General features: G+C 38.5%; 1 protein-coding gene, 1 non-coding gene and 1 pseudogene across 2 annotated transcripts; all 3 read left to right on the top strand.

The window, feature by feature from the left end:
- Nucleotides 1-100,644: 100,644 nt before the first annotated feature.
- KLHL14 (kelch like family member 14) lies at nucleotides 100,645-202,436 on the top strand. Its single transcript, XM_007974346.3, has 9 exons — nucleotides 100,645-101,172; nucleotides 103,186-104,178; nucleotides 131,690-131,811; nucleotides 178,686-178,775; nucleotides 186,796-186,874; nucleotides 193,718-193,908; nucleotides 193,990-194,148; nucleotides 196,991-197,148; nucleotides 199,518-202,436. The coding sequence occupies exons 2-9, from the start codon at nucleotides 103,229-103,231 to the stop codon at nucleotides 199,656-199,658; spliced, it is 1,890 nt and encodes a 629-aa protein (XP_007972537.1). The 5' UTR covers nucleotides 100,645-101,172; nucleotides 103,186-103,228; the 3' UTR covers nucleotides 199,659-202,436.
- A 40,109-nt stretch (nucleotides 202,437-242,545) lies between these two features.
- On the top strand, nucleotides 242,546-242,641 carry LOC119618726 (small nucleolar RNA U3; annotated as a pseudogene).
- Nucleotides 242,642-287,629: 44,988 nt separating this feature from the next.
- On the top strand, nucleotides 287,630-287,793 carry LOC119618699 (U1 spliceosomal RNA). The gene has a single exon (XR_005235070.2). It is a non-coding gene; the product is annotated as a U1 spliceosomal RNA (small nuclear RNA).
- The last annotated feature ends 565 nt before the right edge of the window (nucleotides 287,794-288,358 follow it).

The following is a 288,358-nucleotide window of genomic DNA, read 5'->3' on the forward strand; positions in this document are numbered from 1 at the left end:
TCTCATTTTCACACTGCTCTAGGTTTCGGGGGACTTCCCAGCAGCAGCATGTGAATAATTTTAGGGTTGTATGTATCAGGATCTCATCACAATGTTAAAAAAATAAAGAACCTTTTTTAAAAATAAAAACCAATGTGGTATTTACAGGATTAATGCCCTATGCTCTTTTCTTATAGAAAAGAAGTGAGATGCTTGATAATTCTGCTAATAATAACACGATCCTTTCCTTTCATAAGGAAGGGAAACTGCTTCAAAAGTTGCCACATCAGAGAGGTAGGCAAGAGGGTTTGTTCTCAAGAAAGCTCGAGTGTCAACTTCGGTAGGAATTAACTTATTTTCCTGAAGCTCTTTAAAAACATCAGAACCATAGTCATTTGTGAAATCAACTCCACTTCTTTACCTATGGGACAAGAACAGCAAGTGGAGGACTTTAAAAAGAAAAAAAAAAAAATGAACAAGAACATGCTGCTTTGACCAGGGTTGCTCCAAAAGCATTCATCGCTCTGTAGGTATTTGTGCAACTATTTTAGTCTGTTGTTTTCTCCAGATCTTTGACTGATAAGATCTGTAAGGATAATACCTTTTGTCTTACGAGCTGTCTCTTTCTGTCTTTTATCTATATGTACATGAATATTAAAGTATGCACATATATGTTTGTGGACATGCAAGAAATTTAATCAGGTTATCTTGTGAAATATCAAATTATAAAGCTTCCTCCTAGTACAATCTCTCCATAGGATCCACACATGCCATGCCTTTGTAATAGGGTTCAATAGTGCTTACCTGCCCAATGGTTTCTTTAGGTATCACTCACAGGCGTAACTCCAATCTATATATCTCCCAGACACCTATTCATCTTTATACCATAACTTTAACCTCATCACTAACTATCACTATCTGGTACATTGTATTACCCAGATAAACTAAACAAACGAAATGCCTGATTCCTAAAAGCTCCAGATTATTAAAGAAGTAACAATTTGGGCCTGAGCTATTGTCTGTATTGTCCAGATAACAGCTAATTTGATATTGAACTTGGGAGATCTATTGTAACTGGGAGATAATCATGAAAACTCATGATGATTGAGCAGTTTTCATATGCCACACATGGTTTTAAATAATTTTAATGTATTTAAGGAAGGCAGTTATCCACCTTAATTTACACAGAGAAATTAAGTAATTACTCAAGATAGAATGGCTAATGAGTAGTAGGGCCACTATCTGAACACTGGCAGACCAACTCTACTCCCCATACTCTCCACCTCGACGTAATGTAAGCTGCTTCCTTGTGACTTCTGCTCTAGGGATCCTCAGCTTTCAGTATCTGGAAGGGCTACCTTTCCAGGTACAACTCTAATCAGAAGTAAACTACATGGGACAGAAGATATTTCTTATACTAGTTGGAGGGAGGTGGCAGTATATTTGGGCTAGATTTAAAGCTATTACCTTAATGACAAAAGCGTTTTGTGCTGAGAATGATAGAGCTGAAGAATGGAAGAAATCTTGGTTCTAATGGCATCACTCACCCAAATCTGAAGGCTCTCACTCTCTGGGTATCTAGACATGAGACAAAATAAGTGTACTTATTATCACTCCGAATTTTTTTTGTTGTATCATACTATTGAACTATTAAATGTGAAGTTGTACAGCCCATTGAATACCAGAGAAAATGCATTAGCATCATCAATGTAGTATTTGTTAATTCCCCCATAAAGAGGTGTCAATATTTTTGCCTAGTATCTATTAACTATCATGATGTGTTAAGTGGTAAAAGAAGTTATGTATCAGAGATTTGAACCACAAGAAAAAATAAAATGTTAAATAAATGTTAATGGCTACATTTAGTTAGAAAACTTAATGCTACCCTTAGATTTAGTATTTTATGTGCATCCTAAACTATAAAATTTGGTTTATGTGACTCAAAATTCATCAAAATTTTCCAGCAATATATCTTGAGAAGAGGAGTAGAAAAAAGTAACATTTATACAGGAATCATTATTGGATGCGTTTGCTAAATCAGAGATGAAATATCTTAACCAATCTGTAATGTCTTTCTCAAAATTAAAAAAGATAACTAATGTAGACTTAAAAAGAAATGTAGACTAATCACTTGTCAAATTTTATTTTTAATTGCAACCTTTTTGTGGTAGCTTTCACAACAGATCCATACAACACTCTTTAGCCTTCTTTTTAATTTCTTCAAAGACAGTCAAGCACAAATCTCTTAGTATTAAATTGAATAGATGGCAAACAGAAACTTTGGCTGGATACTTTGCTGCTGCTTCTGTGGGTAAGAAAAGGGAACATTCACTAGCATTCATTCAACAAATACATATACAGAGTGCTACTACGTGACAGGTGCTGATCTAGGGACACAACAGTAAATGCAATAGACAAAACTGGCTGCCCTTTGGAGCACACATTCTAGTCAAAAGAATGCAGACAATTATCAAACAAAAATAAGTAATAGAAGTGACATAATGAGTGGCATAAAGGAAAATAAAGTGGAAAGGGATGGAGAGTTTCTGATTTTAGATAGTCATGAGCAATGGCACATAGATAATGACCTGAGGGAGGTCAGGTGACAAGCCTTGTGAATGGCTAAAAATGGGTATTCCCAGTAGAAGGAAAGAGCAAACGCAAAGGCGCTGAGGCCATAGCATACATGACAGTTTCAAGAATCAGCAAGGAGGCCACTGGAGCGGAATGAGCAAGGGAGAGAGCTGGTAGCTGGAAGTGAGGTCCTTGAAAAAACGGGGAGAGCCTGGGGAGGGCAACCCTCAAAAGCTTTTGAGATAAACTTGACTCTGACTCTAGTGTGTTTGCACCAAAACACACACTTCCTGAGTCAATATTCTGCTCCCCTCTCAACTAATCAACTACATATAACTGTTATTCTGCTCCCCTCTCAACTAATCGACTACATACAACTAATCAACTAAATATACATTCTTAGCTAAAGATTTTGTGCCAGTCCTTTTCGCATATAATCTTCATGCAGAGCTCTAGTTTGAAAAGGTTTTTACCTGCTTTATCTCAAGTGGGCCATGGTTAGCATCCATATTGTACATGCAAGAAAACTAAGTCTCAGAGGCATTGTTTTAGTATGTGTGTGATGCTATAACAAAATACTTGAGCCTAGGTAATTTATAAACAATATAAATTTATTTCCTCACAGCCTGGAGGCAGGGAAGTCCAAGATTAAGGCACCTGTAGGTTCCATTATCTGGTGAGGGACACATCCTCTGGAGAGAGAACTCTCTGTCTTCACATGGCAGAAAGCAGACAGACAACACGGTCAAATGCTGGGTGAAACCTCTTTCTAAAGAACTGAATCCCATTCATGAGGAAGGTATCCTTATGATCTCATTACCTCTTAAAGGCCTCACCTCTTAATACCATCACCTTGGCAACATCTGAATTTTGGAGGGGACACATTCAAACTATACCAGACCCAAACTGACTTCACTACATCTTATGGTAGTAAATGACAAAAGTGCTTTGGGTTTGGTGCTTTACCCTCCAGCCACACTCCCCCAAATTCTCGAAGCACTAAGCTTCATTGCCTAGGTCCTAACAGTGGCATTTTGGTTTATGGGAAAGAGAAAACAAAATCATGAATTTTTCTCTTCTCCATAAAATGTAAGTTCCTCTCACAATTTGGTGAAAGAGACAGACTGTTTCAAGAAAAATAAATAATTCTGTATAAGGAAACACCATTGTTCATTAAATTTCTCTTCAGAAAATGTTGACAAATGTGAGGGTTTTGTTTTAAAATGTCCCAAATAATGACAGTATACCTAATCATGTGATTGTATACTGAAGTAACCTTCTTGTGGATTTTTATCAAAACTACTGAAATCTTATCTAAAAAAAATTTTCCCCTTCACTGTATGTTGCAATCATGAAATGCTAGTGATTTACAAACTCTTTCTTTTTCAAGGAATAGCTACCAAAAATACCTGAAGATGACTAATATTTTTATTATGTTTGAATAATTCTTATATTTGTAGATTTCATATCAAGTATAAATTTTTAAGTAGGGATTTGCCTATGTAATATTACTTAGTCCAATCCCCAATTAAAAAAAATAAAATTTTACATTTAAATATACACATACACCTATATCTGAGCATGGATTCACCTATGGATTTATAAATATATAGAGGTAAGCATTAAAAATTATATATCTATAGATCTATTTCTATAGTTCTACAGATAGATCTATAAATAGAGAGAAGCATTAAGAAATCACTATCTTCCCCGGGCGCGGTGGCTCATGCCTGTAATCCCAGCACTTTGGGAGGCCGAGGCAGGTGGATCACAAGGTCAGGAGATCCAGACCATCCTGGCTAACACGGTGAAACCCCGTCTCTACTAAAAATACAAAAAAACTAGCCGTGCGAGGTGGCGGGCGCTTATAGTCCCAGCTACTCGGGAGGCTGAGGCATGAGAATGGCGTGAACCCAGGAGGCGGAGCTTGCAGTGAGCCGAGATTCCGCCACCGCACTCCAGACTGGGCGACAGAGCGAGACTCAGGCTCAAAAAAGGAAAGAAAGGAAAGGAAAGGAGGAAGGGAAGGGGATCGGGAGGGAAAGGGGAGGGGAAGGAGAGGGGAAGGGGAGGGGGAAGGAGGGGGAGGAAGGGGGAGGGAAGGGGAGGAAGGGGGAGGGAGGGGGAGGGAGGGGGAGGGAGGGGGAGGGAAGGGGAAGGGGAGGGAGGGGGAGGGAGGGGGAGGGAGGGGGAGGGAAGGGGAAGGGAAGGGGAAGGGAAGGGAAGAAAACAAAAAGAGAGACAGAGAGAGAGAAAAAGAAAGAAAAGAAATCACTATCTTCTATTACCAAAATATCCTCCCCTGGACAAAGCAACACACACATGCATACAGGAAGAGCATAAGCTAAGAATAATGAATATGTCTCCAAGTAAATTCATTTAACTTTATATTTTAAAAGACTAATAATTACAGTGCCCTGTGCCCTCGTTTTTCTAAATCATAGCCGACTTTAGCCAGTGTGAGGACTGGCATTGGAGAGTGGAAATAGGATCAAGCAGCTTGGGATCCAATCCTAACTCCACCACTTACTTGCTGCATGACTTGTGGCAAAATACCTAACCCTTTACACTTCAGTTTTCTCCTCTGTAAAATCTGAGAAAGAGCAACAATCGCATAGGATTGATGTGAGGTTTAAATGAAGTATTTGTGTAATGCATCTAGCCGGTACCTGAACCACAATAAATGTCCAATAAATGTTTATTCACTTCCCTCCAAGTCTACTCAGTTTCTTCCTCATCTTCATCTTTCGAGTACTGATTTCAAGTACAGTAAATAAATAAGTGCTCAATAAGTGTTTGCTGAGTATTTACTTAAGTCGGTTCACTGACTGTTTAAAATACTAATAAATTGAGTCATTCATTATTCTTACTAGCAATAATTAATCAGACTTAGCTGGACATGGTGGCTCACGCCTGTAATCTCAGTACTTTGGGAGGCTGAAGCGGTGGATCATTTGAGGCCAGGAGTTCGAGACCAGCCTGGCCAACATGGTGAAACCCAGTCTCTACTAAAAATACAAAAATTAAGCCGGTCATGGTGGAACACACCTATAGTCCCAACTACTCAGGAGGCTGAGGCAGGAGAATTGCTTGAACCAGGGAAGCAGAGGTTGCAGTGAGCCAAGATGGCACCACTGCACTTCAGTCTGGGCAACAGAGCAAGACTGTCTCAAATAATAATAATAATAATAATAAACCAGATTTATTTTTCTTCCCTAAATTTCTTATGTGAAATATGCCTTTTTCAACTTTGTATTTCTCTAAACATAGGAAACAGTCATAAACATTTGGCAAATTGAGTTAGTTACTAAGGCTCCTTTGCACAAGATTGACAAATCCGTCAATCAAAAATTTTAAAATAATGTATTTTCCTCATTGTACTTGAATCCTCCATTTTTATTTATACAATTGAGGGCGCTAACCCTCTGAATCATTCACCTTTCCACAATTTTTCTCTTCCAGAATCTTTGAGGGCTGCCGTGTAGATGAATCCTATCATCTTGATTGGACCCCAAATTGCTCACCATGTGTCTCTTAACTACAGTATATGTGGCTGCTTCCGAAGATGGCACAATTAAGAAGATGACTATTCTAATTGAGGAGCTACTGAATAAAGCTGTGATTCTTTACTTTTTGGGAGTTTTTTTCTGTTTTTTGTTTGTTTGTTTTTGCTTCTGGGCATTTGCTTTCCTTTCAATAAACCGCTGTTCCTCTGGAATACAAAGGAAAGGATTGTAATGGTAAGTGGAATAACCTCCCATCTATTTCCTCGTCTACATTCCTAAACTGCAGTGCAATTGGTTGATATCTAATTGGCTTGTAAGTAATACTGCTGGTTACATTATGTTATGCTATTTCAGATATATATCAGTTCATGTTATGGTCCTCTCTATCATTACTGAGTTTAGAAAATTGTTTTGGCTGTCCATTTCTTAGAGCATGCAAATCATAAATCTATGGCTTGAAAAGATTCATTTCATCATGGCCATCCTTTGGTTTATACAGGTCTTTTTTCCCTGGCTCTTATATGGTCTGAGAAAATAAAACTGCTCATCATATATTGAATGAAAAGGAAATAATCAGCTTGAAACAAAATTGACTCAATTTATAATTTTTTTCTTTACCATAATTTTGTATCATTTTGCAAGTTAAACTTTGCCTTATAATCTTTTATAGCCTTTGTAATAATATTAATGAATCATAATATGCTAGCAAGTTATAGTAAAATAACTAAAATAACTAATGAGTTATGATGAAAACAAGCAGAAATTTGCACTACCCTTTCCCAGTTCTCCTTTTTAAAGACAATCATTCCCGCTTTTAACTACTTCTCTTAACATTTATCTCTGATAATTTGCTTAGGCCACAATGTCTTTATCACTGTTGATTTTCTGATATCTGCCACTTCTCCCCAATTCAATACAATTAAAACAGAAAAGAATTAAGTCAAAAATCAGTGTTCACATTACTATGTACTATGGTATCAGATAATTACTGTGATTACATTTCCTTCCTTGTACAATTGCCTTTTTTTGTTATTTGAGTAGTTTTTTGGAAACAAATTCATAACTTTTCCAACTGCTTCTCTGAAGCCACCATACATTTAAAACTAGTACTTTTTTATTCAAATGTCCAAACACAGCTGGTACACTAGCAATTCTCTTTTCACCCTGATCCCCTTTTCTTCTGGAAATTTTCTTCCTAGAAACACAGGTTTTCCTTCTTCCCTCTAAACTGGTGCTTCTTTAAGCCTGCTATCTAGACAGCATCTGAGATTTTCTTTTCTTAACCTCATGAAATGTACATATTTTCCCAAAGAGCTATGTTTTCCTTTTCTGCATTTATTTTTTGGTTCTATTGAAACCTAACCTCTGGTAGTTTGCTAAAAAAAAAAAAAAGAAAGAAAGAAAAAAAAAAGAAATAAACAATGGAAGAGGCATCTGGAAATGATTCATTTCTTATTCAAATCTTGATGGATGGTTTGATTGGGTAGAAAATGATGAGTTGAAAATTACATTTATATCAAGAAGTTGAAGTCTTACTATTTCTGGGGGCCTGCCATTCCCAATACTTTGCCATTTATGGTCATTTTATTTCCATCTATTGTGTTGAGCACCTTGAATTTCAAACCTCATGTTCTCCAGGATAGAAAATGTATTTTTTTTAATTAACCTATTCATCCACCCTATGTTCTTCACTCTCTTTTTCTAGAACATTTATTGGTAGGATGTTAGACTTTTTTGATTGATTTTATATATCTAAATATCTGTATATATATTTTTTCTTGTTTTTCCATCCTTGATCTTTTCATCCTACTTTTGAAGACATTTTCACGTTTTTATAATTTAGTTTTTAACTTTCTGGTTATATTTTAGCTTTTTTTATGGATACCTTACTATCCCCTTTTTTTTTAATCTGAGGATATTGCTTTAAAAATTTTATTTTATTCTTCTGGAGTTTTTGTGTGGTTATTTGGTGGTAGTGGTGGTTGGTTGGTTGGCTAGTTGGTTGGTTAATTTTTAGTGTTTCTTTCCGTTCTCAGCATGATCTCTGTTTCTTTCAAATTAATTTTTTTCTATTTCTCCATCTTGTAGACTTCCATCAAAAACTGGATTATTACTCTGATTTCTATTTATACTTAAGAATAATTTAGTAAAGTATGATTAAGGGTGACTGAATACTCTATGCCACTAGACAGGATTGTTCATTGGTGAGCAATGTTCTTGAGTCCTAAGGCTTCCCCTTCTAGGTTATTCAGAGGTTAGGTCCCAGTCCACCCAGCCAAGGGGAAAGTGGAGAACGCTGACTTTGTTGGGCTCTGACATAGTTAATATATTTCTAATCATTCCTGATTTTCAGAGCGATACTTCCACCCTGCCCTTACTTGGACTGATAATCCCAAGTTCTGAGTCCCTTAGAAATTCTGTGGTGCACATCAACTCACTTTTTGTTACTTTCATCACTATGAGATCTTAGACCTGAAGATGTTCCTCCATGCTCATGAGTCCACCAAAAGCCATTTTCCAAAACATATTGAAATCCCTCACCCACTTCTATCTGCTTTCCTTTTATCTTTGCCCTTTTTAGTGTATTTTATCCTCTTCCTATCCCTTTCAGAGATGGGCCAGAGCAAGAGGAAATAGCATGGTCACACCATCTTTTCTAACCTACACCTGTAGTTTTGATTTTTAAAATTTTCTAATTTTTTTCTAACTTCCTCACTGAAAAATAACAAAACGGAGAATATATGTTGTTTTCATTTGGTTTTAAATTGGATAATGTCTAACATAGCAGTTATTCACAAATGTTTATTTGCAGACAGTGAGCATAATGAAAGTATTGTATAATTATTTAACAATTACAGTGTAGGTTATTGACTGGCCAATTAACAAATTAGAGCTAACATGTAGCATCAAGGATGGATTTACCTTGTCTATATGAAGAAACCCCCTCTTCATTATATAGAATAATAAAAGATTTTTGAGTGTTTTTAGTCAGTTTTTTAGCTTCATAAAGATAAATCTTCTTAGTCCTTAAAAGCTGTATTAAATAATTTAAATAAACATCCTCTCATGATAGGAGGCTTCGAGCTTTCTGGCTGAAAGACCCTGTATAGGTTAGCATTGGTCATCACCAGATCATACAATGCTAATATAAGGTCCCCCATGGAATCCACATCCTGCTTTTGGTCAGCATAGGCTATGCTCATTGAGGTTCAGAGAACTGAAGTGTCCATGCTGAGATCTCCTCCCAGATGTTTTTATTCTCTAACTGACCACAGATTTTTTTAAAAAACTAATATGGAGTGTTCTTAGTTGTGTGATTAAGCAGGATAAGCAACAACACTGACAAGTTGCCTTGATAAATTTCAGAAGCCAAATAATACTGTTGACTCTTGGGAATGAATTCACTGAAGGATGATACACTATTCTTAAGGAGTAGTCACTGGAGATTTCCCCAGTACTCCACAGAATTTGAACAAAAACTCTGGAAAAAATAAAAAGGAAGGGCAAAGGCAAAATAATGAAAAGAAATGTACAACCAGATTTTTGCTTGTTTTATTAACACCTTTATTGAGACATAATTCACACAAAATAAAATTCATCCTGTGAAAGTGTACAGTTCATGGCTTTTTAGTATACCCCTAGTGGTACAACCATCATCACTCTTGATTTAAGGACATTTTCCTCAAAAAGAAAATGTCCGGCCAAGCTTGGTGACTCATGCCTTTAATCCCAGCACTTTGGGAGGCCAAGGCAGGTAGATCACCTGAGGTCAGGAGTTCAAGGCCAGCCTGGCCAACATGGTGAAACCCAGTCTCTACTAAAAATACAAAAATTATCCAGGAGTGGTGGCAGGCACCTGTTGCCCCAGCTGCTCGGGAGGCTGAGGTAGGAGGGTCGCTTGAACCTGGGAGGTGGAGATTGCAGTGAGCTGAGATGGCGCCACTGCACTGCAGCCTCGGTAACAGAACAAGACTCTGTCTCAAAAAAAAAAAAAAAAAAAAAAAAAAAAGGTCCTCTCAAAAAGAAATCCCACAGTTAATAGCAGTTGTTTCCCTTTTTTCCTTCCCCCGGCCTCTGGCAACCACTAATCTACCTATGTCTCTATGGATTTTGCTGATTCTGGGTCTCTCCTATAAATGAAACCACATAATATCTGGTCTCTTGTGACTTGTTTCTTTCACTTAGGAGAATGGAGAATGTTCTCATCATGGATAAAGTATAGCACCAGGGAAATACTTTATCTTGTCTATATGAAGAAATCTCCTCTTCATTCTCTAAGATAATAGAAGATTTTTTATGAGGAAGTGCTTTTAGTCAATGTACTAAGCATAGATATCCATGTTGTAGTATATGTCACAAATTCACTCATTTCTGTTGTCAAATAATATTTCCCTGTGTAGCTGTACCACTTTTGTTCACTAATCAGTTGAAGGACATTTGGATTGAGTTAATTTTTGGGGTATCAGAAATAAGCTTTTATGAACACTTATGTCCAGGTTTTTGTGTGAAGATAAATTTCCATTTCTCTGGGGTTTATTCCTTGGAGTAAAAAGGCAGTTCATGAGGTTTAAACTGTTGAGAAAATTCCAAACTCTTTTCCAAAATGGCTGCACTACATCAGTAGTGTATGAGGGCTTCAACTTCTCACATTCTCACCAACACTTTTTATTGTTTATATGGTTTATGTTGTTGCTTTTGTTTTTGTTTTAGCTATTCTAGTGGATGTGAGACAACAGCTCATGATTTTTATTTGCATTTTCCTAATGAATAGTGACGTTGAGCATCTTTTCATAGGCTTATTGGCCATTCATGTATCTCCTTTGAGAAAAGCTATATAAATATTTTGATAAGCAAGGTTTATTTCTGAACTCTCAATTATATTTTGTTGATCTCTATTTCTATCCTTATAGTCTTGTTTACTGTAGCTTTGTAGTAAGTTTTGAAATTGGGAAGTGTGAGTCCTCCAAGTTTTTTCATCTTTTTCAAAATTGATTTCACTCTTTTGGATCCCATATATTTTCATATAAATCTTAAGATCCACTTTTCAAATTCTGCAAAAACAAAAAAGGCAGCTGAGAGTCCACTGAATTTGTGGATCAGTTTGGGTAGTATTGCTATCTTAACGATATTAAGTATTGCAATCCAGGAACATGAGATATCTTTCCATTTATTCAAGTCTTCTTTTATTTCTTCCAACATTTTGAGTTTTCAGTGTACAGGCCTTGCACTTCTGTTGAATTTATTTCTAGGTTATTTTTATTACATATAATGTCATTTTAAATGAAATTGTTTTACTTTCAGATTGTTCACTGCTAATATATAAAAATATAATTGATTTTTTATCATGATCTTTTAGCCTGCAACCTTACTGAACTTGTTTATTACTTCTTTTTTTTTTTTTTTTTTTTTTTTTTTTTTGGCATAGATTCCTTAGGATTTTCTACATAAAATCTATCAAAAGGGTAGTTTTACTTCTTTGCTTAAAATTTGGGTGGCTTTTAATTTTTTTTCTTACCTACTTGCTCTGGCTAAGATCTCTAGCACAATGTTGAAGTGACGTGGTGAAGGTAGATATATTTGTCTTGATCTTACAGGAAAAGTGTACTACTATTCGCCAGTAAGTATGATATTAGCTGTGGGTTTTTCTGAGATGCCTTTTATCAGGTTGAGGAAGCTTCTTACTATTGCTAGTTGGTTGTCTTTATTATGAAAGGGTGTTTGATATTTTCAAGTGCTTTTCCTGTATCTATTGAGATAATTACATGGCATTTGTTCTCTATTCTACTAATATGATGTATTACACTGATTGTTTTTCAGACGCTAAACCAGCTTTGCATTCCTGAGATAAACCCTACTTGGTCATAGTGCATAATCTTTTTAATATGTTGCTGAGTACCAGTTTGATTTTAGTTGTAATCAAATATCCTGCATAGTATTTGAAATGTGATGACCTAATGTAAAATATTAAGTATAGCAACAATAATAATATGTATGTCTGGCTCTTTGCTGGGTATTTTTACATGCATTGGCTTACTTGTTCCTCATGCCAGTCCAGTTAGTTAGATTCTAATAACATCCTAATTTTACACACTACAAACCTGAGTCTCAGCAAAGTTGTGTATCGTGCCCAAGGTCATAGAACTAGTGAGTGGAGGTGCTGATATTCTAAACCAAGAAGTCTGGCTCCATGACTTGAGCTCTTAACCACTACTTTCTGAGAGTGTCTATTCAGATATGGATACTCTTGCCTGAAGTAAGTATAGCTTCTCTTTGTATTTTTACTTCCCATCTGTCTGTGGTGCCTGGCCAATAGTACAAGGTTTTGACCACTAAAGATGAATAAGTAGTGCTGACTCACAGCATTGTTTTTCGGACAGAGATAGAGATAGGTTCATTACATTTAGATTCAGGTTGGCACATATGTGCCATGATCCATAGGAATGAGTACCTGGGAGATGACTGAAAATAGGTCCCCTATACAAACTGGATTTAACAGAAAATGTACAATTTCTTTTCACTAAATTGAAGAATTATGATTTCCAACTCACGGTCTCTAATGTTTATATGGTTATTTGTTCCAGATGTTTAGAAAAATTTCCCTAAGCTTATCTCACCAGATCTGTTTTTAATCTCTCAGGTAATAGGTATATCAAGGGTGAGGAGGTTGCAGAGGAACAAAATCTTAACAAGAATATGCACAAAGGAAATAATAATTGGAGTAGTAAAGCATTCTTTTTTTCTTTTCCAAAATCGTCTTTAATTTGACTATATTATTTTACAGTTCAAAGGGGAGAAATATTAAATATTAATAAATAAGTCTGTTTTGGAGGAAAAAACTGAGATTATAACTTTACATTCTAATATATTTTGAGTTATTTTTTCCATCCTTTCTATTTTCTAATTTTTATTTTACAATGCCCTTTAAATTTTCTATATTTAATAATTTTTTAGGATTTTTTTCCAGAAATTTCAGCTGCCAAAATGAAGAATGCTTTGAAGAGATCTATGCCAAAAAAAATAGTGTTCTACAGAAAACTATCATCCAAATTAAATATGAGCTAAAATGAATTAAACCTCTTTATTTTTTCTTGATAAACTCTCAATTCTTACTAGTAGCTCTTAGATCATGTCTCAGAGTATTTAGGAAATCAGAATCCACAGTCCCCAAAAGTACCTCAGACTCCTAATCTCAAATCCAGGGCCTAACCTTTTAAGTAACAGTTCATCAATTCTACACATATGAATAAAATTTCAGAGGAGCTCTTGTCTTTATCACTAAGAAAAGTTGAAAGAAAGGAACCCAGCTCAACCATCCCTGCCCTAAATTCCTGTGCTTCCATGTTCTGCTTTCTCACAAGGCAACCCTGTGAGAAGTGGCAGCTCTGCGCTCTCCCCCACTGCCCGTCTGTAGCACTGCATGGCTTTGCATTGCTTAAGGATAAACAGGTTGGAGTTGCATATGGTTAGCATTTTTTCTTTGAGCTGGTGCAGGGAGAGGTTGTTTAGCATCTGCAGGTCTCACATGGTGTCACGGGCAGTAAAGGAATGACTGAAGTAGTTGCAGACAGCATGGAGTCTACATTCCTCTCTTTGCCTAAGAAATCATGGATAATTAAATTAACATGGATTGAATGCAAAGTATGAGACCAGAGGCATTAGAATACAAACCCCCATCTCAACATGGGATCACCATATTTACCTGTATTCTATGAGGTGATAAAAAACCAGAGGAGAAAAAGTAATAAAAACAAAACAGTAATAAAAACTTATATTTACATAATTTCTTTCTGTCCCAGGATTCCAAAGCATTTAATGAAAATCAGATAGGAAAATCTGTCACATGACACGTGACTTATAACTGCCAGAAGAGCTCACTAGTGATTACAGGGTAGCCAAAGGAACTGGAGACAAAAATGCACATTAGGAAAGTTGGTGTTTAAAAAGAAGGGGAGTCCTGTTTTAGGTTTTCTGACTCACTCTGTTACCTTTATGACTGTAAGTCAGGTTGATCAATTTCAAACCTACTCCCACTGTAATTTGAGAGTGGTGAGAAGCATTAAAAGGGCACAGATTTGCCAAATTGCATCAACCTGGAAGGATAAAATCCATGCTTACTTAGGAAATTGTCAAATGCACACTTTATTTCTTTTTAGTCTCTCTTCATTGGCACTTCTCAATGCAAGTTAAAGGACAAGGCCTTCCTCATGTGCATCCAGTGTTATTAGGTTTCCTAGGCATATTTCCCACACACAAACTGAAATTCATACTGTGGTTATGAGATCAGCCCAGTTTTCTTACGACTTTGAAAGATGTGTAAGGAACAGATGCTAGCTCCAGCTGTTTTTATCAGTGATCTGCAGGCTGAGGTGGTCCTAAGGAGGTTGTACTCTTTCTGAAAATCATTAAATTGTGTTCTACTAGCACTCACATATTGAGAATTTCCACATTAAGTTAGATTCAAGAAATACATTCTGCTATAAGTCAACAGGATTTTTAAAAAGATTAGATAGTCATACAAAGGTCCCTACCACAGAACATGAGGCCATCTGTTGCATATCTGATACCTTTCAACTCAACAAAATCCCTTGTATGTGTCAGGCAGATGCCAATTATTATACCAATAGTAAGACTACTTATAGTAGGAATAATGAGTGCACACTCTGTGTGTACTCTGTAATCTTTTTGAAAGTATTACCTCATTTAAGCCTCAGCAACACAGTGAGGTAGGTACACCTTTTAATTCCATTTAAGGATAGCAAAACCAAAGTTCTAAGTGTTTTGGGAATGGTTATGTGGATAGCAGATAACCAAAGTTATCTGCTGATGTCACATAGCCATTTATAAAATGTCATTTATTCTAAAATGAAGTCACAGGAAACCATTCTATAGTCTTACTTTTCTCTTGGATTCTTATCTCCAGCTCATAAGTCCAAGAAACAAGAGAAGGCCAAGGCTCTATTCTGAGTTTCATTGAAAAACAAGTACAGAGAGAATCTCAGGAAGGCAGACATGAGACAACAAATAGAAAATCAGCCCTATATCCTAACTATTGGTATCAATTCAATATTTTTTCTCAATTCATCTAACAAATACTATGTTTCCTTATTATAGTGGGGACCACAACATAACTGTTTTAATGGCATTCACATTATAAAAAGGAAGCACGGAGCTATGTCTATCAAAAGCTTTTTATGTCCTACTTGTTATGACTTCATGAAACAAAATATAATAGATGCTGTTATCTGTATGTGAATTTCCATAAGCCACGTATTCATTCTGTGCATTCTGAGCCTCGGTTTCTCCTCTAAAATCCTTCCAGCCCAAAATTCAATGATTCTATAATTCTAAGTCACAGCAGATTTTGAAAGTTTGCTTTCTTTTATATTCATTATAATTTTTGTGTCTTCCAGAATATGAGATAGATTACATTAACCAAGATTTCTCAAATAGTTTTATACATATTGGACATTCATTATAACAACCTTGACTCCAGCAAACCTTCATGAATCAACCTGTTATAAAATACCGTGGTCCAGTAAGGCGGATAAATACTATCATCTGCTACAGCTTCCCAAAACATTCTCCATAAATGATGTTTTAATGCGACGTGATTAGAAAACACTGCCATCCTCCTTAAGATTAAACTTGTAACAATTATGTAGATAAGAAATAAAAACCTCTGCATAGAATTGTATTCATATAACTTAAGAAGCAGAAGTAAAAAGTCACAGAGAATAAAACATTTTCATAACAGCAAAGAATCATAGCTAATATTTCTCAAGCATTTGCTCTGTCCAACATTTTATAGGCATTACTTCATTTAAAGTAAATATGTTCATAATAATCAAGAATCATGGCTAAGATTTCTTAAGCATTACCTTATTTAATATTCACAATAACCATATGAGGTAATGAAGTCAATAATTAATATTCTACTCAACATGTTGTTATTTAGGGTCATCACGCTTTAAGTTGTGATTCTCAAATTTTCCCCCATCAATAGCAAAGATTGCTATTTTCCCATCCAACGTCTAGTCTCTTTTCTTCTACTGCCTTCCAAATGTTCAAAACCCAATAAAGGCCCTAAAGGCCCAACCCTCCCTTATCCAAACCAAAGGCAACACATTGACCTCATTCCTACCGAACGACCTGCAATATTTAATGTCAGTATAGTATCTTTTGGAACTTGCTTACAGCTTGCTTATCAGATTATTGATTCTCCTGTATTGTTCAAATGATTTATGTTTTTGATAAAACAATAACTGAAGCTCCTTACCAATAAAAACAGCTTGCTTGTGTGTGTATGCATTTGTGTGTGCTTTTACATAGTCTCCACAAACAGACTGGAAACTCCTCTATACACTAGCTTTCTTACTGATTATTGGAATATATATTTATCCTATCTTTTGATTATCAAATGCTAGTGTAGGACAGTGGTTATCTTTAAAATTGTGGTATAAATACTTCAGTATAGCAGCCCAATAACGTGATTCCCTCTCACTACTCAGCATAGTTCTAGCTACAGAGGCGATAATAAATATTTGAATGCAAAATATAATTGACTTTAATAATATCATCTCAATTTCTATATCCAGTTGGTCTCCTGTCACTTTTTAAATGCAAATTCTAAGTCACTCATCTCGTCTTTTTAAAAATGCTTGTCTAAACTTCTTTGTGCCCTAATTTCCTTATAAGTAAACTGGTAGTTTTGATTGTGAACCAAAATAATAGTAGCGAAGAAAAATGAAATATTAATCATAAAGTATATACAATAGTGCTTGGCACATAGCTTATACCCAATGATTATTTATAATTATTATTTTCCTCTGGCCTCTTTCATTTGGTTTAAAGTGGCATGCTCATCTTTGCTCATTAAAATTAAGAGGATGAGGGTCAGGCTTAGTGGCTCACGCCTGTAATCCCAGCACTTTGGGAGGCCAAAGCGGGTAGATCACTTGAGGCCAGAAGTTTGAGATCAGCCTGGTCAACATGGCAAAACCCCCTCTCTCCTAAATATACAAAAATTAGCCAGGCATGGTGGTGCACACCTGTGGTCCCAGTTACTCAGGAGGCTGAGGTGGAAGGTTCACTTGAGCCTGGGAGGTGGAGGTTGCAATGAGTCAAGATTGCACCTCTGCACTCCAGCCTGGGCAACAGTGTGAGACTCTGTCTTAAAAAATAAAAATAAAAAATAAATAAAATAAAATTAAGAGGCTGAGATGATACACTGAAACTATACATAGTCTTGATTATCATGTTATTCTTACCTCTTAAAAATAAGTAAATTGCACACTATTTTAATAACCCACAATTTGTATCATCATTATCTAGCAGACATCAGAAAGTAATTAAACATGGTGACAGATTTTAAAGCAACACAATTCCTTCATGTACCATGTTTAATGAATTCTATGAAACTGAGTTCCTACTACACTTCAGACATTGAAGATACAATCATGACTGAGACCAATTCTTGCCAGAGAAGATGTTTAAGGGGGACAGACACGGCACAGAAAGCATTCAGAATGGGTTTTCCCATGACACAGTTGTACCTCGTTTTCCTTTTCATACCACTCGGTTCCTCTGGGTGTCAATGACACCTTCCTTTTTTCCAGAGTGGTACTTTTGAAAGGTGGGGTCTTCACACTGAGTTTGGACAGGACTCAGTGAAATCTGGGGTATGGGAGATGATCCTAAAAGGAAAGCAACCCTCTACAGATGGGCAACATTCACATGCTAAACCACTGGCAGGAGAACAGGCAACAAATAGCGCTCACCAGGCTTGCACCCGGCTTCTTTGTCACTTCCGCTCCAGATGCTGATGACAATTCTACCCATATGACTGGACAAGATGAGCCTCTATTCCTGACCTCCTCTAAGATCATGTCCTATCAGCATCAAACTTTCCCAGCCAGCCCAGAAGCATCTTGTGGGTACGGGAAAGGTAGTAGGCGAGACTCCTCTGCCTCTTTCTCTATGACCTTTCTGATCTGTTGTTTTGTCCTGAACTTGAGAGAGGCAGGAGGCAGCCAAATATGCCTGGGCAGATAGGGGTGTTTCCCCAGTGAAACCCCACCTCCAAGCTGAAGACAGTTTAAAGCCTGAAAGCCAAGCTACAAGTTAAATCTTCCAACCAAATTGAGAACTTGTCTTCCCATTTGGTGCACTTTCCTCTGATTGAGCCCCACCCTTTACCTATTTTGCATATACCTACCCTTTCCTAATTGGTTTTCTACACTGTTGTGCCCACCTTTGAGTGGTATCTTCGCTTTAACCTTTTTACATACTCACAAGCCAATCAGCATACACTCGCCATTCTGAGTCCATAAGAGGTCCTGGGCCCAGCCACAGCAGGAACTTTCCCATCTTCAGGTAAGGGAACCACCCCCACATTCTCTCCACTGAAAGCCGTTTCATTGCTCAATAAAATTCTTCTCTGCCCTCCTCACCCTTCAAAGTCCAGCATATCCTCATTCTTCTTGGGTGTGGTACAAGAGCTCAGGACCACTGAACACAGGTACAAGCTATAACACAGGCAAGCTGGGGCACACCAGCATGGCTGAGTGGGGCCCAAGCTAGGCATTGCCAGCCAGAGGTCTCCAGCTTGCAACCTGACTGGGAAGAAAAACCCTACCTCCAACTCTTTTAAATAATGCAAATCTATATTTTTTATAAGTAAAACACAAACGTACTAGAACCTATACTATAGCTTAAAATGTACATAAGGGTCAAAAACATATTGATAATTGTGATATCAAAATAAAAAGCACATTAAAGGAAAGATGACCTCACGTGTTTTTGAACTGTAGAAATAGATGCAATCATTGATAAACTTTTTGCAAACTAGAAAAAATGCTTATAGCAAACACGACATTAAAGTTTTACTATCTTTAATACAGGAAATGTCCTTACAATTTAATTAGAAAGAAAGAACTCATACTTTAAAAAATAAGTGAGTAAAGAACTTGAAGAATCAATAAACATACATACATACAAACACATATATATAAAGACAGATCAGGAAAATTTGTAAGTGCATTTTTTTTTCAGATATTACAATAAATGCTAGTAAAATCAATGAATTTTTACACAGCAAATCAACTTTAAAACTGGTAATATTTGGAGATGGTAAAAATAGTAATGCAGAAACCATCAGCACCATTAGTGAGACTAAATTTGTATAACTACGCTGGATGGAATTTTGTAAAAATGTATCTATATTTGTAATCTTAAAATTGTATACAAGCTATATCCCAGTAATCCCTCTTCTACAAATTTACTCTGAGGAAATTATAGATGTGCCAAAGATTTATTTTTCAAGGTTGTTTATCATAAGCTTGTTTAAAATACCCCAAAACATGGAAATAATCTCAAACATAACAACAGGGAATTAGTTGAATAAACTGTATATATCCATATAAGAAAAAAATTATAAAACCATTGCAAATGAGGCTGAAAAAGAATAGGAAGATAGAAATATATTCATGTTATATTGTGGGCATCGGTTACAAAACAGTTTGTACAGCACAATTTATTATTGTACTATTTGTGAATAAAAAATATGCATGAATATAAAGAAAACTATACACCACCATAGTATTTATTTCTGGTGGCTGACACTGCAGTGATTCTTATTTTCTGTTTACTCCTTATCTAATTGTATAAATCTTCTACAATGAGCTCCAATTGTTGCCATAAAAGATTGTTATTTTAAAATGTTAAAGTTAATGGCAAATAATTAGGTAATCAAGTAGTCAAGTAATAAATTTTGATGCAACAGGAGAAAGTTGGCTTGAAAAATGTAAGAGTGGGATATTCGGAGCATATAAATCCTAATGTGGGAATGTGGGAAGCAGTCATGTAGTGGAAAAGAATGAAATCAAATAAAACAAGTGTACGGAAGAAGACAAGCTGAGATTCGACACTGATACAGAGGGGAAAAAAGGCATCTGAAAAAGGTATCTGACCATTAGATAAGGTAAGTAGGTAAAGAAGCAAGCTTCTAGAGGGTTTGAGTATTCTAACTGAACATCCTATCACTCAAAATAATGTGTTTTCATTTGATGCAAATATGATAATGGCCAAATTACTCTAAAATGCAAACGTCTTAAAGGGTTGCCAGTAGAGCTCTGGAAGCAGTTAATTGATCTCCAGCGTGACTGGGATTTTCAGGCTGGTGTTAAGTTTAACAATCTTGAAAGGTGTTTTGGAGTTCAAATGCAAAATAAGTCCCTCCCTTGGAGGGAATTCTGTGAATTAGTTGGAGACACAGGCATTTACAGCTCACAGGTTTCCTCATTTGCTGGAGGGTATCGTTATCTTTATAGTTCTATATATAAAATAGGCAAATGTCCCAGGTCATGTCTTCTCTCACGAAAAATTGGGTATGTGCTGGGGGTGAAAGGAAGCTCAGAAAAGTCTGAGAATGGACAGGAATACAGAATACATAAATGAACACAAAAGCGCGTCAGTTTAGATAACTAATGGATTCCCATCCCCAAATATAAAGGAATTTTCCTCTTAGGGGAAAAATTGTTATTTCTGATAACTACTCATGAACACACCTACGATTCCCCTATGCTCCAGGAAAACCACTACAGAGAGATTTCCATCACACTGGTATGCATATTTCCTACCATATAAATGCATACATTACTAAAATCAGTGAGAAGATACAAATTGGACAGTAGGTTTTGTGGTTAATGAAACCAACTGACCTTGAGAGGCAGGTAAATACTACTGAGCTCATTTTTCTTATGAGCAAAATTGAGATAACAATACCTGAGTTGCAGGGTTGTTTAGAAGATAGAAGTAAATAATATACATAAATGCTTAGTCCGTAATAAACACTGCTGTCATTAAGACATTGATTTTTTTTTTCCTTAGGACAAAGTTGAGCAGGGCTTGTTGTAAATGCATAAGACAAAAAACATATGTAACTTGTGCTGAAATATATCACTATAGTAGAAACGTTTTAGTTGACAAGTTTTTACCTGAAATGTCATAGACATTCAGGAGCAAAAGTTGAATGCTTGTATTTACAACAAGTTTGAAATTAGTTCCAAATTTATCTATTTATCAGGTGTGGACAGTATTTTAACAATTATTTGATTATTTGAGCTGCATTTGCATTTTCAATTGTAAATACATTTGTACCATTTCTAGAAAATGGTATTAATTTAGCACAGTAAATGTGAGCAAGCGTGCTTATATTAATGTCAAATGACTGGTGAGATTGTTTTCCTGCTCACCATAATTAAAAAAATTCTGTAGATCTTGATCCTAAACTAGTATTAGAAGTAATAGCAAAACCACGATTACTCTTTCACCAACCTACTAAAAAATATGAAACTTATTAAGACAAGGTAAATTAATCTGTTTGAAAATTTTTCTTCTCTTCCTTTTCTTTCCCTTCCTTCCCTTTTTTTCCTACCCCTTCCTTTCCATTTATTTCTCTTTTCTTTTCTTTTTCTTACTTCAGAGTAGGCTAAGTTTAGCCCTATTTATATAAGATATTTTAGAGAAAAGTTTTCCAGATATATTAATTTTCTAAGTGAATATCTTATGCAAGCTTATTTTAGTTTGTCCTTATTGAAGGAAACTTTCTGAGTGATTGATTGCATCCTATAACATTACAGTATGGTATCATAAATGACAATGATATTGTCAATCAGTCAGCAGTATGTTAATTTTAGTTTAACAAAATTTGAATCAGATGCTTTAGATCTAGAAAAAGATTTCAATCTCCCCATTCCCCAACCGTCCAAACCCTGCCACCACCACCACCTTTTGGAGTGGACAAGTTGTTTGGCTAAGGACGTAAAGTCAGTTGATAACAGAACCTGAATTAGAACCCAGGCATTAGAACCCATAACTCCAAGGTGGAAGGTGAAGTATAGGCATTTCTGAGAAAGGATCAGAAATACATTTTAATAATAAACTTTTAAACACAACATTTCAAAACATGCCATACTCGTGATGCTTCTTAACTGGATTGTTTTACTTGTGATTTCAAAAGTTGTGAGTAGAATGGAGTTTTAGAGTAAGATGACGGGTGTTTGTTTGAATCTCTGCTCCACCACTTAATCTGACCACAACCCCTCAGCATGAACTTCCCCATCTGTAAAATGTGGATAACAACGACCTCACAGGAGTGGTAAGAGAATAATGTAAGAGAAATCATGAAAGTAAAATCAATTTGTGAAATATAAAAAAGTAAAAATGAAAGAGAGTAGTATTATCATTTTTACTCCGCTTGCAAAAATCCTGGCCCCTGTATTATGAATAAACTTGATTTCCAGTTCTCTGGCCTATTCCAGCAATATAGCTCTTATGTTTAAAATATTGAGGATTTTTCCAGTGGGATTTTTGCTATGCAATAAGAAAATATAAGTAATTATCTAAAACAAGGCCATCTAATTATATCAGGGGGTTCTGATAACAGCATAAACCATGGAAGTGGAACTTAAGTGCTTTATTATCAGAATCATAAAACATAAATAGAGCCTGTTATTGCATTATTACAAATTCTTTATTTTTATAATACAGAGTGCTTCCCAAATTATTGTTTTTATACTCAATATATTCCTGTTAATTTTTCATATAGATATTAAAATTATTTCATAATATAATGCCATTTTGCTAAAGGATTTTTTGGTAAATATACTACAGTAAATAGTATAAAAAACATGACAGAGTTGAGGTCTCTGCTATAGTTGTTAATTCTCCCATGTTATACACCAATTAGGCATGTATCATATCTGTAAAAATATACATAGGGCCATGTGCACATAATTCACACTCGTACCTAATGATACCCTCGTAAACTATTTTCCCACCATTGAAGCACACATATGTTTAACTTTGAAATGCATTGCCAGAAGAATGCCTTTGAAAAAAATCTCACTGCAGATGAAGTCTCATCAATTGCTGCTTTTTTTCTACTGTATACTTTATGAATTGCCTCATCATAATTAACTCCAACCACTGGAATTAATTACTCCAGATGATTTGGAAATTGGTCTTCTCAGTTCCTCAGAAATTCGTTGAGATCATCCCACAAAGCAGACGAAGGAGTGTGAATAAAGCAAAAACTGTCTTCGAAAAAACAAGTGTGTTTTAGGACTGCATTTTGTTTATTAAAGAAGGAGAAGTAGGGTCAGAGAATGACTTTAAATACATTTTATTCTTTTCTAGTTTCATAGAATAGTGGCCATTCAGAACTGAAAGGGATGACAGTGCGTAGCTCTTTCAACCCCTTCATTTCATTCACATAGAGAGACTCTAACAGCTTGAGTAACTCAGTCGAGGTCACACATAGAGCTAAGGCCAAAAGCAGGAAGAAACCAGTCTCCCTGTCTCCATAGCACAGTGTTCTTCATACTTGACCCGACTGTGTGGATGTCATGGGCTCATGATCCCAAACTAATGTCAGGATTCTGTTCAGCCAAGAAATAAGACAGAAGGATAATGGGTCTTGTAAGACTCATAAAATAAAAATCAGACAAAAATAATACATGGACACTAAAAGGTTGGTAATTGTGAGTATTCATTGACAATGAGCCCTGTGCTCAGGAAAGCCCTGGTATCCTTATCTGAGGAAGTCTTGGATTTGGGTGAACCCATCCCAACTTCGTCTCAGTTGTTTTCAGATTCACCATCACAATCTTTCCTCTCTAAATCTGTTGTGGTTAGCGAATATAAATCTGTTATATTTGGTAGAAACCAATTCTGCATCAGAGGACTTCAAGGAAGAATTGGAAAATAGTTGATAAAAATCTGTAGTTTTTTTTAGTTGTCAGAGTAGAATTTATGTTTTAAAGATGTATACTTTTTAAAAACCATAAAGTTAGTGTTCACACTAAATCAAAAGGTTAGTGTTAACCTGAGAGTTGCTAAATTCCATCTCAGAAGAATCTATGTAACCTAGCCAGAGCAGAAATCTGAAAAGCAGGAATTGGAGACAAGGAATGACCTAGAGTATGTCATATCTTCCTAAAAAGCAAATATTGGTATTAATGGGGAAAATATAAATAAATGAAAAACAATAAAAGCAAGCTTAATTATTATCTTCCCACATCTTCCTTGGGGGCTTCCTGATATGACAAAGTAAAGGATAATGCAATAAACTAGTTGAGTCCTCCCAGAAGCAGAAGCCAAGACAGAGCTAAAAGTGCAAGACATTAACTGGGAAGAGTGACTTGAAAGAGAAAGGAGAAAAGAAAAAAGAGCAGTTAGGTGTCAGATGGAGGTCTGACACCTAGCAAAGGTGCGAGGGAAGGAAGAAAGATCAGGGAGGAGAGCCTCAGACCATGGTGTAGCCCTGGGAAAGCCTCGACTAGCCCGATGAGTAGCTCCAGCACAAGAAGGGCCCAGAGAGGGGCATCTCACCGTCCAGAAATAAATTGCAAGCCCATCTACTGCTGCTTTGCTCAGTCATTGGCAGGAGTCTGCCTTGCAAGTGCTTGACATCTGCTCAAAAGCTGAGGCAGATCCCAAAGTCAGCACAACCAGGGGCTGTTGGTCATGTGCACCCCTTGTAGCAGGTTCACCCTTGGAGGCATCTCTAAGCAGTGCACCACCATGGCTACCACTTGCAGGCATTGATTCTTTTCCAGCATGATTGCATGAGTTGAAATTTATGACAGTCAATCAGATCATTTCATCTGTGTCACCAAATCTGGGTTAGATGCCTACTCTGTCTAAATCACTTACGCAAATAGTTTCATAAAGACAGTATTTTATTTTAAATGTCCACATATTATCAAGTAAAAAACATATTATAAGCACTTTTGAGACCTTCTTAGGTGTGAACTATTTACTCTTACATATGCCCCATACTTTCAATGTCATTTAAGGTACAAAATAAAAGTAACTTTATGTTTTAGAAAACAACTAATTCTAAAAATTTTCCTTTAAATTCTGGAAATTGGAATATTATCTCCCCTGAGTATCCATAAGATATTTACTCAACCTTGATTCTTCTCATTGATTTTGTCTCCCCACAGAAAAGCAACTTCATTTTTTGTCCTGCTGATTTGTTTTAATCAAATTGCTCAGTGTTACAAAGCACAAAATAAAGGAAGATGAGTTTTGCTTGTTTATTCCAGATGTGCTCTGGAGCAGTTTTGATTTCTGCTTCCTCTTCCAAGACTTGTGCCTCTGCGTGTCACATTCATTGGTGCTGGACTCTCGGTTCCCTCACTGGACAGCACCCACAGGCCAACATGCGGAGCTGGACTTATTCCCAGGCTCCTGCCTCCTAGGCACTGCAGAGTATTAGGTCTTTACAGCAAACTAACCCAGAACAAAACTAATTCCTCCTTATCAAATGTAAAAATGCATGTTATTGCCCACAGTTTTAAGCTGTAGACGTCATATTTTCATCTAATAGTGAAGAATGGTATACTTCCAAATTTAATATTGAGCCCTAACCCCTCCCCTGAACTCCAAAATTATGTGTTCAACTACCTGCTCAACATTTCCACCTGATGGATGATGATATGGTTTGACTCTGTGTCCCCACCAAAACCTCATCTCGAATTGTAATCCCCATGTGTAGAGGGAGGGACCCGGTGGGAGGTGATTGGATAATGGGTGTGGTTCCTCCATGCTGTTCTCTTGCTGGTGAGGGAGTTTTCATGAGATTTGATTATTTAAAAGGGGCAACTTCCCTTGTGCTCACTCACTCTCAATCTCTCTCTCTCTCTCTTTCTCTCTCCTGTTGCCATGTAAGATGTGCTTTGCTTCCCCTTCACTTTCCACCATGATTATAAGTTTCCTGAGGCCTCCCCAGTCATGTGGAACTGTAAGTCAGTTAAATCTCTTTTGCTTATAAGTTATCCAGTCTCAGGTAGTTCTTTATAGCAGTGTTAGAACAGACTAACACAGATGATCAATGGGAAAAGGCATATCAAATTTAGCATATACAAAACAGAACTCATGATTTCCCCTCCCACATGTGCTCCTCCTTCAGTCCTTCTCCACCGAGTAAATGGTAATGCCCCTGGTTGCTCTGGTTAAAAACCTTGGACACACACTTGACTCCTCTTTTTCCCACCTTTGTATCCAATCCATGAATGCGTCATCTTACTTCTCCCGAAAGCATTTCTAATCACTTCCACTCTTACTTCCCTCATCCAGACCACCATCATCTCTCACCTGGAGCATTTCAATAGCATCTGAACTGGCTTCCTTGTGGCTTCTTCTGCTTCATCAGCCCATTTTCCATTTAGTTGTCAGAACGGTTCTTTTTAAGCCTAAGATATTTCATCTCACTTCCTTGATCAAAATTCTCCAAAGACTAGTCTTCCTATTCAGAATGAAATCTGAAGTCTTTGCCACAGACTCTGCGGGCTTGCCACTATTTGACTGCCTCTCGGACCACCGCCCCTTTCCTGCACTCTTCTCTGGCCTTTGGACTTTCTTGCTCTTCTTTGAATAAGTCGAACAACATTTTCTCATCTCAGGGTCTCTGGGATTACTGTTCATTCTGCCTAGGGGAAAAAAACTTCATCCTACCATTCTCAGCTCTAGGACAGCTTCTGGAAGAGAAGCAAGGTGCACAAGGAAGAGTTAGGGTGAAGCTCAGAACCAGGAGTGACCTGGCAATGTGGAGACAGCATAGAAAGTGCACAGGGGGCTTGAGTCAATTTTCCCTAAGCCTCAGAGCACAGGGGAGCTCCAGCTGACATTAGGGCTACCTGAAAAACTGCTGAACAAACCTCCTACTCTCTGCCCTACAAAGAAAATATTCATTGGTAGCTATCATATGCCAGGTGCTTTACCTGTATTATTCCCATAAATGCCCACAACAACACTATGGATCATACGTGATTATCACCATCATCGTTACACATATAACGGATGTGAGGTTCCACATCATGGTCAGGCCATGTCTATTGAGACAGAACAATGATCCAGTGACAGGTTAAGCCGACTCCAAAGCTGATGCTCCTTTCTCTGTGTCATGCAGGCTCCCCATGAAATAAGGTGCACGCTTCATGTGGATCAGACCATTTGTCAGTCTCAGAACAATCCCTACAACTTCCCACCTTCCTGCACCCCGTAATCCATCAGAATAACCTCTCACACTTCCAATCTTTTTTTTTTTACTAATAATTCTGACTTGTCATCCCAAGATTAGCTCAAATGATCAGCTGGCTGTCCTCCACCGTCTTCCTTTCCACGTCAAGTAAGAATCATATATTCTCCTCCAACACAAATGGTGTGTGGACATGGTTTGTTCCTCTATTTTGGTATTTTCAAACCTTCATTGCTGTTAGCCAGGTATAACTTCACTCCATCAACGCTAAGTTCCTTGAGGTCAGAGTCATATTTTTATTATACTTTTATCCCTCAACACATAGGACAATGCTTTATCATGTTAGATGCTCAATAATACTGTTGCAGTTGAATAGAATTGAATGGAAATAAATACTACGAAGTCTCAATTTGCTAGTCACTGGCAATAATAGATAACTTTCATTGAACACTTACTAGGTGCCAGGGGCTTGCTAATCCCTTACATTATATATACCTCGATTTATTCCTGACAATAACTTATGTCCTGACTAATGTTATTACCTACATTTAACATAGAATAACATTGAATGACAGAGAGGTTAATTAACTTTACTAGTGGCCTTGGGAAGCTAGAAAATGGCAGAGCCAGGATTTGAACCTGGGCAGTCTGAATGAGAGCCCATGACTGAACCATAACACTAACCAAAATTGAATTTTGTGACCTCAGTAACTACTCTAACAATTGCCTCATTTTACAGCTGTGCCACGTTGTAGCATATTGTCTATGCACTTAACTGTTTTAAGCTGTGTTTCAGGGCATGGTCCAGGGGCCAGAGAGATTCATTTGTCAGGAGGTGGATATCAGCTGAAGACTGGTTAGATGTGTTGAGTTCAAAGCAAGTTCTAGGATTTGGAATTCCTGTTGAGGTATTCGTTGTGATAAAGTAATATCATTGTCAACTAGAAATCAGACTAGCCTGACTTGTTCATTCTAAAAATAAACAATCCTCCATTTTTGTAATTCCTAAGAGGTGTGGAGACACAGGAGACCAGTTAGCGTTTTGTAATGATCATGGAGTAATCATCAGGCCTGACAAAAATGATGGACACAGCTATTAAGCCACGGACATGGGACCAACACCAGGGTGCACGCTGGCCACCCAGCCTTCAAATCACCTGCTGAACAACACATTTCACTGCTGCCTGAGACAGTGGGGCCTCTAAATGAGCTCTTAAAAACTCCAAATTACAAGGAATGTTAAAATCTTAAAGATTTTCTAAGATAATTGCTAAAAGGTTAATTGAAACTTGAGACTGATTTGACCATTTAAAACTAGTTTTTTTCATTTGAACTTCTGTTTTTCCTTATGTTTGGACAAACATCTTTTTAAAAAATAATCATCAAATTCTGAAAGCTGTAGGAGATGGACAGTTGCTTAATTTGTGAGTGAAAATTAATTCCTTCATCTCAGATATTACAAGGTGGATTTCAGTACTGATTCTAGAACATCTTGTGCAATTTCTAATAACGTCATCTCACGTTTTTCAACTCAGTGACAATGTTGAGCATTTGTCATTAACAAAGGAACTAAGTTCCCTCTAATTAGTGGGAATGGGATTTACAGACAGTAGTGGACACACACACACACACACTCTCACACACACACACACACACACACACACTTAATGGAGAAATGGGAGGAGGGATGCCAATGATTTGTTTGTCATTTGAGAAGGAGCAAAGGGGAGTATTGGCATTGTTTAATTTGGGTCAAGTAGCAGAAAGTCTGAATATCAGCGCAGCTCATTTGATTTCATTACTAAGTACACTTGGAAATTATTGGAACTGTCTCTTTTTGCCAGTGCCTGCTGCCCTGCTTTTGGTCATTAGATTATTTGATTTGACACTCACCACACTAAAAGATTGTTCCTTCTGCTCTATCAGGGCTGGTATGAGGAACAGAGGAAGAAAAATTGCACAGCTGGTCGTACAGTGAACCCAAAAATATACAGAAATGTACCAGAGGGAATAGTCATCAACACAAAGTGAACAAGCACCCAGACTATTGATCACATGCTGCTCGCAGAACACCAGGCACTTCTGCCAACTCCTTTTGACTCACACACTGAACGACAGACAGCATGTTGTACCTTGCATCATCAGTTTTGATGAATAATGCACTGATAAGCACTGCAGCCAGTATTCCGGGGGAGCTGAGAAGCCAGATGTCATCTGGACCTCCAATAGTTTGAACCCTGAGTCTCTGACAAACGCTGATAAAAATATGACATGAGCACTGCAGAGTGGGCAAAGCCACTGCAAGACTGGTGAATTTTATGGCATTCTGGCAAGTGAATGGGAATCAGCTTTGTTACAAGCAGAAGTAAAGAGACTATGCTTGCATATCATCCATTACGAAGTTACCGAGTGGTAATCGTGTTTAGGTGAACTTCAATCTGAGATTCGCTGGGGAAGTTCACACACGTACACACAAATAAAGAGCTTTTGAGGGAAAATCATTTTTAAAGGGCTGAAATTCACACGGCTCCAACTGGGACTCATGACAAACAGATGGAATGAGCTCCCTCCACGATGGAATTCAGAGGATGGTTATGACAGATTTGAGCGTCACCTTAGTGGGAGGGTGCATGAGATCTGATTGGAGCCCCCGTGCACTTCACGCTTGAAGCATTTCAGCAGGAGCGCTGCACAGATCATGTTTTAATTCTATCATTACAGGTAAATGTTCAAAAGGATCAATTAGACACAAGGTTTCCTGCACTCGGTAACTGCAGACCTACCCCACGTTGTTTTATGAGTGAAACCTGGAGTTGGAGCAACAATTGTCTTTGCTCTATTTAATTCTTCATCTAGACAACAGATTTTTCGGACCCTAAATTCAACAACGGTCTCTGGTTCCATCCTCAATTGCAATTGCCTCTCCTTCCCAGCTCCCTCCGAGCCCTCATTCCCCTCTGCCATCTCAGTTTCCCCACTGTTGGATCTCTCTCTACCCCTTGATCTCATGGTCACACTCTTATCTGGTGGCCTTGCCTCTTCCACAGTATTCTCAGCCTCTCTAACCCAAACTGGCAGTATCTAGCACTGAGACTGGGCAAATCAGAGACTTAAGCTACAAACATTGGAGAGCCCAAGCCACTCCTTTGAAGCTGTCTCACTTGGGGCCAAACGAATCCTGACATACATTCACCTGGCTTAGAGGTTGCCCTTTTTCACACATTCTAACCCACTGCATTTGATTGGATCATTTGGGCAGACTGAGAACCAGAGAGAATCCTGTATTGCCATTGCCTGGAATGTATAGACCAAAACATGTTGACTTTGGGTGGTCTTTATAGACACCCTTATTAAAACAGTCACTTCAAATTAGCCAGACGTGGTAGTGCATGCCTGTAGTACCAGCTACTTGGGAGGCTGAGGTAGAAGGATCACTTGAGCCTGGGAGGTGGAGGTTGCAACGAGCAGAGATTGTGCTACTACACTCCAGCCTGGATGACAGAGCCAGACCCTGTCTCAAAACAAACACACACAAACACACACACACACACACGAACCAGTCACTTTGGTATCAGTTCTAAGAGCATTATAAATAGGCAAAACTTAGATGATGTCAAAATAGTTTCAAATTCCCTAAAATAGCTTATGAAATAAAATATAAATAATTTTGTACAAATAGACAGCAAGCAGTCTATAAATGACAAAATGCATATAAAATATCATTTTATGATGGAGTTTATTTCAACATGGCAAGACACTGACCCTGCAGGAGGCCCACACTCTCGCTTCCACCTCACTCCCTGGCCTGTGCACTCCACGTGGAGGCAGACACACTGCACTGATTTTTTTGTTTGCTTGGTTTTTGTTTTTTGACTTATTATTATGAAATTTCAAGCACAGAGGAGTAGGAAATAGTAAACTCAACAGCCACATAACCTTTACTAAGTTTTGACAAATGCTAATTTTGGCATATTTGCTTTACCTTTTTGGAGGAGGTTAAAATTGTAAAATAAATTACAGATACCATATTCACCCCCAAAAAATGTCAGTCAGTACCTTTTTCCAAAGAGGACATTTTCTTTCACGGCCCAATATCATTATCATACCTAACAAAATTTCTAACTTCTTAAGATCACCTAATATCCAGCCTACATTCAAATTCCGTGTAGTATTCCTTAAAATATCTCTTATAGCTGGTTAATTTAAACCCGAATCCCATGAAGTATCTTGTATTGTGTTTTCTTTCCCCTACACAATTTAAATTGGTATTATTTCTCTCTCTCCCAGCTTCTTTCTTTCTTGCACTCACGCGCGCGTGCACACCCACCCACCCACACACACACACACACACACAGCCCAATACGTTTAAGTTCATTAAGTTAAAATGTGTAATATGCAATTTGTTTTAATGATAATATAAAAGAACATGATATATGTCTTGAAACATAGTATACAAATTTCACAGGGTAAAAATGACTAAAACAATATATTTTTGGTGATTCAAAAAATATGTCTGCAAATTCTTCATGTCTCTCCTTTCAGGAGGTGGAGCTTAATTTCCCTCCCCTTGAAGTGTGGGCTGGACTTAGTGACACATTTCTAATGAATAGAATGTGGCCAATGGGATGGGCTGTACTTTTGAGAGGCTGCAGCTTCCATCTTGGGTGTGATCTCTCTCTCTCTCTCTCTCTCTCTCTCTCTCTCTCTATTGTTCCTTGTGTAAGAGCAGTGCTGACCGTAAATTCTGCCCCAGTGGCCAATTTCTATCCATTCCCTCTGAAGCACAGGTGCCCCTCTCCTACAGTGTGTAATTCCTAGGTCTGAGGAGCAGTGGCATAGGGATCTACCACCTTGTCTTGTCAACATCTGAGATACAGACATGGCTTCTGTTCATAAGCCCCTACTAAATGTTTCTTTCCAAACAATTGGATTTGTCAGCCTCTTTCTTTGGCCTCTCAGCTTCCTTGACTTTGGGGTAGGTTTGCATGGACCTGCCTACCCAAAACGTTGGTTAAAATTATTTTAAGCTTGGAAGCTTCTTGGGGTTGTGTGGAAGGCTGAGTTATGACAATGGATTCATTAGATACATCTAACTCTACCGGTGTTTAAATGTCCCATCAGTTTCTCCTCTAGGTGATCAATGTATACACAGTGGGGGTTCAAATCTAAGTGGTCCCCATCCTGCTGAAGCAGCCATGCCAGAAAAGCATGCCTTGTCTACAAGACTGACTCCCTTCAGGTACATATACTTGGTGTGATGACCACATTCTGGGGCTGCCATCAGCCTTGCATGCTCTGAAATTCTACTTCATCTTTGTTTCGGAGACTATCTAAGTTAGGAATGTTAAACCATGCTATCAAAGCTTACTCAATGGTAAACTCAGAATGTTTAATTAAATTTATAAAAAAGAAGGTTAACTGCCAAGGAAAACTTTCATGTTAACAGGCTAAATAAGCATATATATACTTGTGTGTGTGTATATATATGTGTGTGTGTGTGTGTGTATATATATTTTTTATTTTTATTTTTTTTTTTGAGATAGAGTCTTGCTCTATCACCCATGCTGGAGTGCAGTGGCTTGATCTTGGCTTACTGCAACTTCTACCTCCAGGGTTCAAGCAGTTCGCGTGCCTCAGCCTCCCAAGCCGCTGGGACTACAAGTGCACACCACCACACCCAGGTAATTTTTGTATTTTTAGTAGAGGCGGGCTTTCACCATGTTGGCCAGGCTGGTCTCAAACTCCTGGCCTCATGTGATTCACCATCCTCCACCTCCCAAAGTGTTGGGATTACAGGCGTGAATCATTGTGATTGGCCTGCAGATATGTTTCACTATATATAAACTACACAGGAAATCAAATTGTGAGTCAGAATGGAAGTAGAATAAAAGGGTCCTATTCAGATGTTGATTAAGATGTTGGGAAGTGTTGATTCTGGTAGGGTGTGGCCCTCAGCTACTCAATGAGGAGACAAAATAACTACTTACTGAAGAGGACACATCCCCCGGAGAGGATTTAGAGCATCCTAACAAAAGCTGCTCTTCCAACTGTCCCGCTTCTGTGCTTTCATTGCTGGAAATTCATTTTTTTCTGTTTGCCACATTTCTTCTTTATGTAATAACAAAACTTGGAAGCAAATGAATAACCAAGACATTTGGAAATTATTAACACCACATTATCTTATGTTTGTCTTGTGGGACTGTCAAGCTAAACCACAAACCTATTTGTCTAAATAAGGCTGCTGTCTGAAGGGAATGGATGTCTCTTTCATTATTCATCCTAAGAGGAGTTCAATACACGGACGGTTGATCTAGGTTTAGGAAGTCTATTCTATTCTCTGTGCTGATTTTCTGCTCAATTTTCTCTAAACCTTCAATGAACCCTCATTAAAAAAAAAAAAAAAAAAAGGATAGTTTGGGGATGTGGGGAAAGATGCTAGAATAAAGTCACACCTAACAAAAAAGGGAGAATGAATCTTCATCAAAACAAGGAAATAGTCACAGTGTGAAAACCCAAAGCACAAAATGTTCCTGCCAAATATTGTGTCGAAATACAGTTTCATGTAAAGTAATTAATTAATTAAGAATGATCACATTCTCAAGTGATAGTCTAGTGGGTATCTGAATAGGGACATACGATCTGGGAGAATTAGGGCATATCCCATAGATCCGGATACAAAGGAAGATCATACCGAAGGCGGAATTATCCTACCAATCTTTTCTATTGTCTGCAATCTGGACACCTACTTACAGGATAGTGTGAGGTGAAACCTGGTGAGTCAACATCGTAAATGCTGAAGATCCTGTGAGAGTCATGCCACCAGGAGAAGGAAAGAACTGATTTAGGATAGAACTGATTTGGTGAATGGTTATTTGTTTAAAAAAAAAAAAAGTCCAGACAGAAGTTGTGAATTACTGCACCTCATGCTTTCCTACTCTTCCTGCCTTTATCCCACCCCCAATCTCTTCCCTCCTTAGAGTACAGCAAATATTGAACTCATTTCAAATACAAGTTAATAATTAGAAAGAGACAATGGTATAGACACATGCAGAGAAACTCCAAAAAAAAAAAAAAAAAGGAGAAGAAGAAGAAACAATATAAGCAAAGGGCACACAAAGAATACACACACACAAAAATTAATCAAGGAAATGGAAGATCTAAAATATCATAATCTAAATAAAATTAGAGATAGCATTACGTCTCTTTTCTAAAAGGACTCAAAAAATGCTGTCAATTAAAATAAGCTGGCAGGATAATAAGAAAGAAATAGAAGAGAAAAAAATTGGAATATTACAGAAATGAAAGCCCTCTGAAAGTAACAAAAATAAAATAAACATGACTGAAAACATTTAGGACCAGTGTGAACATGTTTGAGAAAACAGCACCAGAATGCAGTGAAGATGCTACTCCACAGTCTTCCTGGAAGTACCTGGAGAGGGTGGCATGTGGAAGGTGATTGTTTTACGCCCAGCCCTTCGAATGCAGAGTTTCTAAAATAAAATTCAGAGAAAAAAGGCAAAGGAAAGAATATTGCTAGGAGTCTCAGAATGCTGGGTATCAGGGTAGGTTAGAGTCCAGCCTGGGTAAGTTTTGGAGACCTGGGCCAGTTACTGCACCAGCTGGTGGGGGAGACGTCTCAGCCTGTTGTGGAAACCATTAGGTTCTGGAAACTGAGAGTGTTGTCTGGAAAATCTGCTTTGAAATAAAGTTACTCTTAGAGATAGGAATTTCTGGAAACTACTGTTTAACAGAGAGCAGTAGGAGAAACGGTATCAAAATGTATGTTGGATCTGGAAACACTGTTAGGAAAGATAATAGGAAGAGGAGTCCATCTTAGCCAGAAGAAGACTTGTGGTAAACCACAGGACTTTTTAGTCAAAGTTGCAGCTGCCATGCCAAGAAGAAACTTCTAGGTTTTTAAATTATTTTAGTACAGAAAAGGGAGAGCAAAGAAATCAAGCCTCAAATCAGCCAGAAGAAAGAATCTAAAATGTCTGAGATCAAAAGCTTAAATGATGAGAAAATATAAGCCTGTAACCCCATACAACATCCCTGAAAATTGGTGGAGATGGGAAATTAAAAAAAATTTACCCATGGAAATAATATTGACAATGTGAAAAATATATATATATGCACAACTATTACAGAAGATTGACATAAGCACAAAAATAACTGCCAAGAAGAAAACTCATTCATAATATTCTGATGGTTAAAAAACGGTTCAGGAAATTAAACTACCTTGAAGACATAATCTCTAACACTCATTTCGTGAGGATTGGGGTGACAATCTTAATAAAATAGATGTTGTGCACAGGGTCTGAATAGAGGATTAGAAGCAGCCCTAATTTTAAAGTCACTCTATAGTCAAAAACTGAGCCATCTTTTCTTTTTGAAAATATAATTTATTTTTTATGTTTTACTTTTAGAGACAGTGTATTTCTTGTTGCCTAGGCTGGACTCAAACTCCTGGGCTGAAGCAAACTTCCTACCTCAGCCTCCCAAGTAGCTAGAGCCATCTTCTTATTGAGAGTTTAATGAGCTGCAATTATATGCTGTTTAGATTCAGTAACCTACATGTTTCTAAAAGCTGGAATTTTCTAAAGGGCTGGAAAGGTTCAAGAAGAGGTGGATTGAATAGCAGTTACCTGTCTAGGAACAGAGTATCCAGGAAGTGGCTGGATTGATGGTGACAAACTCTAGTCTCTAATTAAAGGTGTTAGCTGGTGCTGCAGACATAATATTCAGACATTTTTCCTATGCATATCTTGTTTACCAGTGTATAGAGGCAGGCAAGAGGCAAATGTTTCACCATATTCCACCCTGCTCTTTTCATAGATCAAGAGAGCTATAATGTCTTAAAAGGAGAAGAGAAACAGGAAGAAACCCCTAATTAAGGGGAAACTTTTCTTCCTCTCTGAATGCGGACTACGCCAAGAACAAGGAATTCAAACAAGATTCTCAAGACCCATGACCCCTTAGAATGCTTCTCAAACTTTACTATGCATACACACATCCTCTTTTCGTCTTTTGTATCTTGTTAACCTACAAATTATGATTCAGAAGTTCTAGATAAGGCCCGAGAGTCTAAATTTCAAACAAACTCCCAAGTGATATTGATCCTGTTCTTGTGGGGACCACACTCAAGCAGAGTTTCAGAGAACTAACTAAAACTATTGCTCTGTCTGAGATGAACAGTTTATAAAACCACCTTAAAAATCAGTACACTGGGCCATGTGATCAAAAGTCACCTAATTATGTGTAGGGGTTTCAAAAATTTTGAGGAATGTGTGTTATCAAATTCCTAAACCAAAAGAGGATGAACACATGGCAGTTGTCTTCTGGCCTATAAAGTATATCAGTCAGAAAATATATCCTCAGATAACCTCAGCGGCCCTTGCTTTCTTCCAAAGGATGATCAGAGTGCTAGTTAATTTGATTAATACAACTATATTTGTCAAGTCTCCAGAGAGGTATAAACAATCAGAAAATCACCATTCTTGCTTTTTTCATTCACTTAATATTTATTGCATGAATAAACTGTAACCCACCATGTCTTGGGCCCTTTGCTAGGTGCTAAAAATGCAGCTGGGATCAAGACGAACACATTATGGGGTGGGGGAAAACAATAACAGATTCTTTCCGGAACCAAAGACAATTTTTCCTGGATTCAGATGTATGAAGAAGTCTGGATGTGAAGGCAGAAGAATGAAGGTGGCCTGGAGCCACTTGGCAGTAGCTTGGGAGAAAACAGGGACCACACCTGGAGTGGACTTAAGGGTGAGTCTGGGCTCAGAAACCGTTATCAATTCTTCCCCATAGTTTACAGCTATTCCTTTCTACTCAAACCTTAAGCAAAGCCTCATTAAATTTACAGCATGATGCTATAAATGCTGCATTGTGGGGACCTGGGGCAGGACCTGTACAAAAATACAAACAATGATCCTCTAGCGAAAACAGGCTCAAGAGGATAGGTATAGCTCCCACTAGTTATCAGTCATTAGTTGATCCAGTGTCCCAGAAGGGACAGCCAAGAGACAGGTGACATCATGGCAGCAAATGAGGAGGTCAGTGCAGAAGAACCGGACACGCACAGGAACACACATAAAGCAGCTCTCTGAGACGCTCCCTCACATGACAAGAAGGTCTCTTTCAGGTGACTACCTATGCTTCATTCCACGTGTACCACTATGATAGCCTGACTCTCACAGAATGGCCTCATTTCCCTTATTTCAAAGTTTTTGATGCACTTCCTTCTCCTTTCATGTACTCAAGGTATTACGTCCATATAATTAAATATTATCTTTTTGGAGCTCCTTTGCAATTAAAATATAGTGATAAAGAAATAGAGAATTTATAACAATGTTAAGTGATCATTTCTGCCTATTTCACTGTCCCTCGCCCGTCCTCATTTCCCCACAGCACTCACAACTCCATCTACAGCACAGAATGTCAGCACTATTTCATCCTCAGGGACAGTCCTTCTCTGCCACATGCACTGCAGCAGCAGTAATTCCAGCAGGACTTGTTGAAAACAACAGTATGTCATTGCGAGACGGGAGTTTCTGGAAAGGCTCTGTTAGGGTACAAAAGTCTCCTCCGTGTTCTCTCTTCCCATTTTTCTCTCTAGATAGTCAGCCCTGCATATCCGCAAGTGCTGCACACTCAGGTTCAACCAACTGCAGATCAAAAATATCCAGGAAAAGATTAAAAATAACAATACAACAATAAAAATAATACAAATAGAGAAACAGTATAGTATAACAACCGTTTCATAGCCTTCACACTGTATTATTACAGGTAATTTAGAGATGATTTAAAAGATTTAAATAATGTGTGTAGGTGATATGCTAATACTATGCTTTTTTTTATATTAGGGACTGAAGCATTCTCGGATTTTGGTATCAGTGTGGTTGCTGAACCAATCCCCCATGGATATGGAGGGAGGACTGTAATCACTTTTGTTGACATACTGTAGTGTCTCAGGAAGATAAATTTATTCTAGAGCTAAAGTTTTAAAGTGAACAGTTTTTAATTTGTAGACTAGTTTTAAAAACTAAATTTGAGCCCATGGATAACTGAAACAGACTCTTTCGACATGATCTTTTGCTGTCCAGAAGTTTAGGAAAAGGTGTAGAATTTAATTTGAGTGTAATGTAAAGATTGGTTAGTAGCTTTGTTAATTTGGAAATAATAGATTCTTTTAAATATAACGGTAAATTCTTTTAGTGAATTTGAAACATGTATAAGCATATCTTAAAGTAATGAGACTATCATGTAAAAGAAGGAAATCAAATACAATAATAATTATCAATTAACAGGGTACAGATTCAAAAGCCAGTTTACTTTGTGGAGGTCACATAGATGTGTGTTGATGAAATATATTAACACAACTGGTCAGCAAAAACACTAGGCGGGGAGCGGTGGCTCATGCCTACTATAATGCCAGCACTTCGGGAGGCCGAGGCGAGTGAATCACCTGAGGTCGGGAGCTCAAGACCAGCCTGGCCAACATGTTGAAACCCCGTCTCTACTAAAAATACAAAAAATTAGCCAGGCGTGGTAGCGGGCGCCTGTAATCCCAGCTACTCGGGAGGCTGAAGTGGAAGACTCGCTTGAACCCGGGAGGTGTAGGTTGCAAAGAGCCGAGATCTCACCATCGTACTCCAGCCTGGGCAACAAGAGTGAAACTTCATCTCAAAAAATAAAAACGAAAGACCACTCTATACTAGAAGTCATCTATTGTTAAGTGCTCTATAACAACCGAGAGATGCCATGTTGTACTCCTGAAAAATGGGAACATGACTTTTCCTTGCCACTCAGGGTGCGACCCTCAGAGCAGTGTTCCCTGCTTGGCCAACAGCTCTCTCAAGAGGAAAATATTGGTAAATACAAGAGGGGTCTTTAGACTTGGACAAGGAGAACTAAATTGAGGAAGGGAAAGAACAAAGAAAGTTTGTGTAATTCAGGCTCATACTAATATTTTCAAAAAAAAGAACTAGGAAAACTTGCTAAGAAACAAAGACCTGTTGTTTTGCCAACTTGATTTATCATAAGGGAATTGAGAAAATGCATTATAATCCTCCAATATTTTGGATAGGAAACTTCTGGTCAGAAATTTTTACCTTGCAAACTCAAATGCAAATACTTTTTAAGGGTATGTGTGTGTGCATATATATATATATATAAAATTTGTATTCATTTAAGAGATACAAGTGTAGTTTTGTTACACGGATATATTGCACAGTAGTGAGGTCTGGTTTTTTTCATGTAATCATCACCTGAATAGTTGTACCCATTAAGTAATTTATCATCCCTCACCCCATCCAATCCGCCCACTTTTCCAGTCTCCAAAGTCTATTATCCCACACTATACATCCATACATATACATGATTTAGCTCCCACTTATAAGTGAGGATATATGATATTTGAACTCTAAAAGCTTGTTTTATTTCTGCACCAACGTTTTCCTCACTCCAGCCCACATATGCATTTTTTCAAATCAATATTTTTATTGATACGCACATAGAAAAAGTACACAAATCATAAGTGTGAAACTCAGCGAATTTTTACACAATGAACACACCTGTATAACCACTGTTCAGCTAAGGAATAAAATATCACTAACACCACAGAAGCTCTCCCTTGCCCCTTTCTCAGTCCCTAACCCTAACTTCCTCTCCAAAGGTAACACTATCTTGACTTGTAACACCCAATTTTCATATTAATATAATGAATGACATCGTATGTACCTGTACCCTTTTGTGTCTGACATTCATTCAACATCGTAAGAGTTATTCATGTTATTGTACATACAATGGTTTGTTCATTTTCATTGCTGTGAGGAATTCCATTATATGAATATACTAGACCTTATCTATACTGTTGATAGACAACTAGGTTGTTAGCAGTTTTTAACTATTATGAGTAAAGCTGCTATAAACTTGTATACATACATAGGTATATGTGTGTATGTATATATACACATATGTATGTACACATTTATGATATATCATGTATATAATCTGCAAGTATGTACATGATAGAAGATATATGTCTTTTGGTGCATATATTTATATATCTTTTGGTACACATATGTATGCATCTCTGATGGACTGGTATTGCTAAGTAACAGGGGCATGTACATGTCCAGTTTTAGTATTAGTAGATACAAATGGTTTTCCAAAGTAGTTGTTCCAGTTTACAATCCCATCAGCAGTATATGAAAATTCCAGTTGTTCAGCACTGGGCATAAGACAGTTTCCCAGTCTTTTACATTTTAATCTTTCTGGTGAATATATAATGTTATTTCACAGTTTTTAATTTGTATTTCCTTAGTGATTAATGATGTTGAGCACTTTCTCATACACTTATTGTCAAAAAAGATTCTTTTGCCCATTTTTCTATTTGAGTTGTCTTTTTTCTTACTGATTTATAGACATTGTTTATATATTTTGAATATGAGTACTTTGTTAATTATATATATATTGCAAATATCTTCCTTAAGGCTTAACATCTTACTGTGTTTGGGATGTGGTTTGATAAACAACTTGTATTCTTCCTTATCAATCTGTTCCTTTATGCTTATGGATCTGTCGTGTCACTTTTTAGAAATTTTCACCAACCCAAGGTCATGAATACATTCTTTCATGTAAGTTTTCAGAAACGTTAATGGTCTATCTTCCTGTATAAGCCTACAGTCCTCCTAAGATTAATTTTTTTTTTCAGCAGGGTTTCTCAATCTTAGCACTATTGACATTTTGGACAGGCCAAGTCTTCATTGTGTAGAGACACTCCTGTCGCTTGTAGGATGTTTAGAAGCATCCCTTGCCTGAACCCACCAAGTACCATAGCATGCCCTATCCTCAGTCATGACAATCAGTAATGTCTGCAGTCATTGCTGGATGTCCAAGGGAACAGGAGGGACAAAACTGTCCCTATTGAGAACCACTGACTTATATTAAGTGGGAACCATGGTGATATTCAATTGACTCGCCACTACTACAGGAATGATATTCTTTCTCCACACTCTGCCTTGTCACCAGTATCACAAATCAGAAGACCATATATGTTCAAGAGACTAAAATGTTCTTTCTGGACTCTTTATTCCATCGGTTTCAAAACCAATCTTCATGTCAACATGACACTGTTTTATTATAAAGCTATGGTAATCAAGACTTGATAGCTAGCAGTACATATATTCCAATTTTGATCTCCACAGTTTCTTTTACTATTCCTGCATCTTCGCCTTTTCATCTTAGAATCAGCTTGTCAATTTCCATCTTAAAAAAAAAAAAAAAAACCACTGGACTGTTCACTGGGATTACATTAAATCTATAAATCAACTTGGTAAAATTGACATTTTGGAAATATTGAGTCTTCTAATTCTGAATCATAATATATCCACCCCTTTAATTAATTCCTTAATTTCTCTCAACAATGTTTTAAGGTTTTTGGTATAGATTTTCTACACATCTTCCCTTAGATTTATTTCAAGGTATTTGACTATGTTGATACTATTACAAATAAATTTTCTTTAAATTTTTAACACTTTCTAATATATAGGAGTGTATCTCATTTTTTATATTGAGTTTGTGTTAGTTACCTAGTTAAATTTATTTATTTATTCTAACACTTTATATTTGAATTTTTGAACATGTTCTGCACACTTACATCATCCTGTGTAGTCAGGGTAGTTTTATTTCTTTCCTTCAATGTTTATTCTACTTATTTTTTATGTTACTGTACTGGCTAAATATCAGTACAAAGTTGAACAGATGTTAACAGTGTTAACAGTGTTAATGTGCATCATTTTCTTATCTCTGATCTCAGTAGGGAAAGGATTCTGTCCTTAATTATGGCATTTGATGTAAGCTTTTGTAGGTACATTTTGTCAAAATCAGGAAATTTCCTTTTACCCTTGGTTTGAGATAAGGCTTTGTCATAAATGATATTTAATTTTAATAGATTTTTTCTGCATCCATTGTGGTAATAATAGTATAATTTATTTTGTTAATGTTAAAAATAAAATTGATGATTAAAAAATTTAAAATCAATCTTGCATGCCAGAAATACACTAATTTTCTAATGGTATATTATTCTTTCACATGTCATAGAATTTAAATTGTTCATCATTTGTTTAGATTTTTTGCTTCTATGACCATGAAAAAGGTGAGTTTGTAACTTTTCTTTCTTATAAAGATTTTGTCATGTTTTGGGATCAAGATTTTTCCGGCCTGTGATAGAGACAGTTTGAAGTTCTGGTTGTTATCTTTCTCTAGACAACATTTACTTCTGCTTCTGGCAGGCAGAGACTCCAGTTTTTCAGCAAAAAATTATACAGCAAACAAAGTTAAGGCAAACACAGGTGGAGCTTCTGTTTCTGAAAAGAACCCTTTGATAAATTTCTGTCTTACAAATACGTGTTTATTTTGAACAACACTTGCTGAATTGTTGCTCCTGTAGTAAAAATCAATTGGAATAGCTTTTCTCTTTTTTATTTTCTTAAGATTTGGGGTAAAATTGATCTTATTTATTTTGTAAATGTTTGAAACAATATACGGACAAAGCCATCTTATCCTGTCATGTCTTCATGAAAATATATTTATTGTAGATTTAATAGCTTTAATGGGACTGTTTAGCTTTTCTATTTTTTCTTATACCAGGTTTACTGGTATAAGGATTTTTTCATTTAATCTAAATCTTCAAATTCATTTGTTTAAACTTTTTTCTCAACTAATGTTTATTTTTTTCATGTCTGAGGAAAAAAGTGATGTCTACATTGTCATATTAATAGTTTGTTTTCCATCTCTCTCTCTCTCGGGTTTTATCAATTTTATTAGTCTTTCAAACACCCAACCTTTTGCTTATTTGATTTTCTCTAGTTGTACCTTTGTTTTCTGATCTGTCACCTTTGCCCTTTTCTTATTATTTCTTTGTGTTTTATTTGTTAATCTCTTATTACCTCCTTGAAATGGATGCTTAGATCATTGATTCACAACCTTTCTTCTTTTCTAATACATGCTTTCTTTTTGTTTGTTTGTTTGTTATTTTTTATTATTATACTTTAACTTCTAGTGTACATGCGCACAACATGCAGGTTTGTTAAATATGTATACATGTGCCATGTTGGTGTGCTGCACCCATTAACTTGTCATTTACATTAAGTATATCTCCTAATGCTATCCCTCCCCCCAGCTCCCCACAATAGGACCTGGTGTGTGATGATCCCCTTCCTGTGTCCAGGTGATCTCATTGTTCAATTCCCACCTATGAGTGAGAACATGCGGTATTTGGTTTTCTGTTCTTGCGATAGTTTGCTGAGAATGATGGTTTCCAGCTGCATCCGTATCCCTACAAAGGACACGAACTCATCCTTTTTTATGGCTGCTTAGTATTCCATAGTGTATATGTGCCACATTTTCTTAATCCAGTCTGTCACTGATGGACATTTGGGTTGATTCCAAGTCTTTGCTCTTGTGAATAGTGCCACAATAAACATATGTGTGCATGTGTCTTTATAGGAGCATGACTTATAATCCTTTGGGTATATCCCCAGTAGTGGGATGACTGGGTCAAATGTGATTTGTTTTATTCGACCACCAGAGTAGGCGCCAGAGAAAAGGCAAGTGGGCGAGGTAAAAAAAGAAACTTTATTAGCTAGTCAATGCGAAGGAAGAAAGGGAGAAGTTCACTGGGTCTCCGGTGGTGGAGGCTGAGGAAGTCGCTCCAGCGTTCTCCGAGGTTCCTAGGTCCGCATATGAGTAGGGGCCGAGGAAGTTCCCACAGCACACCTGCTGGGAGCTGCTTTTCTGTCTAAGGCTTGGGAGTGGGAGGGCAATAGGATGGACACGGGCCTGTCGGGCCAGTCAGTAGGTGCCGCCAGGTAAGTTTCTGCTTCCTCGATGGGGCGCCATGTTACACCTGCACAGTTGCTCTGTATTTTTCCCGAGCGTGGGCTGCATTTTCCCGTGCTCGGGTAAGTTGATGATGAAGAACCCGGAAATGCGCCATCTTAGTCATCTTTGTTCTCTACCCCACTACCCGCCCCCCCCCCCCGCCCCCCATCCAGACAAAATGGTATTTTTAGTTCTAGATCCTTGAGGAATCGCCACACTGCTTTCCACAATGGTTGAACTAGTTTACAGTCCCACCAACAGTGGAAAAGTGTTCCTATTTCTCCACATCAGCTCCAGCACCTGCTGTTTTCTGATTTTTTAATGATTGCCATTCTCACTGGTGTGAGATGCTATCTCATTGTAGTTTTGATTTGCATTTCTCTGATGGCGAGTGATGATGAACATTTTTTCATGTGTCTGTTGGCTATAAGAATGCCTTCTTTTGAGAAGTGTCTGTTCATATCCTTTGCCCACTTTTTGTTGGGGTGGTTTGTTTTTTTCTTGTAAATTTGTTTGAGTTCTTTATAGGTTCTGGATATTAGCCCTTCGTCAGATGAGTGGATTGCAAAAATTTTCTCCCGTTCTGTAGGTTGCCTGTTCACTCTGATGGTAGTTTCTTTTGCTGTGCAGAAGCTCCTTAGTTTAATTAGATCCCATTTGTCAATGTTGGCTTTTGTTGCCATTGCTTGTGGTGTTTTAGACATGAGGTCCTTGCCCATGCCTATGTCCTGAATTGTATTACCTAGGTTTTCTTCTAGGCTTTTTATGGTATTAGGTCTAACATTTAAGTCTCTAATCCATCTTGAATTAATTTTCATATAAGGAGTAATGAAGGATCCAGTTTCAGCTTTCTACTTATGGCTAGCCAATATTCCCAGCACCATTTATTAAATAGGGAATCCTTTCCCCATTTCTTGTTTTTCTCGGGTTTGTCAAAGATCAGATGGCTGTAGATGTGTGGTATTATTTCTGAGGGCTCTGTTCTGTTCCGTTGGTCTATATCTCTGTTTTGGTACCAGTACCATGCTGTTTTGGTTACTGTAGCCTTTGTAGTATAGTTTGAGGTCCGGTAGCATGATGCCTCCAGCTTTGTTCTTTTGGCTTAGGATTGTCTTAGCAATGGGGGTCTTTTTTGGTTCCATATGAACTTTAAAGCAGTTTTTTCCAATTCTGTGAAGAAAGTCATCAGTAGGTTAATGGGAATGGCATTGAATCTATAAATCACCTTGGGCAGTATGGCCATTTTCACAATATTGATACTTCCTATCCATGAGCATGGTATGTTCTTCCATTTGTTTGTGTCCTCTGTTATTCACTGAGCAGTGGTTTGTAGTTCTCCTTGAAGAGGTCCTTTACATCTCTTGTTAAGTTGGATTCCTAGGTATTTTATTCTATTTGAAGCTATTGTGAATGGGAGTTCATTCATGATTTGGCTCTCTGTTTGTCTGTTACTGGTGTATAAGAAAGCTTGTGATTTTTGCACATTGATTTTGTATCCTGAGACTTTGCTGAAGTTTCTTATCAGCTTAAGGAGATTTTGGGCTGAGACAATGGGATTTTCTAAATATATAATCATGTCATCTGCAAACAGGGACAATTTGACTTCTTCTTTTCCTAACTGAATACCCTTGATTTCTTTCTCTTGCCTGACTGTCCTAGCAAGAACTTCCAACACTATGTTGAATAGGAGTGGTGAGAGAGGGCATCCCTGCCTTGTGCCAGTTTTCAAAGGGAATGCTTCCAGTTTTTGCCCATTCAGTGTAATATTGGCTGTGGGTTTGTCATAAATATCTCTTATTATTTTGAGATACGTTCCATCAATACCAAATTTATTGAGAGTTTTTAGCATGAAGGGCTGTTGAATTTTGTCAAAGGCCTTTTCTGCATCTATTGAGATAATCATGTGGTTTTTGTCTTTGGTTCTGTTTATATGCTGGATTACATTGATTGATTTGCATATGTTGAACCAGCCTTGCATCCCAGGGATGAAGCCCACTTGATCATGGTGGATAAGCTTTTTGACGTGCTGCTGGATCTGGTGTGTCAGTATTTTATTGAGGATTTTTGCATCGATGTTCATCAGGGATATTGGTCGAAAATTCTCTTTTTTGTTGTATCTCTGTCAGGCTTTGGTATCAGGATGATGTTGGCCTCGTTAAATGAGTTAGGGAGGATTCCCTCTTTTTCTACTGATTGGAATAGTTTCAGAAGGAATGGTACCAACTCCTCCTTGTACTTCTGGTAGAATTCGGCTGTGAATCCATCTGGTCCTGGACTTTTTTTGGTTGGTAGGCTATTAATTATTGCCTCAATTTCAGAACCTGCTATTGGTCTCTTCAGGGATTCAACTTCTTCCTGGTTTAGTCTTGGGAGAGTGTAAGTGTCCAGGAAATTATCCATTTCTTCTAGGTTTTCTAGTTTATTTGCCTAGAAGTGTTTATAGTATTCTCTGATGGTAGTTTGTATTTCTGTGGAGTCGGTGGTGATATCCCCTTTATCATTTTTTATTGCATCTACTTGATTCTTCTCTCTTTTCTTCTTTCTTAATCTTGCTAGTGGTCTATCAATTTTATTGATCTTTTCAAAAAACCAGCTACTGGATTCATTGATTTTTTTGGAGGGTTTTTTTGTGTCTCTATCTCCTTCAGTTCTGCTCTGATCTTAGTTATTTCTTGCCTTCTGCTAGCTTTTTAATGTGTTTGCTCTTGCTTCTCTAGTTCATTTAATTGTGATGTTAGGGTGTCAATTTTAGATCTTTCCTGCTTTCTCTTGTGGGCATTTAGTGCTATAAATTTCCCTCTACACACTGCTTTAAATGTGTCCCAGAGATTCTAGTATGTTTTATCTTTGTTCTCATTGGTTTCAAAGAACATCTTTATCTCTGCCTTCATTTCATTATGTACCCAGTAGTCATTCAGGAGCAGGTTGTTCAGTTTCCATGTAGTTGAGCGGTTTTGATTGATTTTCTTAGTCCTGACTTCTAGTTTGATTGCACTGTGGTCTGAGAGGCAGTTTGTTTTAATTTCTGTTCTCTTACATTTGCTGAGGAGTGCTTTACTTCCAACTATGTGGTCAATTTTGGAATAAGTGTGATGTGGTGCTGAGAAGAATGTATATTCTGTTGATTTGGGGTGGAGAGTTCTGTAGATGTCTATTAGGTCCACTTGGTGCAGAGTTGAGTTCAATTCCTGGATATCCTTGTTAACTTTCTCTCTCATTGATCTGTCTAATGTTGACAGTGGGGTGTTAAACTCTCCCATTATTATTGTTTGGGAATCTAAGTCTCTTTGTGAGTCTCTAAGGACTTGCTTTATGAATCTGGTGCTCCTATATTGGGTGCATATATATTTAGGATAGTTAGCTCTTCCTGATGAATTGATCCCTTTACCATTATGTAATGGCCTTCTTTGTCTCTTTTGATCTTTCATGGTTTAAAGTCTGTTTTATCAGAGACTAGGATTGCAACCCCTGCTATTGTTTTCCATTTCCTTGGTAGATCTTCCTCCATCCCTTTAATTTGAGCCTATGTGTGTCTCTGCATGTGAGATGGGTCTCCTGAATACAGCAAACTGATGGGTCTTGACTCTTTATCCAATTTGCCAGTCTGTGTCTTTTAATTGAACAATTTAGTCCATTTACACTTAAGGTTAATATTGTTATGTGTGAACTCGATCCTGTCATGATATTAGCTGGTTATTTTGCTCGCTAGTTGATGCAGTTTCTTCCTAGCATCGATGGACTTTACATTTTGACATGTTTTTGCAATGGCTGGTAACTGTTGTTCCTTTCCATGTTTAGTGCTTCCTTCAGGAGCTCTTATAGGGCCGGCCTGGTGGTGACAAAATCTCTAAGCATTTGCTTGTCTGTAAAGGATTTTATTTCTCCTTCACTTATGAAACTTAGTTTGGCTGGATATGAAATTCTGGGTTGAAAATTCTTTTCTTTAAGAATGTTGAACATTGGCCCCCACTCTCTTCTGGCTTGGAGAGTTTCTGCCAAGAGATCTGCTGTTAGTTTGATGGGCTTCCCTTTGTGGGTAATCCGACCTTTCTCTCTGGATGCCCTTAACATTTTTTCCTTCATTTCAACTTTGGTGAATCTGACAATATGTATCTTGGAGTTGCTCTTCTCGAGGGGTATCTTTGTGGCATTCTCTGTATTTCCTGAATTTGAATGTTGGCCTGCCTTACTAGGTTGAGGAAGTTCTCCTGGATGATATCCTGCAGAGTGTTTTCCAACTTGGTCCATTTTCCCCGTCATTTTCAGGCACACAAATCAGACGTAGATTTGGTCTTTTCACATAATCCCATATTTCTTGGAGGCTTTGTTAATTTCTTTTTACTCTTTTTTCTCTACACTTCTCTTCTCGCTTCATTTCATTCATTTGCTCTTCAATCGATGATACTCTTTCTTCCAGTTGGTCGAGTCTGTTACTGAAGCTTGTGCATTTGTCATGTAGTTCTCATGTTATGGTTTTCATCTCTATCAGTTCTTTTAAGGTCTTCTCTGCATTGATTATTCTAGTTATCCATTCATCCATTCTTTTTGCAAGGTTTTTAGTTTCTTTGCACTGGTTACGTAGTTCCTCCTTTAGCTGTGAGAAGTTTGATCGACTGAAGCTTTCTTCTCTCAACTTGCCAAAGTCATTCTCCGTCCAGCTTTGTTCCATTGCTGGCAATGAGCTGCGTTCCTTTGGAGGGGCAGATGCGCTCTGATTTTTTGAATTTCCAGCTTTTCTGCACTGCTTTTTCCCTATCTTTGTGGTTTTATCTGCCTTTGGTCTTTGATGATGGTGACATACTGATGATGTTTTGGTGTGGGTGTCCTTTCTGTTTGTTAGTTTTCCTTCTAACAGTCAGGATCCTCAGCTGTAGGTCTGTTGGAGTTTGCTTGAGGTCCACTCCAGACCCTGTTTACCTGGGTATCAGCAGCAGAGGCTGCAGAAGATAGAATATTGCTGAACAGCGAGTGTTGCTGTCTGATTCTTGCTCTGGAAGCTTTGTCTCAGGGGTGTTCCCTGCTGTGTGAGGTGTGGGGTGTCGGTCTGCACCTAGTGGGGGATGTCTCCCAGTTAGGCTACTCAGGGGTCAGGGACCCACTTGAGCAGGTAGTCTGTCCATTCTCAGATCTCAGCTTCTGTGCTGGAGATCCACTGCTCTCTTCAAAGCTGTCAGAGAGGGGCATTTACCTCTGCCGAGGTTTCTGCTGCTTTTTGTTTAGCTACGCCCTGTCCCCAGAGGAGGAGTCTACAGAGGCAGGCTGGACTCCTTGAGCTGTGGTGGGCTCCACCCAATGTGAGCTTCTGGGCGGCTTTATTTACCTACTTAAGCCTCAGCAATGGTGGGCGCCCCTCCTCCAGCCTTGCTGCCACCTTGCAGTTAGATCTCAGACTGCTGTGCTAGCAATGAGGCAGGCTCCGTGGGCGTGGGACCCTCTGGGCCAGGGGTGGGATATAATCTCCCGGTGTGCCATTTGCTAAGACCCTTGGTAAAGCGCAGTATTAGGGTGGGAGTTACTAGATTTTCCAGGTGTTATGTGTCTCAATTTCCTTTGACTAGTAAAAGGAATTCCCTTCCCCCTTGCACTTCCCACATGAAGTGATGCCCCGCCCTGTTTCAGCTCTCGCTGGTCGGGCTGCACCCGCAGACCAGCGCCAACTGTCCGACACACCCCAGTGAGATGAACCTGGTACCTCAGTTGAAAATGCAGAAATCACCCGTCTTCTGTGTCGCTCACGCTGGGAGCTGGAGGCTGGAGCTCTTCCTAATACATACTTCAAGACTAAAATTTTCCCTCATAGCTTAGCTGCAACCCACAAGCTTTAATATACTATATTTTTATTATTACTAAGTTTAAAATATTTTCTAATTTCCATTTTGAGTATTTACTTGTGTGTTATGGAAGAGAATTTCTTTATTTCTAAACAACTGGAGATGTTGTTATCTTTTTGTTATTGATTTTAGTTTTAAATCCACTCTAGTCAGAGAATACAATCTTTTCTCAGTATTCATGGGGCATTGTTCAAGGATCTCCCACAAATGCCAAAATCTAAAGAGGTTCAAGTCCCTTATATAAAGTAGCATACTATTTGCTTATAACCTCTGCACACTTTCCCATATACTTCAAATCATCTCTAGATTACTTATAATACCTAATAAAATGTAAATGCTATGTAAATAGTTGTTATACTGTATTGCTTAGGGAATAATGAGAAGGAAAAAAGTCTGGCCTTTTCAGTATAAACGGAGTTTTTTTCTAGATATTTCTCATACATGGTTAGTTGAATCTATGAATGTGGCAAGCACAGATCGAGATGGCCAACAGTATATTCTCTGTTTTCAAACTTTTCAATTTAATGGAGGTTTACTTTATGGCCCAGCATATGTTTAATTTTGGTAAATGTTCTACATGCACTTAAAAGAATGAATATTCTGCAGTTGCTTTGAGCAGTGTTCCATACAAGTCAATTAGGTTAAGAGTGTTAACTGTGTTGTTCAAACTTCCTATGTCTTTACTATACTTTCATGTTCATTCTCTCAATTATTAAAAGAATTGTATTCAAATGTGTCACTATTATGGAGTTGTCAATTTCTCCTTTTAATATTGTCAGATTGGCTTTACATAGTTGAGGATTTGCTATCTGATGCATAGAAATATAAAACTGCTCTATCTTCCTGTTGCATTGATTCTCGGATCAGGAAGTCTCCCTGGTGTTTTTACCTTGAAGTCCACATTGTCTGATATTAGCAAAGCCACTCCAGCTTTTTTTTCTTTTTTGGTTGACATTGGCACACTACTATAATCAGTTACTTTGAAGTCCGTGACCTTTACTTCTATTATCTAACTCACCTGTTGGTCTCTTTCTCTTTTCTTAATTGTTTTCTCTTAGTTTTCTGCAACTTGGTGTTTTTTCCTGGTATTTTTCTTCCTGATAGTTTGCTGTTGCTGAATGCCAGACATTGTGCATGGTGGTTTGAGGTTCTGAATAATATTATTCCCCTACAGAGATGATTTGCTTTTGCTGCTGGCAAGTAGTAAGAATAGGTACATGTATACTAATCCAGGCTGGACAGAGGTGAAGTGAAGCTAATTTCAGTGTTTGTGAGAACTAATTTTTTTCTACCTTTACAGGTAGAATATAGACTTCAGCTGAAAGTCTGCATGTTTTCTAGGTGGGCCCTGGATTTTCATCGGTTTCCCCAGGACCACTAGATTCCTGAAAGTTTACTTGGCTTCCCATCCCATTGACTAAAGGTTTTTCTTGGCTTTCTGAATCTCTTAGGTGTTGTTCACAAATAGGCAAATGTCACTTCGTTTTAGGAGCTGTACTCTTCAAATTCTGGCTCCTATCACAGCCTTGAACTCCAATTTTTGTTTCCCCGGCACTGTAAAACTGCTATAAAACTCTGTTCAGCTACTTAGCTCTCAAATCCACCCAATATATGAATTGGCAGATGCATTGAGGGGAAATATGAACAAAATAATTGAAATAACCTTGGTGCACTTCCTCTTTCTGAACACGTGGGCCCTCAAGTATTAACAGCCTTGATAACCCTAATCATAATCCTCCAATCAGAGGGTTTTTGCAACCAGTTAGAGACTTTTAAGCTCTCTCCTGCTTTTTTACTGGTTCTTGGCTTGAATGGAGGGCTTTTCTATTACAAGGTAGTCTGCCAAAACCAGAAGCAGAAATACTACTCACATGCTCCTAAAGTAATATTCCTTAAGAAAATTTCAATCTCCCTTAACTATGCTAAGGTGAATGGAAAAGACAAAAGTATTGTTTTTCTCAGTAATATTGCAGAATATTCCCAAGTGTGGCTAAGATGATGAAAAATTTGTTTTGAATGAGAAAACCCTGAAAGGAAATTTAAGAGAAACTAGAGTGTCAGTTTACAGCCATTTTCAATCTGGAAATTTCCCTTTTAGAGTATAATGAGTATCAAAAACCATGTAACTAGCATGTGATCCCTCTAATTTTACAGGTATGATTGCTGAGGACCAAAATACACAATGCTATGACAATCTACCTTTGGCAGAGCTCATAAAATTAGACATGTAGTGATTGCAGGGTATATGGACATGGCACTGTGAAACATACTTTGCACCAAACAAAAGGTCTTGTGATTCCAAGCATGGTTCTCCAACCTGCATTTTTCCATGTCTTACCTCTGCCTGGAATATGCCTTTCACATTAACATGGCTATTAAGCCTATCTCCCCTATGGCAGGGTCTGGATCAAATGTAAATATTAGAGTTTCCTGGATCCTCTGAACACCTAATTCACGCTTTTTTTTTTTTTTTTTTTTTTTTTTTTTTTTTGGAGACGGAGTCTCACTCTTGTCACCCAGGCTGGAATGCAGTGGCGCTATCTTGGCTCACTGCAAACCCCACCTCCCAGGTTCAAGTGATTCTCCTGCCTCAGCCTCCTCAGTAACTGGGATTACAGACATCAACCACCATATCTGACTAATTTTTGTATTTTCAGTTGAGACGGGGTTTCACCATGTTGGCCAGGCTGATCTCAAACTTCTGACCTCAGGTGATCCGCCTGCCTCAGCTTCCCAAAATGCTGGGATTACAGGTGTGAGCCACCAGGCCCGCCCTCCTGCAATGCTTTTAATGGAACTTACACCTGTCTTACTAGCACTGTATTTGTTAAGGATTGTTCTCTCCCATTCAGAATTAAAACTCACTGAAGGCAGAGACTGAAATGTTTCATGTTTATTTCCCCTGAAATACTTTGTGTTCATAAATTGTTATTGGCAAAATAGCTGTGTTGAAAAGCCTAATTACAATGAAGGGCTATATAGCATTCTATGCAAATCAAAGCACAAGAATATTTTTCCGCACTTGTAGTTGTGGATAGTTCATATACCAAAATGTTAAAGGCATATAATAAAAGTAAAGGTAAAGTATAATCATACCACAGTTGTGGGGTGTGTGTGTGTGTGTGTGTGTGTGTGTGTGTATTTGGGCATAAACATTATGCTTTCCTGCTAATGATGGACAGCCAATTGTTGATCATATCCAACAAATTCATGCTTCATTTGTAATTAACTATGTTTATTTGCCTGAAAACAATGCAAGTCAAATCCACAAATATTTGAGTTCCTACAATCCAAGACACTGCATTGTGTATTTTGAGAACCACAAATAAGAATAATATATTAACACTGCCTTCAAGCGGGAACATTCTGAGGCATTAAGGTAGTAACACATTACAAATTAAAATATTGATAGGATATTTAAACCACAGTTGAAGAGATGTAACCAAGCAATACATAATTAATTGCCTAATGAATTGTAGAGACTATCATTGCTTTAGGAATTTGGTGCAGGGCGAGCACTGCATCGGCAGGCAATGGGGGACAGGGTGATTACTTGTGGAAGGACATTTATGTACCAAATGAAAAGCTGAAGGGGAGTTGTGGGAGTGGGAGTGGGGGTGGACAGGACAGCAGAAATCCAGCCCAGCTCCACTCACCAATATATCTACCCCAAAGTAAGCCCACTTCAGACCAGAAAGGAGATGTCATTTTATAGATAGTAGAAGACATCTTATGCGCTAGAATACTTTGGTTGAGTGAAACTTTATGGAAGTTGTAGATTTGAACAAGGTCTTGGAAAACTAGTATAATTTGCTGTAATTCTGCAGATGATAAGTATCAAAGGTATGTTTGGGAACCACTAGTGTGGGAGAATAAAATGTTCAGCCGGAGGAGTATTTTGACATAAGAAAATGTATGGAGAAGACCTTATATAAATGTACATATATATGAATAATTTTAAACTCCAGGCTAAAGAGTATAGAATTTATGGTATTGGTATTAAGAGTCAATGCATGCTTTTGAGCAGGTTACATGTGACCAACATCTTAGTAACACTTGTCTAACGCAGTATATTAAATGAATGGAGAAGTGAGAGATCATTGGTAGGGCGTCATGCTGGGTGCCATTGTAATTGTCCAGGCACAAAATCAGAAGGGTCTGGGGTAATAGCAACTGGAATAGAAAGAAAAAAAATGCAAAATAATTCAAAGATGACAAGAAATAGAGAAATCTAACCAGAAAATTTTATTTTATAATGAAGTTAGTTATTAAAAGCAATATTTCTTTTTTTAGTTAGTTTAATATTCTTTTTCCAATTTTGAATTAATGTAGTCAGTGTTTTTTCTTAATGGAATGGAGATAAAATTTCACCAGCTCTTGAAAACGGTTCTTCAAATAATCATATGTAGTCGAGACTAAAGTGATGAGGTTCCACCGTGTCATCTGATGCTTAAATGCGTGGCCTCTGGAGCCAGATTTCCTATGTTTGAATTACAGCTCATCACTTACTAGTTGTATGACCTTGGACAAGTAGCTTGATTTCTCTGTGCCTAAATTTCATCTATAAAATAGGGGCAACAGAGGTATCACCTCATAGAACTATTTTCAGGAATGAAACAGTGCCTGGCATGGAGTGTTACTTGTTGTTGAAGTTATTCTTATTCTTATCATTTATTGTGTTTCTCAGGCCATACCAGCCTGGAGCTAAGGATGATCGTGGAAGCTATGAAACAGTATTTCTCTGACTCCACAACAGCCTATTTCTTAGGAATTTCAACCTGCTTCCTCAAGTTCCCAAATAATTCTGGGAATAGGTTTCCTCTCCCTGAGTTATCAAGATGTCTAATCCTCTCACTTTCTCAAAGGCATATAATGGCATTACCTCCACAGGCTTCAGTGCTGCCCATTAGGCACTCTGCTGTTGCCACCATTGATGCCCACATACACAACAGTGTTCCCAATGCCCCATTTTTGAGGCTCTACAAGGACACCATGTAGAGCTCTACAAGGACACCATGCCATTCTTAGTGCCCTCACTGCCAACCCCACCTGCACTACTATCTATCTCTGCACTACTATCCCTAGCGCTACTATCTCTGGCACTACTATGATTTCTAGCACTACTATCTCTAGCACTATTATCTATCTCTAGCACTACTATCTCTAGCACTACTAGCTATCTCTAGCACTGCTATCTCTAGCACTACTAGCTATCTCTAGCACTGCTATCTCTAGCACTACTATCTCTAGCGCTACTATCTCTAGTGCTACTATCTCTAGCACTACTATCTCTAGCCACTTCTAGGGCAGTGCAACTGCTGTTTCGCCCATATGGCCATCAACACCATGGCCCATGGTATCAATGCTGCTTTTACATTGTGTTATTATTAACCCTCAGAGATGGAGAACATGCTTGTTTTACTTTTACCTGGTCTTCTTTTCCTGTGTCCCACATCCTAGGAACTCAGGTTTAAGTCCTAGTAACCAGCCTCCTGAACCCTTTACATGACAAGCACCATGCCATACTTAGAATCTCCCCTTGCATTTGAAATTTAACTTTTCCCCTTGAACCTACTTAGAAGGAATTGTTTTCTAAAAGGTTACATTATCCTAGAGGGCCATAACCTGACTTCTGACAACTCTGCCTTCAGACGCATGTCAAAATGTTGGAAATGCAACATGGTCTCAACTTGGTTTCTTTATTCACTTGGTTTTTTATTTTAGAAAAAAGCAAGCCCCATAGAAAGCCTACTTTTCTAAAATAAAGTTCATAAATACAAATACTAATGTGAGGAGGTATGTTTGCCTGTAAGAGAAAGCTAGGCAATGAACGAGAAAAAAATAAAAGGTGAAGGCGTTAAAGAAATAAAAGTAGTCAATGTGATGCAATTTCAATCCCCTGACAATGACTGATAGATCACAGGAATGAAATCAGACGGATACGTGTCTCTGAGTGCACTGCAAAAGTGTTCCCTCACACAGCTTGTGAAGCAATCAACAGGGCCAGGGGCTATTCTGGACTTAGTCCAGTGAAATGAAAGCAGGTAAAATGAATACTGTAACATGGAAGATAATAAACCCCTAGGGGAAAGTTATCATAATATCACCAGATTGGAACACACTTCTGCGAATATTTGTGAATGGTAATAGAGATACAGAAATGTTGGATATGTGGAATGAGTTTTTTAAAAAGTTGATTGGAATCAACTGTCGTGTGCTGTAATGGAAAGGTATACAGTGCTAAGAGAGAACATATGACATTCACTGTCCTGAAATTCAATTCTAATAACAGAAGTCAATGTAGTCGCATAAAAATGTAGTAATCGAAACCAAGAACAATTTCCTTATTTAAAAATACTATCAGTTTTGATATGGAATTAGATTCTTGAGATTAAAAAGAATGAAAGAAGTCACTAGCAAGCTTCAAAAATGTATTTAAAATGTAGTTTCAAAGGAAGCCACATGGAATTGCAGAAAGAGCAGGGATTTTGGAGCCTGACTCACCTAGATTCATGGTGCTAAGCAAGTCCTTCTCTCACTGCCTCCTCTGCACAAAGGGTACAGACATGCCTACTTTAGTAGAGTTATTGTTCACAGTCAAATAGATCATGCAAAAACATCTGTATAGCATGTGGCACAGGGTAGGTTCATGGTAAACATCACACCCATCCCCTGAAGTCTTATTCTTTTTCATGGCCGACAGTGTACCAGACATTCCCTCTCTGTTTTCATTTTCCTCTTTCTTCTACCAAAATATTAATACCCCCAATGCCAGGTCAACCAGTTGGACCAGTGGGAGAGATGGAAGTATAGAAATAGACTTGAGAGAAGAAGACATGTAAATGAACTGCATTATAGGAAGTGCTTTTCACCAGCCAGTGAACATTGATCCAGCTTGTGGCAGCTCTAAAATACAAAAGTAGTATGGCAGATCCACAGTGGGCTGACTTTTTTCAGTGTAAAATGAAGGCAATGCAAACATTAGATGAGTGCTAGGGTTTTAATGTCCTGTCCAAAACTCATGTTGAAATTTAATTGCCATTGTAAGGATATTAAGAGATGGCCCCTTAAGAAGAGATTAGGCCTTGGGGGTTCCACCCTTTTGAATGAATTAATGCCATTATTGTATGAATGGGTAAGTTATTGTGAGAGTTTGACTCCTTTTCTCTCTCCATCTTAGGTTCTTCCTCATCTGCCGTGTGATGCCTTCTGCCATGTTATAATGTAGGAAGAAGGCCTCCACCAGATGCAACCCCTTGATCTTGAACTTCCCAGCCTCCAGAACCATGAACCAAATAAATTTTTTTCTTTAAAATTACCCAGTCTGAGGTATTCTATTATTGCTGCAGAAAACAAACTAAGACAATAAGTGAAACCAAGTGAGTTCTAAATCCCTTTCAACAATTTTATTCTGATTCCAGCTAATTGGACATGTGCTCATTAATCTGGCTCCCAGGGAAAGGGACCTGGTGAAACATGGCAGTCTCCTAAAAAGTAGGCAGTACACCTACAGATTCACAGCAGTGGCACACAGAGATAGTTCTCGAAAGCTACCATAATTGTACAATTTTTAATGTGAGAGATCAGTCCAGGCTTATACAATAAAATCTAGAGAAACCCAGATATCTGCTATTTCGACTAAGCTCAGCTTATAAGGCATAATCAAAATGTAGTTTTATGTTGGTCTCTGCTCCTTTATTTTTTTTATATATTTATTTATTTGTTTGTTTTTGAGATGGAGTCTGGCTCTGTCACCCAGGCTGAAGTGCAGTGGTGCAATCTCGGCTCACTGCAACCTCCGCCTCCCAGGTTCAAGTAATTCTCCTGCGTCAGCCTCCCGAGTAGCTGGGACTACAGGTGTGTGTCACCATGCCCTGATAGTTTTTTGTATTTTTAGTAGAGATAGGGTTTCACTGGGTTAGCCAGGATGATCTCGATCTCCTGACCTCCTAATCTGCCTACCTCGGCCTCCCAAAGTACTGGGATTACAGGTGTGAACCACTGCTCCCAGCCATCTCTCCTCCTCTAAAATGTATTCAATGGGAGACATTTTCCCCTGCTATTAAATGCACCCTTTACTGGGCTCCTTTACATCTGCATTTTGCTGTTCAGTATAAGAAGATGTCTAAGTTTAAAACAGTCTCAAATCAATAGATGTCCTTCTCTAGTAATAGTGAAATCCTGAACTTGACTTAGGGTTTACATCCTCTTTAATCCACCAGAGGGTCCAGTTTTAGGAATGTTGCCTGCTACCTGAAGGATAGTACATCTTTCCTCTTTCTCCATCCTCACTCTTCTGCTCCTTCTACTCTGCTCATTAGCTAGTTTCTAAGCTCTCCTGGGTTGGAGCATAAATCAGAAAGGCAGGCTGGAAAGCTTCCTACATGAATTCGCGTTGCTATAAGCTGACTCTATACTATCTGGGGCTGGAAAATATTTCAGCTGACTCTCTCTCATGTAGGTATTAGTGGCTACATTTATCTGGTGAGTCCTTGCTGGCCCCCTCCAACTACACCTCTAGTTTGTACTTCTTGGACGGTCCCACTCCATCCCACTCCCTGCCTTGGCCTCTGCTTCTCAGATGGTCCATTCCATGCAGATGTTTTTCTATTTGAGACCATTGCCTCCTCAAGACAAGCTTACTTGACAGGTTATAAAATGGCTACAGGCCTATATTCCTATATTAGATTCCTCTCTGGTCCCTGGAATTTTGTCTCTGAACTGCCGGCAAGGGAGAGCCAGTTACTTTCCGATGCAACAGCGACTCTCCTCTGCTCAGCTGCCAAACCAGCTCTCCAGCACATCTCCCCTGCTCTTTGATTTCCTGGACTGAAGTTCGACTCAGCCAAATCTGAGCACAAACCCAGAGGAGGCATAGCAAGCTCTTAAAGTAGTCTTTGAAGTTCTCCCTTACTGTGTTTGAGTGAGAGCAGGTAGTCCCCATCTATCCTCTCTCAGGGAAAGAGGTTCTCTGTGCAGCTTTCCCAGAGAAGTAGTCCTCAAAAGTGTTCTCCCTTCCCACTCTCTTAATTCTTTTATATTCTCCGTTTTAATCAGTGTCCTTCTAGTGTCCAGCTTCAAATTCATGCAACCAACTCCTGCTTTTCAAAATGTATATTTTGATATAGAACCTCACTTTGGTGTGCAGCATCTGCTGTATCATGAAACCTTGCTGGAAACTTAAACATCTTATTATATAAGATCAAAACACCTTATTACAAAAACACGTACCCAAAGGAAAACAAACACTGGGTGAAAGAAAACATTCACGATTTTAGTATTCGGGGGACATTGCACTGAGCCATTGAAAAGCTATTCTACTATACCCAAATATTGAGGTTGCCATGAATTTATTCCTTTAAGAATATTAATTGAATATGTACCACATGCAGGCAGTGCATTAGGCCCTGAGACCAAGACAGTGTACAAAAAGTCACGGTTTCTGATAATGGACAGGATAGTCTACAAGAAAAGCATCTGTCCCATTTTATTTCATCCTCATCTTTCAAATAGAGATTTCATTGAGCTTTTGTACTCTTAGTTCAGCATTGCAAACACTGCTTTCTTCCTTGTCAGCCTGTACATGAAAATTAAGTCAACATATATATGAGATAGGTGGTTCTTGACAAAAAGTAACTGGAGTATATGATATGAGATTGTTACCTAAAGTCCTTGCCAAGGTTTTGTGTTATTGAAACCTGAAAGTTCACTTAATCAGAAGTACTTCTTAGTAGAGCAACATGGGTCAGTAGGTGAAGCAATGGCATGGAAAGGACTCTGGGAACATGAATTTTAATTTGGTTCTGCCACTGACTGTGACCTTGATCAAGTCCTGAGACTTGTATCTCAGTTTCCCTGTGGTAGAAGCGGGAGGACACTTATGGTAACATTGGTTGAGTGTTGCCATGCTGTTTTCTTCACAACTGAAGACAAGTTAGCACCCCAATATCTGTTTTGTGTATACTGAAACTGAGCTACTAAAAAAAAATATCAAAGCATATTTTTAGATTCATATACTGAATTAAAAGCCACCCAAAAGTTAGAACTGAGGATCTCTAACTCTCTGTTCTCTTAATAAAATGTTCGGCAGTATTAAATATGAAATCAGGTTTCAGTGCTTCAATTCCCATCTCCTTGCTACTAATGTCTTTCACAGATTGGCTCTATTCTCATTGTTTGCCATCCTGCAGTGCAAGAAATATATATATATATATATATATATATATATATATATATATATATATATATCTGCCCTCTAAAGCCGTATTTTTGCCATGTCATTTAAGGATGACACAGTTAAGTGAAACAAAACATGTGTCAAGGCCCTACTATGAACCAGACACTATGCTAGGCACAAAAGGCATTCAACAATATAGTTAATCAGGGCTCATAGTCATTGAGGGTTTACCATATGTCACATTCTTTGTGTGGATTTTCCTTTTTATTCTCAAAGCAACTACTACGGGGTGACAAACAGCAAGTCCATTTTACTTGGACTTGCTGTTTGATGATAAAACTACTTCTCAGAGTGGTTAAACCTCTTTCCCAAGATCACACAGCCAGTAAGTGGAGAAAGCAGAAATTTCACCCAGCTCTTCTAACTCCAGAGTCCATATTCTTAACCACTAACTTACTCTGCCTTCCAAAGATGAATACGATTAGATAGAACCTCCTGTGAAGAGGTTCACGGATGAATGGAGGAGAAAGATTCATAAATAACTGCTGTGGAAGTACAGAGAAATGCGCAATTAAATTTGTGCAGAGCTGGAGCAAAAGAATGTGTGAGAAAGTATTGCAAAGAAGGCAACATATGGACTTGAAGGAAAGAAACGAGGGATTAGAGATAGGCATTCCAGAGGCAACAGCGTGGGGCAGAAATACTGTAAATCTGTTAGATGTGTTGGGGAAGGAATTACGAGTAGCAGAGTGTGGCTTGAGCATAGTACATTGGCTCCTTCTTTCCTGGGCTTTCAATGGCTGCACGGAACCTCACCACTCTGCCTTCCTAACACCTGTGGAACAGGGAGAAATTACAACTCCACATCAACCCCCTGGGAAAATGCCCACATGAGCAGGTCTCTACAGCTCCACTAGCCCTCAGCTTAAAGCATGAAATTTTGAGATAACCTCAGTTAATCTATAGAAGAAGGAATTTCCTCCAGTCATGGAACCAGCATAGACTAACGGTAGCTTTTAGGACCATGACCTCCTTGTCTCCCTTCATTTAAGTTGATCCCACACTCCACATGACACCAACCTATAGGCAACCCCAACAAATGAGTTAGGGTTCAGAAATGGGTGTGAAGAATGCTATTGAAGATCAGACAATGGAGTACGTAGAAAGAATCAAAATGCAAGCATACATGGCAAAAAAAAAACCAAAAAAACAAAAAAAAAACCATTCAAAAACTTCTCAAGAGCCTAAAGTGATCCAGGCTCAGGTCTATGCTAGAAAGCAAAAATATTCCCTTTATTGATGTTATTTTAGCATTTAAATAAAGTGTAATGGAAGCCCATTGTGAAGATGGAAGAAAACTGACTTTTTTTTCTCTTTATAATGGTATCCGTTAGTTTCTGCCTCAACCTTCCACTTATAAGTGGAAGATTGGATTCATCTAATCCAAGTTAAAGTTTTATCAATTACAACTCGTAGGGAGTAGTTAAAATAGGATTTAAGGTAAAATATATTCTGGTCTATTCCACAGTTGAGCATCCACTTGGTTTAAGTCCTGACCCCTTATGTTGTTCCCACATACCCAAAAGAAAACATTATTCACTTGATTTCCATATAGAAAAATCAAGGAGTCATATAGGAACTTATTTTTGCATGACTTGAGGGTAGTGACAATGTAAAATATTTGCTCTGTGATGAGTCGTACTTAGAATAGGATAGATAAGGATTTAGACTTACTATCCTTAGACATCCAGTCTCCTGCTGTTTCAATCCATATTACTAGATGGACACCTTTGAATGTAATCTTAGAAATATTTCCTATAGGAGTTTAAGTATATTTTTACATGAGCTTGTGTTATTGCTGCCTATGAGGCCTAATAAACAAAACAAGCAAAGAAAAAATTGAGTGACTTGGTTTAAAAAAAATCAGTGGGGAGCCAAGTGCAGTGGCTAAGGCTTGTAATTCCAACACTTTGGGAGGCCAAGTAGAGAGGATAACCCGAGGCCAGGAGTTTAACACCAGACTGGGCAGCATAGGGAAACCCCATCTCTACAAAAAGTACAAAAATCAGCCTGGCATGGTGGCGCACACCTGTAGTCCCAGCTACTTGGGAAGCTAGGACCAGGCAGTTATGTAAGCCTGGAAGTTCGAGGTTACAGAGAGCTGTGATCGCACCACTCTAGCCTAGGAGACAGTAAGACTTTGTCTCGGGGAAAAAAAAAAAAAATCAGTGGAAATAGCCAAGCTGTTAACTTTATATATTAAATAAATTAACATATTATTTGCATTCTGAAAGGGATTTTGAATAATAATCTTGAATAAAATATCCAAGTTTATAATGATTATTGTGATAGTAGTAGGGTCTAAAATGAATAATTTTTCCTCTATTATTTTTAAATGTTGAGTATTTTGCACTCTGAGATAGGTATTGTCATCCTCACCTTACACTTAAAGAAACTATGCCTTTGAGAGATTAAAATGCCTTACCCAGGTTCATACAGCTTATAAGCAGCGTTACATGGACTCAAATCCAAATCTACAAATGCTAAAGACTGAGTATCGGTACCATATTTTACTGTCTAAAATGAAGTGGCAGATTTAATCCCTAAAGAATATATAAACTTGGAAATCCAGATTTGCAGACAGCTTGCAAATGCTATATTTTATTGTTCTCACAAAATATCTAATTATCTGCCCTATCCTTCATCTAATCCAAAAACTATCCACTTGTGGACTCAGAGAGACACAGTCATCCCTGCAACCAGCTCTGGCCTTAGTTCAGAGCTATGTGAAGGGCTGAGAGCCTCAGGACCACTCAGCATCAAACTCATGTCTGCTGTTTACATCCTATGCTTGTTTTTCAGATCCTTTGAATGGCTTCTAATCTCTTGTTATTGAAAGGTTTTGACCTGAACTCATGACCCCATGTTTCAAAAAAACTTTTTTTCACCTCCTGACCTTGTATGTTCCGGAATCCTAACCTCGGTATCTGATCCCTGATGCCTGTCTCCCTGGATTCTGGACCTCTTACACGCTAATCTCTCTCAGCTGACCTCTCTGGAATTAATCAGTGATCCACCTGCCGGTACCTTTTGTGCCTAACCAACAAACCCCCAGTCCTGGCCTCTTTGGCTTTATCTCTGGTCCATTGTCTCCCAAACCCTGTTAGAATATGCTTTGAAGAAATGGTCTGATTTTCAAAGATACAAAATCAGTTTGAAACTTTGTAACACATGACCCTGGAAAATAAGCCTAGGTACAAACTTCCAAACTGAAGACATGCTGACTACATGTCAACAGACCACAACATCAGTCATGAGTCAAAAGAGGAAGGTGAGCAGGAGAGGGGACAGATATCAAGGAGCCACTTGAATGCTAAAGTATTTTCAAAAACAGAATTATCTCTGTCTGGCTTATCTATTCTACTAAATTATAATCTCCTTAAAAGCAAAGACTTGAACTTTTTTCCATATTAGATTCCACACAATGTTGGTATGGTGCCTGGTACTAGCTAGGCACTGTATTATTGAATTAATGAATATAGTAATTGATTAATGTTTAATGAATTGGCTACAGACGGCCTTCAGATCTCCCCATCCTCTAGGATATCTTTAGCACCTCCGTAAATGAAATAGTGCATGTCTATAATCCTCTATAGTAATATACTGCCCCACGCTGCCTGGATTTCAGAAGCCAAGAAAAGACTGAAAGTGTCTGTCTTGTGGTCTAACATTCATCTGCACTTTCTGAAACGAAAAGAATGTAAAATAAACTGAAAATAGGCAAAGAGAATAACACTAGTCATGTTGTTCAGGCATATTTACAAAAAAAAAAAAAAGTCTTTCAAGGTGTGTCTGGACAGATTAAAGTGAATTACAACTCAAGGGAAAAGCAAAAGAAAACAAAACACTCCACTCTTAACATATATTTGAGAACAAATGGAAAATAACTCTGCAACTTTGAAAATGAGGAGGGTGGCCCTCAGGATTTCAAAATGGACTGCCTTCCTTCTGCTGGAACAACGGCACCACGCAACTGAACAAACAGCTGAGGGGGCCATGTCCTATCCTGCAGCCCCCACATGTTTGCATTAGTGAGGTAAGCGGCTCAAAGGGGAACTTAAAAGAAGACTTGTATTGTTCATGGAGCCTTTCAAGCGTAGTAAGGGTGGAATTCCATCTGTTCAGTTCAGTTCGGTTCAGTGAGCCGGTTCACTTGTAATGGTTCACTGAGTTGTGACACCTAGTAGAAATTACAACCAATGTTTTTAAAAACCTTTATGTTATCATTTATGAAACTGTGTGGCTTGATCATTTTAAAGTTTTCATCTCCTTGTGTTTTTGATCTGTTTCCAGGGTACCTCTTCCCTGATCTTTAAAAAAAAAAAGTGAAAGAGTAGCATTGAAAATGACACTAAAAAGAGGAATATATTTGTTGAGCTCTGTTTTGCATACTGGCTTAATTTGTGCATGATTTCAGACAAACACAGAAGTTACAAAGCTTTCACTCCGGGTTTGCATTCACCTTGTCTCCTAACCATGAGCTCTTTATACACAGAAAGAGCCATGAATGCCTAACACTCTTTGCAGCAGCTTAGCAGATACTCTACCTTGAGGAACAGGTAGAATTCCACTCTACTTGCTTGAATGACTCACTGAACAATACCAAGTTATTAAGTTTTTCAGGACCAAGAAGGTGATGGGGGAGGGCACTTCATTTGATATCTTCCCAGTGGCATCTTACAAAAAGTCTCTGTGTTTGCATGGAACTTTGCAGGAGGCCAAGTACCAATCAGCAATGATTATGATCTCAGCCAGATCATCATTTTCATTTTCACTTACCTGGACGAGAAGAAACAAAGTGGTAAAATGTGACGATGATGTAAAGTGATGGATGGTTATTTGCAGTGCATTTTGCAAACAGCACATTGGGTATGATGAAGGAGGACCTTTGTATGAAGTTCAACAAATAACAAAAGACATTCCCACTATACTTTGAGTAACCTGCCTCAAAGGTGCCAGATCTATTTCTCACAGGGTGAAGGAAGCGTGCAGCCTATTCAGAGAAAAAAAAAATAGAGAGAGGAATGCTTAAGAAGGATTTCCACTGCATGCACTGGAGATCTGAAAAGAATGAAAGTAAATCTGTAAAGCAGAAATCTAAGGTAGAAGGAAATGCAGAAAGGCCAACCACATCAGGCACCTAGTCCAGTTGGTTATGCCTTTATCATTGATATCATAGTGTTTTTGTCTCATCTCATATCATATGCTTCAATTCACTCCAAAAAGTAGCTCCAGCATTTTCCTTTGACCATTGCTCAGTAATGAAGGAGTATATAATGCAAATGCACAGACTATCTCTGGTTCTCAACAGTAAGAAGCTTCCTGTTGAAAATCTCATCAGGTCAGGTAAAACGACCTTGATTTATTTTCCAAGGAAGGAGAGAAAACAATTTAAAATAATTTAAGTGATACTTTTGCCATTGTTTACTTCTTGTACATCTCTGGAATTATGGTATTTATTCTTCAGCTCAATTTACCATACTATCATCCTGAGACTGTTCCTTTGTACTGTGTACTTGCCTTTCTTCAACATCCCTCCAGGTATCGTATCATAATGGCCACATCAAAGCAGGTAGGGTAACAAATGTTCACTGCACACACACACACACACAAAATCTGATATGTGCTTTACTGTTCTAAGTTCTACTTGTATTACAGGTAAAATTCTTTCCTCCGCATTTTTTGGCTGTTGCTTGCTGAATGTTTTCGTCCTGGCTGTGTCCATTTGCATTTGTCTCAGACTCTAACTCTCGTAACTATCCTCATCTTCCATCACAGTGACTGCATAGCTCATAGCTCATTTTCAACATTTAGTAAGATAGGTCAACAGTATGATCACTATTAATATTGAGAGCATTTGATAGTCTTGCTCTTAATTCCTTTTAGCGTATTTTCTCCTTTACTAATCTTTCTTTCCAAAGTTTCTCATTTTCAAGAGGTAAACTCTATTGATCAAATTAGTTCTTATCAGGTGAAAACTAGGTGACTTGTGAAGTAACTAATAGATTAACTCTATCCTTTTTACTTTTCTTCTTTTAAAAGGAAAAAAAGTTACGAAATGCTTTGCATGTGAATTACACCAAGAAACAGTAAGTGGCAGAAAAAAATACTGTAATGATGCCTGAATTTTTATTAAAATATATAATAGGAGGAAATGCTTCTTTCCAGTAATGAATATAAAAATAAAATATAAAAACAACACATATACTAAGAATAATAATAGTTACATGCTTCTGAGGACTCTGGAAAGTGTAGATTAGATATTTATGTGTCTGTGGTTTAAATCTTTGTTTGACTATTTCAGAAGCTAACCTGGGTGGCATGTAGAAAATCACAGCATGATTAAAGATTGCTGGCATGCTTTACACAAAGAAAAGAAAAAAAAAGAGGAAGGTCAAGCCTCACTAACTTCTTGGAATTTCTAGAAGATACAACTGACCGTGGAGACCAGGAGGATAGAATGAACACTCTATTCTTTGAATGTTTTGTTGTTATTGTTGTTGTTGTTGTTGTTGTTGTTAAGGAAACTTTTTGACGGTGGTCTCTGTTAAATACTATAAAAAGTTTTAAAACAGGTAGACTACTTAACGCAAAGGGAAAAGTTAGAAAATGTCCAGATGTTTCCTGAAAAAATGGTTTCATTTGCCCACTCAAAAGGTATTGAATGTCAGAATGTATGTGCAAACTTCTCAAATAAAAAAAGAAAATAGGACTTATTGGACAGGAAAAGATTGGATAGGAAAAATTGGATAGGAAAATTGGACTTATAGGACTGTGTTCTAGGGATGTCACATGCTCACTCTCATTGAATCTTCACTCAGCCCTGGAAGGTGGATATGATCGTCCTCATTTACTACATGAGGAAATTGATGGTCAATGAGATTAAGTAGATTGCCTCCAGTCACCCAGCTGGTAACTGAGTCGGGGAACAAGGATTCAAACTCAGGTCTAGCTGGCACCAACCCTTGTTCTCTGGCTGCTGCACCACACAGGCTTCTGGAGAAGTTAACACTGGTGTCTCCAGCCCTTGAATTCTTCAGCTCTCCTCCTCCACAGGACAGCCTCTGTTTCTGAATCACCTTGAAATCACTGCCTTCCAGCAGCCTCTGCTTCCAGATCCCCAACTAAACAGATCCTGGTTTCTTCCTTCACATAAGGTACAAATGTTCTATTTCCACTTTGTAGGTATTTGGATTTCCCTGAAGTTTTCAGCCTTAAACTGAAGGGATTTTGTTCTAAGAGGAAATTCTGGCATCTACAGGGAATGAAGGGAAGATTTCCTGCACCTTGTGACCTACTCCTGGCTCTGCACAAAAACCCCTTTGTGCATGTATAACTTTAAATATGTGTGTGCAGTGTGCCATGCAGAGTTCAGCAACATCTTTTGGCTAACTAGCTGACATTTTGGCTCTTAATAAAAATGGACAGAGCCTGGGGGAGTCAATTACAATAAGAGTACTGAGCTAGAACCTTGCTAGAAAGGAAGAGAGAAAAAAAACAACAAAAGAATACAGTGGCTAGAATTGAAGAAAAAGTGTAACAGGTGAGCTTCAGTAATGTTTACATTAGTTCATATCATAACCAATTTCCCTAAAGCCATGAGATGCCTTTTAATGTTTTAATATTCATATCCCCCAGCTAGTAAATTTTAGACACCAAATATAGTATATTTATATATACATATATGGGTTTATACACACGCACATACATGCACACATCTAAAAGCCAATCATAAGTAAATACTTATAACCTTTTAAAAAATTAAAAGAAAATTAAATCTGACATTTACGTTTTTATAATCATCCCTTGAGATAGTTTTTGCATCCTAGGGTATCATAAAATCAAAGTACCTTATGCTCCAGTGCTAGAAGTATTTTGGCCTTCAGAGAATAAATGGCCTGAGAAGTTTATCAGAGGGACTTACTAGTAAGGGAGAGTCCCTTCCTGTGGATATGCAGGAAGTCCATTAGCAAACCTGACCACTGCTCCAGAGGGATCCTTGATGATATTCATCACAGTAATTTTAACCTTGGCCTGTCACATTCAAACATGACATTTGGCCAAGATTGTTACAGTCTTCCTAAGACAGTGTGATTGAGAAATAAAAATGTTACCAACAGTAATTGTCTTATACATACTTCACACCAGTGATTCTCATACCTTTTGCTTCGGGAAACTTCTACACTCATAAAATATTGAGTACTCCAAAGAGATTTTAGTTACAAGGATTATGTCTATTGATATTTACCTTACTAGAAATAAAAAAGTAGACTTTTTTAAAGATTATTAATTTATTTAAATATAATAAACATGTTATATGTTAAAATGAATTATGATTTTATGAAAAGTATATTATCCCAAACAAACAAAAGTTAGCAATAATGGCATTGATTAATATATTTGCAAATCATCTTAATGTCTGGCTTAATAGATGACCACCAAAATCTCATGTCTGCTTCTGCATTCAGTTTGTTGTAATATGTTGTTCTGGTGGAAGCATATGAAGAAAATCCAGACTCACACTGACATGTAATTAGAAAAGGAAGAACCATTTTAGTAGCCATTTCAGATAATTTCGGATATAATTTTTAATACTACACCAAAACTCCACAAGTGGTAGTTTCCTGTAGATTAGCTGCAATATGGAATATGAACTCATATTAATTAACTTTTTATACTCGGTTACATTAAAATCCATTGTTATTTCATTTTCCTTGAGTCCTTTACTGTTGTATGATTTTGTATTACTGAGCATCAGTGTTTGGAAAATGTTGCCACATTGAATTATTTTTTTTAAAAATCTTCTAAATGGCCACATAGCATCATACAATATTAAAAAAAAGTCCATTAGTAACACTACCAATCTCATTAGAAAAGTGTTTAAGTCAAGTTCATGGTGGTGTATACAGGTTTTTCAAAATTTTATTTTTCACTGGAAAGTTCAAATTTTATCATGAGTAATACAATCAGTTGTTTTCTTTGAATGTACAGCTTTACATTATTCATTGACAAGAATGTTTTCACCATATATCCAAGTGTGAAGAATATCTGTCAGTCTTTCTTTCAAGTAAAATCATGTTCCATGAAACAGTGGCTATTTTAGCTTGCAACTCAAACAACTGCATAAATGTTCTTCCTCGAGGCAAATGCTATACTTCAGTATGCAGGAGAGCTTCTCATTTTGTCACACAGAATATTAAAAAGTATGTATTCAAAATTAAGAGTTAATAAAATCAATACGTTTTCATTAAAGACTTTTTAAAGTGAGACTGACGATTTCTTTAAATGAGAAATGCATCTTTTGTGAAAGATCAGCATTTGAGAATACAATGACTGGTAGGTCGGCTTGGTGCTGCTGCTTTGATTTTTAATAAGGTACCACCAGTTTTACCAACCATTGCTTTTCTACCTTAAGTACAAATGTCAATACAGTAGAAAAGGCAAATAAAATCTTTGAATTATTGTAAACACAGTTTTGACTTCATGGATCCACATTAAGAACCACAGCTCTACAGAAATAATTTATTGTGCCTGTGGCTACAAAAAACATTAGAACCTATAGCTATTAGAAGTTCTGAATTCTTGCCTTTAAACCTCCTCTGTCTGGTTTACCTGTGGTGTTATTTACAAGATGTGCATACTGCATATGTGTTACTATGACAGTCCCTTAAGGTGAGTGTGTTTCAGTTAGTGCCCTGCCGGCTGGCTATTTTCATTGCCTGCTTTTAGTTCTGCAGTCAACAATTGCTTGAGTTTTTACAGCTGTCTGCCCTTTCATGCCCTGCAGAGTTTGAATGCTGAACTGTTCAAGAGCAGATACTGTGCCTTGTTAATCTTCAAAATCCTAGCACATGATACTTAGTTCAGGAAAGGTTGGGGTTCAGTAAAGTAAAGGATAATACGATAGTCTTATTTATTTATTTATTTATTTATTTATTTATTGAGACTGAGTCTCACTCTGTCACCCAGGTTGGAGTGCAGTGGCGCGATCTCGGCTCACTGCAAGCTCCACCTCCCGGGTTCAGGCTATTCTCCTGCCTCAGCCTCCCGAGTAGCTGGGCTAGAGACGCCCGCCACCACGGCCGGCTAATTTTTTGTATTTTTAGTAGAGACTGGGTTTCACCACGTTAGCCAGGATGGTCTCCTGACCTCGTGATCCGCCTGACCTCGTGATCTGCCCGCCTTGACCTCATGATCCGCCCGCCTTGACCTCCCAAAGTGCTGGGATTACAGGCATGAACCACCATGCCGGGCCAATAGTCTTCTTTCAAGATAATATTGCATCCTTAGGAAACTAGATGTGATGAGGAAATTTTCAAAGAACCTAAGTTAAGATCATTTGTGGACAACATCATTCACTTGCTTAGTCAACCTTACTTCTCCCTTAAAAAACTCAATGCTACACTCACGTTACTAAAGGACATGCAGGCTTTCTGAATGTACTTACCTAGTTCCTAGACTTTTAGTGTAGCAGAATTCAACAGGTGGCAAGAAGGCCCACTGACCCATAGTATAAATGTCCATGCATATGTATGTGTGTCAGTGTGTGCCTGAATTTATGTGGTTTTTGTTTTTGTTTTTGATTATGTTTATCTCTTAGACAGGCTTTCTTTTGAATTACTAGGGAAGTTTGTTTGAATTTCCCTCATACAAATTTGTAAAATACCTTGGTATTCTCTCAAATTTTGTGTGCATCTTTAGCAGCACTAACTGAAGAAAGTCAGGTAATTAAACTTGTCTGAATTTGTCCAAATGTGTGCTAAGAAAGAGTGATACCCCAAATATAATTGTTTGTTTTATCAAAAACTAATACAACTACCCCTTGTAAATTTGTTTAAGTTCCCTGTAGATTCTGGGTATTAGCCCTTTGACAGACGAATAGATTGTAAAAATTTTCTCCCATTCTGTAGGTTGCCTGTTCACTCTGAACAGGTAGTTTCTTTTGCTATGCAGAAGCTCTTTAGTTTAATTAGATCCCATTTGTCAATCTTGGCTTTTGTTGCCATTGCTTTTGGTGTTTTAGTCATGAAGTCTTTGCCCATACCTATGTCCTAAATGGTATTGCCTACGTTTTCCTCTAGGGTTTTCATGGTTTTAGGTCTTATGTTTAAGTCTTTAATCCATCTTGAGTTACTTTTTGTATAAGGTGTGAGGAAGGGGTCCAGTTTCAGTTTTCTGCATATGGCTAGCCAGTTTTCCCAACACCATTTGTTAAATAGGGAATCCTTTCCCCATTGCTTGTTTTTGTCAGGTTTGTCAAAGATCAGATGGTTATAGATGTGTGGCATTATTTCTGAGGCCTCTATTCTGTTCCATTAGTCTATATATCTGTTTTGGTACCAGTACCATGCTGTTTTTGTAACTGTAGCATTGTTGTATAGTTTGAAGTCAGGTAGTGTGATACTTCCAGATTTGTTCTTTTTGCTTAGGATTATCTTGGCTCTATGTGCTCTTTTTTGGTTCCACATGAAATTTAAAGTAGTTTTTTCTAATTCTGTGAAGAAAGTCAATGGTAGCTTGATAGGGATAGCATTGAATCTGTAAATTACTTTAGGCAGTATGGCCATTTTCACAATATTGATTCTTCCTATCCATGAACATGGAATGTTTTTCCATTTGATTGTGTCCTCTCTTATTTCCTTGAGCAGTGGTTTGTAGTTCTCCTTGAAGAGGTCCCTCACATCGCTTGTAAGTTGTATTCCTAGGTATTTTATTCTCTTTGTAGCAATTCTGAATGGGAACTCACTCATGATTTGGCTCTCTGTTTGTCTATTATTGGTGTATAGGAATGCTTGTGATTTTTGCATATTGATTTTGTATCCTGAGACTTTGCTGAAGTTGCTTATCAGCTTAAGGAGATTTTGGGCTGAGACAATGGGATTTTCTAAATATATAATCATGTCATCTGCAAACAGGGACAATTTGACTTCTTCTTTTCCTAACTGAATACCCTTGATTTCTTTCTCTTGCCTGACTGTCCTAGTGAGAACTTCCAACACTATGTTGAATAGGAGTGGTGAGAGAGGGCATCCCTGTCTTGTGCCAGTTTTCAAAGGGAATGCTTCCAGTTTTTGCCTATTCAGTGTGATATTGGCTATGGGTTTGTCATAAATACCTCTTATTATTTTGAGATACGTTCCATCAATACCAAATTTATTGAGAGTTTTTAGCATGAAGGGGTGTTGAACTTTATTGAAGGCCTTTTCTGCATCTATTGAGATAATCATTTTGTTTTTGTCATTTTTTTCTGTTTATGTGATGGATTACATTGATTGATTTGTATATGTTGAACCAGCCTTGCATCCCAGGGATGAAGCCAACTTGATCATGGTGGATAAGCTTTTCGAGGTGCTGCCGGATTTGACTTGCCAATATTTTATTGAGTTTTTTTGCATCAATGTTCATCAGGGAAATTGGCATGAATTTTTCTTTTTTGTTATGTCTCTGCCAGATTTTGGTATCAGGATGATGCTGGCCTCATAAAATGAATTAGGGAGGAGTCCCTCATTTTCTATTGTTTGGAATAGTTTCAGAAGGAATAGTACCAGCTCTTATTTGTACCTCTGGTAGAATTCAGCTGTGAATCCGTCTGGTCCTGGGCTTTTTTGGTTGGTAGGCTATTATGAATAACATGGGTTTGAACGACACAGGTTAACTTATACACACACTTTTTTCAATAAATATATTGAAAACTTTTAGGGGGGATCTGTGACAACTGTAAAAAACTCACAGATGAACCACATAGCCTAGAATTATTTTTAAAAATTGAGAAAAAGTTCCGTTAGGTCTGTTATGAATGCATAAGATATATGTAAGTCTTAGTCTATTTTATTATTTACTACCATAAATTTATACAAATCTATTATAAAAAGTTAAAATTTGTCAAAATTAACATTTGCAAACGTTTGCAGACTGACACGGCATCATTTGCAGTTGAGAGAAAGGCAAACAAATGTAAAGATGCAGTGTTTAACCATACTGTAATAATTTTTTAGCCACCCCCTGTTGTTACTGCAATGATCACAAGCATTAGGAGTATCCACTTAAAATGCCACATGACACTAACAAGCTTCCAGTGACCAGTCCAGTAAATTACATAGTGCAATAAAAAGTGATCACTTGTGGCTCTTGTGTATTTCTCATTGTGTTTATCACAACACTAAAAGCATTGAATTGAATACAAAGTGGCACTAGTGATGCTGGAAGTGTCCCCAAGAAAGAGAGAAAAGACATGACGTTTCAAGAAAAGGTTGAATTGCTTGATCTGTAACATAAATTGAAGTCTTCAGCTGTGTTACTCATCATTTCATGATAAATGGATCTAGCCTAAGAATCGTTAAAAAAAAAGAGAAGGAAATGCATGAGATTGTTGCTGCAGCTATGCCAGGAGGTAAGAAAACACTGCACTTTTTGTGAAATACTTTGTTATCTTATATTGAAAATGCAACTTTTGTGTGGGTGCAAGATTGCTATAAGAAAGGTGTGCCTATAGACTGTAATATGATTCGAGAAAAAACGAAGTCATTATATGACAGCTTAAAGCAAAATAAAGTAAACAATCTAAAGCTAGATAACTCAATACCAGCAAAGGACAGTTTGATAATTTTAAAAAGAGATTTGGCTTAAAAAAAAAGTCAAGATAATAGGGAAGGCAGTTTTTGCCAACCAAGAGACAGCTGACAAATTTCCCAGATGCCATTTAAAAAGTCAGGAGAACATGGATGGAACTGAAGGTTATCGTCCTTAGCAAACTAATGCAGGAACAGAAAACCAAATACCACATGTTGTCATTTATAAATGGGAGCTAAATAATGAGAATATGAGGACAGAAAGAGGGAAACAACAGACATGGGACCTACTGAGGGTGAAGGATGGAAGGAGGGAAAGTTTCCAAAAAAAAAAAAAAAAAAAAAAAAAAACAAGCAAACAAAAAAACAATGAACTGTTGGGTACTATGCTTAGTTCATGGGTGACAAAATAATACATACACCAAACCTTAAGTCATGAGTTTACCTATGTAACAAACTTGCACATGTACCACTTAACCTAAAATAAAAGTTAAAATATTTTTTAAAGGAAAAAAAAAGAAAATCATTGAGGAGAAATGATGTTTACCTGAACAGGTTTTTAATGCACATGAAGATGTCCTATTTTGGGGAGTGTGGGAAACACACACAAAGGACATTAATTAGTAAGGCAGAGAAGTGAGCACCAGGATTTAAGGCAGGAAGGGGTAGGCTAACTCTACAATTTTGTGCCAATACAGTTGAGTTTATCATCAAAACTGCCCTTATGTATGAAGCTGCTAACTCTTGAGCCTTGAAGGAAAAGATAAGCACCAGCTGCCAATCTTTTGGTTGTACAATAAGAAGCCTTGGACAAAGAACTCTCTTTCTGGATTGGTTCCATTGATGTTTTGTCCTTGATGTCAGGAAGCACTTTTCTAGTAAGAGCCTGTCTTTTTGTTTTTTGTTTGTTTGTTTATTTGTTTGTGACTGAGTTTCGCTCTTGTTGCCCAGACTGGAGTGCAATGGCGCTATCTCGGCTCACTGCAACCTCCACCTCTCAGGTTCAAGCAATTCTCCTGCCTCAGCATCCCAAGTAACTCGGATTACAGGCATGCGCCACCACACCTGGCTAATTTTGTATTTTTAGTAGAGACGGGGTTTCTTCATGTTGATCAGGCTATTCAAACTCCCGATGTCAGGTGATCTGCCTGCCTCGGCCTCCCAAAGTGCTGGGATTACAGGCATAAGCCACCGTGCCTGGCTGGGCCTGTATTTTAAAGTTCCTTTGACATTGGGCAATGCCCCTGGCCACCCAGAAACCCATGAGTTCAATACAGAAGGTGTTAAAGTGGTCTACCTACCCCCAAACAAAGTATCTCTAATTCAGCCTCTAGTTCAGGAATCATAAAGACCTTTAAGGCTCGTTACACACTCTATGGAAGAGAACCCTGATAGAACATCATGAAAGTCTGGAAGAATTACACTATTGAAGATGCCATTGTTCCATTGTTGCTATGGAAAAAGCCATGAAAACTCTCAAGCCCAAAACAATAAATTTCTGCTTTAAAAAACTATGTCCAGATGTTGTTCATGACTTCACAGGATTTATGATGGACCCAATCAAGGAAATCATGAAAGAAATTGTAGATATGGCAAAAAGGTGGAGGTATATGAAGGATTTCAAGATATTGAGAATTTGAAGATTTTGGAGAAATTGGAGAAATTGAAGAGCTAATAGACACCACATCAGAGGAATGAACAGAAGATGACTTGATGGAAATGAATGCTTCTGGACCCGTGCCATATGATATGGAAGAAGACATAAAATATGCATTGCCAGAAAACAAACTGACACTAGACAATCTGACATCAGCTTTTTAATTACTCAAGACTGCTTTTGACTTCTTTTATGACATGGATCCTTCTATGATATGGGCACTGAACTCAGACAGAAATTATGATGTATTTCTGTGAAGTTACACAGAGTGTGTCTGCCTCTCTTGCCTGCCTTTCCCCCACCTCCACCACCTTCATCCCTGAGACAGCAAGACCAATCCCTTTTCTTCTTCCTTCACAGCCTACCAAACTCAAAGATGATGAGGATAAAAACCTTTATGATAATCTGTTTCCACTTAATGGATAGTAAATATATATTCTCTGCCTTATGATTTTCTTAATAATATATCCTTTTCTCTAGCTTACTTTACTGTAGGAATACAGCATATAATATATATAACATACAAAATGTGCATTAATTGACTATGTTTTCAGAACGTTTTCGCATCAACAATAGTTAATTAGTAGTTAAGTTCTTAGAGAGTCAAAAGTTACATGCAGATATTTTACTGTGTGGGGGATTAGTACCCCTGACCCCCACTTTGTTCAAGGGTCAACTGAACAATATCAACCAGTATTTATGCATCATTTTATTTTTATAAATTATTTCATGTACCTTCTTATTTTCTAACAATAAGAGCTATTATGTATGAAGGATTTTCTGTTTGCTAGTCATTAGGCTAGAAAATTAATATGCATTTTCTGTTTGATGTTAAAAACTCTCTAAGACAAGTATTATAATTGCCCCCAATTTATAGATTAGAAAACTGAGGTTTAGAGGAATTGATAACTTGGCCTTATAGCTAGTAAATTACAGAGGTGGAACTTGAGCCTAGTTTTCTAACTCCAAAACTTGAATCTTTTCTACTAAAACACACTTTGGAAATTTAATATTGTGTTATTTTATTAAAAATACTCCAAATTCTTTATCAGAAGTTTGTTTCAAAACACTGTGGTTTGGGATTTGCTGTTTTTTGGAAAGCTTACAAAAAGATTAAGAGTCTTAGAATTGATGTTATTTTTTAAGAGTCACAGAGCTAACAAAGAATATTATCAAACCCTGAAATATTTGGTTAAGACTACAGTCCTGAAAAGGTACTTGGTTAATGCCTTTTACAAATTTAGCATTTAGCTAGGTGCTAGGGTTTTTTTTTTAGAGGTTTTTTATTTTTCCCCATCTTCTAAGACTATTTTTAGTTTTTACTTTTAATGTTTTCTAAAAATACTATTTAAGCTACGTTTAATAAACTATTGAAGTATAATACCCCAATTTATAAGTATAATTAAAAATGTACTTAGAATTATTTAAATCAATTCCTAAATGTTGTATTTACATTCTCAAAAAATTATATTCTCTTATCTAATAGTATTTAAGAATAAGACAGAAAGAATACTGGTCTCATCTGTGTGACTCAGTAGCTATCCTGAGTTTGTGCTTTCTATTAAAATGAAGACAATAAGTCAATCTTTGCAGTGCATCTGTAAGTCAGTAAGTATTAACCTTTGTCAAATGTCTTAATGTTAAAGTTATAGTTAGAAAATGGAAACGTTTAAAATAAGATCTCTCTATGCAGATGGAATAGACTTAAAACTCCCATAGATTTTCCCCCTAATTCATCAATCACAGTTAATTAATTATGCATTTAGGTGTTCATTTATTTAAAAGTATATGTTTTAACAAGTATAGTTTCTAATGCTAGAGAAGCAGAGAAATAGAGACAAAAAAAAAGAGTAAGACATGGCTCTGCAACAGTTTGTGTTTATGATTCATTTCCTGCAATTAAATTGTATTGACTCAGATGGTGTATTTGAATCTATTGCATAATCAAGTAAAATTTTATATGTGTTAGCACTTTAAAGACTGAAAAAATGCTACACAATTTAAGGTGTTATTATCATTAGTGCTATTTTAGTACAAACTGAATCATCTTATTGCCTGGCCCAGTTATCTGTTATCTGTAGGCTGAAGATGGATGAGATAAAAGTAATAATATAATTAAATGTTTGATGGCCAACATGTGAGAGTTTCTCTGGGATTTCACTGGAGTGGATACATTAAGGAATGTTAATTTGTAAGCATTCTTGGTGGATTGATTTGAAGATATGACTAGACTCACTCTAGAACACTGATTCTCAAAGTTGAGCAGGCATCAGAATCACCTAGAAGGCTTCTAAAAACACAAATTACTGGGCCCCACCTTCAGAGTTTCTGACTCAGAAGGTCTAGGGTGGGATCCAAGGATTTGCATGTCTAACAAGCTCTCAGATAAGGTCGATGCCAGGGATCACACTTTGTGAATCACTGTTCTATCATAACCAGGGTCACACCCAACGTTGGAATGTGAAATTTAATAACAAATTATTTATGCAAGTGGATCTGTTGCCATCCCATTAATGAATGTATTAGTAAAGGTAATTGTGTTAACAGTTGTAACTGCATTTGTAGCAGAGAGAGAAAGAAAAGAAAGCAGGGTTAGGGGGAAGCCTCTAATAAATAACTTCAATGACTGAGCCAACTAGTGAAGGAAATAGAGAATCTTACTTTGCTTGCTGTATTTACACATCATCTTATCTTAAGAGTCAGTAAGGTTTAGAAGGGCTGTCCCTCCACAAAGATAATGACTTGATAGCATCAACTTTGGAATTACAAGAAATAAAAACCTTAATGGGAGAAAAGAAATACAATTTTTCCATCCTTAAGGTAAAAGAAACACTTTAAGGAAGCTTTGAATGTCTTTAAGACACTGCATTTCATCCATATGTAAGAGTCTTTGCCTTAAGTCTGATAAAGGTTAACTTCATGGAGCATAGAGGGCACCACTAAATGATCAATTGCTTTAACAGGCAATCGAGATTCTTGTATGTACAGGTGTCCTTGGGGCTGCTGCCCTCCCTAGAACCCCCTTGGCCAGCTGCAACTGCAAACCTGCCTTCTGTGGGCACAGCCAAAGGCACACATACCTTTCTGCAGTTGTAAGCAAGACCAGGAGTAGGCCTCTGACTCCTGAGCCCACAGAAACTTAACAAAATCACTACCGGTATTCAGAAACACCCTCACCCTCACAGTCAATAATAATGCTTGGGAAAAGTCGGGGTCCTCTGAAGTGGAGAATTTAGCCTGAAGTGAATTTATAACCCTAAATGGGTTTCTGTACCAGTTAGTAATCTCATTCATCTACGAATAACAATGATCCTGTACCCTCCCCAACAAGGGATAAAATATGCAAGGTTTTAACTCTTTTCGTATAAAAAAAGGTCCAGTTATAGGCAATCCAGAACTAGTTCAGTGGGTTCACAAATATTCAGAGACCCAGAGCCCTTCCAGCTCTCTGACCCACCAGTCTTAGGTATGAGCCTTGTCCTCCCAGTCCAGGCTATGCTACTGGAGCTGCAGCAGATAGAGGCACATTCTAAGCAGAAGATTGAAGGAAAGGAAAGGAAGAAAAAAGGATGCTGCCCATCCTTTGAGGGAGACTTTGTAAGTCCCATACAAAAGCCCCCTTTGTATCTAGCTGTCAGGCAGGTTGACAAATGTGAACCGGGCAGCAAGGAGCTCAGGGAGAAATTAAGTTTCCATTACTAAAGAGAAAGGGAAATATGAATATTGGGTAAATAAAGAGTAACTTATGCCATCAGGTCCAAGAAAATTAACATTCTTCCTTTCCACCATAGAAAGTGGTAAAAGGGGCAACACCTCAAAACACACCTACATGACACTGTAGGTCCCACACTTTGGGGAATGTAAGAGCTACTTGGAATACTTGCTAAAGTCCAGTATTCTGGAACCCACAAGATTCTAATTTAGCAGGCTTATGGTTATTGTGATTCAGGAGGTGCCAAGGACCACACTTTGAGAAACACTGCTTTATGGTTTTATTACCATTTGTCAGCCAATTGCTGCTGCCTGAGTTGTTATTGATTATCCTTGGTAACAAATTCTGTTCTGTCCCTTTTTAACTCTTTTATTCTCCATAATTAGATCTTGTAAATGGGTTGGACATGCTCCCTAAATGTTTGTTCCATCAGTACAGCAAGATTGAAACAATAATGACAGATGCATTTTTAGCAATGAAATAAGTCCTTCCTTGAAGGCAAGCAACAGACAGCTTCCCCAGGAGGAGTTAACCTGGGTTCCAGAGTGGAGCAGCAGAGTCATGCCTTGTGGTGAGTCCGATGGCTAGAAGCAGCCAGGGTCAGGCATGACAATCAATCTAACAGTGATGATTAATAGCCAAATAGAATCTCTGGAGCTTTATTTCTTAGCTTCTGCTCTGCCTCCTCTTTAACACTCAGGTAAATGTCAAAAAAGGAACTAGGGATTATAGCTGACAAGGGGTAAATGCCTTCATGTTGTCCTCCAAAGGTTAAGGTTTCCCAGACTTAGTGGAAGCCCCAATCTCCAATAACCATTAATCCACTCTACACTGGTAGGAGTGAGCATATTTATGACTACAGTCACTAAAGGGTGAAATAAAGATTAGTTTTTAGTTAGGAACGCAAAGCTTTTGAGATCAATACAAACACACTGCTGAAATCAATCTAAAGTTTGGAATTTTTAAGTAAAGATTTACTAGGCTTCTTCGTACAGTTCATTTTCCAAAGGGAAAATAAGCTCAGAAATGTAACATAGTAATCAAATTGAGTAAACACTAGTTAGTTCGTAAACTGACCTTGGTTATGCGCATATCAAGTAAGTGTGTAAAGCAATAAAAATGCCCATAATGTGGATGGTAAATTTGCCAATCAAACAGGTAAAGCCAAAATACACAAATAGATTTACATGATAAGAATACTAGCAGCTACGTTTGCCTATTTGAAAACATAAATAATCAATAGACGTTAATATTGAAGTTATTCATGCATTTCCCTATTACTGTGCATATTAAGTGTGTCAATTATTTCTACTTAGTTTGATAGATAAATGTAGAGCCATATTTTATGAAACCCTTGAAAAAGAATATAGAACTGTTCTCAAAAACAAAAGCTACTGTTTGGATGAAAGAGCAAGTGGACTGGAAATACACAGCTTGTTACAGTCCTCTGCTGTTCATGTTTGATGCATGTATACAATTTATTATGCAATTTCTTGAGATTTGACAAAGTAATTGTCTGGCAAACCATAGCTTTAATGACTCTTTTTCTGTTTCATATGAAAAGACTGTAGGTATTTTAGGAAAATGGCTTAATAGATCCGTGTCTATAAGTACTCTTTTGCTTGTTATGTATCTGTAGGTTGCAGAGACCCAGAGATATTTTCAGAGGAATGTGATTCCATGTAGTAAATTCATTTTCTTCAGCAGAGTAAGTGCATGAAAGCTTACAGTAAGCTATAACTTGCAGAAATTGTTTAAGCCACCCACGGGCCCTTATAGTGGAGCTGCATATCTTCTCAGTAGAGAATGGAGAAGAAAGAACACGACAGCACCTCCAATGGGAAGAGGATACTGGAATACAGGCACAGCCTTCAGTTAATGTCACTAGGCTACTGTGTAACAGGTTGACGTTATCTGCAGTTGTTAGAGGGCAGAATTATCAACCACACTCTAACTGACTCTGCAGCTGAGATTCATTTGCCACTGTTTGCTGCCTGGATGCCAGAGATGGACTCCTAAAGCTCTTTTGCCTAAAGCATATTCCGTCCATTCACCTGGTGCTTTTGGGCAGAGATGTACAGAAATTTGGGTTCAGGAGATTGATGTTGTCGTCTTTGAAATATTTAGAGAGCACAACAAAATACTTTTAGTTGTTTAATGTCAGCATCTGCCACCTAGTGCCACACTCTTGGGAAATAATGTCAATATTATTATTTGAATGTGCCAATAATTCACACTCAAAGCTAGTGAGCACATATGTGTATATATTCTTAAATAGTAAAATCCACACTGGTCATAGGAGACAGTAATTTTTGCTCTACTAATGCTATCACGTAGGTCCTAAAACAACATTTTAGCAGAGCATACTCTCCAAGAAAGGGTAAAATAATTCTTAAGTTCTATGAATTGCACATATGCAGTAATTACAATACTACATATACATGTATATGCACATACATAGAAATGTATTGAGTAAATACCTATATATTTGTGTAGCATACATACTATATATGTACACACATATACATATAAACATAGACATATACCTACAAATAAAATCACTATGTCTGCACCAAGATAGAGAACTTGACACCCAAATTGTTGTTCAGGTGTTTTGACCAATGATACGTCACTTTCCAGAATAATTCGGCAAACTTTAAATTATTTTCATAAATTTTACTTTTAATTAGGAGATTCATTTAGCAATCAAGATGATCCACCCTCAGATTCTTAGTGTTAATGACATGTGACAATTGGAATAAAGCAGTTTGGAGTGGGGATAGCTAGGTTGCCATCATGAATCCGTATAATTACAAGAAAAGCCAGATTAAAGTTATGATACTGGAAGAGTTCCCAGGTTTCTGTAGATTTCAGAACCATGTTGATGAGCAACAGAGGATTTAAATGATCAGCTTTTCTAGCAGTACCAGTTCTTCCACTGTACAAGTCTCTAAATATTTGTTCTAAGAATCAACATATAAACACAAAAGCCATCTTACATATAACATTAAATGTTTTGTTGAACAAATCAATGAATCAATGATAAATGCATAGTGGAATCCATCTATGAATCAGCACAACTGGAATAAGCAAGTCTAAGTCTCCAATCCCCAGTGATGACAAGCTAATTTCCTAAGTGCCTTCCAATAGTTAATTGGGCCCTTGGGAGCCACAGTATTCTTCTAGGTCAGTAAGGGAGGAGGTTGCACAAACAGAAGGAGAAATCCTAAGAGCCCAGGATTTCTAGGAGAAGGAAAACACTGAAGGCATGGCTCTAGGAGCTTCCAATTCTCGTTTCTCAAGAGAAGATTCCTGAAATGTAAAGAATCTAAAGGGAAATCTATATTCAGTACTACATCTTTGTGTACTACATCTTTGTGTAGAGAAATCCATCTATTTCCACAGCTACTTGTTACAGATTCTATGTATTGGCAGGATTCTCAAAGAAGCAAACGTAAGGTAGATACAGGGGCAAGTACACATTCTATGGTGCATAACATTACAAATTTTTAAAGCTAACAATACCATAAACATTGCCAAATCCAGGAAAATAATGTAACGTTAATTAACTGTGTGACAGACCTCTACAATACTACTTTCCCTGAAATTTTGGCTTCATATTATTAAAGTAGCAAACTGACAAAGGTTTTATAATGCCATTTTCTAGAGGAAGAAAAGTAGATCAGTTAATCTGTCTTCTAATGTGATTGATCAAAATTTCTTTTCTAAGGCTGAGGCAGGAGGATTGCTTGAGCCCAGGAGTTCAAGACCAGAATGAGAAACATGGGGAGACCCCATCTCTACCAAAAACAAAATAAAACAAAAAACCCAGGTATGGTGTCAGGCACCTGGGGTCACAACTGCTTGGGAGGCTGAGGCAGGAGGATCTCTGAGGTCTGGGAAGTCGAGGCTGCAGTTAGTGGTGATCATGTCACTACATTGCAGCCTGGGTGACAGAGAAAGACTGTGTCTCAAAAAAAAAAAAAAAAAAAAAAAAAACCACTAAGAAAAAAATTTAATTGTTTTTATTATTAATAGCTTTGAAAGCTTTTTTTTCAGCTTCCCAAAGTTTCTGTAGAGTTTCATGTCTTGTTGCTATGTAAGTCAGCACAGTGGGAAGTCAGAATATTCCTAGTAGTCCTTCCTACATCAGGTCAGCTTGCAACAATTTAACTCTACATGGAAGCAGTTGTGAACCACATAAATGCATCCTTCTACATCAGTCCAAACCAGATTCCCGAATCAACTTCCCTTTAGCTATGTCTCAAAGTATTCACAACTCCTCCAAAGTCATCTGACATGAGGGGAAGTCAGAGTAGAAACGGCACTCTTAGTTGATTACAGTAAAAAATCTCATTTTTGTAAATTTTACACATTGCGAGTGCCCCTCCTAGACCCTTAGAGGGGGCCCATAAGAGTGAAGTGCCTATCTAGTGGACAATTGCCTCTAATCACTCAATTGGGGTGTAGTTTTTCTGTGGGCCCTCATAGCTAAGTTGGGAGGGCCAATCCCTCCACTTATATCAAGGGAATTTACCCAGACCCTGTTACGAACTGGGATCCCATATCCCATGCACCTATCAGCATTTCCAAAAAGCAGAGAGATTCAGAATATGAACTTTAGAGATGGAAAGAAAGGACATTAGCAACCACATAATCCCCTTTCCACCCCTCAGATGATTAAACTGAAATCCAAGGAAAGTTAACATGTAGATAGATTTATTTCTCAGTTGTCTTGTGAATCAATTATTTGGGGTTTACTAAACCAACATTGAGTATTTTCCATGTACAGGGCGTTCTCCCATCAAATCCTTACAATGAACTTATAGGATAAATGCATGCCATTTGACCTATAAGAAAAGTGAATCAGAGAAATTAAGGGTCTGTCTGGCCTTATTTCACACCATTGGTAAATTACATAGTTCGGGTTCACATTCTTGCCCACTATGCTATGGCATCTCCAATTATCCAATGGGTATGATCTTCTCCCACTAAAGATAATATAAATAATAATTCTTTTGTATTATTTTATGATTTCACAAATTACTTTCACACTTCACAGTTTTCTTAATTATTACACTGCTGCTTAAAATAAATTTTGTAGGAATTAATACTATCCACTCTATGAAAACACTAAGGTTTAAAGACACTGGGATACTTGTGTTACCAATAAATGATTAAAGTGAGCCTCAAGTCCATTTTCTTTCTAGTCTAGGTCCTACATTCTTTCCTCCTACTCCCACTGGTCGGGGAGCCATTAGGTGCACTGTAGCTACAATCACCCCCCTTATAGAAACTTTCAGTGACTGTCAAAAGCCATGGCCTATAAAAGTAAAATCAGCATCGACTGATATACTTTTCTTATAGCTTTCTCCCAATAGGTCTGTGTTTGAGGCCTTCTTCTAAAGTTAGAAGATCCTTACAACTCTCTTATTGAAGATAATGGACTTCAGTTGCCAAGTATTTATTTTCTGCATGTTACACTAAAAGTATTTGAAGTGTAACCCTAGTAAACAATAAAGTCGAAAGTTGTTACTACAGGATGTAGTTTATTCCTTCATTATGTCCTGTGAAAGCTCAGTGTAGTCTGTGGACTCATCAACCCCAAAGTAGGAACACTGTGTTGCCTGTTCTTCCTTCTCATGTCTTTCCCATATAAACCTGTTAAGTTAAAATAAAGTTGGCCTATAATGTATTAGGGTTGGAGACATGAGTATAATCTCACATTTAGCTTAATTTAAATATAGATGGTTACACATATGTAAACATGTATAGATATGTGTAGATATAGGGTTAGTATACACATATATTTCCTTGATCTTTCAGCTCAGAGAATCTAAACGAAACAACACCTCAGTAGCAATGAGCACACTTAATGGCCAGATTTTTATTTCTAATACCATTCTCCAATAACAGGATGCAGTGTTCCTTCAAGAAATGATTGATTCTAAGATTGGGGTATAAAATATACAAGATGAGCCTGCAGTATATTCTTGAGAAAGAAAGAAGGAAGGGAGGGAGGGAGGGAGGGAGGGAGGGAGGGAGGGAGGGAGGGAGGGGAAAGAGAGAGGAAAGAAAGGAAGAAAGAAAGGAAGAAAGAAAGAAAGAAAGAGGAAAGAGAGAGAGAGAGAGAAAGAGAGAAAGAGAGAAAGAAAGAAAGAAAGAAAAAGAAAGAAAGAAAGAAAGAAAGAAAGAAATAAAGAAAGAAAGAAAGAAAGAAAGAAAGAAAGAAAGAAAGAAAGAAAGAAAGAAAGAAAGAAAGAAAGAGAGAAAGAAAGAAAGGAAAGAAAGGAAGAAAGAAGAAAGAAAGGCAAGAAGGCAGGAAGGAAGAAAGGATGGTAGGGGAGAATGGATAAAAGGAAGGAAGGAAGGAAGGAAGGAAAGAAGGAAGGAAGGAAGGAAAGAAGGAAATATATGTCCTTTTAAAGGTGGAATAGTTTAATCAGGAAAATAAAGCAGTATTGGATTATAATCCAAAGTGTAAAATAAATATCCACGAGTTTCTGTTGATATAAATAAATAAATGGGGGTGGGAATAGACAAATTTTTCTTGCAGGTGAATTTGAAGTAATTTATGTAAATACTCCACCCAGAAGGAATTGAAGAAGTTGCTCTCCACTCCTTAAGACTGGACTGTGCATAATGACTTTTTTCCAAGAAGTACCATATGGAAAGAGTAATAAAAAGAAAATAATATCTTATTATGGAGAAACATGACAAACACTAAATCAGCTAGGTGAACAAGTTTAACATCAGCAGTGATGGGTCATATTTATCACACATATCCCTGATATTATGTAATGAAACAAGACTTTACCATGGTGGTCCTCCTCCCAAAAACCCATAATCCCAGTCTAATCATGAGAACATCAGACAACTTTTAACTGAGGATCATTCTACAAATTATCTGACTGATACTTCTCAAAATCATCAAGGTCATCAAAAACAAGGAAAGTCTGAGAAAATATACAGTCAAAATGAACCTAAGGAAACATGACAACTAAATGTTATGTGGTCTCCTGGATGGAATCCTAAAAACAGAAAAAGAACATTACATAAAAATGAAGGCAATCTGAATAATCTATGCATTCCAGTGAATAATGATTCAGCTGGTAATGATTAATTAATATTACTCATCAGTTATAACAAACGCATCATACTATTGAGATATGTTAGCAAAAACTGGGCAATGGGTATATGAGAACTCTGTATTTTCTTCTCAATTTTCCTGTAAATCTAAATATGTTCTAAAATTTAAATGTTTATCTTAAAAGTACTCTGTATCTTAGAAAACAACTAAATAAATTTTTTTACTAATAATAGTTTCAAAAGATGAAGTTAGCACATACTAACAGCTACCCATGCTAAGAAATACTAACTTTGGGAAACAACAACAAACACACAGACACACACAATTTCACCTTCAAAATTAAGTGCTGTACATATTACCTAAATAAAATCATTATATTTTAGTTTCCCCCCAAACAGCTACAATACATTTCATTAAATGGGCAAATAAACATTTACATATAAGATTCAACTGACAATTTTTACCCATTTCAGAGACTTCATAGAATTTTGTGTCAATAATATATGTATTTCAGGTTTATGGAAACAGTTACATTAAAAGCATCTCTCAAAGATGACAGCTGTAAAAATCTGCATCTTACACAATTAGAGTGTTTCTCTTTCACAGACAGTGAAATTCTCTCTGCAAGTATTTAGCTGCTTTTGACACTACTGTTAGAAAGTCAAGAAAATTAATACACATAAAAAGAAATAAAACAAGACCAAATATTCTAGCAGTTGGAATTTAAAATCCTACAGAAGACTTGAATCAGTCCTTATCTTGACCCATGCTTTGCTCTAAGTTCAATTAAGATATAAAGACAAAATGAAAAGACTTCAGTGCAGATTTATCGTGTTATGTTAGCTGTGACTACATGTTACTATTTGATTTTGAGAAAATATATCCTTTAGTTCCTGGGTTGTCTCTCAACAACTAAAAAGAAATACTCATCAGAATTCTTGATTTGTCACCTTAGACAATCGACTCCCCAAGTTTATCCAAACTTTCAGACAATACTTTGATAATTACTATATTAACTCAGAATTTGAACAATTTGAACAACTTTACTGGTATACTATGAAATATAGTATTATAAAATAAACAACAGAAATGGAAATAGGATTGGGTGTACTGGGGTGGAGTGGATGAATAAGGAGGATAAAGATAAACAGAAAAACAGAGAAATATTTTTTTAAATGGAAAGTTGGAGAGATTTGCACTAACGTCAAAGCAGCAAACAGCAATAATAAATAAATACCTCGGGGGGGCGGAGCAAGATAGCCGAATAGGAATAGCTCCAGTCTCCAACTCCCAGCGCGAGCGACACAGAAGACCAGTGATTTCTGCATTTTCAACTGAGGTACTGGGTTCATCTCACTAGGGAGTGCCTGACAATCAGTGCTGGTCAGCTGCTGCAGTCCGACCAGCAAGAGCTGAAGCAGGGCGAGGCATCGCCTCACCTGGGAAGCGCAAGGGGGAAGGGAATCCCTTTTCCTAGCCAGGGGAACTGAGACACACAACACCTGGAAAATCGGGTAACTCCCACCCCAATACTGTGATTTAAGGAAACAGCACACCAGGAGATTATATCCCACACCTGGCCGGGAGGGTCCCACGCCCACAGAGCCTCATTGCTAGCACAGCAGTCTGTGATCTACTGGCAAGGCAGCAGCTAGGCTGGGGGAGGGGCGCCCGCCATTGCTGAGGCTTAAGTAGGTAAACAAAGACGCTGGGAAGCTCGAACTGGGTGGAGCTCACAGCAGCTCAAGGAAACCTGCCTGTCTCTGTAGACTCCACCTCTGGGGACAGGGCACAGTAAACAATAACAAACGAAGCAGAAACCTCTGCAGAGGCAAACGACTCTGTCTGACAGCTTTGAAGAGAGCAGTGGATCTCCTAACACGGAGGTTGAGATCTGAGAAGGGACAGACTGCCTGCTCAAGTGGGTCCCTGACCCCTGAGTAGCCTAACTGGGAGTCATCTCCCACTAGGGGCAGTCTGACACCCCACACCTCACAGGGTGGAGTACTCCCCTGAGAGGAAGCTTCCAAAGCAAGAATCAGACAGGTACACTCACTGTTCAGCAATATTCTATCTTCTGCAGCCTCTGCTGCTGATACCCAGGCAAACAGGGTCTGGAGTGGACCTCAAGCAATCTCCAACAGACCTACAGCTGAGGGTCCTGACTGTTAGAAGGAAAACTATCAAACAGGAAGGACACCTACACCAAAACCCCATCAGTACGTCACCATCATCAAAGACCAGAGGCAGATAAAACCATAAAGATGGGGAAAAAGCAGGGCAGAAAAGCTGGAAATTCAAAAAATAAGAGCACATCTCCCCCGGCAAAGAAGCGCAGCTCATCGCCAGCAACGGATCAAAGCTGGACAGAGAATGACTTTGACAAGATAAGAGAAGAGGGCTTCAGTCCATCAAACTTCTCAGAGCTAAAGGAGGAATTACATACCCAGTGCAAAGAAACTAAAAATCTTGAAAAAAAAAGTGGAAAAATTGATGGCTAGAGTAATTAATGCAGAGAAGGTCATAAACGAAATGAAAGAGACGAAAACCATGACACGAGAAATACGTGACAAATGCACAAGCTTCAGTAACCGACTCGATCAACTGGAAGAAAGAATATCAGTGATTGAGGATCAAATGAATGAAATGAAGCGAGAAGAGAAACCAAAAGAAAAAAGAAGAAAAAGAAATGAACAAAGCCTGCAAGAAGTATGGGATTATGTAAAAAGACCAAATCTACGTCTGATTGGGGTGCCTGAAAGTGAGGGGGAAAATGGAACCAAGTTGGAAAACACTCTTCAGGATATCATCCAGGAGAACATCCCCAACCTAGTAGGGCAGGCCAACATTCAAATCCAGGAAATACAGAGAACGCCACAAAGATACTCCTCGAGAAGAGCAACTCCAAGACACATAATTGCCAGATTCACCAAAGTTGAAATGAAGGAAAAAATCTTAAGGGCACCAGAGAGAAAGGTCAGGTTACCCACAAAGGGAAGCCCATCAGACTAACAGCAGATCTCTCGGCAGAAACTCTACAAGCCAGAAGAGAGTGGGGGCCAATATTCAACATCCTTAAAGAAAAGAATTTTAAACCCAGAATTTCATATCCAGCCAAACTAAGTTTCATAAGTGAAGGAGAAATAAAATCCTTTACAGACAAGCAAATGCTTAGAGATTTTGTCACCACCAGGCCTGCCTTACAAGAGACCCTGAAGGAAGCACTAAACATGGAAAGGAACAACCGGTACCAGCCATTGCAAAAACATGCCAAAATGTAAAGACCATCAAGGCTAGGAAGAAACTGCATCAACTAACGAGCAAAAAAACCAGTTAATATCATAATGGCAGGATCAAGTTCACACATAACAATCTTAACCTTAAATGTAAATGGACTAAATGCTCCAATTAAAAGACACAGACTGGCAAACTGGATAAAGAGTCAAGACCCATCAGTCTGCTGTATTCAGGAGATGCATCTCACATGCAGAGACATACATAGGCTCAAAATAAAAGGATGGAGGAAGATTTACCAAGCAAATGGAGAACAAAAAAAAGCAGGGGTTGCAATACTAGTCTCTGATAAAACAGACTTTAAACCATCAAAGATCAAAAGAGACAAAGAAGGCCATTACATAATGGTAAAGGGATCAATTCAACAAGAAGAGCTAACTATCCTAAATATATATGCACCCAATACAGGAGCACCCAGATTCATGAAGCAAGTCCTTAGAGACTTACAAAGAGACTTAGACTCCCAAACAATAATAATGGGAGACTTCAACACTCCACTGTCAACATTAGACAGATCAACGAGACAGAAAGTTAACAAGGATATCCAGGAATTGAACTCATCTCTGCAGCAAGCAGACCTAATAGACATCTACAGAACTCTCCACCACAAATCAACAGAATATACATTCTTCTCAGCACCACATCACACTTACTCCAAAATTGACCACATAATTGGAAGTAAAGCACTCCTCAGCAAATGTACAAGAACAGAAATTATAACAAACTGTCTCTCAGTTTGTTATAGTTTTGTTATAGTTTGTCTAGTGCAATCAAACTAGAACTCAGAACTAAGAAACTCAATCAAAACCACTCAACTACATGGAAACTGAACAACCTGCTCCTGAATGACTACTGGGTACATAACGAAATGAAGGCAGAAATAAAGATGTTCTTTGAAACCAATGAGAACAAAGATACAACGTACCAGAATCTCTGGGACACATTTAAAGCAGTGTGTAGAGGGAAATTTATAGCACTAAATGCCCAGAAGAGAAAGCAGGAAAGATCTAAAATTGACACTCTAACATCGCAGTTAAAAGAACTAGAGAAGCAAGAGCAAACACATTCGAAAGCTAGCAGAAGGCAAGAAATAACTAAGATCAGAGCAGAACTGAAGGAGATAGAAACACAAAAAACCCTCCAAAAAATGAATGAATCCAGGAGTTGGTTTTCTGAAAGATCAACAAAATGGACAGACTGCTAGCAAGACTAATAAAGAAGAAAAGAGAGAAGAATCAAATTGACGCAATAAAAAATGATAAAGGGGATATCACCACCGACCCCACAGAAATACAAACTACCATCAGAGAATACTATAAACACCTCTATGCAAATAAACTAGAAAATCTAGAAGAAATGGATAATTTCCTGGACACTTACACTCTTCCAAGACTAAACCAGGAAGAAGTTGAATCCCTGAATAGACCAATAGCAGGCTCTGAAATTGAGGCAATAATTAATAGCCTACCAACCAAAAAAAGTCCAGGACCAGATGGATTCACAGCCGAATTCTACCAGAGGTACAAGGAGGAGCTGGTACCATTCCTTCTGAAACTATTCCAAACAATAGAAAAAGAGGGAATCCTCCCTAACTCATTTTATGAGGCCAACATCATCCTGATACCAAAGCCTGGCAGAGACACAACAAAAAAAGAGAATTTTAGACCAATATCCCTGATGAACATCGATGCAAAAATCCTCAATAAAATACTGGCAAACCGGATTCAGCAACACATCAAAAAGCTTATCCACCATGATCAAGTGGGCTTCATCCCTGGGATGCAAGGCTGGTTCAACATTCACAAATCAATAAACATAATCCAGCATATAAACAGAACCAAAGACAAGAACCACATCATTATCTCCATAGATGCAGAAAAGGCTTTTGACAAAATTCAACAGCCCTTCATGCTAAAAACGCTCAATAAATTCGGTATTGACGGAACATACCTCAAAATAATAAGAGCTATTTATGACAAACCCACAGCCAATATCATACTGAATGGGCAAAAACTGGAAAAATTCCCTTTGAAAACTGGCACAAGACAGGGATGCCCTCTCTCACCACTCCTATTCAACATAGTGTTGGAAGTTCTGGCTAGGGCAATCAGGCAAGAGAAAGAAATCAAGGGGATTCAGTTAGGAAAAGAAGAAGTCAAATTGTCCCTGTTTGCAGATGACATGATTGTATATTTAGAAAATCCCATTGTCTCAGCCCAAAATCTCCTTAAGCTGATAAGCAACTTCAGCAAAGTCTCAGAATACAAAATCAATGTGCAAAAATCACAAGCTTTCTTATACACTAGTAACAGACAGAGAGCCAAATCATGAATGAACTTCCATTCACAATTGCTTCAAAGAGAATAAAATACCTGGGAATCCAACTTACAAGGGATGTAAAGGACCTCTTCAAGGAGAACTACAAACCACTGCTCAGTGAAATAAAAGAGGACACAAACAAATGGAAGAACATACCATGCTCATGGATAGGAAGAATCAATATTGTGAAAATGGCCATACTGCCCAAGGTAATTTATAGATTCAATGCCATCCCCATCAAGCTACCAATGACTTTCTTCACAGAATTGGAAAAAACTGCTTTAAAGTTCATATGGAACCAAAAAAGACCCCGCATCTCCAAGACAATCCTAAATCAAAAGAACAAAGCTGGAGGCATCACGCTACCTGACTTCAAACTATACTACAAGGCTACAGTAACCAAAACAGCATGGTACTGGTACCAAAACAGAGATATAGACCAATGGAACAGAACAGAGTCCTCAGAAATAATACCACACATCTACAGCCATATGATCTTTGACAAACCTGACACAAACAAGAAATGGGGAAAGGATTCCCTATTTAATAAATGGTGCTGGGAAAACTGGCTAGCCATAAGTAGAAAGCTGAAACTGGATCCTTTCCTTACTCCTTATACGAAAATTAATTCAAGATGGATTAGAGACTTAAATGTTAGACCTAATACCATAAAAATCCTAGAGGAAAACCTAGGTAGTACCATTCAGGACATAGGCATGGGCAAAGACTTCATGTCTAAAACACCTAAAGCAATGGCAGCAAAAGCCAAAATTGACAAATGGGATCTCATTAAACTAAAGAGCTTCTGCACAGCAAAAGAAACTACCATCAGAGTGAACAGGCAACCTACAGAATGGGAGAAAATGTTTGCAATCTACTCATCTGACAAAGGGCTAATATCCAGAACCTACAAAGAACTCAAACAAATTTACAAGAAAAAAACAAACAACCCCATCAAAAAGTGGGCAAAGGATATGAACAGACATTTCTCAAAAGAAGATATTCATACAGCCGACACATGAAAAAATGCTCATCATCACTGGCCATCAGAGAAATGCAAATCAAAACCACAATGAGATACCATCTCACACCAGTTAGAATGGAGATCATTAAAAAGTCAGGAAACAACAGGTGCTGGAGAGGATGTGGAGAAATAGGAACACTTTTACACTGTTGGTGGGATTGTAAATTAGTTCAACCATTATGGAAAACAGTATGGCGATTCCTCAAAGATCTAGAACTAGATGTACCATATGACCCAGCCATCCCATTACTGGGTATATACCCAAAGGATTATAAATCATGCTACTATAAAGACACATGCACACGTATGTTTATTGCGGCACTATTCACAATAGCAAAGACTTGGAATCAACCCAAATGTCCATCAGTGACAGACTGGATTAAGAAAATGTGGCACATATACACCATGGAATACTATGCAGCCATAAAAAAGGATGAGTTTGTGTCCTTTGTAGGGACATGGATGCAGCTGGAAACCATCATTCTCAGCAAACTATCACAAGAACAGAAAACCAAACACCGCATGTTCTCACTCATAGGTGGGAACTGAACAATGAGATCACTTGGACTCGGGAAGGGGAACATCACACACCGGGGCCTATCATGGGGAGGGACTGCATTGGGAGTTATACCTGATGTAAATGACGAGTTGATGGGTGCTGACGTGTTGATGGGTGCAGCACAGCAACATGGCACAAGTATACATATGTAACAAACCTGCACGTTATGCACATGTACCCTAGAACTTAAAGTATAATAATAAAAAATAAAAAAAAGAAAAAATAGAAAAAATAAATAAAAAAATAAATAAAAATAGAAAATAAATAAATAAATAAATAAATAAATACCTCAAGATATAAGCAGGTCACCTGTAGGGAATCTAGCACTGCAGTCAAGGTAATAGATCCTTGTAAAGATACAATGATATTTGATTACTATCTGGGCATATAAATATTTGACTAAGAAATTTGGATCATTTATTTCCATTAACTGTAAAACTTTCAATGGGCTGCTGAATATTCCAACATAGCAATACATATATTCATTTTTAAGAATTGGTAAGAGAAAGAACAAAATTATTGCCACAAATGAAAGAAAAATTTGAGGGTGGAGAAGGTGATTTTAATAATTTGCAAATTTGGATGATAACTCTTTATGATAAACATTCATTGTCTTGCTTATAGAGAGTTTCATACCCTTCTAAAATGAGCACTCAGAGTATAAAAAATACTTTCCAATAAACTCCAATCCTTTGAAAACTTTTGATGCATATAAAATAATTTGTGAATATAAGTAATATAATTTCTGCCAATGCACTCAAAATACATTGACATGTTTTACTTGTTGTTTGTGATGATTTCCACAAAGATGACGGTAAATTCTTCTGACCTCCAGCTTCTGGGAAGTTTTCAAGGGGAGAAGAATATGTTCCTCCTTATTCTCCTGTTTAACCTCCAACTTATCCTGCAAATCACTAGGAGAGTTCCCAATTATACTTTGGGGAACAGTCAGTTCACTTTTCCTGAATGCAAGCCTATACAGTAGTTAAATGAAGGAAATGCTCTCTCTCTTCACATATGGGAAAACTGAGACCTGAATAAAGGAAAGTGATTTGTCAGAGACAGAAGCCAATCACAACACCCTCTCTCATCTCAGTCGTTGTCATGAAGGCCTAGTGCCAAAAAGCTACTTTTCAGAGTCCTGCATCTATTCAGCAACCTGTTATTAAATCATCATTAGTAATAAATATCCTTAGTTTTTAATATCCAATTGTGTTTATTGGGATCGTTCTCCATCCATCTTGATTCAGAATGCTTTTAGTGCTGCTTCCTCCTGCAGGAAAATCTGTACATCCTGCTTTTTCTCCTGTAGGCTGGCGGAGGACAGTGTAGCAGTCAACACACACAACCACCATTGGTGCATGGCTAAAGACCATGGCGATTTTACAGCATCTTGAACATTTCACATCCACAAAGTAGGAAATGGAGCGCTGCATCAGGCACTTCTTGTGTTTTCTCTCCTCCTTTTCTGAAGAAGGATGAAGAATTTCCTTTACAAGAGGCATATTCTCATGGGGAGATCATCACTGCCAGAAAAGCGAAATATCCTTAATTTTTAAAAATCTTAATTACTCAAGACATGCGTGAAACACCAATGTCCCCAGAGGGAAAAGGGTGATGGTTTTTAAAACTACAGGTAAACAACATATATAGACATAAAATATCTAGAGAGCAAAGCCAAAAATAGTAGTACCTTCATTAAAGTGACTAGTTGCCTCTTGAATAGCATCATGAATCCTTACAACCCTAAGAAAAGAAGATGTATTCTTTTCATCATTCAATATTTGTTAAGCACAAGGCATAATCTGTAGAAAAGAAAAAAAGGAAAACTAGGAAGAGAATTCTCTAGCTACATCTGTCTACTTTTTATTTAACAAATGTTCACAAAGCATTCACTATGTGTCTGGCACTGTTTTAAGGACCTACAAATATTTACGACAATTTAAACACCATAAGATCTGTTGAGATAGGTGCTATAATTATCCCATTCTCAAATGAAGAAAGCAGGCACAGGGAGGTTACTTGCCCAAGGTCACACCGATAGAAAGTGGCAGAACAGGATTCAATTCCAGGGAATCTGCTTCCAGAATTCATGTACAGAATTGCAGCTCTGTGCTACCTTTGTTGAGTAGTTTAGTTACTATTAAAGCAACTACTCTCTTCAAAGTTTTGGAGAGCTTTGCTGGGTGATTGTGGCTATAGGTAAAAAATTGGATAAAGCACTTACTAAGGTCCCATCAAACACTTAGCTATGTGCTCTGAGTAATAATTTCACAATAGAATAAATATTTTATTAATTTTAAGACAGTAGATCATTACAATCTGGAGATTGACTAATACCAGTTTAGTCAAATACCTGAGAGTCTCTGCTTGTTAAATTCTTCCCTTGTTCTCTCTGCTCTTTCTCTGATACATTTGAAAATTCACCTTCAATAGTCTATCAATATATTTACTGAATAACGGCTATGGGCAAGGCACAAAGCTATGTACTATGGGAGATTTTTACCAGAGAGAGGGCTTTTTGTCCCCTTGATGCTTACAATCTAGTTAAGATGGTAACAGATTTCCCTGAATAAGCAATTAACAAAGCAGTAAATAATAAATGTTGAAAGAGTGTTACAGACAATAAGTACTCTGAGGAAGTTAGAGATGTGTTTCTTTCTGCTTCAATAATTCCTTATACATACTCTTATCAGAGCAATTATCAAGTATAATTGTTCACTTGCTGAAGCTAATTTACCTGCTTGTCTCTTCTACTAGAATGTAAGCCTCTTGAGGACAAGAATGCAGTTTTATTCATCATTGTTTCCTTGATGTTTAGCACAGTGTCTGGTATTCAATAGATACTTAATATGTACTTGATGAATGAATGAATGCATGAATAAATAAATAAATGTTTCCTAGAGGCAGGCATTTCTTTTGTGGCCAGTGCAGTAGAATGGTAAATCCCTAGAGTCAGGCTGTGTTGGTTTGAACCTAAGCACTGCTTTTGAAAAGTTGTGTGATTCTGAAAAATTTACCTAATTTCTCTGCATTTCATTTTGCTTATTAGTAAAATGAAAATAATAGTACCTTTCTTCAGCAGCTAATTTGGCTACGGAACAAACTACCCCAAAAGCTAATGACTTGAAACAGCAGCCATTGATTTAACTCAGGGTTCTGTGGATCAGTCATTTGGAGTATGTTGGTTCTCCTGTCTCAGCTGGGCTCATTCACGCATCTGAGTTCAGCTATTGGGCAATCTGGGGAATGTTTTGTCCATGTGATGTGTCATCTTCTACCAGGCTAGCCTGGGCTTCATCACATGACATCTGGCAGGGCTCTAAGAGGGAGAGTTGAAACACACAAGGCCTCTTGAGGCTTAGACTCAGAATTGGCACAAGGTCGCTTCTGGGGCACATTCTATTGGTCAAAGCAAGTTACAAGGCCAGCTCACATTCAAGGATTGGGTAAGTCGAATCCACTCTTGAGAGGAGCAACAAAGCCACATTATAATGTTGTATGTATACCAGGAAGGGTGGAGACATTGAGCTGTTTTTGCAATCTGCCATACTCTTTCATAGGATTAGCAAGAGGATTAAGAACATAAAATATTTAAAGGATTTAGAACAGTGTCCACGACGCAGTAATAAACCCAATAAGTAGTAGCCATTGTTATTCTGTTGAAGGTTGCCAAGAAAAGTTTTATAGTGGAAAGAAATCTGAGTTTACTCTTGAGAGGTAAGTGGGATTTCTATTTGTAGAGAACGAAGGTCTCTCAAAAGGACACAGCCTAACAATAGGTGCTGTGGTTTAACAGTGGAGCGTGTCCAGAACAGGCTGCCCAGAGGAGCTAGAGCTAAACACTGGGAACCTAGAATGCCAGCCACAGAGTTGGGCTTGACAGCAGAGCAATATCAAACCATTGGCTTTTGCCTAACTGTTAGCCAATAGCACCATTTCTTATTGTTATTTCAGATACTGTGTTCTTTAATAAGCTTCTCAGTGCTGATGGTTCTGTGATATCTTTGACCCATCTACTCAAGATTAAAAAAAAAAAAAAAAAAAAAAAAACTAGAAATCTGTGAGTTGTGTCTGGATTTTGCTGCTCCCTAACTTTGAAGGAGCTATGTGGTCCTTCTTTACTCAATTTTATTCCAAGTGTAAAATGGAGTAATTTCTTGCTTTATCCATCCATTCCACAATAATGGTAATCTTAAAGGTCAGATCACATTGAAGTAGTGTTTACTATCCAAAAGACACAGGGGAGACCAGGCTCTGATGTTTATGCAATTTGATGATAACTCATAAATCCTAAGCAGAAAAGTCAAGAATAAAGAAAATAAAGTTTCAGTGTGGCTGCACCTATATGTCAAGCAGCAAAACATTTCTAGAACTGCTCTAAAGATAATCTTCAGTGCCTCCAGTCCAGTGAGACGATCCTGAGCAACTGGAGCCACTGATAGGCCTGGATCTCTGCCACCTTGAAGGCTGACCCGACCACTAGAAGCTAATGGCAGCTCTAGTAGACTGCTCAGTGGCCATGGTTTCAGAATCTTTCCATTGTACACAGTTTAAATGCAAATTCACTAATGAGTAATTTTGATAATTCTATGGAAGTATGAAGATGACTTGCATTAGGCGACTACACAATCATATTTAATTTTTTTAAAAAAAGACAATTCTGGCTCTTCTTATGCCATGTGAAATCCATCCTGCTGAGTGCTCCTGACTAGTCACGTCCTTCCTGCCATTTTAAAAACAATAGTGGCAGAGATGCAAGCTGCTGATAGTGCTCAGCAGGACAGATCAAACACACAGATGCAATTTCTGTATGTTGAACACTGAAGTAGGATAAAATTCAAATACTTACAATCGCTTAGTAGCTAGCATCTGATTGCTGCAAATTGAATCTTTCATAACGAGATTTATTGTAAATAGTGTCATCTCATTTGTGAGTTCTGCAATAATTTCAGTCAAAGCCAGTATAAGATACTGGAGGTGTGAGATTTATAGGACATATATGCTAGTTTATGCACAGATTACGAAGGGACGTTTTATCAATATTCTTTTTTAATTGCTTATAAAATAACCAGAATTGTATTTTTTTCTGAAATTTAAACATTATCAGATAACTTTAGAATGCAGAAGAAAGTGTTTTTATCCACTTCAACAGACATTTTTAGAATTGCCAGCTTCCAATCCCACTCTCTTCCCCTTCAACCCTAGTTGTTAAATAAGCATTAACATTATAGGTAGCTAAAATGTTTGAAATCTGGCTTTTATATCATTTGGAAGCAATAAAGAGCCTGGTAATCATAATTTGTGACCAATATATCCTATCCATAGAAAAATAGAAATTTGAAACTAAGCTATTTTGAGGCCTACGAACATACTTTCTTTCATGATAAAACAGGAAGGTGGCCATAATTTAAGTGATCAAATACTATTATTGCCTTTGGGCTTAGTTCCAAATACTTCATGAGAAGTCCATAAAAGATCAACATCAGAAGCATAAATAAAAATTGCACTTTACATGTATGAGAGTTTTATGACACTCCACATACTTAATAGCTTTAATTGCTAGTGACACAGAACTCCAAAAATGTTCTATCTTAGAGTCCCATGATCTTCCTGTTCAACACCCAAACAAGGGAAATTAAAAAAAAAATCAAAACAAATAATAGGACCTGGAGAATTGGATAATCTGTTCTCTTTCCTCTGCCCTAAACAACAGCAGCAAAATTCTTTTATATGATTTAATCATGTACTGGGGCATTTCCATTATAAACATAAATATGAGAATGCAGCATCTCAACAGGATCTGAATAAAGAAGTCTTACTCTCAGATAATCTAGAACCTTGACAAAAAAAAGGGGGGGGGCTTTTGTGAGGGTTAAATGTTTCAGTTTGATCCTTCTTCATTTATTTAAGAGTGAATATCCCATGTGCATGTTAACATTATCACTGTAAATGGGGAATCTCTATTTCTGAACCTAAGAATTGTTAGTTTTCCTCCCTTTCCTAAGCAGGTGTCTTTCCATCTCTCACAAATCAAAGAGGATGATGGGGGGTGTGAATAGATGTCTTGCAGTGGTGCCCTGATATGTAATTTAATAAGTTTACTCATCAGAGCACATATAAATTAGAATGAATCATATTCATATATTTAATAGCAAACAAAGCTCAATTTAGCTCATATCCAGTTTTCTTCGTGTTCATTTTACTTAAGGGCATGCCTTCCTTTTTCTGCTTCTTTTTTTCTTTCTTTCTTGGACACCTCCAACCCCCATTGATGACCGAAATGCAGGGCTGTAAATGTAAGGGTGCAATACATCATGAGATAAGTCTGGAGAACATGTCCTCTACCAAAATGCACATGAATCTCTAGTACAGCTAAAATTCCAGAAACATGCTGGGGTTCCTTTTGCATTTAGGTAAGCAGGGTCAAAAATGTGAGCACTAGGTGGTTGCCCTTATATATCAGATGAGTTCCAAAGTTGAAAGGTTACATTTGTGAAATTGCAGCTGGGTTTCCTAGCACTTGATTCTACCTCCTGCAAAACAAACACTCCTAATTGAAATACAAATCCAACAATATGATAATCTTTCAGTAAAAAAGAAAAATGTGACTTCTGCACCCTTATCTGTTGAAGAGCTGACAGAGAAGTTCAGAGGCAGTTGTTTCACCAGACAAAATGATAGAGAAAATATGTTTTCAAATAAGATCATAAACCTTGAATAGTGCTTTATGGGAAGCAAATGTAAAGCAAAGGGCTGTCCTCTATTCTGTCTACCAGCTCTACTCCCACCACCCTGGTGTGTATCCTCAGCCACTCACCTTTTAGGCAAGGGCTAGTATCTTCCAGGTCAGACCCAAATCCCAAATACCAAAACAGAATAAAGTGATATCTTAGCATACTTTGAGATCAGACTGTTTCTGCATTTCATAGTGCTGGGGGTGAGGGGGAGGTGTGGGGGGAAGGGAAAAACAGCATACCAATGTAGTGAAATCTGGAAACAACAGCATATATACAGACACAAAAAAAAGTTTGCATATTGCACAGAGCGCTTGAAGATCATAAATCTATGCATGAGAAAGATGTAGTGGAAATTTTGGGGGGGATTAGAGTTTATTTTTGTCATCTCTGTGAGACAGCTACTCATTCATCCAGATCACAGCTAAGAAAAAAGCTGGTCACAGAAATTAGCAGTTTCAGCTCAGCAGCGAAGTCGCCAGCCTGTGAAGGCAGAGAGAAATTGACTAATTAGCAATGCGCACTAAAACTTGACGGTTCTTTATAGAGAGAGAGAAGAGAGAGGGAGAGAGAGGGAGAGGGAGGGAGGGGGGGGCTCGCTTTTTCCCCTTCTTTCTTCCAAAGATGTTTGAAATCGCAGTCATTTACGCTCGACAATTTTTACAATAGCCTTGAGCCATAATTTTGCGAGTCTCTCCAGCATCCATCCCCCTGTATGGTCTCTCTCTACTGGCCAAGCACGACCGTTTCTCTCCCCAACCGTGGATTTCCTATTACTCTCGTTACGACTCACTGAGCCCCAGGCCCAAGGATAATGATGTGTTGTTTCTTGGTAGCATAATTTGTCACACGTACATTTTTTCTTCTTCTTCTCTTGCAGAAAGCTCTGCTCCCTCTCTCTCTCTCCCTCTCTCTCTCCCTCTCTCTTTCTCTCTTTTCTCCCTCTCCTACATTTTCTTGCTGTTGCTAATTCATGGTGATCAAATGATGTACGACAAAATAAATTGTAAAGAGTGACTGCCTGGAGTTGGGAACCAGAAGGTGTTTTCCCCCTCCCAAGGAGAGAGCAAACCTTTAAAAAGGAAGGACAATTGATTTTTGGGGGGAGCTTAAGTGAGCCTTGACTTTGCAGCTGGTTGAGAGCAGGTAAGTTTCTGGCCTTGTGTCTGCCTTGTGTGTATTTTGTTCTGTCTTTTGGGTTGTTGTAGGGGGAAGGGCCGGGGAGGGAGTCTTTCAGAGGTGTTGGGGAGGGGGGTAGTTGTATGGCAAACGCTCATAAAGAATAAAACTCCTATTGCAAGAAATAAGCAGATGAGGAGGAAAGGCAAGGGAGGAGAACAAGAAGGAAGGGGAATAGGAAAAGATGGGTGGGGGGGGGGGGGGAGACAACGAAGCGGAGAGAGCTAGAGAGAGGTATGACCGGGTCCTCTTAAAGGGAGAGAGACTCTAAGATGTTTCAGGCAAGCCAGAGCTCTGGGGGCGGGCGTGGGGGTGCTGCCGAGGGAGGGAGCGCGAGGGAGGGTAGGGTCCACCTGGAACGGGATGGTAAAGTGAGTCGAAAGGAGCCCAGTCCGGTATAGATAGGAAGCCGGCGATCCAGGACCGGCGCCAGGCAGGGCAGAGTGAGCCGCAGTGGAAGGGGCAGGTCCGGCGGGATCCCTCTGAGCCGGGAGGCGGCGGCGGTGGCGGCGGCTCTCCCGGGCGGGCGGACGGGCGGGTGCGCGGGCGGGATGCGAGCAGAGGGTCCCTTTCTGCTCAGCCCTGGAAGGTGCAATTACAGGTTAGGGACCGAGCGTATCGATTTCGCCTCGCCTCCCCCACCCTGCCCTCCTCCGCCTAGATGCCGGCGGCTCAGACTTTTTACAGAAGTAGTTCCAGGGCCGGGGGAGTGGGGGTGCCCGAGTGGGGGGCCGCTGGGGGCTCTACCGAGGGGGTCAGAAGGCAGCTGCGGCTGCTGGCCACGATGCTGGGTGGGGCGCAGAGACCCCGCACCCCACTGCGCCCCCGCCCCCCCACTCGTTCCACAGCCCCCACCCCTTCCCCCAACACCTGCCTTCTAACTTGAACTTCTCATAGTTACTGGAGTTAAAGCGACTGCGCCTGGTGCCCGGGAGGGAAAATCCCTCCCGGCCTCCCGGCCTCCCGGCTCCCGCTCCAAACGCGTCCTCAAAGCCCCACTTCCTCCCCTTGGGTCCTCGGTGCCGCCCCGCACTGGAAGGGGAGATAGATGCCCGAACTTCCGCGCTTTGAAATGAGCGAGACGGGGGAAAGGGGGCCACCGGGTGGGGGTGGGGGTGGTGGAAGGATTCTCCTGCCAGGTTTAAAGGCGTCTCTGGAAAATTAGCCAAACTGAGTGGTGACGGGGAAGCCAACAGTTTGCGAAGCAGGGAAGCGGGCAGGGCCAGGGTGAGGGAAATGAGCTCGAATTGATAAGGAGAGCTCCCGCCTCTGCCGAGTCCACTGAGCGGGTCCTCACCGCGCTCCGCTGCACTTTTCCGGGAGAAGAAAGGGCTTTATCTCCTCCCTCAGACTACTAGCCTAGGAGTTTCTCGGGGCAGCATGGATAATCGAAGGGGGTCCCAGCTTTTGGAGAGCTAAGATTCGCCCACCCCGCACGCTTGTTGGGCCCCTGTTCCTACCCCCTCCCCCAAACTGGGCCAACTGCGGAAAGCAAAGCTTCGGGCATAAGTTGACCTGAAACCTTCGCCGTCCGTCGCCTCTGCGCTTTCAGGGCACCCCTGGCTCCCCACTCCCTGGCCTTTCCCTTCATCCGGCCCGGCATGGACACGAGCCCACGAGGTGCCTCGGCCTCAGCCGCCACTTTGCCGTCGCTGCTGCCACTGCTGTTGCTGCCAACAGCTGAGGTGGTTTTAGGAAAGTGAGGTACGAAGTGTGTGGCAGGTGGCGAGAGGAGTCGCAGGGAGCAGAACCGGCGCCGGGACCCCAGACAGGGCCCTTCTGGTGGCGCTCACGGATCCAGCGTCTTCGGACTTTCCTCCTAGGGTCGGGGTCCGGAGCGCGCCAGGAGGGAGCCAAGCTGAGCCTTGTTTCTTGTTCTTCGCCCTCCCCTCCCCTCCACACCCTTCCCCACCCCGACCACACCCCACCCCATCCACCACCCTGCTCCCCTCCCTCCCATCCCCCACCCCTGTCTGCCAGGTTGGAGGAGGGTTTAAAGCCAGGTGCACCGAGTCAGCTCGCCATGTCCAGATCCGGGGACAGGACCTCCACCTTCGACCCCAGCCACAGCGACAACCTGCTGCACGGCCTCAACCTGCTGTGGAGGAAACAGCTGTTTTGCGACGTGACCCTGACGGCCCAGGGCCAGCAGTTCCACTGCCACAAGGCCGTGCTGGCCTCCTGCTCGCAGTACTTCCGATCGCTCTTCTCCAGCCACCCCCCTCTTGGGGGAGGGGTCGGCGGCCAGGACGGCCTGGGGGCCCCCAAGGACCAGCAGCAGCCGCCGCAGCAGCAGCAGCCGTCACAGCAGCAGCAGCCGCCGCCGCAGGAGGAGCCCGGGACTCCTTCTTCCTCCCCCGACGACAAGCTGCTGACCAGTCCCCGGGCCATCAACAACCTGGTGCTGCAGGGCTGCTCGTCCATCGGGCTGCGCTTGGTGCTCGAGTACCTCTACACGGCCAATGTGACCCTGTCCCTGGACACGGTAGAGGAGGTGCTGTCGGTCAGCAAGATCCTGCACATCCCCCAGGTCACCAAGCTCTGCGTGCAGTTCCTCAACGACCAGATCTCGGTGCAGAACTACAAGCAGGTGTGCAAGATCGCCGCGCTGCACGGCCTGGAGGAGACCAAGAAGCTGGCCAACAAGTACCTGGTGGAGGATGTGCTGCTGCTCAACTTCGAGGAGATGCGCGCCCTGCTGGACTCGCTGCCGCCCCCCGTGGAGTCGGAGCTGGCGCTCTTCCAGATGTCCGTGCTGTGGCTGGAGCACGACCGCGAGACCCGCATGCAGTACGCGCCTGACCTCATGAAGCGCCTCCGCTTCGCGCTCATCCCGGCCCCGGAGCTGGTGGAGCGGGTCCAGTCAGTGGATTTCATGCGAACCGACCCGGTCTGCCAGAAGCTGCTGCTGGACGCCATGAACTACCACCTGATGCCCTTCAGGCAGCACTGCAGGCAGAGCCTGGCCAGCAGGTAGGAGACAACAAAGAGGAGGGCGGGGGTGGCGGGGGTGGGGGGGAGAGCCAGAGAGGCCGGAGGGAGGGGAGGGGGCAGGGAGGAGGGGAGAGATGGGTGGGCTGGGCGGGTGGCTCCGGCAGGATGAAAACAAACGCAAACAATTCAGAGTGTGTGGGGAAAGTTGATTTCAGAGTCCCTGAAAGGTCAATAGGGAACTGGCCTAACAGCATCCCTGAGCGCTCCAAAGCCGAGGTTCTAGATATCTCCAGAGCCGTAAACATGGGAATTGTGGACTCAGACTGAAATTGACAGGCAGGTGGGGCCAAAGGCCAGGAGAGTTAGAAGTGTAGCTTTGGCAGTCTCTCCAAGCCAGTTCTACCTACAAATCTCAAGATGGGCTTGTTCTAGAAAAGGGATCCTGTGGTGAGGAATGTCCACTTCACTCCTCCTCAGTTCTGCCTTGGGTGAGCAGAAGAGCCCAGGCGATGCTTGCAAAGGAAGGCTTTCATGGTCTTGCTGTCACACACTCAAGTTGTTTCTTCATGACTGGGATCTGCTCCCTGTGGATGTCAGAGCTCCAAAATGCTTTGTCTATTAGGGTCACTACTGGAAATGCTGGTATCATGTGCCCAGGCAAACTTTTCTATGTTGTGGAAAGCCTTTCCTTTTCACTTTTAAAGGAGAGTAAAGCAAGAGATTTCAGGGTGATGGGGTGAATCTTGCCTAGTAACTCCCATTTCTGAGAAGAGTGCCGTTGAAAACTGGGATGGGGGAGTGGAGAGTCTTCTAGCTCCAGCTGGGCTGTGTGCCTGCTCACCAGTGACAAAGAAGTTGGGGAGTTGTTGCTGCTCCTGTTGTTGCTAGTTAGAAACGTGGCTGTGTGTGTTGCAAGTAGGATTTCAGGGGAGAGAGAAATGATGCCTTTTAAAAATGCTGCTGAGATAAAAATGTTGTAGGAATTGACAATCGTGTTTTATTGGCTCCAATTTTAAAACCATTTTTAATGAGCCCTAGCAAAGGGTTTCTTTCTCTTTTTAGAAAAGAGAAACAGTATCCTCTCAGTTTCTCATGATAAAACATCATGATTCCAGATGCTAGGCTACTCCAGCCTAACCACCAAAGTGTTACATTAGTAAAGCAAATGGTTTGAAAATCTAGCAGGGCATTTTCCCAATCAGAATGATGTCTAAAGGATGGGACCCACCTTGTGCAGCCTTATAGAATTACATGGGGTGTGTGTGTGTGTGTGTATTTCATTGTATTTCCAGCAGACCTAGGTAACTAAAGTTTCAAGAACTGGAAGATATTCTCTACACTTTTTTAGGCGGCTCTAGTGTTAAGGAGAGGCCAAGAGTAGGCATGAGGAATTTTGAACTTGTAACAAAACCCTGTAAGTTGATTTTTCTAACATCTGTGGGAGATGAGTTAATGAATCGTGGTGTCAAAAGATGATAATAGGACAATAGAAGAAACAAGAATCTAAATCCCCTTGTGCTTTTAACAGTGAGCACAAGAGGCCAATGAGGAAAAAAACATGAAAAGTATTTTTATTTTATTGGAATTTTTCGCTTGTCTAAACATCCAACTGGCAAACTCAGTGTGATGGGCAGTGGGCATTGGTGATTAATATTCTGTCATTTTAATATTTACCACTTTTCAATGACCTACAAGTATACTTCTTTTAGCATATATCATACATAGTAATTCAGACAACACAGTTACAGTTCTGCACATACATTTACTCATACTTTTAAAAATATGTATAATGCGGTATAAATTCAGAAACCCAGAGGAATAATCAAATTAAGATTTAACTTATTCTAAAAGTAATTTTGGCAGAGGAGCTTTATAAATTTGATCCAGTAAATAATTTCTGAAGCTCTCAATGCACTTTTATTTAATAGGTATGCCCTAAGATTCGATGTTAGAAGAGTTGACTTTCAAAATGCAAAATCCATTTCCCACTTTAGTCAAGATTCAGCACACCAGCTAAGGCCTGCTGGCTCTGTCCTGGTGGATGACTGAGATACCAGGCTGCCTGGCTCCGTGACGACACCTTCCAGCTTCACTGGGCCACATCATTTGAAGGATATGTAGTGGTGTCTGACCACTAAATGCTTACAAGTGTCATGGATGCTGCAAGAATCTGATACTTCTGCAGTAGGAAGAAAGCTGTATTTTCTTTTAAAAGAGAAAGATATAGAAAAGAAAATAGTTCATGCGAACCTGTCATTGACCTCAAAATAATATAATTTGGGTTTTATTCCATTATTGGTAAATGTAGCACTTTGAATTTTACAGACTAATTACATTATTTTAATTTTAATTCACAGGAAGAATGCCAAAATAACCATGAAGTTCCTAACTTTAAAGTAGACAAAAATGCTGTAAGTTGCAACCAGCAGTATTAAATCAGCCCATTTATTATAGCATCAGTGTAATATAAAAATGTTCCCTCAGCCTTATGTGTCGCTTAACAGGGGGATAAATGTGTTAACCAATTGGTTTTGAGATTACATCACTTTTATTGAAGACAATTGAATAGAAGGACCTTGTATTTATTACTTTTTATCCACCTGTAGTTTTTAAACTCTAAATATAAAAGAGTTTATTAAATTCAGAGAGGCAGATGAAAATGTAAAATTGACCAGTCTTTTGGAATAAGTACAAAGTATAAGCAAATAGAATAACTTCAAAACAGAATTCACTTGTTAAAGAATATATTATCTATAGAAAGTAGAGATATTAATATAATCACAATTTAAGCATTTTAAAGATCATTAAATAATTTTGCATTTTTATTAAGTCTAGAAAAGTAAAGGAACTCAAGTATAAAATCTTTATACAAATGCTCAAATTAATTTAAAAGATTCCCTCTTGTTGCTTAGTTTTTCTAAGTTTACCGGTTGCACTCAAATTCGTATTCCATTTTACCAAACTTAACATAAGGACAATAAGTAAAATAAGAAACTTGTCACTCTGTATTCAAATACACACAAAAGTAATTTAAGATGACAAGACTTGACAAAGGATATAAAGTTTCAGTTAGACAGGAAGAATAAGTTTTAGTGATCTATTGCGTCAGCAACGTGACCACAGTTATTTAAAAAGTAGTATATATTTCAAAATTGCTAAAAGAGTAGATTTGAAACATTCTCAACACAAAAACATGACAAAGAGGTGAGGTGATGGATAGATTAAATCAGCTTGATTTAATCTTTCTGCAAGTCAATATTAACATCATCTAAAGCATGAAAATTTAGTTTCATAAAAGTGACATGATATGCAGTGTTTAGTACATTCAATGTAAATAACAGAAGACTGATAGTCTAAATTTAGCTTAAGTAACCCAAATAGTTTTTGTATTTGCAGTTTGAAATTTTAATGTATAATTTAGCAATTATCCCAAATAAATCAAATTGGACTAGATATTAATTAACTGGATAAAATTAACTAATGTTTTACATTTTCATTGCACCTCACACAATGTAACACATAAATGCTTATTAAAAGTTGAATGAATTAAGATTATGAAATAAGAAAGGCTCAGTGTTGTACTTCATCAATACATTAATCTACGTTACTGTTGCACATAACAAAAGTTTACTGAACCTTCTCCAAGAAAACACCTGTAATAGAAGTACATTCATGAAATGATCATATTTTTTAAGCATTTAACAACTAGCTATTATGTCCTGTGTGGGGTTCCATATCAAAGTGTAGTTTTAAAGAAATTATATTTTATAAACAACAGGAGACTACCTAAGATTTCATTTACTACAAAACATAGTCTATTCATAGATTTCTCATAAATTAATGTAAAAATCTATTTAAACATGAAGGGTACTGATTATCTATCTGCTAAAATGACTTGCAATAACTAAAATGCCATTACATTTCCTAATATACAGTTTTCATTCCTGGCTTTGGTGCTTAGAAAGTGTTTCATTAAATGTAGGACAATATTTTCTATTGGTTCTCTTTCTAAGAACTGAATAATAACCTTAACAAAGCAAACTAATCTTGTATCCATGCATTCTCTAAATTGTTACTTCCCTTTATATCAATTTGATACCCTCAGATTAAAAATTGTTAGGTAGTTAAATTTTGTATCAGAAATTATTCAACCATTCAGAATACAATTTGTTTATTATCTGAAACAGGACCATTGATTACAAAATTACATCAACCGGTGTGGGAGTCAAATAGTTACATCCTACAATCAGAAGGCAATTAAAAAGGATACCAATGCATTGTATTGAAATAGAGGACTTACCGTTAAAAGTGGACATTTTCCAGTTTTAATTCATGCTTGTATTTTTACCATTTTTATGAACATGAGGTTCACTCATTACCTTAGCAAATTCTAAGTATCCCAATTTTCTTAACTTAAAAAAACAGTAAAAAATTTGTTACCTTTTTTACAACTGCTACTGCGTAACAGGTGATGTTGACACACTTCACAAAACATTAATTAATTGAATTTTCGTAATAGCCCAAGGTATGGGTACCATCGTTAGCCTCATATAGATAAAAAAACTGATTCACAGAGAAGTTAAGCATTGCTCTGTGATTGCACAGCTGAACCCAGGCGGTGTGGCAAGTCTATGTTGTCATTCACAGTGTGCTGTTTTTTACTATCACTCCTCAAATGCTAGCCAGGTTGTAATCTAGTAATTGACTGAAGAGTTGCATGTAGACTTAAGACTTTTCTTTTAAAAAGAAACTTGTGAGGGTTAAATATTAATGTATCTGGCTTTTAAAAAAAATTAGGAGAGTTGTTTTTCCAAGCCAGGGGTCAGCAATTTTTTTTCTATAAAAAGCAACACAGTGTTTATTTTTGGCTTTGGGGTCACAAGGTCTCTGTTGCAACTATGCTACTCTTCCCCTGTTGTGCAAAAACACAACTGACAGTACATAAATGAATGGGCATTGCTGTGTTACAGTAAAACTGCATTTGTGGGCACTGAAATTTCATATAATATTCGCATCATGAAATATTATTCTTTAAATTTTTTCAACCTCTTGAAAACATAAAAGACATTCTTAGTTTTCAGGCTATACAAAAATATAAAAATAAGAGGTGGACTGGATTTATTCTGTGAGCCACGGTTTGCCAACCCATGTACTAGGCACTTGGGATATATCAGTGAAGAAAATGGACAAAAACAATTTGCCCTTATTCTAGTGGAAAAAAATCCCCATTAGTCTTCATCCTTCCATTTGGAAAGAACTCAAGTCTAAATAATTCTACCGTGCTAAGTTAGAAGGTAATTTTTCCAGAATATGACTTAAGGATTTGAATAGTGATCCTTGGAAGCTAAATAGTGATTAATTAAAACAATGGATGAGTTTCTCATTTTTTCAAGCATACTGGATATAAAACCTCCTAATGTAGAATGGTCATCATTATTCAGAAGAGGCTTAAACATTGTTTATATGATATGTTAATCATTTCGAGCAGGAAATCAAAGTAGGCGAGTATATTTAACACACTGAGATTATACGGGCACATATTCAGCAAACTAATCTAGGCAAACTAATCTGAACTAAATGAACATGTGAACAATTATTTTTCTGAGTGTCAGTCTGTATCTCCAGCTGCTTTGATCAAATGGCATGTGTTATCAGGATTCCTGACTTCTGAGTGGATCAACTGGATTGAGTATAGATCCTGCCTGCCTTCTGCAAAGTGAACCACCTCTGGAGGAATACTTACCCCATCGTAGGTTTGTCTTATGTGTCTGTCTCAGACCCCAATAGACAGTGACTTCTCTGAATATTTGTAACCAAAGCACTTAACTCAGTGCCTGACCCTTGATCCAAAAATGTGAGTTCGTTATATATTGCTATTGGTCTTAAATATAATTGAGATAGACACTTAAGGTTGGCTCAGTGTCAATCTACAAAGCTAATGTGCAATAAAAATATAGGTAATTTTAAAGATGATTACACACATGCAAACATACACACAACCTGTTATTTGCCAACAATAATAGTAGCTATCACTGACTGAGCAACTACCACAAAGCTTGACTTATCACTTTCAGTGTTTCTAATCTTTACAGCACCCTCTCAGCCTTTTTAAAGATTAGAAAACTGGGACTCAGAGAAGATAAGTAATTTATCCAATTATCTGAATAGTGTTGAGTCAGAGGTCCTTATCACCAGGGGAATACCCTGCCATTATGAGTGTATATTGGAGATGTGGCATCGACAAAAGACAAACTCTGATCTACACCTTCCACTTCTGTTTTACCACACCACAAAAGTCATTAAAAGTTCCTGCCATCTAACTCTTCTTCAGGCCACTCAACCAATGAAGAATGAGGGGAAGACATTAGAAAGTCAGAATTCTATCCTTCTGGTCTACAGCACTTAATTATTAGTTCTGAATTAAGGGGCTAAATAATGAAGTTGCTGAGATTTGGCACTATAATATTGACTTACTAAAAATAGAATGAGCCAATGCACTTTAAATAAAGAAAGAAAAATAAGAACTTTCAGTTTAACTATGAAAAATAACTATGGGGGGGGGGGGAAGAAAAAAAACCTTGAAGCTTGAATTTGAACCAAAAGTTGTTTTTCCTGGATTTCTGTGCACTGAAGTACTAGAGGGGTGTCAGATTTGTTTTTGTGACAGTAAAACACTATTCATGTTGGTGATGCTTTCAGGTAATTAAATAACCAGGTAGAAGCTGAAATTATAAAAATACCTGTATATTTTACTAACATAAAATAAGACCTCTCTAACTGAAAATTTATTCTGTTTATGTTTTGTTTCAAGAGAATCATTTTAACAATTGTTAGATCATAAATGTTTGTCTTCTCTCATTCATTCAGAATTCAGAAAATACGTTCATTTTCCATGTCCTTTTCATTGATTTCCAAGATAATTCACAATACATGAATTACTACTGATGATTTCTTTAAATTAAAACAAAACAAAAACACTATTTTGATATGGGTAGGAGGGTGACTTAACCAGAGAAAGGCTATCTGTTGTAATACGATGATATAATGAGTGTGTTCATTTTACTATAAATACCAGAGAGGTTTATCTATTCACAAATAATATTAATGCATATAGGATTAGAACTATTTGCAACATTAGAAGTAAAGCAGAAAGGTGCTAGGGAACGCCTACCATAAAAAGAGAACATAAATTATAGGGTAATGAGAAAAAGAAGAAAAACAAGAAGTAAGAAAAATGCAAGGAAATAAGGGGCATCAAACAAGTTATTAAGAATGTGAACTATCTGAAAAAGGAAGAAAAAGAAGATGGGCAAGAAAGTTCTAAAGACTGGAAATTAGGTATTCAATATTTACAAATCAAGATAAGTACAAATCAAGACACACTTAAATCATGGCATACCCAACCTTATATAATTTAGAGTTATAGACAGAGTTCCATTAAAAAGAAAACAAAAAAGTCAGTCCTCAAAAGAAAGAAAATATTGTCACAAGAAAAAAATGTCAATCATGGTACCTTACCGCCTATAATTCCATTTGGTTCAATAACTATGTATATGTAATCTGAGTTAATAAGATTTTTTTTTGTTTTTTTTAAACCCATCGTTGTGCTAGGTAATGCAGTAGTTTCAGAAGTGTCAGAGTTCAAGGGGGATAACCCGTTATGTGAATATAAGGAGATAAACATATAACTGCATTGGTTGCAAAATCATCTTAATTCCCACTGTAATTTGACCTGGCAAAAGACCTGAGAAGCAAGGAGAACTTCAGGACCTCTGACAGCTTTTTAAATGCAGGCCGATGACTGTGTCACACTGATAGTGAAAACTTAGAGTGATGTACTGCAATTTGCTACTAATCAGAAGTTGTTCTGTGGACTATCCCCCACATTTGCATTGCGCATATGTGGTACATCAAGCTCTGAGCTAAGTTCTGAGATACAGAGTTGAACAAGACAGACACATTTCTGACTGCATGCAATTTACAGTAAAAAGAGAAAGAGTAAATAATAACACAAAATAATCACACTGGCAATACATAATCTACAAGAGAAAAGTGACATGGGCTGGGACACTTTGTAACAGACAGCTGTAACCTTATCTGAGTGACTGGAGAAGACCTTCTCTGCAGCAAAGGTATAAGATGAGCCTGAAAGATGAGCCATTCTAAGTAAGGGGCCTGGGGAGAAGGCAAAGTATGCAATTGGAGAGGCAAAGCTGAGAGAAAACCACGTGCAAAAGCTCCCGGGCAGAAAAGAGCTTGGCATCTTCCAGGAACTAAAAATTAAAAATAAAAATAAAAAGGGTGTGTGGCTACATTTGTGGCAAGAGGGGTTGTCCAAATCATACAGGAAGTTGTAGGCCCTGCTAAGGATTATTTACAACATAGATACATTTTTAAATGGAAAAATCAGCATGTTTTTCAGTTGAACTGAGAAAAGAAGTAATACTATTGTGGAAACACTGCTGCCTTTGAAATCATAAACCTAAATGGACCTGGTTCCACTTCAGTCGAGTTCTGCGGCAGTAACATGGGCTAATAATTATAGTTCTAACTACTTACCAGGGTTTGTAGAAAGATCAGCTGAGATTGTAGAAAAACTGAACATAAAATGCTGTTTTAAGTTTGTATATTATTAATTTTAAAGGACATATTTAGCAACACTTACCTGAATGCACTTTTGCCTATCAAAAAAACACTAGGACGTATTCGTGATGTCACTGATAGCACAGAAATAGTCAGAGACTGTTAACACCAGGAGAATGAAGTTGGAGGAAACCAAAGGTGAAACCAAGGGCATCAGAAGGAAGTGGGAGCATGAGAATTTTCGACAGCTCTCAGCAATTTATATTTCATTCTTCAAAAGGAAAATGATGGCTGGTTGAGTTACAAATGTCTTTCATTTCTTCCTTTCATAGAAGAGAGTTCCTCTTCTTTTTAATCTCATAAACTTAAGCTTAGAGACTTTCTTTTCTGCTGCTCCCAAAGCCTTTCACATGCATATGTCTGGCTTCTTTGCTCCCAGAGCGCTTGTGAGGGGGGTTGGTAAATTGCACCTGCGCAGGGACTCTGAACTTCCTCAGAGCTCAGCTGGGCCACCGTATGGAGACTGGCTCACTGGAGGCTGCAGAGAAGTGAACTGAAGAATTACAGTCGGTTTCACTTCCCTGCCTTATGTGCCTTCAGGTGCCTCTGAAGACAGGCGAGGCCAGTGAAATGGAGAGGAGGAAGAAGAGAGAAAGCAGCAATATCTGAGAAGAAAAAGTCCTTGAAAATGTAGAGGCATTGTTGAAAAATATGGAAAGATGAATGTGTGTGTATGTGTGTTTGTGTGTGTGCCTGTGTGTGTGTACACAGTCCAATCGCATATTGTTGGGTGCTCCCTTCAAATTTTCTACAGAGTCATTTCTGAGATGTGTTTTTATCAGATAAATGTCTATTTTGAATGTCAGGGCCGGGGTGGGATGGTCCACAATTCACAATCTGGCACTGAGTGAGGAATTATTGGGCTGGGAGGGTCAATTTGTCACCAAAAATAAAATAGTCATATTTGTAAATCCTTCTTAGAGCGAAACAACAGACGGCTGTCTGGCTCTGATTTTGAGCACCCCTCAAAACCAACCACATCAGAGCATCCCATGCAACATGATGAGATTAAAAGAGGGAATAACCTCTGAGTCAGAGAGGGAAACTTTAAAGGAAGCACTTTAATGCTATCAGGTGTACACTAGGCCCTCACCACTTTCTATTTCATATGCATTAACAGGAGTTCACTGATACAGTGAGAGATCCCAGTCAGTATGGGTGTATTACAGAGGCAGAAGTGTGTGCCCAGTAGCACAGATGAATTTGGTGGATTGGTTACTATAGCAACTGTACCACCATGTCAGTAGCAATTCCTGTAATCTCCCTCTCCTAAGGTTTCGTAAGCATTCACTCCAAAATGACGAGAGAGAGAGAGAGAGAGAGAGAGAGAGAGAGAGAGAGAGAGAGAGAGAGAGAAGGTTATAATGCAGATATCTTAAACACCTGTATTGTGTAGTAATTAAGACCTGAAAGTTAGACAAATGCTAGTTTAAATCTCACCTCTACCACTTACAAGCTGCTTCTCCTTGGGTAATTTACTTAACCTATTTTCAGATTCCTTACCTATAAAATGCACATCAGAATACCCACTTCATTAGGGCAATTTTAAATGTAAAATAATGTATGTACATCACTTATTTATTTATAGCCTGGCTATAAATATTCAATGATTGATAGCTTGGAGTTTTATAGGAATAGTTCCATTTACATCTACTTACCTTTCTGTTCAGTTGTTAGGACTTCCACTTCCATACAAAATGTTTAGAGTTGGATTTCCACATGAGTCCTGGCACTGTTCTGATCATGATTATGCTTCTGCTGAAGCATTGTCCATTTTAGTCATCATTTTAAGTTTATGTTCACTTTATCCACCTTTGAGTGATGTACAGAGCCCAGGCCAATCCTGGAATTTTATTCCATCCTTTTGATCTATTCATGCAACCAGAAAATTTAGAAAACCCATGGTAGATTCACATTGAGCAGTTTTATTGAGATGTAATTAACATACTATACAATTCACCCACTTAAAATATATAATTCAATGGTTTTCAGTATGTTCACAGAGTCGTGTGGCCATCACCACAATTTTAGAACATTTTAATCACTTCCTCCCCCCAAAACCTCTATCTGTTAGCAATCACCAATCATTCCCTCACCACCACCGTCATCTTCCCCACTCTTAGCCCTAGGTAACCACTAATCTACTTTCTGTCATCAGAGATTTGCCTATTCTGGACATTTCATTTAAATAGAATCATACAATATATGGGTTTTTCTGAATGGCTTCTTTCATGTGGTGTATTTCCAAGGTTCATCTATGTTTTCACAGGTAATACTACGTTATTTATTTTTATGGCTGAATAATATTCCATTGTACAGATAAACTACATTTTGTTGTTTATCCATGGACATGTGGGCTGTTTCCACTCTTTGCTATTATGAATAATGCTGCCCTGAGCATGCCTATACAAGTTTTTGTATGAACATATCTTTTCATTTCTCTTGGGTATGCATACACCTAGGAGTGGGAATGCTGCCTCATATATTAATTCAGTTAACATTAAACAAATATTTAACCTTTTGAGGAGCTGCCAGATGGTTTTTCAAAGCAGCTGCACCATTTTACATTCACACCAGCAGTTTATGACAGTTCCAATTGCGCCACATCTTCACCAATACTCATCTGTCTTTTTCATTATAACCATCTTAATAGATGTGAAGTAGTATCTCATGGTGGTTTGCATTCCCCTAATGGCTAATCATGTTGAGCACCTTTTCATGTGCTTATTGGCCACTTGCATATCTATTTTGAAAAATGTCTCTGGGCCTGGTGGTGCATGCTTGTAGTTCCAGATACTCGGAGGCTGAGGCAGGAGAACTGCTTGAACCCAGCAGTTTGAGGCTGCAGTGAGCTATGATCGGTCCACTGCACTCCAGCCTGGGCAACAGAGTGAGACACCGTCTCTAAAAACAAAAAAACAAAACAAAACAAAAAATACAAAAGAGAGAGAGAGAGATGTCTATTCAAATTCTTTGGCCATTTGTTTTTTAGTTGTGCTATGTGTCTGTTTATGATTAAGTTATAAATATCCTGTATGCATCATAGGACTTCTTATGGTACCTAGATCATAGCTGGGGCTACCTTCTGCAAGAATAGGTTATACTATTTGCAAAAATGAAAAGAAAATACATGCAGATGTACAGTGAAAAATTCTCTAGATGATTTTATATGACACTTATGACTATTATTAAAAATCTTGGTATTTGGTACGGCAGAGAAAAATATCTGTGATTGATTTTGGTATTGTTTATTTTCCTCTTCATGTAATCATTTTAGCTTTGATGACTTGGGCATCATAGTTCTTAAATGATATTCTGGACTTGGATAAGCAAATCTTTCATTTCAAGGAAAATATTTTCATTACTTGAGTTACTTAAATTTTCTTAAAGACACATAAGAAATATTTTTTTCAAGCAATGTTAATACAATAATTACTTTAGGAAAATAAGGTGAAATTTTTTTGACTTCCAAGACATGATATCTGATAAAAAGCACTATAGAAGAAGAAGTACTGCGTGTCAAAAGAAAACAAAACAAAACAAAACAAAACAGCAGCTCTCAATTTAAAAAGGTTCCTTGTGGGGATCAGCAGGAAACAGCAAAGCACGGGATTTTCAGTCAAGGCTGAGATTCGATGGAGGGCTTCACCACACATAGCACCAAGTGGATTCCAACATGGAAAAGCTAAATTTATCATGAGAATAACTTATCTGGTTTCCTCTTTCCTTTGCTACAGTCTCCCGGCAGTTTTTCTTAGGGACAAAAACTGCTGCTACTGCTGCTCTTGAAGAGAAATTACTTTTACTACCCTTAGTAAGTTGGGTACTGTTACTTCATTGTCGCTTCTAGTGTGTGGATATGGAAGATTGGTCAACAAATTGTTTCTTGGGCTTAATGTTTATGCTGCTGAATAGAACAATTTCTATTTTGATTATGTATTTTCATGAACAATCAAATTCTTGCTTTCTCTGAAAAGATTTACATCTTTGATACTTAAGAAAGAAGACTGAGTCACCATGACAGGTCTGAGAGCAAGATGGTATGGATTGTAATGTGGATTTCTTTATGTTTCACGGACACAAGGTATTATCAAAAGTATGTGATTATTTTATAGGTTTTAGAATGTATTTTCAACAAATCCCAAGAATGCAGAAAACCTCTTGAAATTAGTTACAAGTTTTTGTCTTTAGAAGACATCTTCTTCCCTTGGCAGAAGTTCTAGTCATGTAGAGAAGGTACCAATTCTAGACAGTCACTTCAGAACACCTGGAATCTGGACAAACTTCAATTGGCATTCTTGTATACAAAATTGAAAAGTGAAAATAGACAATGCAAAACTGAAATCTTTACATACCACCCTTGATGCACTCAAATAAATTCAAGATTCGGGATTTTTCCAGGGTTAAGGAGCAGCAAATGAAACCAACAGCAAGTAGTCTAGGTAAAAATCAATGCCAGGAAAAGGGACACCTCTCATGCAGGAAAGAGCCCCTCAAGCCTTCCATCAGTTTAATCAAACTGACAGTCCAACTTCCAGGAAACAGTCGTTCTTTTGACCTATTAAGAGAAGGAATCATTTCACCTTAGAAAGGTTTTTTTGCATAGTGTTTCACATTTGCATGCGTGTGTTTGTGTGTGTGTTTGTGTGTGTGTGTGTGTGTGTGAAAGTAAGTCCAAACCCTAAAGTCTGCAAGTGGCTTAACGAAAATTTATTGTCTCCAATTTCTGGTGGTTGGAAGTTCGAGACCAAGATGCCAGCAGGGTTGATTTCTGTGGAGCTTCTCTTCCTGGTTTGCAGACAGCTGCCTTCCTGCTGTATCCCCATATGGCCTTTTCTCTGTGCTTACATGCAGAGAAAGATCTGGTGTCTCTTCCTCTTCTTATAAGGACACCAGTCGTATTGGATCAGGGCCTCACCCTTATGACCTCATTTAACATTAATTACCTCCTTAACGACTCTATCTCCAAATATAGTCACTTTGGGGGTTAGGGCTTCAACACATGAATTTGGAGGGAACATAGTTTAATCCATAACACGGCCAAGTCTAGGACACAAAATTAGAAAACAGGGAAATTAACTGAAATACTACTTTTCAACTAGATCCATACAAGCAAAGTTATCTAGGCAGTTGAGCAGTTATCCAAGTCAGCAGTGTATAAATAGCTCTTCCAGTAATATAAAGCTAGTAGAGGAAAAAAATGCAGATCCTTTTTCCTCAATTCCAGATGATCTTGCCTAGACCAGTAGCTTTTTAAAGAATCAACCATAGAGTTTTTAAATAAAATATATCTTCCCTAGCTCCACCCCAGAGATTCTAAATAAATTGATCTGAAAGGAGGTCCCAAGAACCTGCATGTGTAGCAAGCGACATAGGTAGTTTTGCTACCAGTAGATTTTGGATCACATTTTGAAAATCATGGAACTAAACAAATCATTGCTTCTGTTTTTTGAATTTGCTACATGTCTACAAAAGATAGGAGAAAATACTGAGAGTAATTTATTGAAAGATAAGTTCGGGAAAAATTTTTGCAAAATTAAAAGAAATTTGATTAATTGATATGAGAAAAAGGGAAATGAGTCATAGGGAAATTTGCTGGAATGACCAAATTCTGGGGGATTTATTTCCTCGAGATGAAATTTGGGTCCCTACTGCGCTAGAGAATTTGTGGAATAATTCAAGCCACACAGTATAGCATCCACAATTCGGCTTCAGAGAATATGGTAAACTTTTCAGAATAATTTGTTGCTGCATGTCAAAGATCTGATAATGAAAAGAATATTGCTCCAGATTAGCTGATTGGGTGAGTCTCAGAGGCTTCTGTGAATTCTCTTTCCAGCAGGGGATGATCTTGGAGGGTTTCCTAGACACCACGGAGCCCTCCACCTAGGGTTCATTGTGGCACCATAGTCCCTCGAGGGTTGGTGATACAGCAAAGAAGAGAAAGAACTGGCTCCCTACAAGGAGGGAGAGGAAAAGCAGAGGAAGATAAGAGATTCCATTTCACCCACAGCAGCAGGGGTCCCTAAGCAGGATTCCACAAGCCACACTTCATTGTCTCCACAGCACAAACACCCACCAGGGCCTGCCGCCCTCCCTTGTTGCAGACCTACCCCAAAATAAGGATAACCTTCTTCTTTTATCTTTACCCTGGGATGATTTCATAGCATTTTTCTTTCCCTAAAAATAAATGTTGAGTCCTTTTAGAAGGAATCCACTGAAAGTCCCTTCTTGAAAATGGACACCTGTTTGTTGCCATGAGTATTCCAGGAGAAGCCTGGAGAAAACTATCCTGTTACTAACTTTTCTCACTATCTCCCCGCATGGCCACTCCTGCAGTGACTCTCCGACTGGAAACAGCCTGGTTGACAGGAGGCTGGCTCCAGTTCCTCAGAAAGAGCCTCACAGTTTCCCCACAAGGAACCTCTCCCTGGAGTTAAAGTAATGAATGAAATTGGACTTTAGATCAGGAGGTTGTTGTCCCACTCAGCATCATCTTGAATGGCTGAACTCCTTTCTTCAGACTGTCATGTTGCTGTCAAAATATTCATTTCTACCATTATGTCTCACTCTCTCAGAGGTATAATTTTAGTGGAAAGATGTTACATCCTTCTGAACTTGAATTTTCATCATTATTTTGTGACCTTGGTGTCTTTCTGCACTTTTTCTTCTGCAGCAGGTGCCAAAGTTTCCTTAGCTCAAAAAGTCACTCTTATCTCTTCCAAAAGCCAGCCAGATGGGAGGGAGAGAGAAAAAGAGGGGATGAAGTCTCAGTAATGATATTGGCTCTCAGGAGGCAGCATAGTCTAATAATTGGACTTTATTAGGAATTTAAATGCAGGCATTACTTACGAGTCCATCACTAGCCTGAGAGTGATGCTTTATCTGCTTTCGTCACTAGGCTATACAGAGCTTGAATGACTCCACTGTGACAGGCTGCACAGAACCACTTCTCTCTTGAACAAAGAGAAGAGCTTTCTCCTGTCACGCACATATTGGTTGTCTCCACCAGCTTGCTCAGTAGCAAGCATCTGTGCTAGAGAGCAGCAGGACCCTGCATGGCACTTGCAGGCAGGAGGATTAGTCTGAGAGCTAATGCTTGCCACGCAACTTCCTCACAGGGATGTGGGGAGGATTAATGAGATGCTATTTCCATTGCAATTTATGCTCTTCAGAAGAAAGGTGCTAAGTACTAGGTATTAGAATTAGGGATTATATAGGTAATCAAGCAAAGAAGATATTCAACTGCTTCTAGTTACTAAAGGAAGCTTTAATCTGGGAGGTGGGGAAGGAGGGGGAAATGCAGTGAGTATAAACTTGGCTGGAAGCCATTGTCCCTCATGAAGCAAACGACCAAGAAAGAAGTGTCAAGTGCTATGTACAGTATAAAGATAAACTCGTCCTGATCCTTGGGGCTTATGAGCTAAGCCTTGGGTGGTGGGGGTGGGCTACATTTCACAGATTCAGATAAAGGTCTTATGACTTTTTTGTTATATCTGTCGCTGCCATCACCAGCCAGTCTACAAGTTTGGTGCCTAGAGGAATGTGGCAAAAGCATAAGCCAACTCCTCTAACTGCATGCTAGAGGACACAGTAACATTCTAGAAGAACTGTGGAGGACCGGTGTGAGCCACAGGGGCGGGATGAGAAGTGAAGGGGTGGTAAGATGGCTAATCAAAATTGCAGTGTGTAAAGCAACAGCCAACAAAGATGTTGATCTTCACATGGTCACACAGACAGGAAGTGGCAGAGTTGGAATGTAACAGGTTTTCAGGGCTTCAGATATTAAAGTCCTGGGTTCTTCCATTTCTTACAGTGCCTCCCCAAGTAGTATTTCTCTGCCACTGGTAGAATGTGAGACAATTTCAGAGGGTGCACAAGAAATCATTGTAACATTTATAACAAGCTAGGTATTGTTATATTTTAATGTGTGTTAGAGATAAAATAATGAACCCGTGAAGCCCATGATTTAGTAAATAGAATTGCTTAGAAATATGGTTGTCAATACTGGTTGCATGTTATTAATAGAATCACTCAGAAAGCTTAAAAGACACACACACGCACACACACACACACACACACATGCACACACAGACGATGCTGGGTCCCATCCCAGATCATTGAATCAGAGTCCCTGAGAAGTTCTGATAGCTTATAAAAGTTCCCACAGCCCACATTGGGAACCACTGCAATAGCCTGGTATTTTTAAGGAAGCATTTTTTTAAGCGAGGAGTTTTAAATAAAATATTTAGTAAATCATTTCCAAGTGTGTAGCTGTGGCAAAAACAATAAAAGTCCTTTGTTGTACTGGTAACTGAAGTTTGGTAAGCATTGTACTCTGTCATGGTAGGTAGGCTCCTATTCCGTAAGACAACACTAGAACTAAAGAGCAAAGATAAGCAGAGACATCCAAAGAAGAATGATGAATGTGATAATGTAAGAAGAGAAAGACTCATTATTTGGACATGCTCAGACAGGGATAAAAGGTGGAGGGTCTAGGGCAGTACATAGTAAAAATAGCAGCTTAGATTTGGGAGTTCGTTGATATGAACGTCCTTTCCCCCAATATACAGTTCTCTGAGTCTTCCACCCTGTAGTTCAGAAATGTCGCTTTTTCCTTTTTCCCAGTTGCCTTTTGACACCTTTACCCCCGCTCGACTGAACCTTGAAACAAGTAAGGAAAAAAAGGATGTAAAAAATCTATAACATCTTCCTGGATAGGGATTACAAGTGACTTTTAGTCTTCCCACCTATTCCTTCTTTGTTGTTGTTTTTCTTGTTTTTTTTTTTTTTTTTGAAATGGAGTCTCACTCTGTTGCCCAGGCTGGAGTGCAATGACGTGTCCTCAGCTCATGGCAAACTCCACCTCCCAAGTTCAAGTGAGTAGCTGGGGTTACAGGCACATGCCACAACCCCCAGCTTTTTGTATTTTTAGTAGAGATGGTGTTCCACCGTGTTGGCCAGGCTGATCTCGATCTCGAGCTGCTGACCTCAAGTGATCTGCCCACCTTGGCCTCCCAAAGTGCTGGGATCACAGGCATGAGACACTATGCCGGACTCTATTCCTTCTTTTATTCATCATATCTTCATTTATACAACAAGCATTTATTGAGCACCTACTATGTAGTAAGTTCTTCTTGCTTTTAAGTATAGTCAGAATTTTTTTCAGTGAGCATGTATTATCTTTATGATACGATCAAACAAATCTTAAGGTTACTTCCATCTTAGGAAAACTAAATAATAGGCACATGACTGACCATTCTCCAGTCACCACATAGCCAGACTCCACATCTGAGGAAGAAGGGGAGCCCAAAGTCAGACTCTGGGAAGTAAGGCATTTTCAGCCACACCTGAGAGCCAAGAAAAGTTGTGTGAGAAAACCCTGGAGATGTTTCCTATGTGAAATGGAGGAAATAAAACCCATCCTGCAGCATTGGAAAAGCTGCTCAAGCCCCTTTTCCTCTAGTCTTTCATCTGTTAAATGGGGATAATGATACTTTGTGTTTACCTACCTCAGAGAGGCATTATCAGGTCTATTTAAAGGCTCTTCCGATGAAAGCTGCTGTGTAATTACCAAGAACAGCTATGATAAAGAAACCTAAATACAACAGCAAATCAGCTGGAACAAACTCTCAAGGGAGTTTACTTTGCTGGGAAATTTTAAGAGAAGGGTAGCAGCTCTCCTTGGGGGAGTTTTGGGTACCATTCTGGCTGGAAGTTTAGGGAAGGCTAGCTGACTTTCAAAGCTTCCTTCTGGCCAGGCCAATTACTGAGAGTGGAGGGATCTACCTCTGTTTACTTCTTCCCCATGATCTGAGCAGTTTCCATCTGAAATTCCCCTTTCACATTTCCCAGATCTGGACCCACAAACTCTTTTATCTCTCAAATGAAATTCCAGGAAGACATTTACCAATAGGAGAAAAAAAGAAAGGAAAGAGAGGTTGTAATAAGATAAGTAATTGGGAATTCAATGGTTTTTATGAAGAAGACTGATGTAATTGATTATTAATGTTTGGCTTTGCTAAAATTCATTTGACAAAATATGTAGTATAGATTAAATGGGGATAGGGGCCCAGAAAGCAGGGCTACCACTTTACAACAGCTCAAGGGAGAACCAACACAGCTGAATCCAGCTGATGGCAGCTTGGCTGGAACGAAGAGAAAGATTTAAGAAATACTACAGCCTCAGAAACTATACAATATAGCAAGAAAATGGAAGAGTCAGGGATACCTTGAAATTTTGTGACTTGGATATCGTAAGATTTGGTGACTACCCTAACAGAGGCAGCTGGCAGAGAAGAAAGTAAGTAGATTATATCTTATGAATGAGATCTGAGTCAATACCATTGTAGGAAGTCCAGTGGTTTTATATTTTTGTTAAACTTGCTTATGCAATCAACGTTCTGGCTATTTATATGCAATGTAACATATGGTATCTGCAAGGCTTCTAAGCAATAAAAACTCCAAAATTCCAAAGATGAATTTTCAAATGAGTACTTTGTAAAGTTAATAATTACACATAATAATAATAGCTATCATTTATCAATTTTGAACTATATAAATATTTTATTTCTATGTAACCCAGATTTCAGCTGGAGATGTAACAGATCTGGTAAAGAAATTACTATGAACCCCTATGGCCTGTGGAAAACCAAAACTATTTTGGTATGGTCTAAATGTTTGGGTCTACCCCTTAAAAATTCATACCTTGAAACCCTAATCACCAATAAGATAGTATTTGGATATGGGACCTTTGGGAGGTAATTAGGTCATGAGGGTGGGGCCCTCATGATGGAATTAGTGGCTTTGTAAGAAGAGAGAGGAGAGCACACACATGTGCACTTTCTCTCTTTCTCTCTCTCATTGACCCCCTCACCATGTGAGAACATAAACAGGAAGTGAACCCTCACTAGGAACAGAATCTGCCAGCACTCTGATCTTGCACTTTTCAGCCTCCAAAACTGTGAGAAATAATTTTCTGTTGTTCAAGCCACGCAGTCTATGGTATTTTTGTTACCGAAGCCTGAACTCATACACCCATCCTCATGTCTGTGAGTCCCTGGAGCTTGTGTTTTCCTGGCCTTTTCTACCTCCCAAATCACTCCCATACATTGCTGCTGTACCATCAGATGTGCAACTGCCCATTTACTGCTTTTATGCAATACTAACCTATCAAGAGTTTAGTAAAGTCCACTGAAATTGGGAGGACATGGGAAAGAGTCGAGACTTCTTTCCATTTTCCACAGCCCCTTCCTACTGGATTATGTTGAAAGTATCAATATTTTCCCCCTTCAGTATGCAGAGACATTCATCCTTCAAGATGTCAGCAGCACAAAGGGCCTTTCATTCGCTGGAGGGACTGGCTCTACAAGGTGGTTTTGGTTACAAGCAGAAGGCATTTATTTTCCTATTACACCTAGATGACTTTGTTTAACCCTTACAACATTCTTGTAAGAGGATACCATTATTCTCACTTTACAGATGAAGCAATGGAGGTTTAGAGTCAATCCAAGGAGATAAACATAAGAAAAGGTAGAAGATTTAAATCCAGGTCTGATGACTCTTAACTTACAATTAACTTGGCTTCTGAAAGATGGGATAATGATTATCTACTCTGGATCACTTTGCTGCTTGAAAACTGCTTCTTCTTGTTGTTGTTGTCGTCATTTTCCTTTCTTCTTTTAAATTTTTTTTTTCAGTCAAATCTCCATGTTTCAAAAAATGGTCATACACTCCCAAAGACCCTATGCAGAGAATTAAAGTAAAAATTCCAATGATTTAGTATCATTTCAGGAAGAACGAGTTAGCATAATTAAAATAACAAAACCATTGAAGTACAACTCTTTATTATCTTTAAGTAATAAAACTGGGATAGGGACATAGGCCACCTGCTTGTCAAACCTGCAAATTACATAAAGGAACAGATAATACTGATGATAATGAGGATGAGGATAAGGAGGATAATGATGATGTCAATAACTATGCAGATGATGATGGTGGTAATGATAATTAGCATTTATTTAGCACTGTTTTAAATGCTTTACATATATTATGTCATTTAATTCTGAAAATTAAAGATGCCTGTGCCTTAGATCTTGTTAGTGTTATCCCTATTTTATAAATAAGGTTAAAGAGGGGCAAAGAGGCCAGTCCCAGTGGCTCACGCCTGTAATCCTAGCACTTTGGGAGGCCGAGGCTGGGGGATCACTTGAGGTCAGGAGTCAGAGACCAGCCCGGTCAACATGGTGAAACCCTGTCTCTACTTAAAAAATAAAATAAAATAAAAGCCAGGTGCGGTGGTTCACGCCTGTAATCCCAGCACTTTAGGAGGCCGAGGCGGGTGGATCACCAAGTGGAGATGGTGAAACCCTGTCTCTACTAAATATACAAAAACTTAGCCAGGTGTGGGGGCGGGCACCTGTAGTCCCAGTTACTCGGGAGGCTGAGGCAGGAGAATGGCCTGAAACTGGGAGGCAGAGCTTGCAGTGAACCGAGATTGTACTACTGCAATCCTCCCTGGGTGACAGAGCGAGACTCCATCTCAAATAAATAAATAAATAAAGACATAATGCAAAAATTAGCCAGAAATTGCTTGAACCCAGGAGGCAGAGGTTGCAGTGAACCGAGATCACGCCACTGCACTCCAGGAGACTGGGCAACAGAGCAAGTTTCCATCTCAAAAAAATAAAAATAAGAGGGGCAAAAAGGCCAACCTAAGTTCACTTAAAAGAGCTGAAACCAGGCATCTCACCTTAGCTAAGAGGTCTGCACCCTTAACAACTAGGCTACTTTGCCTGAAAGACTGTGATGCCTTCCATAGATGTCCCCACTAGGCTGTGCCTCAAAGACTGTGATGGCTTCCATAGATGTCCCCACTAGGGTGGAATTAAGTACCACAATGAACAAGGAATTTACTCCTCTTGCTCCCATTATTATCTCCAATCCTTAGAACACTACCTGGAACATAGTAGGAACTCAATTAACAATTGCTAACTGTAAACGAATTGAAGCAAAGTGTCTAAATCAGTAGAGGACAAAAAATGTTAAACAATAGTCATGCATAGCTGTTCAAAATATCTTAATTAGAAGAAATATAGGATAGGAAAAACTTGGCTTGAAAACACTTGTCTTTGTTAAAAAAAAAAAAAAAAAAAAAAGATCAGCTAGAAGCTGAACAGGGGCCCAACACTGCACTGTGACTGCTAAAAGACTACTGTGATTTTAGAAAGCCTTAAAAGAAAACTGGTATTTTAGTTTTCTTTAGTCCGTGGCCTGTTAGGAACTGGGCCGTACAGCAGGAGGTGAGTGGTGGGTGAGCGAGTGTGAGCTTCGTTTATATTTAGAGCTGCTCCCTATCGCTTGCATTACCACCTGAGCTCTGCCTCCTGTCAGATTAGTGGCAGCATCAGATTATCATATGAGCGCAAACCCTACTGTGAACTGCACATGTGAGGGAACTAGCTTGTGTGTTCCTTATGAGAATCTAATACCTGATGATGTGTCACTGTCTCCCATCACCCCCAGATGGGACTGTCTAGTTGCAGGAAAACAACCTCAGGGCTCCCACTGATTCTACATTATGGTGAGTTGTATAATTATTTTATTATGTATTACAATGTAACAATAGAAATATAATCATAGAAATAAAGTGCACAATAAATGTACTGCACTTGAATCATCCTGAAACCATCCCCCTGGTCCATGGAAAAACTGTCTTCCATGAAACCAGACGCTGGTACCAAAAAGGTTGAGGACCACTGCTCTAGGAAACCTAGGTAGGTTTTTCAGCTCAGCATAAGAGGAAAAAAATATATCTAACACAACTGTCCAACAACTTTTAACAACAGAGTGTATTTGAAAATCTAAGATTCATTTCAAATTTCCAAATACATAAGAATAATTACTTATTTAAAAAACTATTAGAAGGATTTCTACACTATGTAGGGGACTAGACCAAGTCAGTGGCTCCAAGTCTGGCTGTGTGTTAGCATCAACTGGAAGGCTGTGAAACAGCATTGATTTTTTTAAGACTCATCCTATTGAATCATAATCTCTGAGAGACGAGAAGTGAAAATCTATACCTAGAATCCAAAATTTCTAATGCCCTCAGTTGATCCTGGTAACTTGCTAGGGTCTGGGAATCACTGAACTAGACTGCCTCAAAGTTCTCTTCAAACTCTATGAATTAATGATTCTTAGAACATTGCAGAATATCTTCTTTTGTAAATGAGAATTATTTGTTACCTGTAAAATGAATTTTGCCTAAATGTGCATTGGTGATTATAAAATGCCAACATATCAGCTGATTTCTTAAATAGGTTAAACGTTTTTTTGCAATCTAGGTCATGAAAACTTTTCTCATGTATCACGGAAAGGAAAACTTTATCTGGCCTGTTTCCCAATTATTGAAGTTCCAAATCACTGAAATATAAATAAATGAGATTTTACAGTACTTAGAACACCAGTATGATGAAAAATTTGTTTACACCAGGAGGTGTAGGTCATCCTTCAATCATTCATCCCAGGAACCAAAGTGTGTATGCACGCCAGCACTCACGCATTCAGACGCACACACACGCCCAAATGTGACACATGGTAAATGTTGGGCAGTTACTGAGATGGAACAAAGGAGACCTTCAGATTCCATCGCCTTTGCTACCTTACATTTTTCTATGCAAGAATCAAGGAACTCAAATCAAAGACATTCAAATATTATCAACCACGATATACTCAACGTTTTGTTTACATTTCTATTATTCCTTGTCTTTCAATACATACTTTGGTCTGGGTTGGGCAAAATGGGTAAAATGAAGAGTGAAAGGAGTATTTTAAAATAATAAAAGGTATGAAGAGAACATATTAATTTTGGCTAAATTGGTTCCCTATGTATAGAGCTTCTGAAAAGTATAATATGTTGCCATGAGAAGAAACTCTAGTGATTGCAATGAGGCTACATTTATAAATTTTGACTAATCTAAAATTAAACCTGTAAAGCTCTGCTGGAATTATTTAAAAAAGAATAATTAAAACCCCCTTCAGCACAGTTAGTTCAGCTTCTCTTCATTTTACTTTTCTAGTTCACAGGTATCTTTTTTTATGGTGTTTTCAAATTGAAGTTCACACACATCAAATAAATAGTATGATAATCAGAAGTTCAGTATTCAATACGCATTCATTATTAACTGTCGTTATTGTCATTGTCACTATTATAATTGCACATTGTAAAAAGAATGGAAGCTTTTCCACAGGAATTATTCATGTGTATTGCTTTCTAGGAGTAATTGAATAGTTGACATTGCATTTATATCAAAGTAAAATATGTGATGGTTATTCTCATTTGTATTATTCTTAAGCAATAAGAAATGTAAAGTAATCTCCATTAGGTTTCTTCATTTGGATTCAGAAATCTTCATAGTTTTCTGTAATGTCCAAATGTGTACTTTCTTATAACATCTATGGGAACTTTCTCTCCTCTCTGTAAAATGGAGAGTTATATCTACCACGTTGAGCTGTTGTGAGAGTCAATGGAGAAAATAGTGAGAAAACCACTCAAATGTGTTTTGTTACTTGATGTGTTCTTTCCTCTTTATGATCCAACTTCTTACATGTTTTGTCTTATTTTGGGTTTCGATTTGATTCATCTTCACAAAGTAGAGCTTCAAGTTTTATTTAGAATTAAATAATATTGAGACTGGCTTGGAAAATTGAATAACACAAGATTTAGAGAAAAAATACTCTTAAGTAAAATGCCATGACAAATTGAATGAATGACGATGTAAATATAACAATGTAAAAGATTTGGAAGGCATCTTGATTCACTAAGAAAGCCATACATAATGGCTTCAAAGCACTGCCCCTTTGTAGAAAACACACAGCCATTGAGGGTAAGTAGGATTTCCTTTTCCTCTACGTAATTCTTTATTACAGTGTCTGCAGAGGCCTGACTAGCTTAGAAATTTACCTTAGTTAGTTGGAATCTTTCTTTGCTGCTATGCTAGCTAGCCCTTGAATCATGTCACTGTTGGCAGGGGTGGAGGGCGTTACCATTTGCCCACTGTTCACTGGCTTTTGTATTTGTAGTCCGTCCAGTTCTTAGAGGACAGATGGCAATGGCTGGCAATCTGGGCAGAGAGAACAAAGACATTTCTCCTTATCAGCAGAGATGGTCCATCTAAATCAGGGTGGAGAATCACCAGTGTAACTTCCAGGGAAGTTCCTCTTATCAGTGAAGGAAATGACCTTACAAACATGTGTGAGCCATGCATTCGTCTCCCTTTGCCATTCATTAAACACATTTTTTTTTTTTTGAGATGGAGTTTTGTTCTTGTTGCCCAGGTTGGAGTGCAGTGGCATAATCTCGGCTCACTGCAACCTCTGCCTCCTGAGTTGAAGCGATTCTCCTGCCTCAGCCTCCCAAGTAGCTGGGATTACAAGCATGTGCCACCACACCCAGCTAATTTTTTTTTTTTTTTTTTTTTTGACATGGAGTTTTGCTCTTTTTGTCCAGTCTGGAGAGCAATGACATAATCTCAGCCCACTGCAACCTCTGCCTTCTGGGTTCAAGAGATTCTCTTGTCTCAGCCTCCCAAGTAGCTGGGATTACAGGCGCCCATGACCACACCTGGCTAATTTTTTGTATTTTTAGTAGAGACGGGGTTTCACTATGTTGGTCAGGCTGGTCTAGAACTCCTCACCTCAGGTGATCCGCCTGCTTTGGCCTCCCAAAGTGCTGGGATTACAGACATGAGCCACCACGCTGGGCCTCATTAAGCACATGTTTTAAGCACTTAATTTATTTATACACTAAAACATATTTAATTATGTTGCTTTTGCACAACCACCACTTCAGTGAGTTCTTTCCTCTGTGTCCATCCTGTTGATATTGATCTACCCCCAACTGCAGTCTGGTGGCATGTGGACAAGTGATGTTAGGACAGCCACAGAATCGTGACTTCCAGTTGAACAGGTCTGTCTACACATGGTCATTTGCAGCAACCTAAAAAGAGTATTTGTTTTCATCTTGACTTCTCTTACACACACAGAGTGGTTGATTATTTGGACTAAAGACTACAATAAGAAAAAACTATTCATATATCAGCTCTGTGGCCATGCATTTAGGAGATTATATAGCATGTGAATTATGCATGTATGTTTTCTAAATGAAAGAGAGGTACTGACTGCACTGATCTTTCTTAACCCCTCTTGCAAAAACACCCCAATCACTGAAATCCTCCAACTATGGGGGCTCTTCGCTGTTGTATTCTATTTGCCAACTACTAGTCTATAAGGCATATGGGTACAGTTCGAAGGTACTTCAAATTCAGAGTTTGGGTTTGTTTGTTTACCTTTTGGCTCAACTATATCCACAGAGTGGCAGAATTAACACTGCAAGTTGCCATCATATTACTCGTTTCTCTATAAGTACAGCTCCCTCTATCGATGAGTCTCTAATATGGGCAATTCTCCAGAAGGTATTTTTCCCACTGAGGCATAATAATGCATTCAATGGCACCAGAGTTTCATCAAAGGAATTCTCTTGTTCCCTTCCTTCACAGGGAGATGTCATTAACTGTGTTAAGTTAACTCTCCGAATGTTAGGTTCTTAACCAACAAACAATGCTTCTCCACAAGGGCATACTTCGCCAAGCATTCTTGAATCAGAATGAGCTGAATATGTAATCATAGATTCAGAGCCACGCCATGGCTTGTGATCATCACTAAGAGGAACCCTTTTGTATTTATTGACTTTTTTCCTTCAATCATTGTTGTTCCGTTTCTTCCACCACCACCTTGAGCCTTTCAGGTACATGAAAAGTTCAATTATATGTAAAGCGACTGTTAAATCAGCAGGCCCTTTGTGGGGGTCTGGGCCTCCTCTCCCTGCTTCAAGCACAAGTGTGCTCAATCCATTACTGTTCCTGAGGATTGTACATCCATCAGGTCGAGTGTGCCGGCCAGGGTGCATCTTACAGCTTTTACTGCATATGAGACATTGCAGGCCTTTCTCAGGAACTGCCAGGCGGACTGGGAATCACAGTCACGGTTAATAGCAGCGAATTGCCAGCTCTTGATGGGTGGGTAGTCACTCCTTTCAGTGGTTGCCCCCTGGGGGAGAAGGTAGAAAAACAGAGGGAGGGAATTAGAGTGACTTTGCACAGTTGAGCAGGTTCATGCCGCTGGATCAGTGGCAAGCATTGGCAGGGCTCCACTCTGGGGAGGCTCACAACAACATCACAGTCTCATTTTTACCAATTGGTGCTGCTATATCGCCAGTGGTGCACAGGGGGAGAGCAGAGGGGAGGGTGAGCTGGGAGTGGGGGAAGGGGAAGAAGGCAGAAGTCTAAGCTAAATTAAACAAACAAAAAAATTCATGTTCAAACTGGTTAACCCACCCCAGTTAGCCCTGTGCTACTAATTGTACCAAACTGGTATTTGAAGTTCCCTGGGTGATTAAAGAGTTGGCTCACAAACTCCCTGCATAACCTTAATTTTTTCAAGGTTCTTTGAGTGGAGAATGGCTTATAATAATGATTTTGACTAATACGATTTTTGACATGCAACTTTAATGCTTAACCTTAGTACAACTCCAGAGCATTTCAAGTGTACTCAGCTGTAAAGAGTGATGATTTAAAGGGATAATATAAGAAAAAGGTCGTTCTAGAATGAACCTCTAACAAATTGCATAAAGGGAGCTTATTATTCTATGAGTATGGGGATGTGCAGCTCTTCTGATCATTTTTCTGCTTGGTTCAAAAAAATTGTTGAGACATGAATGGGGGAAGAAACAGGAAAAAATGAAATAGATATCTGCAAGCAAGGAACATTCTTTGATGGTTATGATTTCGTTGCCACTAAAAAGACTCTACAATAATGTGGTTATTCATCTCCTCTTTTGTTTTGGGTGAAGAATTCGCTCTAACAAGAAAATGCTGTTATTGGTTGGAGGGCTGCCTCCTGGACCGGACCGGCTCCCCAGCAATTTGGTTCAGTATTACGACGATGAAAAGAAGACGTGGAAAATACTCACAAGTGAGTGCGTTATTTATTTATTCACTCACCTATTTATTTCAGGTTAGAGCTGTCTTGATGAATTTGAAAACATGGTTAATCAAATTAGACATTTTATTGATTTGTTCCCCTTTGGAGGTTTGTTTATGCATCACGGGGGATTTAGAGTAAAAGACTAAATTAACATTGCAGAGGTGGCCAATTTGGTAGTCGAGTAGGCCTAGCCTAAAATCACTGTACTGGTTTATGTTTCTGTATGTGCTGCCATGGAGGGTGTAGGGGAAGAGCAAAGATCTTCCCCCCAAAAATCTTCTGTTCTTTTTGTTGCTGTTCATTGAAAAGCAAAAGGTTGGTTTGTGGCACTCGCTAGTAAATTTTCTCACATCAAAATGGTTGTTTAGTTCATTGTCTCTGTAACTAACATTCATTTTGCTTTTCAGGCATTTTTGTTCCTTAATATTTAGTCTGTGGAACTGGGTGTTTAGAGAAACGTCCCCTTATGCTGCTGCATAGTTTGAATGGAGAGATATATTTGTGGCCTATTCCAGCCGCAGGAAATTGTGCTTGCAAACTTCTACCCGGGATTCTTCTCCTCCCCTTCTTAAAGGGCAATTGTGTTTTACAGCAAACCTCTTGCCTTGGGCACTGAGATTTGGAACTTATTGTTATATTGGTTACGATTCCCAATCGGACTCACTCATGGAATAAAAAATCATCGTTTCTTGAGTGCAGCAGGCTGTGTGCACCAGTCCCCTCGTGGGCACAGTGGCTGCACTGGTCAATAAAACTAAATTTTAACTGTCAAAATTGCCTAGAGCTGTATAGATAAAATAATAAATGAGCAATTTTAATCCATAAATCAAAGCCATACATTTAAAACCAACAAAAGTGAATGTTAGATTTTCTTATTGCATGTGTCTTAAACAGTTATATATTTTATCATGTTTATTTTTCAAAAATCGTTTCCTTTCCTCTTCCTGAAAGCCCTTTAAAATAATAGAAACTGGACAGCAGTTTACCCATAAAAGCAGAAGAGGAACAGAGACATGTGTGGTGGTGCTTGAAATAATACATTTTGGAGCTGGCGTCCCCCAGCGAAACCTGCAGTAGCATTGTCCAGGAACTGCAACAAGAAGGCTCCCTGGACACCAATGCGCTACGGCTGTAGTAAAGAAGTAGTGGAATAGTAGCAGCGAGATTAAGGAGGAGAAAGAAAGAAAAATAAGTTAGTGATGTCTTAAAATGATTTTTACTTCTCTTTTGGACAAAACTACCATTAATAGCGGTTTAAACATCTGAGTGAGTGGCCAAGCTGAATTTTAAACGTTCATCAGAAACAAAAGCTAAAGCAAAACCAAGGAATTTATTTTTTAATACTTGACCAATAGCGAAAGCCTGCATAGAAAGAAACATGGAGACTAGGAGGAGGAGAGAGAAAAGAGGAAGGACAAAAGATTCTCAAAGAGAGATGACAGAGCGATAATACACCCAACCAGTAAATGATATTCATTCATAAATCCATTTGTTTTCCCAAATACACCAAGCTAGGTCCAATTTGTTACTTGCTTGACATCCTTCAGTAAAGACAACAAGATTAATTAAAGCATTGTGAACAATACCTTAGAAAAGTCTTATGTGGATTTTAAACCTTGCTCAAAGATAGGTTGATTGTTAAACATTGTCCATACTGGGGCATTTTCGAGCATGAAAGGGGAATCTATTCATTACGCTAGGACAACAGGTATAGACTGGAACATATGGTCACCTTACTTCAAGTTTTCACACTGCCTGAATTAACTCTCCGCTTGGAGGGATGTAGGAAGAAAACATGAACTTTGAATCAGACAGACATGGTTGCAAACCCAAATCTAGGACCTTGAGAAAATCATATAAATATTGGGAGTCATGGTTTCTTCATTTTGTGCAAGTCACTGTAGTATTTTTAAAATAAAAATGGTGCTTATAAATCATCTAGCACATAGAATGCACTCAAAAAATTGCAGGTACTACTGCTATCATTGTAACATCACTATCAACATTAGCATAAGGACTGACCTTTATTCCTAGAGGCATCAGTGAATCAATGCAAACTCTCCATGCAGACAAGTAACACAGCAACAGACATACCACTTCAACCCACTGCCCCGGAGTAGGGAGCATATTCTCCATAGTTTTCATATGTTAGATTTAATAATGTATACATTAAGAAGTAAAGAGAAAAAGGTATCTGTTGACTCTATTTATTAGATTTGAAATTGAAGGAAATAAATTTTGTGTGTGTGTGTGTGTGTAAAGTTCTAATAATGGGAACATATTTAAAGATCTTGAACTCTTTTTCTATACTCAGACATACTTATGGCTTTGAAATAAATGTTTACTCTACTTAACAATGTTCATTTCACTGGGACTTGTATTTAAAAATATATAGTTTATTACCTGCTAGGCTATGACTATGTGGCCCCAAGTGAAGGCATATTTTTTTACATTTGTTGAAGAAATGTAGACAGTTTACCTAGATAATTTCTGCTTTTTTTTAAAAATTAAGATGTCTTATTCTGCAAAACTGAAAAAGGTAACTGACAGACTGCTATGCTTTGGGCCATGTAATAATGAAGAAATCTTTCTCATCAGAATCCCAGATTCTTCCCAAATCTAATAAAACCTAAGGGTTTGGAGAACTTTCCACTGCCATTCTTTTGCCCCAGAAGAAATACTAAACTAATTTGTCAGGGAATGGAAGATGACCGTTAAAGGTAGGAGACAGTCCCCTGGTTTGGGGTCTACTTATTTATTGGATGACTTTCTCCATGCAAACTAACAAATTAACTAGCAGAGACTTAAAACATGAGGGTGGCTGGAGTTTCTGAATCTCAGCATACTTTGCCCACTTACATTGAGCAAACATTTCTCAGAGTGCCACACAGACATGCTCCTCTTAGAAAGAGCGCAGCCCACAGGCAGGTGCACATATACTCACTCATGGGAGCCGACACTCCATTTACACACCTTATATCACAGAAGAATTAAGAGGAAGGCTAGTTTTCTTTAGATCTCATCCTGTTATGTTATTTATATTTTGGAAATATGGTGTAAGGGGTACACTTAAGAAATAGTGAGTTGAATGGAGTGGAGGGGAATAGGAGTGAAAAAGTGGGTCTATGTAACACAAGGAAAACAATATTTAAATAGTCGGCCAATCAGTTGTTCCTTTCCCAAACAGTAAAGGAAACAATTATTCTCACCGAAAAGATTGTTTTGGTAACATGCTGGCACAGACTGAATGTTTATCTTCCTTTTTGGAAAAATCATTTCATATATCATCATAAAAACTGATTACAAAAAAAGCTTCTATCAGAAAAGTATGGAGAAATAACATGTCAAAGTGATGCAACGTCTTTTTGTAAATGTGAAGTGTTAAGTAATAACATTATAAGTTTGGCATTGTTGTTCTCTCGCCTGTTAATAATAAAAGGGAAGTAGAGATGCACTTTTGTTCATCTTTATTTCTCAGCACTGCTTTTCTTGCATCTCTCACTCCTGCACGCAGTCTCCCGTTTCATCTTAACTTATTAGAAAGCAGTACAGGAGACATGAATACTAAAACGGCCAATGCAAAAATCATGCCTCTTGCACTTTGCAGGCCCTAAATCCTCTGTGCAAAGATTAAACAGAACAATTTCTGGGGCTACCATGTACTTTGGATAACAGATTTCTTATATATCAAAGTTTTTATGAAGTCCACATGCGGAGACCCTTTTTATTTCTCCCCATAGGGCAGCATTGGAGAGCTCTCCATTCCATTTTTATTCCCTGTGGACCAATTTCTTTACTAATGGGCAAGGTATTTTCCAGGAACTGGCATCCTTTTTCCAACGTTTCAAATAAGAGATTCTATTTATTAGTTATTTCTTTGTTGCCTTTTGTGACCAACAACAGAAAAAAAGGGACTTTAAAATACAGATTTATTCTTCCATGTACCAATGATGACTTCTTTTTAATAACATTAGAATGAAAATTATGGAGCTGAGTAGAAAGGCGTGTTCCTTCTCCTGATAACTCTGAGTTCTCTTTGTTAAACGTAGAGGAAATGCCTTTTGTTTCTCTCCCCTTCTGTTGATTTACAACTCTTTTCTCTTCTTTGTAGTGGAAGGATTTGGGAATTCTCTATTGTTCAGTCGTGAACACCTAAAGGAAACTGTTGGGTGGTGGTTTCCTAGGTTGTCTCCTCTGGCCCACGAACGACATTTAACTTGATCCCATCCAAACAGGGGGGGTCCTGGGTCTGGTTGTTATTTATTTCTTTAAGAGCAGTCACAAAGATCAGAAAACTCATGGATTCTTCACACTTCTGAAAAAATATGCTTTCTATAAGCGGTGATGGAATAGTCATAAGCAAACAAAGCTTGTATAAGACATTGAACTTCAGTTCTAAATGATAAATATAGGTTTATCATATTCAGTAGCCAAGCAATGCAGAACGGTTTAGTTGTTGCTTATTCAGGGAATAATTAATACACCTGCATGCTGGTACATTCCAATGGACTTCTTTCCTTGGCCCTCTGTTTCTTGATTTCAGTTCATTTCTCTTCCCTAAGGATATAAAGGGAGGAAAGCAAAATTAGTCTAAACCTAATAATCATTTATCATTATTTGTTTTGAAGAAAATAAAATGTAAGTTAAATTAAGGGCTTTGTACCTGTGTGTTTCCTTTATTCATATTATCTTTATTACCAAGAACTAAAACCCACAAACCATTTAATTTAATGTTATTTCTAGACAGGTAGGTAGAGTTCATAGATAGTGCATTTCTCATTGCAGGAGAACTTCAGAAAACGACTCTGAAAATGCCTAGGAAGAATTTAGACTTATTTAGACTTATTTATAGACCTCATTCCTTTATGCAATAAGCAATTATTGAATACCCACTCTGTGTTGGATGGTAGGATAGAACATGCACAAGATAATCTCTCCTCTCAATAACCTAAGGAAGTAATTATAATACAGGGTGCTAAGAGGTACATAGAGAAATTCTAGGGTGCGATGAGAACACGAAATGGAGCCCCTAATGTAGACATGAGTGGTTAGGAAAGCTTTCCTAAAAGTAACCATCTGTAACTCTGAAAAAATGGGTAGGAAGTACCTAGGCAAAAGGTAGATGGGGAAGTATTTTAGTTAAGACCACCCAGTATTGAGAATGCCAAAAGGCAAGAGGGAGTATAGTGTCTTTTGGCAACTGAAATAAATTTGTGTATCTATAGGAAAGTCTGAAGTTGGACTCGTAAGTGATGGGGATGCAGAATTAACCAAGAACCTTATCACGTGGAGACTATTTCAAGGAATTATCAAGACAGATTCGAGAATTAAGAATTGCAAGTAGGGATACCCCTCTAATTTTTGTTTTCAGTGTTACTGAAAACACAGTGATATAAATATTACATACAGTATCATAGCAGTTGGTGTCTCTTAGCTTGGAATTTTTTGTTTCAGTTCATGGAGCAATCGTTTCCATGGCTTTGGACAAAGAAGGAGAGACAATTGTGTTTGGACTTTTTAAATATGTTAGCATCTAATTTTACCTTCAATGAGCTCAATTCTAATTTGAGATACATGGCTGCACATTGCTATATATCTTGAATTATTTGCTACTGTGTATTCATGCACCAGTGCATTAGTGGATTTCTCATAGATTTTTAAGAAAATATGTGTGGTGGTCACTCCAAATACTGTATTTCAAGGAAGCTGGGTACCTAGAAAAACTGGTTGACCTTCTTTGGCCATCTCTCATTTATTTCCGGCTTATACCTCTCTTGAATATAGCAATTGTTTTTTCTCCAGAGAACAGCATGTGTACAAATAATTCTGATACCTTCTTTAGACACAAGCTGTGGTATGTGCTACTGAATCTGAAATGAAGGAGGTATGAGTCACGCAGGCTGTTTAAATTTGCTGTGTGTCATTCCTGGGCAAATTACAGACTAAGTCTGGCAAAACCATTGAATGTGAGTACTGAAAGATTAAATGATCTCCATGCCCAACCCTCTCATTTTACACACTCATTTCATTCATTTAACAAATATAATTGGTATCTCCTATGTAACAGAGATTGTGCTAAGCACAGAGGATACCACGCCGAGTCAAAACAAATATCATCATGTTAATAGTTTAGAGAGGGAAACCAGCATTAATAAATAATCCCGGGTAGCAATATATAACAAGAAAATGTGATAGTGCTCTGAGAGAAGGGTATAAAATCTGTAAGATCTGGCAATGGAGAGTCCTGATCTAATCAAGGAGTCATGGAGAATATTACTAAAGAAATGGCATTTGCACTGACAACTAAAAGATGAGAAGGAGTTAGGCAGTGTGCAGGTGAAGATGTGAGATAAGATTGTTCCAGGTTACTTAACAGTAAAGGCAAAGATACTGCAAAAAGAAGGTGCACGGCTGAACTCAAAGAGTGAGGGGGAAACAGATAGGAGATGTAGCTAAAGACACCAGCAGAGACCAGGTCGTACAGGAACTTCAGTGGCGGGCTCACAATTTTTTCATTTTGGCATTTACTTTAAGTTATGCAAAGAGAGGAGGTGCTGTATACCTAGAGTCACACAGTGATTTAGTAGAAGGGTAAGGAATGGAACACTGGTATCTGTGTTTCCATTAAACTATGCTGCTCCAGATCCCACACCAATTCATCTCACCAAAAAGTGCCATTAGTCAAAAAGTCCAAACAGATGAATGGAATTTAATCTGTGCTCACCCATTTAACCCATGAAAATCTAAATGGATCCAATGTATTTGATGTAGTACCATGTTCATAGAATAGAGTAGAATAGGCTAATTGAAATAACAACCTACTCTTAGAGGTCAATAATATAATCTTGGTTTATGGACTAAACTGCAAATTACGATGTTTAAGTGACAAAATTTGCATTTAAGATTATGGACAGACCACAATTCAATGCAACTTCTTGACATTTTAACTGTGTCTTGGAAGCAACATAGTGTCAAAAATGAAACAGCATGTGCATACACACACACACACACACACACACACACACACAGAGTAACATCTTTAGAGACAGATAGACCTGAATTGAAATACACACAAGATATGTGTTGACCCTGTGACTTTGGGAAACTGCTTACTCTCTGATTTTTTAATCTCATCTGCAAATTAAGAATAATTGTACTCACCTCACAGGGTTATTGTGAGAATTAAATCAGACAATACAAATAAATGTCCAGGCTCAAGATCCGGAATCGAGTTGTTCCTCAATACCTTTTTATTGTATTTTTGCTAACTTTGCATTATTTTTTAACAAAATAAAGAAAACCAAAATATTGAATCTTATCTTCTGCTCATCTAAAGTTTGAGAAAGAAGACACAGTTTGATTCAGAATGAAATCTCTATGTCTAGCCTGAAGTTTATGTGTATCAGTCAGGATGGGCTAGATTACGCTGCAGTAATGAACAACTCCAAAAGTCTCAGGAGCTTAAACCGACAAGAGAAAATGATTTCTTGCTTATTCTACATGTCCAACACAGGTCAATAGAGAGCATCTGCTCTGCAGAGTCATTCAGGGATCCAGGCATATGGGGGCTCCATCTTGACATTCATTTCCACCATGGATGCAGCAGGGAGAAGAAAGAGCTGCAGGGTCTTGCACTGGTGATTAAAAGTGACATATATTATTTCTTCTCAGTCACAGGACCACATCCCATTTCAGGGAAGCAGGAAAGTGCAAGCTCACCAGGGTTCAGAAGGAGGAAAACCAGAGAATTTTCAAACAACGCAATGTGATTATCATAATTATACTACTAGACATCAAATATTCAGTGTACTCTTCTGCTGTGCTCAAAGCACTCTCACCTCTCCTCCAAGGGGAGATTACCCCAAATCATCAAGCTCATTGTGGAGGATCTCTGAGTGAGAAGAATAGTCATCCCAACATCAAGCTGATTTGAGACTCCTCTTGACCCGGAATGAATAAACTAAAGAGACTAATTATCTAGTCCCTCACACATAATGCACCATGATGGAATAGGCACAGGATCACCCCAGTGAACACGTTCATTTGGAAAGACTGTAGCCATTTGGCAATTCTACCAAATAGACATTTTGAAGGGCACCTGTCCAAGAGGTGGGTTGTGTACCTTGATTAGGGTCCTGCCCAATTCTGTTCATTATTTTTTGTTGTTCTCCCATGGTCCCTGCTTCTCCCCATGGGAGATCCTTCTTTTCCCGTTATCTTCATTGGCCAAGTCTGAAGTGACCCTGATGAATATGCTCTTCCTGGGAATGGAAGAATTTGCTAAGTACATTCCATGTCTGTAAACACTTAGAGGACCATAGTGGTTTTAGGCATCAAATTGTCAACAGCTTCTTTTACTCAAGGCTGGCAGTTCTTTTGGCAATTAACTCTCAAGAAAACTTAGCTGTTTTCTTATGTCTCCAGCTACTCCAAGGTCGGTGACCATGCTACATTTCTTTTCTGGTAAACTTCTCAGATTGCTTTTTCCTTTGTTTTCTTGTGCCTTTCTCTCTCTCTCTCTCTCTCTTTCTCTCTCTCTCATCTTTCTCTCTCTTTCTCTGTCTCTCTCTCACATACACACCACCACCATCTAATACTCTTTATATTTCTGTATCTGTAAGACTTCAGTGGGAGAGTTTCCTTTTAACTCTTTTCTCTGAATTTTTAGAATTTACTGGTGGTTGTCTCAGCCTTAATTGAAATTTTCTTCTAAGACATCCCAACTCAGTGAAAGTCACACCTTTAATTTTTTCTCTCTCACTAAGCTGAGTTTTAACTTACCTTACCCGATGAAATTGAAAAACATCCATCTTCCAATGCTACACACCCTAGATTTCTGGACTCTGTTTCCTTTCAATACTGCTCATAAATGGGCCAGCTTTTTCCAAGATCATCTCTTTTTTTGTAAATCTTGCCAAGTCCATCCAACAGCAACCAACACATACAATCTACATTCTGTTTTCAACCTCTTCCCTTGGAAGTAGAAGTTCATTAAATAACTGATTAGCCTTCCAAGTAAGAGCAAATAACAATTGTACCCAGTGATGTTTCTCACCGTGATATCCATTTCTATCTTTCCACTCTTCCATCTCAGTTTCCTTATCAGCCACTGGACCTTCCTTTTAACAGCACCTGTATCAGTCAGGTTAGGCGGTGACAGCAATCCCCAAATCGTAGTGGTTTATGTAAGTAAATAGTTATTTCTTTTCATGTCACATGTCTATTGCAGGTTAACTGGGAGCCTGTTCCACATCTTCTCATTCTAGTCCTCAGGTTGATAGACTCTGCTCTTTGACATATGACCACTTTCATGGCAGAGAAGAGGAAATGTCACACTGACTCTTGACATTTCTTCCCTGAATAACATGGTGTATCAGCAAAAACAAATTGCTTGGGCACATCTAATTTCAAAGTAGCTGGAAAAGTGCAATCCTTCCAAGGTCTCAGAAGGTGGATAATCAAAATATTTACTAGCCCCTAATGTTTATAACAGTGCACCCTTATGTTCCCAAATATTTGTTTCACTCTTCTTGTCACATGCAAAATATTCTCACTTCTCCCGTGAGGGGAAGTTATTAGTCAGAATACAATTGTTCCATGTATCTTTCTATCACTTTCTACATAGTTTATTGTCAGGAATGATATTCATTACCAGGATGTAAAACCATTTCTTTTTTCTTTTTGTTTTTTTGAAATGGAGTCTTGCTCTGTCTCTCAGGCAGGAATGCAGTGGCACAATCTCAACTCACTGCAACCTCTACCTCCCCGGTTCAAGCAATTCTCCTGCCTCAGCCTCCCCAGTAGCTAGGACTACAGGCGTGTGCCACCACATCCAGCTAATTTTTGTATTTTTAGTGGAGACAGGGTTTTGCCATGTTGGCCAAGCTGGTCTTGAACTCCTGACCTCAGGTGATCCACCCGTCTCAGCCTCCCAAAGTGCTGGGATTACAGGTGTGAGCCACCACACCCAGCCAAAACCATTTCTATTAAAAGGAAGTTTAGAAAAACACTCTGAATATTATTATGATGCATTTTGAGTGAATTTTTTAAAGTCTTATTTCCCTCAGATAGTTTTAATATGTCTGAGTTTATACAGTTGTCATTGTTTCTAGTATTTATTGTATGTAAACTATTATACATCTAAAATATAGTTATGAAAATATGTATATATATAAATTTTTTATATAGATATGTACACATAGATCTCATAGAACAGGATGGTTTTCAACATTTAGAGAGACCTCATTAAAAAAACAGCTGAAACGACTTTCTTTTTTTTCAATTTATATTTTAGGTTTGGGGGTACATGTGAAGGTTTGTTACATACAGAAACACATGTCACGGTACATATTATTACATCACTCAGGTACTAAGCTCAGTACCCAATAGCTATCTTTTCTGCTCCTCTCCCTCCTCCCACTCTCCCCCTCAAGTAGACCCCGGTGTCTGTTGTTTCCTTCCTTGTGTTCATAAGTTTTTATCATTTAGCTCCCACTTGTAAGAGAGAACATGCAGCATTTGGTATTCTGCTCCTGCATTAGTTTGCTAAGGACAATAGCCCGAAATGACTTTCAACATGACAACAACAACAAAACAAATAGAAAGGTAATTTTGGCCAGCAATTATTATGTGTACATGTCCCCATCAAAATAAAGACGTAATGAAGGCAAAGTACAAATAAGTCAACTGTTTCTTTTCAAATCCATGAGGTGACTCTGTGGTGACATCATTAACTAAACCTACATTTTAGGAATAGCCAGCCACTTGGAATTTTTGGTTTTGTGGATCATACATAAATTGACTCCATTGCTGGGGAGTGTATGATTACTCTACAAGCAAACCTTTCTATTCACTAAGTGTTTCCGATGGAGCAAAGAGCTGTGCTGATACCTTAAGGACCTGGCCACATTTAGCTGGGTTAAGGCTGGTTTTGTGAAAGGGGAGTGCTGAGCAGACACTTTCATACCTCTGTGTCTGGTTGTCAAGGCAGACGACTGCTCCTCACAGCGTGTTCTAATTATTAATCCTACCGACCTGCCTTGTTTGGTCATTAAGTCTTAATTTATTTTTTAAAACATTGAGATTGAATTCTAGTTATTTAGCTAGAACAATAATCTTTGTGAGTTTCAAAGACCAAAATGTTCCCACATTTTTATGTTGAGAACCGCAAAGCACTTTCAGAAAACCCTACTGCTAAGGCAATGATGTATCACTTTCACTTTCATTATATGTTTTTAATCAGAGCGTGACTTCACACTAGACAAAGCGATGCTTTATGCATGGTCTCACTTGTTTTTGCTAAAATCTTTTGACATGATTAATTTTACTTTAATGCTTTTGTCTTGTTGTAATGGTAAGGATGATGGGTATAAACCAGACAAAAATACATGCTTTTCTATTATAATGCCTCTGAGCATTAAAAATATCTTATATGAAAGGGGAAAAAATTACAGGAGACTGGTCTGACTAGAATTAAATTTCTTGCTACCTGAACACAGAGTACATGAGATTTTTGTTTTAATGGCTCAGTCATTGTTTTTAGTTTTATTTTTGGTATTTTCATAGCAATTTATTCATCTGTATGATTAGATCTGAAGAGGAGGAGAGAGATCGTAGCTCACGGATTTCTTGATCTCATTTGTTGCTTTGCAGGATTTACCTCCTTCACAGTGTTAAGGGATCAAAACATTAACCAATTCTCTACGAGGTCTATCTCCAGCAGATCAAGGTGAAGCAGGCTGTATTTCTCCATGCTGATCTCTGTCATTAGATATAAGCCAGTTTCTGGCTATACTGATTTTCAGTCTAAAAGAATTGAATATAGTAAATACCCTTTGTTCAAACTACAAAAAAGCAGTGATGTACATGACTTTAAGATGAAAACAATAGACTATTCAACAAGTGAGACCTGCCTCGTGTGCAGCTGTTGAAGTGTCAATTCTACCATATTCTCTCTTCCTTTTTCCTTAATGAATTATGGAGTTGCTTGTCTGTATTACAAGAGTATCTAAGGGTAGTGAGTTGAACTGTGTCCCCATGAAAAGAGATAAGTCCTTACTCCCAGTACCTGTGAATGTAACCTTATTTAGACATAGCTTTTTTACAGAAAAAATCAAGTCAAGATGAATCCTATTGGATTAGGTTGGGTCCTAAAACCAATGATATTATGACAATGACATCTTTCCATTTTCTACCCAACCTGTCTGCTTACTGTGCTTGTCTCCTAAACAAATCCTATTACAATGTAAATATCATCTAGCGCAGGCCAATAGCACTTTACACAGGGATGGAAATGTCCTGTATCTTTGCAGTCTAACATGGAAGTCACTAGCCCCATGTGACTATTGTATGTATTAAATATGACTAGTATAACTGAGAAACTCAATTTCTAATTTTATTTTTTGTAATGAATTTAAATTTAAGTAACCCCCTGTGGCAAGTGGCTCCTGTGTGAACAGCACAGCTCTAGGTAGTAGAGAGTTCACATTCCCACAGAGGCACTGCCTGCCCTCCTCACCCTGCCCATCTCCCTACAGGCAAGGAAACAAATAGGTGACCCCCATGAAATAAGGAAAGTCAAAGAACACCCAACAAACCACGTGTGAGCCTCGTTCTAGGTACTGAGATTTCATCTTTTGGCTTCTCATTTTCTCCTTCCACAAACCCCAACTTCTAGGTTACCTGTAGGATTCGTTTTCCAGGGCTGCCATAACAAAGGACCACATATTGGGTGGCTTAAAACAATGGAAATTCATTCTCTCACAGTTCTGCAAAGTAGCTGAAATGAAGGTGTCAGCAGGGCCGTGCTTCCTCCAAAGACTCTAGGGGAGAAGACTTGATCTTCCTCTTTCCTAACTTCTGGTGACTTCTAGTCCTTCTTGGTAGTTCTTGATGACAGCTTCATCACTTCAATCTCTGTCTCTTTCTTCACATGGGCTTCTTCCCCGTGTCACTCCTCTGTATCTCTGTGTCTAAATCTTCCTCTCCTTTCTCTTATAAAGACTTTAATGCTGTTGTTTTGTTGTAATGGTAAGGATGATGGGCAAAAATGCATCCTTTTTTTTTTTTTTGACCAGGCAAAAATACATCCTTACCAGTACAACAAGACAAAAGCATTGGCGTTAGGGCCTACCCTAATCCAGTATGACCTCGTCTTAATGATTTTATCAGTAAAGACTCTTTCCAAATAATATCATGTTCACAGGTACTGGGAGTAAGGACTTGACATAACTTTTCATGGAGACACAATTCAACTCATTACACCTAGAGAATGACACACATAAGAAAAAGGTATAACAAAATTCTAAGCACTTCACTTGCATTTGTTAATTTAATTCAGACATCAGCCCTCTACCATGGTAGGCACTATTATTTTTCTACTTAAGATGCAGAAATAGAGGCACAGAGACATTAAGTAATTTGCTCAAGGTCACACAGATGGTAAATGGCAGAGCCAAAATGTGTACCCAAATAAAGCTTCAGAGCCTGCAGTCTTTGCTATTTCTCATTACTGTAGTTAACAACAGAGTGCATGTTGTAAAAAGAGTCAAAGGTGAAGCAAGACGAACAGGCTACTTCAGCATTTTATGCAGAATAAAACTGAACATCCTCTGCACAAATAGAGTATACCAATATCCTAAATATACATGTATATTTGTTGAACCTTCTACTATCCTCTTTGTTATTAATTAAAGATTGAAGAAAGAATATAATATTAGATTATTTTCTAGATGAAAATTATTTTAGAACGAGGCGATCACTTCCAGGGGAGTTGCAACTTCTACCGTTGCTTTCTGTGTATACTTCCTCACTTGCAAAAATCACAATGGTAAGGTCTGTGTGCCAAGATGTAACTTTCTAAAGAGAGAAAAACTGTATTTGTGCTCTTGGTTCTCTGAGGACTAACAACATGGGGGTACTCCTCTGTCTAATACATATTGGTAAATCTCAGATCTTTGTTTTGTGTTCATTCATAAATTTGTTTGAAGTTTTCCATTACCATAATCATTAACTTCATCAAATATCAGTAGCTGCTCTTGTGTGTACATAAACATTTCATGGGATTAAATTACTTCTTCCACTTTAGAGCTTTCAGTTTAAAAAATGATAAAGCATCCTTTTTTTGTCCTTATTCTTGTTAAAAACCCAAATCATTTCCCCCACTTCAACAATAATGAAAGGACGTACATGCACATAAATTAAGGGCATGTGTAGTGGTTATTTGTTTTCAATCTATCATTACAATTTGCAAAGATTCAATATGCTATATTGTGTTTGTCACAAATACATGTAAATAAGTTTCTAGATGTAATTCCAAAGATAATCCAGGATGGTTCTCACAATTTATATGTATCTTTAGTGCCCAGTTCATCTGCTAATCTCAGCACTGGGGTTTCATCTTCTATGTTTTACTCCATCTGATGTCAGCCCTAAACTGAAAAGCCTGAATAGATATGGATACAATGTAAAACCAGGAGGCGGGCACTACTGAGTACTTTTGCTAGACAGGATAACCTTTCTTGGCCATTGGAAAATTGTTAAGTTCCCCATACTTTATTTTAAAAAGACCAGAATTATAAAATACATACCTTTTTCAGAAGCAGCTTTTGTTCCTTTTACCAAATAAAATTTAGTCATTCACAAACATGGTAGCCAACACCTGATTCTATTGCACGCTGCATAAAGCCAAGGATGGGAATTCACTCCCCTTTATAGCTCAGCTGCCTTCTCATATAGGGAAATTCTTTCTCCAAGCCACAGGCTGCACCTCAACCAGCTTGCCCCTTATAAGCATATGTGACTGTGGATAACGGAAATCCATTGAAAGAGAAGATGGAACAATGCAAATCCAGGAACACTACTGGAAAATAACAGGACATTTATTCTGCTGAAAGTGGGTTAGTAGCATCATCCTCATGCATGATGCTTCTTTAAGCAGAACTGATGAGGATGAAGAGAGCACATGGTAGACCCATCTGAGGCCTTCTTGGCTGCACTTATCGCAGTGTGTAATATGTCCCTTGAAAGAATGCAGAAGCATGAATATACACATATTTCCCAGAATAAATAATTGTTGTGCCAATTTTTTCTTTTGAGAAAAATATGTTTTTATTTTGTTTTATTTTTATTTATTTATTTATTTCGAGACAGAGTCTTGCTCTGTCACCCAGGCTGGAGTGCAGTGGCACGACCTTGGCTCACTACAATCTCCACCTCCCGGGTTCAATTGATTCTCCTACCCTCAGCTTCCCAAGTAGCTGGGATTACAGGCGCCCACCACCACGCCTAGCTAATTTTTGTATTTTTAGTAGAGATGGGGTTTCAACATGTTGGCCAGGCTGGTCTCAAACTCCTGGCCTTAAGTGATCCACCTGCCTCTGCCTCTCAAAGTGCTGGGATTACAGGCATGAGCCACCGTGCCTGGCTGAGAAAAATATGTTAATAGGAGTTGTCTATCCAGGGGTCAGTCGGCAAACATTTTCTGTGAAGGACTAGGTAGTAAATATTTTGGGCTTTGTGGCCATAAGGTCTCTGTCACAGCTACTCAGCTCTCCCATTATAGCACAAACACAGCCATAAACTATACCTAAGTAAATAAGCATAGCTGTGTTCCAGTATGACTTTATTTATAAAAATAGGTAGAGGGCTGGATTTGGCCAGCAGGCCATATTTGCTAACCCTTGCACTATAATCTAAGGCCATAACTATTTCACTCACAAATCACACCACTTGGTAATGAGGCAATACTGATAGTAGTAACTCTAATATATTAGACTGACTGGGCCACTTACATGTATTAATTCATTTAGTCCTCATATCAACCATATGATGCAAATTCTACTAGAACTTCCATTTCATAGTGGAGGAAACCAAGGCACAAAGAGGTAAAGTTGTACGACACCATGACTAAGAAGCAAAGCCAAGAATTAAACTCAGATTGTCTAACTCCAGAAATCACACCTAAAGTCACAAGCTGTACTGATTCTCAGGGGATATTTTGTGACCTTCATCTTTAACTTCAGAGGCAGACTTTGTTCTGATTATAAAAGACACACTTTCTCTGTCAGCAACATGAGGGCAGATATTACGTCTACCTCCATGACTGACAGCTCCCCCATGCCTAGCTCACGGGACATATTCTACAGACACTGGACAATACTTAATCAGGGAATTAACTCTCGTGCTGTGCCAGGGCCATGGGCAAGCACCAAAGGGGGCCAGACATTGGCTCATTAGCCGTGGGTTCCTCCAGTGGAGCATCTGCTGGTTGTACTGAGACAACAACAGCCTTTCAAAGATATGTCCAGCTCTTAAATGTATGTAGTGAGATTTTTCTTCTTAATACTCTCTTTGAACTGCAAATATCTGTTACATAAAATGAGCCTATTTGATGACTCCATATGCAAAAGAAGTAAGGAATAAAAAGGTAAGGAAGGTCAGGTTTGGTGGCTTACACCTATAATTCCAGCACTTTAGGAAGCCAAGGTGGGAGGATTGCTTGAGCCCAGGAGTTTGAGACCAGCCTGGGCAACAAAGCAGGACCCTGTCTCTACAAAAAATTAAAAAGTAAGTAGTCAGGTGTGTTGGTGTAATCCTGTAGTCCCCTCCCAGCTACTTGGGAGGCTGTATCAGGAAGATTTCTTGAGCCCAGGAAGTTGAGGCTACAGTGAGCTCTGATCTCTGATTGTGCCAGTGCACTCCAGCCTGCACAGCAGGGTAAGATCTTGTCTCTAAAAAAAAGTTGGGGGGGAAGGGAGGGGAATTTTTACTTTAGCAACACCATGCTAAACATGGTAATGGACATTTTAATTGAGCACTTATTATGTGTCCAGCATCATGTCAAACACATTACAAACATGGTTTCATTTAGTTCATAAGGCAGATGTAACTAGCTTGATGAGGATGGAAAAAATGAAAACTTAGAAAGATTAATAATTTGTCCAAACTTAAACAGTTAGTAAATATGTAAGTTAATATTCCAAGGTATGAAATTTTTAATTTGAAATCTGGATGCTCAACCACTGTATGACACTCTGCATTGAAGTGCTCTCTCTGCACCTCTAATGGCTTGAGGCTAACATAGACAAAGAACTTCTATATACAAGACATTGTGCTGTGTTTCTAACATAAATTATCTCATTAAATACTCAGAGTAACAATGTGAGGTCAATAGCATTACCATTCCTATTGTGTTGATCAGAAAACTAAGGTCAAGGATGTGTCCAAGCTACTTTGTTCTGGAGTTCAAGCAACTGGCAGAGCCTGCCTCTGAAACCCAACACTGCACTACTTTTATCTGGTTGATGAGGGCTCTCTAGGGTAATGGCGGTTTACACATTTATTTATTGGATAAATGTTATCCTCATCACCACTCTGGGTAATATCCCTGTGTAATCTTCGCAGTTGGAAAGCACTTTCAAATCTGTCATTTATTGGTTCCCCCATAATAACCCCAGGAGATAAACAGGTCACTGTTTATTATCACTATTTGACATATGAGGAAACTTAAGATCAGAACGGTTAAGTGACCTGTCAAGGTCACGCAATAATTGATGAATTTGTGACTTAAACCCTTGGCTTCTGACCTACTTTAGTTCAGTGTTCTTTCTATTAAGCCATGTTCTATGAAACCTTATTAGGAGTTCTTTGACCTGTAACTGACATTATTTGATCTCTTTCTAACATGATATTTTTTTTCCAACTGGATTTATTCAGAAAAGTGTTTATATATCAGAAGCTTTTAAATCACTATGGCCACTTTGAAATGAAAATAATTAACTCTTTGTTTGCAAATAATGCAGAGAGGAGAACCCACAAAGTACCATATTAAAATTGAGCACGCTTGGTATATAACATAGGGTTCCAATAGGAAACAGATGACACTGTTTAATAATAAGAGAGCTACTTTGAGAGCTGTGGTCAAAAGGCAAGAACATCTTAGAACGAGTGTACCCCCCTCTCCAATCCCTGGTGCTAGTAAGAGGGGCACTGTTCAGTTGGGCTCATAATTTGACTCTAGCACAAAGTAGCTTGGACACATCCTTGACCTTGGTTTTCTTACCAACGCAATGGAGATAGTAATGCTATTGGCCTCACATTGTTACTCTGAGTTTGTAATTTAAGCCCTCAATACATGTCCACAAGGGAAGAGAGGATTACCAGAACCAGACACAGAGAGGGCTCTGTGGAAAGGGCCAACTGAGGACCTTCATTAAGATGAGAAAGGCAGCTTGAACTGACCCAGAAAAAGAAAGCAAAGAGTAAATACCCTGACCTTCCTCTCCTACCTCCCTCAGTCTTCTGAAAGCAAATCCATCCAGAAGCCAGAGGCAAGAGAGCCCCTAATTTGGTCAGTGGAAGCACAGAGCAAGGACCTGGGGTGGAGAGTGCATCTGTAGGGTCAAAATCAAAAGATGCCAGCATCCTTGGATTCACTATCTATGAATACTACCTTTCATTAGAGATCAAAATCAACTTTTTAAAATGTCAAAATACAAATACATTTTTGGTTCTTTGGAACTGTAATGTCTAGTTTGGCTTAACCAAGCTCCTTAAAACCTTAGCTGCTTTATGTTTTCTATTGTGTCTAACTGACCCAATAGCAAATAAACAAATTGAAATGGAAGCAAAGGGGAGTGACATGAATCCACTGCACAAGCCTGTCCTCCATTGAAGGAGGAGAAAACCAGTGTTGTCCTAGGCCCGTTCCCTACAGTGAAAATGACCACATCTGTTAGGTTTTTGTTTTTGTTGTTGTTGTTTTTTTAAAGACAGGGTGTCACCCTGTCACCTAAACTGGAGTGCAGTGGTGTGGTCATGGCTCCCTATAGCCTCCAACTCCTGGGCTCAAGCGATCCTCCCACCCCAGCCTCCCAAATAGCTGAGACTACAGGTGTGTGCCATCATGCCTGGCTAATTTCTTAATAGTGAGACGGGGTCTCACTATGTAGCCCAGGCTCAAGCAAATCTTGCCTCAGCCTCCAAAAGTTCTGAGATTACATGTGTGAACCACTGTACCTGGCTGGATTTTTAAGATGGATTACTTTTTTTTCCTCTCCCACGATTTTCTTTGCCAGCTGAAGGTAGTGTTCATGGTACAGTGTTGTGTTGTGCACACATTCATGGTTATGGAGACAGGTTTGATTCACCTGTCTCAGAACGTACAAGTGGCATATTCGTGGTGAGAACTGAGACCATGGTGTCTTCAGTACCATGGCTCCCTGCTGGGCTCTAAGAGTTTTTATTTGAAGAGCTCAGCTCTGTTGTGACATCTCCTCTCCATTTTCCCAGGTTCCTTCTGGTTAAGCTTCTCTCGTTTTTCGGTTGTTGTTGCTCACAGCATATTGGGCTTGAGGCCATTTCTGGTAAAGTCACTGCATATTTGATGGATGGCACAGGTTTGAGCTGGAGCCTCCTGATGGTCACAGAATGCTGAAGGAAAATGTATTAGTCTGTTCTCACGCTGCTAGTAAAGATATACCTGAGACTGGGTAATTATAAAGGAAAGAGGTTTCATTAACTCACAGTTTCACATTGCTTGGGAGGCCTAACAAGCATGGTAGAAGGCAAGGAGGAGTAAGTCACGTTTTATATGGCGGCAGGCAAGAGGGTATGTGCAGGGGAACTTCCCTTCTGTAAAACCATCAGATCTCATGAGACTTATTCACTATCACAAGAACAGCATGGGAAAGACCTGCCCCCAAGATCCAATTACCTCCCACCGGATCCCTCCCAGGACATCAGGGGATTATTACAATTTAAGGTGAGATTTGGGTGGAGACGCAGAGCCAAACCATATCAGAAAACCACAGCCAGGAGGATTCTGGAGAAGGGTCACAATTTTTAGGTCACGAGGGTATTCGTGGATTTAAATGGGTGAGTCAGGTAGGTGGGTTCACTATGGCTGTGATTTGAAGAGACATGATTGGTAAAATTTTTCCCAACTTTGTTTACACTGGAGAATTAAATATAACCTTTTTCACCACATGAAGAGTTTCAGATTGGTACCTGAGGAAAGCCAGTCACGCGAAAAAGAAGAGTTGGAAGAAGAGTTTGATTAATTATCCATTGAAAAATAACATATCAAGGTTGGGAGGGAAGATCCCTTCTCTCGAGTGAACAGAAAATAGGTAGAAATACAAATATCATGGGAATAAAGCCTGAACAAATGCTCAGTAAGTGTAGGTATCAATAATGAATCATTTTTTAGTATTATTAACTTAAAAAATTCCAGTTTGAAAGTCATTTTTTTCCTTTCTTGTATCCCTGACATAGCTCCCATTAGGAAGAGCTTATGTCTTATCTCTTAGCTCTACACATTCTTAAGACAGGTGGCACAAGGGTATCAGAGTGGCAGACAACTGCTGCATGCCCTGCCTCTCTAACAGTGCACAAAGGTGAAGGTTTCTCTGCAGACTACAAATAGAAGCCTATGTTTTCTCTCAGTAGGATATCAAATGTGGGTTTTGCCCCTTTTTTTGTCTCCTGCTGCTGTGGTTATCTAAAGTGTCCAGAGGCATGGAATTGAGGGCATGATTATTGGAGTGCTCAAAAACCGCCAGCCTCAGAGCACTGCCAAGCTCCTGGCCCATGTGGAAGTTAAGAGCCTTCTCTGTAGAAAACACACTTTGTTGGCAATTGTGCTTTCATTTTGCCACTTTGCCCTCTCATTATTCTCCTGTATTTCCATTTGATGAAACCAATGTGAAAAGGATGGTCTTAAAATACACTTGCTACCAAGGGAGAAGAAGAAGGACTTGAGGAAGAGGAGAGTAATGACCATTATGAACATGTGAAGAAGGCTGATGGGCATGGCATTGAAATCATGAAGAATGCAGAGTATTTTCTTTGCCAATGACTTCTGGTCCAGAGACAATTCATTTCGTACTTGTAGTAGTGGTGAGATGGCCTTCATTTCAGTGAAAGTCACATCTCTCTGGCTAAGTCATCTACTTGGAAAGCACAGCTTTGTGAAAAATGTGCTTCCTCATGTAACTTCCTGGATGCCTTTTTAATTCTAGTTACTCTTGAAGCATTAGTGTTTGGCAGCATGTCATCCCAAGCCCCCTTCTCATCCTGAACATTCGTCCTTGTGACAGCAGCCATAAGAATTGTTGGGTGACCACTAGTCTGAGTTTCCTTCCCAGACTTCTCTCTTGAGGCAGACTACTGTATTTCTGACTGCAAATAGAAACCCAAACATCTCCAGTTGGCCTTAAAATTACCTTCCCTTTGAACCCATTCTGTCTTTGTTGTTCTCTGTTGGGAGAAATACTATCTTCATCTCTCCAACCTGAAATCCTATGTGTCATCCCTGACCCCTCTTTCTCCTCCAGCCCCTTCCTCAACCCATCATAAGTGCTGTCGCTATGATCTTCTGCTTCCATTCTCATCCATTTCCTCATCCCATTCTCACTGTCAAGCCTTAGCATATAATCTTTCAATGAATCTTCAGAATGTACAAGATGAAATCCAACTCTTTAGCAGGGGTCTTAAAACCTGCCTTCTCAGATTTACTTTCTCCTGTCTCTCCTATCCCACACATCTTCCTCCAGTTTTTGCTGAATACATGCAGACCTCTAAAATGTGCTGCTGACATCCAGGCCAGTGGTCATGCCTCTTCTTCTGTATGGAATGTTTTTCAGTCCTGTTTAATTCTACACACAATTATGCTTTGTGCAGGAATTTTGGATACAAATACAACAAGGCCCACATTATTAAGGTCTCTACAATTTTCACAGAACACATAAATTAGTCAGTTACATATACTGCCATTGGCTGAGAATGAAGTAGGTACAGGCTGTGAAGGGAGTACATCCCATTACACCCACCTGGCTATGCACATCCTTCCGACCAAGCACCAGGGTAATCCTAACCCACCTCTGACAAATGATTGCTATCTCCTCTGTGTTGTCACAGTTCCCTGTCCATAGGTACCTTAGAAAGCTTGTTGTTTTGTGACATAGTTGTTTAAATGTCTGCCTGCCTACACTGAAAGCAAGGATATCATGCCTTTGGAAAATCTTTTAGCCACTGTGTCAAACACATGTAGTAATTATTGAATAAATGAATGAATAGTGCCTAAACGACAAGAGCAGCTTAAGCAACCCTAGCTATCTTTAAACTGATGACATACAAGTCAGTTTACCTTCGCATCTTATTTATACAGGGATCAAGTCAGACGCATTATATCAACTCGTTTGACATATATAAAATGTTATATAGTGAGGCCTCAAAATGCTTATACTTGTTAATAATGAGAGAAGTATCCATTCATACATTCATCCTCATCTTTGACTCATTCGTGGACTTACGAGATATAGACACAGTATACTTCAAGTTCAAAAATTCTAAAGTTTTAAAATGTATTCTTTCCTATGGCCAGTTTTATTAAGTGCCTGCCATTGGTGTACAAAACAGGCATTAGCTTAACATTAGTTGAAAGTGCAGGTTTCCAGCTTGGCGCAGTGGCTCACACCTGTAATCCCAGGGCTTTGGGAGGCCGAGGTGGGTGGATCACCTGAGGTTGGGAGTTTGAGACCAGCCTGATCAACATGGAGAAACCCCGTCTCTACTAAAAATACAAAATTAGCCGGTTGTGGTGGTGCATACCTATAATCCCAGCTACTCGGGAGGCTGAGGCAGGAGAATCACTTGAACCCGTGAGGCAGAGGTTGCGGTGAGCCGAGATTGTGCCATTGTACTCCAGCCTGGGGGACAAGAGTGAAACTCCGTCTAAAAAAAAAAAAGAAAGTGCGTGTTTCCATCAAATTATAGCATGATATAGTGAAAATTGTGATGAAAGTAGCAGGTACCATTTTTACAAAATGTTTATGGAAGCTAGACTGTGTCGATATTGTCAGTAGATCTATATCACTGTAAAGATACACAAAGTTTAAAAAGAAGGTAGAGTTTATCATAATAGCTATAAAATGTTGAAACTATTTTTTAAACTCTGATTAGTGTTATAAATCAAAAGATACATGGAATTTTAAAATGGGCTTTGCTTTCTGTGTAAAAGAAACCCTTAGATTACAATATATGACACCAAATTATAATGGAAATCTGTATTCTGAATTCATGTTGGCGGTAAAATACTACACTTCATCCTAATCTGTTTTTTGGTGCTACTGCCCACTGATGTTTAGTATCTGGGCTCTCTTGCTAATCATAAGCAAGATTAGCTTGCTCAGTATGTCACCTACACATTCAGAACCTTAACTCTTCCAGCTTTAAGTTTGGGGGGAAATATCTCTGCCTACCTCACAGAAGGTGCATGGGAAATTTCACTGTAAACTGGAAAACAACATACAAATGTGATGGGTTCTTATTGTGCCAGGAGAAAGAGAATAATGTGAGCAAGGCAGAATTTGACATTGCATTTTAAATTCAGGAAGTTGCTCAGAGTTGGGGAACTCATGAAAGGTGGGTTGAGATCAGGTGTAAAAGATTATGTGAAAAGCATTTGGATCCTATTCTATAGTCAATGGAGAGTCACCAAAAATCTTTGAGCAGATAAATAACATAATTAAATCTGTGTTTAAAAAGCGAATTTAGGATGAATTGGAAAAGGAGAGATTGGAGGCAGGGTAATCATTTATTGCATAACCCAGACTAGGGATAATAAGGGTCTGATTTACGGCAATAGCTATGAAAACGATGAGACACTAGCAAATGTAAAACTCATTTTATAAATAGAGTTAGACATCACTTGGTAATTGCTGGGCTGTAGAAGTAAGAGACAGCCTGGCTTGGTTGGCCAAATTGAGCTGATGCCTTTGGTCAAAAGATGAAACCAAGAAAATGAACTTTTAGAGGAGGATGGAATGCAGTTAGTCTTCAGTATGTCAAGTCAAAATATCTATATTCATCATACTCAGACTTGCCCGTGGCACATGATAGGTGTTCAACAAATATTTAGTGAGTATATCAATGAAGGAAGGAAGAATATTAAAGACTGAGAGAGATTCAAGGGAAGTTCTACAGAAAGAACTAAAAAGTGTTGGTCTACATGACAGAGGAGAAAATAGTAGAAATACCAATTCAGAAGTCAGCATTTAAGCAAATAGCATCTGGAAGGGGGAAGAGATAGAGAGGAAAGAGGACAAAATACCCAACTCCAAGAAAATAGGATTATGTATGCCCAATCCTTGGCATAGAATAGGGTTCAATAATAATCATTCATTGACTACATGAATGAAGAAATGAATGAATACCAACTTTTCAGGGGTAGATGAAGAAAGAGCAGCTGGGAGTCTCATAGTAGCCCTTGGTGTTTTCTGAGGCATTTCGTATGAATCATAGACTAATTCTACAGTTCAACATCTGGCTCCCATGAGGATATGTGAATGACATACTCTAAATTTCAAGCAACCATGAGGAATTTCTTCCCCTTGTTTTTCTCACTTAGACATGCTTTATTTTTTATTTGACTTGTTTACTTAAATCTACCGTCAAATTGCACTTGCAACAGATTATTCTTTCCTTAAGATTTCACATATTACATCAATGACAGGAATTTATAACGTTTTCTCGCGTAACTAAATGTGGGCCAAAGAGAATAAAAATACTCATTCCATTCACCTTATTTACTATGGTACAATCAGGTTGACCAGAGGTTTTGGAGCCATTAGTTCAACATCTTGCCCATTATTTGGTAAAGCCCTCCAATTTGGAGAGAGAGGATATTTCAATCTTGTTCTAAGTTGGCCTTTCTCTTATAGTCCATCTAGACATCTGTCTAGCAGATGAGGATAGTGGGGCAAATAAGAATAGGTAAATAATAGAAAATTAAAATTAAACTAAAGCTTTTAGGAGTCATAATGTAAAAGGCTTATATCTACAAAAGTCATATTTGAAAAAAATAAAAATATAAACTAGGTATAAAACAATGTAAAGGAAAACTGATCAATTTTTAAATATCAGCTTTATGAAGTGAAGGTATAAAATTGATTGTTAAAAAGTGAAGCAAGCTAGGGCTGGGTGCAGTGGCCCATGCCTGTAATCCCAACACTTTGGGAGGCCGAGGTGGGCAGATCACCTGAAGTCAGGAGTTTGAGACCAGCCTGGCCCACATGGCAAAACCCATCTCTACTCAAAAATACAAAAAAAAAAAAAAAAAATTGGCTGGGCGTGGTGGTGTGTGCCTACAATCCCAGCTACTCAGGAGTCTAAGGCAGGAGAATCACTTGAACCTGGGAGGCAGAGGTTGCAGTGAGCTGAGATCGTGCCATTGTACTCCAGCCTGGGCAACAAGAGTGAAACTCCGCCTCAAAAAAAAAGGCTAGCAAGCTAAAAGCTTCACAATTTATAATAATTTTAACTTTCATCATTCTGTTCTCTCACCAAAAAAGCCAGTGTTTTTTTACAGCTGATACATGATTGATAATGTGTATTTACCACTGCCCTTTGGCTTTGCCCACTCTCTGAAGAATTAAATAACAAAAAGACAGGTTGAAAGGAGGTAACTGAAGAAATAATAATATTGGAATAATACATAAACCAGAGCACTGGTCATTGAATAATCATGAGTTGACTATATTTTAAAAATATAGTCATCGTTTATCATTATAATCCAAGAAATCTTGTTTCTCAGTTAATAAAAATTTTTCCCATAAAATGACTTCTAAATGTCAGATGAATGTAATTCAAAGAATGAGAACATAAAATTAGTGTCTGTTTTCAGAAGCACCATTAAGGCCTTTTAGTAATTTCACTGACTTTTTAGATTTTCCAATTGAAGATCCACCTATAGACATTTCTTTCAACTCATTACTGTGTAGTAGAAATAAACTTTGGGCAGCTCTTGTCAGCTCAAGAGCCCTGACTGGTTTGAAAATTATTTTCCCCATAAAGGATGATTATACAGATTTGCTACAGTCATCTTTGACTATTAAGGATTAGAAAGTGAACTGCTACTTGAGGTGAGGAGCTATAATTCATAAAGGATCTAGGTTAAGATGACAAGAAAGATTAGAAGGTATGTTGAAACTGTTTAATGAATAAAGATCACCCGTATTGAAATATATGTGTATTTGCAAAAATCTGAGAGGGCACCTTAAGGTAACTTAAAGACTTTTTATCTTTTCAACTTTGTCATTAAAATGTTTGCTCCTAACTTAAAATAATTTATTATATAAAAAAGTGAATTCAATAAAGTAAAAGATAGATTGAAGCTACTAAAAAAAAACCATCCATCGGTAAATACCAATGCATTTATAAAAACCTGAGACACCTCTTTAAGGTAAGGAGGAAGACTTTCTCTTCTAATTTCTCTAAAATGTTTGTCTCTTAAAGCAATTTACCCATTTTGAAAAGTGAATTTAATGTGTTTGACTCCAGTGTGAAATTATTCCCTGAAACTCAAAGAAAACCATATCATTTTTCCAAACACATATACACCCTATATAGAAATGCAAGTTTATATTGAAACATGGATCAGAGTTGCTTATAGACTAAAGGGCAGAACTAAATTCTAGCTCATTATATCTCTGCTATGTCAACACCACAGGACTTATCTGCAGATTTTTCAAGATATTGAGAAATCTGACCTATTTTTAAACATGTACGTTTAACAATATTAGCATAGGGTATGCCTGCTAGGTGTCTGTACGTATGAGTTTCTAGAGGAGAAACTATTTTATAGTGCCTTCCAGACTCATGTATGAAATTCAAAAATAAGTTGCTGTGAAAGGTTGAAACAGATTTTGGTCCAGCTCAAATATTTGGTAACTCAGGAAGAGTAGAGTCGAGAAAATAATATTGACATTCTCCAACTCAGTGTAATCTGCATCAGAAAAAAAAAAAAAAAAAAGATGAGCACCAGAATTTTAAAAGAGAGGCCCTTAATTTTGGCCTTAGTGTTGTAAGTTTTCCTCTTTGTTTTTGTTGGCCTTGAAATCCTGTACCTGAGCACAGTTCTTGATGCTTTTTCTGGGGGGTAAGCAAAGAACAGTGTACACCATCTAGTGGCTCAGTTCAAAATTGCTACAGTTAACGAAAGGCGAGTTTGAACAGGAAGCAGCAACGGGAGTTTGCAACCATGGCAATTAACAGACCTCATTCTTCCTTCTACATTTCTCCAAGAGACTGAGAAACGCTGAAGTGGTTGCCATGAATTCCAGAGAGAAGCTCTCACAGTACATAAAAAGATTCAATCTAGGAAGTTAATTTAAATAGCCCACAGTTAAAATCCTACTTTATTTCAACTATGTATCTATAATTACTCTGCTTTAATGAGAACTTTTTACTTGCCTTCTTAGTACCAAAATTAGTATTACTACTGTAATACTTTGTTCTATCAGGAAGTGGGCAGCTTGGATGAAAGAGGAAATGCGTTCCATTTGTGATCATATGCTAAATGAATTGCTTCTTTAAATAATCACCAAAGTTGTGGTCGCCAGCCTTTAAATTCATAGACAGTCATGGAGCTAACACATAAGGGATTCCTGAATCCACAATCAGAGGCACATTCTCTATAAATTGAAAGTATAATGTCTTCTTTGTACACTGGGTTCACCACTGCAGTTCAAATGCAATTAGTAATAAAGCATTACTAAATTATCAATAATTTACTTGTTACATAATTTTCATCAACAAATATTGTATATCACCCTCATCCAGGAACATGCAAAGATATGTTTGTTTATATGTAAATGTTATCAAAGGTAGATTTTTTAAAAGAAATTTAATGGTGTTGATTCCTGCAGTCCCAATTCTAGGAATTTACTTCAAGAAAATAATTATTCACATGTTCCAAGATATTCATTTCAGTGTTGTTTATAACAGCAAAAAATTAGAACCAAAATTAAGTGTTTTACAATTAGAGATGGTTGAATAAATATTAGTTTAGCCATACCAAAAGAAATAGCATACTAATATTAAAAACTATTAATGAACATCTACATTTATTAAAATGAAAATAGCTTACCATATATTTAGGTGAAGACAGCATATTACAAAAGCATATACACCATAATTCATGTTTATGTATTAGTGAGTGGGTAAAGAAAAATGTCTAAAGGTTGTTATTTTCTTTATAATAGAGATGGGGTCGCCCCATGTTGCCCAGGCTGGTTTCAAACTCCTGGGCTCAAGGGATTCTCCCACCTCAGCCTCCCAAAGTGCTGGGATTATGGGCGTGAGTCACCATGATCGCCTAAAGGATATTTTTTATCTCAAGAGAAATAAGTCATTTATTTTACAAAGCATAATAGAAAGAGAGGAGTCAGGATGACCCCAAGGCTTTTGTCCTGAGCAAGTAGAAGGATAGAGTTGACAATGGCTTAGGTGGGAAGGGGAATATTTGGAGAGAAAAGTCAGGGGTTTGTTTGGGGGCACTGGTAAGTTGAAGAGCCTATTTGATACCCAAGTGGAGTTAGATTGCGGTTTTTAAAGTCATACTCTGGGGTTAACTTTATTAACCTTTTCTGGGAGGAGGAAGATAGTAGATATTTTAGGCTTTGCCTGTCATTAGGTCTCTGCTCCAACTATTCAACTCTGCAGTTGTGGCACAAAAGCAGTATAAACTGTTGGGCGTGGCCATGTTCCAATAAAACTTTATTAACAAAAACAAAGTATTAAGTGTGGATGGAGGTGAGAAAGATTTACAAGCAAGCTCTTGGAGCACGCTGAAGTTTACAGATTGAGGAGATGAAGAGCAACCAGCAAGGAGTATGAACAGGGAGCAGCAGCCAATCAGGTAAAAGGAGGATCCAGAGAAAATGATCTCCTGGAAGAACACATTTGAAGGCGTGATCTACTAGGTCAAATGTTTCAGGTAGATGATATGCGATGAGCGTCGAGAAGTGACATTAGATTTAGCAACATGAAGGTTAATTTAACAACACTGTGTCCATCGAATCATGAAAGTGAAAACCTCATTGGAACAGGTTGAAGTGAAAATGGGAAAAGACACCCTAGAAATCTTGAGCAAAGACAACTTTTTTGAGGACGGTTTATATAAAGGTGAAAAGAGACATGGGATAGGTAGGAAGAAGGGGATATTGACTCAAGAGATGTCCTTTTTTTAAAGTGACCAATATAGCAGCATGTTTCCCCGCTGATAGGAGAGATCTGATAAAGAGGGAGAATTAATGATGCAAGACATGATAAAATTGCTGGAAAAACACATCCTTGAGTATTTGAGAGGACCTAGTACACAAATAGAGGGCTTGACTTTAGAAAGGAGCATGGAAGGTCCATCCATGCTAACAAAAGGCAGGCAGAGTACAGGTCTACTGATGCAGGTCATTTGGTAGGTATGAGGCAGGGAGGCCGTGAGCATTCTTTTCTAAATGTTTGTATTTTCTTAGTGAAATAGATAACAAGGTTATCAGCTAAAAGTTGTCAGGGAGCAGATGTTTGAGACTTGAGGAGAGAGAACAAATGTGAAATAGTCATTTAGGACAAAGGTAGGCAAACTTTTTCTGTGAAGGGAAAGATAGGAACTATTTTAGACTTTGCAGATCATTTGGTCTCTGCTGCAACCATTCAACTCCGTGGTTGTGGCACAAAAGCAGCTAGAGACAATACATAAATTGTTGGAAGTGGCTGTGTTCCAATAAAACTTTATTAATAAAAACAAATGGTAGGCCCATTTTGGCCCATGAGCCCCTCGATTTGAGAGAATAGAATAATTAATGGACTAAGAAAACATAATAGGAATTTTAGGCAACAATAACATGAATGTAAAATGAGGCTTATTCACATAGTGATATAAATTTATCTAGTCACATTCAGCTCTGTGGGTGTTCACATGGGACTGAATATAGGCAAGATTTGGTTCAGCTACACAACTCTGAAGAATAAAGCAAGAGGCAAGAGGGTTGAGTGTGTATGCCAGGAAATTACTGCAAAGATGAGCTATGAAAACTAAACAGAGTCAGGAGGGAATAAGGATATGATGGTATGATGTGTGAGGAACAGTGAAAAAGAGTCAGGCTTAATGGATTTAGGTCTTGCTACTAGCCCTTGATGCTCAGATACTCTTCCTGAGGGAAGAGGACAGTTCATTAACTACTTTATTAAAGAGTAAGAGATAAATTGTGACTCAAACTTGTTGAGTGACTGCATAGAACAGCCAGCGTTTTGCAGGGTAAGAGTGATGTTACTCCCCATTTTATCACCAGGAAAAAGAGAATCCAAATCTATTCAGAAGTAGTATTTGAATAGATTTGTACTGTAAACACAATACATTGAATAGATTTGTATTGAATAGATTGTATTTTAAACAATCTTGTTTATAATAATATCTAGTTTCTTAGTTATTAAAATTACTCCTTTTCTTCCTCTTTATATTACATAAAGATGTTCTTGCCTATTCCTTCTCCCCAAATACTACATATACCCATTGTCACATGCCAATTAATGGTCTTTTTTCTTTTGCTCTCCCACATTTTCTTTGCCTCTTAGCTTTTACATGCAGCTGTGCTTTACTTTTTCTGGGCTGTGACTTGAAGAGGTTTATACACTTCATATTTTTTCCCTAGAGACCTTTCTTTTGTTGGATTTCCACACTTTGAGATGATGGCTTTTTCTATTTTGGCAGATTCTGCACAGGCGATGAATGTGACCAAGATCTAAGGAGGGGGCCTATTCACTGTTCATACAGTTCAGGATTTACTCCCCTCCTTAAACTCTTCCAGGTCTTTCTACTGAGAGCAGTAGAGTTTGTGGAATTCAGGGACCTCCACCATCTTGGCTCTTGTTATTTTTCCACTTTACATCCCATTGCTCCTTACACCTCCCCTACACGCCAGCCAACTGTTAGGCACCCAAAGCTGCCTAAGAGTTCTCCAGTCACCATACCTTTGTGCACACAGATGACATTGGTGGGACCTCCCTGAAATCCTCTCCATCTGTCCATTTCTCACCCTTCCTTCAATGGCCCAACACAAATCCACCTGTAGTTACTATTTTCCAAGACAACTGAAAAAAGCGATTACTATTATCATGCCTCTTCTTTTTCTGTACTTTGGACCTCTATTACATCATTAACTACAGTCAGCTTTATGTTAAATTTACATGTGCATATAAATTATCTCTCTCTGAGACATGGGCTCCTGGTAGAGATGCTTACATTCTTTTCTGTTTCATATACAGCACATAGTAGGTGTCTGATACATGTTAGTTAAAAATTAAATGACATCCCTTATCCTTCTCATGCAAATGTGAGTTGTTAGCTAGTAAGTTTAAACCAATGTAACTCTGAAAAATACGGGTACTTGTGGCACTTCATCCTATCCACATGTCCAGATATCATCATCTTCTGGAAACCATACATTCCTGCCCCCTTATAACTCAAAATAGTATTATGATTCAGTTCTGTAGTAAATCCATGCTTCAGCAAACTTTTGTTAAGTAGTTAGTATCTCAAAGAAACTGTTTATTTGGAGATGTTTTGCTTGGAGAATATTTGTGAAGAAACTACAGAAAGGGGACAATGAAAGAACAATGTTTTATAGTTTGTAATGAGCCTTGTACTTTACGTAAGTTATCCAATTCAATAGAATTCTCACAATAGCTCTGTGAGGTAGATATTATCATCAACATTTTACTGATGAAGAAAATCAAGGCTCCTAAACTGACACAGGTAAATGATATCAAACCTGATTTGTATGACAATACACTGTCTTCCATTTTAAAAAGCAAATTGTACATAAATCTGTAATACTGAACCAAGTATCTAAACCTACATACTTATTTAATTACCTTTTCATCTTAACCAAATTGTTTTCCTTTCTCTATTTAAAATTTGTAGTATTATTTGCAAATAACAGAACTCCAATTCGATATCACTTTAAACTATTTTGTCTTTAATTTAACAAACACTTATTGGGCATCCACTATGTGCAAAACATTTTTCTACACACTAGAATTTCAGTGGTGAGCAAGACAATCCTTGTCTTACTTATGCAGTTAATACACTAGCATAGAAATAAATCACTTGAGGCCAGGAGTTCAAAACCAGCCTGGGCAACATGGCAAGACTCCATCTCTGCAAAATATTTAAAAATTACCCAGATATGGTGGCACACACCTGTAGTCTTAGCAACGTGGGAAGGCTAAGGTGGGAGGATCCCTTGTGCCTAGGAGTTGGAGGCTGCCGTGAGATATGATCACATCACTGCACTCTATCTCAGATGACAAAATGAGACCCTGTCTTAAAAAAAAAAAAAAAAGTTCTAAAGGTAGGCATTATCAAGTGATATTGAGATCACAAAGGAAGGGTAAGGGAGCAGAGAATGATAGACAAGGGCTTTCTAAATGGCACTGTCAGGAAAGGTCTCTCTTCCAGCAGACACCTGAATTAAATGATAGAGTGAACCATGAGAATATTCAAAGGAAAAACATGTCAGAGGCAGAGAGAGGAGCAAGTGCAAAGGCCTGACACAGGAACATGTTTGGAGTGTTGCAGAAGCAAAGCAGCCAGTATGGCTGGAGCACCATCAGTGAGGCAGCGTGTGGAAAAGGAGCTTGGAAAGGTAGCCAGGGCCAGGCCATGTGATCTTCGCAGACCGTTCTGGAAACTTGAAAATATATTCCAATGAGAAGTAAGGAAATGACTGAATAGAAGGGAATGTCATCACCTGACTCTGGTTTTGGAAGGACCTTTCTCAGTAAATTGTGAAAAATAAGCCAAAAGGGGACAAGGATGAAAACAAGGAGACCCGTGAGGAGGCTGTCGCAAAGGTCTATGGAATATAGGGAGTTTACTGGGCCACATGACCAGGAGGGCAAGGCAGTACTGGCCTAAGAATGACTAAGAAACCAAATTTCAAAATCCCATCAGGATGGCTTCTCTGAAGGTCTCATTTCTCACAACACGAGCTCCTTCTTTGCTCAGACCTGCTTCTCCATTACTGTAAGCAGCTCCAAGATTTGTGGTCAGAAAGAAACGACTCTCCTTTCAGCTCCAGTGTGAAAACCCCTTGCAAGTACCTGGCTGGATCATGCAACCCCCCCTAGACCAATCACTCACATTCTACTGCTGTGTGTACAAACCTGGCTTGGGGGGTCAGGTAATGGGGTGCTCTAGAAGGGGCAGCTAGAAGGGAGAGCAGGATGAAAGAAGTTTGCAGTTTCTTTATTTTTTAAAGATACAGCAGGGGACCTGTGAAGACAGCAGAAGAAGGTAGTGTCTGGGGAGAGATTGAAGAGGGCATGCTGCTACCTAGCTAAGCCAAACCCCAGTGATTTCTCCTATCTCTGGATTTTGTTTTGACATAAATCTTCTATACCACCGCCCTATTCCTTTCAAATGGCCTCATATGGATCTGTATCAGTGTTTCAAATACATTGCAAATGTCCCTAGGGAATAAAAAGGGTGATAATGCCAATTTCTCTGACAAATCCTCTAGCACCTCTGGTGGGATGGTGTTGGGCACTAGTGGATTCTCAGGAGAGATACGCGCATTGGCTCCAACCAGAGGAAATTGGAGCCATGCTTTCTTAAAAAGTGTTCCTCGGGAGCCCAGAAGCAGTTTGTCAGAAATACATCCATCCATCCATAATCAGTTTATTGAATGAGCTTCACATACGAGGCCAGCCAAAAACAACTTGATTTTTTTCAGCCACCGATTTTCAAACCCTCTCTGTTGGATGATTTATCTCTCCCTGTGGTTTGTACCTTGAAAAGTTCTAAAGTGGACCCAGTCACTTTGGATCATTAAATCATCCACTAAATACATTTAAAGTGTCTCCACCTCCTACTGTATCAGGAATTCTCAAGACCACCCCTGGGTTCAGTGACTCACTGGGAGAACTAACAGGATTATGGAATAGCCATACTTACAGCTGTGACTTATTACAGCAAAAGAATACAAAGCAAAACCAGCAAAGGTTAAAGGCACACAGGGCAAAGTCCCGAGGAAACCCAGCTCAAGCTTCCTAGAGTCCTGCTCCCGTGGAGTCACACAGGACACATTCATTTCCAGCATCGAATTGTGACAACACGCTTGAAATGCTATCTACCAGGGAAGCTTGGTTAGAGACTCCAGCCAGGGGTTTTACTGGGGGCTGGTCAGGTAGGCATCTTCTAGAACATACCAAAATTACAGACTACCAGAAAAAAAGGAAGTATTCAGCACAAATCACATTGCTTATACCAACAGTTTGGGTACAGAGAGCTGCTCTTATCAGCTGAGGTAGTGGGAATGCTCCTGAAATCTAAGTTCTCAGATGCCAGCCAAAGGCTAGTTTTGCAGGCAGCCCTTTCTGAGGAAGCAGCCTCAGGCCTGCTATGTGGACTCTTCCTTGCACACCTGTATTAACATGAGAGTGAGCCAGGCTGGCCTGCCCTGAAAGTAATCAGCCATGCTGTGTATTCTGATTTCACCAGGAATACAGCTAGAGGAGGGTGTGGGGTAAAGGGAGAAAATTTTTTTTTTTTTTTTTTTTTTTTTGAGACGGAGTCTCGCTCTGTCGCCCAGGCTGGAGTGCAGTGGCGCAATCTCGGCTCACTGCAAGCTCCGCCTCCCGGGTTCACACCATAAGGGAGAAAATTTTGCTCTTATTTGCCTGGTTTCCAGGACCTGGCTTCCTGCTCCTCAGGAGGCAACTGATACAGAGCTGAGTTTCTCTGGTGATGAGCTGTCTTTATGAGTTCTGTTGTGAGCCTCTTTCTGAAGACATCCTACTGCCCCATGGGCTATACCCACTACATAGCTTTTATTAGGGTCACCTTTGACTGCCAATTAATCTTCTTGTGGTGGGAGGGGGTGTCCTTTCAAAACAGCTCTGGCCAAGCAAGCCTCCACTGCACCAGCTTAGCCTGCAGGAAGGTGCCAGGTACCATCGCCCCCCCAAACCCAGAAGTGCAGGTGACTTCTCCCCCAGCTCTCCTTCACACTCTCGTGACAGACAGCTTTCCCCCAGCCTCTTGCCTTCAGACGTCTCCCTGTGCCTGTCAAGCTCCAGGAGACGCGCACACATCTGATTCAAGAATTGTCCCACTCTCTGCCTTGTCTTTAGGGTGGAGGGTGAGACGATCATTATTTTCTCTTGTTGATGGAAAATGCACAGTATTCCCACAACTACTTAAAAAAAAACTACTCACCAATTGTCTTCCACATCTTTGTACGTATAGACTGAAGGCATGTGCGTGGACATGCAGACAACCAGTTCAAACCAGTTTTAGGGGCCAAGTTATCAAGTCCGGTATGTATCTTTAGATTGTCTTAGCACGAGGGTCTCAGTCTATATTCTAAGACTGGAGAAGTGGAAAATATTCGTATCATTCATAAATACATTCATAAAAAAATATTACTTAGTATTCAGTGAATGTCTAGTTTTGCCAGTTTAAAAACAGTGCCAAAAAAGGGGTAAAGGGATTCATCATGTTGTTCTACATGCTCTGACCTGCACTGCTTCGGTTCTTCACTTTTTCCCAGCAATCAAGATTGCAGAACCTCCTGGAAAGATGGCTTTAGGCCTCATCATGGCCCTGACCATCCACCTTGGGCTCATCTCCTAAGATCACGGACTGCACCTTCACTTCCCTTATGTGTGACGAGCTGTTGACTCAATATAATCCTGATGTCCTGGCCCAACTGCTCTAGTACTTACTGGACATAACACATACACCTGCATACACCATGAAATGGCCGTTAGAGGACTGTATGACAGATCCTTCTGAATCCTTGCAGTGAAATCGGCTTTAGAGTCAAATAAGTGCAATGGCACCAATAACACACTGAGATAGCTAGAACAAATGCAATGACAGATTATCTAACAGGAACAAAGGTATTGCTCACAGTTCTGATAATGCTACCAATTGCTTCCAGAATGATTAGGTGGCTTCACATGTCAGGAAAGATTTAATTAGAGCAGAGGCTGTGATCACCGGATTGTCTAAGAAGAGAGTGGTCCAGAAGGAAACCTGAGTAGGTAAAGCAGGCCCGCTGTCCAAAAGGACAGTATAGATAAAAGCATGTTCCTCTTATTTGCACCATTGTCTCCCAACACATTTTCTCAGACCTCAGTTAAAAAGTTGATATTATGGCTGGGTGCGGTGGCTCAAGCCTGTAATCCCAGCACTTTGGGAGGCCGAGACGGGCGGATCACGAGGTCAGGAGATTGAGACCATCCTGGCTAACACGGTGAAACCCCGTCTGTACTAAAAAAATACAAAAAATTAGCCGGGTGAGGTGGTGGGCGCCTGTAGTCCCAGCTACTTGGGAGGCTGAGGCAGGAGAATGGCGTAAACCCGGGAGGCAGAGCTAGCAGTGAGCTGAGATCCGGCCACTGCACTCCAGCCTGGGCGACAGAGCGAGACTCCGTCTCAAAAAAAAAAAAAAAAAAAAAAGTTGATATTGTAATAATTTAACATTTATTTGTTTGTTTGTTTGTTTGTTTATTTATTTAGAGACAGTCTTGCTCTGTCGCCCAGGCTAGAGTGCTGTGGTGTGATCTTGGCTCATTATAACCTCCACCTCACAGGTTCAAGTGATTCTCCCGCCTCAACCTCCCAAGTAGCTGAGATTACAGGCATGTGCCACCACATCCAGCTAATTTTTGTATTTTTAGTAGAGATGGAATTCCAACATGTTGGCCAGGCTGGTCTCGAATTTCTGGCCTCAAGTGATCCACCTGCCTAGGCCTCCCAAAGTGCTGGGATTGCAGGCATGAGCCACCGCACCCGGCCATAATACAATCTTTTTAAAAATTTTATTTTATTTTGTAATTGACAAATAATAATGTCTAGGGTACACAGTGATGTTTTGCCACATATAATGTATAGTAATCATATTAGGGTAATTAGCACATTAATCATCTCAAACATTTATCATTTCTTTGTATTGGGAACATTCAACGTTCTCCTTCTAGCTATTTGAAGCTATATGGTATGTTATTGTTAACTGTAGTCATGCTACAGTGATACAGAACACTAGAACTTATAAGAAGATTTCAGACATTGATCTAATTCTAATAATTCATTTTTTAAAAATTAAGCTAATATTTAAAAATTATATCACAGGGCCTCGCCCAAGGCCTGGCACTTAGCAGGTGCTCAGTAAATATTTGTGGAATCTGTGTGCCTTTTCCTGATAATGACACTTACTGCCGCAACAGCCTGGAAAAATCTCTTTTCAGCCTTATGATTAAGCTTAAGCCTCACTTTCTCACTGAAGTTTTAGTCATTTCCTCCCTAGAGCATCTATTGCTCTTCTACCTGGAGAACTCTGTATCCTATTTATCTGTTCTCATGTTCTCTCTCTCTCTGTCTACACAGTGAGCTCTGGGATGAAGGAATGGTATACAATTCATCTTCATCTACTCAGACGTTAGCATACTAACCAATAGGTACACAGTACATATTTTTGAATGAAATGAATTAGCTGCTTGAAATATGATTTTTTTTTTTTTTTTTTTTTTTTTTTTTTTTTTGAGACAGAGTCACGCTCCGTTGCCTAGGCTGGAGTGCAATGGTGCGATCTCAGCTCACTGCAACCTCCACCTCCTGGGTTCAAGCAATTGTCCTGCCCCAGCCCCCGAGTAGCTGGGATTACAGGCGCATGCCACCACCCCCGGCTAATTTTGTATTTTTAGTAGAGACAGGGTTTCAACATGTTAGACAGGCTGGTCTCGAACTCCTGACCTCTGGTGATCTGTCTGTCTCGGCCACCCAGAGTGCTGCGATTACAGGCGTGAGCCACTGTGCCTGGCCCGAAATATGATTCTCAGTTAGACCTTCTGATACCTTATAGGTTTTCAAGTGAACCACTAGAGTTCACTTTCCCATATTTGAGTATGTGGGTTTGCATCAGAAAACGCCTCTTATAAATCCTCGTTATGTAGGCCACACCCATTTCCTTCCTTCTGCCCTCAATAACATGGGGGCAACTATGGGGCCATCATCCAAGATAATTTAAACTACGTAACAATCATTTTTGCTATCCTGTTGCCGTATCATCCACCTTATAAATCGCCCTGACTCCCTTAACCTTTGTCAAAGATTTTATTATCAAATGCTTAAAGAACATGTGTTGCTCTACTACTTTAATTCATTTAGAAGGTTTACTATTTTTGACACGATCCTTTTGCGGTGTAGAACAATAAAAAGTATCAGAGTGGTACTTTCTCCCAGAAAAATATGATCTGGAAGATATTGTGTTGACACTTGGAAAAGGGCAATCATCAAAGCTCTAGAGTGTTTCATTGACATATGTCTGAAATACACAACACTTTGTGAAACAGGAAGAAAAACTAACCTTTGAAAGAGATGGCAGCTTTCATTCCCAAAGATGTTTTACTCTCCAAAAGTAAAAGTAAAACTGTATTTAAGTTCCTACTAGCATGCCAGGAAGTATTCAAAGTAAAACAGTTGATATTAAAATAACATGATCATAATTTAGGAATATATTAGTGAAAATATTTGAACTAAGATAAAAATAAGACTTTGAAGGTCAGTTTTGCTTAAACAGGTAATAGAAGTCCAATGTGAAATCACATTAATCTCACTGCTTATTAGCACTTCCCCGAGTTAAGTGTTCAGAACTAAAACTGTAAATCAACAAGGTTTTACTGAAAACCTTTGCCCTTGGCACAATTAGGTGTTATCATAGTTCTGGAAAGAAATAATATATGGCCAGCCTTTGAAAAGCTTACAAATCTCCTTTGCTTAAAACTGACATACGTGTTGCATGGTGACATCAATCCTAGAAGCCATAGAATCCTTACCAAAGGCACCCTTTCTTCTTCTTTTCTTCTTTCACTTCCTCCGCCCTTCGCATCTTCTGGCATCCATCACAATTTTTTCCACCTTCCAAAAAAGTGAATTCCATAGTCTCTTAGCTAGCATTCAGTCATTTGTGCTATTCATTGATCAATAAATCAACATTTTCTGATACATTAATATTTCTGATTACTATGTTATGCCTAAATGCTATAGGGATGCCAGAGTCTGGCCCAGTACTATGTGCTGGGTTCTGTGCTAGGCATGAAGCTATGGAGATGATAGCATCTGGCCTTCAGGGGCTCATAGATCTTTTGGGGGTGACAAGCCAAAAGCAAGCCTTTTTAATACACTGTTTCATCACTTGGCAAGTGACACAGTAAAAGCATGCATTTAGTCCAATCATTGCACAAATGAGGGAGTGATTAAATAATCTTCATAGTCAAGAAAACTGACCCCTAGATACAATTTTGAACTATGAGAGACAAGCTCTCTTGGTTCTTGCACAGCCTCCTAAATGCACACTTTTTTTAGATTCATACACCTTAAACTCACTTAAGTAAATTCATCTCCAGGGATTATGAAAATCTGGCTTGGTATGTGCAGAACAAGTAGGAGGTAAGGGAGAAAGTGCTGGCCACCTTTGCGTTAATTCAGAACATTTGCCAACTCATAACTGGATTCAGACCATAAAAACTCTTACAGGGTTAAACTTTCCAGACTAACTGTCCATAATGATCAAATCATCCCCCAAATATACAAAATGTTTCCATTTATTTGTAGTTTGAAACTATAGTAGAGTCAAAATATAAAAGAAAAAAAGTAGTAGAGCTTTTTCTATGGATTATTTATTCAATAATATCTATCAAGCACTTCGTAATGTGTAAAATGTTTTACTGTGTAGCTGTTGCTATCTCCAGGAATGCGTTAGCCAAGTTGCTAGATCTTTGTTGTAAGACTGAATGGTAGGATTAAACTAACTAGCACATTTTAAAACATTTATGTTTCTCAATTGCATTTACTTAAAATTGAAGAATTTTTTTTTTTTTTTTTTTTTTTTTTTTTTGAGACGGAGTCTCCCTCTGTCGCCCAGGCTGGAGTGTAGTGGCACGATCTGGGCTCACTGCAAGCTCCACCTCCACGGTTCATGCCATTCTCCTCCCTCAGCCTCCCAAGTAGCTGGGACTACAGGCACCCGCCACCACGCCTGGCTAATTTTTTGTATTTTTAGTAGAGACGGGGTTTCACCATCTTAGCCAGGATGGTCTCGATCTCCTGACCTCGTGATCTGCCCACCTTGGCCTCCCAAAGTGCTGGAATTACAGGCATGAACCACTGTGCCTGGCCAGAAGTTTTTGTTTTGTTTTGTTTTTGTTTTTTTAAAAAAACCTTCTAAGATCCCATGACAAGGACTATTCAATATTATTAAAGTGAAGCATCTTTCTTTCAGGTTATTTGTTTTCAACAGCATGTAATTGCTATTTGAATTTGCTTCAATGAGTAAATATTTCACAAATATATATTCTAGCAGTATGATGCTTCCAAAATATCATTTATTTTGTTCATTCCTAGAAAAGAATACCTTAAAAACAGAAATTATGTAATTATAAGTAACAAATTATATCAAAAACTCAAACTCAACAAAAATGTGCAAAATACAAATGGATTTTAAATGTAGGAACATTTGCTGCACCTGTACCACAAATAAATAAAGATTTAGATTTTAACTAGACATGAATTGTTCACTCACCATATTGGCAAAGATACAAGTGTAAAAATGGGTACAATATGATGATATCCATCAAAATGTAAAATGTACCTATTCTTTGGCCCAGAAATTTCACTTACAAGAATCAATCCTACAGATAAACTATGCACGTGTGTTATGTATCTGCAAGGACACTCAACACAGCACTGCTTGTAACAGCAGCAACCTTCAAAGCATGACCCTTCTGTCCATCCCTACTGTCCCCTCCCGGTCAAGCCTCCATCTTCTCTCATCTAGATCACAGAAGGAACCTCTGCTTGGTCCCCCCTCTTTTCCTTCTTTTCCTCCTACAACCTCAATAGTAGCCAGACTGATATTTTTAAAACATAAATCAGATTATGTCATTCTGCCACTTAAACCCCTCCCATGCCTTTTCATCATGCTTAGCATAAAATCCGCCATGCTTATTCTGGCTCATAAAGACCTGCATTTCAGCCTGTGTCTGCCTGCTGACTTCATCCCATGCCTGTTGGGCCCTCACCCAAGGTGCTCACAACACACAGGCTTCTCAGGCACAATCAACTTGCTTCTCAGGCACAACCTGCTTCTCAGGCACAACCAACTCATTCCCACTTCTGGACCAACTGCTTCAACTAAAATAATAGACAGGCACTCACTCTCTACCACATCATCCCATTGTATTTCTCTTTATGTCATCTGTCATCACCTGGCTGTGCTTCTATTTGTTATTTATCTATCTGTGTTCTTCCTCTCTATCATATAAGGTCTAGGAGAGCAGGAATGTTGTCTGCCTCGTTCAGTTAAGTATTATCAGCAACCAGAAAGGCGCCTGCACCTATTGAGTGTTTAGTGAATGTTTGTTGAATGAATTAACCATCAGAAGGAAATGGAATCAATGATAGAATGCCCATCAAATGGAACACTGTGCAGCCACTTAAAATAAATCAGTGGACAGTAATGCCAGCATTATCTTCTGACCATGTCGTTCCACACTGCACTGGTCTGCCCTGGGCCTCTCTCCTCAACCTCATCTCAGATCCCTGTGTTCTGGTCTTCTTGCCGTCCCTCACACATTTCAAACCTGTGCCTCAAGGTCTTTGCATTTGCTGTTCTTGCATCTACACCCTGGACAGCTCCCTCACTCACTTCATCTCCTCACAAGTCATCTACTCAGAAAGGCCTTCCCTGAGCACTGGTAAAACTCACTAACCTTGCCACTCCCTCTCTCCGACCCAGATTTATTTTTCTTCTTACACTTATCATTTGAAACAAAAGAGCTTATTTCTTTGTGTCTGTGTTTATTATGTGCTTCCCCTGACTAGTGTGTACCTGGTTTGCTGCTTACCACGACCTCCCCTGCAGGTACAACATTGCCTGGCATGGAGTAGCACCAAAACAAATACTTGATTAATGGACAAAGAATGAATGAATGTATTATTAAGTGCGAAAAAGCAAGACACTAAACAGTATGTCTGTAGTATGCTGCTGCCATTTGTGTTAACAAAAATGACCCAGATGTATAATGTCTCTGGAAAGAAAACCCAAGAACATAGTAACAGAGACTGCCTCTGTGGTAGAGAACTGAAAGGCTGAGGGCGGGCCGAGGGTAAGAGGAAGACTTATTTGTTCTGTATGTCCTTTTTTTTAAGATTGTATTTTTACCATGGGCATTAATTATTTTTTCAAAACAATTGAGAACTTTGTTATATCTGACAGTTTTGCAAGCTTATGTGTTTGAGACTAAAAATATCAAGGCCTTCACAAATGTTACATCTAATTGATAAACATTCAATAACCATCTAGTTAGCAAGTCTATATTCTTGGCCCTGTGCAATCTCTTGTTTGGATATTCATGAAAATTTGGGGGTTGCAAAGGATACCTATGCTTTCTGCTGGAAGAGGTTTACATTCCGTAGATGTAAAATGTGAGAAGAGGAGACACAGTAGTGTGGATCTCTAGTACAATAAGGCCTTCAGGAATACAAACAAGACCCCTGGACATTTTATAGGCCAGGAAAACAGCCTCTGTAACCAAGATATTTCAAATTTCAAGGTTGAAATATGTCCTCATTGCTTAAAAAAAAAAAATCTGCCAACAGACTCTACCCACCCTTAACTGGCTGATTTTCTCAATGTTTTTTCTGGCTCTATCAAACAAATGTACTCTGCTTTAAGAAAACCAGCTATTCTAATATCCAGATTTATAGGAAATCATTTAAAGGAATGTCTTCTTGCTTTAAGGATTCATTCAAATATCATAGTAATAAACACGTTTAAAATACGATTCAATAAAAAAAATTATACACAAATTTCAAAAACACCATCACTGAACACTCAGGAACTCAGTAATTACTTGCTGGATGGATGAACATACCTATTGAAAATCAGTAGAGTGAAATGGGTAAGGGCGTGAGTCAGGGTCCAGATATCCCCATGTTTGGATTCTATCTCTGCCGTTCGGTACCTGAGTCTGACCTTCAACAAGTGACTTACCCTCTCAAGGCCTTTTAGTGTTTCTAAAAAAATGAAATGAATGAGTAATGCCTCCTTTATGATTAGTTGTATTAAATGGAAGATGTGAGCCAATTTAGGTAAATACACTATCGGTATATTTTATCATTTATTATTTCCTTCACTTAATTTCTGCTTGGCCAAATGTGAACAAATGAATAGCAAGAATGCAACTGTTTTTGTATTTCCAAAGTCATAATATAGATAAATATGATTATATATTTAATGTACATATATGTGGCACATAGTAAATGTTTGGTCAGTGCTGGTTATTATTGCAAAAAATAACAGAGAATTCCCAGAGAGTTTGACTCCGTTTTCCCATCCACAGAGACCAATTTTGTGCATAAGATCTCAGGACATTGTATTGCTCTGGTACAGGGAGGGGTAAAAGACTGTATAAATGAGATTTTTATGGCCTTAAAGTTATGGGGAAACAATTAACAGGTACATAAGTTAATTGTGGCAGAGATTCAGCTTGTTACAATTGCTAACATCTATTTCCTGTGTGATGATTAGTCATTCTGCAGAGTAAATACTGTGACAATATCCTCTCCAAGTTTATTTTATAGTATTACCTGATTCCTACTTTCTTAATTGAAAGTATTAAATGTAAATGTTTTATTTAATTTCCCAAGACTAGAATAGAATTTTGAGTGCTTGGAGTGGAAGGGAAAAATGGTACAGATTGCTTGAAATTTAGAGATGAAATGAAGTGCTCCTTCAGGTGATGAAAAGTGTTTTCTTCTCCAATTTTCTGGCTTTTTTTTTTTTCTTTCCTCCTAGCACTACCTGTTTGTTTAATAAAGTTGAGAAGTCTCACAAAGGGCCTTATAAACACGTGTTATTAGATTTTAAATCTGATTTGAAAGTGCCTCTCTCCTACTCCCTCTGAGTAAAGTGACCTTTTTAAATGGAGGGAAGTGGGTTTAGATGACAGTCATGATAAATGCGGTCATGTTCACTCAATAAAATAAGGCCCAGTGCATTTGAGGATAAATCAGTGAAATGTACAGCCCCACCTGTCTGTCTCCATCATTCATTTCCACTGTCACTTTCACAGTGGCTGATGGATCACAGTTGCTGTAAAATTAGACAGCCTTTAATCTCATTTCATCCTGATTAGCTTCTCTTTCCCCTTTCCCTCTAACTCACTGACTGACACGCTAAAAACTCACACTGGGCTGTATGTGAACCTGGAGTACAAACCTCCCCCTCTACCTGCTTGTGAGGGCGAGACACTTCTCCACCTCTGGAGAAATCTGGAAAGAAGCAGGCATGTATCTGTTATTTAAAAGAAAATCAATAAGTGCAGTACCCAAGGCCATTTTAAACAATTGTTTGCTCCTGTTCACTACCCTATTTATTTTGCTTTTCTTTGGGCTTAATCAGAAGTCAAAGAAATTAGGTCTTTTGCAAAATTCAAACATTGATTGAATATAGATTTTTTTAAAATAAAATTGGGAGAGTTTTATATTCAGAATAATTTCAAAGAGCATTTGAGTGTATTTATAGCCTTTCAATTCAGAGTAATAATTCAGAAAAGACAATAATTCAGGAATGAGAATACTGAAATGCTGAGCCAAGAAATATAGCAGACAGGTTTTAAAACAAGGGTAAAAATGTGTAAATAGATGAGAATTCCTTCAAGTAGCCTTTAAATTAGGACTTCAAAGACCTTCTTTTCTCTTATTTTGAAGAGTTCAATAGTTAGCTTAGTGCAATAGTTTCATTTGTTTGCATAAAACATAACAATAGGGGCAATCAAATGAAAAAGAGGCTTAAAAATAAATCATGTATTGTTTCCTTCACTTAATTTCTGCTTGCCTGAATGAGAGCAAATGAATGGCAAGAACAAAACACAGGTGTCATTTTATTTTCAGAGACTGTACTTTATTATGAAGCTGGACTTCTGGTTTAAAAAATAATGATACCATTTTTCATTATTTATAAGATTTGGGCAAAATGTTGAACTGACCGAAAGTTTAAAAGAAATATTTGAAGAGCTGTGGTCATAGAATAAGTTTGTTGCAGCTGATGGCCTCTATGACTGCTCTGTATCTCATGTGAATTGATGCATACGGCTGACAATTAATGCTGAGTAAGTTTACCACTGGCCAGAGGATGTTACCGTCAACTGGAGTGGCACCAGGTTGTTCACAATACGATAACGGAAGCTTCGTTTTGTTTTTGGTATTTTGGAACCAGCATTATGCTCCAAATAATGATGAACTAATTAAAGGGAAGAAAATCTTTCAAACATATTCCACCTCTGTTGCTCAATGAGCCCCACGTATACTCTGCCACAATGAATTCTGAGTAGTGAAGGCTGCAGGATCTACACAGGTAAAAGTGTTTTTCAAAGAGATAAAGTGAGGATTGATGGGCTAAAGGACATTCTTGAGATGACTCTCAAAGTCAATTGACCTGATTCATGGACCACACAAACCACTGCCCACCCAATTTCTACATTATCCCCCAGATTGGAGGTTTACCTACCAATGCCTTCCGCCTTGTGGGTATAAGTTCAAAAACAATGCATATTTACAGTACAAATATAAATAAGTCAGTAGGTAAATAAACAAAACAAAACTCCTAAAATCCCATGGTAAGAAGGTTAAATGATCTGATTTGCTCTTTCAGAGGCTGTGTTGTAAGTCTCAAACCTGTGCCTGTTTCTTATTTTTTATTTACATATCTTAGCCAGCATAAGTGCTTCCTGAGAAAAATAAAAGATAATAAAAACAAAATGAAATGAGAGCTATATAGCACCCAAAATAAGTCAGGCGTGAGATAGGTCTCCTCACTTTCTCTCTCTCTGCATTGGCAAAGGAGCACAAAGTAAGAGTTGGCCCTGACTCATATTGATTTCCCACTGCACTGGTTTCTTAAGTGCTCTGTTGATCCGTGTCAAGAAATAAGTTCCCTGCCTGAACATGCACATCACCTCCCCATTTGTCCTCACCTAGATTTAAGGTGCCCATATGATGAGCTGAACAAGGACATCATTTTTCCTACTGGCCCAAACCACTGTAGGAGATATAACTAATGCTCTGTATGTTTACATTTACCATAGGATATTATTGTAGTAGAGACTAACACTGCACAGCATGAAAGGAGACAGGAGCATCCTATTCTGGTATTTTGTGTCTCCCTAAAGGAAATGTAAATCAGAACAAATACAGAGAAAGCTGGCATTAGTGGGTTTCTGAATAATGTCCCCTCCTCACATCCACCACATTTGGACAGAGAGAAGGGAGAGGCAAGGAGAATAGATATTTGTGATGTTCCTGACAGTTTTCATCTTTGTTACAGAAGAGCTCCTAAGCAGATAGATAGAAAATGTGTGATTGTGCTGCTAATGACATTGTACAGGAAATTAAGCGTATACATTTGGAGGAGGCATTAAATCAGCAGGACCTTAATTTAAAAACTTAAAACTGTATGGAAATTCAGCTTGTTCATTGCTGTGGAATAGAAAGCTACCAAGCACCCTGAGTCTGTTTATGGAAAGACTGCCAGCAAACCAAGTTGGGCAGAGCATCTTAATGGCTCCAAGTGTATTCAGGGATACTTCTTCCAAGAAGTAACCCCAGCCCTGACCATTTAGGAGTGTCAGTCGTTCAGATCACTATCCACATCATCAGGCAGGTTAGGAGAACCTAGGAATTGAAAGCAGCATGACAGGTTGTTCTTGACTAATTTCTGGAATAACATTATGTAAAATTAGTCAAAAGGGGTTGGGTTTGAAACCACTGGGAACACACCGCTGAGTCACTGCATAGGGATCCCTGGATTGGTGACTAGCGGCTTGGCTACCTGTGCGTTCTTCTTCCTCTGACTCAGTCTCACATTTTATGCACTTCAGTGAAACAAATAGCCAGTGAGCCAAGGTAGCAAATTCTGAGATGGAAAATTTCATATGTCTTTTTTTTTCCTTAATTTCAGTTATGCCATACAACAGTGCCCACCACTGCGTTGTGGAGGTGGAAAACTTCTTGTTCGTGTTGGGTGGAGAGGACCAGTGGAATCCGAATGGTAACTATTGAACAACTTAATTGGAGGTGCTCAGCAACTATGTGTGTAATGAAGGGCATCAGTAGCAGTCCATTTTGTAATTAGTGTGGAAAATACATTTCTGTGCAACGGGGACAAATGAAGTAGTCAGGAAATGGGGCTGACAATTGGAGAGAGGGTCAATCATTGAGCTAACTGGGGACATGTGTAGCAGAGCGATCACTCATCAACTGTCTAGGGATTTGGCTTCGCAGTGATACCCCAGCCCCTCTCCTTATCCATCCCCTGAGGAATGCTACAAGCATGAGCACAAACTCCCTAGAGGAAGGGAGCAAGCTGCAGCTGTTAAGAATCCTCACCATCTTCTCCAACACCTTTCTCCCATTTTATCAACAGAATAATGTGGGTTGCAATACACAAGCATTATGTCCAGTCATGATGCACATAACTTTAGCTGAAGTTATTTTGCAGCAGGTATTACTTGACATCCATTCCAGTTGCTGTACCTTTTGCAAGTGCTTCTTCCATAGATTATCCACCATCCTCCCTGTTGATGTGATTATGTCATAAACTTATTGCAAAGAGAAATTAAACATTTTAACGCACTTCCCAAATCGAACACAAGAAGAACACTGTGGCTTGCAGAATATGCAAAATTATCAAGATATTTTTGGAAAGCTTGCACATGAAGGAGGAGTTGCAGTTGTAGCCTTCTGTGTAACAGAGATAATTATGACTGAGAAACTATAAAACAGCTTGCAGGTACACATTTTTACTTTAAAACCCCAGAACATCCAGCTGAAATTACATATACTGCATATATTTTATTGTGAACGCTCTCTTTCAGCATCTGCACCAAGGCAAATTATAGAAAATTGTTACATCTGTTCAGTCTAGAAAATCTTCAAGGAAAACAATCCAAGTCACCCTCCAAGAACATTTCTTTTAAGAGAGGGGGACATTCTTTCTCAAGACCTGCAGCTTTGTTGTGCCACATTTTCTAGTGTTCGAAAGAAGACAGTTCCTGGGCTCTGTGAGAAACAGATTTGGAACAGGAGCAAGGATGATACTTCATGTCTCTCCCCTAACTTACCTTTGTAGTGATAGATTCGATATGTTACCAGAAAACTCTGACATGCGCACAATGCATTGTAAACTCCTCATTTACTATTTAACTTATCCTTCTTCAGAAGTGATTTGAACTGTAAGGAACATTTGTAAGCAAACACACAGTGTGCAGCCGCTGGGTTTATCTAAGCAAATAATCTGCAGAACATTCTTTTTGAAGACCAGGTTAAAACTAAAACATGACAAGAGAAAACAGGAACATCTTCAGCCTACTGCGCTTCGCAGGTAGAACAGGCCTTTGTTAAAATAGCAGTCTTGGTGCCACAGTTCATTCTCACAAAACACTGTGAATCTGCCTGACTTAAGGTCTTAAGTCAGACCTTAAGCAGCAACACAGAAAACCTGTTCCACAGTCATATGCAAAGAAAATAAATAAATAAATAAATAAATAAATAAACAAACAAACCTGTAGCTACTTGCTGTTCAATTTCTAATCAAAGACACATCTGAGAGAATTGGGTGGGAGGAACAGGGGAGAGTTGAAAGGACATACTCCTTCCTCTAGTCTAGAGAATCAAGATTTTATCTTTGAACTAATTCAGACTCCCATAAAATCATGCTGTTGGATTACACTGATTTTCTCTTTCCCGGCCCTGAGAGGAACTGCAGTTGGGTTTAAAGCCATCAGTGAATATGCTGTGAGAAATGACTAGAAACAGCACACAACTGCATTTACCATAGGGATGGTTCTCACCATTGCCACTCATGGGCTCCCTGTGAAGCCCCAGAGGATAAATTCTTTAGACCAAAGTACTGAGGCATTGTGTGCTTTTGAAAATTATTACTAATGCTAACCATGTGACTATTGTGTCTCTTCTCTTTGCTTTAACCACTAGGATGCACAGAACTAAATTTTAGTATAACTTTAATTACTATATTTTAATTTTACCTTTAGCCTTAATACAGGCCTGGGAGTGCGCTCTCTCTCTCTCTCTCTCTCTCTCTCTCTCTCTCTGTATGTGTGTGTGTGTGTATGTGTGTGTGTAAGATCCCTTTTTAGAATTTTGGAAGCTTCCACATGAAAGGCTGAGTCATTGTGTCCCTGACTCATTTGGCACGTGACGTCATTTAGCATAGATTTGGGCAAAGGAGGCTGGACCATGGGCTGGGCTCACCGAAATAGAGGAGAACTGGTTACACCTTACGGCAAGCAGGCCAGTCTTATGCACTTCATGTCAGTCATTGGCTAAAGCCTTCCCCCAGGTGGGGCATGAGGGAAGGCAATGAGGTGGCCTGTTCAGCAGCAGGAGCTGCTGTGACCATGGGCAGCCAGCATTCAGCAGCCAGAGAATGGGTGAACAAGTCTGGTAAAGGAATCTGGGCTAAGGACGAAGGGCATCTGCCACAATCCCATGAATCGTTTCCATACTCCATCCATCTGGTCAACAATAGTTAACTTCATTAGTATTATTGGTAGTACTTATTGAGTACTCCTTATTGCCAGGAACTTTGCTAAGCACGCACCTACATCATTTCACTTAGTCCTCACAAGCATCCTGCAAATCATTCCATGGTAGCTCTAGTTTTACTATGAGAAGACTAAGCCTGAAGAGGTTAAATGACTTGCCAGCAGACATAGCTTACAAGAAGCTGAGCTGATTTCATCCTAGGTCTATCTGATTTCAGAGCCGTCGTCTTTAGCCACTGTAATATACTGTGTTTCACGTAACCATATGTATTTGGTTAGATGTGTAACAGTCATGTTTTGCTGTTGATCTTGATCTTGTGAAATTAAATCAACATTGGATCACATGGAAAGTGGCTCCCACTCACTCACAAGGAACTCTTCATCATTCCTCATTTTAAAAACTGTGAAGAGACTCAACCATCTCTAAAATATGAGAGTCTTGTATTGTAATACCTCATGCAATTAATACCAAAACATATAAAGGATAGTAATTCTATGATAATATATAGCATGCTTTAACATCACTGCTGGCATGGAGAAAGCTTTTAAATCCGTGGGTTCAGATGTTATGTATGTCAGTCCCAAAGATGAAATCTTCTTAAGTTAAACATTAGTTCTTATGACAATGGTATCTGAGATGTGTGCCCTTGAAGTAAAAAATTGCGAATTTCAATACATGCTCATAAAACACAAACATATACTCATTGAAATAAATATAATTATATCTATTGATGATCTACTGATGACCACAACTTGAAGTCAGCAAATATGTTAGTTATGGGAAATATAATCAAAATATACACATAAGGTTTTCTACTCAGATATAATTATTAACTCCTATCAACTCTCTTCATGTCATTAGTGATAGGAATGCATGATCCTCTTCTAATAGATATGCATAGACTCTGTCAGTGCCCCAGCTTATGGAAACCCAGTTTACATTTGTCACTTCCTGATAACTGGCTCCCAAAACAACTGCTCATAGGGAACTTCTTTTCTTCCCACCTCCTTCTCCTCTACATTGGCTGGAAACCGCCACCCTTTGCCCCATTCATCACATCAGCCCAGTGCTAAGCAACAATGTTGGTGACAGGGCACCAGCACAAAAAAGAAAAGTGGAGGAAAATGAGAAAAAAATATGAAAAGGATGAGAAAAAACAGAATGCGTGAAGATAATCCAAAATTTCATAGCATATGGCCGCCACTCTCAGGCTGCTGGTAGCATCTCCATAGTAGCCACAAGGAAGGCGAATAACCCCATTTCATCCCACCTTCCTCACTCTACCACATTCATTTCTCCTGAGGTTCATTATCCTCTCTGCACCTCCTTTGCCACCTCCAGAATGCCTTCCTTCTTTTCGTCTTCCCAGTCTTCCATTCTTGCCCTATTTTTGCATCTTCTTTGGGGGTTCTGGGGACAGGGTCTCACTCTGTTATCCAGGCTGGAGTGGTGCAATCATAGCTTACTGCAGCCTTGAACTCCCGTCCTTGAGCAATACTGTCACCTTAGCCTCCTGAGTAGCTGGGACCACAGGCATAAGTCACCACGCCCAGACTCTTTTGCATCACTGACCCTGCCTCTAGAAACTATTTTCTCATCTCACATCCATGTTACACCAGTTTCTGCTTAGCCTTCTCTGAATCAAGGCCACTACCATTACAACCCGAAGTGAACATTGCTAGTTTCTACCACCACTGCTCAGCACGTGAAGGCACTCTCGGCCCCATTGCCAGGAGGAGGCAGATATCATCTTCCAAATGGAAATTCTAAACCAAACATCTAGAGAAACATTCCTATACACGGTGGGTAGGTTCTACTTTCCTATGAATATCATTAATCTTCACCTGAATTTGGGAATTAACCTTGGAACTTGACTAAGAATGATGATATTTTTTCTACACGGAAATGATTGCAGATTTCACAAAAACTCACTTATTAACCAGCTCTAGACATAATTCTTTCTTGAGCTGGAGCCTCCTTATGTGAAATACAAATCTTCTGAGTCTTCCTTTCCCCCTGGTACTCTTATCTCTTCCTGTATGTCCCCAAATAAAACTCACTTTACCACTCAACCTAACCATCCAAACTTTCCCACATGATTCCTGTAACTCATGATCTCACATCAGCAAAATATCTATAATCCTTAAATTCGCCTCTGAGTGGTTCCTTTAACTTCTTTTCTAATCAAAACCTAGCGCTGTTTTGTTTTGGTTTTGCTTTGTTTTGTTTTTGTGGAGTCTCACTCTGTTGCCCAGGCCGGAGTGCAGTGGTGCGATCTTGGCTCACTGCAACCTCTGCCTTCTGGGTTCAAGTGATTCTCCTGCCTCAGCCTCCCGAGTAGCTGGGATTACAGGAGCCTGTCACCATGCCTGGCTAATTTTTGTATTTTTAGTAGAGATGGGGTTTCACCATGCTGGCCAGGCTGGTCTTGAACTCCTGACTTCAAAGGTCTGCCCGCCTTGCCCTCCTAAAGTGCTGGGATCACAGGCATGAGCCACTGCACCCAGCCAAAACCTGGCTATCTTCTGAGAGTTAGCCACTCTTTCTAATGGGAGCCAGTGTATATCTTCTTCCCCAACATACTTCATATTATTGGAGGCAAGAAGCTTCTCTGTTTTCTCTTTATTGCCATTCTCAATCCCTTAAAACCCCAAGCACTTTAAAGGATATCTGCAGATGATACCATTTGCTGCCTCTTGATGTGGCAGTAATCCACTGTTTTGCCGGTAATGCCACCTTTTCACTGACCATCATCCCCTCGTGACCTTACTTCCCATTTTACTGAGCTTAGCGTCTATGGCCCATCCCTATAAACACTCTCCTCATACACCTGCCGCCTTTTGTTCTCTTTCTCCTTCCTCTGAATTTGCCTGGCAATACTAGTCCTGGTTAAACCTAACCCTCTTCCCTCTCTCCCCTGCCCCTGAGCAACTAAATGTGGATAGAGAAAACTACACAGCCAAGCTGGCTACTATTCAGCTCCACTGAATTTCTGTCATCAATGCGCCTTTCTACCCTCCAAGGTAACTATTTCATTCCTCAGTCTTTTCAAATGCCTCCTTCAGAGTCACCATCCTCACTCTCAGTTGATGGCCTTACTTTTTAATTCAATAGAAGCACTCAGAAGATAAACTCTTCATTTTGCTACCTTCAATCTATTCACTTATTTCCATTGCAACTTATATATTCTGTCTTCCCCCTATTATTGTTTCTGCCCCAATCCTAAGGTCTATTCCTCATTCCTTCTTGCCTGCTCAGGACTTTCCAGTGTGACCGAACTTTAAAAACAACCAAACAAACCTTCCTTCAAGGCTGCATCCTCCAGTTATAACCTTCTTTCTATTGCAAAAGTCCTAAGAAGCAGTGCCTATCCTCTTACCTCCACTTTCTTACATCTTAGTCTTTCCTGAGTAGTCTGCACTCAGGCTTTCATCCCCTCTGGTCCACTGAAGCAATGCCTGTCGAGGCCACAAGCAACCTTCACGCTGCCAAATCCCATAGTCACCTCTCAGCTGCTCACCTCCCTTCCTTTGAAACACTATTGCTTTCAAAATACCACACCTTTCCCCCTATTTCTGAGCATTCTTTTCCTTTGTCGGTTTTGCTTCTTCTATTCTAGGGCTCACTCTGAGGACCCATTGTCTTTCATTTTCATACACTCTCCATAAATGGTTTCACTCAACCCTATGGTTTTAAATAACTCTGGACTAGTGACTCCAAAATTTGCACCCATAGCCGCATTTAGCCAGTGGCCTACCAGATACTTCCTGTTTGAGATCCTATAGGTCTCTCAAGGTTAATTCCAAAACAGAGCTCGTAACTTCTCTTCCCAACTCCCTAGCTACTCCTCCTTGGTGTTCCCCACCTCAGCAAATTGCATAACCTTCCATTCAATTATTCAGGCTAAAAACCTAGCAGTCATCCCTAATGACTCACTTTTTTTCATACCAATGTTCAAGCCCTCAGGAAATTTTATTTGGCTATGTCTGCACAACAGATTTAAAACTCAACCATTTCTCACCACCTCCACCTTCATTCAAGCCACCACAGCTCTTACCTCGATGATTGCAGTGGCCCCCTGACAGTTCCCCTCTTCCACAGTGTCCCCCTATAGTCTACTCTTTACACAGCAGCCAGTGTGATAGATTAGACTGTTTTTCACTTGCTCAACACTCTCCAGTGACTTGCTATTGTCCTTATAACAAAATATAAAATCCTGCATCAGCCCACAAGGCACACTATGTTCTGGCCCTTGACCCCTTTCTGACCTCTGTCCAGTCACCCCAGCATTCTTGCTATTTTTGAACTTACTGCCAGCCCAGAGACTTAATTCTTTCCCGCCCCTTTGCCTGAGAGGCTCATTCTGTAGATATCTGCATGACTTGCAAAAGACGTCTGTGAGCAGGTGACTATCCTACTTAAACTGGCCTCCCTTTATCATTCCTGGCTTCACTTTTTAATAGCATTCATCACTACTTGATATTATACATTTGTTTATTCATTTATAAGGATACAGACTATGTCTATCTTGCATACCAAAGTATTTCCAGAGTCTAGAACACATAAAACACACAGTAGGTGCTAGGTGCTTGATATATATTTGTATATATCAAGGCAATAATTGTATTGGGTGGACATTTCTGTGTTGAGTACATGCACACACACTCACACACCCCAATCTGTTCAGTCCTGTAGTGAAGTTTGGTACCCATCTCTCAATGTTTAGTTACGCATATATAAATAAAGGCAGACTTAGAGTTAAGGCTTCAAGTTCTCTAGATGATTATCATCTCAGGTGCTACACAGAGAATGTAATATATTATTTTGCTTCCATTTCTTGTCTTATATATAAAATAAGATTCATTTTAATACTTTGGAGGCATTACCATGCTTCTCAGGCTCAACAGAGCGGACAAGCTAGTTAAGCAGCTCGGAGGACTCATGTTTCCCATTTCAGCACATACACCTGTGTATATGTCACAGCAACTGTGCTTCCCCCAAATACACACACAGAACTTACATGGTATATGTAGAACAAAACTAACTTTCCCAATCAGGCTCTTTTTGTAGTGGCTGGTATTATTGAACAGAGAGAATCCCCCTGATAGAGAGGCCGTGCACATGTGAGTGGAACTGATAATTTACAGACAATAACTTACCGTGTTTAAAGCATTAAAACACCAATAACACCCCAGATATTTTTATCCTAACACTGTAATAAAAGCCAGTTTGGTAAATATAGTTGCTTTGATTCTTGTGGTTGCTTTAGTTTTTTCCTAACTCATTGCAAAAACAGAAAAAGGAAAGAGAAGGAAAGAGGAAAAACACTTGAGGCGGCACATTTATTTTTCCATTGACTCGTCGCCTGTGCTGTGGTAGGCATTCCCTCTACTTAATTCATCTATTTGTTAAACCTGAGAACAGAGACGTCTTATAAAATACTACTATATGTGCAAATCAGCAAAAGAATCTCAGTTTTCAATGTCTCAAATACATTTTTACAGGCAAACACAGTACAAATTTTGTCAGCCGTTATGATCCTCGATTTAACAGCTGGATTCAACTTCCACCCATGCAAGAAAGGTAAGTGTTTGTTTCTTGCACCTGAAATGTTTGTGACGGCTTTATAGGGGGAATGGGTGCTAGGTGATTTTTCATGAGAAGGAATGCTAAACAGACTCAATGAAAGACATATGAGGCAAAATACAAAACTTGGCCTAGCCAATTTACATGACCTTCCTTGTTAATTCAATAGAGAAAAATAAGTCAATTATTTGTCCTAATGTAGGAAGAAAAAAAAATGTATGACTTGTCTTTCTTGATTATATTGATCGGTATTTTGCAAACAGAGCTAAAATTTCTCTGGCTGTATCACTCTTTTTGGTGATAATATATTTAAACCCTAAAATTGAAATATAAAACACTATCCTTGCAATGATGTGCATTTTGGTACAGACATTTCAATATTCAATATATTAAATTATTTAATATTAAATTCAATAGTCAATATTAAAATTCAATATTTAAATATTAGACATTTAGATAATTAGATATGAAATATTGAAATTTAACATTTCAATAGTAAATTTTGTCTTGTTTGCATTTACCTCCCCAAATGTCTTTGAATCCATACATTCAATAATACATCATTTGTTAGGTTTGAAAAAAAATTAGTCTTCCAACGTGTCATCTCATTTTTTGCATACCGAGTAGTTAGTTATGTCAGCCAAGTCTCCGGGTTACCAAAGGACAAGATGGCTACTATATTTACATATATTTTATCTCTCCTAGCTGTTCCTCAGGCATGACACCATGTATTTATCTGCATATGCAAATTCACAGCCTAGATTTTGAACACTTGGTTCTTTTCAAATAATATCTAGACATCCTCTTGAGCAAATTATCCAGTGTGATAGATAGTAAGCTGCATCCTATTGCCTGTTCTTCATGCACTTTGGGAGGCCAACGCGGGTGGATCATGAAGTCAGGAGTTCATGACCAACCTGGCCAAGATGGTGAAACCCCATCTCTACTAAAAAATACAAAAAAATAATAAAAATTAAAAAAAAATAGGCTGGCACGATGGCAGCCGCCTGTAATCCCAGCTACTTGGGAGGCTGAGGCAGGAGAATCGCTTAAACTCGGAAGGCAGAGGTTGCAGTGAGCCTAGATCGCGCCACTATACTCCAGCCCGGGTGACAGAGTGAGACTCCGTTTCAAAAAAAAAAAAGGAATCATCAGCATTCTTTCTCTTTTCTATTTCTTACATGACCTCTCACCTGAATCTCTCTCTTTTTGTAACATTCAAGTAGATTACCCTGAGATTAAATTGGATTCTTAATCCTAAATTCCAAGCTAAAAGAAAATTTTCATACAATACCATTTATTGAAAAATGTACTTATTGCAGCAAGACAGCATGAATCCATGCTCTAATGAAACACAAGACCTAACTTTCTACTCTACATACAGGTAAATATATTAAAACTCCCTTAGAAGACTAAAGGCTATACAGTGAAAAAGATGAGGCATGATACATTAAGGACCACAGACACTTTTAGGAATGTCTAGTTCAAAGGTACCTGAGGAAATAATTCTAAGTCAATTAATAGTTTGACAAACTTAATGAATCTGAAGCTTCCTGGTATCTTTCTGAACTGCACCCTGTTTCCCTCTTTTGGAGGTTATTTCCTGGTTGCTGTTATTACAGCTGCATCACTTTGCCCTTTAATCAAAACTATTCCAAAAAGTTTTACTTAAAAAACAACTATCAATACATGTTTGAAATGTCATCATCTCATCTCTGCGGACCCCTTTGCTGGGGGCTGTACACCATGATAATTAACCTTCATGCCTTCGGCTTGGGAGGCATAACTCACGTCGTGGTCAATTATCCCACTGTAGAGCCCCTAAGGATGGGAAGTATTGCTGCAAAACCTAATTAGTAATTTTTTTGAAAATGTGTATTGTTTACTTGATAGTCTGTAATGACTTCCTCTGAGGCACTATGGCCTATCATGGCAGGGTCCTACTTAGACAATTTTTAGCAGCTCATTGACCTGATAAAAAGACCTGCCATGGTCTGTCGGCGCCCGGCAGCCACCGTTGACAGGATGGACTGTTTAACGTTTCTTTCTAAGTCATTATGGTATATCATGTCACGTCCCTAGTAAAAGAAGTTTTTTTTTAGATTTAGAACAATCAACTCGATAGACCAAATAAAGAGCTCCTTACAGTGCTGAGTGGGAAAAGGCAGATCTCACAAATACCCCGTCAATCTTGCAGCTTCATCTCTCCTATGGGCTGGTTGACCCAGGCAACAATCCATAACTTAAAATGAAATTTTTCTGTCGTTGCCAAGTTTCCATTCAAAATAGCAAGTACAATCAGTTACTAGTGTAGATTAATTGGTGGTTTAAAAAAAAGAGGAAAAAGAATCTAGAAACATATGAGACACTCTTCAGATCAGAAAAGTTGCTTAAAACATTTAGTTAATTTTACATTGTGTAAATCATGAATGAAACCGGAAGTTCCCGCCTACCCCCTCCCTTACGCTGCTACCAAACTGCTGAAAAATTATTATGCTGAGAAATCACCAAACCAATTGAGAATAATGAAAACACATTGTAAGCCACCTCTGGGGTAACCTACCCTTACAGAGCTGTGCTTGCTATTTTGAATGGAAGCTTGGTAACGATAGAAAAATTTCATTTTAAGTTATAGATTGTTGCCTGGGTCAACCAGCCCACAGGAGAGATAGAGCTGCAAGACTGACGGGGCATTTGTGAGATCTGCCTTTTCCCACTCACTGCTGACAGACTGAGTCCCAGGATACCCTACCTAGCAAACCCTTCCAAAAAAATAGAGAAAAAGTGCAGAACACCTTCCCAGTTTAGCAGGGAAATGGGCCCATGGCCTTCAGACTCACTCAACCATGAGTTGGCTCATGAATTGCATACCTGCTGGCTATGAATTTACTGTCAGAAATGAATAGATGAAAATATAAATTTAAATGTAGTGACAATGAATTGTTTTGCTCTCAGATTTAGAATTTAATTCTTCAGTAAGGAGAGGAAAAATTAAAAACTTGGATCAGTAGAAATGCTTTGGTAACTTAATTTTTTTTCAGTAAAAATTGACGTTTGAAGTGTTATTCTTATGGAGATCTTACCCCCTAGCTAATCTAAAAAAATAGAAGAAAAAGCAGTTTGGGAAGCGTTAAGAACAGAGCCTCTATTTCACAGAGACAAGAATTTCATATGTCAAAAATGCGTCAATGTTTAAATATTTTGTTTCTAGTAATATTTTGTGTTACAAGAAACGATGGGAGACAATATTCTTTTTAACATATCAATTGTTTTTAATCCAATGACAAAAGTCAAAACTTCAAGCTGGGTAAGGATATAGTAATCCAATCTCATGCTTTAGGATATAAACTGACAACTCTAAGGGCCAGAGAGAACTTGTAAAGATCTGTAAAATAAGCCGGGTTTAAAGTATGTTTGTATGCATTATTATTAATCTTTCTAAAACTTATCTCACAAATACTGAATATTGCTTCTGGCATTGGGGGCAGGGGAGGCTGAAGGAGGGAGAGATGAACAATTTGAAATAGAAACAGTGTAATCCCACTAAAAAATCTTTAACAATCTTGAACTTACTTTCCTCTCAAAATAAAATAGCCTAAACCTTGTATGTTCTTCATGTGGCGAAGAGGGGCAGGGAGCATTGTCAAGAGAGACCTGGTATGGTAAGATTTTAGCCTAGAGTGAACGTTCACAGTTGCTGGCAGACCATTAACAATCAGGTTTCTAAAATGCATTTCAGGAACTCTCACTTTGGGCACGCAAGGGAATAAGTCAAAGATTCAGAATCTTTACTGTTGGAATTTCTACCTAAAAATGCTCTTTTCATCAGGAAGTGAAACCTGCTGATTTTTTCCCATTTAGATCCTAACAGTGACACTGTGTGGATAAAGCTAGGAGTACACACGGAGTGTCACATGAAGAACGCCTTGGCTAGAAAATACAGCAGGTTCTGACAGGCTGACCAGGTGTCACGGTGAGGAAGGAACCAGATCATAAAAAGTGAAAAAACTGAATTTTAGACAAGAAAATGAGTTCACCAAAGGGAGATCTTCCTCTTATTCTCCAAAATCTAAACTCAGTTAAATAGAAGGTTTTCATACTAGTTGGCATCTTTTCTTCTAAACTAATGCTGCACAGAACTCACCATGACCAGCTTACAACCCATATAGTCCCAATTCTTTAAAGATGGCCCATTAGTGAAAAAGAAAATGTACTGCTTCAGAGGCCCCTAGACCTACTGTAGAATCACATGGAAGAAGTATACGGAACTACCTTAGTGTCAACGGTGGAAAAAAAAATATGTGTTACTTTAGGACGGATTTTTGTAGACATGTGTCAGTCTTTTCAGTGAAACACTTAAACTTGAAAAGGTAAACGTACTAGTAGAATAACTTTGACCTATCATATTCAGTGAGAAAGTAACTGAAGTCTGGTTGAGGAAATAGAAGGAATCAGTAGTTTATCTGTATGCACTTAATTTTGCAACTGCTTTGAAATCTCATTTTATATTTAGATGAGTTTTTAGTCCCTCATACCAGAAAAATCTCAATTTTTTTAAGATCAGAAATCCCTTTGATGATCACATTTAAAAGCTGCCTCTGGCCAGGTGTGGTGGCTCACGCCTGTAATCCCAGCACTTTGGGAGGCCGAGGTGGGTGGATCACAAGGTCAGGAGATTGAGACCATCCTGGCTAACACGGTGAAACCCCGTCTCTACTAAAAATACAAAAAATTAGCCAGGCGCAGTGGCGGCCGCCTGTAGTCCTAGCTACCAGCTACTTGGGAGGCTATGGCAGGAGAATGGCGTGAACCCGGGAGGCGGAGCTTGCAGTGAGTCGAGATCATGCCACTGCACTCAAGCCTGGGCTACAAAGCTAGATTCTGTCTCCAAAAAAAAAAAGCTTCCTCCAAAAAATGCACATGTGCAAAAACATCTATCTACAGCATTTTATTACAATTTCAGAGCCTCACGAACCCCACAGAAGACATGGACCCAGTTAAGTCTTTACTTTATGAAATCTGACTCATCTTCTCTTTATTTTATTCCTACTTTTCTCCCTACCACTGTTTTCATTATTGTTGTTGTTCATCATCTTTCTGAATTATCCAAGGCACATATTTCCTTCAAATATATCAAGAAAATCTAGAAAAAAAAACAAACATAGCTAAAATACTGCTCTAAAATTATCAATGATGTCTATTAGGATAATTTCAGGACTATTAAAAAATGAATACACTACCATCCATAACAAATATCATGCCTGTATGGTAACAAATCATCTAAACGAATATTAAAGAATTTAGTTGTCACTTAAACATTATTCGGAAATGTTTACATGCAAACATCTTGATGGTCAATTTTTAAAAACCTTTTATCCAGGTAATATTAACTGACAGTTCCTGAACATGAACAAAATGCTGGACACTATGACAAGCCCTTATATGTATTTGCCAATAGCCCTGTGAGAAAGAGACCATTATCGTCCCCATGTACCAGATGAGAACCTGAGGCTGAGACGGGCTGGGTGACATGTCAAAGGCCACACACCTAATACATCATCTAGTCAGGCAGTCTTACTCAAGAAGCCAAATCGTTAATCACCATGCTACACACTACCTCCTAAATGTTTTGGTACTTCATAAACACAACCTGGAAAATCTCGAAGCAACATGTTTACTTGATAAAAACCTGTAGCACTCCTTGTCTTGCAATCGACATTGCATAAGAATCTTGGCATCTATTTTAATAGAGATCATTAATTCATTAAATATAAACTACATTATCTGAGGGACATGGCACTTAACAGTTATACTTATTCAATATTGGATCACACGTGTTCCTTGTGAAGTATATTATTCCAGTAGTATCAATGAAAAAAAGAAGCAAACAGTCAAAAGCTTGCTTTAAGTTTCAAACTAGTCATCCTAACTCCCAATTTTTGACTGCTATTTGAACGTTATTCTCCCTGAGCTCCCATATTTTATTACTTGCCAAGTTTTACATTTTCTTCCTTTAAAATGTCTTTTGCGTCACCCCTTTCCATTTCTTCTACTACAGCTCTAATTCAGGTCCTCAGTATCTTCAAATCTCACTCCTAAATTATGGCATATCTTTGGATTGTTCTGTCTACAGTCCTTCCAACACAGCTTGTATCTTTTGCTTTGATGGCATAATGGGATAATATAGTCAATAGCCTCTCTTAAAAAGGAACTTAAAATATCTTATAGCCTTTTAAGAATCAACACAAAAAGCTACTTAGATGAAATTCCTGTAACTGGTTATGTAAGTGCAAAATTTGAACGTTATATGAAGTTCACAAAAGTTATTCTATTTGTAGTAGTACTAAGGGTAAAAAAAAAGTCATAATTGAAGAAAAATTTTGATGATGTAGTTCTCTTATAAATTGGGAACAATGACCCTTGAAGGACCATAAAGAAAGTGAATGTCAAGATAATTTATTATTGTTACATTATCTACTTCATTTTTCACTTTGTCTTACAGAGCTACGATATCCTCACAAGGTACCGAATATCCCAAATATTAATGAACACTTAACAGTGTATAAAAAGCAAGATAAAAAGGGCTGAAACAAAGAGTTGGTGAATTTCTCCTCTACTATTACTTTAATATCAAGAATATTAAGCAGAAAGGGCGATACATATGATTACTGTAGAAGGTCTCAGACTTACAAGGTATATGTGTAATTTTTAAAGATCTGCAACCCTTTCTGAAGCAGAATGCACCCCTTTTCCTGACTACCTGGGTGGTGCTTACCTTATTTCAAAAGGTAACATTTCACAGCTCCTCTTGTGATTTACTGTGGGTTGTTTTCATTGTAGAAGAGCTAGTTTCTACGCATGTCGGTTGGACAAACATTTATACGTTATTGGCGGAAGGAATGAAACTGGCTACTTGTCCAGCGTGGAGTGCTATAACCTAGAAACAAATGAATGGCGCTATGTGTCCTCTTTGCCACAGCCTCTGGCGGCTCATGCGGGAGCAGTGCACAATGGGAAAATATACATTTCAGGCGAGTAATTCCTCCACTTTTTGTTACAAAGTTCAGTTCCAAAGCACTCTCTTGACTTGTATGTCTATGTTTATTTCACAGGGGGTGTGCACAATGGAGAATATGTCCCGTGGCTATATTGCTATGACCCAGTAATGGATGTCTGGGCTCGAAAACAAGATATGAACACAAAACGCGCAATTCACACTTTGGCTGTAATGAATGATCGCTTGTATGCAATTGGAGGAAATCATTTGAAAGGTCTTTTTTTGTTGTTTTGGTTTTTAGTCATAACAACATTTGCATCTCATATTTCTTGCTAAGGGGGTTTCTCCTTAGATAATGATAGTTAACCAAGTAAAAAACATGTTGATCTAATAAAATCTACTCTGTGTAAATTGGCAGTACCCTTGAGCAAGCATTTATTTTGGCTTTTCTGCAGATAGGATTATTTTTTAGTTACCATACACATAAAAGAAATGAATAATGATGTCTACAGAAAATAAGAAACAGGAGCATTAATAACTGAAGAGCACAAACAATTTGTTGTAACAGTGAATTCACTGAAATAAATTATTTCTTATCACCAAAGTGGTAGTAATGAATTTTTTCCAGAAAATTGTTTTTTGCCGTAATCATAAGGAACTTTAGTCATAAGTGCACAAAGCTAACATGTGATTTTTTAAAAGGTAATATTTATCAGATTTTTGTGTCTAAATTTAGAATTTTTTAAGAATTGAATAGCAAACCACTTATGATTATCAAATTCTGTTGCTTTTTTCAATAAAAATCTTAAAGCATAGCATTTTCAGAGATATGTTTTGGCACCTTTCCTGCCCCAGATATGTATGTGACTGCAACTTTTTGTAGTGTATATGTACATATATAACATTATGTTCACACATGTAACACTGAATGTGACAGGAAAACAGAGAGACCTATGATATCGAGAACATTATTGAACTGCTTTGGGCCTCAGTTTCCTCATCTGAAGATGAAGAAACTGCTCTATGATCTCTAAAATCTCCTTCAGCTCTGTTAGTCTATGATCCCTGAAATTGAGCTAAATGGGAAACAAGCTATCTAAGTATGATAGATAACACACATGTGTGCATTTATTTTTTATTAGTATATACATCTTTTTAGATGGTTTAGACCTAGATGTTTTTTCTATTTTCCTAATACATGTTTACCTGTAAATGTAATAAAGTCTGAACAGGTGTAATTTTTACATAGATACTTCCAAGTTCGTGTTCATTCAGTCAAGTTCATGTTCAGAAATGCCAATAGCCTAGTGTATGTCTGCTGCCCAGCTTAAGTGCTCTCTCCAGTGGGAAAAGATTTTATTTACTACTGTGACTCTTCCCTTTTTATTCTTTATCTCTTTCGATGGTGCTCTTTCATTTCAAGTCACACACCCATTCCTTTATGTCGACATGTTTTATATTAACTTTGTATCCTTTTATGTTAAAATGTGATTTCTTTTCATTCTTCTGCACAAGATATTGTGTAAATGCTCTAGGATCTTCTAACATTTAAGGTTGGGTTTGGACAGAAAGACTCAGGTAATGACAATCTAAATGAGAAATAGGGCACACACATCAAAACTGGGTTAGCTCAAGGAGGCATCATGGTGAGGAGAGGATATAGACATTGTATCTAAGCCTGGGTTTGATTCTAGTTACGCACTTTCTAGCTGTGTGGTCTCACTCAAGACGCTTAACCCCATGTCTGTAAAGGAGGGATAATTAATCTTGCCTTTGTGGTTTCTATGAGGATTACAGTCCCCATGTATAACATTGGCACAGAGAAGGCACATATATCTTCAAATGATGCCTCTAAGGTCAGAACCTGGAATTTGCCCAAGTGCCCATTCTAAGTGTATATGTTTCAAAAATCATCATCAATAATCTTAATGATAAAGGAAAGGAATATACTCTGGACTTGCAGTGAGTACATTATTCTGTTGTTTCACCATCTATGTGATTTATTTTCTGTAGGAAGTTAGTAACCAAAATAACCTGTCTACCTCTTCAAGAACAAAAATTTCTCCACTTTCTGATTCATCTTCTCAATTACTTTAAAGAATCCAGTATGTTGGTTACTTTAAAATACACACTGTGATTGTCAGCTAGCAAATATCCATAGCCTGCATTTAACTACAGGAAAAAATAAAATAAATAAAAACATTAAGGGTTTGATCTGCTTGGTGAGTATGAAGCTCCCACTAGGTATTTCTCACCCTTTAAATTAAAGGCAGGGCTCCAGTAGAGTCCAGGAACTTAAGTTGTTCTCAGTGACCTACGTACTGCCCCAGACACTGGGAACCCTATCAGAAGCGGTAGGAGAAGCTCTTCAGTGAAAGGTACTCAGCCTCCTACTCTAAACCTTGATTCTTGGTAAATATTAGAAACCATTTACATCATCAGAGTTGTTTCTGAACATAGTCAAATTGTGAAAAAGGTAAAAGATGCTAAACAACATATTTTTATCAAAACATTCTGAGAGAGTTAAATATTCATTTGAGAAAAAGCAATACAATTTAGTATGCAAGAGTCTGAGTTCTGAAGCCTCTCCTGGATTCAAATCTCAACCTGTCTACTTACTGACTTGTGACTTACTCAAGTAATTGACTTTCTCTGTCCCCCAGTTCCCTTATCTATAAAATGAAAGTAAGGACAGGGACTATCTCATAGAATGATGGAAGGGATTAAATGAGTTCATTTAAATAAAGTCCTTAGAAAAGAAAACTAGCATATTGTAAGTGCGCTGTAAAATGCTTGCTTAAACTATTATTTTAAACCTTTTTAAATAAGGTTTTAACAAACCATTTTAATAAGATCTAACCACATATAATCAACCTTTACTAATGACATCTGCTCAGGTATTCTTGCTTTGAAGTAATCTAAAACAACTAGAGTTTCTTTGGGGTTTTTTAGGTCTTTCTGACATTTCTCCCAATCTCAGTGAATTTATGCTTTTGTATCTTCAAAACCATAATTATCTGTTTTGGCTTGAGACTTGTTTTTAAAAGAAGGCCTAGCCTTGAATTGGGACCCTGAGCATTTATTATTTTGTTGTTCCACTTTGTTCTTTCACTTAGGTTTCTCCCACCTTGATGTAATGCTTGTAGAATGCTATGACCCAAAAGGTGACCAGTGGAATATACTCCAAACTCCCATTTTGGAGGGTCGAAGCGGCCCTGGCTGTGCAGTGCTTGATGACAGCATTTACCTTGTGGGAGGCTACAGCTGGAGTATGGTATGTGTCCACATTTACTGCATGTTTCTTTATTTTGTTGGTGCTTACTTTTTCTGTATCCTTCCAAATGTGTTATCTTCCACACATGTACCTTTTAAGAGTATCATACTTACACGCAAGCAGTCAGTTGCTTTAGGTAGTAAAACAGGATCAGCCTGGTGGCTGTTGAACTGGCTTGCTGGCTGATCAACAGCATGACAAGGTACGGCAGGTCTCTTTCTCTCCTCTCTCTATGATCTTGTGATTCTGGCTTCCCAACTAAAAGTCAAACTGAGGTGATTTTACAAATGGTCTGCAGTTCATTAAGAGAGTCTGAAAGGTTTCTGACTGGTAAGGCATGAAAAATGGGAATTCATTCTCCAATATTCATGAAGTCTATTTAGGATGTGTGATTTGCCATTGATTTTTCCCCTTATTTTCCGTCTTTATCATGAAATTTTCTAAACATATACAAAAATCGAGATTAGAATGGGCCCTCATTAACCCATCATTCAGCTTCAACATCCATCAACATTTTGCCACACTTCATTTATCCCCTCTTTTAAAATCTTTGGCTCAGGCAATATGAAGTAGATCCCAGATGTCATATCATTTCACCCTAAATGCTTCAGTATTCACCTTTTAAAAATCGTTAACTTGCGTAAATACACTCATTCTCCAAAAATTTAACAATAATTCATTTATAACCATTTTTGTATTCAGATATTTACCACTGACTTAAAAAAAAAAAGATGTATTTTTCAAATTGACATATCCAAATCAGGATCCAACAAATCTTTCTTATATTTCATCATTATTTCTCTTATATCTCTTGCAATCTAGAACATTACCAAGCCTCTTTTTGTTTCATGCCATTGACTTTTTGACAAAAGAGGGTCAGTTATACAGAATACCCTACATTCTGAAATTGGTTAATGACTTCCTTGTGGAGTCATTTGAAATAGTACTCCGTCTGCATATTTTCTAGAGACTGGAAGTTAGAGATAAGGGCATAATTAAATTCAGCTTTTTTCTTTTTCCTTTTTTTATTTCCTTTGTTAACTTCTTTCTTCTTTTTTAGCAAGAACACCTGAGAAGGTGGCTTTGTAGTTCAAATTACAGTACATCAGGAGATACATCGGGTCTAGCAGATTACATATTCACTTTTAAAATGATGAACATTTGTATATTTTCCTAATTACCTGTGTTAGTTTTATAAGATTAATTTGGTGGTTTTAATAATATTATTTAGTTTTATTTCTTTTGCCTCTAACAAGATTGTGACATAATGTTTTGGGGAGCTTTAAAACATTATTAGTTATATGTAGGCAAATATGTATTGACATATATAACTAGATATTCATATATGCACTTGTTTGCTTGTACAAATTGTTAGCTGCAAGAATATATACATTTGGAAGTAGACATTGGGGCATTTTCAGAAAAATAATTATTAGGTTGGTTGGCTTTTCTGTTTGTTTCCTATGATAAACACAAAGCTGCCTTGGTTTGGGGAGGGAAATGTTACACAAGCACTAGCCTCTAAAGTTGACAAAGAAAACAAGATTAAGGACATTTTATTTCTCATGTGGCCTCTTGAAAATAAATAAATCAATATATGAGAAAGTTGACAAACTTTCATGTCCAGTTTACTTCAAACTGGTTTTCAATCCTAGCTCTGATTCTTCACAGTAGCAAAATAAAAATGGAAAAGTGAGACAACAATCTGAAATATCATTGTCTTAACTATTTGAATGTTTAAAGTAAATTTGTTCTTTTTTTTAAACTTAAACCAGCTGGATAACTTCTATTTTTAGTATATTATTTTTATTTATTTATTTATCTGTTTATTTATTTAAGCCAGGATCTTACTCTGTTGCCTAGGCTGGAATGATCAGAGCTCACTGTAACCACAATCCTCCTGTCCTAGCCTCCCAAGCAGCTGGGACTACAGATGTGTACTATCAGGCCCAATTTGTTTTTATCTTTTTGGTGTATATGTAGAGATGAGGTCTTGCTATGTTGCCCAGACTGGTCTCAAACCCCTGGGCTCAAGTGATCCTCTTGCCCTCCCTGCCAAAGCTCTGTAATTACAGGCATGAGCCATTGGGCCCAGCCAATTTAGGATTTGTGGAGTATCCAGGATCCTCTAGGTATTTATTTGACTTTTATTGTTAGTCACACACACAAAAATTTTTTTTTAATTTTGTCAATCTTAACTTTTACCTTGGAATAGAACAGTTTAAAATCCATTGCTTTCATTTGGAATTATTTAGCAAGAATGGAGAACAGATATTTTCTTTTCAATATATTAATAAATGTGATCAGTAACATTGCCACTGCACTTCTCTGACTTCCTTCTCTAAATGCTCCCTCCTCTGTCATTACAGGGGGCCTACAAGTCATCTACAATATGCTATTGTCCAGAGAAAGGAACCTGGACAGAACTCGAAGGAGATGTAGCAGAACCGTTGGCAGGCCCTGCCTGTGTGACAGTTATTCTGCCCTCTTGTGTGCCATACAACAAATAACACCAGGAAACTCTGGAATGAACGGTATCACATTCTAGGAAGCAATGGCACGTGACATCACTATTATAATAGGAACAATGCATTCTAATGGTACAACTGCCAAAACCCACCCCTGGTTTCTGATGATTTATAAGTAACTACAAAAGGAAGAGACCTGTTCTTGAACATATACTGTGTCTGTAACCCAGATCGCACCAAACTTCCTGTGGTGACAGACTCTTCCATTTCAGACTGGTTTTAACTTACCCCAGCTTTACAAAAACTCTTCATGTGAATCTTAACTTTCAAAAGGAGAAAGATAAAACACAGAAGACTGGCCCCAGAGAGACCTGAGATCAGTATTGTGCATTGTAGTCTACCTGCATGTGATCTATGTTGACATTTCGGGGATATTGTGTTCAAGAATGATTCCAAATTTGAGCCAGCAAAATATACTGCATTACAGAAATTGCCACTTGATTCTGTATTCTTAACCTTTGGCTACTTCACAGACTCCACTGGCAACACTGTTAATGAAAATCATATAAGATGAAAGAGAGGCATTTTCGTTTCTATACAACTTCATTTCTTACACCTTCTGCCCTTATAGCACCTCATGGGATCAGAAAAGAGAAACATGTTGGCTCTTATAATAAATGCTTTCTACCCTAGGTTCTAAGCTAGACAATGTCATCATTTCGGTGTCCTCAATTTTATCTGAAAGATTAAAACAAAACACATTATGTCACTATTCAGTTCATAGAGGTTGTGCTTTTTCCTAACATGTTATTTACTTCAAAAGACAGGATTGACAAATTCAGTCACGTACTATTTTAGAGATTCTGTTATATGATATGTCTGACCCAAATTTAATCCATAATAAAAAAAATGAGAGATTGTTTTCAGGAATTCAGGGATGAAAAGAAAGAATAATTTCTGTTAAGTACAATTCCAGTTGTCTTTCTGTTTCTAACACAGAACTTACAAGAGCCACAGGAGCCAATTATAGCACCTGACAAAATACTTCTCCTCTTCCTCACCTTCGGGTGGCTCTAGACACTTGACTTACGATCGTTATTCCCCCAATTCATCATATTTTGTTTGTTATCACCAGAGATGCTTGAACTCAGTTAAGCGAGCAATTGCTAGTTGTCTTGAGGAGCATGAGGAATTCAGGAGCAGAAGGTCAGGATAGCATGAGATAGTCTCAGTGTGGCCAACCAAAAGGACAAAACTGACAGGAATGCACATTCGATTTTCACGCCCTTCAGAGCTTGAACAACAACTTTAGGAGTAAATAAAAGCCTAAAATATTTTTTAACCATCCAGAGATGGTGTTGAATCCTTCAACAAATGTGTCATTCAAAACAATAATTAGGGAAATCCCACAGATGAAAAATGCCTTGGTGATAAGCTTTCATGGCAGAGCACGTCAAGATAAATGGGTATACTGGAATCCAATGCCGTTTCTACAGTAAAGTGCAATCTTCATTGTTTTTGTATTTATTTGTATGTTCAGATCCAAAGGATCCGTTGTAAAAATATATATATAAATATATATATATCCAGTGCAATCAACTTTCATTTCTTTTTCATTGAAAACATATGAGTATATAGAAAGAAAAGTTACTTTACTCTGTGGGAAAATCTCAGCTGACATCATGAATAGAACGAGGTCTGTTTCAGAACCTTTTGTTGTCAACTGTCACTGTTTCTTCCAAAAGTCACAGTTTATACAAGAACATTTGCTTTCCTTAGACTTGTTCTGAATTTTATTTTTTATTTCTCACCAAAATAAATAAAAGCATTTATGAGAACTATAAGTAAAGCTTTCTGTATGTCAGAAAGACATGTTACTAGAAAGTGAAAAGTGAATAAATAAGTCACAGAGAATGTAAATTTTGTACAGTATTAGAATGTGTAAATGAAGCTTGCTTGGAAGGGGAAAACTTTAAATAAAAACTTTATGTACTAATTCAACTGTCTCTCATATCCTACTTACATAGCATATGTATAAATCTCTACATTAAACTGTTTGAAGGTTTGTGATATGTAAATGCCTAAATATTTTCGTTCTGAAGCTATGATTTACAAGTGTATTTGGCTTTCTCACAATATGTAAATGTATACAGTATGGACAGTGCTAAAATTATGGAATATTTCTGGAAAATGCTGTGAGTTAAAAATCATATGGAATCTGATGTTTTCACTACAAGGGTGTTTTAATAAGACATAACTTACCTGAGATCAAATAACTAAATATTTACACACATTACTAGAAGCACCATATGTGTTAAAAAATACCTGCACCCTTTTTAAAGAATAATGAATCACACATTTTATTAAATCAATTATCAAATACATAGTATTTAATTTTATTCTCTTTTAAAGATCTGATGAAGTCGTTGTACAGGGCAATTAAAGGGGCTATGGGAGACATAGGGGGAACTAAGGCTTGTAGGTGAGGGTAGTAGTTGGGCAACCTTCCAGGCAAAGAGCTATGTAAGATCAGGAGCTAGGCTCGGAAGCCTGTAAGCTGGGGGGAATTTACTTTAATGCTTCCCAGCCAAATCTATCATTAGTGATGATTAAACTCAGAATTAAAGGATCTTTTGATCCTCCCTAGTATTCCACAAGAAAGAGTAATGGAGTTTCTTTCTCCTTCCATTGGATCTTCTCCTCCACATACTAGAGTAGCACACTGAAAGAAGACCCTTCTCCTGAGCCAGTGGCTAGTTGCTGAAGTGCTTCTCCAAATCCCCTGAAATACCCAAGACTCTGGCCAGTGCTGACTACATATCATGAGATGTTAAGAAGACATGCTTATCTTTTTCCTAATCTCAAGAAACCACCTACTTGGTGTCCCTCGCTAGACGGTACTTTCATGTTTTATATTTAGTTAGTTAATACTTGAAGGAATTTTGGGTAAAGTGGAAATATACTGAGGGGGCAAAAAAAAAAAGATATTTTTTCTGAGAATACGTCTTAAAACTGGCTAAAACTACAGACCAGATTTTTAAAATTAATTAAGCTGTGTCTGTGAGCTTGAAATTAGTGTCTGCATTTGTTCTATCCTCGTCAGTCAGACTCATATTTTCCCAGCTCTTTGACACTTACATCACTTAACAAACTATATCATTATCAACATGGTAAGTATCAAGTATTCACTGAATATATCCCAAAGGGCATCATTATAAATGCCAGATTTCTGATTAAACTTAATTCTTCAGGTCAAAAGAGTTTTAAAAAACAAATAAATAAGCTAAAATAGGATTAGTAAAGCACACCGAAGCCAACTAATACACACTGATGAGAACCTTGATAGACTGAGTTCTCACAGAAAGGACTGATCATGACTGATCATGCCTGACTTTCTAGAAGCACCTAACCTTGAGGATATGAAAACTTCGGTGGGAAATATTATGCCAATAAGAAGCAGCAGAAGGGTCAATGGAGGAATAAAATATTCAAATGCATAGTATATTTGCTTTGCGTAGCTGTAGCTATATAGTGCTGCTCTGAATTATAGAATAAATATACACCAAATATAGGGTGGGGTATCTTTATGGAAGTTATCTTAGTCCATTTTGTGCTGGTAGAACAGAATACCTGAGAGTGGGTAATTTATAATGAGCATATTTTACTGGTTCACAATTCTGAAGGCTGAAAAGTCCAATACCAAGTTTCTGCCATCTGACCAGGAGCTTCTTACTGTGTCATCCCATGGTGGAAACCAAGAAAGTGAGAGAGACAAGAGAGGTCCAATGTGCCCTTTTATAACGGCACCAGTTCCACCCACGAAGGTGAGACCTTGTGACCTAAACACCTCTGAAAGACCTCGCCTCTTAACATTGTTACAATGGCAATTAAATTTGAATATGAGTTTTGGAGGGGACAAACATTCAGGCCATAGCAAAGGTATTCTATATTTGTTGACTCCATAGGCTTGGTGCAGTAACAAAAAGTGCATTTCTAGATATGCATAGTAAAAATGTGCTTCAAGAACCCAACACAAAGTTTAGAATAAGAAAAATTTTTCTGTAACTTGAAGCTTGAGTGGCCTATTCTATTCTGTTCATTCTATTCTATTCTAGGTGTTGCCTAACATATATTAAGGACCCAGTAAATGTTAATTCTCAACATTAACAGCAGTAGTATTATTTTAGTGTATTTTAGTTCACTAATGATGCTAAAGACAGGACAATGAAGTAAATTAATGCATGGGACTGTCTACTCCTCAAGCACAGAAGAATTACATCACTTCAGATAAAGTAATAAAGTGATCCTTGATTGTAACCCCCCTTTCCCTTCTTTACTTCTTAAGCTGACTCTTATTTTGTGGCCTTCCAAATCCCTTATATACAACACAATGGTCTGTAGGGGTAAGCCGGGGAAGGTTGCAGGGAGATAGCAGGCTCTTTGCTTCCAATCACGTTGCTCAAATCTGGAACATTTGACCCATCAGTCGCCTCAGGTGCACATGTGCACCATAATACCAGTCCCACAAAACCTGCCACCAGCACCCAAGCATACCATCGAAACCTGAGAATCACCCCACCTCATCTGCCACCACTGACATCTGTGCACACTTCTTGGAGGCCCGAGAATAGGCCTACCCAGCCTGCTACCACCACCACCACTGGTACCACCCACACATGTCACCAGGGGCCTGGGGACTGCCTCACCCAGCCATAGCAGCCACTGCTGACACCAGCTTATGCCATCTGAGAGCCTGAGGTTATCTTACTACTGATACTGCCATCATGTATGCCATACACACTGCCCAGCAAGCTGAGGCCTGCCCAGCCACCCAGCCCACTGCTGTCACTGCCATCGTGTAGCCTGGAGGCCCAAGAATTAGTGGGTCTTCCTAGACCCATTAATACCAGTATCCATGTACGCCACCAGGGGGACCTAAGGACAGGTATACTTAGCTCACCACTGCCACTACAGGAGCCCAAGGACTGGCCTACCCGGCCTCCCCATCCTAAGCAACGTCTCACCACAGCCTCCACTAACAACTTCAGCCTAAGCCACTGAGGAAATCACAGACACCATTGACACTACTTACAGCCAAAGAAATCATACAACAATTACCCTACTGCACATACCCAGAATCAAAACTAAAGTGCCCTACTCAACTAATACCATAGATATATCTACAGGAAAAAGTCTTTGTTTATGAAAGGCAATCCAAAAACTGGAAGAAACAACTGTTATACCAGATGTGCAAATACCAACATAAAGACACAAGAAACATTTTAAAAAAGAAAAAAAAAAAAGGAAATATGACACCTCCAAAGGAACACAATTCTCCAGAAATAGATTCCAACGAAAAATAAATTTATGAAATGCCTGAAAAAGAATTCAAAATAACGATATTAAACTAGCTCAGTGAGATACAAAAGAACACAGATAAACAATATAAAGAAATCAGAAAAACAATTCAGGATATGAATGAGAAATTCACCAAAGAAGTACATGTCATAAAAAATTAACCAAATAGAAATTCTAAAGCTAAAGAATTCAATGTATTGAAATAAAATATACAACTGAGAGCTTCAACATAGGCTATATCAAACAGAAGAAAGAATTTCAGAACTTGAAGATAGGTCTTTTGAAATAACCCAAGTAGACCAAAAAAAGAAAAAAAAATTAAAAAAAAAAAGAATGAAAGAGGCCTACGTTACGTATTGGACATCATAAAGTGACAAAACATTCAAATTTTGGGTGTTCCAGAAAGTAAAGAGATTGGCAAAGGCATAGATAATCTATCTAAAGAAATAATAGACTTCTCTTAAATTTATTTTTTAAATTGTTTAAAAATCTATTTAGAAATTGATTTTTATAAATATAAATCTTTATATTTACATATAATATTTATGAATATATAAAATATTTATAATATATAAAATCTATACAAATTTATATAAATATGTATCTTTACAAAATATTAATACATTTCTATAAAAGTTTATATTGATAAAAATAGATTTTTATAAATAAAATTCATAAAGAAATAATATATTTCTTTTTTTTTTCAAGGCAGAGTCTTGCTGTGCTGCCCAGGCTGGAGTGCAATGGCCCAATCTCGGTTCACTGCAACGTCTGCCTCCTAAGTTCAAGTGATTCTCATGCCTCAGCCTCCTGGGTAGCTGGGATTACAGGCATGTGCCACTACACCCAGCTAATTTTTGTATTTTTAGTAGGGATGGGATTTCACCATGTTGGCCAGGCTGGTCTCGAACTTCTGGCCTCAAGTGATATCCCTGCCTTGGCCTCCAAAAGTGCTGAGATTACAGGCATGAACCACCATGCCTGGTTGAGAAATAATAGATTTCTTTAAAATTTATTTTAAAGACTTCCTGAACAAAAGATTTAGATAAAAGAAGCTCAAAAATCCCCAGACACCCAAAAATCCCCAAAAAGGTCTTCTCCAAGGCGGATTATAGTCAAACTGTCAAAAGTCAAAGAGAAATAGAAAATTCTAAAAACAGCAAGAGAAAAGTATCCTAGTCCCATATAAGAGAACTCCCATCAGACTAATAGTGGGTTTCTCAGGAGAAATCTTACAGGCCAGGAGAGAAAGGGATGATATATTCAAAGTGCTGAAAGAAAAAACTGCCAACTAAGAGTACTAAGTTATCCTTTTAAAAAATGAAGAAATAATCTTCCTCAGACAAGCAAAAACTGAGGGAATTCATTACCACTAGACTGGACCTATAAGAAATGCTTAAGGCAGTGCTATATCTAGAAGCATAAGGATGATATCTACCATCATGAAATCTGGGACATTAAGAACTGACTGAACTAAATTAAGAAAAAGAAATAAAAAGAAGGGGATTCAGTTAATAATTCAAAGTTATTATATTAATAGTATCTTCTACAACAACATAAAATGTCTATTAACTTAATGCTTATTATGAATCAGGTCCTAGGCTGAACATTTTTTACATTTTCCCATTTGCTACTCTGAACAACTTTCTAAGATAAGCATTATTGAAGGTAAGGACACTTAAGCTCAGAAAAGGTAAACTAAATAGTTAATAGATATGTTAAACAGCTGAGAGTGGAGCTATAATTAGTACCAAGGCTTTTTTCTAACGCCATTTTCTAGCCATCATACTTGGCTGCCTACAAAAAAAAAACTTAAATCAATTATTTTAAGTCATGTGAATTTCCTGGTGGCTGCCTTTTTCACACATAAATAGGATGTGCTAGAGAAAAAAGTGATCAATTATGATGCATTATGACAAATGCAATATATTTTTGGTGTGAATGAACAACTAGGAGGCACAATATGGACAGGAGAAGAAACTTGCTCTGTGATTTTGGATGGTCATTTAGCTTCTCCAACTTTAGTTTTTGTTATCTGTATATGGGGTGATAATCTCTTCTCCAAAACATTATTATGAAGACCACATGTAAAGTATATGAAAATACTTTGCACCTTGTAATATACACATATTAGCTCTTAGAATGCAATGACCATGTCCAACTTTTAGCCCAGCGTGCAAGCAATCTAAAATCTGGTCTCTACCTCACTTTCAAGTCACCTTTTTTTTTTACTACTTTGTTCATTGAGCAATGTAGATCTTTGCTGTTCCACAAATATAGCAATGCTTTTTTCATCTTTCCCCTTTTGCTTGTGCATTTTCTTCACAAAGAATGCCATTTCATGCTCAACAATAATCTATTAAATGCCTATCCTTCGATGTCTGGTTCAAACTCCCCTGCCTTCAGTAAGCCTTCATGATCACAATAGTCTTACATGAATATTTTTTATCTGACTTCCTCTGGCTTTATCTATTTCACACTCTTTGTTAGATATTATATGTCTTACTCTCTTACTAGTTTTAGAGTTCCTTGAGAATAGAAATAATATCTATTATGTCTTTGAGTGCACTATAAAGTCATTAAATATTTGTTGAATAAAAGTATTGTTTTAAAAATCATTAATATAATAAAATTACAAAATGTTTAGGAAGTATAGGGGGAGGAGAAAATTATCTTTAGTCCACCATCTAACACTACTTTTATTTTCTGGGGTCTGAACTCTTCCTAGTTTTTGGTTTGCACTTTTTGCATCCTGTGTAATTGAATTCTATGCAATTGAATAGTACAACAACATAGTTCCCTGGTTTCATGTGATGAGGTGGTCTTTATAGTAATTATTTTCTTTTTTTAGGGCATAATGCCTTGCTTTGTGGTCCAGGCTGGAGTGTAGTGGTGCGATCATAGCTCACTGCTACCTCAAATTCCTGGGCTCAAACCAGGGATCCTCCCACCTCAGTCTTCTGAGTAGCTGGGACTGCAGGCACGAGCTGCCAAGCCCGACTAATGTTTTTTTTTAATTTTGTGTAGAGACAGGGTCTCACCATCTTGCTCAGGCTGGTATTGAACTCCTGGGCTAAGTCTATGGCCATACCACCCTGAAAGTGCCCGATCTTGCCTGAACTCCTAGGCTCAAGTGATCCTCCTGCCTCAGCCTCCCAAAGTGCTGGGATTATAGGCATGAACGATTACACCCAGACTAATATGCCAAATGAATATTTAAACATTGGCAAATTTTGATTTACGTCCTGGTGTCACAGATAGTCCTCAAACAGCATTCTTATGTCTGTTTTTTTTTCTGATTTCCTTTCACCAGCTTCACTCTACAGTTCATGTTCTACCCAACTACTAATATAATTTTACCATAACACTTTGAAATCTCTAAGTTTTGGTTCTCCAGGGACATTGTTTATTTGGTTCATCTCTGATCCTTTTTTTTCATTTAACATTTCTGATGAGAAATACTGCAGCTCCTTCCGCCTGCAGGCTCTTCCAGAATAACTGTGGTAAATTGTACTTTTTAAATGAATGGACTTAGACCACCGAGCTTCCACACCAGGCCCAATGGCATTCATACAGTTTGGCAGGAAGTTCTTTACTTGTCTTACAAGTTTTTCTTAAAAGCAATTGAGACTATTAAAGCCAGCTGGGATGGAAAGACATATTAAGTTTATTCATTTCTCTTCCAACACAATTGGCTATATCAATCCAACTTACAGGAAAGCAAGAAAAAAAGAAAAGAAAAGGAACTTTAAAGCCAAAGTCCCTTGAGGCTACATAAGCTACATGAGGCTATATGAGGTCCCATGACAGGATATAATCCAGGTCTCTAGCTAGACCACCCACAGAATGGTCATCATCTCCTCTACGTCCTTAGAATATTTACTAGCTGCATTATTCACATAGCTTCTGTCACATATTTTCTAATATTGATGTTGTTTTATTTGTAATATTGATGCCTTGTTTTAACTACACCCCTTGGTGTAAAAGGGGCAATGTCTGAATGTTGTGTTTCCCCACAGTGTTTTGCTCACAGCAGTGCTCAGTTGCTCAAATGGTGGTTGATTTTAGAGGTATTAGAATTCCTGGAGTAGTAGAGTCATTTCTGACTAAGAAATTTTATGTGCATAATCTTGAAAATGTAAGTTGTACATGGATATTCTAGACCCTAACTGCTACTGAGAGGTGACAACGTGCTAGCAGCCCTCGCTCTCTGCACCTCCTCGCCCTCGGCGTCCACTATGGTGGTGCTTGAGGAGACCTTCAGCTTGCCACTGCACTGTGGGAGCCCCTCTCTGGTCTGGCCGAGGCTGGAGCCAGCTCTCTCTGCTTGCTGGGAGGTGTGGAGAGAGAGGCACCTGTGGGAACCAGGGAGGCGCGCAGCGCTCATGGGCCAGTGCAAGTTCCAGGTGGGCGCAGGTTCTGCAGGTGCTGCACTGGGAGTGGACGGCAGGCACCCCCTGCTCCAGGCAGTGAGGGGCTTGGCACCCTGGCCAGCAGCTGCGGAGGATGTGCCAGGTTCCCCAGCACTGCTGGCCTGCCCACGCTGTGCTCGAATTCTCACTGGGCCTCAGCCCCCTCCCCTTGGGGCAAGGCTCGGGACCTGCAGCCTGCCATGCCCCAGCTGCAGAGCTCCCACAAGGCCCCAGCCTCCCTAATGGGTGCCACCCCCTGCTCCGTGGTGCCCAGTCCCATCAACTGCCCAAGGGCTGAGGAGTGTGGGCACGCAGCACAGGACTGACAGGCAGCTCTGACCCAGGTCCCAGCAGCATCCACTAGAGGAAGCCAGTTGGGCTCCTGAGTCAGGTGGGGACTTGGAGAACTTTTATGTCTACCTGGAGGATTGTACATGCATCAATCAGCACTCTGTGTCTAGCTAATCTGGTGGGGACTTGGAGAACATTTATGTCTAGCTGGAGGATTGTAAATGCACCAATCAGCACTTTTTGTCTAACTCAAGGATTGTAAACACACCAATCAGCACTCTGTGTCTAGCTCAAGGTCTGTAAACACACCAATGGGTGCTCTGTGTCTAGCTAATCTAGTGGGGACTTGGAGAACTTTTGTGTCTAGCTAAAGGATTGTAAATGCACCAATCAGCATTCTGTGTCTAGCTCAGGGATTGTAAACACACCAGTCAGCACGCTGTCAAAATGGACCAATCAACTCTTTGCAAAATGGACCAATCAGCTCTCTGTAAAATAGACCAATCAGCTCTCTGTAAAATGGACCAATCAGCAGGATGTGGGTGGGGTCAGATAAAGGAATAAAAGCAAGCTGCCTGAAGCAGCAGTGGCAACCCGTCGGGTTATGCAGTGTGGAAGTGTTGTTCTTTGAGTCTGCAATAAATCTTGCTGCTGCTCACTCTGGGTTCACACTGCTTTTATGAGCTGTAACAGTCACTGAGAAGGTCTGTAGCTTCGCTCCTGAGGCCAGCGAGACATCAAACCCACTGGAAGGAACGAACAACTACAGGCGCGCCGCCTTAAGAGTTGTAACACTCTTTGCCAAGGTCTGCAGCTTTATTCCTGAAGCCAGCGAGACCACGAACCCACTGGGAAGGAAGAAACTCCAAACACGCCCAAACATCAGAAGGAATAAACTCCGGACACACCATCTTTAAGAACTGTAACTTTCACCGCCAGGGTCTGTGGCTTTATTCTTAAAGTCAGTGAGACCAAGAACCCACCAATTTCGGACACACTACCAATATAATAAGCCCTACAATAGCTTTTGACACAAGGATCTGCAAGTATGTGAACACTAGCTGCCTTTGTCATATTAACCATGTTTCTCTTATTTAATGGCAGTGAAAAACCAGAATTTTAACCCTACTATTATGAAAATCATCTTTCCAAAAAGCAAATGGATGGCTCTGGTGTGATTCTTGCTTCCAGCTCAGGAAACATTCACAAATATTGCTTCCTAGGTGGTCTCTTCACCAACAATGAGGATTAGTATGTAGTGACTCACTTGGTATCCCCAAAATGTAACCCCAGTATTATAGTCAGTCTTTTATTTATTGATTCCTTCCAGTGTGGATGAAGCTCTTAATATACATAAGTAACCATAATGTAAGGTATATGTGCAATAAAATCATACAAATAAGGTGTTGCGGGAGTTCCAGAAAGAAGTTTATGTCCAACTAGGGGACTCAAGGAAGACTGAGGCAAAGGCTGTATACAAAGTCAGTCATGAAGAATAAGTAGAAAACGAGAGACATTTTTTCAGTGTTTGTAAGGTAGTCCTTGAAAATAGAGTAATAACTAAGCCATTTTCACATGGAAAAGTGCTAATCAAAAATAGTATTATAATCATTTCCAGATTAGTGTATTGGATGATCATTTGAATAATGAAGTGTGAGGGCAAGAACTTTTATGTCCAGATAGACGGACATAAGTAGTTCAGAGCAGGGCAAAACTTCCACTGTGACAAGACAACTAGCAAAAGATGAATGGTATTTTATTTAATATTGTTAAAGGCATGAGAGATCTATGAAAGCAATTAGGACTAGATTAATTAAAATTCCAGAGGGGAACAGAGTTCCTAGATGAGCTGATTAGGGCCACTCATTTTTTCTCTAGGAACGTTTTCCAGTTCTGACCAAAAGTTGATCAACCTTGGCTCAGAAAGAGGCTACGCTACTGGAAAGAGAAACCAGCAAAAGTGTTAGCTGCCACACAAAACTGGACTGACAAAAATGAAAACTTGACAAGCCTTAAGCACATAGCCAGTTTTCCTTGAAGGGAATTTTGGAGTTCTGGTATTGCCCAGGAAGATAAAAAGCTAGGCCAAAAACTTCCAAAAGGCAGAAAATAGCTCCCACAATCTCACACAGCTTAGAAATTAAGATTTTCAAGGTGAGGAAAACTATTTCAAATGCATGACTGCTCACCCCATAAAGACATTTGCCAATATTAAAATAGTATGATTTGTGAGGATAAAAAGTTACGCTGACGGAAGCGAGAAAATTGCTTGAGCCTAGGAGTTCAAGACCAGCCTGGGCAACATAGCAAGATCCCTTCTCTACAAAAGATACAAAAATTACCTGGGCATAGTGGTGCATGCTCGTATTCTCGGCTACCCTGAGGCAGGAGGATCACTGGAGCCTGGGAAGTAGAGGTTGCAGTGTGCTGAGATAACATGACTGCACTGTAGCCTGGGCAAGAGAGTGAGACCCTCTCTCTAAATAAGTACATACATACATACATACATACATACATACATACATACATGTTAGGCTGAACTCCTCTAAAGTTTGCAGGACTGAGGAAACACCAGACTGTCAGCCAAAAGCCTGAGAGGGCCTACTCTAAGAAGAGGGACAAACCTAGTATAGATTGAATCTTACTGAAATAAGTTCCAACCAAGCTCGATCCCTGAATGAATGAAGATAATTGCTTCATCACTCTATCTGCATAACAGAAAAGGGGACTCCTTTTCTGATAGAAGATAAAATCATATGGAGCCTACAGTTATTTCATACGCAAAAGCACTGCATTCAGCCAAAAAATATTACACATGAAAAAAATGTCATGTGAGTTATAATCTACAGAATAAAACAATGAAGAGAAATAGACCCACTGATGATCCAGATGTTTGAATCAGCAACCAACCAACTATGATCGATATGTTAAATAGAAAATAGTAGAAAATATAAATGAAACGATGAAGACTCTAACCATAGAATTAGGGTCTATTTTTAAAAAATCAAATAGTTACTCTAGAACTAAAAAACGCAGTATCTTAAATTAAGAATTCAATGGATGGCATTAATGGCAAATTAGACCCAGGATTGGTAAACTGGATAAACTGGAAGAGAGATTAACAAAGTATACAAAATGAAGCACAGAGAGAACAAAGAATAGAAAAAAATATATAGATTGAAATGGAAGAGACTTCTGACATGCTCAAAATATCTAACATATGTATTATTATTGTTCAAGAAAACAAGAAGAGAGATGATAGAAAACCAGCTGTCTCAGAGATATTGGCCAAGAATTTTCCAAAATCATTAAAGGGTATTGACTCACAGATTTAAGAAGCTCAACAAACACCAAGCAGGATAAAGACAAAGAAAACCACACAGTACCTTTCTGAAATGTACTGTATGAAAGTACAGTAAAATTCCTAAAAAAAAACCAGAGATTCTTAAAAATAGCTGGAGAAAAATATCATATTATTTTCAAAGGAGCAATAACGTGACTTTCAACTTAGTTCTGAACAGAAATGATAGAAGCCAGAGACATTAGAGTAACATTTTTGAAGTGCTGCAAGAAAACAAAAACCATTCCAGAATTCGATATCTGGTAAAAATATTCTCTCATCACTGAAAAAAAAGACAATTTCAAGGGGGAAAAAAAAAAAAACTAAGGGAGTTCATTGTCAGTAGGTCTGCATAAAGGAAATACTCAAGGAAGATTTTCAGGCAAAGGAAAAAAATCACAGATGGAAACATGGAAAACAAAACGGGAGAAAATTAAGAACACAGGGGCCAGGTGTGGTGGCTCACGCCTGTAATCCCAGCACTTTGGGAGGCCAAGACGGGCGGATCACGAGGTCAGGAGATCAAGACCGTCCTGGCTAACACGGTGAAACCCCTTCTCTACTAAAAACACACACACACAAAATTAGCCAGGCATGGTGGCGGGCGCTGATAGTCCTAGCTACTCGAGAGGCTGAGGCAGGAGAATGGTGTGAACCCAGTAGGTGGAACTTGCAGTGAACCAAGATCACGCCACTGCAATCCAGCCTGGATGACAAAGTGAGACTCTGTCTCAAAAGAAAAAAAAAAGAACAATACAGGAAAAGATAAATACGTGAATATGTGAATAACTATAAATAAATATACATTGATAAAAACTGTGATTTTGTGAAATTTTAAGTTTATAGGCACCTAAAATATATAACATGAATTATTCGAAAGGCAGGAGGGAAAGATAAAGCTCAAAGGTTCTAGGTTTCTAGTAACATTAGGAAAGAGTTCAGAGTAATAATTTGTAATGTCAAGGATGTATGTTGTGATCTCTAGGACAAATATTAAAAGAAGAATAAAGTGTAAAATTAATAAATGAGCAGGACGAAAAAGAAATAATGTAAATAATAATTCAAAAAATCAAGAAAGTAGAGAAAAGAGAATATTAATACAGCCAAAATAGAAAGCAAATAGTAAGATGGGAGGTGTAAAACCAATTTATACCAGTAATTTCATTAAAGAAAAAGGAACTAAATAGTCTAAATAAAAGAATAAGTTTGTCAGATTGGTTTTAAAAATGAATTATGCTTATAAAAGACAGCATTTAAATATATAGACACACCAAATGAAAGCTTATATAATTATAATACTATCAGGCATAGCATGAAGGAAGACTAAACAAAGTTCATCAAAATGGCCTTTCTCCTACATTGAAAGCCTAGGACCTCTGGGTTGACTTTTTAAATAGCTCATGACATTGAACTGATAGAGACGTAATGTAATATTTTGGCAAATTAGATGTTGTTTCATGGATAATAAATCAGTTGTAGGTAATCAATGTTTTAAGAAATAATGTATAATTATTTGACTTGAAAGAAACAAGAAAGATAGATGAGAGAGAGAGATGGATGGACATAGATAATCTTGAATATTTATTATAAACTCTCCAGGATTTATAGCTGGGAAATTTAGGCTTACATTTCTTTTTTTCTTTTTTTTCTTTTTTTTTTTAAATTTAATTAATTTATTTATTTGAGATGGAGTCTCGCTCTGTCACCAGGCTGAAGTACAGTGGTGTGATCTTGGCTCACTGCAACCTCCGCCTCCTGGGTTCAAGTGATTCTTCTGCCTCAGCCTCCCAAGTAGCTGGGACTACAGGCGCACACCACCATGCTCAGCTAATTTTTGTATTTTTAGTAGAGACGGGGTTTCACCACATTGGCTAGGCTGGTCTCAAACTCCCGACCTCATGATCCACCCACCTCGGCCTCCCAAAGTGCTGGGATTAGAAGCATGAGCCACTGTGCCTGGCCAGCTTAAATTTCTAACATGAGTCTTAGATATCGAGGCTATCCCCTACAGTATGCTTTTTTCAACCACAGTGCACACCCTCCAGGAGGTCTGAACGGCATGAGTCCAACACCTACCTTTCCACAAACAGCCCCCTCAGCAAAGGAGACCCTGGCACAAAGAGCCCTAAAGCTGGTGGGGCAAGGGTGTAAAGTCATGTTGGAGGCAGTATGAAATAGTCTGAGAATCAAAAGATAGGGGTTTGTTCTGTAGAAAAGAAATATATAAAGGAAATATTGTTCATCCCAAAATTTCAAAAGAAAAGTTCTATTTGACAGTAAAAAGTTGATATGGTTTGGATCTGTGTGCCCGCTGAAATCTCTTATCGAATTGTAATCCCCAATGTTGGAGGAGGAGTCTGGTGGGAGGTAATTGGATCATGGGGGTGGGTTTCTCATGAGTGGTTTAGCACAGTCCCTTTGCTACTGTTCTCCTGATAGTGAGTTCTCACAAGATCTTGTTCTTTAAAAGTATGTGGCACCTCCCCATTCTCTCTTCCAGGAGAGAAGAGAGGGTTCTCTGCTCCACCCATGTGAAGATGCCTGCTCTGGCTTTGCCTGGTACCATGAATAAAAGCTCCCTGATGCCTCCCCAGTACAGCCTGCAGAACCATGCATCAACTAAACCATGCAGCCTTCTGTACAGCCTGCAGAACCATGCATCAACTAAACCTCTTCTTTCTAAATCACCTACTCTCAGGTATTTCTTTACAGCAATGCAAGAACGGACTAATACAAAAGTCAAGAACTATGTTTCTGGTATATATGACCTCAGATATCAGTTTGACTCTCAGATTGAGGTTTGACCCTTTAAAATGCCAGCAAAGGCACATCAAATGGATTGTGTGAGAAGGGAATAGTTAATAGGAGAGGGGAAATGATGTTAATAAATTCCAAAGGGCTTGTTCCATCAAGAAAGATTCCACTAATCTGCAGAAGTCTAACTCGGAGGACTTCATAGGACACATTCTGTTAGTGTCAGTGTTCCACACCAATTACAGATTTCTGAAGGACCATCAGAGCAAAACTATGCCTTTAATATGTAAGCCAATACTGCTGTAACTAAGATTGCAATTGGACTGGGACAAATCTCTATGATCTTGATATATGAAAATCCAAATAGATGGTTTCCATAGAAATGAATAAAAACATTTCCAAATTACTTATTCAAGATTAATCCACTGTAGCTGTGCAAAGCAAATACATTTGATGAGGCTCAGTAAAGCAGCCAATAAAAAATAAACTAAAATTGTCCAATAAGGTGGTTCCTTTCATAACAGAAAATCCATGCACAGGTAAAATATGTATTTAGACAAAGTGTTATTTTTTAATTTCAAGTGCATAAATCCATAACATTAATAATTGGAAACACCTTAAGGATTACTGGATGCAGTTTGAAATAGATGAAAAGAACACACACTATATAGCCACCAACCCTTCTATCCAAATTTTTATCCTATTGTGTCCTAACTAGGTTAACTTGGGCAAGTTAAATTCTTTTTTCTCAGCCTTAGTTTTGTCATCTGCAAAATGGGAGTAATAATACTTTCTTCTTGGGTATAATGAAATAATTTCATATTTTTCAAATCAAGAAGGCATAAAGCAGAGAGATGGAGGGATGCATTCACAACTATCGTTAGTAAGGGAAAGAGATAAATCCAGGAGCCAAGTGGCTGGTCTCAGTCCCAAATCAACCCTCTTCTGTTAAGTGTGCCATTTCCTTTATAGTTGAGTTTCCATTTATACAAGCAAACTGAACTAAAAACCTAGAGAATTATCTCAGGAATCTATACTAAAATTATTTCTCTCAAATGTTCTATTGAGTCCAGTTTACTCCCCCATTCAACCACCCAAAAATGTTTTCGTTTTAAAAATCTGGCATTAAATCAAATATTCCAAAATTTGAAACTACAGCATATGTAGCAAGACATTAAATGGGACTTTTTCTCTTGTCTCAAGTTAGAATTTTAGCTAAATCTTCAAAACAGAGGACAGTGGGCATTAAGTACCAGTGTGTTAGTTTGGGTTCTCTGAGAAAACCATAGATGTGCAATAGATGTATTGGGGGAAATGCCTACTGGGGGAAAAAAAAAAAGGGGCACCAGTGGACACAGAGAGAACCTTGAAAATGCTGTTCTGCTTTGACTCCTGTGAAGGACAAAGGGAACAAAGGTTTGGATAGGAAGTTACTCAACTTACAGCAAAACTCTTAGTTTTGGTGCAGACCAATGGGAAGTCCTAAAACCAAAGTTATGCTTCCAAAAATTTCACGGTAGAAATAGGCCTGTCTTAGTATCCCTGACACATTCAATCACTGGCTTGGCTGGGAGTCAACTGTGGGAATTGTGGCTTTGACACAAATGCAGTGATGGATTCAGAACAAGTAGCTGGGATTGTCAGTCAATTATGCCTTCTGCAGGAGATCTGAGTGGCACATTTGCACAGGTACCACACCACATTTTCTACATACGAGTCACATACCCAGAAGACTTGCTAAGAAGTCGGCAAACAGATCCAGTGACTACAACCTTCGAGCACTTCTGAAAGCAAAGACTAAATTAATTAAAGGGAGATCTCCAAAGAGCATCTGTAGCAGTGAAGAGTGTTGGGACATTTCACATCCTCCCAAACACTCAGAAATTGGAGCCATCTTGATTGGATAGAAGCTGAGATCCTCATCTCCTTCTTACCCCAAGCTACTTGGCTGTTAAGATACAGAACACAGAGCATGCCCAGTCCTGTTTCCAGAGCAGAAAGCAAGAGTATCCTTAGCAGAACCTAACACCAAGGAACAGTGCCTTCCTTTAATCTGGAGAAGCCTGGGAGTGGGATTGTGGTTGAAGAACTTCTGGTTTGTGCATGTTAAATATACCTTCTTCACATCGGATCTCTCTGTTATTTGGGAGGCAGATTTGTAAACCCACAAAGGGCAAAGGTGGTGCAATGACGGTGTTCTTTGCCTTGCCACTTATCTGTGACTTGAAGTAGATTATTTTACTCCTCTGAGTCACAATTAACTCCTCTATAAGTGAGAATAGTAACTTCTACTCCAAAATCTTGTTTTCAGAATTAAATGAAACAATATATTTAAAGACCTCAGAAACCTCAACAAATAGTAACTATATTCCCAAGAAAAAAAGTAAATTTAGTGCTCTGTAATCCTATTTATATTTTGAGGAAACAAGACAAATTTGTAATTTAAAAATCACTTTTAAAGAATTTGCTGCCTGTAAGTAATTTTCTTTTTATTTTCATTTTTTTGTTATTATACTTTAAGTTCTGGGGTACATGTGCAGAACGTGCAGGTTTGTTACATAGGTATACGTATGCCATGGTGGTTTGCTGCATCCTTCAACCCTTCATCTATGTTAGGCATTTCTCCTAATATTATCCCTCCCCTAGTCCCCTACCTCCTGACAGGCCCCAGTGTGCTAATAAAGGACATTTTAATCTGTCCTTTATTAGCAAGACTGTGTTGTGCTTTTGAGTACAAAGGTGATAAGGCTCAATATCCATTCTGAGTGGAGCTCCAGGGTTAGCCTAGTAAATAGAAGAATAGACATCGTATTGACTCTCAAAATTTATTTTTGATACAATGCACCCTTTTCATCTCCATAGAACCTTTACAGGGTAAATATAATATACATACTTTCTAAAAAGCATAAAGGATGGGAATAATAGCAATAAAAACAAATATTAAATGTATTGTCAGAAATTGTTAAGCAGTTTCCTTGCTGAAATATTGTCTTGAAATGGGCTCTTCACAAAGTTTACTGAATTTCTTGAGCTTCCTACAAACTGGAGGCAAGTCTAATTGTCCTATCAAACTGTTTCTCTTCAATGCATTTTCATTGAACTTTACAAGTCAAATGAATTTGATGAATTGAAACTAATGGCAAATCAATATGGCAAATCTGCAATTCTTAAAAGATAACCATTGAGATCCATAATGTTTCATTTGACCAATTTAGATATAGCCAAAAAAAAGAGCATTGACACCCAGTTCTGCCTTACCCATCATTCAAAAATCCAGCTTGTACTTCATGCATACCATGGGCCAGGTCCTATGACCAGCATTAAAATGAAAACACATCTTGTAAATTTTCCAGGACTTAAAACTGAGGGAATTCTTGCATGCATGAAGGGAGCTGAAGGAAAGGTAACTATTAACCGTAAAAATATATAGCTCAGAGGTAGGCAGAGCGAGATGGTGACATAGAAGTCTCCACCGATCATCCCCCACCCCTCAGGGACACTGTCTATACACACCAAAAAAGCATTTTAATAAGAATCAAAAATCAGGTGAGCACTCATAGTGCCTGGTTTTAACTTCACATCACTGAAAGAGGCACTGAAAATGTATTAAAAAGCATACTGAATTGCCAATGCCACCCCTCTCTTACCCCTCGGCAGTGGCAGCATGGTGTGGAGAGCATTTATGTGCACTGGAGAGAGGCAGGGCCAGCAATTGTGAGGCACTGAACTCACTGCTGCCCTTGTTATAGCAGAAAGCAAAACTGGACCAAACTCAGCTGATCCCTGCCCACAGAGGAAGCATTTCAACCAGCCCCAGCTAGAGGGAAATCGCCAATCACATTGGAAACTTGAGTTCCTGCAAGCCTCCCCACTGCAGGCTAAAGAGCTCTGGGGCCTGAAATAAACTTGAAAGGCAATCTAGGCCACAAAGACCACAACACCTAGGTGAGTTCCTTATGTTCATCAGTCTGATCTGGGCCCAGAGCCAGTGGACTTGGGGGGAAGGTGGAAACATAACTTACTGGGACTACTGGGACATTAGTTTGGACAGTTAAAGGAGTGCTAGCATTACCCCTCCCCTAAGCCCAGGCTGCACAGCTTATAGCTCCAAAAGAGACCCCTTTCTTCCACTTGAGAAGACAAGAAAGTGGGGAGGATTTTGTCTTGCATCTTGGAGACCAGCTCAGCCACAGCAAGATAGGGCACCAATCAGAGTCATGAGAGCACCTTTCCAGGTGCTAGCTCCCAGATGACATTTCTAGGCATACCCTGAATCTGAACGGAACCCTCTATCTTGAAGAGAAGGAACCAGTCTTGGCAGCATTTATCACCTGCTAACTAAAGAGCCCTTGGGCCCTAAATAACCAGCAATGATTCCTAGATGCTACATCAAGGACCTTGAGTGAGACTCTGAGACTTGCTGGCTTCAGGTGAGACTCAGCACATTCCCAGCTGTAGTGGCTGCCAGGTAGGACTCCTGCTTGAGAAAAGCAGAGAGAAAAGAAAAGGGGACTTTGTCTTGTACCTTAGGTATCAGCTTGGCTACAGCAGGGTAGAGTACCAAGTAAGTTCTTGGGGTCCCCAATTCCAGGACTTGGCTCATGGATGGCATTTCTGGACTTGCCCTTGGCCACAGCAAAGCCCAATCGCCTGAAGGGTGAGTCTCAGGCAAGTAAGCATCACCACAAGCTGAATGAACAGCCCTTGAGCCTTAAGGGAACATTAGTGGTAGTCTGGGAGTACTCCCTGTGGGCCTGGGGTGTCAGTGGCCTTTAAGTGAGGTTCCTTTGCCTTTGGAAAGGGGAAGGAAGGATGGGAAAAACTGTCCTGTGGTTTGAGTCCCAGCTCAGCCACAGTACAAGAGAACACCAGGAAAACTTCTAAAGTTTTTGAATCTAATCCCTGACTTCTGGATGGCACACTGAACTCACCCAGGACCTGGGGGAGCTTGCTGCCCCAAAGGGAAGGACACAGGCCTGGCTGGCTTTGCCATCTGCTGATTGTAGAGCCCCAGATCCTTGAGCAAATACAGGCAGTAGCTAGTCAGGGAGTAGTTACAGCAAGCCGTGGGCAAGACCCCATGCTGTGCTAGCTTCAGGTCTGACCCAGGGCAGTCCTAGGGTGGTGGCCACAGGGATGTTTGTGTCATTCCACCTCCAGCTCCAAGTAGCTCAGAACGGACAGAGACTCTGTTTGTTTGGGAGAAAGTGAGGTAAGAAGACAAGAATCTCTGCCTGACAATCCAGAGAATTGTTCCAGATCTGGTCTAACATCATCAAGACAGTACCTTTATGAGTCTGCAAGAACCACAGCATTACCAGGCTTGAAATCCCCCCTAAAGCAGATAGACCTTAGATCACAACACCCAAGTCCTTCTGAGTATTTGGAAAGCCTTCTCAAGATGAATGGTTACAAACAAGCTCGGACTGCGAAGACTACAATAAACACCTAACTCTTCAATGTCCAGATGCAGATGCTACAAGTATCAACACAATTCAGGAAAACATGACATCATGAAATGAAATAAATAAGTGACCAGGGGTCATTCTGGAGAAACAGATATATGACATTTCAGACAGAGAATTCAGAACAGCTGTTTTGAGGAAACTCAAAGAAATTCAAAAGAACATGGAAAACGAATTTGGAATCCTATCAGATAAACTTAACAAGGAGATTGTTAAGTTAAAAAGAATCAAGCAGAAATCCTGGAGCTGGTAAATGCAATTGGCATACTGAAAAACACATCAGAGCCTTTTAATAGCAGAATTTATCAAGCAGAAGAAAGAATTAGTGAATTTGAAGACAGGCTAATTAAAAATACACAGAGGAGAAAAAAGAATAAAAAATAATGAAGTTTATCTACAAGATCTAGAAAATAGCCACAAGATAGCAAATGCAAGAGTTATTGGCATTAAAGGGGAGGTAGAGAAAGAGACAGGGTAGAAAGATTATTCGAAGGGATAATAACAGAGCTTCCCAAACTTAGAGAAAGATATCAATATCAAAGTACAAGAAGGTTGTAGAACACCAAGCAGGTTTAACCCAAAGAAGGCTACCTCAAGGCATTTAATGATCAAACTAAGGCCAAGGATAAAGAAAGAATTCTAAAAGCAGCAAGAGAAAAGAAACAAATAACATACAATGGAGCTCCAATACGTCTGGCAACAGACTTTTCAGTGGAAAGCTTATAGGCCAGAAACAGTGGCACCACATATTTAAAGTGCTGAAGGAAAAAACTTTTACCCTAGAATAGTATATCTGGGGAAAATCGCCTTCAAACATTAAAGAGAAACAAAGACTTTCCCAGACAAACAGAAGCTGAGGGATTTCATCAACATCAGTTCTGTCCTATAAGAAATGTTAACATAAGTACTTCAATCAGAAAAAACATGTTAATGAGAAATAAGAAATCATGTGAAGGTAAAAAAAAACCCACTGATAATAGTAAGCACACAGAAAAACACAGAATACAATCACACTATAACTGTGGTGTGTAAAATACTCAAGTAGAAAGATTAACTGATGAAGCAATCAAAAATAAAAACAACTTTTTAAGACACAGACATTACAGTAAGATATAAATAGAAACAGCAAAGAGTTAAAAAGTGAAGGGACAAAGTTAAGGCAAGTTTTTATTGTTTTCTTTTTACTTATTTGTCTGTTTCTTTATGTAAAAAGTGCTATGTTGTTATCAGCTTAAAGTTGTTATCAGCTTAAAATCATGGATTATAAGATAGTATTTGCAAGCATGCTAATCTCAGACTAAAAACATATAACAGATACACAAAAAAATAAGCAAGAAACTAAATCATATCACCAGAGAAAACCATCTTCACTAAAAGGAAGATAGGAAGGGAGGAAAGAAGAAAGAAACAACCAGAAAACAAATAACAAAATGGCAGGATTAAGTTCTTACTTATCAATAATAACATTGAATGTAAATGGACTAAACTCTCCACTCAAAAGACACAGAGTAGCTGAATGGATGAAAAAACGAGACCCATTCATCTGTTTCCTACAAGAAACACACTTCACATATTTATAAAGACATATATAGACTGAAAAAAAAGGAATGAAAAAGATATTACATGCCAACAGAAACCAAAAAAGAGCAGGAGTAGCTATACTTACATCAGACAAAATATATTTTAAGACAAAAACTATAAAAAGAGACAAAGAAGGTCACTATATAATGATAAATGGGTCAATTCTGCAAGAAGATGTAACAATTGACTGGGCACAGTGACTCATGCCTGTAATCCCAGCACTTTGGGAGACTGAGACAGGCGGATCGCCTGAGGTCGGGACTTTGAGATCAGCTTAGCTAACATGGTGAAATCCCATCTCTACTAAAAATACAAAATTAGTTGGGTGTGGTGGCACACGCCCGTAATCCCACTTATTCAGGAGGCTGAGGCAAGAGAATCACTTTAACCCAGGAGGCGGAGGGTGCAGTGAGCTGGAATCGTGACACTGCACTCCACCCTGGGCAACAGAGTGAGACTCTATCGCCAAAAAAAAGTAACAATTTTAAATACATACACACCCAACACTGGAGCACCCAGATACATTAAGGAAATGTTATTAGAGCTAAAGAGAGACATAGCCCCAATACAATACTAGCTGAAGACTTCAACACCCCACTTTCAGCATTAGACAGATCTTCCCTACAGAAAATCAACAAAGAAACACTGGACTTAATCTGCACTGTAGACCAAATGGACGTAATAGATATTTACAGAACATTTCATCCAAGGTTGCAGAATGAACATTCTTTTCCTCAGCACACGGATCATTCTCAAGTATAGACCATATGTTAAATCACAAAACAAGTCTTAAAACATTCTAAAAATTTGAAATAATATCAAGCATGTTCACTGATCACAATGGAAGAAAAATTAAAATCAAAGAGAGGAATTTTGGAAGCTATATAAATACATGGAAATTAAACAATAAGCTCCTAAATGACCAGTGGGTCAATGAAGAAATTAAGAAAGAAATTGAAAAATGTCTTAAAACATGTGATAATGGAAACACAACATACCAAAACCTTTGGGATGCAGCAAAAGGAATATTCAGAGGGAAGATTATAGCTATAAGTGATTACATCAAAAAAGAAGAAATATTTCAAATAAACAACCTAACAATGCACCTTTAAAAACTAGAAAAGCAAGAGCAAACCAAATCAAAAATTAGTATTAAAAAAATACTAAAGATCAGAGCAGAAATAAATGAAATTGAAATGAAAATAGCAATACAAAAAATATCAATGAAGCAAAAAGTTGGTTTTTTTGAAAAGTCAAACACAATTGATAAACATTAACCAGACTAAGAAAAACAGGGAGAATATCCAAATAAATAAAATTAGAGGTGAAAAAGGAGACATAAAATTGATTCCACAGTAATGCAAAGGATTGTTAGTGGCTACTATGAGCAACTATATGCCAATAAATTGGAAAATCTAGAATAAATGGACAAATTTCTAAACACACATACAACCTACCAAGATTGAACAAGAAAGAAATCCAAAACCTGAACAGACCAATAACATAAAAAGATTGAGGCTGTAATAAAAAGTCTCTCAGTTAAAAAAAATAAAAAAATAAAAAAAGCCCAGGATTCAGTGCCTTCACTGGTGAATTCTAACAAACATTTAAGAAAGAACTAATACCAGTCCTATTCAAACGTCTTTGAAAAATAGAAAAGGAGGGAATACTTCCAAACTGATTCTATGAGCCCAATTACCCTGATACCAAAGGCAGAAAAAAAAAAAAAAGAACTACAGGTTAATATGTCTGATAAATATTGATCCAAAAATCCTTAACAAAATACCAGCAAACTGAATTCAACAATACATTAAAAAGATCATTCATCATGACCAAGTGGGATTTATCCCAGGGATGCAAGTATGGTTCAATGCGAATCCATCAATGTGATGTATCGTATCAACAGAATGAAGGACAAACACCATATGATCATTTCAATTGAGGCTGAAAAAGCATTTCATAAAATTCAACATCCTTTCATGATAAAAACAAAAAAAAAGAGTTTTAGAAGGAACATACCTCAACATAATAAAAGCCATATGTAACAGACCCACAGCTAGTATTATACTGAATAGGGAAAAAATGAAAGCCTTTCCTCTAAGATCTAGAATACAACAAGGATGTCCCCTTTCACCACTGTTATTTAACATAGTACTGAAGTCCTAGCTAGAGCAATCAGACAAGAGAAAGAAATAAAGGGCATCCAAACTGGAAAAAACAAGTCAAATTATCTTTTTTGCAGATGATATAATCTCATATTTGGAAAAATCTAAAGACTCAACAAAAAAATTATTAGAACTGACAAATTCAGTAAAGTTTCAGGATACAAAATCAACATACAAAAATCGGTAGTATTTCTATTTGCCAACAATGAACAAGTTGAAACAGAAATTTAAAAAGTAATCTCATTTACAATAGCCACACATAAAATTAAATATCTAGGAATTAACCAAAAACTGAGAGATCTCTACTTTGAAAACTGTAAAACACTGACGAAAGACATTGAAGAGGAGACCAAAAAATGAAAAGATATTTCACATTCATGAATTTTAAGAATCAATATTGTTAAAATGTCCACACTACCCAAAGCAATCTATAGATTCAATGCAATCCATATTAAAATACCAATTACATTCTTCACAAAAATAGAAAAAAAATGCTAAAATTTATATAGAACTACAAAAGACTTAGAATAGACAAAGATATCCTGAGCAAAAGAACTAAACCGGTGGAATCACATTACCTGACTTCAACTTATATTACAGAGTTTTAGTAACCAACATAGCATGGTAACAGCATAAAAACAGACACATAGACCAATGGAACAGAATAGAGAATCCAGAAACAAATCCGTATGTTAATAGTAAACTTGCTTTCAACAAAGGTGCCAAGAACGTACATAAAGGACAGTTTCTTCAACTGGAAAAACTGGATATTCATATGCAAAATAATAAAACGAGACCCCTATCTCTTGCCGTATACAAAAATCAAATCGAAATAGATTGAAGACTGAAATCTAAGACCTCAGACTATTAAACTACTATAAGAAAACACCGGAGAACCTATCCAGGACATTGGTCTGGGCAAAAATTTCTTGAGTAATACCCCACAAGCACAGGCAACAAAAGCAAAAATGGGCAAATGATAACACATCAAGTTAAAAAGCTTCTGCACAGCAAAGGGAACAATCAACAAAGTCAAGAGACAAACCATGGAATGAGAGAAAATATTTGCAAACTACTCATCTGAAAAGGGATTAATAGCCAGAATATATAAGGAGTTCAAACAACTCTATAGGAAAAAAAAATCAAATGATTCAATTTAAAACTGGGCAAAAGATGTAAATAAATATTTCTCAAAAGAAGACATACAAATGGCAATAGTTACGTGAAAATGTGCTCAACATCACTGATTGTCAGAGAAATGCAAATCAAATATACAATGAGATATCAAATCACCCCAGTTAACATGGCTTATATCCAAAAGATAGGCAATAACAAATGCTGGTGAGGATGTGGAGAAAAGAAAACTCTCACATACTGTTGGTGACAATGTAAATTAGTAAAACCACTATGGACAACAGTTTGGAGGTTCCTCAGAAAACTAAAAATTAGAACTACCATATGATCCAGCAATCTCGGTGCAGGATATATACCTAAAAGAAAGGAAATCAGTATATCGAGGTATCTGTACTCCCATGTTCATTGCAGCTCTGTTCACAATAGCCAAGATTGGGAAGCAATCTAAGTGTCCATCAGCAGATGAATGGATAAAGAAAATGTGGTACATATACACAATGGAGTACTATTCAGCCATTAAAAATGAGATTCAGTCATTTACAACAATATGGTTAGAACTGGTGATCAGTATCTTAAGTGAAAGACAAAAATCAAAGTTCTCACCTATTGGTGGGAATCTAAAAATTGAAACAATCAAACCCATGGAGACAGTAGAAGGATGGTTACCAGAGGCCGGGAAGGGTAGTGGGGAGAATAGGGAGGGGTGAGGATGCTTAAAGGATTTTAAAAAAATAGAATGAATGAATAATACTTAGTATATGATGGCACAACAGGGTGACTATAGTCAATAATAATTTAATTGGACATTTTAAAATATGAGTATAATTGGATTGTTTGTAAAACAAAGGATAAATGCTTGATGAGGTGGATACTTTACTTTCCATGATGTGAAGATTACACATTGCATTCCTGTACTAAAACATTACATGTACTTCATAAATACATACACCAATTATGTATCCAAAGAATTAAAAATTATTTTAAAACATATATATATGTGTGTGTGTATATATATAGTCCGAAGTCCAACAGGGATGTGCATGCTTTATATGCATTATATGTAGTTCTCAACAACAACCCTAAGAAGGGAATATTATTATACAGATCAATAAACTGAGGTTCAAAAAGATCAAGTAAATTGCTCAATATTCCATAACTAAAAAGCAGCAGAGGAATATGAAGTCTCTCTCTGACTCCATAGTTTATGTTTGTCCATAATGCAATGTTCTTTACATTAACAAAGAATAAAAATAACTATGGAGCAATTGTGATGGATAATGTTATGTGTCAACTTGACTGGGTCTTTGTGCCTAGGTATGGGGTAAAACATTCTGGCTATTTCTATGAGAGTATTTTTGGATTAGATTAACAACTGAATTGGGTAGACTGAGTAAAACAGATTGCCCTCCATAATGTGGGTGGGCCTCATCCAATCACCTGAAGGCCTGAATAGAACAAAATTGACCTTAGCCTAGCAAGAGAGAATTCTGCAAGGAACCTGCAGACTGGACCTGCAGCATTGGCCTTTTGTGAGTCTTTGGCCTGCCAGTCCACCTGCAGATTTTGGATTTACTAGCCTCCATAATCATATGAGACAATTCCATAAAATAAATCTCTTCATATATATATACACACACACACACATCCTACTGGATCTGTTTTTCAGGAGAACTCAGACTAATACAGTAACCTATCTTCATTGTTCATTTGTGGTGCTGGCATGTCATATCCATCTAAAAGCTAGCATTTCAGAATCTTCTCTACTGTCAAGGACACCTGACTGCACAAAATCAATTGAGTACCACATTTAAATAGGAGGCAAATTTTTTGTACTTCTTTTGATTCTTTGATAACTGTAAAATCTTCAATTTACCGGCTTACTAAATTGAGGTCAAGAAAACAAACTATTGAATAAATTAAAACAGTGTTCATTCGACAAGAAAAAAGCAAAAAAGGTAGCTTTAAATCTTCTACATGCTGGGAGGCTTTGAGCAGCAAAGCACTCAGGAAAAAAGGCAGATTAATCATCTTGTTTTACTCTTCTTCACCAGTGGCAATAGATTTAGTTTTCAGGACAAAATATTGCTTCCTGCTTTTGCAAAGTGACAATTTTCTTATTTCTCTTTATGTTCCAATTCGTGGTATTTCTAGTGGCAGAGATATGTTTTACAACATTAAACAACTCATATTATTCTTGAAATACACACACACACACACACACACACGTATATCTAGCTCAGTGGTTATCAACCAGCAGTGATTTTACCCCTTAAAGAACTTTCAACATGTCTGGAAACATTTTTGTTGTCACAACTGGTGGGGGAAGATACTAGCATCTAGTGTATAGAGGATAGGGATGCTGCTAAACATCCTACGAGGCACAGACTAGCTCTCACAATGAAGAGTGCATGCATGGATTTATACTAACTCTTTACCCTAAGATACACTCTAGTTGTTACTTTGAGAGATGGCGACAATTGCAATATAAGGGATAGTGCTGTGTGTGATTCAATTAAAATACATTTAATACTTGCTGCATGTAATGATCAGTTTCATGGGTCAAGTTGTCTAGGCTACACTCCCCAGTTATTCAATCAAACACAAATCTGGGTGTTGTCATGAAAGTACTTTGTTGATGTGATTAAAGCTTATCATCAGTTTACTTTCAGTTAGAAAAATTATCCTAGATATCATAGTGGGTTTGATTCCATCAGTTGAGTTGCCTTATTTATTGCATATTTCAAAATAACTAAAAGAGTGGAATTAGAATGTTCCTAACACAAAGAAATGATAAATGTTTAAGGTGATGAACATCCCAATTACCCTGATTTGATCGATACACACTGAATTCTTGTATCAAAGTATCATATGTACCCCCATAAATACATGCAACTATTATGTATCCATAAAAATAATTCTTAAAGAAGGAAAATAAGAAGGAAGATGACAGGAGGAGGAAGGGAATGGGAGGAAAACGAAGCAAGGAGAAAGAAGAAATTCTATCTATGAACTGCATCTTCAGCTTGTGCCTAAAGGTTCCAGCCTGCCCTTTTCGACAGCCTACTATGTGGATTTCAGTCTTGCCTAACCAGTCCCCACAATCATATAAACCAATCCAGAGATAAAGACAGAGATAGGTCCATATACATACACACACACACACACACACACACACACACACACACAGATCTCGTGCTGGTTTTGCTTTTTTTATGGACCCCTAACTGACACACTGCATAATAATAATTTATAATATGCAAAACCATTGTAGTGTTTAAAGGTGATAGATAAAATTTGTGCTTATTTCATAATCTAAGTGTTGCTTTAAATTTTTGATTGGTAATTCCAGTTGCTATTGTCTCAGTAAAAGAAAGTGTATTCAATATGTAGGCCTTCACATCCCCCATATACTATGAGCAGGCCTGAAATTTAGGCTTATTTATATAATTTTGGTTTCTCCACCCTTACCATGCTATCCAAATAAATTCCCAAGTTTCTGGGCCCCATAATAGTGTAATTTTTCTATATTATCAAAAGTAGGGCCGGGCGCAGTTGCTCACATCTGTAATCCCAACAGTCTGGGAGGCCGAGGCAGGTGGATCACTTGAGGTCAGGAGTTTGAGACCAGCCTGGCCAACATGGTGAAACCCTGTCTCTACTAAAAATACAAAAATTAGCCATGTATGATGGTTCGCACCTGTAATCCCAGCTACTTGGGAGTCTGAGGCAGAAGAATTGCTTGAATCCAAGAGGTGGAGGCTGCAGTGAGCCAAGATCATGCCACTGCACTCCAGCCTGGGCGACAGAGCAAGACTCCATTTCAAAAAAAACAAGTAGTATGAATTTTTCTATATTACCAAAAGGTTAAAAAATAAACAGAGTTGAAAAAAATGCAAGTAGAACTGAATGGCAAGGGCTATAAGAAAGACAGAATGACCTGAATGGACCTGATGACCAGAGGTTATTGTAGGATCATGGGCTTCAGGGAAGATGTCAGTTGCCATATATATCATTGTCCTAAAGAATAAATTCCCTCTTGACAGTAGAGTGTGACAAACAGTCAATATACCTACCCTCAACTCTGATACTCTGAAGCTCTGTAGACACCATTTTGGAATGAAGGGTTGGGGGAAAAAAATCTTTGAAATTACTACATATTAAAATCTGAGATGGAAAACCCAAAGAATTTGGCATCCTGATTTCTGCCTCAGGGAAGATGGAGTAGATGTACTTTTCCTTATTCCTCCTGCAAAATATAACTAAAAGCCCTGGATGTTATATGTAAAACAAACATAAGAAGACTATAAAAGATGGAGGGGGAAAGGGCAGGTCTACTAGGGACCTCGGGAACCAAGGAACAACATGGTGATGAGTTTCTTGGGTTTTCTTTTTGCCTCATCCATTCAAGATTTGGAGGTGAAGGAACCAGCAACTGTAAAACACCAGTGGGAACACAGATACCCACACAGAAAAATCCCCAACAGAAACTCACTCTTGCTAACTAATGGCCCAAGAAAAGCACAGCAGAGGAAGACAGAAAAAGCTTGACAGTAAGTGGTCTACTTCATTCAAACACCACCCGACCCCTACCAGCAAGGGCCAACAGGCAAGGCTAAACTTCAAAAATATACCCTTCAAACATCAATCAAAAGAAAGCAGGAAAGGCTAATATCCGATAATATAGACTTCACAGCAAAGATAATTACTAGAGATAGACATTTTATAATAACAAAAAGTCAACCCACCAAGAAGACATGGCAATCCTAAATGTGTATGTAACTAAAAACAGAGCTGCAAAATATATAAAGCAAACACTGATAAAACTGAAAGGAGGAAAAGACAAACCCACAATTACAGTGGAGACGTTAATACCTTTCTCTCAATAACTGACAGAACAATCAGAAGGAAAATCAGCAAATATATAGAAGAAATAAAAAATGCCATCAACTAGCAGGATCTAATTAACATGTATAGAATACTCCACCATACTACATAAGAGTACATTCTTTTACACATTCTTTTAAGGTGCCCACATCCTATATCAAGATATAACATATTCTGTTCTATAACACAAACCTCAACAAATCCTAGAGTGTATTTTGAAATCATACAGAATACATCCTCCAACACACATAATCAAACTAGAATTCAATAACAGAGGTAACAGGAAAATTTACAAACATTTAACAAATAAATAACACTCCAAAATAATTCATGATCAAAAGGAAGTTTTGACATTTTTCTAGATTCCACATAAAAGTGAGATCATGCAGTATTGTGTGTGTGTGTGTGTGTCTGTGTGTGTCTGTGTGTTTCTGACTTACTTCTCTTGACATGATGTCTTCCAGTTTCATCCATTTCCCTGTAAATGGCAGCCTCTCCTTTTTTTTAAGGCTGAATAATATTCCATCGTATATGTTTCATAATTTTTTAATTCATTCGTCCATTGATATAGACCTCAAATGTTTAGCATAAAAAAGAGGAAGTCTCAAGAGAAATAAAAAATATATTGAACTGAAAGAAAAGGAAAATACAACATAACATTTATGGGATACAGCTAAAGCAATGTGGCAAGGGAAATTTATAGCACCAAATGCTTACATCAGAAAAGAGGAAATGTCTCAAATCAATAACTAAGTTCTCATCTAAAGATAAGAAAAGTAAGAACAAAATAAACTCATAGAATCATACGAAAATAAATAATAAAAAGCAAAAATTAGCAAAATTGAAAACAATAGAGAAAATCAATTAAACAAAAAGTTGTTCCTTCAAAAGATTAATAAAATTGACAAACCTCTAGCAACACTGACAAAGAGAAAAAGAGAGGAGACAATTTACCAATATCAGGAATTAAACAAAGGATATCACTATACACCTGCAGATATCAAAAAATAAGGGAATACTATAAACTCTGCACAGATAAATTTGACATCTTACACGAAATGAACTATTCATCAAAAAAATGTGAAATGCCACAAATAAGCCAATATGAAATAGATAAACTGAATAGCCCCATAACTAATAAGAAAATAAAATTCATAATTTAAAACCTCCGCCAAAAGAAATCTCCAAGCCTAGATAGTTTCACTGAAGAATTTTATCAAATAATTAAACAAGAGAGACACCAGTTTTACACAATCAATTCTAGAACAATTAAAGAGGAAGGAAAAATTATCAATTCATTCTATTGTCCTGATACCAAAACTGGTACTGCCCCAATATCAAAACCAGACACATAAATTACAAAAAAGAAAACTTCACACAAATAATCCCACATGAGAATGGGTACAAAAGTCCTTAAAATATTAGTAAATAGAATTCATCAATATATAGAAATATTCATCATAACCAAATGTGGTTTATTTGAACCACATTTGATTCACAAGGCTGATTCAGTATTTGAAAATTAATCAATGCAATTCACTAAAGAAGATAAATGACATGATCATATCGACTGAGACTGAAAAAGCATCTGACAAAATTTCATACCCCTTAATGATGAAATCTGTCAGAAAAAAATAGAAACAGCAGAACTTCAATTTAAGAAAGAGCATCTAGGAAAAAAATAAAATAAAAGTAAAACCTACAGTTAACATTATACTTGATGGTGAAAAACACCATCGTTTCCTGCTACGATTAGGAAGAATGCAAGAGTGTCTACTCTCACTACTCTTATTTTATTCAACAGAGTGCTGAAAGTTCTAACCAAGGCAATAAGGCAAGAAAAGAAAATGCAAGGCATATAGATCAGAAGGAAAGAAACAAAACTGTTTTTATTTGCACACGGCATAATGCCTGTATAGAAATTTCAAAAATCTACCAAAAATAATCCTAGAACTAACAAATATGTTCAGCAAGGTTGCAGGATACAAGATAAACATTCAGTTGTTTTTCTGCATGCTATCAATGAACACATGGACACAGAAATTAAAATTATAATACTATTTGTAATTAATAGCATTAATTACAGTATTTTTAATTAATAATATTAATTAAAAATAAAATACTTAGGTATAAATCTAACAAAACATATATAGGTCTGAAAAACTTTTGCTGAAAACTACAAAATGCTGATGAAAATAATCAAAGATCTAAATACATGGAAAGACACACTGTGTTAATGGATCTGTAGACTCAGGATAGTAAAGATGTCAATTTCCCCAAACTGCTGTATGGATTTATCACAATTCTTATAAAAATCCAAGCTTCTTTACATGTACAGACAAGATTATTCCAAAGTTTATATTGAAAGGCAAAGAAACTAGCATAACTGAAACTATTTTGAAAAGAAGAATACAGTGGGAAGAACCAATCTACCCAATTTCAAGATAATAGCTACAGGAAAAAAGACTGTGACGTCTTAGCAGAGAAATTAACAGATAAACCAGTGGAACAGAATAAAGGACTCAGAAGTAGACCCACACAAATAGGCTCAGCTGATTTTTTACGAAGTGCAAAAGCAATTCTATAGGCAAAAGACAGCCTTTTCAACAAATGGTGCTGGAGCTATCTGACATCAGTAAGTGATGGGGGAAGACATTTTGACATAAGTCCCCAAAGCTTCTGTAAAGATTAACTAAAGTTCGATCATGGCCTTAAATGCAAAATGTAAAACTAAAACTTTCAGGAATAAAAGGAGAAAAATTTCAGGATATAGAATTAGGAAAATCGCTTGTAAATTTGACACCAAAAGCATGACACATAAATGAAAATATTGATAATTGGGGCTTCTTTAAAGTTAAAAGCTTCTGCTTTGTGAGAGACCCTGTTAAGGCAATGACAGGACAGCCACAGACTGAGAGAAAATATCTGCAAACCCCATATCTGACAAAGGACTGGTATCTAGAAAAAAGAATAGTAACTTTCAAAACTCAATGGTAAAAACACAGAAAATCCAATTTGAAAATGGGCAAAAGACAAAAACAAATATTTCACCAAAGAGAATATACAGATGGCAATAAGCAGATGAAAAGATACTCAACATCACTAGCTGTTAGAAAAATGAAAATTAAAATCACAATGTGATAATCCTACAGGCCCATCAGAGCAGCTAAAATAAAAAGTAGTGATATCACTAAATGCTGGCGAGGATGAGGATTATTCAAACAAATCTAGTGGTAATGTTATACAGCCACTCTGGAAAAGTGTAGCAGTTTCTAAAATTCTAACCATGCCACTACCATATGATACAATAATTACACTCTTGGTCATTTATCCCGGAGAAATAAAAACTTATGTTCACAGAAAAACCTGTACACAAAAGTTTAGAGCAGATTTATTCATAATAGCCCTATCCTGGAAACAGAGAAAATTTCTCTCATTAGGTGAATGTTGAACATACTGGTACATCCATACCATGGCACGATGCTCAGCAACAAATAACCTAGATGAGTCTCTAGAGAATTATGCCGAGCGAAAGAAGCCAATCCCAAAAGTTGACATGCTCTATGATTCCATTTATAGAACATTTTTTAAATGGCGTGAAGAATGGAGAACAGATGAGTGGTTGTCAGGTGCTCAGGAGGAGGTAGAGGCAGGAAAAAGGTGGGTATAATTATAAGAGGACAGCAGGAGCAATCTTGTGGTGAAGAAAATGTCTGTATCTCTTTACTTTGTCATTGTTAGTATCCTGGTTGTGATATTTAACTACAGTTGTACAAAATATTACTCTTGTGGGAAACTAGATATGTAGTACACAAGATTTCTCTCTATTATTTCTTACAACTCTGTGTGACTTTCCTATTACCTCACAAGAAAACATTTAATTTTAAAAAGACTGGAAGTCTAAGAAAAGTTCCAAAGTGATGTAGTTTAATTGGAATTTACTAGATTATGTTACCTACCACTATAGGAAATGACAGTTGAACAGAAAGATTGGGATGAGTTGTCAAAAACAGTCAATTACAGTAAAAAAAAAAAAATAAATAAATAAATAAATAAATAAATAAAAATTTTTAAAGAGACACAAAAGACATTAAGCATTTTATTGTAACTTAAAATATACAAATGTACATTTTTTTGATGATAATTTGTTGCTGTAGAGCCACAGACTGGTCTTTCATTCTCAATTGTTGCTATAACCATGTGTGGTTGCACACACCTGTACTGTGCTGTCAACCATTTCCAGTTTGGTTCTTTAAAGGAAAATACAAAAAGTTTAAAGAACTTGGGACACAATCAGGGTGTTTCATTTCTAGATTTTTCAGGGTTTTTTTGTTTTGTTTTGTTTTGTTTTCAAGTATTTTATAGCAGTGATTTCTCACACAGGTCTAATTCAACAGCACTTTTTAAAGCAGCTCTCTGGTTCTCTCCAAAGGAACCATAAAAATGAAATAAATGCACTAGTAATCTCTCCTCCAGGGACAACTACACTTAATATGCAGATCCTTTTGCGCAGATAGAGTCCCATGCATTTTTAAATGGAAGTGAATTTTTAGATGTGCTTATTTGTATTTTTTCCTATAAAAAAAGTATTACTTTTATAGTAAAAAAGTTATTGAAAAATTAGTTATTAAGGTGCCTACAGTAAAAAAATCAGGTAAATAAATTCATGTTTTCATAATAAAAAAGGTATCAACGTCCCCATAGTCCTCCTTGGTCTCCTTTCCACCCCCACAAAAAGAGGGACGTTTCTCTGTCCAAGGCAAATTTCTTATCCATTTCCTTCTCCCATTGCATCCAATACAAACCTGGACCACCTCCTCCAACTTCAGCTCATATATGTGTGCAGGAAATTTAAACTAATTTGCACTATCAGCTATAATAAAGTATAACTAGAATGGGAACTATGCTATATAAGGACACTTTTATAGTATATTCCAAACCCAAGTGTAAGTTGCTTGAGAGAATTCTTGGCTTTGTTGTCCTGGTGCATATTAAACAGGTGGAGCAATTCATTAATGAAACAACAAATCTGCAAAGGTGAAATAAAATGAGAACATACAAGGTATTATTTTTTGGGAGTTCACACAACAGTTGTGTGATTGTTGTAAACCCCTGTTTAGTGGTAATTGGGTTGCCCATTTTATTAGTTTGTTTTTACACTGCTGATAAAGACATACCCAAGACTGGGCAATTTACAAAAGAAAGAGGTTTAATCGGACTTACAGTTCCACGTGTCTGGGGAAGCTTCACAATCATGGTGGAAGGTAAGGAGGAGCAAGTCACATCTTACATGGATGACAGCAGGCAAAGAAAGAGCTTGTACAGGAAAACTACCCCTTATAATAACCATCAGATCTTGTGAGATTTACTATCATGAGAATGGCATGGAAAAGACCTGCCCCCATGATTCAGCTACCTCCCACCAGGTCCCTCCCACAACACGTGGGAATTCAAGATGACATTTGAGTGGTGACACAGCCAAACCATATCACCCATGTTTTGGAAGTAGTGTTCATGATCACCAGGGACCTTTTGCTCTGCCTAATTCCAGTATGTCCCTGTACAGAGAGGTTTGGTTGCAGAACATTCTGTGTGTATATATATGCATGCTTGTGTGTGTACATACATAGGTGTGTGTGTATATATGTGTGTATACATATATGAAATAATCAGATAGGTAAATGTATAATTACCTGAAGTAACGGAATATGTGCATTTGTACATAAAAGATTGCTGTCTGTGTGTGTGCATGAGCACTCATACCTGTAGAGAAGATTAAATCTTTTGATTCTATTCCAAAGCCAAGTAGTTATTATAGATGACATGTTGTACTGGAAAGACCACTGGAGGAGAATCCAGGAGACCTCCCACCAGCTCCATCTTTGACAATCCAATTATCATGCTGACTTTGACTTCCTGCTTAGAGCACCAATGCCTCTGCTAGCAAACTACCTGATGACACTGATTTCTTAGAGACACTGAACAGAAAAGAGAAAGTGACTGGAAGAGAAACAAGTGCACTCGGAATGAACCCCACAAGGGAAACCTGAATCTTGAGGCTTAGAATTTAATTTTTCTGGTAATGGCATAATTCTGCTCTCAAGTGAATCACTCTTTACTCCACTTTATTTTGCACATATTATCTCTAAGGTACAATTTTTAATCTATAATTATCTTACCATGTGATTTAAACCTGGTGTACAGCAGTAAGATATGCATTATACAAAATACTCTGGTGCAAAAAATGTTTTGCCAGAATAGGTCTTATCATTCCCATTTGTTTAGACCTCTTTCTTGAGAGCCCTACTTAGCCAAGTAATGAAATGATGAAATCTGTATAATAATAGTTGTGAAAATATTAAAACAAGCCCCCAATAAGCTTCTCAGTCAAAAGGTTGGAAAAGGATGATCAGAAAATATTCTGCTTTCTGCCAAAGGAAGTTTAAAACATCTCATCTCATTTCCTCCCTTCTCCAAGAACCTAAGAGTCTATAGAAAGAGTGAAAAAGTGGAAGTCAGACAGAGTCACACCAGGAAAGAAAGGAAAGGAAGAAAAAGAGGGAACAGGGGAAGAGCTGGGAGAGAAACAAGGAATTCTGAGTGCAGAAAAGTGACAGAACCTGGAAGAAGAAAGTGTAGATATAATTAGGGCAAAGGCTATTTTTTCAGTCATCAAGACTATGAGACACAACCAATTTCTTTGCCTTTTTGGGTAATCTCAACATTTACCTCTACTGTTCCTTGCAGAGTGTAGCATAGTATTAATACTTAATCTTGGGATGGGTGCTAAAACAAACAAACAAAAGGACTTGAAATATCCATCTTTTTTGTTTTTGGTGGGAGGGCAGCCCTTCTACAGGAAAAACTCTTACAACTTCCAGCTCTCTTTCTCTGGGTTTCCAAATAAAAACACCCCCCAAAATCTCAGCTTCCCTTATCCTTTGTAAATTGTATAATAAACAGAATCTCATTTGAAATTTTGTTCATTGTCTACTGATGATGTATTTATACCTGAATTTATATTAATCTGTTTTTACTTTAGCTGTGAGTTTCTTTAATAAATAAAACTGACAGCAGATTCTAAGCAAAAAACTGGTCCAAATTTGCAAACATTTGTCCAGCCTTCTCATACCATCCCAAAGTGTCTAACATTGAAATTCCAGCTTCAGTGAATTCTATTAGTGCATATTTTAATTAATGCAAACTGTGAGGTCTAGCGATGTAGTGGAAACATTCCCTTTAAAAAGAGAAACAGCTCCAGAAGGATATATGGATTTAACTCACATTCATAATTTTTAAGGAGCTTATTCCTAATAAATATAGGAATGTCATATTACCTGAAAATTCCAGTAACTTTAATTAGTGATTATATGAAAACTGTAGAGTGTATCATGCCAGTAAAAATAAATTGAAGGAAATATGTTATTGAATGTGTCTTCCAGGGTATTGCCCATAGAGTGTTTTAATGGAATGATTTCTCATATTTTTAATTCAAACTCTCATCTGAAATTCACCAAAAGATTTGTAAATAATAGTGCATTATTTTCAAAAGTCATTTCATCCCAGTACATGTATGGATGTTACTAAGGGCCCATACACGATACCTTATAGTAAAGGTTAGTCAAAGGATATAAAAACAAGGCGGAAATCTAAAAATAAAAAGGTTTTCAACTGAAATAAGGGCAAGCAGGAGAGGTGATATTATGCTGCAGTTACAAACACCACTCCCCACAAAATGTTAGCAACTTCACAGAACAGAGATTTATTTCTCACTCAAAACTTGCTGTAGGTCAGGATGACCCTCCAGAGCTTCACTCTGACACTGAGGACACTCAGTGAAGCAATTCACTGATCCACAGGGACAGAGCCTCCAGTCCCTGTAGTCATACCGTCAGGAACACATGATTTCCTGATTCAAGAGAACCAAGAGGCGGATGGAGAATCAAACCAACAACTGTGTGCCTCCACCCAATTCACGTCTGCTCACATACCATTGGCCAAAGCAAATTCCATGGTTGTCTTTAGGGATAAAGGAAATTTAATCTTCTATGTTACTAGAGAGGAGACCAGATACATCGGCTAACAAGAGCAACATATACATCCCAAGGAGACAAAGCAAGTTGTGGGGGTGGAGCTTGATTTTTCTAATTATGTATGGGATGACTTTTTTTTGCCAGGAAGTATGTTATTTATGCAAAACCCTACTAAGTAGGGCTACAATGTAGAGGAGAGGGAACCAGCTGCAATCTTACACCAATTCTGATGTGCCCCCAGAATGCTCCCGTCTCCACCCTACTCTCCCTCACACTCCCATCTCATCTCCACTTTCATTTAAGATATTCACCATCTTACATAATCCTCCTAAACTGGATTAGATACTCTCCTCTTATGTGATATCAGAGCATCTAGTAGTTACTCTTATCTATCAGGGTATTCAAATAAAAACCAAATGTCTTGATGCATGTAAATGCAAATAAAATATATACTTGACATGTAGCAAATGTTCAAAGAATTGTCATCATCATTATCATAGCACCTAGCACTTTTCATCTATTAATTTAACAGTCACTCTTACAGGACAGTGAGTTCTTTAATCTCAGGAACTATGACTGAGTCACCATCGTATATACAATGTCTAGCATGAAGGCCGCCACGTAAGTACACAACAGATATTTGAATTGAATGAATGAATCAATCTTTCAATTTTCCTAGCCTTTTAAAATAATGAATTAGTTTCCTTCTGACTATCTTGGGAGTGACATTTAATTCACAAGCCATCTCAGATAAACCACCTCCCTCCCTATCCTCCTACTTCAGTCTTGCTTGAGGACACATTCTACTCTAGGTCACTCTGCTCCACCCAGCTCATTCCGGCATTGACCACTGACCTGGACTTGAGTCTCTCACAGACTCTGCTTCTCAGTGGTTCCATGTACCCACTCCGTCAATGACCCTGAAATTCCTTTATATTAACCTTGTTCTATAGATGTGTTTGGACTATTACAGAACATATAGGAACTAAGTCTTTCAGTTACACATATACACATTAGTAAATGTTTCATTTGCAATGAAAATTGATAGCAGGGCATTACAACAGTTAAATTAAAGAAGCAAATGTTCAATAATGGTTACTGTCAACTTCCATGCATAAAGCTATTCCAGGTAATTTTTTCTGACAGCCTATGTAACTGTCATATGGTTACAGTAAGGATAGTTCTTTTTCAAATTGCATTTGTCTAGCATCTTTGCACTTTTCCTAGAATTCTACAAAGCCCTTTCACTTGTTCAGCCATCAGACATGATTTCATCATTGAAAATAATTTACATATACAATATTTAATATACATATGTTCTCCTATACATGTATGTCACTTAATCAGCAATAGATCACTTTAAAGCTCCTCTTGTAAGATTCATATTGAAATTAGTGTATCATAGGATAAATAACCAGTACCAGCCCTTAATTTTATCATAGAGTGGCACAAATTAGCATCTTATTTTTATACACATTTGTAAATGTCTTATTAACATTCACTCTAAAAATAGGTTTTATTGAAATACTCCATGTATCTGGTTTTCCTAAGAATAACTCCTGGCTTCTTGGGGTGTCACCAATGTCTTCTCCCTGTAGAGTAAAACTCTTGATCTTCTCATCAGTGTCAGCCATGAATAATTTTATAACCTCCCCAGTAGGTTATATGCTTTGAAATTTTTCATTGGCCTGTGAAACATTTATTACATTCTGAGAACTTATTAAGCATGGTATGAAACATGGAAAAGATATAGTCCCTATCCAGTGCCCTCTCCATCTAAATAGCATGAGCGACCAAATAAAAATAGTATGTCGCAAAGATCAGTTTCAATTTCCTTCATTTCTTTTTAGGATTATGATGTCATTTTTCAAAGACCATGTCTGGGAGCTTTGGTCTAAGGAGAGCCTGTGGTCATATGAGATTAGAGGATGGTTCACCAAAAGAAATGAGTTTTGAGCAATACTCACTGAAGCAGAATTTGGGCCATACATCAGAAGAAACGTTGAAGTAAAACTTAGCATAAAAGAACCAAAACATGAGCTTTTTAGGCAGAAAAATCTACTATAGATAAAGCTCTGAATTTACAGTAAAGAAATATTTAACTTACTGGTCTTTGTTCTTAATAATGATGGATTATGTGACCTTAGAAATGATTTCACCTCTTTCTTCTTCTGTTTTCCCAGGTATGAAAAGGGGATAAATTTTCTGTTCTGTACTGCTTCCAGAGATGTTGGTGGAAGTACACAGAATAAGGCATCCAGTGAGCAGTTAAGATTCTTGTTTGAAGGAGCCTAAGCACTTTGTGTTTGGATATTAGTTCTTTTCTTCCCACGTAAAAGGAGCAGATCAATAGAGCATTCATAATCCAGGAAGGGTCCAAGTCTCCAACTTGTCTGCAGCACATGGAGGAGAACCATTCTCCCTTCAGTTCTACCTAGATCACCTTGGCAGCTTGGGGAGAGAACTAACATCCCTACAGCTTCATCATGCTGCTCTGTCCATAGGAGAGGCCAAGATCTGTGGACACCAGCAGATACGGTGTAGCCAGGGAAGCCACTCTGAAAACATATGTACAAGATGGTCATGTGCGGAAAGATCTGGCAATGTTTCTCGACTCCAAATTATGTTAACTAGCATTTACACAGGGCTTAACCATTTATCAACACTGTATTATTTCATTGTGTTGTCATAAGGCCTCAAATGGTACCATCCAAGAGCAATGCTGTGTAGCAGTAGGGGATTAGACTCTGGAGACAAGCAGACCTAGATTTAAATTGCACCTTAGCCATTCAACAACTATTTAACTTTGCCCAAAGCACTCCACATCTCTAAGCCTGAAATTTCTATCTACAATAAAAGGATCATGAAAAGGGATCTTATAGAAAAATAAGCATAAATTCAAGCATGGCACTTAGTGCAGTCTGGCTCATTGTAAGCATTCCATAAATGCTGGCTATGTTGTTAATGCACTTGTTAAAAAGACATAAAAAGATTGTGTAATATGCTTACAATGGTTGATTTTATGTGCCAACTTGACTGGACTAATGGACACCTATATAGCTGGTAAAACATTACTTCTAGGTGTGTTTGTGATAGTGTTTCTGGAAGAGATTAGTATTTGAATCAGTAAACTGAGACAAGAAGATCCACTCTCACCAATGTAGGCAGGCATCATGCAATCCATTGTAGGCTCAAATAAAACAAAAAGGGTAGAGGAAGGAATAATTTTTTCTCTGTCTTCTTGAACTGGAACATCCATCTTCTGTCCTCAGATGTCAGAGCTCCTAATTCTAAGGCCTTTGGACCCCAGGAATTACACAATGACGCCCATTCTCAGGCCTTCGGCCTCAGACTGTGAGTTAGACCATTGACTCCCCTGACTCTCAGGCTTTTGGACTCTGACTGAATTCCACCATGGGCTTCTCTGGTTCTATAGCTTGCAGATGGAAGACTGTGGGACTTCTCTACCTTCATAGTCATGTGAGCCAATTCCCACAATAAATCTCCTCTTAAAGACTATACTTTCAGGGATCATTTCTATAGTTTGTTACTAGAGAAGTTTCTCTGAACGTGTAGAGCACCGTCTGATCTTTGACAAACCTGACAGAAACAAGAAATGGGGAAAGGATTCCCTATTTAATAAATGGTGCTGGGAAAATTGGCTAGCCATAAGTAGAAAGCTGAAACTGGATCCTTTCCTTACTCCTTATACGAAAATTAATTCAAGATGGATTAGAGACTTAAATGTTAGACCTAATACCATAAAAATCCTAGAGGAAAACCTAGGTAGTACCATTCAGGACATAGGCATGGGCAAAGACTTCATGTCTAAAACACCAAAAGCAACGGCAGCAAAAGCCAAAATTAACAAATGGGATCTCATTAAACTAAAGAGCTTCTGCACAGCAAAAGAAACTACCATCAGAGTGAACAGGCAACCTACAGAATGGGAGAAAATTTTTGCAATCTACTCATCTGACAAAGGGCTAATATCCAGAACCTACAAAGAACTCAAACAAATTTACAAGAAAAAAACAAACAGCCCCATCCAAAAGTGGGCAAAGGATATGAACAGATATTTCTCAAAAGAAGACATTCATACAGCCAACAGACACATGAAAAAATGCTCATCATCACTCGCCATCAGAGAAATGCAAATCAAAACCACAATGAGATACCATCTCACACCAGTTAGAATGGCGATAATTAAAAAGTCAGGAAACAACAGGTGCTGGAGAGGATGTGGAGAAATAGGAACACTTTTACACTGTTGGTGGGATTGTAAATTAGTTCAACCATCATGGAAAACAGTATGGCGATTCCTCAAGGATCTAGAACTAGATGTACCATATGACCCAGCCATCCCATTACTGGGTATATACCCAAAGGATTATAAATCATGCTGCTATAAAGACACATGCACACGTATGTTTATTGCGGCACTATTCACAATAGCAAAGACTTGGAATCAACCCAAATGTCCATCAGTGACAGACTGGATTAAGAAAATGTGGCACATATACACCATGGAATACTATGCAGCCATAAAAAAGGATGAGTTTGTGTCCTTTGTAGGGACATGGATGCAGCTGGAAACCATCATTCTTAGCAAACTATCACAAGAACAGAAAACCAAACACCACATGTTCTCACTTATAGGTGGGAACTGAACAATGAGATCACTTGGACTCCTGAAGGGGAACATCACACACCGGGGCCTATCATGGGGAGGGGGGAGGGGGGAGAGGGGGAGGGATTGCATTGGGAGTTATACCTGATGTAAATGACGAGTTGATGGGTGCTGACGAGTTGATGGGTGCAGCACACCAACATGGCACAAGTATACATATGTAACAAACCTGCACGCTATGCACATGTACCCTAGAACTTAAAGTATAATAATAATAAAAAAATAAAAATAAATAAATAAATAAATAAATCTCCTCTTATATACCTATATATCCAACTAGTTCTCTTTCTCTGGAGAACCCTAATACAATACCCTGTCTCATACAGCCAGTAAGCAACTAGTCAGGATGTCAACCCACCATTGCCATCCAGCCTCAGGTGAACCCACATCACTGGCATATTCACTGACGTGAAAATGTAAGCCCCACTTTGAAGGGATGGTCAGTAGATTTTGAATATTTCTGTTGTTGGACAGAAAGTCTTATTCCCTTTGAGTAGAAAGAGAATCACTACTGGAGCCCCAGATGGATGGGTCTGGGGCCTGTGGTGGAACACAGAAAGCCACCACAGGAAACTCCTGTTTTCTCTCTGACCCCAGAGCAATGTCCCCCCAATGCAGACTCTGATGCAGTGGGTCCAGGCTAGGGCCTGAAATTCTGCATTTCTAACAAAATCCCAGGTGGTGCCATGCTGCTGGCCCATGCTCTAGATTTTGAGAAGGAATAAGGCTAGCCTCTCTTGCTCTCCACCCAGGAAGACAGAGGTCAGAGATGGAAATACAGAGATAGCTACAAATAGTTCTTTACCGAACAAAAATGACTTCTAAACCTGCGGGAGGACAGCATGGGGAATTTACCATGGAGCCAATGCCAGAGGCCAGAAGGACTGCCCACTACAGTGAGGAGAACAGCTAAAGACCATGGATTCTGAGCTCAAATGTGGCTTTCTCCATGGTAACAAAAGCTTCAAAACAAGACATATGAGTGAACCTGCATCTGCTGAGAGAATTCTGGCTGATGGGCAGGGGGAGGAAACTACCTGGGGAAATAAACCAGAAATTTCTTGAAAAAGAGAAGAGAAAAGAAAAAACTTATAAGCTGAGAGCCCTCACCCATGGCACAACCCTGAAAGACAAGAAGGAAGGGACTGAGTTAACTCCCAGATGTAGCAAGAGCCCAGCTGAAAATGGTTTTCTCTGCTTCTTGGGCTGAGAAGTTGACCCTTCTCAGATGGATTTCAGCTACTAGGCAGAAGACAGAAATGTTTCAACAATTCATTCAACAATTCTTTATTAAGTATCTATCACATACTAAGTACTAGCCATCCAATGGGAAGGGTGCAAAAACTACTATGGTCCCTGTTTCCATGGAATGTGCATTTTATAGGAAGAAACAATCAAACAAACAAATAGTTACAAATTGCAACAAATGCTACAGAAGGGAGAGAAAGGGCTGGAGACAGATTGTATGGAAGCAAGCCGAGGACATTCTTTAGAAAGAGAAGGCCTCTCTAAGAAGGTGTCATTTAAGCTGAGATTTGCAAGATGAGAAGCTAGCTATGCAAAAAGCAGAAGAGAAACATTCTAGGCTGAAAAGTACGTTAACGTTCCTGATACGGCAAAAGAGGGGAAGAAGAATTTCATTTTAGTCCATTTGTCAGGTCCCAGGATCTGGGTCCAGCCCATGCTGAAATCCTAGAGGAGTGGGTGGGTGGGCAGAAAGAACATTCGGGGGTCGGGGGAGGGGGCATAGGCAGGTGAATACGGTTTTATTCAGCAGCAGCTCTCATCAACAGCTTACTCACACTAGCTCTCTCACTCTGTCCAGCCTGTCTCAGCTGCTTGAGCCAGCGGTTCCTACACACAGCTGTGCAGCCGGCTCTCCCTTGCCTTCAGGGTCAGCAGATTAACTCTTCTTTTTTTTTTTTTTTTTGAGACGGAGTCTCGCTGGGTCGCCCAGACTGGAGTTCAGTGGCGCCATCTTGGCTCACTGCAAGCTCCGCCTCCCCGGTTCACGTCATTCTCCTGCCTCAGCCTCCCGAGTAGCTGGGACTACAGACGCCCGCGACCACGCCCGGCTAATTTTCTGTATTTTTAGTAGAGATGGGGTTTCCCCATGTTAGCTAGGATGGTCTCCATCTCCTGATCTCGTGATCCGCCCGCCTTGGCCTCCCAAAGCGCTGGGATTACAGGCATGAACCACCGCGCCTGGCCAACTCTTTCTGTCTCTCGGCACGAGCAAGCTGAGCTATGTCCTTGCTCCCTCCTGTCCGTCTGCAAAGACAGATTTGGCGCGCGCTCTCTCTCTCGGCACCAGCACGCCCGTCATGTCAAGCCAAGTTTTGCCGAGCCAATCCCCAAGAGCCCCTGTACAGCACTAGCAGGACAATTATACCTTTTATAGACAATAGTGATTCAGAGCCACATGTAAACTTACATAAACAGGTTATATAACAAGTGGAGGTATGCACCCGCACACCAAACCTACTAAGTCATGCAGGCCTGGATATCTGCTTTGGCCTATTCTTTGACCAAAGCACATCCATGTACCTTACACCATTTATTCTACCTGTCATGTGTAGAATGGTCTATAGGGGAGCAAAAGGAGACAGCAAGAGAACTAGCCAGAGGACACTGCAAGCACTCAGAAAGGAGACAATGGAACTCAGGCATTTGGTGCTGAAATAAAGCAGAAAAGATGCCCTGGCAGAAGAGACTCAGCCAGGAGCAAATGACCCTGAGTTTTCTATCTCTGTCCTCAGCATCAAGTCATTCTACCCCAGAAACAACAAAAAGATGCCACAAAGAGAGAAAATAATCCACAGCTTTCCTCATGGTAAGGAGGAAGCATATGATCGTGGCTGGAAGATTCTCCAGGAAGTGGCAATGATACTGAAACTAGACAATGTCCCAAATCTCTCAAGCTGTGCTGTCCAGCATGGTAGCCACTAGAGCCACATGTGGCTAAATTTGAATGTAAATCATTGAAAATTTAAGAAAGTTAAACTTCAGTTTTTCAGTCTCATTGGTCACATTTCAAGTGCTCAACAGCACATATGGCTTCTGGCTATCATATCGAACAGCACAGATTCACAGAACATTTCAATTATCATAGAAAGTTCTATCACACAGTGCTGCTCTAGATGGCTAAGACACAAAGGAAAAGAAAGGAAAATGCCAGCTCACAGGACAGTCCCTAAAGGAATAATATTTACTATTTTCTGGCACATGAATGCTAATATGGCCTTATTCTAGAGGATATTTGCTATGCAAATAAGCACGGGCAAAAATATGTGGTGGGACTTCCACAGGATGATGATTAGAAAAAGAAGTACCATATGATAAAAAGTGAGTAGGAAATTGAAGCTGCGGGTATAACAATCATTTTATTGCCAAATTCAAAAGAGCCAGCCCAACCAGGAAATTAACTGAAGCCAAATGAAAACAAATGGATCCTGAGACTGAAAACTGAGACTAGGAAAGAAATGGGAGATCTGGGTACTGATGAATTAGGGAGAATGAATGGGAGTGGGCAAAGTGAAAAGTGAGTCCAGATAAGGAAATCTTACGGTCTGAAATCTTGGAGGAGAAAAAGCCTGGGTGATGTGGAAGGCGGGTATGTACCGTTGCCCATGGTAACTGACACAGAGGTGAAGAATATATTCAAGAACTCTAAGACCAGGATTTTGAAGAGTCATCAACATGGAGTGTTTTCGCTTTTTGCTATGAAAAGCTTCAATCGTGTATAAAAGTAGAAAATTAATAGAATAAATCCCAATATATCCTTCACTCAGCATCAACAATGAATAATTTGTGGCCAATCTTATCAACATGGATTTTACTGTTACCATTAAAGACATTGGAAGGTCTGGTCTTGGTGTGGAGAAAGGAAAGTGGGAACAGGTGGTAAAAACAGGAAAAGAAGGATGGGAGGTCCTCCTCCCATGGGTAACAGTGGAACAAATAGAAGAAGTGGAATTGGAAGTGGTGCTATTGCAAGAACAATGGAAAGCACCTAGCACAACATCTGGTACAGAGTACAGACTCAATAAATAAGAAGGCAGAAAAGGATAGAGATAGTGAAGAGCAAGGAACGTCTTATTCCCATCTCACTACATCTGTGGGGAATTTAAGCAGCAGGAGATAAACACAATGAAAGAGCAACCCCTTTAGAAAAGACTTTGAATTTTTAAAAATCTAGGTTGCAATAATGGATACAGCCCCCATAGCTTGTAATTGTAATAATCCAGTCAAGCCACATTATATCAATAAAATGTTGAGCAAAAATGACACAGCAGAGTTCACTCCCTGCTGACATTTGAAAATAAAACATGCTACGAAGAGTAATCTCCATTAATGTGACTCCCACCAGCCCTCTGTCACCTTTCCCTTGTCCTAATGAAGATCAGCCTCACCTGTGTGATTTGCCCTCAATAAGCACAAATATTCTCCATGAGCCAGTGAGCTACTCTTTCAGGTTAAGTGGGCATGACTACAAATGTATAGTCCTATGATGCCTCAAAGGCCTTCAGTGGTTTTCTGTATTTCTTTCCATTTTACTAGAAATTTGCAAATGACAAAAGCCCAAAATCATAGCAAATGCTGGCTTCAAAGTTGGCCTCTTGGGACATTCTTAGTCCTAAAAATCTAAATGCAGTAAGTAAAAGCATTCCTGTGTGTTTAAGAAAATATGCTAAATTTACCTTCCCTTTCCTAGAGGTAAAAAAAAATAAAAAACAAAAAAACAAACAAAAAAACCCCTCTAAAGTCTCCTGACATCACACAAGTTCAATGTTTGGTTTCCTAAAACACTCTGGTTCAGTTTCAGCCTGTAAGTCTATTGAACTAGTAAGATGGGTACCACTAATACATGTGGTTTACATTAATGCTATTCATGATGTTTATCCTAACTCTCTGCAGGAAGCAGCTCCACCATATGGTATTCATGTTTGTGTGTTGCTAAAATACATTCAGAATCCCCATTCTAAAGAATAATTCATCAGTTGCAACATAAATAAAACACATGCCTCTGCATTTGTTATTTAAAGAGCCGTTTTCAATCAGAGTGGAAATATTGCAACAGTACACTCAGAATTAAATGTTAAAATCAGAGTCTTTCAAAGCCTGAATATTGTGATTTGGGATCAGCTGATACCTGTAAAACAAAACAGATGCTTAGAAATGAGAATTTCAAATAAGTGAGAGTTTGGTGGCTTTAAAGAGGAGAGCAAGTGATTCAGTGCTAAAAAGAGTAAATTTCCTCAGCACCTTCCTAACTGTGAGGACATTGTGCTCATCTCAGGCGGATACTGAGTGATGCAGTAAAGCAGCAAATTAGAAGAATGTAAATTCTTTAGTAGGAATTGCACGCAGGGGAAAAATGCCTCCTAATGCTCATATTTGTTTTCATGTAAATAATGTACACTCTTCCTAAAATCAGACTGTCACGAGGCTAAGTAAGATGTCAAAATCTACAATAGATAATAAGCTGGACTCCAAAATGGCAGGTAGAGTTATATTCCTTCTTGGGTGCAATTCTTCCTGGTAAATGAGAAAGACCTACCCAACGTTGAAATCCAGCAGTTTCCGTCTTTTGCTTTCTCTCTTATTTTTGGTAGGCGCATGTGTTCTTGTTCTTATCCTCTCTTTTTCTCCCTTTCTCTGATTTCTTATTACACAAAATTGTATGCTAATTGGTTGAGTGATCCCAGATGATATCATTTCTATTTTAATTGGCGTAACTGTTATTGTTATTCCTCCTTCATCCCTCTGTTTGTCACCTTTGCACAGAACTGGTGATGCCTGCAGCTCTCTCTGAGGTTAATCGAAGCCTCATTGTCCCACAGTGGGTGAATCAGAGTTCTGTGTGTTTTCCTCCACTGTCTCTTACAACTGGGTGACTTAGGACAAAGGCTTATAGCCCCATCTCTGAAATGCTTTTAATTGGCTTCCTATCAGCCTCACCTTTGTTTTTCTATGCCTAACCATGTTTATGGCACTTACAGACCATATCCCAAAATTTAGCACCTAACTGTAATGTGCCTGGTATTCCACCCTCCCAAGGAAGCTTCTCAAGGGTTCACATGAGGGAGCACAAGGGGTCGTTTGCTGGCTTCTGCTCTGCCCTGGCAATGAGGAAGGTCCTGCCCCAGCTCTCAGGCAGCTCACAACCTAACGGCCAAGACAAACAAGTTAACAGGATTTACAATACAGTGCTCAGAAGGGAGTTAGCACAGGAGGTTTAAGATATCCTAGGAGGACACCTGGCATATTTGGAGAGTCTAGAGTTCTCTGTATAAAGGGATATCTGAGATAGGACCGGAAGGATATGTAACAGCAGGAAAAGGACTGGGACAAAACAATCTCAGGCAGAGAACATAGGTCAAAGTCTTTCTGGGAGGTGGGAGCAAGGCAGTTGAGAAAGCAGCAAAAACCACATCACAAAACCAATGAGATAGCACTCAAGTTCAGAGACTCTCAAGGAGTATGTATTTAGGTTGAATCATACGAAATTGCAAATCTTTAGAAATGTCTAACCAGAAGTATAGCATTTTTATACACTATGAAATGTAACATTCTTTCTTTGTTCCAATCATGCTACCTATGATTTTAACATATTCCCCTATAGACAATGTTGTGTAGGTAGTTTTCATCTAGCTGGAGAGAGGGGAGTCAGCTGCCCTAATTGAGAATATCCATTCCAGGGTGGTTGGATAGAAACTGAAAGCCTCTAATGGAAACTGCACCCTCCACACTAGGCTCTATCAGTATTTCAGCAGTCTTGACAACTGATCAACTCCAGAGATGTTGTTAGCATCATGGATGTAAAAAGTGATTTTTCACTGGTGAAATGAGTGATCAAGATGTGTGTATTGACCAAAATATTGTGCAGGCATTCCCATTCGTGCATAATCAAGAATCCAGCAACCTCGAAAGCCTATGCAGTTCACAACGGTGCCTGAGGCTTGATTCGGGAATATCTTGGGGCCAGCTGCTGACTCAGAGGTTTCTCCTCTCCTGAATCTGGCTGTGACTTTAGCTAAATCCTGCTACTAAACTACTGCCTCTGTGTCTCTAGTGAAGCACTCATGCAAGGAGCTGTTAGAGCACTCACAGGGACCCAGAGCTAGGACTTTGTATCAAGCTTATAGAACAGGTTCTATGACTCTTTTTGTGACTCTTGGCTAAAAAAAAATGTTTGTATTCAAGCTGAGCCTTGCTGTCATTAAAACCTGATATCAAGCTTATCCCAAAAGAGATTTATCACTCTCACCAACTTTCAATTATTTGAGGCTATATTTATATGCTAATACCAATACACCAATATTTTTCCCAAAAAGCTTAATGTGGATGATCAAATTGGCTTTGTTGCTTTCTCAAAATCCCTCTAGCATAGTGATAGGCATGTAGTAGGCAGTCCATCAAACTTAATTAAATTAGGATTTTGACACTGGTTGAAACTATAGGATTATAGATACATACGGGCTAATAAGAGAATGTTACAGATATTTGGGAAAAGATACTTTCTAAGAAAACATCAGAGAGAACAGCCAGTGTTTTCTCTAAGAGATGTTTTGTTCCATAATCAGAATGAATCTCAGCCCTGACCAGGTTTGGCACTATGAAATTTTGTATTCTGGCCTTCACACTCAAGAATGATCCCTAACATGCCCTTAGGTAAGTAGAGTGTTTCCATAAAGATGATGACAGTGTACAGTCATCTCTAAATGGTTTTTCACCATAAGTGACCATTCCCACTTATCTGACCTCCAGTTACAAGTTGAAATCATTTATTTCACTGTACAGTGGCTCTGAAACTCCATAGTCTTCTGATCCTCCATGGGGTCTTTCTCAACTCTTTTGAGAATTACCCACAGTTAACAGATAGAGAAGGTGAGGCCAAGAGATCTTTAGTCACTTGGCCACAGTTTCACCAATACTTCATGACAATTAGCATCACAATCCAGGTTTTCTGACTCCTAGTAAGGTGTTTATTTCACCATACAAGACATGCATCACAGTTCACAGCTTATTAAAACACAGACTGCTGGGCCCCATCTCTCGAGTGTCTGATTCAGTATGGGGTTGGGGGGAGTATTTTGCATTTTAAGAACTTCCCAGGTAAGACTAATGCTACTGATTCAAGGACCACACGTTGAGAACTCCTGCACTATATCATACTTCTTTCTTGCTTCTTAACCGCCCTGCCCCTGCAACCAAACACACTCCTTCCTATGTAATCTGGATCAACCAAACACACTCCTTCCTATGTAATCTGGATCAACCAAACATACTCCTTCCTATGTAATCTGGATCAACCAAACACACTCCTTCCTATGTAATCTGGATCAACCAAACACACTCCTTCCTGTATAATCTGGATCAGCTCCACTTGTATGACCACCAGCTGCAAGTTGAACCAAATACACTCAAAATACCACTCCATCTTCTTGTGACACTCAGCTCTAGGCCCTGCATTCTCATCATACGTTTAACAAATGGTCTATCTTCAGGGAACTTCAAGGGGACTTTATTTTCTTTTTTGGAACCTTGGATGTCTGAGAGGATATAATGTAAGTTGAGCCTGGAAAAACTTCTTGGGGCCAGATCACAGAGGGTCTAGATCACATTAAGGAGTAGAGATGCCAACTTTTCTGTTTTAGCACTAAAAGTTCTTCATCCTGAAAAACTTCTCAGGATTTGGCACACCAGGATAGTTGTTCATTCTGTATAGCATGGAGTTTGATTTGTGATTTTAGACAATGAAATCCAGCCATTTTTCCAGCATATATGAGTTACCACGCTTTGTTCTAGCATTATGTCAGGTCCAGGAAGATGACATACTACTCCAGACCTTGGTGATCAAGTGAAAGAGAAAGGTAAGTAGGCAACAAATTATCTTATTATAGGGTACATACTTTAATAGAAACTGTCTGCACCATAGTTATGGGAGCAGTATTGTGCTTTAGAAGTAGGAACCAAGAGAATAAAAAGCATGTAATTTTCAAGGACATGATTTTTATAATAGACAATGCTGAGTATGTTCACAGGCAAGAGGGTGGGAGATAATACAGGGGAATAGTTCTCAGTTGAGGGGAGAGAATGTAACAGAGATAGTAGAATTACATGGAGAGGTTTTGGGTTTGTTTTCATTATACACCACATACCGTTAACTTACCTTTCCTGTTGAAAGTGAGCTTTGTTGAGAATCACCAAAGCAGTGGGAGAAACTAAAGGTATAAAAAAGAGAGGAAAAATTAATAGAGATTGTCCTAGAAGAGGCAGGAGGAGGAGGAATCAACAGTATAACTGGAGGGGTGAGCCCTGGATAAGCAGAGTGCTTCATCTTTCTCAGATATTAGAAGAAAGGATGTGTCTCTTTAATGTCCTTAATCTCTGTTCTTAAGCCCTTTATCTCCCAGGGCTCTTTTTGCCCCTTTTTAAATCCCAGATTCATCCGGTTCCTGCTGAGTAAATCTGAGGAAATCATCTAATTTTGCTGAATCACAGTTTGCCTATTTAGAAAATAGAGCATCACCCTGCAAACTTCTATTTGTAGCTCCTCTTTCCGTCACCTGTGACTCTTAACCTTTAGGAAAAGCACTTCAAGAAAGCTCTAGGTACACCTTGTCTCCAGAAAAGTGCTTATCAATTCTAAATACTATTTCAGGGGGTAGACCAACACTTTGGAGCCCATCATGGATTTTCCCAGATTAAGACCTCGCATTTCAGAGCAGGAACCAATGAAGCAGAATGTGCCACATGATCTATTAGGGATTGGGAGAAATGCATAATTGATATACATTTATATTTTCATTATTATGTGTGCATTAGTATAAGGTATATAATATTGGTGCTATAGTACACACACACACACACACACACACACACATATGTGTGTGTATATATATATATATATTTTTTTTTTTTTTTTGAGAAAGAGTCTTGCTCTGTTGCCCAGGCTGGAGTGCAGTGGCACAATCTCGGCTCACTGCAAGCTCTGCCTCCCGGGTTCATGCCATTCTCCTGCCTCAGCCTCCCAAGTAGCTGGAACTACAGGCACCTGCCACCATGCCCGGCTAATTTTTTGTATTTTCAGTAGAGACGGAGTTTCACCGTGTTAGCCAGGATGGTCTCTATCTCCTGATCTCGTGATCTACCCGCCTCGGCCTCCCAAAGTGCTGGGATTACAGGTAGGAGCCACCGCACCCGTCCAGTATGTGTATATTTTAAGGTAATAATAAACCTATTTGGGGTTCTCCTCAAATTCACTAAAGGGTAATATTAAATTACTACCCACTTAGAAGAAATTTATATTTTAAGTGACTAAGGCTTAAATAATAAAAGAAAGTAATAGAATTTCAGAGTGTCCAGTACATGAGGGAACACTGGCAGTCAGGAAGGATTTGAGGCTTTCGTGGAGGTCTTTGTGATATCCTGAAACCTCCCCCTCGGCTGCTGCCTGCTACTTTTCTGCCTAGGCATAGCTCTGAAAGGAAGGAAGAGAATGATTACTATTATCCTAGCCCACAAAGACAAAGAGAGAAGATTTATTGCTGTTTAACACTTAAGACCTCTATATTCCGCCATCATCCATTCCCCCTTAAACAAATGCTGGTTGTCACCAGATGATTATTATTACTATGCAGCCCAGATCCTCTGATGAATCGAAGCTGATGAAACACTCCTCTCAAGTAAAGGGACTAAACTATTCCCAGGTGGCCTGATTTATCCCCTGGAAGTTGTGGTTTTCCAAGTGGAACCCTGGTTGCTGAAAAGCATTCCCTCATTGCAGTAGGATGGAAAGTTAACCCTGAAAAGCACTGTATTAGTTCATTCTCATTCTGCTAATAAAGATGTACCTGAGACTGGGTAATTTATAAAGAAAAGAGGTTTAACTGACTCACAGTTTTGCATGGCTGGGGAGGCTTCAGGAAACTTACAATCATGGTGGAAGGGGAAGCAAATACATCCTTCTTTATATGGAGGCAGGAGAGAGAAGTGCAGTGTGAAGCAGGAGGTGGGGAGGAAGCTCCTAATAAAACCATCAGATCTCGTGAGAACTCACTATCAAGAGAACAGCATGGAGGTAACCACCCCATGATTCAATTACCTCCCACCAGGTTCCTCCCATGACATGTAGGGATTATGGGAACGACAGTTCAAGATGACATTTGGGTGGGGACACACAAACCATATCAAGCAAGTTTCTCCAGAACGGGAGATGGACGTGAATGTACATGCAGGTGACCAAAGAAGAACAAGATTGTTCCCATGGATCTCCCTTACAGCAGCATCCTCAACCTTGAATGTTTGTAAGAATTCCCCAGAGAGCATATAAAAACAGGCTCCCGGACACCATCCCCAGGGATTCAGATTCACAAGTCAGGGCAGGGCCTATGAATTTGCATTTCAAGTGAGCCCACAGGGATGTCTGTGCTGCCAGAGTGGCAATCACCCTTCAAGTTACAGAGCTGCCTGGCAAGCACCCTGGTTAGAGACCCCGGACAGTGTCACATCAATAGCCTCCCCGGTGGTCTGCCTCCCTCATACTCCCTGCTTTTGCCTCTCTAATTTGTTGGCCGCTAGAATGACCTTTCTAACACCTTAATGTATCCTTATCTTGTTTAAAATAATGTTGACTGTGGCCCCCAGCTAATTCTACAATAGGTGAACATGACACCATCAATGATGTAATACTGTAGGCCAAATTTGTTTTGTTTTCAGCTGTGCCAGCACAGAAACATACACATCTCCTCTCCAGGAATTCCTTTTTCTCCTGTTAGAGAAAATCTGAAGATGCTCAGGGACATGCCAAGTCATATCAGAAGGTCAGTGAGGTGACATTCACCAACCACATGCTTTCTCTTAGATTCGCCTTCATGAAGACACCTTTCCACAGCACTCATCACAATCTTATTCTCACCAAAACTAGAATGTCCCAACTCCATGAATGTTTCTTTTCTTACTTGCTTTTAATAAAATGAGAGTGTTTCCTCTTCCAAGGGATTTTAAAATTATGGAGAAATAGAGTGGTTAGACTCAAACTCCTGGGCTCAAAGGATCCTCCTGCTTCAGCCTCCTGAGTAGCTGGGATTACAGGCGCACATCACCATGCCCGGCTCAAACGTGTTTCTTAATCATACCCTTAGTCTAGGTCATTCTAAGAAAAAGCCATTTGTTTCTCAGCATTGCTTGGCAGTATACTGTGAGAATTGAGAACACGTGACGATCTTAGTCTTCCTATCATAGCTGACATCTACAAGTTCTCCTGTGTGTTTCCGTTTTAAGTCAGCCGGCACCAATGACCCTGTATTGGTCATCTTGTTAACAGTCCTACTGTACTGAGAGTGGGAGAAACTGAAACAGTCACAATTGTGGAAGGCAAAAAACACTTTGGAACTGTCCACCAAGGCCTTTAGAAGAAATCCTGTCTAAAGATCTCTTATTTAGGTAACCACTGAAACAACTGAGAGAAGAAAAAAATGACCAAACATATCATTGGGAAATTAGTTTCTGTTGAAGAAAGCCTAAGGCATTCTTGCGAAGATATCCCGAAACAGTGTGTCTGAATCTGCAGTGCCCATATCCCAGACCAAGCCCCACCTCAGAACCTGACTCCACCATTCTGGCCCTTCTACTTGCAATTTCCAAAACCAAAATGTTCAGGAATTTAATTCTTAAGTTTTCAAATTTTTATTTCAAACAAAAATTGTGAATAGATTTTCCTTAAAGAATAAATTGATTTGATCAAATAATTTAGAAATGTATGTTTATTGTAGGATTTATCTAAGTCCTTAGCTTATTAGAGTAGAATCTAGATGTGAAACCTGGCATGTATCTACACACACACACTCACACAATCACATATATGAAACTTAATTCACTTGCTACATTAACAGCCTTGCTGGTACTCTCTCATCTTTCAAGAATGGTACGGTTGGCTGCCTTTATGTTTTCATTTAGCATCTCAAAATGGGCACTTCTTATTTGAGAAGGGTTACGGCATGACTCAGCCATTTAGTTAATCTGACTAATTAGCATTCTGTTGCCCATTAACAGCACTAAAAACAACAACTCGAGTTCCAAATATTTCTGATTTCCAAACAGACATTTTCGGTGTCAAGGACATCTGTTGCTTCCTGACCTTGGCAAATTTTGGCCTAGTTAATGCCCCAGAAGAAGCCCTCTTACCACCCTGAACAGAGAAGGCATCATTTTAAATGACCCCCTAAATTGGCAGCCTCCTAAACCATACCACCTTTTCAAAAATACAATTCCAAATTAAAATTCTGTGTCAGGAGGAAAACATTAACCGAATTGCAAGCGTTCTTATGAGCCTCATTTAACTCAGGTGCATGAAGTTGAGAAGGCAAATTTACATAAAGCTTGTTTTGAGTTTGAAACTCAAACTCAAAACCAGAAGGCGGGGGTGGGGGGAGTGAGATCTATATATTTATAACTGTGAAAAGGCTGTAGCTAAAATTTAGATATAAAATTACAAAATTAAAATTCAGCATTTGCTCTAGGGCAGTGGGGAGGAAGAACAAGAAAGCTAGCTAAATATTGAGACAGCATAACAGTATGTGGATTGCGTGCCATGCAAACTTATCAGGTTCCCTTGATTCAAAGAGGGAAACCTAAGAGGCAACTTCATTGAAAGGTTCAATATACTCATGAATCAAACCAATGTTTTTAGTATTCTTAATTTCTCATTTATTTTATGTACACTTTTGCTGTAAATGCTGATGATAGAGAGAATAAAGACATGATTCTTAATATTAAAGAATCCACCCTCAACGGGGAAGACCTTCAGGAGAACAGTAATGTAACTGAAATGGGCAGATATGACCAGAGCAAAAAGGAGACCCCCCCCACCCCCGTCCATAGGCAAGGGAGTGGGTCAGGGAATGTGTTCTGGAAGAAATGATCCGGGAAGTGAACCTTTTTACTTCCTTTTCTAGCTAGGCAAGCACTTCCTTTCTAGGTCTGCAGGTTTCTTCTCATCTGGGTTATTTATTTAGTAGTTACTATAGGCAAATGTGTTCATTGTATTATACATATTTTCTCAATTATTCTTCCTAAAACCATATGAAATAGGTTTTACTATTATCACCTTTGTTATGGGATAAATGGTGTTCCCTGCATTATAACAAAATTAATATGTTGAATTCCTAATCCCCTGGACCTTAGAATATGACTATATTTGGAGCTGGGACCTTTAAAAATGTAACTAAGTTAAAACAGGGTCATTAAGATGGGCTTTAATCCAACATGACTGGTGTCCTTACAAGACACAGTGATCAGGATATAGAGAACACAGAGAGACAACCAAGTGAGGACGCAGCAAGACGGTGGCCATCAGCAAGCCAAGGACGGGGCCTCTGAAGAAACCAAACCTGACCTTGGACTTTTAGCCTCCAGAACTCTGAGAAAACTTCTACTGTTAAAGCCACCTAGTCTGTGAGATTTTGTTATGAGAGCTCTAGCAAACTAATATAGCCTTTTTGCAAATAAGGAAACAGAAACTTAGAATAGTTGCTCAAAGTTATACAAAAAGTATCAGAACCAGGATTTGAGACTGGGTATCTCTAATCCAGAGCTTCAGTTTACTCCCAAACACAGCTGCATCCTATGAGCCCTTGCCTTTCTAGGTGTGCTCTGAACCCCACCAGGAATAATCCCCTTTGTAGGGCTTCCCACTCCCTTTATGAGCCCCTCTTCAGCATACCTAACTCTCATTAAATAAGAACTTGCACCAGCGGTGTATTCATTAGCATGGCAAATTCTCTCTGGGACTTAGGATCAGAGACAGACTGGGACCTGAAGGAAATCACAATCCCATGGGAGACGAAAAGTAGCAGTTAAATAGCATCCCAAGGAATCAAGTGAATGCTGAATGACTAGTGCAGGTGACAAAGAAAGAGCTATCTACCTCCCCATTGCCATACTCTCCCTTACTACTATATCCGGTCCCCATCCCTAATCTGAAACTGCACTTGCCATGGTCTCCTAGTTTCCAAATCCAATGGACACTAATGCTCTTATGTGACACATTTGTAAGTTTGACAGCACTGGCTCTGCCTTTAAAAAAAACAAAAACAAACAAACAAACAAAAAAAACACTTTTCCCTTAACATTCTTGGCATGATTCTCTGGTTTTCATTTTTTCTACCTGATTACCCTTGTTCTGTATCCTTTTATGGTTCCTTCTCTTTATCCCATCTTTCTATGTTGGTGAGTCTTAGATTCTTTTCTCAGTCTATCTCTTTTCTCTCTACATACTCAACCTTGATGATGACATCCATTCCCATATTGTCAACCCCACCCACCTATGACTCCTGATCTATAGCTCTGGCCCAGACCTTGTTTTTGAGCTCTAAACCCACACATCCAGCTGTCACAAAAAAGAAACAAAGTATCTTCTCCCAAAACTTATTCCTTCTCAATTCCACTTCTTGGTGAATTGCATCCAGTCACTCATGCCAGAAGCATAGGATGCACAGGTTTAGAAAGTTTAGGATAGGCAGGTATGGAAACCATGCAGGTCTTCATTTACACTAAGATTTCATTATTCCTTACTTAATTTCTTTGATCTTCAGTGTCCTCATCTATAAAAATGAAAATGATAATATCCACCTGAAGCAGCTTTTGTAAGGATGAAGTTCAGAAGTCCCCAAACCACTCTGATGTTCTATAGTTGGTCAGAACTCAGAAGTCAGAAATGCTGTTATGCTCTCGATTACAGTTTCTTACAGCCAAAGAATAAAGACTCAAATCAACAAAAGGAAGAGGTGCATAGGGCAGAGTCCAGTAGAGACCAGGCACAGAAGACCAGTTGTCTTCTCCCAGTGGATCACATGGACAGCAATAACTTCTCCTAGCAACAGTGTGGCACAACATGCATGGAGTATTGCCAACCAGGGAAGCTCATCTGAGCCTTAGTGTTCAGAGTTTTTAATAAGGGTCAGTCACATACATATGGCTGACCACCCAGGTGGCTAACTTTAGCCTCTCCAGATGTCAAGCCCAAAGCCCCCACTATAAATCACCTTGTTAGCATAAACTATCTGGCATGGCCCAAGGCTCCAGGTAAACATCGATATTCTTATCAGGCCTCCAGGTTGATAAGAACCTCTAGGTTCCCAGGCACTGCTCAAGGGTCAATACCTTTATTGCACAGAGGATTAATGAGTTCACCCACGTAATGTGTTTAGCACAGTGCCTGACCCATAAGTGCTCAACAAATGTTAATTGTTGCTAATATTTTCACTTTGTGTTCTTCTTTACTTGCCATGTTCAGTCAGCTACCAAGTCCTAACAACACCATCCTCTTTCTTTTCTATTTTCCTTTATGCCCTTCCTTTATGTAGTGGAGGAAATATCATAATGAAATAAGAAAAGATGTAAAATGAACAGGTGAATTTGAAAAAAAATCCAAATAAAACTTCTCAAAAAAGTGATCTTTGAAATTAAAAACTCAGTGACTGTCATAAACATCAGATTAGCCACAGATAAAAGAGCAATAAAAATTCCAACTTTAATTTTATCCTAATTTGTCCACTTTTTCATAAGAAAACATGCAAAAGGATTCATTGTTCCATTATTTGAAATAGTAGGAAATTAGAATCAATAAGGAAGTGCATAAAAAATAATGGTGTATTTTCCATGGGATACTATGTGGCCATAAAAAGGAATGAGATCATGTCCTTTGCAGGGACATAGATGAAGCTGGAAGCCATCATCCTCAGCAAACTAACACAGGAACAGAAAACCACGCACCACATGTTCTCACTCATAAGTGGGAGATGATCAGTGAGAACACATGGACACAGGGAGGGGAACAACACACACCAGGGCCTGTTAGGTGTTTGGGGGCAAAGGGAGGGAACTTAGGGGTCAGGTCAATAGGTACAACAAACCACCATGGCACACGTATACCTGTGTAGCAAATCTGCACATTCTGTGCCTGTGTCTTGGAACCTAAAGTAAAATAAAAGAATTAAAAATAAAAATAAATTTTAAAACAATGTATTTTTACAATGGAATGAGATTCAGAAGTTAAAATAAATGAACTAGATTTCAATGTATAAATTTGTATAAATGCATAATAAATTATAGTAGTGAAAAAGGTAAAAATGGATAAAGTATTATGCCATTTATGTAAATTTCTAAACCTCAAACTATAACACTCAGTACTTTGTACACATTTGCATATTTTGAAAATGTATAAACATAGATTAGAAGGATACACACCAGATGTAGAATATTTCTTATCCCAGGAGAGGAGGGGTAGTGAGTGGGGAAGTCAAGAAGAGATTATAAGATTTTTCTACTACATTCTATTGTTACATTTTTTTAAAAAATTTTAGCCTGGGCAACATAGCAAGACCCCATCTCTACAAAACTTAAAAATTTAGCAAGGTGTGGTGGTGCATACCTGTAGTCCTAGCTACTCAGGAGGCTGAGGCAGGAGGATCACTTGAGCCCACCCAGGAGTTCAAGGTTGCAGTTAGCTATGACTGCATCCCTGCACTCAGCCTGGGTGACAGAGTAAGACCCTGTCTCTAAAAAACCTAAATAAATAAATTTTTAAAATGTAACTGGAGCAAATATAGCAAACATGCACCATGGATTACTTTCAGTTCTACAAATGTGTCATGCTCTCTCTTTCTCTTCCTTCCCCCATATTATACCTTTGTATTAGCCAGGGTTCAACCACAAAGAAAACCCAGTAAGAGATATATATAGTAAAGAATTATTACATAGAATTATCATATGACCCAGCAATTTTATTCTTAGGTATTTACCCATAGGAATTGAAAGCAAGAACTTACACAAATACTTATATTTCAGTGTTCATTGTAGCATTATTCACAACAGCCAAAATTGTTTTGTGGGTTGAAACAGTTCAACCCAAGTGTCCAGCAGCAGATGAATGGATAAATGAAATGTGGTATATACATACACTAGAATATTATTCAGCCATAGATACATGCTACAACACTGGCAAACTTTGAAAACTTATGCTAAATGAAATAAGCCAGACACAAAAGAACAAATATGATTCTGCTCATGTGAAATTATCTAGAATAGTCAAATTCATAGAGACAGAGAATGTATTGGAGGTTACCATGACCTGAAAAGAAAGGAAAAGGGAGAATTATTGCTCAGTGGCTACAGAGTTTCTGTTTGGAATGATGAAAAAAATTTTGGAAATACACAGTGGTGATGGTCTCACAACATTATTGATATAATATAATGCCACTGAATTGTACACTTAAAAATCTCTAAAACAGTAAATTTTGCTGTCTATATATTTACCAAAATTTTAAAAATAATAATAATGTAATATACCAAAAACCATTGATTTGTAAACTTTAAATAGGTAAATTGTATTGTATGTGAGATGTATATCTAAAAAAGAGAGAGAGATTTGTTGCAAAGAATTGGCTTATGCGGTTGTGGAAGCTGTCCAGGCAAGTGGACATCCATGGGACAGGCTGTCAGAAAGGGCAATTTGGAAGGCCAATGTGCAGACTGAAGCTTCAGTCCATAGGAGGAATTTCTTCTTCCACAGGGAAGCTTTTCTGCTCCTTAGGCCTTGCGATGAATTAGATCAGGCCCACCCAGATTGTCTGGGAGGATCTTCCTTACTTGAAGCAAACTGATTATAGATTTTAGTGACACTGCAAAATATCTTCATAGCAAAATATCTTCATAGCAACACCTTGAATCATGTTTGATTGAATAACTGGCAGGAGCCTTGCCACATTGACCCACAAAACTAACCATCGCACTCATGGTTTATGTAATGAGTACATCTTCTTGTCCTTGACACTTACATGGATTCAAATGGCCAGAAGTTCCATAGGGTCCAAAAGTACTATGGAATCATTTTGAAAAATATAAATTACTTAATGTATGATATGCAAATTATGAGTATCATAATAACCCAGTGGTTTTTAATATCTCCTGACAAAGGATGATGATTAATGTATTCTTTAAATGTCTAGCAGAAATTCTACACTTATCCTTTAACAAAAATAAAGTCTGTGCCAGGCACTGAGCTTAGGTTGAGGATATTAAAATTAATAAGGCACAAAAACTGGCTGAAAGGAGTTCCCAGTCTACTCCTATTTACACAATAATAAAACATGAGCCTTCCGTAGTCACAGGATGATGGACTCCACTGATTACCTGGGTCTGCCCTGCCGTCCACTCTGGCTCAGATGTCTGTGTAAACATCCTCTGCTGACTGGCTTCCAAACCTCAGGCAGAAGGCTATACAAGTTGGAAACTTCAACAGTAAAAAATTAAAACACCTCCCATTCTTTCCAAAACATTACAGCCATTTCTCTCTGCTATACTTCTTTTCATGAAGAAACTTCCAAAGGCAAAATTTCAAACTTTAAAAGAAGCAAAAGCAAGACATTGTTTGCAACTGAGATGTAAGAAAACAACGGTCTCCATATCTGAGGGAGTCTCCCTGTGCTACAGTTTATCTGCTTCTCATCTTCTCCCCTACATTCTTGCTCCTGCTCTTCTTATCTACTCTTCTTCTATATCTTTATTTTCCTTGGCCCCTTCATCATTTCCTGGATGATCATTTCATCCTGTGATAGCACTCAGGAATAAAGAGAATGCCATTCAGAGAAATGCAAACCAAAATCACAATGAGGTACCATCTCACACCAGTCAGAATGGCCATTATTACAAACTCAAAAAATGACAGATGGCAGACGCTATGGAGAAAAGGAAATGCTTACACACTGCTCGTGGGAATATGAACTAGGTCAGCCACTGTGGAAAGCAGTTTGGGGATTTCTCAAAAAACTTAGAACTACCATTTGACCCAGCAATCGCATTACTGGAATATATCCAAAAGAAAATGAATTGCTCTACCACAAAGACATATGCACTTGTATGTTCATCACAGCACCATCCACAATAGCATAGACATGGAATCCATCAATGGTGGACTGGATAAAGAAAATGTGATACATATATAACATAGAATACTATGCAGCCATAAAAAAAGAATGAAATCATGTCCTATGCAGCAACATAGTTGCAGCTATCACGAGGTCAGGAGATCGAGACCATCCTGGTCAACATGGTGAAACCCCGTCTCTACTAAAAATACAAAAATTAGCCAGGCGTGGTGGCATGCGCCTGTAGTCCCAGCTACTCAGGAGGCTGAGGCAGGAGAATCACTGGAACCCAGGAGGCAGAGGTTGCAGTGAGCCAAGATCACACCACTGCACTCCAGCCTTGGCGACAAAGTGAGACTCCATCTCAAAAAAATAAAAATAAAAAAAGTAAGCCATTATCCTAAGCAAATGAATGTAGGAACAGAAGCCAAATACTGCACTTCTCACTTTTAAATAGGAGCTAAACTTTAGGTGCATGTGGAATAAAGATGGGAACAACAGACACTGAATACTACTAGAGCAAGGAGAGAGGGAGGGCGGCAAAGGTTGCAAAACTACCAGTTGAGTATTATGCTCACTACCTGGGGGATAGGATCATTCATACTGCAAACCTCAACGTCAGGCGATAAGCCCATGTAACAACCTGTACATGTATCCCCTAAATCTAGAATAAAAGTTGAAAAAAATGAAAATTTTTTTTAATGAACAGAATTCCACAATTCACTTTCTAACCTGTTGGGTAGAAAGATGCAAAAAAAAGAGCAAAGCAAAGAAAAACTCTGTTCAAGGTGAAATGGTAAGTAACTGGAACTTCCAAAATTGTTTTCTTTAAGTTTGTCTAACAGTATACTTTTTTAAAAGATGCCCAATAATTATTTCATGTTGATGATAATAATGAACTACAAATGACCTTGTACTTTTAGGAAACTTTACTTCATGAAAAGACAACCACTGCTATAATGTTGCAGCATATTCCTTTCTTAAGGCTTAGGAGTTTTGCCTCCCCACATTTTCACTGCCTTTAATTCTTGAATGTCTTTTGAAAAATAAAATCAATATTTTGCAAACTGAAACTACAATCTCCACCCTTATTGAACATCAGAAGCATGCAATCATGCATGTAAACTTAATTGTGAAAAATGAATCGGAATTCTATGAAAATTAATTTAATTATGCTCTCAATGTTTTCCTATTGATAGAATGTGCATATAACTCCTTTAGGACAATAACACGGGTTATGAAATCTAACTCATATGAGCAAAGGGGTTTTTGTTGTTGTCGTTGTTATTGAAATTATTTAATTTCTCGTTTCTCTCAGGAACCATTTCATTCAAGTGAGCAGTTTCATTGCCATTCTAAAGGAGAAACTGAGGCAAATATATGATTAAACCAGGAGACTCCTAAGCAACATTACGACATATATTCCTGTTTATTTGCCTTCTATGCATTGAAATATCAGTGCAATGTTGTATGCTATTAGGCAATACAGAATCCCAGCACTGTATATTTCCTGACATTTTGGTTGAGCAAATACCCAAAGGACCTTCCCAGGTGGATGTAACTTGGCTCTGGGCAATTAGTGTCCAAAGCCACATTAATGTTGTCTTCCCGAATCTGCAGCTTGACAGTCTGATAAACAATAGCACTGAGAGAGGTGTGAACTTCCACTATTTATCTCAATGGGCTGTTAACTTTGAAACCTAATTATGATCACTTAAATGCCAACACTCTTAATCATTTCACTGCTGATCACTGTACCAGAAACGTCCAGCCACAGTAATGTGCTTCTTCCTGGGGCTGCTGGACTCAATTGCCATGTCCTGATGTGTTTTTTTAGAATATCCTCTTGTTAGTAGTGTCAACCTCAGACTGGCTAAATGGGTATATTCAGTACTTGAGTTATTGGGTAAGCAAAGCACCTATGATTTTGCTTTAAACAAAGAAAAGGAATGAATATCTGTTGCTTCATTTTGTTTATTTCTTTTTAAATACTGGGCTTGATGACTTTTCTTCATGGAAATCTCTTAAGTCCTTACAGAAATCGAAATCCTTCAGAATACCAGAGTCATCACTGGGAATTATGTAACATAAGAGCAGAGAAGATAATTTTCTAAAAGTCACTGGCATGAATTTACAGTATAATTGAACTTGAGAAATTTCCAATGTCATACACTTCAACCTCCTATCTAAAGCGGGAAATATTTTATACAGTCTGACCAAAACCATGCAGCCTCTCTCTTAATATTTTCTGATTTAGGTAACTTACTGCCCCACACAGAAATTCATCCCATTGTTTGCTTCTTGCTTCTTAGAAGGTTCTTTCTTGTATTCAATGTGATTCTCTATTTATCCTTTGGCCCGAATTATCTTATCACAGAGAAAATATTTATCCTTTCATCATCTTCAAATATTTTTAGCAGTTCTTCCAGATCTTCCATCCTAAATAGCACGTCATTGATAACAGCCTCTTTTATTGAACATTCATGTGCCATGATCTTTGCATGTAACTCATTTAATTATCAACACTTCAAGAAATAGATAAATTACCATTTTACAGATTAAGAGATTAAGACTCAGCAAGATTAAGCAAAAAGGGTTGGTAAGTGAAAAAGTGGGGCTTGAACTACCAGCTGGCTCTCCTGTGTCCTCACCATGCTGCCTTCCAACCACAGTTTCTCCAATATACCTTCTCATTGCAATATGGCCCCCTCTTTTGAATCTCTTTCCTAGATTAACAGTATCATCTAATGAATACATATTATCATCCTTATTTTACAGTGAAAGAACTGAGGCTCTTCTAATTTCTGTATCATTGTTTCAGTACTTATTGACATTTCAGGATCACATTGCTTGATCTTTCCTATTTGCATATGATATTAAAACAAGCCAGAGTCCGCCAGCATGGGATTCACACGCAGTCATGTTCCCCACAAGACTCAACATTGACGTGACTGATGATGGCATTCTTCCCCACTGAGCTCAGATACAGTCAAAATTTTTCTCAATCAGGGCTCCAAGCAGCCATTGTATACCTATCAATCAACAGAAAGCACAAACCCTGTTAGGCTCTTCAACAATGGCCACTAATGGGTTTATAGAAATAACATACTAAATTGAATATGACAAATTTCAAATGTGACAAATATGGGTACATTGGGATGAAGAACCTGACAAAGATATTATAATGAGAAAAATGTACAACAGCAGCCAGGCAAAAGGCCATCATTAAATAAAGAGCAACCATTTACCAAAAACACAAGTCCAAATGAGGTCTTGGTCTTAAAGGGTATACAGTTAGTTCATTGATGTACAACACTCAGAAATTCAATAAACAAAGACTAAGAACAAAATAAACTGGTTCCTTCCCACTCCAGAAGGAATTTGCATTGTCACTTGTTTGCAGTGCAGAAGAGGCATGCATAATATAAATTTATTTCGTCCAGAAAAATCACCCAAAAGGTAGTAGGTGTTGCTTCACATATGGAGAAAGAAAAGATGATGGAAGGAAGAAAAATGAAATGAAGGGCACAAACTGTCTTTGAGTTCAGTATATGTTATAGCAGGATTTCACTTTGACTTAAGTAAAACAGGCATACAATAAAAAACAAAAATCAGCAGAAAGTGGAAGGAAGGTCCCCTGGAAAAGAAAAGTTCAGTCTTCCGTGAGGGAATATGGAAGAAAAAGACTGAATATTTTCTTTCTAATGAGCTTCCCACTCTGAGGCAAGAGGCACCGTACTGTCACACAGGAAAGGACCTGGGCAGTTGTTCTCTAACTGTGCTCCTAAAAATGCAAATTCTCAGGCTTACCCCAGACCAAATGACTCAGACACTCTGGGAGGGTGGGGTGCGAGACTAAAACAGCAAGCCTCCAAGGATCCTCGTGTTCTCTGAAGTCTGAGAACTATTGGTCTATGGGAAGCCTACAGTGAAGAAGCCAGGATTGGTCCAGCCACAACCAATATTGTCTTTATTTGAAACCAGCCACCAACTAGTTCTCTGCACTTATTACAATTAATTTATTTACAAAATTAAGAAGAAGGAAAATCCATATACTTATACTTAAAATCTGTGCTCCAATGTGCCACTGTCCAAACCCTGCCTGGGAGCTCACATATTTAGGCTATTTTTTCACACAGTGTTCTGAGTAAAAGGACTGAATTTTTTCACACAAACCCTGCGCCTGAGCTGCTAAGCAGAAAATTTTGGAAGAGATTAGATATGTGCATGAAATTTTAAATAGTTTGAATAAAACCTTTGGGTTCAACCTTTCAAGTGAATGTCTCTTGCATATAACTTAGGAAAACATTCCTAAAATCTGCTGAAAATTGTTGAAAACTCACAATCTTTTGCCTCATATTCTGAAAATGCACAGTATTCAGAATCATTTTATTAAAATAAAATTGTTATTCTTTGTACATTCTAATGTTCACTTTTTCTGAGCCAACTCTACAACTATAGTTCCTCCAGTAAACTTGTAAGATTTTCTCAAACAAGTGTTATTTATTAAAGAACGGCCCTTTTCCTGAATTCCTGTTTCTCTTGGCCCTAGATAGGTTCTGTTGTTGATAGATGTGTGCCAAGCCCTAAAATAAAAATCCAGGTTGAGTGCTTTTTCTCTATGTTTATTTTATCCATCCAAATGAGTCCACATCCCTTAAGGGCACCAAGCAAGTCAACTCAGCAAGGTCCTCATCTATTTTGCAAACTTAGGTTGGAAGCTCTGTTTCAAGATATTCTTAACCAGAATCAAGCTTCTTGGCTACCTCCAGAAAGCTATAGTCTCATTTATACATTGTATTTGTTATTTAAGAGAGGTGGAGAAGAGCAGGGGCTGACACCAGGGATATACTAAATGACAGCAGTTCATCAAAGATATTTGGATCATCACAAGGCAACTAGTTCTCTCAAAATATCACATTATTTTTTAGTTCTGGTGCTTTACTAGTAGTTGAAAGAATCATACGCTGTATATGGAGGCAGTCAAAAATGATGAAAGGTCTGGGAGGAAGAGGCTGATTAAGATGGCCAAAAAGAACCCTCCAGCAATCATCCTCCCCACAGTAACACAAATTGAACAACTATCCACACACAAAAAAAGCACCTTCACAAGAGCCAAAAATCAGGTAAGCAATCACAGTACCTGATTTTAACATCTTATCAAGGAAGGAGGCACTGAAGAAGGTAGGTAGAAAAGACAGTCTTGAACTGCTGACACCACCCTTCCCCATCCCACTAACAGCAACTCCATGACACAGAGAGAGAATCTATGTGCTTAGGGGAGGGAAAGCACAGTTGTTTGTGAGATTTTGGACTGGAACTCAGTGCTGTCCTACAACAGCAGAAAGCAACACAGGGCAGCAATTGACTAGCACCTACAGAGGGAGCCTTTAGACTTGCCCTAACCAGTGGTCAGAATATGAGTTCTGGAAAGTCCCACCTCCAAGAGCTAAAGCCCTCTGGTGTCCTAAATAAACCTGAACGGCAATCTAGGCCACAAGGACTGGAATTCCTGGGCAAATCCTCATGCTGTGCTGGGTTCAGAGCCAGTGGACTTGCGGGGCAAGTGACTTAGTGAGACACCAGCAGGGATGCCCAAAGTGTGTCACCTTTCCCCCAACCCTAGGCAACATAGCTTGCAGCCTCAGGAGAGACTCCTTTCTTCTGCTTGAGGAGAAGAGAGAGGATATTAAAGAGGGCTTGACTTTGCAATTGGGTTACGGTTGCCAGCTCAGCCACTGTATAAGAAGGCAATAGGCAGAGTCCAGAGGCCCCAATTCCAGGCCCTAGCTCCAAGAAGAAATTTTTAAACACACCCTGGTTCATAAGGGAACCCACTGCCTTGAAGGGAAGGACCTAGTCCTGGCAGAATTCATCAGCTGCTGGCTAAAGAGTCCTTGTTAAGTTTTTTCAGTTTAAAATAATATGCTATATGATCTTATTTGCAAACTTCATGGTAACCTCAGTTAAAGAAACATGCAACCAAGAAATAAAAAATAAAAAGCAGGGAATTAAAACATTCCACCAGACAAAATCAGCTTCACAAAAGAAAAGAAGATAGGAAGAGAAGACAACAAAACAACTAGGAAACAACAAAATGGCAGGAGTAAGCTCTTACTTATCAATAATAATATTGAATGTAAATGGACTAAACTCTCCAATGAAAAGACACAGAGTGGCTGAATGGATTTAAAAACAAACAAACAACAACAACAACAAAAAAACAAGACCCAGTGATCTGTTGCCTACCAGAAACAGACTTCACCTATAAAGACACATATAGACTGAAAATTAAGGGATGAATAAAAGGTATTCCATGCAAATGGAAACCATAATAAAAGCAGGAGTAGCTCTTTTTTGCCTGATACTTATATCAGGCAAAATAAATTTCAAGACAAAAACTATAAAAAGTGACAAAGAAGGTTACTATATAATGATAAAGGGGTCAATTCAGCAAGAGAATATAACAACTTTAAATATATATGCACTCAACACTGGAACACCTAGATACATAAAGCAAATAGTATTAGAGCTAAAGAGAGAGATAGCTCCCAATACAAGAATAGCTAGACACTTCAACACCCCACTTTCAGCATTCGTCAGATTATCCAGATAGAAAATCAACAAGGAGGCTGGGCACGGTGGCTCACGCCTGTAATCCCAGCACTTTGGGAGGCCGAGATGGGCGGATCACGAGGTCAGGAGATCGAGACTATCCTGGCTAACACGGTGAAACCCCGTCTCTACTAAAAAATACAAAAAACTAGCCGGGCGAGGTGGCGGCGCCTGTCGTCCCAGCTGCTCGGGAGGCTGAGGTAGGAGAATGGCGTGAACCCGGGAGGTGGAGCTTGCAGTGAGCTGAGATCCGGCCACTACACTCCAGCCTGGGCGACAGAGCCAGACTCCGTCTCAAAAAAAAAAAAAAAAGAAAATCGACAGGGAAACATTAGACTTCATTTTCACTATAGATCAAATGTACCTAAGAGATATTTTTGGAACATTCCATCCAATGGCTGCAGAATACACTTTCTTGTCCTCAGCACATGGATTATTCTCAAGGATAGACCATGTGTAAGGCCAAAAAGTCAATCTTTACAAATTCAAAAAAATTGAAATTATATCAAGTATCATCTTTGATCACATTAGAATAAAACTAGAAATCAACAACAAACACATGGAAACTATACAAACACATGGAAATTAATACATTACTGACTGGTCAGTGAGTGAGTCAATGAAGAAATTTAAAAAGAAATTAAAAAGTTTTTGAAACAAATTAAAATGGAAATACAACATCCCAAAACCTATGGGATATAGTAAAATCAGCACTAAGAAGAAAGTCTGTAGCAATAAGCACATACACTTAAAAAGTAGAAAAACTTCAAATAAACAACCTAATGATGCATCCTAAAGAACTTGAAAAGCAAGAGCAAACCAAACCCAAAATTAGTAGAAGAAAACAAGTAATAAAGATTGGAGCAGAAATAAATGAAATTGAAATGAAAAAAAAATACAAAAGGTCAATGATATAAAATGTTCCCTTTTTGAAAAAAATAAACAAAATCAACAAACCTTTAGCCAGACTAAGAAAAAAGAGAAGACCCAAATAAACAAAATAAATACTTTGTTAAGAAAAAATAGCCAAATAAATATTCTACTAAGAAAAATGAGAAAAGACCCAAATAAATAAAACTAGTTATGAAAAAGGAGATATTACAAGTGATATTACAGAAATTCAAAGGATCATTACAGGCTACAGTAAACAACTTTATACCAATAAACTGAAAAACCTAGAAGCAATGGATAAATTCCTAAATACATACAAACTACCAAGATTGAACCATGAAGAAATCCAAAACTTGAACAGACCAATAACAAGTAACAAGATTAAACAATAACAAATAATAAGTAACGATATCAAAGCCCAGCAAAGAAAGTCCCAGGACCCGATGGCTTCAATGCTAAATTTTACCAGGCGTTTAAAGAAGAACTAATACTGATCCCACCCAAGTTATCCTAAAAAATAAAGGAGGAGGTAATACTTCCAAACTCATTTTATGAGGCCAGTATTACCCTAATAACAAAACCAAAGACACATTAAAAAAAAATTACAGGCCAACATCCCTGATGAACACGAATGCAGAAAATCCTCAACAAAATACTAGCAAACTGAATTCCACATGTATTAAAATGATCATTCATCATGACATGATAAATCCCATCAAAGTAGGATTTATCCCAGAGATGCAAGCATGGTTCTACACAAAACAATCAATGTGATACATTTATATCAACAGAATGAAGGACAAAAACCATATGATCATTTCAATTGATGCTGAAAAAGCATTTGATAAAATTCAATATCCTTTCATGATAAAAACCCTAAAAATAAAACTGGGTATAGAAGAAACACATCTCAACAAAATAAAAGCCCCATATGACAGACCCACAGCTAGTACCTTCCAGAATGGGGAAAAAGTGAAAGCCTTTCCTCTAAGATCTGGAACACAAGGATGCCCCCTTTCACTACTGCTATTTAACATAGTACTGGAAGTCCTAGCTAAAGCAATCAGACAAGAGAAAGAAATAGCTGGGCACAGTAGCTCACACCTGTAATCCTAGCACTTTGGGAGGCTGAGGAGGGCGGATCACCTGAGACCAGGTGTTCAAGACCAGCCTGACCAACATGGAGAAATCCCATCTCTACTAAAAATACAAAATTAGCCGGGCATGATGGCGCATGCCTATAATCCCTGCTACTTCAGGGGCTGAGGCAGGAGAATCAATGGAACCTGGGAGGCGGAGATTGCAGTGAGCCCAGATCGCACCATTGCACTCCAGCCTGGGCAATAAGAGCAAAACGCCATCTCAAAAAAATAAATAAATAAATAAATAAGTTAAAAAAAAAAAAAAAAAAAGGAAAGAAAGGACATCTAACTTGGAAAGAAAAACGTCAAATTATCCTTATTTGCAGATGATATGATCTTATACTTGGAAAAACCTAAAGATATTATCAAAAAACTATTAGAACAGATAAACAAATTCAGTAAAGTTGCAGAATACAAAATCAGCATACAAAAATCAGTAGCATTTCTATACACCAATGTGAATAATATGAAAAAGAAATCAAAAAATCAAAAAAGTAATCCCACTTACAATAGCTACAAATGAAATAAAATATCTAGGAATTAACCAAGGAAGTGAAAGATATCTATAATGAAAACTATAAAACACTGATGAAAGAAATTGAAGAGGACACAAAAGATGGAAAGATATTCCATATTCATGAATTTTAAGCATCAATATTGTTAAAATGTCCATACTTCCCACAGCATTCTACAGATTCAATGTAATCTCCATCAAAATACAATGACATTGTGCACAGATATAGAAAAAAAATCCTAAAAATTAATTTGGAACCACAAAAGACCCAGAATAACCAAAGCTATCTGAGCAGGAAGAACAAAACTGAAGGAATCACATTACCTGACTTCAAATTACACTACACAGTTATAGTAACCAAAACAGCATGCTACTGACATCAAAACAGACACATAGACCAATGAAACAGAAAACAGAACCTCAAAATAAGTCCATGCATCAACAGTGAACTCATTTTTGACAAAGGTGCCAAGAACTTACACTGGGGAAAAGACAGTCTCTTTAATAAATGATGCTGGGAAAACTGGATATCCATATGCAAAAGAATGAAATTAGGCTGGGTACGGTGGCTCTCGCCTGTAATCCCAGCACTTTGGGAGGCCAAGGCAGGCGGATTATCTGAGGTCGCAAGTTGGAGACTAGCCTGACCAATATGGATACACTCCATCTCTACTAAAAATACAAAATTAGCTTGGCATGGTGGCGCATGCCTGCAGTCCCAGCTACTCCGGAGGCTGAGGCAGGAGAATCACTTGAACCCAGGAGGCAAAGGTTACAGTGAGCCAAGATCACACCATTGCACTCCAGCCTGAGCAACAAGAGTGAAACTCCATTTCAAAAAAAAAGAAAAAGAAAAAAGAAAGAAAGAAAGAAACTAGACCCTTATCTCCTCTCACCATATACAAAAATCAAATCGAAATAGGTTAAAGACTTAAATCTAAGACCTCAAGCTATGAAATTATCACAAAAAAAAAAAAAAAAAAAAAAACCACTTTGGAAAAACTCTCCAGGATATTGGTCTGGGCAAAGATTTCTTGAGTAATACCCTATAAGCACAGGCAACCAAGGCAAACATGGACAAAGGGGATCACACCAAGTTTAAAAATTTCTGCACAACAAAGGAAAGAATCAACAAAGTAAAGAGACAGCACACAGAATGACAGGAAATATTTGAAAACTACCCATCTGACAAGGTGTTAATAACCAGAATATATAAGGAGCTCAAAAAACTCTATAGGAAAAAATCTAACAATTCAATTTTAAAATGGGCAAAAGATGTGAATAGACATTTCTCAAAAGAAGACATACAAATGGCAAACAGGTACATGATAAAGTGCATGACATCATTGATTATCAGAGAAATTCAAATCAAGACTACAATGAGTTAAAATAGCTTTTATCCAAAAGACAGGCAATAACAAATGCTGACAATGATGTGGAGAAATGCGAACTCTTATGTTTATTGCAGCACTATTCACAATAGCTAGTATTTGGAAGCAACCTAAGTGTCCATCAACAGATGAATAGATAAAGAAAATTTGGTACATATACACAATGGAGTACTATTCAGCCATGAAAAAAGAATGAGATCTTGTCATTTGCAACAACCTGGATAGAACTGGAGAACATTATGTTAAGTGAAATAAGGCAGGCACAGAAAGAGAAATTTTGCATGTTCTCACTCATTTGTGGGAGATAAAAATGAAAACCATTTAATTCATGGAGATACAGAGTATAATGATAGTTACTAGATGCTGGGGAGGGTAGTGGAGCCAAGGGGAAAGGCAATGGTTAACGCATACAAAAATATAGTTAAATAGAATGAATAAGATCTGGTATTTGATAGCAGTATAGTGTGACTACAGTCAATAATAATTTATTGCACTTTTTTTTTTTTTTTTTTTTTTTTTTTTTTTGGCGATGGAGCCTCACTCTGCTGCCCAGGCTGGAGTTCAATGGTGCGATCTTGGCTCACTGCAACCTCTGCCTCCCAGGTTCAAGCAATTCTTCTACCTCAGCCTCCCAAGTACCTGGGACTATAGGCGTGTGCCACCACGCCCAGCTAATTTTTCGTATTTTTAGTAATAGACGAGTTTCACCATGTTAGCCAGGATGGTCCCGATCTCCTGACGTCATGATCTGCCCTCCTCCACCTCCCAAAGTTTTGGAATTACAGGCGTGAGCCACCGCGCCCGGCCTATGTGCCTGTTTTTATACCAGTACGATGCTGTTTCGGTGACTAGCTTTGTTGAATTTGAGTAATGTGATGCCACCAGATTTGTTGTTTTGCTTAGTCTTGCTTTGCCTCTGTGGCTCTTTTTTGGTTCCATAAGAATTTTAGGATTGTTTCTTCTAGTTCTGTGAAGAATGATGATGGTATGTTGATGGGAATTGTATTGGATTTACAGATTGCTTTTGACAATATGGTTATTTTCACAATATTGATTCTATCTATCCATGAGGATGCAATTTGTTTCCATTTGTTTGTGTCATCTATAATTTATTCAGTGGTGTTTTGTAGTTTCCCTTGTAGAGATCTTTTGCCTCTTTGGTTAGGTATCTTCCTAAGCATTTTATTTATTTATTTATTTATTTTGCAGCTGTTGTAAAAGGGGTTGAGTTCTTGATTTGATTCTCATCTTGATCACTGTTGGTGTGTAGCGTTGCTACTGATTGCTGTACATTGATTTTGTATCCTGAAATTTTACTAAATTCATTTATCAGATGTAGTAGCTTTTTGGATGAGTCTCTAGGGTGTTCTACATATCATTGGTGAACAGTGACAGTTTGACTTCCTCTTTATTGATTTGGATACCCTTTATTTCTTTCTCTTTTCTGATTGCTCTGGCTAGGACTTCCAGTACTATGTTGAATAGAAGTGGTGAAAATGAGGATCCTTAATTTGTTTCAGTTCTCAAGGGGTAATGCTTTCAACTTTTCCCTGTTCAGTATAATGTGGGTGGTGGCTTTGCCATAGATGGCTTTTATTACCTTAAGATATGTCCCTTCTATGCCAATTTTGCTGAGGGTTTTAAAAATAAAGAGTGGCTGGATTTGGTCAAATGCTTTTTCTATGTCTATTGAGATGATCACATGATTTTTCTTTTTACTTCTGTTTATGTGGTATATCATATTTATTCACTTGTGTATGTTAAAACAACCCTGCATCCCTGGTATGAAACTCACTTATGATTATGTGTATTATCTCTTTGATATGCTGTTGGATTCAGTTAACTAGTATTTTGTTGAGGATTGTTGCATCTATGTTCATCAGGGATATCAGTTTATAGTTTTCTTTTTTGTTGTTGTTATGTCCTTTCCTGGTTTTTTGTATTAGGGTAATACTGGCTTCAGAGAATAATTTAGGGATGATTCCCTCTTTCTCTATCTTTTGGAATAGTTTCAGCAGAATTGGTACCAATTCTTCTTTGAATATCCGACAGAATTCAGCTGTGGATCCTTCTGGTCCTGGCTTTTTTTTTTTAATTGGCAACTTTTAATTACAGTTTTAATTTTGCTATTCATTCTTGGTCTGTTCAGAGTTTCTATTTCTTCCTGGTTTAATATGGGAGGGTTGTATATTTCCAGGAATTTATCTACCTCCTTTGGGTTTTCTAGTATCAGTTGTAATATCTCCCACTTCATTTCTAATTGAGCTTATTTGGATCTTCTGTCTTCTTAGTTAATCTTGCCAATGATCTGTAAATTTTGTTTATCTTTTGAAAGAACAAGATTTTTGTTTCATTTATCTTTTGGATTGATTTTTAGTTTCAATTTCATTTAGTTCTGCTCTGATGTTTGTTATTTCTTTTCCTCTTCTGTGTTTCAGTTTGGTTTGTTCTTGTTTCTCTAGTTCCTTGAGGTATGAGCTTAGATTATCTATTTATGCTCTTTCAGACCTTCTGATATAGGCATTTAATAACATGAATTTTCCTCTTAGCACTGCTTTTGCTGTATCTCAGACGTTTTGATAGGTTGTGTCACTATTATCATTCAGTTCTATGAATCTTTTAATTTCTATCTTGATTTCATTGTCAATCCAAAGGTCATTCAGGAGACAATTGTTTAATTTCTGTGTAATTGAATAGCTTTGAGGGCTCCTTTTGGGGTTAATTTCCAATCTTATTCCACTGTTTTATGGGAGTAGTTGATATACTTTCAATTTTCTTAAATGTATTGAGACTTGTTTTGTGGCCTACTATATGGTCTATCTTGGAGAATGTTCCACGTGCTGATGAAAGGAATGTGTATTCTGCAGTTGTGGGTAGAATGTTCTGTAACTATCTGTTAAGTCCATTTGTTCTAGGGTATAGTTTAAGTGCATTGTTTCTTTGTTGACATTCTGTCTTGATGACCTGTCCAATGCTGTCAGTGGAGTACTGAACTTCCCTCCTGTTATCGTGTTGCCATCTATCTCATTTCTTAGGTCTAGTAGTAATTGTATTATAAATTTTGGAGCTCTGGTGTTACATACATCTATATTTAGGATTGTGATATTTTCCTGTTGGACCAGTTCTTTTATCATTATGTAATGTCCCTCTTTGTCTTTTTTTTTTTTTTTTTTTTTTTTTTTTTTTTGACAGAGTCTTGCTCTATCACCCAGGCTGGAGTTCAGTGATGAGATCTCAACTTACTGTCACCTCTACCTCTCAGGATCAAGCAATTCTCCTGCCTTGGCCTCCTTAGTAGCTAAGATTACAGGCGCACTCCATGCCCAGCTGATTTTTGTATTTTTAGTAGAGACGGGGTTTCACCATATTGGCCAGGCTGGTCTTGAACTCCTGAGCTCAAGTAATCAGTCCATCTCGGCCTCCCAAAATGCTGGGATTACAGTTATGAGCCACCACTCCCAGCCCCCTCTTTGTCGTTTTTAACTACTGTTGCTTTAAAGTCTGTTTTGTCTGATGTAAGAATAGGTACTCTTGCTTGCTTTTGGTTTCTATTTGCATGAAATATCTTTTTGCAACCCATTTTCCTTAAGTTTATGTGAGTCCTTATGTGTTAGGTGAGTCTCTTGAAGACAGCAGATATTGGTTGGTGAATTTTTATCCATTCTGCCCTTCTGTATCTTTTAAGTGAGGCATTTAGGCCATTTGCATTCAATGTTCTATTTATCATACTAGTTGTTGCCTGAATACCTTGTTGTGTGTGTGTGTTTTTTTTTCCCATTGTGTTACTGTTTTATAGGCCCTGTGAGATTTATGCTTTAAAGAGGTTCTATTTTGGTGTATTTTGAGATTTTGTTTCAAGAATTAGAAATCCGTTTAGCATTTCTTGTAGTGCTGGCTTGGTAGTGGCAAATCCTCTCAGCATTGGTTTGTCTGGAAAAGACTTTATCTCTATCTCTCCTTCATTTATAAAGCTTAATTTCACTGGATACAAAATTCTTGGCTGATAATTATTTAGTTTAAGGAGACTAAAGATAGGATCCCAATACCCTCTGACTCGCAGGGTTTCTGCTGAGAAATCTGCTGTTAATCTGATAGGTTTTCCTTTATAGGTTACCTAATGCTTGTTCCTCACAGCTCTTAGGGTTCTGTCCTTTGTCTTGACTTTAGATAACCTGATGACTATGTGTGGAGGTGATGATGTTTTTGTGATGAATTTCTCAGATGTTCCTTGAGCTTCTTATATTTTGATGTCTAGATCTCTAGCAAGACCAGGAAAGTTTGCCGCAATTATTCCCTCAAATAAGTTTTCCAGACTTTGAGATTTCTCTTCTTCCTCAGGAACACCAACTACTGTTATGTTTGGTCATTTAACATAATACCAAATTTCTTGAAGACTTTGTTCATTTTTGTTTATTCTTTTTTCTTTGTCTTTGTTGGACTGGGTTAATTCAAAAGACTTATCTTAGGGCTCTGAAGTTCTTTCTTCTATGTGTACAATTCTATTGTTTAAACTTTATAGTGTATTTTGCATTTTTCTCAGTGTGTCTTTCATTCCCAGAAGTTGTGATTGGCTTTTCTTTATGACATCTATTTCTATGGAGACTTTTTCATCTATATCCTGTATTTTTAAAAATTTCTTTAAGTTAGTTTTTACCTTTTTCTAGTACCTCCTTGAGTAACTTAACAATCAACCTTCTGAATTATTTATCTGAGGATTCAAAGATTTCTTATTGGTTTGGATCCATTGCTGGAGAGCTAATGTGATCTTTCAGGGAGTGTTATAGAACCTCATTTTGTCCTATTACCAGAATCACTTTTCTAATTCCCTCTCATTTGGGTAGACTCTTTCAATGGAAAGATCTGGAACTCAAAGGCTGCTGTTTAGATTCTTTTGTCCCATCGGCTGATCCCTCAATGTGGTGTTCTCCCCCTTTCCGCAGGGATGGGGTTTCCTGAGAACCAGACTGCAGCAATTGTTATTGCCCTTGTGGGTCTAGCTCCCAAGCAAGGATACTGGGCTCCAGACTGGTGCTGGGGAAGGTCTGCACAGTCTTGTGATGTGATCCATCTTCATATCTCCCAGCCATGGATACCAGCACCTGCTCTGGCGCAGGTGGCAGGGGAGTTAAGTGGACTCTATGGGAGTCCTTGTTTGTAGTTTTGTTTAGTGTGCTGGTTTTCTCAAATGCTGGTTATGCTAGCAGTGAAGTTGTCATGTGGACAGACTCAGGACTTCTGGTTAGCCAGGGTGTAGTAGGTGGTGGAATTAGCTGTTTTTTTCTCTATTTTTGGAGCAGGGTTGTTCTGAGTTGCTGTAATGGCTTGAATTGGTTGGCCTCCTGCCAGCAGGTGGTGCTTTTAAGAGAGCACCAGCTGAAGTAGTAAAAGGGGAATATAATCTTGCCCTACACTGGCCAGGATGAATACTTGGGTTTTTCAGGCAATGGGTGGGGCCACAGAGCTCCCAAAAGTCTTTTGTCTTTGGCTACCATGGCAGGTAGAGAAAAACCATCAGGTGGGGGAAGAGTTGGGCAGGTCTGAGCTAAGACTATCCTTGGGTGGGGCTTGCTCTGGCCACTGTGGGCGATAGGAGTAGTTCTCAGGCCAATGTTCCCAGGGGGATTATGCCTGCCTCTGCTGCATCATACAGGCTGCCAGGGAAGGGGGAGAGAGCTGGCAGTGACAAGTCTCACACAGCATCACCCCAGCCAGCAAGGGCAGTCTCATTCCCACTGTGCCCCCCTTACCCCCACCACCAACTGCAGAGTTTATACCCAGGCAGCCAGTGAGCAGAGCTCAGATCTTGCCCCAGGCTATAAGCATCCCCACTGAGAAAGCAAGCAGGGTTCTCAGGTCTCACCCCTCCCTGCCTGCCCATTGTGGTTTCTGCACTCATATCTGCATTTCCCCTTCATTCCCTACCCCCACCCCAGATTCTGTTCAGGAAACTTTGGGCTCAGTCAAAATTATTACAAAATTCAGCAAGAAGCATCCTTCACTCTGTGGCCCTTCCCCAGTTTCACTGGCTGCCTTCCCTTTCCCAAGGACCTCTGTGAGATAAGGCCAGTAATGGCTTCCCTGGGCTCAAGCTGGGGACTGGGAGTGCCTACAGGGCTCTTCCCACTGCTTCTACTTTTATATTTCACTTGGCTCCCTAAACCCATTTCAGCCTAGGTAAGGCTGAATCATTCCCATGATCTGGATTTGCTGATTCTCCCATGGAGATGTGTGTTTGGAGGCTGACATTTCCCCCTCTCACACTTTGATAATTCAGTTTTTCATCTATCTTATGGCATTTGCAGCAGCAAGTGCTGCTTTCAAATGGTCTGTGAATTCTTTCAGTTTTCCTGATATGTTCCTGACATGATTCTTGGAGCAAGAGATCACAATGTGAGTCTCCAGACACTGTTTCGCCTGTCCAAGTGGGAGTTACACGTTAGCCCTGTCTCCCATCTGCCAACTTCTCCTCTATTTGAGATTTTAATCTAATTGAAAGCTAACAATTTAGCCTCCTGCAGTTTCACAGAAAAAGACATGATACTCGGATCACAGACAAAGGATTTTATTACTCACAACAATAGTAGTATCCAGAAGATCAGCATTCATACCAGTTACTCTAGTCTCAATTCTCACAAAGTGATGCAATGAGGGCCAGGTAATGCCTGCACACATGCAGTGGCTTGCATTATAGGAGAGGAATCGTGAGCTTGGGGTACCTGCATCTTTTTTTTTTTTTTTTTTTGAGACGGAGTCTTGCTCTGTTGCCCAGGCTGGAGTGCAGTGGCGCGGTCTCGGCTCACTGCAAGCTCCGCCTCCTGGGTTCACGCCATTCTCCTGCCTCAGCTTCCCGAGTAGCTGGGACTACAGGCACCTGCCACCACGCCCGGCTAATTTTTTGTATTTTTAGTAGAGACAGGGTTTCACTGTGTTAGCCAGGATGGTCTTGATCTCCTGACCTCATGATCCACCCAGCTCGGCCTCCCAAAGTGCTGGGATTACAGGTGTGAGCCACCGTGCCCAGCACCTGCATCTTTTATAATGAACGGTAAGCCTGCCTAACTAGAACCAAAGGCACTGGAGGAGACCATCTTCCTGGGTTCAAATCACAGCTCTCAGTATGCTTCTGAGAGAAATTCAAACTTGGATTTCAGCCAGATATATCCTTTGGACAAGATGCAGAAATGTGGGCTGGAAGAAAACACAGCTTGGTAGACTTGTAGGAGGTTGAAAAACCAAGTAAAGAACTTCAATTAATTAGAGGCAATAAGGTTTACTAGGAACAGCATGATTTAGACAGATGTAGAATCAAAATCTAAGTTCAGCACTTGCTAGCTGTGTAACTCCGATTAAAGATTAAATGTGATAATGTATGCAAAGAGTTATTTGTAGTATCAGAAACATGGTAGATGTTCCATAAAAGCTGTTTTCCTTCCATTTCCCCCATTAATTAATCCATGCCAACCCACAGGAAATTTTGTAGGGCTTGAAGAGCTTTGTCTCTGTCCTCCTCACATTTTCAATTATTTGGATAAAGGTGACAATGGTATAATTATAATATTTGCAAATGGCACAAAGCTGGGAGAAATGGGCGATATACTGAATAGCGGAATCTCTATTCCTAGAGCACTGAACAGCCTGGAAACTTGGCCTCATTCAAAATCACAAGATGACATTTAATAGGGATAAATATAAAGCCCTCTACTTGGTTCCAGGTTCCAAAAGTTTAGCTCCATAAATTACGTGACAGAGAAACTCAGACTTGTAATATTTTTAAGTTAACAAGAGCTGAATATGATTCAGTGTTTTCACAAAAGTAGATTGTGAATGTCTTTCAGATCCAGGCTCTGGGGCTGACAGTCCAATCTGTTTTCCAAATTCCGACTTTCCTTAAATCCCAGAGTTTGTGGGCAGAGGAACTATATCCAATACTACGGGATTGCTGCCTGTTTTATCACACTTTCCTGAATGGCATTTGGCAAGCAGTCCCCTTGCATTCAGCTGGGGGAACTTGAAACAGAAGGCCTTTCAAAGGGACTCCACAGGCATCTACCAGAGTCACCCTGGAGAGATACAAGCACCTTCCTTCCCCTCCAAGGCTGAATGCTTTCACCACCTCTCCTGCTGGGGCTGCTCTAAAGCCAGCCTTATATTCTCAAATTATTAAACAATTTCATTAAAGAAATTAAATTACATTTAAATTATTGACATTTAAAAGGACTTCATGTTAATAATATCAGATAGGAGAAAGAGAAAAGGACATACTTAAAAACCAATTATATTGACTAAATTCAATCTTGCAATTTGCCTGCAATTCATACAATGATTCTAGCTGTGTTTCTTTTGGTTTTTGCTGCTAGGAGTACTTTAGCAAATAGTCCCCAAACCTATACTGTGTCTTTCTTGATTCCCCTTAGGAATCTTTATAGTGAAATCACCAGTTTTTTCCTCCCTGATACCTCAATATGATCACATGATAAATTCAAAAGACTATGGTACTATTGTTAGAAATAAAGGGCAAGGGCCTGAATCTCCCCTCTTTTAGGGAGTGCTGACTTCAGATTCCAGATCATCGAGGGGAGAGGAGCTGCTTTGCATCCCTTCTGCCACCATAAATTCTTTCTTCCTATGATGCTCTACCTTATCCCCTCATCTTGCCTGCTGAATTGCTGAGCTTGCTTGCTCTGAAATTGTAGTCCTGGCTATGCCCTGCAATCTAAGGACAATCTTATATTCACCCTGGGAACTGGGAGCATGCTGTGGCAATGCTGGAGTGCTTTGGCATCAGCACAGCTTAACTTCTAGTCCTTCCAGAACCTGTGTCCGAGCAACTGGGCTTTGATCCCAACATGCCCTTGTTCCCAAGCTCCACTGCAGAGTTGCCATTTCATTTCCCTATGCCTGAATCCCTTTTCTACAGAGTGAGTGTCCCTCTCCTCAGTTGTACTGAGTCCCTTCATTTGATAGATAATCCCTCACCCTTTCCCCAAAGTTTTGCCCTTGAACTCATAAGGGTGATGAGCAGTGCACGGAGAATGCTATAATCTGCTTCCTAACATAAACTGAGTTCTATTAACATCACCCAATGAATCCGTTCTTTGTTGTTTCTTAAGGTAACCAGTGACTTCCTAATCACCAAATTCAATAGACAATCCTTAGTTGTCATTTTAATCCATCTCTTTTTTAAGTATTTAACACTGTTGATCACTCCTCTGTCATGATTCTCTCCCCTACCAAAGACAATTTAGTGTCTTTTCAGCCTTCAAACATATATTCCACTTTGCACTCATGGTAACATCATCCTTCTAGGCACCCACTAAAACTCTGAGTCTTCCAAGAACTGCTTCCGCCCACTTGGTTTGTGTATCCATCTTTCATAAATCCCGTTGATTCTCCCTCCTAAGAACCTTCCCCTTCTCATGATCATCTCTGCCACTGCTTTAGTTCAGTTCTGATGATCTCTGAGACATTTGTAAGAGCCTCCAACCAGTCTCTTCCCCCTCCACGCCATCCTCCATCCCATTGTCAAGGACAGCTTTCTTAATCAAAGATCATGCCAGGAAAAGATACCAGTTTTGAGAAGGCTGAATATTATCCAATTGGAAGAGCCCTCTGTAAAGTAAATGATTTTTTATATCTTACTTTTTCAAATTTTAGAAAGACATATGACCACAGGGATACATTGCTTGGGATCTTCCCAGGTTCTTGGAAGGGTCCATGCAAGTGACAGGCCCTAAAGCTTTATTGTGATTAGTTTCATGGTAACTGCATGTCTAGCAAATGCCAATCCCATGATGAAAACTTTCAGTGGCTCCCGGCCAGCCGGAGGATGGTATTCAAAGTCTCTTCTGAACATCCATCTGGTTATCATTACAGTCACATATCTTTTCACTTCCACTATACACATTACACTCTAAACTCTTAGAATTAGTTATCATTCTCCAAGATGCTTTTTCATCCCTTCATCCTCTTTTACAAGCTGTTCCTATATCTATAACACTTTTCCTTCTTCTCAACTTGGCCAAATTCTATGAACCTTTCAAGGAACATGCAACTTTTACCTTATTTACCTAATTTGTGAGCACTTCCCAGTATGTTTTAGTGATTTACTTTCCTTGGATTCATAAAATTTTGTGTTTAACTCAATTCTACACAACCCATTGTATTGTAATTGTTCAGATTTTGCTTCCATCACTGGGCTGTAAGGAAGACGCTATGTGTTATTCATCTTGTATTTATACCGCCCAGTATAGTGGCCGTCCCACAAAAGACACTTAATTAATGCTTAATGAATAAGTAAATCAATGATTCTAAGCTTGAGGTCTCTTGCTTCAAAACTTGTGGACATCATGCCCTGTCTAGCTTACTTATGCTCCCTTTATGAACCACTCTGACAGAGCCCAACTTTCAGAAGTGTTATCTACTGCCCCTACCTGCTGCCTGTCATCACACTCCTTGAATAACTTTATCCACCTGGCTGGATTCCTTGTTACCAACTACTGAGTCCACCTTTCTATTCCCCAAGCACATGCTTCATCCCAAAGGAGATATCTTTTTATGTGTGTGTCACAGACATTGTACTGGGCACTAGTTTCTTCTTTATATCCATTCATTATCTTAAGCAAATAATGTTGCAACATAAGAGTGAGGGGGTATAACTTGAACAGTACATTACTATAACTACCACAAGTTATTGCAATGTAACTGTAATTGTAATAGGGACAAGTGTAATAGGAGAAAATAACTACATCCTGCCCGGAACATACATATCTTTCACTTTAGAAAAGTCTTCTAGTAAAAAAAAGATGTAGGAGAATCACCTCTGCTTTTTGTTCATTGGCTTTCCTATAAAGCATGCCATTTTAATGGCCTCTTCTTCCATGTTGGTCAGGGAAATTGAGCTATATTATATATTGGGATTGTGTCTCTCAAAACTTGCTCCTCAGAACCAGCCGTATTTATGTGCAAACATTTCTAAGAAACAATTATCCCTTGAAATTGCATAATGGCAATGAACATAGTAAAGAGTAGAGAACATCCATTCCAGAGCCATCACCCTGACTTGTCTGGGTCTCTCAGAGTGTTTGCTGTCTTCAGGCCTATGGAATCTCAGTACTACCTCTTATGATCTGTGTTAAGACATGTCCAACTTCTTGGACAAGTTATTTAACCTCTCTAAGCCTGTTTGCTCAGCAGAAAAATAAACAAAGTTAAATGAGATTTTGAACATAATGAATTTAATGCGAGAGTTTAATAAATGTTGTTATTACTCTTAACCCATCTGCTCTTGGCTAAACACACACACACACGCGTGCGCACACACACACTATTTTACGGGTAACTTAAATGCCTGCTAAATAAATACTTTTTACTGACTACAGTTGGACAAACTTGCACAACTTAAATGTGGTGCTATGGATTTTAGCTCCAAAATATATCTGAAGTCAACTATACTAATGTAGGAAAGGATCAAAATATGAAATAAATAGAAGTTTGTATTATCAATATAAAACAGCTACTAGTTCCCTGAATCTAATTGTTAAACCACTGTATATATTTATGAACCTCTACTCAAAGTAAATTGACAGCATTGCATTTAGGCTGTACAAGTATAACGTAATCATGTTACATAAATAGCAAGGTCCTGTAATTGACCAAGCGATGTTCAAGATAAGAGTGACATCCCTGATTTTTACTGTCCTATCAAGTTCTTTGTTTATGTCTCTAAATTCAATTAAAGATGCAATTATGGATGTTTCAATATATTTCTTTGCTCTGCCCAGGGTTTTTAAAGCAACTATGATAAATTAGTATATTCCTGTTAATTGACACACACTTTGCATCCAACTGGTAAATTCTGGCTCTTTTGCTTTGAAAATTGAGGCAAAGCAAGCCCATGCAAAACTGATTCTACACAAGTTTCATCACTACTTTTCCAGCCACTCCAACTGTGAGCAGTATTATGTTTCCCACAAGGGCTGCTGCTTAGAGAGGCTTGGATGAAATAGTTTTGCCAGAAGAGTCTCCAGGGTGGGCAAGTCAGCCATGAAAAGAGTTTTGAGATAGGCCTAGAGTTCAAGATGAGAAGAAAATTTCACTGTTCAGAAATAAATGTTCCCAAAGACACGAGTTAAAAACAAAATCCCATCTATGGTAGGCTAAAAAATATTTCAAAGAACATGCCTGAACACTTTGGAGAGAAAAAACAACTAGCACCTTTTAAAAAAACAATGAAACTCAAACAATATAAGACTCATTAGCTTGAAAATGAAAGCTTTTATCAGCAAAAGATATCCCATAGTTTAGATGGTCCTGCCTTTTGCCTAAAATGTATTTCATGATGTTAGCTGCGTTAAAACTTTCATAGAACACAGGAGAGCATGAACACATATAGCTGAGTTCAAATGCCGAATGTTTGGATTTGATCCTTCTGGGGTTTGTTTGTTTGTTTGTTTTGCTTTTAGTCCCTGAGTGATAATATTCAATCAGACTTTAATTGTCAAATATTTATTAAGAGTTGTTTTTTCTATAAACTGATATGGAATGATTTTTCAGGTTACATTTTTAAATTCAAACAGCAAGGTGAAGAAGAGTTATAGTAGGCTACTTTTTATGTAGTGAAAAAGAAAAACATAAGGATATATAAAATTATTGGGTTTTGCCAAAAAGAAAGAATTGTAAACCAGAAACTAATAAATTTGATGACCTGTAATGGGGTGGGGGCAAGAGACATCAGGGAAAATAACCTCAGAAAAAAAAAAGAATCAATTCAAGTAACTTTTGAACATAATATTCTGACCATTGATTTTTGTGAGATATGATCTAAGGATTGTAAAGTAACCATATGCTTTAGTTAGTGGACCTATTGCTAGAGTAATATTGGTATTATAACTTTCAAATTATTGTATGTGTATTGTGGGATTAAACAAATAAGGAAATCCATTAATGATATCAGGAATATAGATTTTCACTGTAATAGAAAAATGATACAAATATAAAGCAGAAGATAGTGAAAGTAAGTTATCTTGAGATGCTAAATTTGAATTGGAATATCAGCACACTTCTTACCTATTTCTGTTGAAATAGCAAAGAATAGTGTTTCACAGAGTATGTTCCATGGTCTTTGCACCAGAATTAATTTCAGTTATTTTAAATTTATTGAGATTTGTTTTATAGCCCATTTTTTTCTCTATCATTCATTCTTTCTTGTTTCTTGAGGGTCCGAGATTTCTTTTCTCATTTCCTTCTACTTAGAGAACTTCCTTTAAGCAATACTTGGAGTAGATCTGTTGGTGACAAATTCTCTTAAGTTCCCTTCATCTCAGAATGTCTTCTTTCTCCTTCATTGTTGAAAGATAGTTTTACTGAATTTAGAATTCGGGGTTAACAGTTCTTTTCTTTCAGCACTTAAAAATGTTGTGCCACATACTTAGCTGGCAGAGGAGATGCCATGATCACGAAGGTGGTTTTTCCAGGGCGAGGCTTATCCATTGAACTCCGGGTGTGCTGACCCCTGCAATTTCCCCAAATGTGGGAAACTCGACTGCATAATTTGTGGTAGTTGGGGACTGCGTTTGCGCTTTCCCCTGAGTTATTGTCGTTTTAAAAGTAGATCTTGTTCGTTGCAGGAGCAAATACTAGGCGTTTAACGTGAGTTGACACACAGTTCTCTTTTTCCCATCTGTAACTTATGCTGAAACTAAAGATTTTATCAGATAGTGGTTCTCACGCTTGTAATCCCAGCAGTCCGCGAGATATGGCGAGCGATATGTTTATGTTAATGTCGTTCGAGCTCAGGAGTCAAATATCATGAACTCGTCTTTACTAATCTCTTAGCTTTTTGTTGTTGTTGTTGTTCTATAAAAATAAAACTAAGTTTTTCAAAAAAAAAAAAAAAAATGTTGCACCACTTCCTCCTGGCCTCCATGGTTTCAGAAAAGAAACCCCGTGTCATTCAAATGGTTTCTCCCCTATAGGTAAGGTATCATTTCTCTCCTGCTGCTATCAAGTATTTTTCATTGTCTTTCGTTTTCAGAGGTGTGACTGTGATATATCTTGCTATGAATTTCCTTGGGTTTATCCTGTCTTGGTTTTACTTGGCTTCTTCCGTATCTTGGTTTATGTCTTTTTCCAAATTTAGGGAAATTTTTAGCC

Source organism: Chlorocebus sabaeus, chromosome 18 (genome assembly GCF_047675955.1).
Source record: "Chlorocebus sabaeus isolate Y175 chromosome 18, mChlSab1.0.hap1, whole genome shotgun sequence".
NCBI lineage: Eukaryota > Metazoa > Chordata > Mammalia > Primates > Cercopithecidae > Chlorocebus > Chlorocebus sabaeus.

Excerpts from the sequence above, each read along its gene's own strand:
- KLHL14 (XM_007974346.3), top strand. The coding sequence starts at position 103,229 with ATGTCCAGATCCGGGGACAGGACCTCCACCTTCGACCCCAGCCACAGC. Across the intron at positions 178,776-186,795 it reads GGACCAGTGGAATCCGAATG|GCAAACACAGTACAAATTTT; the intron begins GTAACTATTGAA and ends ACATTTTTACAG. Across the intron at positions 186,875-193,717 it reads CTTCCACCCATGCAAGAAAG|AAGAGCTAGTTTCTACGCAT; the intron begins GTAAGTGTTTGT and ends TTTTCATTGTAG.